The sequence below is a fragment of the Pelmatolapia mariae genome, linkage group LG12 (assembly GCF_036321145.2).
Source record: "Pelmatolapia mariae isolate MD_Pm_ZW linkage group LG12, Pm_UMD_F_2, whole genome shotgun sequence".
Classification (NCBI taxonomy): Eukaryota; Metazoa; Chordata; class Actinopteri; order Cichliformes; family Cichlidae; genus Pelmatolapia; species Pelmatolapia mariae.
The window spans coordinates 35,243,013-35,531,370 of record NC_086237.1 but is presented as its reverse complement, the minus strand read 5'-3'; the positions used below and the strand labels follow the sequence as shown (position 1 = coordinate 35,531,370).

At 38.5% G+C, this 288,358-nt stretch overlaps 7 protein-coding genes and 1 long non-coding RNA gene across 14 annotated transcripts in view; 4 read left to right on the top strand and 4 right to left on the bottom strand.

The window, feature by feature from the left end:
* The window catches only part of LOC134638898 (uncharacterized), a 2,835-nt gene extending 1,665 nt beyond the window's left edge, over positions 1-1,170 (bottom strand). The window contains exons 1-2 of the long non-coding RNA XR_010095296.2: positions 1,049-1,170; positions 286-397 (exon numbers count right to left, since the gene is read on the bottom strand). This is a non-coding gene — a long non-coding RNA (uncharacterized LOC134638898). The remainder of the gene's footprint in view (positions 1-285; positions 398-1,048) is intronic.
* A 45,500-nt stretch (positions 1,171-46,670) lies between these two features.
* suds3 (SDS3 homolog, SIN3A corepressor complex component) lies at positions 46,671-56,863 on the bottom strand. Of its 2 annotated transcripts, none has more exons than XM_063490445.1 (12): positions 56,669-56,863; positions 54,988-55,057; positions 54,805-54,860; positions 54,129-54,200; positions 52,888-52,907; positions 52,602-52,758; positions 52,288-52,383; positions 52,084-52,145; positions 51,965-51,986; positions 51,648-51,753; positions 50,756-50,840; positions 46,671-47,540 (listed from the first exon to the last, which is right to left on the bottom strand). In XM_063490445.1, exons 1-12 carry the CDS (start codon positions 56,778-56,780, stop codon positions 47,442-47,444), a joined length of 957 nt encoding a protein of 318 aa, XP_063346515.1. In that variant the 5' UTR covers positions 56,781-56,863; the 3' UTR covers positions 46,671-47,441. The 2 variants fall into 2 exon arrangements, with proteins under 2 accessions (XP_063346515.1, XP_063346516.1); XM_063490446.1 differs by lacking the exon at positions 56,669-56,863 and adding an exon at positions 55,886-56,028.
* A 3,097-nt stretch (positions 56,864-59,960) lies between these two features.
* On the top strand, positions 59,961-126,772 carry taok3a (TAO kinase 3a). 5 transcript variants are annotated; one of them, XM_063489416.1, is made up of 21 exons: positions 59,961-60,133; positions 88,284-88,397; positions 95,365-95,604; positions 98,174-98,245; positions 99,006-99,107; positions 99,726-99,771; positions 100,803-100,899; positions 101,386-101,499; positions 102,198-102,289; positions 102,485-102,578; positions 104,804-104,885; positions 108,700-108,867; positions 110,052-110,249; positions 112,549-112,686; positions 117,640-117,876; positions 118,755-118,883; positions 119,744-119,947; positions 120,557-120,796; positions 121,206-121,418; positions 121,903-122,085; positions 125,433-126,772. In XM_063489416.1, the coding sequence occupies exons 3-21, from the start codon at positions 95,473-95,475 to the stop codon at positions 125,592-125,594; spliced, it is 2,703 nt and encodes a 900-aa protein (XP_063345486.1). In that variant the 5' UTR covers positions 59,961-60,133; positions 88,284-88,397; positions 95,365-95,472; the 3' UTR covers positions 125,595-126,772. The 5 variants fall into 5 exon arrangements, with proteins under 5 accessions (XP_063345486.1, XP_063345487.1, XP_063345489.1 ...); XM_063489417.1 differs by lacking the exon at positions 59,961-60,133 and adding an exon at positions 60,229-60,411; XM_063489419.1 differs by lacking the exon at positions 59,961-60,133 and adding an exon at positions 60,476-60,600.
* Positions 126,773-127,806: 1,034 nt separating this feature from the next.
* pebp1 (phosphatidylethanolamine binding protein 1) lies at positions 127,807-129,710 on the bottom strand. The gene is made up of 4 exons (XM_063489777.1): positions 129,482-129,710; positions 129,074-129,183; positions 128,751-128,851; positions 127,807-128,178 (listed from the first exon to the last, which is right to left on the bottom strand). The coding sequence occupies exons 1-4, from the start codon at positions 129,614-129,616 to the stop codon at positions 127,961-127,963; spliced, it is 564 nt and encodes a 187-aa protein (XP_063345847.1). The 5' UTR covers positions 129,617-129,710; the 3' UTR covers positions 127,807-127,960.
* A 2,655-nt stretch (positions 129,711-132,365) lies between these two features.
* vsig10 (V-set and immunoglobulin domain containing 10) lies at positions 132,366-145,651 on the top strand. Its single transcript, XM_063490454.1, has 8 exons — positions 132,366-132,417; positions 132,508-132,798; positions 135,345-135,650; positions 138,949-139,200; positions 143,206-143,490; positions 143,728-143,867; positions 145,290-145,419; positions 145,506-145,651. Exons 1-8 carry the CDS (start codon positions 132,366-132,368, stop codon positions 145,598-145,600), a joined length of 1,551 nt encoding a protein of 516 aa, XP_063346524.1. The 3' UTR covers positions 145,601-145,651.
* Positions 145,652-147,391: 1,740 nt separating this feature from the next.
* Positions 147,392-154,044, top strand: wsb2 (WD repeat and SOCS box containing 2). The gene is made up of 9 exons (XM_063489809.1): positions 147,392-148,031; positions 148,248-148,416; positions 150,077-150,279; positions 150,372-150,503; positions 151,038-151,138; positions 152,429-152,625; positions 152,928-153,017; positions 153,105-153,221; positions 153,831-154,044. Exons 1-9 carry the CDS (start codon positions 147,992-147,994, stop codon positions 154,042-154,044), a joined length of 1,263 nt encoding a protein of 420 aa, XP_063345879.1. The 5' UTR covers positions 147,392-147,991.
* A 738-nt stretch (positions 154,045-154,782) lies between these two features.
* rfc5 (replication factor C (activator 1) 5) lies at positions 154,783-159,865 on the bottom strand. Its single transcript, XM_063489810.1, has 11 exons — positions 159,725-159,865; positions 159,112-159,176; positions 158,664-158,800; positions 158,476-158,555; positions 158,269-158,342; positions 157,625-157,784; positions 156,898-156,979; positions 155,862-155,991; positions 155,498-155,575; positions 155,031-155,085; positions 154,783-154,895 (listed from the first exon to the last, which is right to left on the bottom strand). Exons 1-11 carry the CDS (start codon positions 159,769-159,771, stop codon positions 154,796-154,798), a joined length of 1,008 nt encoding a protein of 335 aa, XP_063345880.1. The 5' UTR covers positions 159,772-159,865; the 3' UTR covers positions 154,783-154,795.
* A 1,543-nt stretch (positions 159,866-161,408) lies between these two features.
* Positions 161,409-272,998, top strand: ksr2 (kinase suppressor of ras 2). Of its 2 annotated transcripts, XM_063489888.1 has the most exons (21): positions 161,409-162,087; positions 175,189-175,329; positions 176,161-176,311; positions 189,846-189,881; positions 191,656-192,157; positions 221,004-221,176; positions 237,919-237,988; positions 239,233-239,316; positions 239,659-239,744; positions 240,843-240,863; positions 241,179-241,288; positions 244,096-244,264; positions 244,691-244,732; positions 250,286-250,355; positions 254,585-254,633; positions 255,626-255,987; positions 260,108-260,204; positions 260,299-260,432; positions 265,542-265,676; positions 267,251-267,380; positions 269,689-272,998. In XM_063489888.1, exons 1-21 carry the CDS (start codon positions 161,914-161,916, stop codon positions 269,833-269,835), a joined length of 2,883 nt encoding a protein of 960 aa, XP_063345958.1. In that variant the 5' UTR covers positions 161,409-161,913; the 3' UTR covers positions 269,836-272,998. The 2 variants fall into 2 exon arrangements, with proteins under 2 accessions (XP_063345958.1, XP_063345959.1); XM_063489889.1 differs by lacking the exon at positions 189,846-189,881.
* The last annotated feature ends 15,360 nt before the right edge of the window (positions 272,999-288,358 follow it).

The window sequence follows — 288,358 nt, the reverse complement described above, 5'->3', positions numbered from 1 at the left end:
TTAAGTAATTTTAAATATGCTTTTGGCATATTGTTTCCTAAAGTTAGTTTGATTTCTAACAACACACACAGGAAACAGAGACGTGCAAGAAGGTACAGTATACAATGAATTTTTGAAGTGCACAAGTGTACACGGCTTTGCATTTTTAAAAAGTTTACAAACTTCCACTTTTTGGACTATATTATGTGGCGATATTGCAGTATGCAAGCACCACAGATATGTATAAAAGACAAGATCATAAATTCTTAACAATCAAAGATATGTTTGTGAATAAAAAGGTTTTACTTGTGCTTTCTTTTAAGACTGGTCTGGGTTTCTTCTTCGGACTGAAGGTCAGACGTATCACAGCGTTCACGTGGATATCTCTGAAGACTGCGTTCTGCTTCGTGAAATGTGCCTGGAAATACAAACACAATGTACGGCCAGACATACATTACGTGTGGACAAAAGGTGCAAACGCATAGAAAAATCAGCGGTTTCAAAAATACGCTGGTACGTGTGGACGTAGCCTTATTCATTATTCAAGGCACAAACGGAAAGTCATGTACGCGTGCAACGTAAAGTTAGGTGACCGTGCAACGTACAGTCACGCATGCTGCGTGAGCTTTGAAACTGAGTCTAAAGTTTTCGTGTGCGCATTGAAGCGAGTGCTCTCCAATCATCAAAAGTAACAAAGTCATTGAACACGTTTATACAGTTAACTTTACGTTTATCAATCATATATCACAGATTTAGAATTGTTTGTAGTACTAAGCAACTACAGAGCGAAAGTCTGGGTCAAGCGCCGAGGCGACGGCAAGAACAAAGGAAACCTCGAAGCGTTAAAGCTAGCTTTGTAAGGGAATATAACGAAGAAATTATGAAACGAAAATGTTTTCTTTGTTGATATACTTTGTTCGCAGTGCAATTTATTTGTTGCCAGATTGTAAGAAGTAGACACAATTTAAAAAACTTGTTAATGTACAACATTAACAAGTTTTTTTTTTTACTGTTATTCAAATGCAAACATGGAAATACCGAGTAGGAAAAAAAAATCATTCATTCTTACCTTATACTAATCGTGGTGCGGGCCAGTGCAGTGCATGAACTGATGCCTTCTCCGGTCAATTCCGCTGAGAGTAAATTAAATGTCCCGCTCTACTGTAGAAGACAATGAATACCGGGGGAGGGGGGGGGGGTGTACCAATGTGAGAGGGGTGCTGCGGAATAGTCCAAGTGATCGCTGCTTTAATTTCCCGGTCAACTATACATAAATTGCACGTAGACACGATTTTTTAAAGCTGGTGAACTAGACCAAGTCATTGATAACAAATGAACAATAAATCTACTTTCTCTGGTACTTTATACCCGATCAGTTGCAATGCAATTTAATGCTCAACTACAAATCGATGGTTTTTGATGGTGACCGGAGCCGAATGATCGTCAACTATAAATAGACGTTTTCTCGATGTTGTTGTTGTCACCTGGTCGACTATAAATAGATCAAATATCAATGACAAAAAAACAACGGTGAATCAACATCGTTACAACGTCTCTATAGTAAGACCGTCGGTTTACCACAGTATTTCAATGTTGTTACAACATTGGCATTTCAACCCCGACCATATACGACGGTTCGGATGAAAAATCAACATAGATTCAATGTCGTCTTGCTATCTGGGTTTTCACACAAAGTAAGTGGTCTGTTTGACTCTAACACAGCAACTCACTCACTTTACCACATTAGAGCTCCATTTACACCCTCTGCTGCTCCTCACCTGCTCCCAGCCTCCCCAAACCACTCTGTGACGTGAGGCGGCCATTACTGATGTGATGCTAGGTGAGGAAAGTGTCTGACACAAACATTTCAAAAACATGGTCACTGTGTTGTATATTACCCGCTAGTGCGCTGAACTTCGCTCCATCAAATGCTAAGAGAGAGAAGGGGAGAGCTGATACACTTATCACCTGTCACAGCTGCTCGTGGTCTGGTTTGACGAAAAGCTGCACTGTAGGCAGATTTGAATGCCAAGCACACCCATCTTATAGGTTGCGGAAGAGACAATTGTCCTGTATGGAGATACATTATAGAGATATATAGATATATTTGAATTTTTTTAATTTAAGATTTTTAAATTTTTAATTGAATTTACTGTCCCCCACATGGGCTCAGTAGGTTGCATGATACACAATCAAATTCCCACCATGTGGACAAATGGAAATATCTCTGATGACTGTTATCAGTTTTGTCTTGTTTTTCTTCATAATAATGAGGAACAAACACGGTCTTTAGGTCTGTTTCAGTCTTCATCAACTCTTAAAGCTCCTCTGGTTCTTCTGGTGCTTAATGCTCCATTATGGTCATCAGCAAAACGTTAACCTTTTCGTTCTGGAGTTTAGTGCCGCACTGGTAGTGTGAAACCAAGTTAACGGAGCTATTTGTAGCTCCGAAAGCTGATGAGACTAGTGAGACTACATCAAATAGTAAAGCCAAGAGCCAGTCAATGACAATTAAATAAGTGACCTCACTCAGATTACTTTAGATATTATGTTGTTTTAAATATGCTAAACATACAGCTGTGGTACAATTTATAAACAGAAAATTACAGATAATGACAAAGACAATACTGATGGTCTACATTACATACATGGCAAGAATAATATTATATCCAGATACCATACAGACGTATTCTTCGGATTAATACAAACCACACACCAACAATGCAGAGGCATGTCCTCCTTCACTAAACTCACTAATCCCCTCTGTGGTCTTCCTCCTTTCCTCCTGCCTGGGAGCTCCACCTTTAACATCCTTTGTCCAATACATCCATTATCCCTCCTCTGCACATGTCCAAACCATCACAGGCTTGCCTCTCTAACTTTGTCTCCAAACTGCTCAACCTGAGCTGTCCCTCTTCATTTCTAATCCTGACCCCATTCTGGTCAGTCCCACCTATAATCTTAGCATTTTCAGCTCTACCATCTCCAGCTCTGTCTCCTGTCTTTTGGTGTCAGTGCCACCATCTCCAAACCATACATCGCACCAGGTCTCATAGCAGGCCATTTTAAAAATCTTCCCTTCTAACTCTTGCTGCTATCTTTCTATCATAAATCACTTCTGGCATTTATTTCTACCCTGCCTGCACTTAGTTATAAACTCTATTTGTGCACTGTCTGTTTGTTTGGGTGGTTGACCACATGTATTTAAATCCATCCACCTTCATTATCTTTAGTCCTTGCATCTCCATGCCCGCCTCCTTTTCATTCACACATGTGTTCTCTCTTGCTTCTGATTTTCTCCATAGCATAGTCCTACATCCCTGTTCTCACTAGCAATCACAAAGCAGTCTGCGAAGATGATAGTCCACAGAGACTCCTGCCTCACCTCATCTGTCAACCTGTCCATCACCACTGCAAACAAGAAGGGGCTCATAGCAGAACCTTGATATAACCTCACTCCCACCTTGAACCCACCTGTCACTCCAACTATATACCTCACTATTGTCTCACTGTCCTCATACATGTCTTTTACCACCCACACATGCTTCTCTGTCACTCCTGATGTCATCCTACAGTACCACAGCTCCTGTCTTGGCACCCAGTCATATGTTTTCTCTAGAGCCACTAAGACTCAGTGCAATTCCTTCTGACCTCCTCCATATTTCTCCATTAACACTGGAGTAATTTAATTCTCAGCACGAAGCCATAATGTTGCTCACTCGTCATCATCTCACTTCTTAACCTTTAATCAACAACTCTTTCCCATACAGTCATTGTATGGCTAAAAAACTTAATCCCCCTGTGGTTACTACAGCTCTGCACATCACCCCTGTTCCTTAAAACTCATCCCAGTACGTTTCTTCTACATTCCTTACTAATCCTCTGCACTTTCTGATGCTTTCCTCCATTTTTCCTCTTCTCACTCTCATTTTCTTCATTCAGATATGATTTTGAGTATGTGTAAAATACAGCAATTGTGGATTTGACACAGAATCCAGTCACCACAGAGATATTGGTCATTCTGTGTCTGGTTGATCCAGTAGGAGAGGTTCTGCAGCACTTGTCAGCAGGGAGTTCTGCTTGCTGGATCTTGAGAAGTCCAAGTCTTGGAGGCTAGACTGGGGTCCCAATGATTTCTTTCAGCTGTCCGTATTGTTTACTGTAGCTTTTTCTTTTTTTGTAGCTGCATCAAAGACTGTGATTGTAATAGACAAATTCAATGAGTGCAGTGCAGAGGTGGAAATTTTGACTGCACCACTAAAAAAATGACAGATTTTAGGTAGGTTACTTTTGTTTGGTAGATGAGTTAAATGCATTAATCAAAACAACCTGAAATGAATCAAAATTATCAATATATTGCTGCTATTGCTATCTGGGTGTGGGTCACAGGGGCAGTAGTCTAAGCAGAGATGCCCAAACCTCCCTCTCTCTGGCCACCTCTAGGGGACACCAAGGATGTGCTGTCAGCTACAAAGGTGATCCTAAGGCCACAAAAACAGAAACCCTTCACAACTTGGCGGTGCCTAGAAATTCTGTTCATAAAAGTTTTGAATAGAATTGGTGACAAGTGGAAGCCTTTGCAGAGTCCAGCTTTCATCGGAAATGAGTCTGACACTTTGCCAGCAATGCAATCCAAGCTCTTGCTACAGTTGTAAGGGGCTCAGTGGTCCGTAGCAATGGACCAGTCAGCCCCTACTCATGGACCACTGCCCACAGCATGTACAGAGGGAAACGTGTATGAGATGATAAAGAGCTCATCCAGTGTTCCACAACCAGGACAGAACCCCACATTGGTCCTCCTGAATCTGAGGTTCAACTAACAGACAGACTCTCTTTGCCAACATGGTGACATAGACCTTACTGGGAAGACTGAGAATTGTGATCCCTACTAGTCCCCGCCCTTGAAAAGTGCTACTGTACCACCACTCCAATGTTCCAGTCTAGAGGCACTGTTCCCAACTTCCACACAATGTTGCAGAGAATTGTCAACCAAGACAGCCCTACAACATCCAGAGGTGCAGGAAAACATGGTCCACTCAGACTCAGTGTCTCCAGCTTCCGAAAGTAATTGAAGTTCTGCGGGAGATGGGAGTTGATGATCTAGCCAACCAGGGTGTGGCAAGATGTGGTCTTCAGTGCCGCTGCAGAGGAACGGTGGTGCAGTAGTTTAATGAGGAATTGCCAGGCAGGCAAACAGGGTAGATGTGGCCAATTCCCCAATCATGCTCTTGCCATTTCAGTACCACATCCGGACCTGGAGAGCTGAGCTGGAGACTCTTCAACTGGAAAACTGTTGAGAGCGTAGAGCATGAGAATAGTGCTGTTTTTCCACTGTAAATAAACATCACTACCCTAAAAACACAAGCAGTGTGTGTGCAGTGCTAGGGTCCACTAATTCGCTTGTGTTACACAGGGCCTCTGCTAGACCCTCCCAACACACCTTCACTGCACGTTCGGGTGTGCCAGGTCTGCCTAGCATCCTCCCTTGTCAGCTGATTCAATTCACCACCAGGTGATGGTCACCAAGTTCTACTCCTCTCTTCAACCAAGACATATGGCCACAAGTCTGAAATGATTACAAAACCGATCAACCTGCGATTTAGGGCATCCTGGTGCCACGTGCACTTGTGGATATCCTTATGTTTGAACATAGTGTTTGTTATGGACAAATCATTGTTAGCCAATTACTAAACACCACTCTAGTTGAGATCTGGCAGGCCATTCCTCCTAATCACACACCTCCAGGCCACACTGTCATTACCCACATGTGTACTGAAGTCCCCCTGGAGGACAATGGAGTCCCCAGTATGGGCACCATTAAGTGCCCAGCAGGGGCCCTTGATTATGTGTTGTTGTCTGCTCATGTAAATAAGACAAGGGGCGCTTAACAGCAAAAAACAGAGACAGATTTTTAAAAAGCAAAATAAAATCATAGGTAATATTGCTGATTTCTATATAAATAAAAAACTGCTTTAGGCACATGTCACATCATGTTAATGCATTAGATTGTTAGAACATATCACCAGTGTTTTAAAACAGGGTTATTTCTCACTATTATTTTAAAGCATGTTGGTTTTTTGTTTTTTATTGATTTGTTTTTTGTTTTTGTTTTTGGGTTGTTTTTTTGGGGGGGGGATTATAAAAGTGAGTCAGTAAGATTATGAACCTCTTTAAATCTAAAAAAAAAATGTAATTTCAATCTTGCACGTGTCTCTCTTTGTGAACCATCAATGGTATATACCAATTTATTTATGTCAGCAACACAATGATGTTTGAATCTTAAGTGGAAGGTGTGGTACAGTGTAAAACCTAAAATAATCAGGGCAATTTCAGGTAAAAAAGTAAAATTCTTCTTATTCTCTATTTCTCTATTTCATGTTTGCACAAAATGTCAGCTGTATGAATTCTTGAGTTTTTATCAGAAGTGCTGGTGAACATTTCTTACGCAGTTCAAGACATCTCAAGTTCATAGACAATGAGACAGGTATGTTTAGCTTCCATAAAGAAAGACATAAAAAGTGAAATAATAATGCCTCTTGTCATGGCTGCCATAGACGTGGTGGAAAAACAAATTAAATGCAGTAAAAGGCTTCCCCCTCCCTTATGTTTCAAGAGAAAACAAATCAAATCACAGCCAACTGACACTTCATCAAGCGTTTCCTTCATCACTGCCTGATTAAAGTCCTGTCAGGAAATGTGCCAGTGTGCAAATGCATACTACAGCTGCTGATCAGGTTTGGAGAACTGGCAGTCACAATCTTTAGAATGATGTGTTTTCCCATGAAAGCGAAAGAAAGTGTGACTATGCTTGGAAGGTGCCTTCCAAATTACCAAGAATCAAGAGATAAAGGAAACATTTTTTGTTTTGTTTTGTTTTGGGGGTTTTTAAAGAGGCTTATCCGAATCTAAATCTTTTTACCTGTCTGGAAGCAACAAGCTCCAAAAGTAATTTAAAACCAGACCACTCAGCCTCTGTAACAGGATTTAGGTTTTGTGGTTTCATGATGTCAGTTTTTAAGACTTTATCAGGTGACAGTTTCAGGTTCCTGGAAGGCCAGCAGCCTTGGTATAAGAGCCTGGTGAGAGCTGCTTAGGGTGATTCCTTTTAGGGGATAGAAGCACGAGGGAAGTAACTACACATTATTGCAAATGAAGCTCCATGACACAGAGGTCTTTGATGTAGTATAGCAAGCACTGGAAGTTTAAGATCATTCTGTTGGTGGTTTTCATGGGTGTTAATGACTGTACAGAGTACGAGGACGACCAGTTTTATCTTTTAACACTTACTTTATGTCATGAAAAAGAAGCTCCAATTTTTGAGGAACACGAAAACCTTTATTTTGATTCTATATTGTTGAACAGCCGAGAAGAAGCAGTAATGTGCCCAAAGTAAAATGGCAGGGGGAAAATGCAGCACAGTGCAGCACAAGCAGTATTCCATGGCATAAATGATGAGCACTGTTGATCCCAGTCAGTGATCAGAGGTTTAAGGTCAGTGTCAGCCTGCCGCATGAACAAATCAATGATTCTATAAGATTCAGTCTTCGCTGAATAAACTGTGTCCAAGTTCCTGAGTTTTAAAAAAAACCTGTAAGTCTGTATTAACTGGGAATCATCCAACATGGGATTAGTTCTGGTGAGCCGAGCATTCCTAGCACCTCAGCTCAAACTCAGTAACATAACCCCCAAATCACCAAAACAGTTTCCTCTTTAACTTGATACATTTTTTGGAAGATTAGTTTTTGAGTTTATGTGTTGTTGGGTGATGAAAGAAAGCATTAGGCCAGCCAACACTTGACTGTGAATTACCTATGAATTGTAATGTGCAAGAAAAACACATTTTGTGATCTAACAAACACATTTCCAACCTCAAAACATTTGCAAAGCCTCTTTTGAATATTTTGAAGTATGAAAAGTTTGCAATGTTGTCTTTTTCTCCCCCTCCTCTTTCACTAATATTAAAACTGCTCCTAAAAGCTGATATCTGAAATTGTGTAAAACAAAGTGAGGTCGCACAGTTGCTCTCACCTGCTTCAGGTGTTAGACTTTACCTCATCCAGCATTCAATATGCAAAAAGTCAACTTTTAAGGTTTGTTATTTTGATTTTTTTATTTATTTTTGTTATGACGTCTTTTTCTTTATTCAGTGTACCAGGGAGGTTTTATGCTTTTTTCTCCTCTTTCTTTAGCAAACATAAGCTTCTTTGCTTTATCCATTCAATATGTTTTCCTAGTTCATCTAAGACTTCATGCAGTTTTTCCCTTTCTTCTTTGCATTAGCCTGCAACCATGACACATTTGCATTGGTAGCCTTTGGAGTCAGCAGAAATGCTGTCATCTTACGAGAATAACACAGGACCACCTTTTTGCATATCTCTGGGGTGCCACTCGCAGTCATAAAATCCATGTAATATACTAACTTTTTATGGGTTTATATCCAATAAATGTCATACTGTAACTAACATAAAATTACATTAACTAAAAATAAAGTATTGTGCTTCCAACCTGTCACACAGTGTGATATTATTCTTTTTCTCATGTTCCTGAGAGATCCTTGTGTTGCTTTATGGGAATTTTCTGATTCCTGTTTTGATTTTATCATTCCTGTACATTGTGCATTTTGGTTGTTGTGATATTATTGAGTTATGGTTCCCATGTGGAACTCTTTGTTATTTAAGTGATGAATTTTAGTCTTTATATTATTGGTTTTATTTCCTGCTCAGACTTAATTGTTATCTGAAAGGACAGGAAAGAAAGGAAGTGAAAGGAGAGAGGCTGAGAACTACCTCAGTAGTGAGTGAGAATGAGAACCACTATCCAGGATGAAATGTTCTGTGAATATAGTGAATATAGTGAATATAGTGAATACCTCAGGCAGAAGAAACCTAAGAAAGAAGAGCAGCCAGAAGAATAGGCCCCTGCACAGTATTTACTGCTGGCAGACAAAAGAAATTGATATTGAGAATGCCCCTGAGACGCATAACAGCAGATGCTAACAGGTAGGGCAAAATGGCTGGCATAGTACACAGGAGCATCTGTGGCAAATATCGACTGAAAATCCCAAGGTCAAAATAGGATATGCCTATTTTGTGGTTGAGAATGACCAACCTAAGATCGCATTGGTCTTCCAAATACAGAAGGACAAACTGGTTAAGCAACCTTAGTAGTGGTAGGCGAGCAAAGGAAGCAGGCTATAGTGATAGATGTAACTATACCAAGTGATAACAACATCAGGAAGAAATTTGTGAAATCCCACTGGCTGACCGAGGAGCTAAAGAAGATGAGGAGGGTGAAGGCAACAGTGGTCCTTTGGTAATATATTCAGCTTTTTTATACTTTATCCAGGTGAAAAGGACAACAGCTATTTGCATTTTATGATTGCCTCTATGCTCATTAAGTCAATATGCAGTAATAAGTCCAATTTTATGTTACTCCAACTTCTTATGAATGCAAATTATCCAATGAATAACCCTGGGAAAATGATGATTATTGGTTTGGGCAGAGGAATTAGCCCAAAGCAATAGCTGATGATGAAACTGTTACGGAGGGCCAATCTGTTTACAGCAGAGCACTGTGTCGTCATTGTTGCAGTATGTTCAACATAACTGTATAACATGTGGGTTCATGTGCATTGTGTCTGTGTGTGTGGAAAGATAGTGGGTGAGCCACTGTTTACTCATGTTTATTCATAAGCCAGCTGTTGCATTTATGTATAAAAGTCATATCAGTTAATCAACTGTTAGGCAATAAAATTGAAAAAAAAATGTTTTTAAACCTTTACATCATGTTGGAAGGAGACAAAACATCACTGCTACAAATTTCTGAAGATATAAAAAAGAAATGACTACAGTAGATGATAAGATGACAGAGAATCACGACAGGCAGAATTTTTTCTGCGCTTTTTTGTAGGGAAATAAGGCATTGTAGTTACTGATGAGGGCTGATTTGCACCTCGAACACGTTTTCAAGGCTTTGACACAACATCTGGTGATGTGTTGTTGATCCACTGTTCTGTAGAAGGGTTGGAGAAATGGAAGCCAGGCACTTAGGATGAAAACACAAAGCAGAGTCTTCTGCGTCGGACAGAAGACTCCTGTCACTGTCCGTGGTGCTGCAATTACTTTGAGAGCTTCCATCTGAGAGAGAAGCTTTCCTCCTCTTCCAGCCCAAGTGCTCAGAGTAATGTTCATATTGTTCATATTGTTATTCAACGGGAATATGTGCCTTCAAAAATGTTTAAAATATGTCTTTTCTTACATTAAAATCTGAGAAATGCAACACAAACTGTAACCAGAAAAACAAATAAGTAAAAATAATTTGCATTTACATCTACTCCCGAGCTGGCAGTGCTGGGACTAATTCACCAGTCAAGTGCCATTAAAACCATTGTAGAGGAAAATGGTGTGATGAGATGACCTGATTAAAAAGCACACCAGTCAAACCTGAAACAATGCAAAAACAATCAAATGCAAAGTATAATTACAATGCTGTCATTTCCCCACAGAGATCAGATTTATTTTTATCTCTTCAGTGGAGTGGAAGCATGAGTGACTTTTAAACCACCAGTTTCATGTTTGCAATGATTAATTTGCACAGATCAGTTTCCAATCCAATGCATCAGCCAGTTTTTTTTTTAAATAAACATTTTTACAAATAAATTATTTTCTTGAGTTTTCAGGGGATTCGTAGTTTTTCATGCCAGAAACAAATATGAAAGAAGAATTGATCTGTATAAGGAAATTTACTTCATCATATCTAAAAGCAGCAAAGCTTTCAAGCAGGATTTCTCACCAGGAAGCTTCAAAACTTTGACTCATACCATCATTACTGGTATTACTTTCATTATTTCTATTCCTCCACCTCTGAGTGTTTTCATTCTAGCCCCACACAGGAACACAAAATTGGCCTCAAAATACATATAAATTTGAGTAAAATGTCAAATACAAGAAATGTATTTCATAATATGAACATAACTCAACATGAAGAGTTCAATGCTTCTACTTATTTTTAGGAAACTTACTGTGTGAATGCTGTCGGTGTTGTACAAGTTCACGCTTTGCGGGAGCCAGATCAAAGTTCAGTTCAAAAGAATTAGATGGAAATTAATTTGTTCACATTCACAGTTCCCAACTGAGTTCACAGTTCCCAAAATGAACTAGTTCATATTAATTTCTTACACTTTTTCAGTGAGCTGCTCTAAGCTATTCTTTTTTCTGTAGAACCACCGACGCAGCCCTCGATCACTGCCACCTCTTTAACTTCTTTCCAAAGCCAACAAAAAACAGTGCACATGTTTTATCACTTAAACAAATACATGATAACACATGGCAGCTCAAAACAGACCCGCTTTCAGATGTAATTCAGCTTTATTTATTTCTAATGGTTTCTTCAATCCATCAGCCACATACAGATTTGTTTTCAAGACAAAGAAGACGAACGCCTCACCTCAATTTGATGTTTCCAATGTGTCAGGTTCACTGTTAATGTTGCTGATGTTCCAAGTTAATATCGACATGAGGTGTTTATATATACACTACCAGTCAAAGTTTGGACACACCTTCTCATTTAATGGTTTTTCTTTATTTTTACTACTTTATACATTGTAGGTACATGCTGAAGACATCGAATATATCAAGTAAGATATATGGAATTATATAGGAATGAAAATTATAATTAACTCTTAATATGTCTTATATTTTATATTTTAGGCTGTATAAGGACTATTTGACCAAGAAGGAGAGTGATGGAGTGCTGTGCCAGATGGCCTGGCCTCCACAGTCACCTGACCTAAACCCAATCGAGATAGTTTGGGATGAGATGGACCACAGAGTGAAGGTAAAAGGACCAGCAAGTGCTCTTGTTGGTCCCAGTTCTCTGGGAACTCCTTCAAGACTGTTGGAAAACTATTCAGGTGACTACCTCATGAAGCTCATCAAGAGAATGCCAAGCGTGTGCAAAACAAAGGGTAACTATTTTGAAGAATCTAAAATATAAAACGTGTTTTGGGTTTTTTCACACTTTTCTGTTTACTACATAATTCCATATTTGTTCATTCATAGTTTTGCCTTCAGTGAGAATCTACAATGTAAATAGTCACGAAATAAAGACAAACCATTAAATGAGAAGGTGTGTCCAAACTTTGACTGGTAGTGTACTCTCAGGAATCACACTGTTCTTAACACTCAGTTTTAGCCATTTTACCTTCTGTAAAATGTCAGTGAAAGCAGACATTCTTAGTTTGTGGACATACGATGGCTGTGAGGAGAAGTCTCTCCTTCCTCCTATCCTTTTGTTTGTGAGCAGCAGACAATCAATAAAAATCTGAGCTAAACGGAAGGGAGCTAAAACAGCTTCTTTCAATAGAAAAATAACTGAGGGGCTCCTCCAAGGCCAGAACAAGATGGCTACGGATTATTTTACAATTATGAATCATGCAAAGATACTCCAGAAGAGTCCAAGAATAAAAATATGGAGGTGAAAATGAGCATTATGGGGCCCTTTAGGGGTGCAAGGACAAATGAAAGCTACAGAGTTGAGGTTTGCAATAGCATAAAAATGAGTTCAGAGTCAAGCACGTAGCCTTATCTTTGTGACTCATTCCTCCATGAGTATGACTCATTCCAAATTTGAGATGTAAGACGGACCCAAATGCAGCCTGACCCATGATTATACAGTATTTTATTCAGCAAGAGCTATTGTACAAGAGCATTATAACATTACAGTGTAAGTAGGAAAAAGTAATTTCTTCAAAATGTACTTTTAAAAAAATTTTTTTTTAAAAACTGAGCCTGACCAGAGTGTATGAAGGATGCAGCACATCAAAGCTAAGCCAGAAGCAGATGATTTGTACAGAGCAGTTATGACTGGCAGATCTTTGGCTCTATAGATGTCTATTCAGACAGGATGAATTATCCATACTTACTGCAGAGTATGAGGTAAATGGTCACAGATTCTATTCATTCTGATTCATTATTAAATTCAAACCAAACCGGGTTTCAGTATGTAAGACATTGCATTACTCAATTTATAAGAGGCATGAGAAAAGATTGGATCGTATTCCTTCCAGAAAATGTCAAGCAGCAGATTTCAGAGATCAGTCTCAGCTCTGCCAGTGACAAGAACTGACTAATCTCATTTATCACATAAAGTATTCCTAAAGTCTTAATTCCCTCTGAGCTACAAAGTAGGTGGGCTTCATATAACTGATTGTCCTTGCTGGGCAGGAAAAAAAAGTATTCCCTAATTATGGAACACATAATGGTTATTATGTATTCAAACTATTTAATTATCTAATAACAACCTTTGTAGCGTTAGTAGTTCTTGTTTGTAATTGTCTTTTAAAATATATCTTTAACTTTTAGTTTTAGGCTGATTTCATCAGTTCACTTTTTGTATCTATTCCTTTCAGCTATTTGAATTATTTAGCTGTTGATCCTTAATTTAGCCAATTTAGCAAAATAAATATAAAAAGTAAAATACATTTCTTGCATTCCCACTGTATGTGGACATACACGTTTCTCAATCTTTACACAAATCTAAAGAGTAGATAAAGTCTGCAAGCAAAGAAACACTTAAAGATTTTTTCCAGATTTTTTTGCTTGTGTTTTGATTTGATTGTCAAGAAGAAGGCTTGAATTTTATGACGTGTATATATAAAATACACTACACTGTATAGTCAGTGCAATTTATAAAACAAAGCACTGAACATTTTGTCTGTACTGACTAGAGTTCTGACTGGCATGCTGTGCAAATCAAAGAATGCAATTTTTTATAAATGCACATACATTTATACTAAGAAGGCAAAGAAAAAGTGTAAAGGGTGCAGAGTTTGGGTAAGATCCTATAGGGAGAGTGTAGTGTAGACTTTGACACCTGAGTGAAGTGAAAATGAGTGAGCACTGTAAAAGGAGCCAACTCCAACTATTTTTTTTTCACCATGACACAAAGTCTGTGTTGCATGTGAACATCATCTTAGCTTGATCCCGCTAATCATTACATCTAAACCATAATCAGCTCCACTGTTGTAACATAAACTTCACTTTAAAGTATCTGTTAAAACAAGAAATATGAATTTTATCTGGAGTGCATGAATTCATGGATGGATGGATGGATGGACAGATTAATGCCTGTAAACCTGCCTCCACAAAGCTGAGCTGTTAATACAGATAGCACCAGCATAGTTATTGCTGATTGTGTATACAGAGAGAAGGTGCAGTCAGAGTAACCTTTGTTTTTCTCCTCCAACAAAAGCAGATACAGTAAGCAAGAAAAAAAAAGATCTTAATTCTTGGAACCATCTCAGTCTGTAAGCCTGGACAAAAGGAACAAAGAGAATGATGCAGACAAAGGATTTTTTTTCACAGATAGTTGAGAAATGTTCCAATAATGCAGCAGCTTTGATTAGCAAGACCTTTGTAGTGTCTCAGAGATGCTATCAGTCCTGCTAAAGTGGAGACAAAGATCCAATATTGTACTCGCATGGGATCTCAGGAAAAAGAAAACACACACTTTATAAGGTAGGAGATGGTGTTTACTTTATGTGTGCGTGTGCTTGTGCTTACAGTTTGCATGAAAGCATACAAGAGCAGGGTTGTGTTTGTCGTGAACCTTTATTTCTACATTGTAGAATTATACATTGCTCTGCAATAACATCTAAGTCTCTGATATTGACCTTTTTTAGCCTGATATGTGCTCGTTATGACCTCCTTGGCATTCGTGCATCAAGTTTCCACAGTTTTGCTTTTTAAAAGGAGCCAAAGAAGGTGTGACCTTCAAGACTTGCTTTAAGTGATGTGCAGGTGATAAGTGCAGTTCCTTTGGTTTATCAAGCAGCTGTGATGGGCCCCCATGGAGGCAGTATAATGAAAGGGTGACATTTGAAACCTTTATAGGCCTAATCACTACTGGCCCAATAAGACAGATAATGCATGTTTCTGACTGGCCTTTACTGCTGCAGACATCATCTATACCAGCATGGCATGTTTACTGTTGCATCCATTTTATTTTTATTGCCTATGATGAGTTTACAGTCTAGTGTTTGAGACTTATTAGAAGGCTGAATTTCAGTGAATTTCACAAAATTTCGTGTCTGTTCCGGAAAGGAGCTCTCCTCTAGACATTTTCACATATCTTTAGTGTTTGCCATCCTTTTTATGTAGTATTCATGAAGATGAAGGCAAAATTTTAATTTGCTGCTGTCATATTGAAAAATAACCTCCTTTTTTACAGTATGGTAATTTCAGTCGAGCTACACTCAATGCATCACAACTGGACTTGGTCTTGATTTGCATCCTTTCTTCCATTACTGATGAAATCCTCCCTCTAAGGCAGCTTTTCAACCTTTGAATTAATGCACCCTCTGCAGTGCCTCTTCTCAGCAGGTTCAGATCATCAGACTCAGAGGTAGTGCTTGTGGAGTCTGCCAATCTGTCTCAGCATAATCATTGCTCTGCCAATGAGAACCTTTGTATGATTTTCTTTTAGTTCTTTAATAACTATTTACTGTCTCGACAGGAGCAATTATTGGGCATATTTCAAATAAGATAAAGACTAGGGTGATGTTATTGGCCTTCTGGCAGTAGGATGCTTTGGAACAACAGGTATATGCTATAAAAGAGCAGGACATAACACTCTTGACTGCAGCTAGTTTGTTCCTGTGAACATTTGCAGTATTGCAGTATTAAAAAGACAAAAAAGCAGACTCACAGCGAGGGCCAACACGGGAAATAGGGTACTAATGGACATGTGCAGTGAATCAAACAACATGGAAAGAGACTCAGAAGCTAGAAAACATTTTCACCTACATGCCAAGAGAGCAATTTTCTCTGAAGTGAGCACACATTATCTTTGAGTCGGGGATGCAGTTCCTGGAATATTTCCATGATAAGCACACACATTGTGTGAAATTCTAACATTATTATGCTAACACACTCATACTGACAGCTGTTCATATAGCTACAGGTTAATCCGCTGTTATACCCCGGATCATAAGCCACAACATAAAATGGAGACTGACACAAGAGTTTTTAGAAAAGTGGGTTTTACTTAAATTACTAAATCATCTCCCTCCTGTAGGTCTACTATCTGCAAGAAGCACCATATGGGTTGTGCACCTCGAAGTCTCTTCTTGTTTTTCTTTTCTTGCCAGTCAAGGGAGCCTGGAGACCAATGTCCAGTTCACAGGACATAGAATGCCACTTCTGTGACTGTTCAGAACACCTAGACTTCTTTGGACTCAATTATCCTTCTTAAGGACTTCAACACTTTGTCACTGCCTAATCTAAACCTGAGTGGTGTTCTGTCATTCTGCGGAGGAAGGTGATGGCTTGCCCGTCTCAGAGGTAGAAGTCAGTGACATAGTTAAACAGTTAGTCCTGTTCTGAAGACACTAGTTCAATATTGTTCAATATTGCTCATAGGGGGTCATATGATTGTTGGGTTTTTCTCTGTATTTATTATTGTGCGATCTACTGTACAATATAAAGCGCCTTGAGGCGACTTTTGTTGTGATTTGGCGCTATATAAATAAAATTGAATTGAATTGAATTGAATTGTCACTTTCACCATCTCTTTCTTATTTTTCAGCTAAAAGTAACCATATTACTTTATCATATGACCAGTTTCTAAAAGGCAGAGTGAATTGCTAAATTATCACCACTAGCATATGCTAGCAATATGGCTATGCTGCACACAGATAACTTCTAATTACTACTAAATAACAAATTAAATATTTATTATTTCCCTCATAAAGGCCCGAGCCTAGACTTTAGCTGTTACTGTAAATAACAGCACAAATAAACAGCAAGGCACAAACACAACAAACTTGGTCCAGTGGTCCAGTCAAGTGAATCAACAGTAAAACACTTAAGTGCCTAGTCATCACCCATCTGTCACATAAAGTGGCTATAACAGCAATGTATAACTTTAATTTAGTACAATTTAAATGGAGCTGTTAGTGGAAATTATTTTATCATTTTTGTTCCATTTTTTCATATTACTGTTTACAAAACTGAGCATTTTAAAACAACCAGAGTTATTACAATTCACCCTGAGGGCAACATGAATGTGTACGCCAAATGAGAGATAATAAAGGATATGGCTGCTGAGTCTGTGCACAGTATACATACCACTGCACTGTAATTGAGCTTCAGGTGGATACTGTCTGTAGAAAAGCCCAGCAATGAATATACTTTTAATGCAAACTTTGTGTGTTTCATGTCAGCAGCACTTTTATGCAAATCTTTTATTCCTTTATTGAATCTGTTGTTACATTTAGTTTTGTCAGCTGGTACAGGTCACTGAAGCTAAAAAAGAAACAAGAAGCGACTTCAAGGATCAAGGTGTTGTTACAGCTTGCGGCCAAATTGCAGGTATGACCTTGACTGACCTTCCTCACCTATACAAGATTAAGACTCGCCCTGTCTTGGCTGATCCTAGCTAGCCCTTATTAACGGTGTTTAAGTGGCATCTATCTGTCAACAGAAACTCTACACCAATATGTAGGACAAACAGTCAAAAACTGAATAAGAAGGATATCGTTGATCCTTGATCCCCAAATCAAGATATTTCACACAAAACAATCAGCAACAAGAAGACGGTCACCTCACTTGTATCCTTGTATAGGTAAAAATAAATCTTTAGTTGAGAAAGCAACAACCATAATATAATAACATTATAATAATAATGTACTAGAAGTTGTTTCCTGATGTGTGCTATTACTCTTTAGTGTATACAAAAAATATACAGCAAGCATTAAAAGGCTGCAAATCCAAAGATTTTTTTGTTTTCTTTAACCACATTTACAGATTTTATTTCAAACCACTAAATGTTTGTGAATTTGTTATTATGAGGAGGTTTTATTTTTCATAAGTGACAAGATGAAGCTTTACTGCTCAACAGCAGTTTTTCTCCTCTCTTATAAGAACTTTAACTTGAAGAATCAACGCCAGCTGACTTGACGTCATTGTGCTCTAATTTCGCCAGAAAGTAATGCTTTTCACTCTTTGTAATTAACGGCTCCACAAATACTGTCTGCGTGTCATGGAAGTGTTTTCTCCTTTTTTGAAGAGAGGCAGACCTTGACCCATTCCTCCCACACTATTAACCACTTTTCAAAGTAACTTTTTAATTCTGTGCTTGAAGTTTTCACTGGCAGACTGACTATTCTTGCTTTATGGTGTTGATGAATACAGACAGTGCAACTGCTCTATTCAGTTGTTGTTTCATACAATACAATGTCCTACAAGATAGCTTGAAGTACTCTATTTATCTACCTCACTATCTATCTAGCTTTTCTTCTTGATTATTTTTTTTGCTGTTGCTTCAGGCTACAAATTATTCTCACTCACCTAAAGGAAAGATTAGGCATCTAATAACCAGGTGCAGCTTGTACATGGCTACAGAGGGTCATAAGAGCAAACACCGGGCAGGAAACCATCTACCCACAGGACATCATTAGCACCACACTGAGACCAGATCTGCTTATCTGGTCCAGATCCATCAAGACGATCACAATGTTGGCACTCCCAATACAGTGGGAAGAGCACATTAAGGAAGATGCTAGTTCCAGACACTGGTGGACTAATGGTTGTAGAAAGCCTTTACAACAAGGTGTCTGCCATTAGGTTCACAGGGAGCTGAGATAAGCTGCCTGGCTCAGGTTTTATCTATTAAGTCAGCTTGCATGCTCTTTGTAACAAATTATGATTGCTTCTAACCCAATCAGTCACTTATAGTGTTGTGTTATTTTCCTTGAACAAAGAGTAAAATGAAAAGAAATGAAATATATCAGGGTTTTGGTTCAAATAGAGGGCATCATAGGCAGTGTTGGGCAAGTTACTTTGAAAAAGTAATTCAATTATAGTTACTAGTTACTTCTTCAAAAAAGTAACTGAGTTAGTAACTGAGTTACAATATTCTAAAAAACTTTTAACCCTCTGGGGTCCAGGGTATAATTGGCCATTTTTTACTACTTTTGATTTTCCGTCCACATTTTACCTTTAAAAACTGTTTACTTTGCCTTGTTTGGTATCATTCTTTTCAGCACAACCTCACGTGTCTGAATTTACAGTCATGTTTTCATGTTGACATACTGTATTAACACAATTGATCTAAAATCAGACAAAAACCATAAAATCAGAGTAAGAAAAGTTATATTTTTACTGTAACAACCACAAACATCTTTAATGAATCATATTTCATAACTTTAAATGCAAATATTAATTGTCAATTTTAAAATCCTATGCACAAGTTTTGCAAACAAAGTTATTTGCATCCATTTACCTTTTACCCTTTTTTAAAATAACCATTTCAAACTATTTACAGAACAATCAGCTGTTCTTCAATAAGATGCCACAAATTATTTGTGCCACTCCAAATATTTCTGTCCACTATAAAGGAGAACATCACAGCCTGATACCTGCAGGTCTGACAGCAGCAGGTGTATCACTCCTGTTTCTACCTGGAGACAGCAGTCGCCTCATTGTTCTGACACACACAACACAAAACACAACACTACACACTAACTACACAAGACAACACATTAACTACACACTCCAAACACGCTAAACGTCACAAATCTCTCACATCTCAAAACTCGCTCTCTCTCTTTTTCTGCTCTCTCTCTCTCCGTCACTCCTAAAACGTTCTTTGTGGGGTTTTTTTTTTTTTGCTCATAAGCAGAGAGTGCTTGGCAAACAGAAAGAGACGTTACGTTAGCATAACGCTAACGTGGCGAAACTATTGAGGAAAAAACGCCGCGTATATATTGTTTATCATGACTCTGGTTTTACGTGGCCTATCAACATAATTTAAAACTTGTATATGTCACCTTGTTGCTTTGTCTTTAAGTGGTCATGTGATTGGCTTACCAGGACTACTTTATTCTTCCTCAGTCAAACAGCAGCACTCATGCGATTGTTTTGCCCCCTTAGCTCCAGGTGTTGTGCTAGACAGTGATCGTGATTACCGTCCGCGGGAGCGCGCGCAGCTGCATAAAGCTGTAGTGTCCAGATTACTTACAGCTACTTCCTGCAGCTGATATAAGATGCGGTAAGCTGAACACAGCTTCAACCGTCTGTTTGTTGAAAAATAGTAACGGACCGCGTTTCCTTGTTAGTAACTGTAACGGCGTTGTAACGATAGGAATAGTAATTAGTTAGATTACTCGTTACTGAAAAAAGTAACGCCGTTAGTAACGCCGTTACTTGTAACGCCGTTATTCCCATCACTGATCATAGGTAAGGTAATCCATGGTATATGCTGTTCAGAAAGAGTCATGCAAACAGTGGTCTTTAGTGTTGAATCCACAGCTGTGACACCCATCCATCAATCCCAACCTCCTCCTTTTATAAACGGCGAGGCTTTAAAACAAATTCTCCGAACAGCCTTCTTTGCTTATCATGTTAATGTTATAAATACTAAGGCCACTAGAGGGCGTGTTCACAATGAAATGTAATAAACTGCTGCCACAATAATAGATTTATGGACTTGTTTTTTAATGGAGGACAGTTTGTATTCTAGATGTAAATAGCATCTCTGATATTTTATGCCATAAACACAAGGTAGATGCTTCCGCTGCATATAAATAGCATAATTTCATGCCAACCATCATTACACGGCAGCATCATTAAACACTGCCTCAGTCAAACAGACCTCCAGAGACAACCTCAAGCCAAGGTTTGTAATGCCACACTGGTCATACTCTCAAGCCTGCAGCTGTCTCGGGTCTGGTGGTGGAAATTTGTGCCCTTGCTTTGGAATTTTATAACTGGACAGTGTTTTGTCCTACAAAAAATATATATATGCATATATAGAGATTTTGTATAAGAATTTTAGAGTGACATACTGACCTTCTACTAAACCATGGTTCTCTTTATTGATGTTAGAGCGAATCATGTTTGACTCTTTACTCAGACACACATTTCTATTTTCACACAACATGTTTTAATTCTGGTTTATTTCAGCACTCTAGGTGTCCTTGATGGAGATCCCTAGTGCAGACTAAGGCAGACATTTATAATGGTTCCTGCATCTATACAACAATAGTGGAGAACGACGATGACATTATCAACAGAGCCACAGTGGCCACGTTAAGGGGAAAACAGCAGGCTGAAATAAAGTGGAATTCTCTGTAACCCATTAATTGAAAATGTTTTTAGAATGAGCACGATAATGACTCTGAGAGTGTAATGCTATCTTGGGAAACGCTGTCTGGAGTTGCTAGGATGCAAACATCTGTAAATGCAGTAAGGAGCATGGCAGAGCTGTTAATGTTACCCTGTTTCCTGTGGGGTAATAAACACACCATGGATGAACCATGCATATGGTTGTCAAATAATGCTGGGTTTGAAAATAATGCTACAAGTAGGTAATAAGCTAAATATCTAAGGTGTGTGGAATCTAGCTGTTGTTAGTGAAAATAACAGTGTTTGTGATTTTTCATCAGACTTAAAATTTATGGTCCCAAGGCTAACAAAAAATGCCATAATTTAGCCTTTTAAATGCTTATTTTTAAAATGTCATGAGCACAATGAAATCCAGGGCTTGACATTCATGCTGTGCCCAGCTGGGTTGCAGAGTTATTTTATGTGAGGGATTCAGTGAATAAATACAACGTTTCTTCTACTCATGACACATGACGTAGCTTGTAGAAATATTATATTTTTGGGGAAGATCTCAAGAGCTCCTAAATTCGCTGCTATGTTGTGTAAGACTGTAACTTCCTCAAACAAAAAACTCAAAATTGCTTGTATTGCTGTGTCACAATCCTCAAAAAATCTTAGATTAAGCACTGCAGCTTGATGTGCTTCCACTGTGAGAGATTATACAACTGCATTTCACTCTCCAATGAATTAGACATATTCCTTTGCCATTATTCAAACTGTGGCAGATGGGAAGTGAAGTCATCAGCATGCGACACCTCTAATGCCAGAGCCCGGTTGATGTATTCTGAGGCGGGATGTTGCTATAATCAGACCTAATGGAAACAGATGTTGTGTTCCATGGGACATGGCATCTCTAGCACAGCGTGCTGGCTGCCAGGCAGTTGGTTCATGAGAGACATCGTGCTGCTTTTCATCTTCACACTTCCTACACACCAGAAATAATCTTTCGGGACCAGTTGTAAATAACAACCTCACTCACTAACCGAGGCAAAGTGCAAAAGAGAAAGGATCCCAAATGCACGCACAAAGCTGTGTTCATGTGGTAATTTTCATGCATTTTTTTTAATGTGTTTATCTACTCTGCACGTGGAAGAACACAGAAAGAAGCAAATTGCTTTTTTCAATAGCCCTGACATAGCTGCACACAAAATTATCGAAAGGCCAACAGAGAGGCTAAACAATTTCCTGTCAAGTGCAAAAACAGTGGGTGCAAAAGTGGGAGTGCCAGACAAAGAATATTATTATGCATAGACAGTATGTTGTTGAGGATTTTCTAATCCGAAGTCATTTTGCACTCAGTCGTAATAAAGCTTATGGACACCAAGGTATCATGTCATCATTTGGCAAATTTCTCTTTTAGCTTATATCTCTGAGAGCATGCTGCATCTTTGTTACCAATTTACTAGCTCATGCTTACAGCAAATATGTAGCACCAAAAGGCTCCTATAGCTGCAACAAGAAGTCAGAATGGAAGAGTGTGTTACAACTGACCGACGACAGGGCAATCAAACTGATGACATCCCAGCTCTGCCACGAACCATAAAGAAGGCAGAAATGGCAAGACAGAATCCATTATCCCTTCCTCTCCACTCCAAATGAGGCCTCTGCAAGCACTCAGAGCTCTCCTTAGTGCCTTGTGAAGACATCTCAGTGAATGGGCTTTAATCACATCCATTTTCCTTCTTTTTTTCCCTCCCTTAATAAAAAGGAGAAAATGCCTCAAGCTCAATCAAAGCTAATAACACTAAAAGGAGCACCATGTCAGTGTGGGTGGACAGACAGCATTTAGGGAGGTAAAGGGTCATAAGTTCATCATGATGCAATAACCTACAATGTTCTCATTAGAACCAAAGCCACATAGCATTCGTTTGTTGTTGTCATTGGATGAAGGAAAGTTAACTTTTGTTTTAGTTCAATTTTGACTTACTGAGTAAATATTTAACTTCTAGATTTTTGGCTTGATTGCTAGTTGTTCACTAGTCTCTTAAGTAGTTTGCTTATCTCACTTTAGTTGCCGGATACATTCAGACAGGATGATATGTTATAGGCTAGTTGCACTGTACACTTTTTGTTTAGACTGCTAACATCTGGAGATGATCTTGAACAGCTCAACTAAAAAAGTAAATATGTACTGACAACTTATTAAAATGAAAAACGTGTGACACAGCTCCGCAGAGCTGATCACACGTTTCTTTGTTACTGCAAGTGAACATTTCTTAGATTAGCTTAGTTTAGCTTAGCTTAGCATCTTATTTTAGATTAGATTAGATTAGATTAGATGAAACTTTATTAATCCCTCAGGTGGGTTCCTCCGGGAAATTCTTATCATATATATATTACATATACTTAATTTATCCTGAAAATTATAAATGACTGTTACAGCAGCAAAAACAGAGAAAAGAAGCTCACATAAATGGGGAAAAAGGTGAGGACCTCAATAAATCTAAATCTAAATATGATACAGCACTGACTAAGACTGATATGAGACAAGAAGGATTTTTAATATTGTTCTTCTGGCAGCTGAACTGAATAGGTTAAATTAAGGTTTGCTTAATATTGGTTTTGCTAATTATTTATTTTATTTATATTTTCTGTAGTCAAATGTTCTGAGCACTGTCTTCATTTTTATTAAAACCTCTCAATATCAGCATGTGGGATCCACTTAATTTGGGCATCTGAAGGACCCGAGTATTACCACTATTTGCCATGGCAACGAAAGCAAAAGAGACAGAAAGAAAGCAAGTGACAAGATTCCAGATTAAAATAACTCTCTGCCCATGTCACAGTCCCCGCGTTTGACCATGTTTTGAGGTTGGTATCTTTATTTCATTTACCAAAGTCTGAATTTCTGTTTTGTTTTTTCCTGTAAATAGTCTTGACCCTCACTCTTCATCTTAGCATCTATGTAACTTACCCGCTTATGCTCCTTATGACAATTTGTGTATTTCTCTTTGACTGTTGTTTTTGGACTATTGTTTACTGTCTAATTAAAGGTTTATTTTTGGTTATGTAGCCCACTTCGCCTGCATTTTCAATTCTAAGAACTATGACGAGGCTTAAAATATCAGCCCCACACATTGTGCTCATTTTTAAAATGGCACACCGCTGAGACAAAGCTGCATGATGGTCTTAATCAAACGCATTCATTTTTAATCTGTGCTCCTCAGTTACTGGGGTTGCATTTGATTAGTGCTCACTTATGAATTCCAATTGAACATGTGTTTGCCCCAATATCCCTGGCTTGTTGCATCGTACACAATTAGTTAGTATCTTCAGTGTTGTTTTGACTGGCTAACACACTGCAAATACACAAAGCAGTACAAGCAAGTCATTAATCTGACAGTGCAGAGACAGCAATTAGGAAAAATGCCACAAAGTGAGAAAATCCAAGCAAATACAAAAACACCTCAGACTGAAGTGACACGTGAAGTCAACTATCTGAAAAGGTGTTGATTTAAATATTTGAATCCTATTATTCCAAACAGTTTCTACTAACCACACTGTTTTACTGTGTGATTCTGTTTTATGTGTTTTGTAGGGGTTTTTCAACTACACTGAAGCATTTTTTAAAGGCTCTGTGTTGGCAGAGGTGAGGATGTTTTCTTTGTTTGCCTGTGCCATGTGCGCCTGTGTTTTCTTCAGCGGCATTATCTTCTCAGGGCCGCTGCACCACTCACTTCTTTTTTCGCGATTGGATCAGTTTGTTCGAACTCTCAAGCATATACACCTTTAATTTGGTGAGAACAACACCTCAATTTTGCTATTGCCAAGCAAACACGTGTTTCTGTGCAGCTGTGTGCCATTGTATTACTTGTTTTATGTTTTACCCCATTTTACCAGGAAGCCTAATTACAAAAGACACTTGACCAAGGTAGCAGAAACGCACAACATGACATAGAAAACTCCACAATAACAACAACAAAAATCAGCTATTTTTAAAACAGAGGCCTTGAAGAAAAACAGCCACACACTGTTAGAAATACTGTATATTTTGATATTAAAGTGCTGTTCCTTTTAAGAGCAATGTAAATAGCCAGATACCATGCCTTGTTATATTGTACTCTTTTCAGTTAAGTCAAAATCCTGCTGTACTAGGTGTCCCTGCATTGGTTACACTATCTAACCAGAAAACTTCTCTCCAGAGCCACAATACATTTTTGAAAACATCTTGCATTCACAATGAGAAGGTTGGACTTTTCTCCAGCGTGTCCCAAAGATTCTCAATGGGGTTAATGTCTGGACTCTGTTGTGGCCAAACCATGTGTGAAAATGATGTCTCATTCTCCCTGAACCACTCTTTCACAATTTGAGCCTGATGAATCTTGGCTCTGTCATTTTGGAATATGCCTGTGCCATCACGGTAAAAAAAAAAAAAAAAGATCTACTGATGCTACTACCCGATTTTTTTTTTTTTTGCACACATGATGTTGCCAAAACTAAACCTGACCAACTGAAGCAACCCCAGATTGTAAGACTGGCTCCATAGGCTTGTATAACAGACACACGATGAGTGCATCAATCATGAGTTCCTCCTTCCTGTGCCATTTTCAACAGTGCTTCATTGTAGGGGGAGAAAAAAAAAAAAAAAAAAAAAAAAAAAAACACTACAAAATACAGAAAACCTAACTAGACACTAAAACACCTATCGCTCTGGAAGAGGATAAATCTGGACTCATCAGATCTGTTTCCATTCTTCCAGAGTCCCATCTTTATTCTTCCTTACAAAGCCCTGTTTTTCAGATTAGCTTCACTGTTAAGTGGTTTTCTTAAAGCCTGAGTTCTCTTTAGGTTTGCTTGTCAAAACTTTACTTTCTGTTCAAAAAGCCACAATCATCTGTGTTGATTGTTTACAGTTTGATTTCACCAGACAATTTGGTGAGCCCTGACCACAATCATTTAAGATATTCTTTCTAACCAATTATCATCTTCGTCAAAGATGATAACTGGTGAAGCTGTGGGTGCATGAGCGGGGAGGACTAATGTGCCTTTCAAAGAAATAGTTTTACACTTTAAAAAACAGTTTATAGAAACAGCAGTACAGTGCCAACAAAAGAGCTGGTACTATACTATAAAGCCTATATTATGCACACTACACTATACACTAAGATTTACTGAAGACAGCACTTGGAAACTATAATGCAATATCTCAGATCTGGTAAATTTAATAGTACTTTGTTACGTTCCCCTGAGGGGTCTAGGCGGTGAGGGGGAAGTAACAAAAAGTGTCCGGGTCAGAAAAAGGAGTCAAGGAGGCAAAAGGGTTAAATTAAAGAGTTTTATTGAAGTAGCTCAACTAAAAGAGACGGACAAGCCGCTATCACCATTTAAGAAAACAAACAAAACTCAGGCGTTGGTTAATAAAGTAAAATGTAAGCCAAAAAGAGAGAGAGAGCAGCTCACTAGCTGCAAACACGGACATGCAGCTCACTAGCTGAAAACCACAAAACACAGCTCACTAGCTGCAAACACAACAAACACTCAGCTCACAAGCTGTAACCACACTAATGGCACTCTGGCCCAGAGCTCACCTTTGCCTGGGCTTAAATCCCTTTAATTACTGATACGAGTCAGGTGTGTAGAGGAGAAAAGGTGGCACCTCAGGCAAAAGAGGTGGTGGGACACGCCCACACAGGCACCTTCAGGAGGAGGCCCTGCTAGGGCCGTAACACCCCCTCCCATAAATACAAACCCATGGTTTGTCAAATTATTACGATAACCAACATGATTACGATAACCAAAACGAAACAAGTCCATAACCATTTTGTCACCAAATTGCAGGCTTTCCACCTACCCCATAGCAACGGTTAGGCATTTCCTGTGGAAGCTGCCAATCCCATCTCAGTGGGTTCACAACATTGACAGAGAGTGGCCGCAGACCCTCAAAACAATGTCTCATGTGATAGCCAGGGCTTTTTTGAGCCATCACATGTGGAGAACACAGCAGGCAGTCAGAAGACCTTACTGCAACAGTTTTCAGATGATTGCTCAGGTCACGGGTACAGGCATGTTTGTTAGTCAGGGGTGCAGGTCTGAGTGGTGGTGTGATCTGTCCACCTGCAGGTCATTTTGAGGAACTGGGACATTGTCAACCAGCAGCAGCTCAGGGCTAGTTGACCTCTTACACTGACTACAGGGCGCTACTGAGCAATTGTGCTCCAGGTTTAGCCTTTTAGTAGGCCTGGCAACCTTGTCGGTTTGAGAACCTTGACTGACTTTTCTCAAAGCAGGCCCTTTTTGCTTTGAGTGGGCTTTCTGTTTGAGTATCAACTTCAAACAGTTAGCAACGAGGTGTCCAGGTTTGTGGCAGAAGAAACAAAGCTTCGTTTTGGGTCTCGAAACCACAACTTTTTCAGCCTTGTTAGCTGGCCCACTCTTACCTCTCCAAGTGGTGCTATGGCACAGAGGGATATCATGTCCTACAGCTTTTGTTTTATGAGTTAGCTTAAACTCATCTGCCAGTATGGCAGCTTGCTGTAAAGTGGAAACCCTCTGTTCACTCAAATAAAGAGCAATACACTCAGGCACTGCATTCTTAAAGTCCTCCACCAGCACAAGCTCACGTAACAACCCCAAATTGTTAACCTGGCTCGCAGAGCACCACCTATCAAAAAGCTTTGCCTTCTCCCTAGCGAAGTCAAGGTAGGACTGACCATGTGCCAACTCCAAGCCTCGAAAATGCTGCCTATAGGCCTCAGGTACCAGTTCATAGGCTTTGAGGACAGCACTTTTAATCTTTTCATAAGCTAGGCAGTCATCCCTAGACAGACTGGAACAAGCTTCCTGAGCCTTACCTGTGAATTTACACAGCAACATCACCCCCCACACGTCTTGAGGCCACTGCAGTGCAGTTGCTATGCGTTCGAATACACTGAAGAAGCTCTCAACACTGGCTTCACAGAAAACTGGAACCAGGTGGATGTTATTACTTACAAACGAGCCTCTAGACACCTGTGCATTAATAGCTGTGTCATCCATTTTGGGGGCGGAGAAGGCTCAGCAAACACACCCTAATTAGGACACTACCACACCCCTCTGCCAACTCAGAGACAACTGAACAATTAACAGAGAACTACACAACTTACTTTAACTGACCAACTTACCTCTTACTGCATACACGTTAAACAAACACAACTTACCCAGTTCCTAAGCACACCAAACTATACCTACCTATCTTCTGGAGCGTGCTGGGCTCGAGGCGACTTGAAAGGCAGAACTTCAGCGACCGGAGCCCTGAATTGCCTACCCCCAACAGGGAACTTATCCCCGCCCAGGATTACTCCGAAAATAAGAAAGGCAAAACAACAAAAGAGTGCCCGAAGGAAGAACTTAATAAGCTCAGCTGGACACTCACCTAACTTAACTGGGTAGTTGGGGAAGTTGTGAATCTCTAAAGGTGAAAAAAACAAGATAATCAAAAACCAATTCCAACTCCAAACTCCCTTTTCAAATATCCCGGACGAGCCCCCACTTGTTACGTTCACAGCTCACTAGCTGCAAACACGGCAAAGACACACAGCTCACAAGCTGTAACCACACTAATGGCACTCTGGCCCAGAGCTCACCTTTGCCTGGGCTTAAATCCCTTTAATTACTGATACGAGTCAGGTGTGTAGAGGAGAAAAGGTGGCACCTCAGGCAGAAGAGGTGGTGGGACACGCCCACACAGACACCTTCAGGAGGAGGCCCTGCTAGGGCCGTAACAACTTTAACAGGGAAATTTGTTACAGTGCCTCCTTAACGATTATTAGTGTAAATAAATTTAGCTAATACTCACTATGCTTGACTAAATATACCAAAATGGTACTAAATGTACCAAAGGCAGACTCGGATGAGAGGGCAAACATTACTTAAATAAAATGCTACACCCAGCAGCCATTTTTTCTTGTTTCAGAAAGAGCAACAAAAAATTCTTGCAGGCAGAATCACCTAGTCAAGAAACAGAAAAGATAAGTCACTTCATTTTATCCTTTTTTTTTTTTTGCAGTCGACAAATGTGACACAGCTAGTTAGTTATTGAGCTTCAGAAGTGCTGGCTGGTAGCTGATGAATTGTATTTGCTTTGGGCAGAGTCGTGCTAGCTGTTTCTCAATTTTTCTAGTATCTGCATTATAATAAACAAACAGAGTTGCATCAGTGTTCTCATCTTTGCAAAAAAGAAAAGGAACAGGAACAAAAAAACAAGTTTATTTCAAGGGTGTGAAGACACTTATATCCACACCTAACAAACCTCAGGAAAAGGATGAGCCCTGTTTGTTTTCATTCCTTTCCTTTCAGTCCTGTAGCAAAAATAAAACACCATTCAAAAGGGAGATATATTGTACATCACCAGCATCTTCCATATGCCTACCTGCCTCCCACAAGGCAAGGCGTGATCTATCTTTTCAAGGTAAGGACCTCACTTGATGTGATGGAGCACCTTGAGGAAGCCTATGAATGCAAAAATTGCATGAAAACGGTTATATACTTACAGATGACAATGAGGTCCATAGCAGTGAGGTCCATAACAGCCTCCGTGCTTTCCTTTACGTCTGAACGCTTCTGAATAAAATGTGAAGAAAGCTGAAATGCTTCTAAAGAGGTTACAGCGGGAGCAAGGTTTTGACTCCTTTAAGGACCTTGTGTAGAGATGGCTTACTCTTTTCAAAAAAATATCATCAGCGCAAGAGTGATCCCACTTTTCCAACTTCAATGTCAAAGTCAGTGTGAAGGGTGTTGCTTAGAGCCGAGAAGCCATTATTAGACATACTGTTGAAACGGCAACATTTTAATAGCATCCGTTCACAAGGTTGCTGTGAGGACAATATAGAATAGAAAAAGAATTGCTATCAATGGTGTCAGAAATGATTTCAGATCTATACAGTAACACCAATCACTGACAGACTTCTCCATACATGAAGTGACCTTGAAATAGCAAAATGTCAAGGCGACCTTAGACAGTCCCTACACACAAGCTTTTTGTTATCTCCAGCAGCGTCTACCTCAGAATATCAGTTTTAAAGGCATGACACATGACACGTTTTCAACAAATACATATTACATCACTCTTCCATTTTCCTGTCACAGGGTATATTATGCCCTTTCCATTTGATTACTAAACTTTTTATTAGTCTCTCACCTGTTAAATTATTCAAGTCAAAATGATAGTGTCTCTGTGCCTCACACAGTCTTCAGTAATTTGTTTTGGTAGTAAAAGGGAAGCCGATTGGTTGTAGATGTGCTCAAAATACCTACAAAGCAGGACTATAAAGGCTAGAATCAGTTGCTAAGCTGATCTAATCAAGTTTATTTATAGAGCATATTTCAAAATACAGAGTCTTAGCGCTTTACTGCTATTGAAAGACACTCAGCAGCCAAATGTAAAGTAGACAACCTGGCAATCTGAACAGTAAGCATAAAATAATTATTCAGTCATTTCTTCCTAATTATTAAGATAAAAGATTAAATGTCTCTTAAGATATAATTTGAAAATGAAGAGCAGACCTAATAGGAAATGGTAACTAGTTCCAAAGTTGGAATTGATAAGGCACAATTACTTTCATTTGTAACTAGAATTTGAAGATCACCAGATACAGGTTTAATGATGTGGCCGAGATGTGGAAGTGTTAAGCTATGAAGGATAAAAAATCAAACAAAGCCTTAAAATATATGTTTTTTAAAATGTAGTCATTAAATGAGATTAAAAGGCACCACACAGATTTTGGAAGTGGAAATGACTTGCAGTCGTCTAGCTGATATAAAAGCATGCATGGCTACTTGTAAGTCTCTAATAGAAGTGATTTGATCTTAGAAATCATTTTAAATTGGAAAAAAAACTGCCTTGATGACTGATTTGATATTTGTCATATTATGAAGATCTTACCAAGTTTCTTTTTAATAATAAAAAAAAGGTCCCCACGGGGAAATTCCTCTCTGCATTGAACCCATTCACTCAGTGAAGCAGTGGGCTGCCATTGGGCGCAGTGTGCAGGGACAGTACCTGGATCAGGAGTACCTCAGGGTAGCTGTTCAGGGGAATCGAACCCCTGACCTTACGATCATGGGGCCACCACTCTATCTACTGAGCTATCCCTGCCCTGAAACCAAGATGAAGATCAGGAACAGTGAGTATGTGGATAGACAAATAACATAGCTATGATGGCATCAAGGGTGCTGCTTTTTTATCTTTGCTGTTTTGTTTTATTTTTCCCACAGGGCATAGCTGAATTGCTGAAGAAAAAAAAAACAGGAGGGATTTCTTTAAAGTGATTATGACCACTCCAGCGCTTGTCTGCATTTTGTCACTGGTAGTTCCTGCAACAGTGAAAAAAACTTCCCTTAATGGGATTGCCTGTCATTCTTTCACCTTTTTTGTACAAACTATCTGTTCTGGCCTTGGCTTTACTTATTTTCTGCACTCATCCTGCTTTGATTGTCTATGTATGCAGTGCGACAACAACCTGAGCAGGTCAGGAGGTTTCCACCTCTCCTTTATAAAAGACATTTTCACACATGAACTCCTGACAATGTCGTCAGAATCAGCTTGGGGTTTTCGCACATCTAGCACACAGGTGGGAGATAATTTAATTCAGACATGTTGCTAGTACTAGAAAAGTAATTCCTTTTATTTAAGCTGGGGCAATGCATGGGTAGAGGGTGCAAAAACATGACACCTATTAACCCAACAACCTGTGATATTCTCTGTGCTATAATCAATTATTGTCAGATTTGAGTACATCAGAAAAATTTATTTGCACATCCACCTTTGTTGGGTAATGTATAGACATATTGAGAGCCATATAGCACGTGTGCTGTAACAGCAATGTGAAAAAATCTTTTGAACTAGCCGCTTTAATGTCAGAAGAAAACATTCAGAAAAATGTTAGATTAAGTTAAAAACAAAAAAAATTATATCTCTTCAGAATGTGCCTAATGAATCCAACTACTCTACTGAAATAAATTAGCAATATCCATCATTGATCCATCTTCTTCCACTTATCCGGGGCCGGGTTGCAGGAGCAGCAGCCTAAGCAGAGAAGCCCAGACCTCCCTCTCCCCAGCCACCACATCCAGTTTGTCCTGGGGAACAGGCCACCCGAGAGATATAATCTCTCCAGCGTGTCCTGGGTCTGCCCCGGGGCCTCCTCCCAGTGGGACATGCCCGGAAAACCTCACCAAGGAGGTGCCCAGAAGGCATCCTTGTCAAATGCCCGAATCACCTCAACTGGCTACATTCAATGTGGAGGCGCAGCGACTCTACTCCAAGCCCCACCCAGATGGCTGAAGTTCTTACCCTATCTCTAAGGTAGAGGCCAGCAACCTTTTGGAGGAAGCTCATTGCTACCGCTTGTATCCGCGATCTCGTTCTTTCGGTCACTACCCACAGCTCGTGACCATAGGTGAGGGTAGGGACTTGGACTGACCAGTAAATTGAGCGCTTCGCTTTTACACTCAGCTCTCTCTTCACCAAGACGGACCGGTACAGTGCCTGCATCACTGCAGGTGCAGCACCAATCCGTCTGTTGATCTCCCGCTCCCTTCTCCCATCACTCGTGAACAAGACCCCGAGATACTTAAACTCCTCCACTCCACTCCTCCAATTCCAATCCATTAAAAGTAAAAGTCTTGCATTCAAATTTTGACATAAAAAGAAAAATTCCTGATGGGTATCAATAATGTGCTTAAATCATAATCACTCAAATGTGAGTTTCATAAAGTTGTACTAAACTGGTGAAATTGTACTATTAAATACATTAGTTGCTACACTGAACTTTTCAGTTTGGTAATTTCCCTTGCAGTGTTAGCAAATATCTTATCTCAACCTCTAACAGTAAATCCACTATCAAAATTAAAGAAAAGGCTGCAAGACACAAGTGATAGGCATAAAAGGCGATAATGAAACTATCATTGCTAATAGAAGGCCGTGAGGGAAAAGAATATAGAGAAAAGTTTAATCTTATATAAGCTTAAATTTTCCTGACTCTGATAAGTAGAAGAAACAGGCAACATCCAACAGTAATACCGGCAAAAGATTAATGAACCTCTCAATACATAAACTTCTTATCTAACATGGAGAATACCCTGTCCAAAGCTCACACACTAACCTTGGAGAAAGGTGTTTTTCAGCACTTCCTTACATACTTTGTTTTTTGTCTAATATCAAAAGAGCAGCTAAACACAACTGTGTGTAAAAACAGCCGATCACCTGATTTTCAAATGAGCAATAGCCGCTTAGTGTTTAAAACGAATAATGTTGCGAAATGCAGTGAGGCTTCAGTAAGGCTCCAACTCTGTCCCATAACCTGGAGTCAAATATCAACAGTCAAATGAGAAGCTTGTACTGTAAATGAATTTTGCTCCCACTGCAGACCTGCAGGAGAGTGATAAACTGGGGGAACAGACATAGACGCGCACTCACATATACACACATATACAGGGTTGTTGAGGACCTACCGTCCTCTCCTCTGAACACCGGAGGCAAATCTAAGTCTGCCTGGATCCTACTCAGTTCCCACCAGATAGTGCAGAGCGAGATGAAGCTCTCCTCCCTGTAGTCATGTATCTCAATGCTAACATGTAGTGGAGCAAATGCTCAAATTAGGAGGAAGAGGATAAAAGTGGGAATTCGGTGCTGAAGCTGGGGCTGGCGGGAGATTGCGTGGAGGATTTTGTATTGATGCCCTAGGTGAATTTTCATGCATAGGTACAAGCAATAACAACCAAAGAGTATTACAGCTCCAGTGAGACTTACCAACAAACCCTAACCACAGTTAGTGTTGTAATGGCTTCTGGACATGGAAAGCTGGAGATATTCCTTTTGTTTTGTGCATGGTGAGTGTGAGCAGGTGTTTTACACACTCTGGTGAATAGATGGGGTACATGAGGAAAATTGATCCATCACCGGAGAACTGTCTACGTGCTTAAGTGCACCCACTCGTTCCCTTGCTTACTCAGCATATTGATTTAAAACAGAATAAACAGCCACCTGCAGTGAAAGCTTGCGACTGATACATTCCCAGAAAGCAAGAGATGAGCAATTTGAAAGTCATAAATGTGGACAAGAAGGGGTAAGAGCTGCTCCTTGGTTAAATATGAAGATTATAAGGTAGATGAATGGATCATCAACTCATCACTTAAGTGTGAAATCTATTTAACATGGAATATGTGCAAAAAAAGAAAAACAAAACACTGGAGTAAACTATTCTGATCAGTTAAGAAAAGCAGTTCAGGCAGACACAGAGTAATAATCACATTTTAAATATGATAAATTGGAAACTGGCATTTTAGGTCATAATTGTTTATGTGGTGATTTCATTACATTATAGTTATTTTGTTCTGTTTTATCTTCTTATGGTTTTTCTTCAGTATGTTACTGTTTTAGAAATTTTAGTCAAAATGGTTACAAAATATCTATGATGTGATCTACAAGTGTACAATAAAATGTAACACTGATTTTATGTGGACCCTTTGAGGGCTCACATGCATACTCCAATCCACACACAAATACAAAGCAATTTGATCACATGTGAAACTATTTTACAAATGCGTTCATCCAAACCTGAATAAATAGCAGTCATTTATGCACTTGAACATTTTAAGTTCAACTTCAAAAATTTGATCATTTTGTCACCCCTTCACCAAAAAACATAGATTTACCAATAACAAACACTACAGAGTAGCCCATTAAGGTTAATACATTGTTTAAATAAGCTGCTGCTACAAGTTCTGCTTTGAAAAGTCAGTCAGTGCGTAGCTTACCATGGTTGTACTTGTAAATGACCTTTAAATTTGGTAAATATTTTTACGTTTGTTTGAAAGGTACTTCGGTTTTATTTTGAAATCCATGCTTTTATTTTGAAACAGGAAACTGGCGCAAAACCGTTAAAGGGCTTGTTAGTAACGTTTCTTTTAGGATATGGTAAATAGTGTGCCTTAAAGTGAAAAATATGTACGTTTCCTTTGCCAATTAGTACCTGGCTGACAGTGGCACAAGGTTTGTTAATGTTTCCTTTAACGAAATAAGTTATTTGCAATCAAAATGTCGTTTAATAGTTTATGTGTTGTTGACCTTGACCTTGACCTTTATGTGTAGTTGTAAGTTAGTGAGGTGATATAATGAATTGAGTGATGTAAATTTGATGTATATGCTATATGTGAGCAGGAGAAATTTGTTTCCTTTGATGTTATGGTATTAATATTGCTGGTTTTGTTTTGTTCCTAGCTCTTACGGTGTCTTCACTGAATGTTTCAATAAAAACTTTAACATTAAAACCTCTGTGAAGCATCAGTATAAGAGACCATCATTCAGCCAGGGATGCTACAGTAAGAGCTTCAGCCTCACAAGTTTCACCTGACTGCCAAAGTCTATGATGAGAGAAGAGGGATTCATTGTGATGATCTAAATGTGACACTCGCTCAAAATGGAAGCATCTCAGATATTAACTGCAGAAGCAGAAGGCTCAGATCAGATAAAGGACATCTGTCAAGCAAGCAAGGATGAGGAACTTCGCAGATCTGATCGCCCAAGAAATCCCACAGAGAAGATGCTTGCATTTCAGAGAGAGGAGGCGCACAAAAAGGAGAAGCGGCTCATGCACCTTTATGATCAATGGAAGATCCAGGCACGTAAGGCAAGAAATCAGCTAAAGCTAGACATTCCAGAGACTGAAATTGCAGCTCTCATTGATATCTTAGAGAAATGCATGAATGATGTTACGGACATTTATGTACAAATCAGAGATCACCTCACACCATCCAGTGAAACGAGACGTCGTGTTGATGCATGTGAGGCCGTAACAAAGGACATTATTAAAATTGCATATGAAAGAATATCAGGCATAGACGAAGACTATGACAGTGAAGTAGTCAAAGAACGCCTTCGCGAGCTCCTTAACAGAGACTATGCTCATTCCATATATGGATCCACAGTTTCACCTCCAAGTCAACACACTATAGACTCCATTGTCGCAGTAAAAAGAGCAGATGCTGCAGCAGAATTAGCAGCAAAGGAAGCGGAATATTGTTGTTATTGTTGTTATTGGCGGAAGGAAAACAAAAAGAAAGGATCCAGCTCTTAGTAGAGCAACAGAAAAGGGATCTTGAAGCTCAAAAACATGAACTAGAAAGACTAAGAGCTGAAAAGGATATAAGAGCAGCATGAGCAAGATTGTCAATTTACAACCAAGAAGTAATGCAGGAGGGCAGCTTGTGCTCTGCTAACAGCAAACTAAGGAACCAGGAACATATGCACCCACATCAAGCTGTGTCTCCGGCCCCAGTTCAGTATCTCACAAGATTTCCAGCTTCACCTCCACAGACAGATGTGTCCCACTTAGCTCAAGCAGTACAAGACAGCATAGCCATGAACAGACTTCCAATGCCAGAGCCACCTGTATTCACCGGCGACCCAATCCAGTTCATTGAATGGAAATCTTCATTCATATCCCTCATAGATAAAAGGAACATATGTTCAGCTGACAAACTGCATTATTTGAAAAGATATGTGGGAGGCCCTGCACGAAAGACACTTGATGGTATCTTTTACAGGGAGGATGATGAAGCGTATAAGGATGCATGGGATCGCCTTAATAGCAGGTACGGTCAACCATTCGTCTTGCAGAGAGCTTTCAGAGAAAAACTAGCTAGCTGGCCAAAGATCCACTCAAAGGATGCAGAACAACTCAGAGCATTCGCCGACTTCCTACATGCGTGTCAGCAAGCCATGCCTCATATTAAAGGGCTGGACATTCTGAATGACTGTGAAGAGAACCAAAAGCTGGTCCAAAAGTTACCTGAGTGGGCAGCTTCAAGGTGGAACCGCAAGGTGACCCAGTTTATGAAGGACAGACAGGAATTTCCAGCCTTTCAGGACTTTGTCAACTTCATGTCATTAGAAGCAGAGATTGCCTGTAACCCAGTAACTTCCCTCCATGCATTACGTTCATCAGACTTACCTGCAGAGAAACATCATCTGAAAGAAAGGAAAAATAAATCTACTGTTCTCCATACACAGACACTTACAGAGAATGAGAAGAATGTACCATCCAAGACAAGCTTAAAGCCCCCTTGTACGTTCTGTCATGATAACAAACACCGCCTACATAGTTGTCCAGAGTTTAAAGGAACGCCTCTGGAAGAGAAAAGAAAGTATGTAAGGGAAAACAAACTCTGCTACGGTTGTCTGAAACCAGGCCATAATGTTAAAGACTGCCGCCACAGACACTTATGTGATATCTGTAAGGGACGACACCCAACTTGCCTTCATGACGACAGATATTCCAACATGAATCCTGTGTTAGCCCCTAATCAGAACACAGACGAAGCAGCTACCACATTGTCTCTCAATACAGAGACTGAGCACACATCTACGACTACATCCATGATTTTGCCAGTCTGGGTTTCCTCTTCCAACAACTCAGGAATAGAAAGGCTTGTCTATGCTCTGCTTGACACCCAGAGTGACACTGTGTTTATTGATGAAGATGTTAGTCGTAGCTTGACAACCAAGACCTATCCTGTAAGGCTAAAGCTAACCACCATGATCGGAAAGGACACAGTAACACACATTGAAAGAGTCCCAGGTCTCAGAGTGTGTGGTTATACCTCCACAAATCTCATTGATCTCCCTCCTGCCTATACTAAAGACTGCATACCAGTGAATCGAAGGCACATTCCTACCAGTGAAACAGCGAGGCATTGGAATCATCTCAAAGCAATAGCAGATGACATTCCGCCACATTTAGACTGTGAAGTTGGTCTTCTAATAGGCTATAACTGCTCACAGGCACTAGCACCAAGACAGGTCATCCTAGGAAGAGATAATGAACCTTATGCAGTCTGCACAGACCTAGGATGGAGCATCATAGGCTGCTCACCACCTCACCTTGAATCTCCTCCTGTTGCCAACATATGCCATAGAGTAACTGTCAAAGAGCTTCCTCCAGTGACGCCATCCGATGCCATTAAAGTACTTGAGTCTGACTTTAAGGACATCAGCAAGGACAGCAGAACAGTGTCTCAAGATGACATCCTCTTCCTGAATATGCTAAAGGAAAGCATTTACATGAACGCCCATGGTCACTATGAGATGCCTCTCCCTTTTAAAGAGAGACCCTACCTTCCGAACAACAAGCAGTTAGCTATCATCCGGCTCAACCATCTCAAACGAAAGCTGCTGAACAACAAGAACTACAAGACTCACTATGTAACATTTTTGAATGAGGTAATTAAAAACAATGATGCTGAAGAAGTTCTCTGTGAAGAGAAGGAAGGTGAAACATGGTATATTCCACACCACGGAGTTTATCATTCCAAAAAACCAGAGAAGCTCAGAGTGGTTTTTGATTGCTCGGCTAAGTACAAGGGAACTTGCCTAAATGATCATTTCCTGTCAGGCCCAGATTTGACAAATACTCTAACTGGTGTTCTTATCAGATTTCGACAGAACCATGTTGCTCTGATGTGCGACATCGAAAGGATGTTTCATCAGTTTCATGTGCGCGAAGCGGCTAGAGACTACCTACGTTTCCTGTGGTGGAAGGATGGAAACTTCAGTGTGTTGCCGCAGGAATTCCGTATGAAAGTTCACCTTTTCGGTGCTGCATCTTCACCGGGATGTGCCAACTATGGGTTGAAACATCTCGCTAAGGAGAATGAGAGCCTGTTTCCTCTGGGCTCTCAATTCATTATGAGGGACTTCTATGTGGATGATGGTGTCACAAGCATAGCAGATGTAGATGAGGCTATTCAGCTTGCAAAAGAAGCCCAAAGGCTCTGTGTTATGGGTGGTCTGCGACTACACAAATTTGTGTGTAACAATGCAAAGGTGCTTGAGAGTATAGCACCATCTGAGCGTGCCACTGAAGTAAAGGCTCTTGATCTTGCCTTTAGTGATTCATCGCTGGAAAGAGCCTTAGGAATCCACTGGCACATTGAGTCAGACAGTTTCAGGTTCCATACCCGTTTGAAGGACCAACCAGAAACCAGGCGTGGTATACTATCCACTGTTGCCTCTCTTTATGACCCACTTGGGCTTATTGCTCCTTTCCTGCTAACTGGGAAAAAGGTGCTTCAAGAAATGTGTAGGCATGGTACAGGTTGGGATGACCCACTCATCAGTAAACTGCAACCAGTCTGGAGATCCTGGAAGAGTGATCTGGCAAATTTGGATAAAATCACCATACCCCGATGCTATGTACCAGCTGACTTTGGAAAGGTCACAAAGAGGGAGCTACATCACTTCTCTGATGCAAGCACGTATGGTTATGGCCAGTGCTCATATTTGAGACATGTGAATGAAAATGGAACTGTTCATTGTGCTCTGATTATGGCAAAGTCCAGAGTTGCTCCAATCAAAGCTGTGACCATCCCCAGGTTAGAACTGACTGCTGCTGTTGTATCAGTTGCAGCAACCAATACTCTAAAGGAAGAACTGGGAATTTCAGGGATTGATGAGTACTTCTACACAGACTCCAAGGTTGTACTGGGGTACATTAACAACGAGGCACGTCGCTTCCACACATTTGTATCAAATAGGATTCAGAAAATACATCTCAGTACAACTCCTCAGCAGTGGCGATATGTTTCTACTGACAAGAATCCTGCAGACTTTGCATCGAGAGGTTCTAGTGCAAGCAAGCTTCTGACATCGAACTGGTTTACTGGACCCAAGTTCTTATGGGAGAAAGAGGTATCATCAGAGGTAGAGGTAATCCCAGAAATCCCAGTTGGGGACCCTGAGGTTAAAAGGGTTCAAGCACTAAATTTGGAGTCTGCAGAACAAGTGACTCTTTCAGACCGCTTGTCAAAGTTTTCTTCGTGGTGTAAGGTCAAACAAGCTGTTGCGCGACTTCTTCGCCGAGCCAAGAGTGACAAGTCATCAAGTCACAGCACAGTTCAGGAGCGAGAGGATGCACAGCGCATCATTATAAGAGATTTACAGAGACGAGTGTATCCAGATGAGATCCAGCTACTTAGTAATGGCTTACAACTTTCACGCCAGAGTAAACTGTTTCGATTGGATGCCTTTCTTGACAAAGATGGAATCCTCAAGGTGGGAGGAAGACTGAAAAATGCATCTCTCCCTGCCTCTCAGAAACATCCAATGATCATTCCAAAGGACCACCACATAACGAGGATGATAATAGCTCATCATCATGAACAGGTTAAACACCAAGGAAGGGGTATAACCATCAACGAGATCAGATCAAATGGATACTGGATCCCAGGAATGAACAGAGCTGTTGCATCTTATGTGCATCAGTGTGTCAAATGCAGGAAACTCAGGGGATCAGTGGAGGAGCAGCGAATGGCAGACCTGCCATCTGAGCGGGTGGATCCATCTCCACCTTTCACTTATTGCGGAATGGACTGTTTTGGGCCATTTTTTACAAAGCAAGGGCGTAAGGTGAATAAACGTTATGGTCTGCTTTTCACATGCCTTTGTTGTAGAGCAATTCACATTGAAATGGTGAATGATATGTCAGCAGATGCCTTCATTAATGGCCTCCGATGTTTTGTTTCCATAAGAGGAGCAGTGCGACAAATAAGATGTGACCAAGGAAGCAATTTTGTTGGAGCTAAGAATGAAATGTATAATGCTCTGAAACAGATGGATGTCAATCGTCTGACTGCATTCTTGGCTGAGAGGCAGTGCGACTTCATTATGAATGCTCCCCATTCAAGCCATGTTGGAGGTGTCTGGGAGAGACAGATCAGAACAGTAAGAAATGTACTTCGGTCCACTCTTTCACTCTCACCTGGAAGATTAGATGATGCCTGTTTGAGGACATTGTTTTACGAGGCAATGTCTATTGTGAACAGCCGTCCACTCACTGTGGATAACCTGAATGATCCAAATGGTCCAGAACCGCTGACTCCTAATCACCTACTCACTATGAAACCCACTGGAGCCTTACCACCTCCTGGGACGTTCATCAGAGAAGACATGTATGCTCGTAAGAGCTGGCGTCATATCCAGTATCTAGCAGAGCAATTCTGGAACCGCTGGAGAAGAGAGTATCTCTCTAATATTGCCACTAGACAACGTTGGCATATTTCTAGAAGGAATCTGAAAGTTGGTGACATAGTCATCGAAAGGATGGATGATCTGCCACGGAACAAGTGGAGATTAGCCAGAGTTGAAGAAACAGTCGCTGATAAAGATGGACTTGTGAGGAAAGTTAAGATTCGTCTTGGAGACCAGAAAATGAAAAGGGAGGGTCAATGTTCTGGAAAGCCATCTATTGTTGAACGGCCCATTCAGAAGCTGATCTTGCTTTTAGAGGCTGTCTAAGACAATGACTATATCCTTTATTGTATGAAGACTTGTGGACATTTCCTGCGGGCTCATGCATGGATAATTCTTTTGTTTTCTTTATGTAAAAGGCCTTGTGGTTAAGGTCATTTGTTTTAAAAAATCATTCGTGTTATGGTTCTCCCTTTTGTTAAAACACTCATGATTTGGTGGGAGTGTAAATGACCTTTAAATTTGGTAAATATTTTTACGTTTGTTTGAAAGGTACTTCGGTTTTATTTTGAAATCCATGCTTTTATTTTGAAACAGGAAACTGGCGCAAAACCGTTAAAGGGCTTGTTAGTAACGTTTCTTTTAGGATATGGTAAATAGTGTGCCTTAAAGTGAAAAATATGTACGTTTCCTTTGCCAATTAGTACCTGGCTGACAGTGGCACAAGGTTTGTTAATGTTTCCTTTAACGAAATAAGTTATTTGCAATCAAAATGTCGTTTAATAGTTTATGTGTTGTTGACCTTGACCTTGACCTTTATGTGTAGTTGTAAGTTAGTGAGGTGATATAATGAATTGAGTGATGTAAATTTGATGTATATGCTATATGTGAGCAGGAGAAATTTGTTTCCTTTGATGTTATGGTATTAATATTGCTGGTTTTGTTTTGTTCCTAGCTTCACTGAATGTTTCAATAAAAACTTTTCCATTAAAACCTCTGTGAAGCATCAGTATAAGAGACCATCATTCAGCCAGGGATGCTACAGTACTGTACATCCTCTGAAGTAAGTATATGCTAACTAATGTGTGCCCCAGTGAGGCACGGTATTTAAGTTACTTTAACCTTGCCACAAGATTGAAGTGCAGTCTATTTATTTAGAAGAAAGAAACGTCCACTTTATTTGAAAAAACACTGTAGTACAGTGGAAGCCCAGATGTCCCAATTTCCACTGGGACTTCAACATAGCATGCATTTGTGGACCTCTTGAAGGTCTTTTTCATTTCAATATAAATGGATATAAATTCCTCACTAGACAACAAGCATCCACGCACTCATGCCCCTAACTCTAAAGGAGTCAATCAGAGAGAAGGGTTTTGGGCTACAAATGCTGGATTTGACCTGATTGTGACCCTAGAATTACACTTTGTGATCAGAGTACACAGATTTCTCACACCACTCCTGAAATACCCTGCACTTATTTTCATACAGTAAACTAGTGGAATAGTTATGGAATAATTCTTTATAGTAGCTATGACATTTTTTTACTGTGACCAAACTGAAAAACAAAACCCTGAAATTTTGATAGCAGATGAAAAAACAGGAGCACTTCTGTCATTTAATTGTTTACCTATTCCTTAATTACTTTGATGTAGTATGAATACCCATGGGGAAGGTCTTTATCAGTAGGAAAACTTTAAAAAACACTTATAAAACTTAGTATACAACTTATGCCCTCCTTCGCATTTTCCAGTGAGCTGGATGGTAGTCTTTACTGGGCCGATTTTTGCCCCCGGGCCTGTATTTAACACCCCCGCACTACAGTAATGGCTGTTTTTAGGGGCGTGTCTATAGAAGAAATATGTGCAGCAGGACTTCACTTTTGACCTTTGCAAGGTTTTATAATTTGGTTGACCCTGCACCATTTCTTGCTGACCTTTTCCTGAGTGTGGGGCCACATGGGACTTCATAGTGTAACAGATGGTTGTTCAGATGAGGTTATTTGGCAATACAGGAGTCCGCATGTACCCACAGTGAGACACCAAAATGAATATTTGAAAAAGAACTACAGGAAATTTCAAATACACCAAAAAGGCTATGTACTCTGCCCCTGATTGCTGGTCACTTTAAATGAGCTGTATGCGATGCCACGCTTAAAATAAACCCAAGCCCTGTAAATCTCACATTAAGTGCCTGAGTGTATGTTATTGTGGCTTTAACCAAAAGTCAGACATGCAGTGCAATAAAGGGAGCAGACAGGCATCACATTCACTATCAGCTCCTTTCATGTCCCCGCAAGAGACTGAGCAATCACACCTGACGGGTTTGTGGACAACAAGCCCTTTCAGATGAGCCTTGTATTTTGTGCAGCATGGCAAAACTGTAATTGCCCTCCTTGTCAGGCAGTGTCATTAAGTCAGGCAAAGTGAAACATGCCATCCGGTTAAAGTGAGAGGACACACAAGAGAGAAGAGGCAGACTGGTCGGCTAGCAGAGATCTGTGCTGAATGCCAAATAATTCAGCTGTTTACAAAGTGTAAGGATGGCTGAGAGTCGCTCTGTGAGAGGACTGGAACCGGGAGGTGACACGGTCACGTTGATTATTTGGATACACCGGCAAGTTGATGTGAAAAAATATCCAGGAAAAAAAATAGACAGATGATTTGGACACAGAACGCAGACTCGGCTGACTTGGAAAAATAAACAGCAATTGAAATGCTTGTCTTTACTTTACCATGTTGCTTAATGAATAACGTATTATTAAACATGTTAAAACATTAAATGGTCCAGGGATCCCCTGGGGGTCTTGTCTGCAGTCAGTAGAGCGTTTAAAGCAGCTATGATCAACGGATCAAAAAACGACTTACATGTGACAGAGGCCACTCCTAATAACCAGCAGAAAAATAGCATATGCCTCTGCAGCTCTTGACAGCTTCTCTTTTCCACACTCAAGAAAGTCCTTTGCGTTTAAGTTATTTAGACAACCAAAAAGTCAGCAAACAGAATCAGTATGTCAGAACTGAAATAAAATGACACTAATGTCCTTTCATTTTTCCTTGCACTGTATTAAGGCATGCTAACTGCATAGTTGAGTATTTAAAGCTGGAAATGGTAACTACAGGAGAGGTTGAAAGTGAAGTAAAATCAGAACAGAAATGTACTTGTGTAAAGGAAGCATCTGGTGGTGTTTCTTGACAGTGACAGCTATTAGGTGTCTCTTACTAGAAACTCTCTGCTGGTGCTGCTTATTTCATGCGTGAAATCAAAATGGTGGATTCTGTTAAGTGGCTTGTGGCTGTGATGTCCCTAACACTAAGGAAGGAATCTTACTACAGATATAGGACTCCATTCAATCTATACAGCTTCATGTGTTCAGTGCAATGGAAAGGCTCCCAAAATTTCAAGACACCCCTACTGGAGTTAGAAAGACTAAGCTTTTATATTGACTAAGAACTCTCATCCTAGATGCATGAAGGAGCGTTTCCGCAGGTCCTTCCTCCCTGCAGCTGTCAGACTGTACAATCAGAACTGCTCCCAACAAACATAGATGTTTACATCTGCGCTGTAACTGCAATAAGTTAATCAACCGATTCGCACGACAACCTGGTTGGCCTCTTATTTGTAGTTATTTTTATTTAATTTAATAACTGTACAATACTCTGTATATAGTAACCATTGTCCTTAATGTAAATATTTAAGAAAAATTGTGGATGTTTCTGTTCTGTGTCCTGTGTACTGTTTGTTTGTATATGTGTCTTTTTGCTGCTGTTACAACCAAATTTCCCCTTGTGGGACAATTAAAGGATTATTCTATTCTATTCTATTCTATTCATTTATGAAATGGATTTTTGTATAGAAATATGTTACTGACCAATTTTGTGGAACTTCATGGAATTTCATAATAGAAGTTTACCATTTTGAATTAAATTATGAAAAATCAGGATCAGAATATTTTGTTAATTCCAGAAGAAATTATGTCTTTACAGTTGCTCCAAGACAGTAAAAACAGTAACTAACTAACCAAAGTTAAATTAATTCATTTAATTTCATTAATGTACTGAACTATTTCACAATATTCCCATTTTTTGTGATGCACTCGTATAATGTTAATTTTATGTTCTACAGGCATCACACACCACAGCAAACGCAACTAGTCTTTAAGTCAAATTTATCTAATTTATGTATTATTATTAAGGTCATTTTTTAAAACAAAATGAAAGGTCAACAGAACTTTTTGAACTGTTGGAGCATATCAACACATCACCTTTTTCGTGCTGTAAATTAAAATTGGTGTCAAGTGAATGTGTGCCAAGGAGGTGGTGCCAGGGTTCTGTGACTGTGTATGATTCTTCCACATGCTAATGAGGCCTTTGTTTGTTTAATTAATTAATTGTTAAATTACCAATATGTCATGTTTCTTAGACTTCAATCCAAAATTGACACCAACCCAGAGTCAATAGCCGAACAAGCTGTTTGACATCGGCAGTGAAGGTTTGACAAGTTTTTTATGAGCACAACCCACGCACTCAACTCCTCGCTACTGGGACACCATTTATAGGGAAACAAACAGGCTTTCCAAGAGTGCAAGATTTTATTTTATTTTTTTACCCACAAGAATTATTGTAACAAAGAAATAATCAAATACAAATGTTTCACTTTTTGTGCCAAGTTTGATGAAGTTTAATATTTAATTAATGCATCAAGATATTCACATTGGGTTTTATTTTGTTGTTGTTGTTGTTTGGTTTTTTTAGGCATGTAAAGGTTTTATAACTGAAGGAGTGTTCCAGAACAAATATCAATTTAACCACTTTTGCAGTAAAATATTTTTATACACTTAATTTCATAAATTTTCATTGCACTGTTCCCCTTTGAAAGTGTAAGTTCAGAGTTCTTTGAGGGAAATCCAATCAGAAGTAAGGGGACTTTTGGGGACTGGAGACATTTTTCAGACAAAATAAATTTAAGGATTCCATAAAGGGCCTATAAAGGACCAGTATAAGACATGTGCTACTATGGTGAGGGGTGCCTATGGCGGTAAAGCAGGTCATCTACTAGTCAGAAGGCTGGAAGTCTACTAAGTCTCTCAAAGTATCCCTGGGGAAAATACTGATGCTTTTTTACAATGTGAATGCTTGTGAATGTTAGAAAGCACTTAAGACGTAGGAAAAATTGCTTCTCTGAATGTATGTGTGAAAGAGACATGCTACATTAGAAAAGTACTATATAAGAACTAGTCTCTGCATAAATAACAGCAATGAGGTCCCTGTACAAAATAATCGCCTGAACATTTCTCTCAAAATAAATATAGCCCAAAAGCCAGAGGCTCCCAGTTCATGATGAGGGCCAGTACTCAAATCATACCAAGAACCGCTACTTTCAGTTGTTTGAAGCGACACCAAACTAACAAGTCATTAATTTATATGCCAGCAGTAAATACAGGCCTATGTGTTATTCAAGTGTCTTAAATACCCATAAATAATGTTTTTGTGTTGTGAATTGTTTTTTCTAGATTGTCAACTGTGGTTTGGTGCTTTTCATATTCAAGTTTAAAAAAAACAAAACAAAAATAAAACTGAAGCTTGAAATTAAGCAGAAAACATTTTTAATAGAATGGAATACAGTACAAATCACAACATAATGCTCCACATGCAAATACTGGTAAACTAATCCAGGAGTTTCACATATGGAGAAGGTCATGTCACAAAAAACATTTCTCAAATAACAAATTACAAAAAAATGAAAAAAAAAAAAATCATCGGATCAGCATAGGAAGAAACTTTTACTTCATAATGATACTGAAAAAAGGCATATTCTTGAAAATGGCATTGCTTCCTGTATAAAGTAACTGTAATTTTAGTTGAGGGATTTCTATATTCAGTTCAACCTGAAGCAGTTCCTCAGTTGTATAGTTTTTTTCTTTCCCTCCAGTACTTGATCGGTCACACATCGCTAGTTTTTCTGTTATTCAAATCAGGCTGTTTGAGAACTACTTCATAACTTAATGATAAATGTAAATAAGATTGCTTTGGAAAGATTTGTAATCAAAACAAGTCATCTTTGTGACCACAAACCAGTTTTACATGCATGCCACATAGTGACAAATATAAGGCTGGAAAACAGTTGGATATCTGGCCATGTTCACTGCAGTAGCATTTGGTTAATGAGGGGAAAAAACTGGATGAGATATTCACAGCCACAGAAGACCTTGTCTGTGTATATTTGTGTTTTAGGGGGTAGTGTATATAAGATAATGAAATATGAATGTGAGGCCACATGTTAGACTCCAAAACTGGATGAATGAGCCACTGGCTGGATGGATGGGTAAACGCACAGATGGGATTGGGTGTGGTAATGTTTCACGCAGCTGACCGCCGACGAATGACAAACGCTCCTCTCTGCAGCTGCCCCAGGTAGATCCTCATCTTTGTGCTGTCGCTTGTTTTTCTCACCCAAATCTGGAAATCACACACAGAAGAAACCCTCAATACAGCCAAACTGCTTTCTTCTGCATGTGCACGTTAAAAGGAAGCTGGAAAAGTTCCTCATAAATAAATTCACATTAAACATAAAAAATGAACAGTTTTCCTTCCATTTTAATAAATTTTGTTTTGCAAATCAAAAAAATGAGTCAAATCTCTGCAATGAAACAGTTGATGATATCCGTTTCCATTCAACTACTCAAGCGAAACTTTAATGTTGCACTTCATTAATGTAATGGTATTCACCCATCATAATGCATAATGTATGGCACAAACAGAAAAAGGGAGCTGCACAAAGACATCAAGCATGACAACAAATAATGTAGGCTATACCAGAGGGAGAAGTTAACCTCATTCAAAAATCAGTCATGAATAACTTTGTCTACCGTTATTAATGAACATAAGGGAAAGGTTAGTTGAAAAGGTAAAACCGTAGTGAGTTGTAACATTTGCCTGAGTTAAAAGGCCATTTCCAAACAAAATGAAGTCCATTATTCTACAATGAGAAAGATTATTCACAAGTACAAAGCAGTTACCAGTTTTTCCAATGTAGATGTTCCAGCAAATTCACCCTGAGGCCACCATACAGTGCTCAGACAAACTGCCAAAACCCCAAGAACTACAGACAGGCTTGATTTGGGTTTGTTTTTAACCTACAGGACTTGAGCACCTTACAGGCATTGTGTCAACCATAAACTCCTCTGAGCACGACTGAATGGCCATTGCAACACCTTGATTCTTTTTAAAACTCCAAGTTGATTAAATGCTGTGGCGGGACCTTAACAGAGCTGTCTAACCACTTGATGTCAGTAGATTTCATTCAACTGAATTCTGGTTTTAAAGTCTGATTTATACTTAGCCTGATTTATTCTGCTGGAAATCTATGGCGTGACCATCCACGCACCTGAGAAAAGAAACTACACATTGAGTTGATGGTGTGGAAGGGTGGAGTGTAGAGTTAAAAGGGGTTTCCTGTTTCGTTACAATGTAGATTTCCCACTGAAGAATAATACAGGCATTACCTCTCCTAATTCAGGTGCATAATCCGAGCTACGGCGTTCGCAGTAGGACAAACAACTCTGGTCACCCTCCATGTGTACTGAAGTATAGGCAGTCAGCTTGCTGTTTACCTTAGCTCTCAATAATGTGTCCATGTCTATTTACTCTGGAAGAGGCTATAAAACTTTAAAGAAGTTTGATACAAACTGATTAGTCAGTGAGTCTCACTTGTTTCTGATCACAGCATTTCTGAGGTGAGTTGTTGAGCATATCTGGCACATTTCTATTGGTAAGTGCTGTTGTCACTACTGATGTTAGCTGTTGTTACCCGGCATTAGTAAAAAAAATTTCCCTGAATCTAATATTTTTGGACTCTGAAACTTGGAAAATAAACCTTCATACAATGTGAGAACATAATCAAACTTTTTACCAGAGTGAAAGTGCGATTTTATTTTTGTTATTTTTTTAAAGTACACTCAAGCCTGACATTAGCTGTCAAAATGTTAGGTTACGACCAGCTGTTGTTGTTTAGCCAGCTCATAGTCAGCTGTCCAGAGGGTCGCATATGTAATCTGCTGACAATAAGAAACTGCGACAATAAGCTAATTTATGCACATTTTAGTGTGTTAGCCCCCTGCCTTCAGTTCAGGAGATGAGGGCTGAGTTGTGGAGGAAGAGGATTAGGTGGAAATGAGGGAGGAGAAAGGCATAATGAGAAAGAGATGACGAAAGAATGCATGTAGAAATTTTAATGCCCATGTACAGTTTGGAAGAGTTGTTTGTGATCTTTAATTTATAAGGAATTTATAAGACAAACTATGTATGTAGCTGGTCTCAACCCACACACATAAAAATGGAACTGCCCATATGGAAAAGATATATATAAATCTTATAAAGTTTGTATCTGTCTTGTGTGAAACTTGTATGAAAAGCATACAAGAGTGAAAACAGATATAAGATCCCTTGAAGAATTATATAAATGAAACTTGTATGTTTTGGATACTTACTAAAACAATCTATGAAAGTAATGAGAAAGTGGCCACTTTCATGAGTAAATCATATAAGTCTTATATGATTCACTATATGAAGTAGGCCACATCTTATGCAAGTCTTTTATAAGTTTTTACTATTTCTTTTCCATATGGGTGGGAAGTAACTTCCATGGTGACTTTCACAAACCAGGGTATGCCCCTATGTATTTTGTGAGATTATTAATTTCTTGAAAAGTGCAATTACACACTCATCAATGGACATTTATTATTACAACATTGTTTTTTCTCTTAATTAATCGCAAAAAATTACTTACTATACCTTTAAAGTCACTGCTGCTAAAAGACGGTAAATCATGGTGTGTGCGTTTTTATTTTTGTTAAATAAATAATGAAATTGTTCAATATTCCTGCTTTGTTCATCTAATTTTTAAAACCTGGAAAGGGAGTCATAAGTTTTATAATGTCTCTGTATTTAAAAAGCTTAGAATTAATAGAGGGTGTACCATTTTTCTTATGTGAGGATATGTTATTGTTGTTTTAGTAAATTGTAAAAGCTATCAGAAGTCCTATCAGATATCAATACAATATATTAACTTTAAAAAAACAAAAAAAAAAAAAACAGAAAAAAAACAAGGCATTTTCAAGCTTGTAATGTGCTTGTGGAAACCCAGAAGTACAACTGCTGCACAATTGGTCTCAAATGTCATTTTGATTTTTCCTTTGTTTTTTTCCCCTCCCAAATTGTTTTGTAATATCCTAAAACAGCTGGGCACCATACTTTTTAGCAGATGTTCCTCAAACAGAATTGTATACTCAGAGACTATTTTCAGCTGTTTATCAATAAACATTCAGTGCTCTGGTGACTATTCACAGCAGCAGGATAGTACATGTGGCATAGAGTCTGGTAATGATGGAATATGTTGCCCCGCGCAACAGTGTGTCTTGCTGATGTCTTTATAATGTTTTTTTGGAAAAAAATTGAGCGCTATGCCACGGAGAAACATACGATGTCGAGCTTTAACTAGAGAGACTATCTTATTGGATAGGACAATGCTTAATGTCTTCTTGTCTGGTCATCTTATAGGAATGACAATTTTTTTTAAAGACTATATACACAGAATACTTCAATCTTAATTAATGATACAGTTCTGTATGCAATTGGATGAGATGCTGATGCTTGGAATGAGAACTAAAACCCACCTCATTGGTTCCTACTGTGCTGATGACACAGCTGATCTTTGTGTTGTCTTTTGACTCCAGGTAGATGGCCTGACTCTTGTGGTACCTGTCAGCATAAACACACACAGACTAAACATCAAACAAACAAGTGCAGACTGGAGGGGAGTTCATTATAAATAATTTTACCCAGCTGAATAAACCACATTACTCCTGAGAAGGCACTAAGTAGATAATTGGAATGAAAAATCAAAACAAAAAGTCTGTTATTTTTTAATAGCTCCAACCTTATAGAGGACAGAACAAACCTAGAGGAAGAGACTGACAGAAGGTACTTCATTATTAAGGGCCCACTGAAGAATAATGACGCATTTGCCTCCCTGTGGCTTTTTGAGAAGGCTTTCCAGTGGTGGCATCTTCTTTAGCCATCAATAAATGAGAGTTTGCCTTGAAAGAAAAGTGCACATAGCTCTGTCTTCTCAAATTACTTTGTCTATATGAGCGGCTAATAGGACAGAATTCTATTATTTTTACCCATCTTCAAATGACCTTATGCTCTGGCATGTCTGATTCACAACTCAGCTCTGAAATAGAAGGGCAAGGGAGGGCTGTGTCTATTCAGGGAATTTCACTCTTATTTTGGCATAACAGCAGGGAGTGCGTTGCTGGTTCTTGTGCAGACATATTCTACAAATATGCATTTTTAACAGTGCCTTTAAGCATAGTATTCAGTAGCTCCTAAGCAATCTCTCTTTCTGTAGCGCAGAAAAAAATGAGGCTGCTATCCCAGTGGTTGTAAAATATCTTTACAGGCTCAAGCTAACATCCAACGCATAACAATGTGGCCATCTAGTGGCGACACTGTGTATAAATTGCTATCGTGTCAGAGTTGCACAGATTAAAACTTGAAATTCACCATCTTTTATCATAGTAAAGTTTCCCATCCTCGATGCGGGCCTCATAACGCTGGGTGGGGCTCTCCATGGGAGCAGAGGGGACATGTTCTGGAGATGAGGGAGACACTAGGGAGGGAGAAACACCTGATTAATATCCCCCTGCTAATATACATGTAAGAAACAAAATATTACTGTGATGCATTTTATTGACCCTTTCTCCTAGCAGAAGACCAATGCTACTCTCTTCGTCTGAGAGGTATTAATTTTGTACTGTAACTCAGTACACACATAAATGTTCATTATAAAAATCCGTAGTAGAAGGCACGTGCAATCATACCTGGTCGCTTTGGTGATTTCAGCTGTAAAAAGCAGGGTTGACAAGATTTATTACAAGGAATTGCTGAGTTATATTGCTTTCCAAAAACACATCACATCTAGAAATTTAGAAGTACTCACCTTATTAAGTGTTCTTAAATCTTCCATTATCTGCTCATCTGTTAGCAAATAATTTAGCTGAGGTTTGAAGAGTTAAAGAAGGTTTTTTGTTTTTTTTAAGACACAAAATCTATTTTTAACTTATTTTAAGGTATCTCAAGAACAAATTCTACAAGTATAAATAATCTGGAATATTTTACAGTCACAAGTTTATTCAAAGGATATCTGGTGCAGGTTTTCGCCGCTTGTCTGGTATTGGGACTGGATCGTTGGGCCGTCTCCTCAGCTTCCGGGTCATGATTGGCTTTACCTCCATGGAGTCTATGAATAGAAGAAATATGAGTGTGACCTCCAGATGCATAGATGAATAGAGATCAGCATCTTAACAGTATCTGAAAATTCAGATTTCATTTGATGACTTAATATTAAAATATGTAGAAAGAAGTAAAATACAGCCACCCACATACTTTTTTTTTTTTACCCCATCTCTCTTTTGCTGAGCAAGTCCCTGATTAATAATCCTGTTCTGGCTCCCTTACCGCCTGTCAGCTCCATTGTTAATTTCTCATTCTCAATCATCTTCTTTTTCTCCTCCAGCTCTGCAATTAGGTTTTCCTTTAGCTCAACCTTTTTATCATCGAACTCCTTCACTGCTGCCTTTTTCTCCTTGATGTAGTTCCTCTCCACCTGCTCTGTCTGCAGAAGGTACAAAACCAGAAAGCAAGAAGAAATTTATGCTTGTATGTCCAAAAAGTACAAAAAAAAAAAATGGCTGATTTTGATTTTACATTAGCGTCAGACCGTCTGAGATACTGTTGTACTTACCTCAAGCTGGAGAAATAGATCTGTAAATGGGAAAAATAAAGCATAACTGGTCACATGAAGCAAACTGTTGTTCAGTGTCATTAAATTCAATTTATTTACCCTCAAAAATCATAAAAGAAAATGCTTATAGCACAGGAGCACAAAGTACCAGAAGCTTATAGTAAAATACTGAAGTTCAAGTAAAACTCTGAGAATAATAAGGCACTGACTGTTTATCTTTTAGTCATTTTAGCATTAGAAATTAACTGATCATTGGTAATTACATACTTACTACTCTCCACTGCAGTGATTATGAGTGTACTACCAGAGCCTTTTGGCACTGCATTCCTAACTAAATAAACAGTCATTTTGATCAGCAAAAAACTGAGTACATTCAATTCTGGCACACAGCAAGCAAAGGAGAAAGCTGATCACAAACAAGACAAGCTACTGAGTCAACAAAAGCAGAGTATCCAATATAGTTAAAGCAGCCAAATGGTTAGAGGACAGGTTGACAGAGGACAGAGGACAGAGAAGAAGCTCAGTCTTTTACAAAACAGCATCCTGTAAGTTTAAATGAGTAGACAGTATGCGCTTTCATTCCACCCAATACAGTTAAGTGCATCGCATGGATTTATGTGTTTGGGACATGTGGGTGTGAGCAGGAGCCCTGCGGAAGAAGGCACACATGTTGTGTGAAGTCAACCACCAAATAACTTAAATATATGCATATATAGCTTTTATAACAAGTAACTGAGCAATATCGTCAGCTGTCTCTTCAGTGAGTCTCTGATAATGTGGCTAAAACTCCCAACTCCACCACCTGGAACTATATCTTGTCATCTTTTTAAGCCTAGTGTAGGATCAGTTTTCAGTAGATGCAGGTTTATATTATCCAGCTCACAGCAGATCTCCAGAGCAGAACAAGGACTACTATTATTCTTACGAAGCAGCTTAATGATACTGAAGACCACCTCAAAAGAAGGCTGTATATGGGAAGGTCAATTTAAGTGTGTGGGAAAAATTGCTGTTTAAAAAGTCCAACCAAGACATTGGCTTGATTCTTTCATTACCCATACTTCTCTTCTTAAATCCATGGTAGCGGCTATTTTTATTTTCAGGTACACACAGTCGTCTGTAGCCCTGTGCTTTTCCCTGAATAAACAAGCCAAACTACAGCAGAAAGCTTCCTTAAATCTAAACAGCGTGCCCAACATTGGTTAGCATGGATGCATCAGAAGTAAAGCACTTCATGTTCTTGCCTGCATTCCGAAGTCTCTCTTTGTACTGTTGGTCCAACTTCTTCATCCTCTTCTGATACTCCTGCAGTGTGCCTGAAAAGACACAAATGTGTTTTAGATATTAATGCTGGGCGTTGTTCACTCATAAAAACACACCATCCAGTATTGTAGACTACCCACTACTATTTTTTTTTTTTTGCCACACCTTTTACACTGAACCACAGGGTAGACTAGAATACACTGACACTGTAATTACTTTTGGATTTGCAAAACACAACTTATCACTCTGCAGTTTCTACAATCATCAGCATGAGCAGTAAAAGCCTTTTGGGATAGCTGACAGTACTTTCAAACAGCTCACTCAGCAGTTTAGAAGCAGTTTGCATCAGTAAACAACAGACCGTCTTAACAATAAAAATGAGCTGGTCATGGCAGAGGGCCGTTTGTCATCACTGTTTTATCTTTTTAGCCAATGACAAGCAAGCACTTTTAAACTGCTCTTCTGCCTGATGATGTAATTCCTAACCACTAAGCACCATGACTAATAAGTAAGGTTTTGGCTATGCCCTTGACAAATATTTAGTCAAAATTAATCCTCATGCTCACACACAGTACCACACAATAAAAGGCAGCAGTCCTTCAAATATGGACAATTCCTGACACCTCCATTCATGTGAAAATAAGCCAAAATGATTACCTTCTTGTAACTGCTGCAGCTGCCTTTTCAGAGAGGCCAGTTTGTCTTGATACATTCTGCAATGAAAGAAAAGCTAAAGTCCCAATCCCCTTACAATAGCACAGTAACTTAAAACTTTCATCACCAAAAATGATTTTCAGTGAAAGGTTAGAGCTGCTGATCCACAGTTGGCAAGAAACTTACTGCTCCTTAATTTCCACATAGTCATCTTCGTCATGTTTGGCAAGATCAGTTTCACTGGCATCCTCAGTGTCTGGAAAATCAAGAAGAAAAAAGAAAGGATTTTCTCAGCTAAAATTTGAAAACATTTTTTCCCCAAATACTTCACATGTGATCATATCAGGAATGTTTACAGGCATAAGTTTTCAAAAACAACCTTGATGCACAGATGGCAGAGATATCTGCAGATGAAAGTACGTGCGTGGCACAGATGAAGTAATGGTCTACACCCTGCTTGGGAATGCCCTGGGGTTGAGAATGTAGACAGTGGGAAATCCACGTATGCCAGGATAACAGCTGATACCTCTACGTATTCTTGAATCGACCGCAGAAAACGCTCAGCTAAACCAAACTAAAGTGGGTACATCTGCTTAACTGCCCTTGGGCTTTTTTTTTCTCGATGACATTTATAGAAAGAGTGATGATCTATATTTTAAGCACTTTTCGCAAGGTGTAATTACCAGTACAGATCCCAGCTAACTTGGTAGTGCTGTCAATCCAACAGCAACTCTCTCGAAACAACGCCAGCATGTTTCACCAAACCTGGTTTGAGGTCAGAAGCTCGGGAACCAAGTTATAACCACATATGTCTGACGAAAAAAATTCACCGGCTTTACGTTGAAACGTCAAGACGAGCAAAGACTAAGGCCCCTCTCTGTATTCAAGCTGACACAGCACCTTTCATTTTCGGCTAGCATTAACGTGCTAGCATAAGTTAGCCGCGCCTGCTGATAAAGAGTCTAGCTTAGAGTCTACCCGACTCTAGCTTACGTAGTTAGGCTTAGAAGAACATATCCGGAGAGGAGAAGAAAAATAAGTCTAGCTGTTCGCTTTGGAGGTCAATGTCAGGGAATTGGCTAACCTTGCAGTGTTGTCATCGCCTTCCTCTGATCCGGTCTTTCTTCCCCTTTCCCTGCAATCCGTTCTGTCTCAGTGAAGTGTGTGAAAAGGGCAGAGCAGTGGACACAGCACGCAGGATTTCGCTTGCCTTCCTGCCGACCTGTCAATGCCCGGAGCTAACGTTACGTAGCAAGTTGGCTAATTAACGTTTGGACTGTCATAATTTTTTTTTTTAAGAAAAAAAAACCCCGAATTGTTGAAATTTATAGCTGTGCTTCGGGAGCACTGTTTTAAGCGCACATGTACGTCAAGGCACTGTGGTCAGTGGTGTTTTCGTTGCGGTTTTCATGCTCTTGTGTATAACGCTAAAAATTAATGCTAGCAATCTTAGCGTGTTTATCACTGATTATTTCTTTCGCTCGACTTGCTGCCAACTCTGAAAAAACCGAACGGTTTGCTTTGCTTACTGAGCTTAAATCACATACTTCTGAGACAGTTCCACACCAGGCAGACTCTTTGCTCGTGGTACTGTGTACCTAAACGTAGCTAGAAAGCTAACTAAGTAACGTGTGGCTGCATTGAAGTAGCTTTCCAGTTTTGGGAGCGAGAAATACATTTTAACTTGGTTTGTACTTGCGCATACTACGCTACATGGACAAACGGTTTCCACTGGAAGGGGGAAACGACTTAAATGCTGCATTTTAAGAAAACACATCCAAATTCATACAATAAAGCGCGCATTTCCGTTTTTTCCAACAACTAGACAGAGCCCGACAATCGAGGAAGATATTGTTGAAAACGTTACCTTCTTCCGAGTCTCTCCCCCTGAAACTCCGATCGTCGTCGTCATCCACGCTATCGAGTTCTTCTTCATCATTGTAATAATCCACCATTGGCGACAGCAAAGTCGAAGCCATTTATGCGCTCCGAAAAATGTAAACAAACACAAAATAAACAATCGATTTGTGTTTTGCAGCTTGCCTGGAAGAGCGCCTACAACTGGTAGGACCCCCGGGTGTCAAGCTGTCCAAGAATATGCCTGGGTAGAATTTCGATAATAAACGAATCATATAAAACATTTAATCGCAATTTTTAATAGAACTAGCACAAAAACTTTGAAACAGTCACCGCTAATTAATTGAGGCCAAGTTTTCTATGAGTGATTTGAAATATATGGTAAAAAAAATCTAAACAGGCACATTTCCTATCATATTTGGATAGTTAATAAGTTTCTTTTTTTTCACTACTCTAAGGATTAGCATCGGAAGGTGATTGGTGAACGCCAGTTTTTTTCATTGATGCCACTGCTGATCCCTGCCAGCTGCCTCTTCCCCGCCCCAGTGTTCACACATAAACAGTAGTGACCAAAAGAACTACAAAATGTGTTTGTGTTTCTATAGTAATTTTACAGAAAATCTACGGCAGCTGAAAAAAAACAAAACAATCTCGAATTTTTAATTAAAAAAAAAATAAACAGACAAAACAAAACAAAAAAAACACAAAAGCATTCAAAGAAACAAAAACGTATGGTTTGCTATTAACCTTTTTTGGTGTATTTAGTGTATTATGTTGAAAACCTAAACTTTAGGAAAATGCAGTTTACTTTATATGAACAGAATATGCTCAGTAACGATCTCTCATTGAGAGTCTATGGAAATTTGGTATGTTTTTTTTTTTTTTTTTTTTTTGGTTAACGTTGACATTTACATCCTTAATTTTGGTATAATTTTGGCATTATTTTGGTCATTAGATATGAATTTGACTAAATTAGTGAAATAATTCTGTCAAATAATTGGTGAAATGTTAGCATTTTAACAGCAAATTTATCAGGTGGTGTCTTCAGTGTTGTACTTGGACAGACATTAAAAGTGATAGTTTGACCCCAGTGATGCCAGTGGACGAGAATACTGTTAATCATATAATGCCCAGTTCTACTCGAAGACAGCTTGCACTTCAGTAATGCACTTTGGTACTTAACTTTATCAAAGCATGAGACATTCTACTCCAGTATATTTTGAATGCAAATATTATACATTTTATGGACAAAAATACTGGGCCACCTGCACCTGCAGGAGGTAAGCGGCCATGGAAATCCATACCACGAAACTCCTGATGCACAGTTTTGATTTTAATACTAAGGGAGAGTTGCAACTCTGTGCCTCAGCACTTTGTGACCCCACTTTGTAACCTTTACATGGTGTACCACTGTATGGCTGAGTTACTTTGGCTAGTGTGGCTTTGCAACAAGACCATTTAGTGGTATAAATGAATGGAAGAAAATTCACAAATGGACTTCCCACAGAGGCATGCTCAAATTTACTGAATGACCCATTCTTTCACAAATATATGTAAAGGCAGGCTGTGCCATTGTGTGTACTCAGCGTGGCTGCTTGAGTTTTGTGCACCTGTGGCTATGGGACTGAGAACATCTGAATTAGGAACAATTAGGAAGTGTGCCCGAATACTTTTATACATATAGTGTATTTTTTACTCCATAAAATGTATTTTAAAGCTTGAGTTAGTTATTATTTTTTCAGATTTCTAAACATAAATCTACTGTAGATAAAGTTACCCAGCAGAATATGATAAATTAATCAACACCAAAGTGACACAATAATAAATCATTAATTGTGAATGAGTGTTACAAAGCATATGATTCTGCAAGCACTTTTGCTTGCACTAATAGGCAGTAATGCTAAATACATTTACATTAATTAAATTAATTCTGCCTTAAAATGAATTTATTAACAAAGAATTGATGTTGGGAGTGTTACTAGGCCCACCTCTAGAAGAGAAAGGCACTTCACATTTATAGAAGAGAAAAGAGAAATAAATGTTTAAATAGTTTACCAGTTACAATAAAGAGACACTGTAAAGATCCTATGTTTAGGGCATAACTCAAGCAATGGCTGATGGCAAACCACATTTAACTTAACATGATGTATTGTTTGTCAATCTGTGTTTTCAGGTCTGTTTGTATTTTTACTATATTTTTAATAGTTTCATGTTACCTGCCCAAGTAGTAATGATGTAAATTAGTAGTTTTGGGTAAAAAATCTGGCATGTCTACATTTTATATGTCTATATGATGTCCATTAACATGCACTGTTCCTTTTAAACAATCAAAAGTAAAACTTTTGATTTATTGGGGGAAATAAGTAAGAATACAACTTTTTTATTGATGGTCTGAATACCTGTTTCTCCACATTACAAAACAGCTATTCAGTAGAATGGAATTAGTTTAAACAGATCTAGATTTTTATACTCTTAAGTGCCACTTCTGGCATAATGTCTGTATTAGGAAACAGGTCTGGATAAGCCTGAAAATTATAATACTTGAGTTCATTTATATTAAGGAGTGAAACTACAATCCACACATTCTCCTCACCTTACATCTATGCCTACACATGTCCTTATTTCCATGCCGCACCCTCCCTTCCCATTTTTCCTCTGTTTGTCATCCAAAAGGTATCAGTGGAATCTGTTAGGCCAGGAGCCAGTAATCATTATCAGCAAATATTCTTCATTTGCATCTGAGGTTGAGGTCCTTGCTAGTGAATACGCGGAATTCGTTTCGGATCAAATATTGTGGTTTCCTGTGCCCCATCCTACTCCCCCACTGGTTTTCATTGGTCTCCCCGCTCCCCCGGCCATCCTATTGCAAAAACTCCTGGAAACGGCCCTGATGCAGAATAAACTCAATAATTTTACAGTTAAACTTCCAAAGTACAACAGCAGGTGGCATCATCGTACTGAGCATATTTAGCAGACTAGCTGGCTTGCCATCTCTGAAGTTGCAACAGAATCGGGATGACTCAGTCCATGCATCTTTAATGATTTGCAAAGGAAATTGGGTAAAGGATTGTTGGTCGTTCACTTTTAATAATAGCTTTATTAATATCTTTATTTTTGAATGCTGCGCCACTGTAAGAATGATTCATACTTTAAAAATTTGTATTGAATTCGGACAAAACAACTGAGCATAAAGTACACGCAAAACAATCAGTCAGATATATATTCTGTGGAAAATACCAAGCGAGCAGATCGCACATCCTCCAGCGGTCGGTTCCCAACACGAGACAACTTTATTTCCGCCTGTCTGTCAGAGTGCCTGTCAAACACGGGCTAGGGGTTGTGCTCCTGCTGCTCCGTCATTCAGGAAGTCTAGACCAACTGACAGCACTTCGAGAAGTCACAGCGAAATCTCTAGAGTCGGACAAAATAACCCTGAAGTGCGTACGCTTTTCACCAAGGACGAATTTTACAAAAGGTGAGTAGTTTTTTCACTCTGCTGTTGCGCTGCTGTCAACGTTTGTCCCCATCCACTGTAACGGTTAACAGCTCGTGCTAAAAGCCTCGCGCGCTGAGAACTGAAAATGACACTTCCTCCTGGCTCAACGGCTGAGCTTCTGTAGCTAAATGTCAAAGCGGTAAAAGTGGATACAAAGGAGTAGTAGTGTCGATTAGGTTGCACCTGAAGTTGGTAATGACTACCATCGCCTGTTTTCGACGTTGTTCGGCTTGTTGTTTGAACGCAACTCAGAGGTGGTGAGTACGGAGACAAGCATCAGCTCGCTGGGGTTAAGTGCGTAGGTTTGCTTTTTAACGGCTTTAACGAAGTGTGCACGTTTGCTCGTTATTGCACCTTTTTTTAAGCCTAGGCTGAATTGTGGGTATTTTTTTTACGTTGTGAACTGACGAAGAAGAAGCTTTGCTGTTTGGTTTGTTCCTCGGGGGGTGAGTATGCTGAGCAAACGAATGACAGCTTGTAGTGAAGTGAACGTTTGGGGTTTTTTTTTGCAACAGACAAGGTGGCTGGGTGGTGTATAAACTTGTCCCTGGTGTTATTTTAGCAGTCTCACCCAGTGTGAGTGTCAGTCCGTTTGAATCCGTCACGTCCAAAATGACTGTGGTACCTTCCATTGCACATTGTTGTGAGTGAGCTTTTACTATCAACGCACGGTTACAATGGCTTTCGGTTGAGACAGTGTAACGTCCACTATGCATGACACTACGCATACTTTTACTACGTCTGTCTGAAGCCTTTTTACACAGGCGATCATGATCTGCACACCCTGTTTTGTTCTGTTTTTGTGGGGGTTTTTAGGATTTAGATTGTAGGATTAGACTGCACTAATTTAATGCAAAGACAACAACGGTACGTCATTCATTGTTTTATTATATAAGTCATTCATGGCTTGAATTGTACCGGACATCTTCACCTGCACACGAGACGGTGCTCCATTAAATGGGCAGTAGTTAAAAGTAAATGTAGGCTAATACGACGCGCTCGAAATGGCAGATGTAGATAGCAAGCTGAGCACTAAAACCCAAGCTGACCCAATATGATGTCATCTCTTGTGTGTAGAGCGCATGAGTGAGAGGAAGCAGACCCGTGTTTGACTGCTAAACTGTGTCATTTGTAAAGATTTATTTTAAGAAGCCTGCCCACTCAATTTCAGGCATGGATCGCGGGAATTTAATCCCGTATTATGACATTGCACCTGCATGCCATTCACATCGATTTGTAGTATTTTTTTTCTTTTTTTCTGTTATGTCATTTAGCTTAGGAATGATGCACTGTAGATGAAAACCCTGTGTGAATCAATTTTGCACACTGTAGTTTTACACAGTGGTTTAGTCATCTTGAGATAATGTTAAGTGAGTATTGTAAAACTGATGTCAGTTCCCCTTTATAACATGTGTCAAGTTTGTCTTTCTGTGCTATGTCCGAGTTTCTGTGCCCTACTTCGGTTTTGTTCAAAGGGCAAATACGTCACTGTTGTGCAAGTGTGTTGTGTCCGTTTTTCACATCATTCATATCTAATCGGTTCATCGACCACCCAATCGCAGTTCCACTGAGATAGGGAACAGAAAGTGTCACACTTCCTTATTGGTATCTCCTTTTATGATTTTGATTGTGCCATTTTCTCTGAATGTTTCAACCCCAGTCCCAACATAGACTAGATGTTAAAGGTACATGTAGCTTAGTGGTGCACAGATAATGATGGACATAGTATTTTAGTTCACATTTCAGATCAAACCACAAAGTGAAAAGGGATCTATGCACTAAAAGAGGCTCAAGAAGTGCTTTTACTGTGACAGTGCAGAAAGATTAAAACATTTTTGGAATGGGTCGGAGTGATATATGCTAAAATGATTTCAAAAGAAATTCCACTAAACCTCAAGCTATTTCTTTTCTGTTTGTAGCCAGGAGGACACGACTACAATTAAAATGAAGAACAATTAATGAACCTCAGTTGTTTGAATGCCAAAGAGCTAATTGTGACGTGTTTGTTGGGTGGGAGAAACACTCAGAGGCCAAATATTACCCACAGGATAAGATAAATAATGTCAATTCTTCCACTAGATAGAATAACACATATATTAAAAGACACAAAGTATAATTGAAATGGTTTGGGTAACATTTTGATTTTTGTGGATGATTTGGATCTAATAGGAAATCAGTGTGAAGTGAACAACAGCCATCCTATACCCATTTTTACAATGTTCACAGAATGTTTTGTCTTTAATGTAAAAAAAATAATAATAATAATTGTTGTTTGGGTATTAATTACCTTGTATATTAACAAAACGAGTGTTTTCCTGTTTTTTTTGTTTGCATGTTTATTTGTTTTTATCTTGTTTATTTTTTTTAATTGTTGATAAAAAATCTAAACTATTTAAACAAATACTCAGTGCACAGATGTAGAGGAGACAGAGGTGTGTGTGTGCGTGTGTGTGTGTCTGTATTCTCATGAATTCAGGAAATCAGTTAGTGCTTTCAAGAAGGCAAGGCATCATGAAATAGAACAGTGGGGAAGGACAGCCTCAAAATTAGTAATCTAATTCAAACCTGCAAGGATTCAACATGCTGGAGAGAGAGAGTGAGAGACATGATAGCTTAGTGTGCTCTGACTCTGTTGTTCTACTCCATAGCCAAATCCCTTATCCTAATGAGAGAATTTATTCTGTTGGGATCTTCAAATTATTGCATTAATGCCACAAAGAGGAAATGGACTCAGCAGAATGGAAACCACAGTTCCCAGTCTTTTATGACAGATGTGGCTTGCTTCTTCTGGGTCTGTCCACATGTCATTGGGATGTACAATGGGCTGCAGCAGATTATCTGTACAACAAATACTGATATCTTATAAAAAAGGCTACATTAGTTATAATAGTTGTCCTGACCTCTATGTGCCCTTTATAGGTCTTGTAATATGCTGCAGCGTCTAATGCAATCTCTGTCTGTCTCAGTGAAATCCTGATTTGTTTTATTTCAGAGAAACTAGAAGCCACTGAAGCCCTCTACTAGCTTTACAGAAGCTGGGATTTTAAAAAAAACCCAAAAAACTTATCACTGGGAAGAGTTTAACTGTATCAGCTATAATCGAGAAATTAAACTCCCAGTCCCCCTATGTGAATGTTAAAGTTATCGAGTTGACCTGTTCTTTTGAAAAACCTAGACAAGCCTACTAGTAGGCCTCTTACAGTTTGGAAACAATTATGTAATAAGGTTATTGGCATTGTCATATCCACATATTTGAAACAGCAATCGTGATATTTTACAACAATTTAACCCCTCAATGAGAAAGAGCTGAATTTGCTTCTAGGGGAAACCTGTTGAAGTGAAAAGCTTTTTTCTTTCACATGATGAAAGGCTGACTTTTGAAACATATATTACAGAATTGTCAGTTATCCAGTGCCACAGCAGTTTGGTGGTTTATGCTACAGTGGCAGGGCACATCAATATTAAAGGGCTTCTGTCAGGCTTAATGTTGTGCAGTGATCTGGTTTAGGATGTCTGATACAGGAATGTTGTCTCAGATGGTAAGGAGAATTATGCCGTTTCTACCCCCACCACTGATGTGTTCATGCGTACTGCTTTTAATGATGATTTCAGTCGACAGCAAAACTCTGCACTGCTGCAAGATCATGGTCTTGTGAAGCCAGCAAGAGAGAGTACCAGCACAAATATGTGTTAGCAGGATTAATCTATAGAAGCACTTTGTTTGATTAGCCAGTCAGAACTACCTACGGTAACATGTGCATGTTCACAGTGGGTGCGTTCCTAAATCTTCTTTTGGTGTGCATTAAAACAGTGTTTGTGTCCAACTAAGAGTGTCTATTTAATTAAATGTGAAGATGGTTAGTTCCTCAAAGCAAATGCCCTTTTTATAAAGCATCTGCTGGTTCATGTCCAGCTCATAGTTTCTTTTATCGGCATCACTTCTGGATTTTTATGGCAATGGTGTATTTGCACCACTGACCATCATGGGGAAAAATGTGAAATGGATCTAGTCAAGGCCCAGCAGCTGGTGCAGACCTGAGTCATGGCCTTGGTCTACTGAAAGCTGTCTCAGAGGGGGGAAGCCACGGCCCAGCAGATGTCTCATCAACAAATGCCTCCCCAGTGAGTGTGCCACTTCTGCTGTTTACTTGCCACCTTGCACAGCTGAAAACTGTATTAGTCGGATCAGCCACTTTAGATCTTGAGCAGAAGTATTCAGATGTCGCCCACTGAAGTTTTCACAATGAAAATATTGCACACCTAAAAAGGTATTTATTGCAGCAGTTCTGATTTAAGTATGTGCGTGCTTATTCATCTGGAAATTCCAATTGGATTTTATAGGCTTTTCACTAGTGTAGCATCTGGCTCAATTTCTTCACTGAGCACAATAATGTATGTGCTGCATACTATTATGCACCACATATTGGTTGTTAAATACGTCATTCTTCCTAATGTGCTACATGTCCATTGTTTCCTTCATTGTTTTTTTTTTTTTCTTTTCAAAATTGTGTCACAAGATAGGCATTTTTTGCAAGTTAGCCTCTGTGGGTGTGGGAGGTTAGCACGAGTGACTTGATTACAGAGCTTTATTAGAAGTGCGCATCCAATCCCCTGGCGAGGTTGCAGCTGTGACCATGAGTAGGCCCCTCCACCCACCCTCTTTTCAACCCCTATTATGTCCAACTACATCTGTCTCCCCCTTTTTTTTTTTTTTTTTTTTTTTTTTTCGTGAAATGTGCAAGCCTATCTCTGCTCTTCTATGACTAGGCCAAGTTGAAGTGCTGAGGAATTATGAGGAGCCATCACCATCACCCAAAGAGACATTACCAATGCTGATGGCTGACTTGTCTTATCTCTGCCCACCACTACCCCTCCTGGGCCTAAGGCTTAATTTAGCCTGGCAGAATGGCGGAAAAGACTCAGACTGGACTATTTTTAGAACTACATGGTTCACTGTAATATGGGTCTTTAAAAAATTGAAAGTGTCATGTCATAGGCCTACCATTTGCCTCTGTTCTGCTGACTCTCCCCTGCATGCAAGCCAACTGGGAAAACTCTAGTATGCACTGTGAGCTTCATAGAGTGGGGCATGTCAGCAGGGCTTAGGATGCATGAATGTGATGGACACATTTACTGATGTGAGTGGGGGTGAGGTAATACACCGCACCACATCTATTTTGGGAGCTTCCTTTGGCTGCTCAAAGCGCTTTTGTGTCACACAGTTATTCACCATAATTTTTCACTCAGCACTTTTGCTAACATGTCTCCAAACTTCATTCATTTATTTCAGAGCACTTTTCATTGGTGTGAAGGTTCAGAACCTTCATGTTGGCAAAATTGTGGATGCTGTGGTCAACAGTGACCAGCAGTGACCATTATAATAGCTTTTATTCCATAGCACTTCTGAAAGATCTATAGGGCATCTAGAATCAGTAGTGCTACCTAACATGATGTGAATGTTTGATAACTTCTCATCATGTGAGCTACCAAAGTGCATGCCAAAAACGCCCTAGTCCCAAGGGAATCTAGGCCTCTGCCCAAGCTCTGTGCAGCTCTAATACTGTGACTGGACAGCCTCCATTGGGTCAAGTGGAGATTTGTTTCTGATGAAGCTGGGGGAGATTGTGCCGTGCTGTCACCAGCCAGCAGTGTATCAAGATAAATGTGAGTTTTATTTTTCATTTTTAGCTAACTCTGTATTTCAGCCTGGCTTCTTTCACAGGCACTTCTTTAAAAGGCAAGAAAACATTAGGACAAACAAGGTTTGGAGGTTGGACTAAGAAGCAACACAGAATTTCTCTTGCAATTCTCTTCCCATAGTTGCTACTTTCCAGCCAAGCTTTTTGTGTTATCTCTGTATTCATCAACCGGACTGTTGTGTGTCATAATGAATGAGGAACACAGGAGTTTCTCATGGAAAAAAAATGTAAGGCCAGCCAAAGTAAGTACTTCAGCCACCCCTTTCTTGCTTCATAGTGTTTACCAGGAGAGCTTTTGATGCCTTTATGAACCCTGAGAGCCTGGGGTTAAACTGAACAATTGTCCAATTACACTGCGACTTACCAGTCAACACCCAGCCCCACTGCTTCCCTCAGTCGTTATAGTTTACTCACTCACTCTCTCACACACAGGCTCTCATCATGACCCAGAAGGCTGCAAACCTTAGCATAATTGCAAGGATGATATCGTCCCAGATGGCTAGATAGGAAGTACTTGCATTGTTAGGCCAAGAGGGTATCAAAGAAGCCGACATGCACACACCCTCACTGGGTTGTAATAGACGGTAGCCAGCCTGACCCACGTCCAGCTATTGTTTCCTGGTATGATACAGGAGCCATATCAGATAGGAAAGCCTATTGTGCTTTCATAAACAATTTAGAATGAAGTATCAAGACAATATTACTGCTGGATTAGATGCCAAGCTTCAAGCTGCTTGTTTAAGTTGTGATTATTATAATACACAGTATAATTAAGAAGTTATTCATTGATTAGCTTTCAAACTGTTCATTGTATAGAGAAATTAAATGAGCTGTGCTGAGCATTGGTACTCCATTACACATGACTGCTCTGATAATAAATGAAACAGAGGACCAGCTGCAGGCACTGCATTGGTCAGTACTTGATATTCATCAAGTCTAAAAGCTTCTGTTGGTCTGCCACTCCTTTTTATTCCTCTTCAAACATGAAAACATCCTTTCTCTGACTGTGATATATTTGGCTATTTGTTACAAAATGTTCCTGTTATTTATTTATGCCACTTCCCTGTATCAAAAAAATATTTGCAATACAAAAATGCACATTATTAATTATTGATTTGGCAACACACAAAGAACTGTAGAGTTTTGTTGACCACATGGTTCATGACCTCCTATCAGTGTGTACCAGTGATATCACAGTGCACAATTAAAGCAGAGATCCAGGGATAGTAAGACTTTACCAATTCCAAAGTGACATGGTGCCAGAGGCGTTGAAGAACTTAATAGGTCCCACTAGGAGCAGCAAGCCTGGACTACCAGTTAAAGCTAGAAATGATGGGAAAACACCAGGATAATTACTAAAAAAAAGCTCAGGGTGATTTACTGATTAATGACACTGTTCTTAAAATCTGTCTAGCACTGCTATTTCTCTACATGTGTCCTGGAGCAGGAAATGAGGCTGAATACCTTCAAAATTGTGATAGGAAAGAAAGTTGCATACAGCTTGGCTGCACACAATGGTTTTTAGCATTTTTCATTTGGTTCTATTAATGGATCACATAAAAAGTACAATGAAATTGAGATTGTTAGTATTACAGATCTTGCTGCTAGAACTACCTGATTGTCAGTTAACAGCTAATTAAAACTAAATCTGTGGGCATAAAATTAAATGATAAAAACATTTTAATAATACATTAGTTGTTAAAATAGTTCATCACTCAAAGAAGAATTTCCTTTTTTATTCTAGATATAACTTCGGAAAATAGAAGTTTAGAAGTGCTATATACAAAATTCAGGACCACTGAGTACTGCTCTAGAGCATGACCATCTCAGACCGGAATATATAGCCACACCTTTCCCCCTTTCACATTTCATTTCCAACCTTACTGTTTGAACATGAAACACAAGCGTGAAAAGATCGTTAACACTTTTAGCCCTCAACACTCACGAGCCTTTTTAAAAGAAAAACAACAAAAAAAACAAACAAAAAACTCAGCAGTCCATCTGCATCTTAAGGATAAAGGACACTCTTTCGAGGATGCCAATGTTCACATTTTGGACAGAGAGGACAGATGGTTTGAAAGAGGAGTGAAAGAGGCCATCTATGTCCACTGTGAGCGACCATCTTTGAACAGAGGCGGTGGTTTACGACACCAACTGTCTGCCATCTATAATCCAGTTTTGAGTTCCCTCCCCAGACGCCTTAATGCCCACTCACATCCTGGGCCATCTGACCTCAGGAATTCACATGACAATGTGGGGCCAGGTTTCACAATGGGCACACCCGAAACCCTGGCTGATTAGGTCCCACACCCGCTTTCACACCTTGGCTCATGTGAATAGAGGATCACCAGGGGGTCCTTTGTCCCTCTTTGGGGGGATACTCCCACTGGGTTTAAATCTGGGACTCTCGGCCATTTGACCTTAGAACTGAAGAAGCTTCTCGGATGAGAGGTGAAACGTCTTCAAGCAACTTAAAGAAGTCCAGACGCTTTTCTTTCCAAGCTCCTTAGACTACGATGACCTGGATGACTGAGAACCTTCACAGACAAACAAAAAAAAACCACTGGGTAGCTTTTACAGGCTATGAGTCACCTGATGCCCCCTATTGTGATGAGTATCTGACTGCTTTTTTGTTTCTCTCCTCTGCACTCTGTTACACTATAGCTGTGTCCCAAAACGTCGGCTGCATCCTTCGGAGGACCCGGCCTTCGCGGTCTACGTGGGCCGGGTCCTTCGAAGACCGAGAAGGCCGGAAGTGCGAGGCTGTGAAATGGGACGGTCTAGCCTTCAGATTTGCGTCACCGCTGTCTCGGTGGAGTTTATTAAACTTGGCCGTCTGCTCCTTGCTATGTAAAATATAACAGGACACTGGCGAAAATTCTCGACTGTCTCACACTTCTGTTTAATCAGTTTTCTGTTTGACGTTTATTCAGCTGTGTGAAAATCCCGGAGGAACTCACCCGATGGATTAATAAAGCTTTATTTAATCTAATAATCTAATAACTTTGATCTCAGCCAAACTGATTTACTCCGGAACAAATAAAACACAGAAAAAAGGCAAACAATTAAAATTTTAAGTTATCCGAGTGACTTATATATCATGTTTAACCTGGGTAGCGAAAGAGCGGGGGTCTGAAAACGATGAAGCCGGGAGTCAGCTGCTCTCGCCGGCTGGAGTGACCATTGAACCCCCCGGCTTGCTATCAAGCGGGTGGGTAACAGACGTCTCCGAAAACGTCGGCACACTTTTGCAAATATACGATGTCTTGATAAACCGAGCAGATATTTGAAGTTTACACAGCTACTTTCTCGCCTGAAAATATGTTAAAAGTTTATTTTGTGACCGGGAAAGATTAATAAGACTAATTTTAAAACTTAGTAGCGGCCGCCATTGTTGGCAGCTGAAATTTGGCTGGGCCGCGCTATGAATTCTGGGATATGGTGGGCCATGAAGGACACACCCGACCCATCCTTCGAATTCGGGGAAATGAAGGACGCATTTGTCGGCCGCATTTGAAGGAGTCGAGGAATTGGGACAGCCTTCGTCGCCTGGCTGTGACGTAATCGGCCTTCAAATGCGGCCTCCGGAGGATGCAGCCGACGTTTTGGGACACGGCTTATGTGTGTTTGTGTGTGCCTGCACCTCCAAGAAGAGGAGATACAAACTGAAACTGAGAACAGCAAAATGGCAGTCGTTTCATCTCTGAGAGACAGCTGAAAAGAAATAAGTGGACATGATTTATGTGAAAATCAGAACAAATATACTTGGAGTCAATTCTGACATGTAGGGCAAATTAGGAGTCATAATTTTGCTAGTGTGGCCAAAAAATATCCACATGGAAATAGCTTGGAGTGGGCATGCACTGGCACAATAATACATACAACAGATTAGGACTTTTGCAATGAATCTCCTCCCTCGGATGGCTTAGGACATTATAGTTAAACTTAGCACTGTCATTCTGGCCCTGGGGAACAGAATCAAAGTGCAGAACCGTGTGAATGTTGATGAAACTGTTGAGCATGGTTCTGGTTGTACTCCTGGTCTCATCTACCTTGTTGAGTCTTGAATACTGCGAGGCACTTCATGAAATCTCGACTTAGAATATTATTTACTGGTAGCACTTGTTGCAGCTGGATCACTGAACCATGCTTTTAAATAAAATTCTCTATAACATTGGTGCTACCTTTAAGTTATTTGTATGGGTAAAATCTGGCCTCCATGGGGAAGATATCACATTTACTCCCCATGTTTTTTTTTTTTTATTATTATTTATTTATTTTTTGAGTGTGAGTAAAAGAGGCTTGGATGAATCAGTAAAGATCTAAAAGAGGAAAGGGGGGAGGCTAAGTTCTGAGCCTGAATTAATTCCCAGACTAATTGCGGGCAGACTTTACAGGGGATAAAAGCTGAAATCCTAAAGCTTAAAGCCCATGGGCCCTCTCCCACTCTGTGTAAACTCCAATGATGATGTACATAATTTATACTGTCAGTGTATATTTGAAAAAAGAAGAGGGGAAAAAGCAAAACACACGGGAAATGACTCAGTGGCCTAGATGCATGTTTCCTTTTTGGGGTTTCCTCTGCTTAATTTCCTCCCTCCATCTTTCTCTTTCGTTTTACTTTAGCATGCTGTCTTTTCTTTTTAAAAGGCCGAGTAAAGAAAAAGGGTTATAGGTTGTGTTTCTCCTGATGTGTTGTATGCACTGAGACATACTTTTGACAGATTATCAATCAAGAAAAATGTTCCCTTTGATTCTCATTAACATAAAACTAAATCAGTTGAGGCACTGTGCCATGAGCAAGCAAAGTTTGTTGTGTTTGTCTAGAACAACATACAGGCTTTGACACACACCTCTTCTGGCCCTACTCCTTATAATTTTTTTTTTAAATCATTATTTTGGTCTTTTCACGGTTAACTGAAAGATACAGGCTTCATTAGAAAACGGCAGTGGTACACTAGCGCTTGCAGGACAGCTTTATTCAGTCTATTATAAAGCTGACATCTTTGGGAGACCTACCCATAAATGTATAACTGTGATATGCAACATCCCATGAGGCCTCGACAAAAGACTGCATGACATCATCGCTATTCCTCCAAGAACACGGCCTTCAAGAAAGTCAGAAAGGGTGTCTCATCTGTCCCACATAGGAGTCTTAAATGGAATCCATTCACTGAGCTGTGAGATTTAGTGTAGACTCATGTTCATTGCTTTGACTTTGTCTGAAGAGAAGGCAGTATTGCTCTGAATTCGACAAACCTTGCTCGGCAGATTAAGAAAAGAAGGCCACTGAAAAGATTAAGATACTTCTCCAGGCAAGGAATCTGAATCTTTGTTCTAAGTCTCTTGCACCAGATTACAGAATTTAGGGAAATCTGATTCACTCACCCTGTTGGAGGCAAATGCTCATATGCAAAGACCGTAGTAGTTTGAGTTCCAATGATGGCACTGGAGCTCCAGTCATTCCCAGCTAATGGCAGCTCAACCTGCCTATTAAATTTTGCTCTTATTAAAATTTCATTATGAACAAAACTCAGCAAGTAGCGGCTACATGTCCTACTCAGTGTAATGACTTCTCTTTTGCACGGCTTTCACCATAAAGCATGCAGTAGGCCTCTATTAATCTTTCTGCTGCTTGATTGGAAAATCCTGTTGGGCTTTAGAGTAGCACTTCACTCATCTCAGCCCTTCACTATACATGTGCATGCGCGCACATTTGAAACTAGATCAGCTGATGTGTACTTCCACAAGTTAAAATCCCTGTCTGTGTGTTTTCGTGCACCTTCCTCAGTGACTATACTTTCATGTAGTGACTAGTGTATTCTTGTGTGATTGTGTTCATGTACAAAGTGTTTGTGTGTGAGCATTTTCTCATACGTTCAAGCTCATGCATTTTGCATGGCCTTTTGGGAAAGCAGAATGGGGCTACAGCAGTTGGATGATTCACTGTCTGGTGTGGGCATCTGACCACTACTACTTGTCACTGTGGTCTCAAGGACATGCCTAGTGAAGGCTATTGCTAAAAGACTCAAAGAGCAAAGAGTGTTCAAGTCTCTGAAGACCTTAAAATTGATGAGTACAGTAGTGTGTAAAATTCCTCAGTTATCAGTACTTGCCATGTCATGTTTTAAGTAAAGAATTCTAATCATATTCCTTTAAATATTATTGGCGTCTGTAAGGCCTTATCGCCTAAGTGAACTGGATATCTCCTTTGTGTTTGTGATGTGGGTGTGTTTTTTTTCTTAGCTTTTTTTTTTTTATTGGAATTATGCAACAATACAGCCCATCTGAAAAACTTGATTTGATGGGGGGTGTTTTATTCAACAGAAGGTAAATTATGTATTTCATTTTAGCCTTAGTAGTGCTGGAAAGTACTTTATTGACTGCTCATTGAAACACTGAAACACATTACTGACAACAGAGAAAGGTTCTGGTTTGCTATTTGGAGCAATCTTGAGTTCAGTGTCTTGCCCATTGGCATGTAAAGGAGCTGGGTATCAAATAATTAGTGGACAATCCACTCTACCACCTGAGCAACTATCCACAGCTCTTGTGTGTTTATGTGTGGAACTGGAGAATATTTTTTCAACCACAATGAAGATCAATACAGTTGAGAATTGATAGTGTCATAAACAGTTCCATGGTTATTGCCTAGTCGATATGGCCTATCTAGTCATCCAGCCCCAGCTGAGCCTGCATAGATATGGCCAATGGCAGTGGATGTTACACACGTTTATACCAGTTTACAACCAAAGCAGTCCAGTGTGTCACAGAGTGTCAGTAACAGCTCGGTACCTGAATGCTGAGACCTCTTTGACCAAAAGGCATTTACGCCTAATTGTTTTCCTTTTTTTGTGAATCAAAAAAGGGATTTTTCCCCTAATGATGTAAAGACACACGAGGCCCTGGTTTTACTTCAAAGTAAATTTGTTACTTTCCTATTTTCTTACCTAAACTTAGCACCAGAAATGGCTTTTAAAATGAACATTTTAAGCATTTCACACAGTAACTGTAATATCATTTTCGACTTGTGTAAATTGAAAACTATGGGTCTTGGTTCAGTTGATTTCTTTAGGTGTGAAAACATGGTGGAAAAATATCAACGTGCTGTGCCCCATGATTTGCCTTTCACCCACCCATTATCGTAGGCAAACTATGGGTATATATTTAGTCATGACATCATTACAGTAAATGTCCTTCATACTATACTCTGAGAGAATAATTTGCTCTGCTCATGTGACTGTAGTTTTTTGGTTATGCCACTTTTGTTTAAGCATTCAAAAGCAGTAGAGGCCTAGTGAAGTGGAAATCGTCTGAAATACATGCTTTTTTTTTGTTTCAAGGTGAGATACAGGGCAGATATATGTATGCAGTTATGTGTTTGTCAATCTATTTGTATGAGCAAGAATACATTAAAAGATTACAATAAAAACAAATTTTTTGAAACTAGGGAGAGGAATGGAGCATGTGCAGAAGAAGAACCAGTTAAAATTTTGATTCAGTGTGGTTCAAAACCAAATGCCATCATCCTTGGCATAGCATGCAATCATTCCATACCCTTTTTTATGGTTGTCTTTGGGCTTTTTGCTTGGACTTGTCTTAGGTGAATCAAAACCGCAAAAATTACAGGTTGCACATGTGGAAGGATTTTTTTTCTTAAATTATGCTTGCCCTCACTTACCACATTATACATGTATTTTGCCTGTGAAAATCTATAAATCAATTTAGTGTTTAAATTTCAAAACATAAATGATGTAAAAGTTTTGATGACTTATTTAGAAGCTGCTAAAAATGTTGTAGCTTCTGTTTTACTGTAGAAAATTTAATGTTTGCAATATTCAGATTTAGAATATTCCAGCCAGGTAATTATAGCTATTAATATGGCCGTAGATGTTTTTTTTTTTCCATTGTAAAACTGTAAAAGATGCAAAGACACTAATACCTTAATAATTTTAAAAAGTAATTTGCCGGGGTTAGAGAGCTATGATTGTGCTTGTTAGTTGAAAGTAGGTGTCATCACCTGACAGTATGTAGACAGAGTCTGACAAATACTCTAAACTTGGTGACACACAATTGAGTTTTATGGATTAAATTAGGCTTGTCTGTGGGATGATGATTGCAGGTTACACCTTGTTGCTCTGATTGACTGGCCTCAGTCACCCAACCCTGTCATTAATATCTATAGTGCAGGCCCATTAGCTAGCTGGACTATCACCTGAGCAGGTCATAACAAATTTGAAGATGAAGCAAAATGTTTTGCAAAATGCTGGTATCTTGATATGTAATTGAGTGGGAGATCATTTCAGGATACAGAAATCCATTAAACATTAAAGAAAACAAAACAATGAAAGGATAGCATTCTTGATTTAAGACCTATGACAGAGTTTTGACTTCTGCTGTTTGTAAACTGTCTAACAACATGAATCAAATATGGCTCAGTGAAGGAAAAAGAACTTAAATCATAAATCTTATTAAGCAGGAATCCACATCTCTTGCAACAACAAGTAGGCTGACATAAGTGTTATTTGTTTTTGTTTTCTTTTGTATGAATTCCCATCCCTTTCTTCTTACCAAGCCATTGTTAGTCCATGCCCTTTTGGGCTACATAGTGAACTGTTTTCTGATCTGATGCCCCCAGCAGGATGCGATCATCTGTCTATGCCTTGACCTTTTATGGTCATGGTGACATGTGGTTGCTGTTATGGAACTTAAACATGCTTTGAACTTGAACAATTATTGCCAGGATTGAAAGAAGACTCATGTTACAGTCAAATGTTTTGCCCGAGCCATTGGTTCACCTTAAGCACCACTCCCACTCCACACTTTGTCACTTTGTAATGATGTCACCTTACTTTATCCTTTGCTCCCATTATAGTTACAAGAGCTGCTGGAGGACTTTGTCAGTTGATCGATGCAGCTCTCCACCCTCAGGAGTTTCATACAGAAATATAAATGCTTCTGAGGCAAACCAAATAATCTTTTCAGTTCACATAATTGTAAAGTTAATTATATAAGACAACTGACAAAACATATTAAAAGAGATAAAAGTGTCTAAGTAAAAGATCAAATGAAAGGATTTGCAAATGATAAAGGGCTTCATCAACAATCTACTAATGGTAATTTTGTGGAGAAACTGTTTTGGACTACAGCTGTTGTGTGTTTATTATCTGTTCCTGGACATCCTAACACTTCACAGCAAGAAAAACACAGGTGTAACTAATCCCATCAGTGACAAGTTGTTTATTTCAGTTTTAAAGTGATGCAGTCATTTTAATACCATCTGTGCTTTCACTCTTGTGATGTTTTTGAAACTTCCCTAAAAGGCAATGGTGTTTTAAAGGAATTTGATCTGTGTTGTTTAGTGTCTGGAAAGTGCCAATTAAAAAAGGAAAACAAATACTTTTGAGAGGTACATTTTTCTAATTACTCTGGGCCATAAATTAAGTCACTTGTGACTTCAGACCACAAAGGTACAGTTATCAAGTCATAGAGTTCTTGAATTAATCATAATTTGGAGACATTTTTAAAATGTGTTTTGTTTGAAGGGGTCTCAAGCCAAAATGCTGTGTAAAAACATAGATGAATACAGTCCATCAAATAAAGATGCAATTAGTCTTAAGAGCTTTACAAAAGAAGCCAAATGGACTTTAGGTTTGCAAAAATGGTTTCACCTCTCATCCAAGAGGCTTCTTCATTTCTGAAGAAGGATGCAATTACTTTCATTTCACCAGTTACTTCACTAAGACTAAACATTATTATGAGCTCTAGAGACAGAGACCTCTTTTATCCTCTCTTAATATCTGCCATGAATCTTTCTCTCATTTTAATCAAAAGACCCATTATTAGCACATATTACCTCTGTCTGTATACACATACAGGAAAGTGTACTTTTACTGACTCATACTGTACATACTCATACTGACACACAGCCCAAAGCCAGCGTACAAATTTTGTCCAAGCTAAAAAGAGAATATCTAGGTTAGTGTGAGCCCTGGGGCTAATTCAAGTGTTATTTTATGGGTGTATTTATATATATTTATTTATTAACATCACGTTCTCCTGGGGACCATGAGTAAGTCATTGTTGCTAAGGTGCGCGCAAACCCTGCAAACCGCTTCAGATTAATTGAATGTTTTGGATATAATTTGCATAAATCCAACATGTGCATGTTGGTGTTTGTTCAGTGAGTCAGCTTAGAGGAGGTGGCGCTGGTGGAGTCGTGCTTTTAAAATAATGAACTGATCCTGTGCAGGGCCTACGAGGGTTTTCAAAAAATAGAGTTTGACCAAAATGATTGCCCAGGAGAAAAGGAATTACATAAACATGGAACTCCCACATTTAGACATGTTTTAATTGCAGGCACGTCATAGAAGATAAAATATACAACAGAAAGCTGCCATGACGCAGCTGTAAGGGTCATAAAATAGCACACTGGAGCTTAACTGTTTCTGAGATTAGGTAAGATTCAAAATATTTTTATACTGGTTATGGTAATACCAGTTCCTAAACGGTTATATTTTGACATATGTCTGTGTTAATACTGAATCTTAACAGTTAAAGAAACAGATTTATTCTCTTTAGTTAAAATTTTAGAGCCTATACTTTATTAAACACCAAAATCAATATTAAATTACAACAAAGTTGAAAGTGCTGAAGATTTTTACTTCAAAAAACATAAATATCAAAACACAGTCTTCATTCTCTGGCACTGTCTGTATGTGTAGAAAAGAGTCATAAAAATCCTGTTATGTTTTCATCCACCTTAAAGTGGAACAAAGGTGTGTCTGTGTTTGATTTCAAAGTTCAATAACTCTATTGTCTCGTGCTTTGTTGGCCTTGTTGACTGCATGCTTCCCTGTCCTTCTTTTTTTGTTCTCAGTTCTTTTAATAGCCCATCTTTAACCTCTTTAATCCCTTTGCTTTTTTCATATCAGTTTTGTTTATTTGAACTGTAGAGTAAATAGAAACCTTTACTTAAACTGTTGCAAAGGAAGATGCAATTTGTTCTTGCAAAAAACAAACAAACAAACAAACAAAAAAACGTGCTATAGCTTCCTGCCTGTTCAGTTTTTTAAAGCCAGTGTGAGGTGAGTAGTTGTCAGATGTTCTGATTTAGAGTTTATAGATAAATATTTACATGGAAATATTTGATGTGGGATCCTCAGACAAACTGAATGTCTGACAAACATAAAAGTGCCATAAAGAAGTCAAGTACACTGATTTGCTGTGTGCCTACACCGGCCAAAAAGCACCACAACTATGAAATGAATGTCTGTCTAGGTGTAAAATATTTACAAGGCCATTACATTATAGGAGCGGTCACCCTACCCTCATAGCAGTCACAAATTTTGGTCCTAATTTTCCATTCCTCTGAATGTTATATTATCCACTTGTAGAAATGTGCATATACTACCTGCGCTCTCACACATATTTTCTGATACTTTAATAAGTTTTTATTACCATATTGAGATCAGATTTTCTGTGTATATTTTTCCTCATTAAGGGGAAAATTAACTATTGAACTCTAGATTATCTATGCAGATATTTCACAGTATGACATAGTTATCGTTTAAAACTATCAAGATAACAGTGGTGACTGCAGCTGTCAGATAAAAAAAGCAACTAAAAATCCTGTGCTGCAGTTTACATTTAGAAATATGTTTTATTCTGTTGGGAATTAAAAAAACAGAGAACTTCTAACTCTTGCTTGGATTTTTTTAAAGCAGCTGTGATGGTTCTTTACTTTTTTGGTGCAAACTTTAGAATTGTTCAGTTAGGATTGAATAAGTTTAAAACCAGAAATCTGTTCAGAACAAAACCTATTCCAATGAAAATGGTGGTCTCACCACCTTCCATATATTTCTGAGAGAGAGGCAACATTTTAAATTGCCAATTAAATGCATTAAATTGCTGTTCTTGTTTTCATTAATACAGCTTCAATACTGTGCTGCCCACCAAACCGGTAATATGTCCAGAACAAATTGCATCTTCCTTTGCAACATAGGATGGCCATTTTTCTAGGGATGTGCGCATGTAGAGTTGTGGTCACAAGTCTACACACACACCATATAGATGAATGTCATGGTAATTTGGCCGTTCAGGGCTGGGCGTTCAGGTATGTACCAGCTCACTCCCGGTGGCTACTTGGCAGGGCCTGGCGCCTGTTGCTCGGTCAGGCCTCTTCCGGGGCGCGGGGGGCCCTTGGCCCTCGGGCCTCTGGGCCTGCGGCTCGGTTCACTCTGGCACAGCTGGCTGCCGGCAGAGCCGGCGGGCACGCCAGTGCAGCCCCCTCTGGCTTCTGCTCTGTGGCTACTGGGTGACCCCTCGTCTGGGGACGGATGCCCCTCCGGTGGTACTCCTTGGGCTCTCGCACTCTGGGGCCTCTGGATGTCTGGAGCCTGGATCTCCTCCATGCCTGCTTCATGCCCTGGGGGACGGGGCTATGGCCCTCTACACCCTCTAGCAGACCATTACATGGGGAAACCTTCTGAATACAAGCGCGCTGATCCACACAGGTGTGCACACAGGTGTTCACTGTTCATAGACATAAACTACACCTTTCTTGGCTGCTATTTCAAAGCACATTGTGCGCTGTCGGTCCTGCGTGCTGCACAACAACATTCAATATTTAGTATTTACTGCTGTTTACACTTAGCTAGATTAATGCGATGGTGTTGTGTTTAGTATGTTGCTTTGGTTTTTTTTTTTGCTTGTTTTCTCTTCTTTTTCTCTCAACAGGTGATCCAGGAGATTTTTTCTTTCTTTCTCTTTTTAAGTGCCCTTTCTCACTGTCCCTCTTCCCCTCTGTTTTTCTTTTCCTTCATCTTTCTTTCTCCCTTTCCTATCCCCCAGTCATGTCTGTCCCGTCTGTAACAACTGAAAATAAAATAAAATAAATAATAACAACAAAGGTCGATCAAATGGACCAATACGGCAAGGCCGTGATGATCCATTTGGCAAAGTTAATCCATTAGGTATCCTTGTTGGTCTTCAGACAACAATTCTGACGGCTAAAGAACCAAATGGGACAGGCAAAAAAAGAATAAAAATTTGGCCGTTCAGTGATTTTTTTTATTTTTTATTTTTATTGAACTGCTCTCTTTCTTGTTCTTTTTGCAATTGATATATAACCAAATATTAGTGGGGGGTATGTGTTTGAGGCTGTATATATTCAAAATTGTTTATTAAATTATTTTATTTAAAGGCATTAAAGATGTATGCTGAACAATCATTCCATCATGGAAAAAGGAGCAGTTCAATAAAATAATTACAAACCAAAATTATCATGTATGTTAACTTCTGACCACTGCTATAGGTTACAGGGAACTGCACATCATGTGAAATTCTTTGTTGTGCTTGAATGTTTGTTGTGACAAACCAAAACTAACCAGATCAATTGTATGCACTGTAACAAAAACAACCACTAAACATTTAAAGAATTTGCTTCAGAGACTCTGCTACTTAAGGCTGATATGCATTGTTGACAGTTGTTGTTCTAAGTGTATAGTGGACTGCAGAAGGCTCAAAGTAAAGGGAGACTTGGCCTACTCTACTCACAAGTGGAACAGCATCTCATTCTCTGTTTTGAATAATTTGGAGCTTTTGTAGTTAAATGCTTTCTTCTCCTGCTCGCCATCTCTACTTCTTTCTTTGTTGTGTGTGTGGTTGTAACCTGTTGATCCTACAGCTCCCGGCCAGACGTGCCCACAGATAAACCTCCTGCTCTTCACCTTTTACTTTCTCTTATGTGCAAAATTGGCTGTGAGGGACTGTTGAATAATTTAGCAGCCTGGTGATGGGGCTCTGTGACACTGCTCTTAGTGTGTTTACTTGTTTCATTGTGTGTGCGTGTGTGTGCGTGTGTGTGTGTGTGTGTGTGTGTGTGTGTGTGTGTGTTTGTATTTATTTAGGGAGGAGGGGTTTGGAAAAAGACAGTGTGTGAGAGAGACTGTGAGTTTGGGAAAAAAACAAGACAGTAGACCACACACACTATTGACAGGGTTGGAAGAAAATGTTCAGCTGAAAAGGCACAAGCACAGATAGTTGCCAGAGAGGATGAATGGCTTTAATGAGAAAACTCCAGGCTTTGCTCTAGAGGGACAGACACACAGACCGACCCCTCTGTATTCATGGGATTTCTCTGAAAAAGCTTTCACAGTGAATGAAGGATGGTCTTTGTGCAGCAGAATGAGTGTGACCAGTGCTGTGCGTATGTTTGTGTGCCTGCATATGTGTGAGTATGCCTAGCTTTCATTACCATTTTCAGACAAGTGCACATGTGTCCAGCGCACAAGGTATGCTGGCGATGCATTAATTGGGGGATGTTTTAGATACCACACAGGTTGGCTACTTCATTACCTCAGTACAAATGAAAATCACTCGTATAGAGAGGCTTGGGTACTGTGAATTTGCTTTACAAGACTCCAAATTAGGATAAAATACTTTTGTAGCTTCTTGGATGGAAAAATGTTTCAAAGCAACTCAGAATAATCTCCTCTGAACTTTTAGGTCTTGGAAAGAACATTTCAAAGATGATCCTTGTATATGCTGAGACTTATGTTAGATTATCTGTGTGATTTGATTTTGCTGGCATTATCTTTCACTGTGCCGAGATGGATAGAAGCAGTTTTTCCAGTGCAAACAATCAGAAGTAATGACTTTATTTTTTAGCAAACCAACATTTCTATCTTCACAGAAATCTTTTTGTCTTGCATTTAATTTTTTATTCCAATACACATTGTCAAACAGAAATTAAACTTTTTTTAAATTTAAGATTTAAATTTACATGGCATTAAATGCAAAATGTTTCTATCTGAAAATCTTTTTATTTTTCATTCAGTTACTTTATAAATGAATTAATTGTTTGTTTATTGAAATTTTCAATACATTTTCATCACTACTCTCTCCACGTCTTAGATTAGATTACGTTTTTAGGCCTCTCAAGTCTAAGAGGCCTAAAGCCAAAGATATAATAGGCCTCCAAATCATTCTCATGTGTGAAGGCTTTTATGTGTCTTGGTTGTGCTTGTTCCATTCTCATTACATAACACTCTGTAGGTCTACATAATTGAAAATGGCTTTTCTACATCCATGTGGAGATTAAAATTGCCATTGACCTAAAAGCTGTAAGACACAAAAGGGCCGTCCTCCTCTGCTTTGTCACAAGTGTGAATTGTGTAACTTGGGACTATTGAGAGCCGTTCTACTGTAATAGACATTGCGAGTAACATTAGGGCCATTGTTGCTAGAGGTGCCCCTGAATCCGAATTTTTAAAATTATTGAAATTGCAATAATTGCAGGCTTACATAAAGTACAATATGCCTCTTTCAGAGGCAGGATTTCAACTTCAGTATTGTGTAAGAGCATAAACATAAATGAAGCAATGGAATAAATTTCATAGCATTCGTTGCTAATAGATAACTAAAGTCTTAGGTTCTGTTCTGACCAATTCTGCTTAAACAGAGGGACTGGGTAACACTATGGTAATATTGGATGAACCAGGACCTTATTTTGGTTACAGTGAATTGGCATGTCTTGGCACTTTATGGTTGATTACAGTAACTTAATCACCCCTTTCGGCATGTACTTCACAGTAGCTGCAGCAATGTGCTGGTAACATTATCTCTTATGCACTAGACTCACTCAAAACACTGGACCCACGTCACACACAATTTACACATACTTACGCTTTGACCTTTTGGAAGATACGGGTATCAGCCTTCAATTTCACTTCACTAAGAGTACAGCACAGAGTCTGACACTTTGAAGCATTGTCTTTCAGGGACTTTCATGGCTGTTTTGAAAATGCATTTTAACAGTGAATATTTTTAAAGGCTGAAAGAATTTAAGATTATCAACATGTGTTAATGACAGTAGTGACCAGGAACATTTGGGTGGCATTATTTTACAATTAGAGATTTATTCAAAGTTTTTCTGTCTTGAATGATCAAAAAAGCTGTCTGGAGACACAGTATAGCGCACTTTATACACCACCATCAGTGACCCAGTGACATTATCTTCTGTCTAAATGCTGGTTCTTAAACCTGTTTTTGCTATGTATTCTGGCAGTGCATTTGCAAGAAAAAAAGGTTTTGAATCCTTTACCATTTGAAATAACCAGTTTTTGGCATTGATTACTAACAAAATATTGTGGACCCAAGCTGTTTTGATGAGAAATCATCTTTGTAAAATATGGGTTTGGCTTACTTATTGGATGACTTGATTGACAAGCTCTCTTCAGGTCATGGCACAGCGGCCATTGGTAAACAAGACATTTGTCTCTCTTGTGCTCTCTTTTTCTTTAAATCATCGTGTTGTTCATTTGCTTTTGAGTTTTGGGTAATTGTCTTGCATCACTCACCCTCTCTGACGTTTTAGGTCATGGACTGCTCCCCTGACATTTTTTTTGTAAAATTTCTTGATTCAGATTTGAATTCAAAGTTTCTTCAGTTATTGCAAAGCATCCAGGCCCTGGGGTAGCAAGCCATGATATTGGCCTCCACTATGTTTCACAGCTGGAATACAGTTTTGTTGTTGAGCGTAGAGCTGGGCGATAGAACGATAACGATATGTATTGCGAAATAACTTTTTCTCGATAGAAAAATTAAACTATTACGATAGGCCTCATCTCTCTTGTCCTCAAAAGAAAAAAAAGAACAGCCAATCCAAATTAAGTAGCGCAGAGCCGAACCAATCACAGCCGCAGCGTCACGTCACGTGACTTGTTACGTACAGCACAAGTGCCAAGGCGCACATGTGTATTTGTTTTTGCAGCCGGGCTGCCCAGGTAATGAAGGAAATGAGTTTGCCGACTAGAGAAAAATCAACCGAGAGCGTGAGCGAAGGTTACCGAAGAAAAAAACGATGATGGTTCCAATGCCGGAGAGATTGTCGAACGGAAGGGCCATAGACGTTCCGTAGTGTGAAGGTATTTCGGCTATTTCAAGTCTGACAAAAAACAGAGTAGCGCGCACTGTAAATTGTGCCGAAAGCAAGTCTGGAAATACAATAAACCGGTGCATGCTCAATCTCTGACTGAAAGCGTCATTCGGCTTTTGTCAGACTAAAGTAACTGTTAAAACTGTTTGAAAAGCTAAGCTATACAACAAGCAGAGATTGAGAATTTCCTTTTAGTTCTGTTTATTTGATATTGACAAAAGTTAGTCAATTTTGTCTGTTCTTCTGTAAAACAAACTAAGATTTATTTTTAGAATTAATATTTTGTTTCTAAGTGGAATTGACAATTTAGTAGTCTGTTTTGTTTGTTCTATTTTGAAACTTAAACGCTTTAGCGGCTGCCTTTTGTGTAGTTTGCAATATTTGCCTTTATTTATCTGAAACTGAAGTCTCATGTTCCTTAAGTACATCTACCCTGTTGAACTTATTATGGGAAATAAATATTTAAATCAAAACAAGCTGCTGATTATTTCACATTTTACTTGTGAGCAACGGCACATTTAAATCTTACAAATATATTTATTTGGCTTATATCGTGATATATATCGTTATCGCCTGAAATGAAAAAAACATATCGTGATATGAAAAAATCTTATATCGCCCAGCTCTAGTTGAGCGGTGCCTTTTTGCCCCCCTCTAAATAGTTTAAATCATCTGACTGCAGAATATCATCCACAAGTGTTGTGGAACATCCAGCTGATATTATTTGGAGTATACTTTAAAAATGTTTTCGTCTTGCGCTTCTGTTAACACCATTCTTATTTAGTGTTTGTGTTACAGAGAACATGAATCCTTTGTTTTTTGTTGGGTTTTTTTGTGAGGGTTTTTGGCCAGTCAAGTCAAGACTTCTGCAGATGTTTTTCCCCTATCCTTGCATCCTTATTTTACATTATTTGAATTTTCAGGGTAATCAGTGGTAGGAAGCGTAACAACACTTCTTCTTCTTCTTCTTTTTTTTTTCCCCTCCCCCTCACACAGTAGTAAACAGACACTCTTACCTAGAGCTGACAAATGCCACGGAGCCTTTTCTAGCTCTATGCATGATTTTTAAAATGCTTCCTGTGAAAGTTATGGCGATCCAGACATAGTTTTTTTTTATAGAGTGGGGACTTATTTTTTTCCCTTTTTTCTTTAAGGATGTGATTACTGATTACTTTTTCCATTCACACAATGGAAACCCCCCCAAAAACAAAAAAAAACATTCTGCTGATAAAGCTGCCGATTACATTTGTTGTCTCTGCATTAGTTTAAGTCACGATCGTAGGCACACTAGCTCATCTCTAATCTGTACTTCATCCCCACGGTGCTTAAGCGAGATAGAAATGTAGAGGTCCATCAAAGTAATCTGTGCAGAGTTCATCATAAGTCATCTAAAGCACAAATAAGTACCCACTGTGAGGTTCTGAGCTGTTGTTGCTTTAAGGCAACAAGAGCGAATCACTTCAAATAAACTAATGAGTAAGAATTGGCCCAGGGTTTAGGTCGGTGGATGGGCCACTTATTTGTCTAGTATTTGTCCCTCAATCCACCAACGCCTACATTTATGTTGGCATTAGGCTTAAAACTAATCTGAGAAGGTAACAGTCTTGTGTGCGTGTGTGCGTTTGTATGCATGCATGTCTCAGTAGTGCCACTAAGCTCTTGAGATGAGAGCTGCCCTGAAGTCTCCAAATCCTGCTTTACAGCATAAACTATGTATGTGTATGTGTGTATTCTTCACTGTGTGAAAATGAGTCACTGCTATAAAAATCCACACCATGCCACCCTGGCAGAATAATCAGAACATAATGTTTAGTTTCTTTCTATCTCGCTGGATTAGTTTATTTTCATCCGGGAAGAATTTTTCGTGTTGTTGAAATAGCCTCGTATTTTGGTTGCCTCGGCTTTATTTAAAGCGGTGTGTCACTACGGGACATGATTTTAAGCACAACTCCAAAATGACTCATCAAAAACCCACCTCAGCCATCCTCAGCCACACTGGGAGTCATTGATTACATTTGTAAACTTTGAGTCTTAGTATCATTCATTTAAATTTAGGAAAATCAACATTCAAAAAAGAAGGATGAACTATTAAACTAGCCTAACTGGTTTTTAGTGCTCCAATTATGCACATAATTCAAAAGTTGGCTACTGAGACCATTTCTCGTGCTTTCAGTTCTTAGATTGCACAAAATTCCCCAGGTTTCCATGAAGGAAGTGATGTCATTGTTTATAACGTCTACAATCAGTTTTGTGACATTTTGTTTTTACATGTAAAAACTGAAACCAAAAGGGGATTAAAGTTGGACAAAGTCCATGTTTGACACCCTAACATCTCACTTGATGAATTGTTTGGCCAATCCCCTTGAAAGCCGTTTCTGAAATTTTTATTTTATTTTTTTTTTTGTTTTATTTTTTATTTTTTTTTTATACCAAAAACAAGAAATGCAATATTAGGCGATTGAAGCAGTTTTGTTGGCCAAGTTGTGTCTTGGAAATTGACAACATGTGACTCAAGATTTCTGATTCATATCACAGTGTGTCATAACAGGAGGAACAGAAAGTAAGAGATGGATTTCAGGATTTTGATTTCTAGGCAATACACTAATGAAGTTTATGAAAGAATGTTAACATAGAATGTCAGAGATGGTGTTATGCATGTTTTTCAGAGCATACATTACCTTAATTCTTCTGAACTTGGAATAAGAAGTAATTTGATTAGTATTTCACTCAATTATGTTTGTACATGGTGAGCATGGACTAGTTAAGAGCCTTAAAATCAGAAACTTTTCACATGGGCTGTCACACTCTTTAACTTATATTCTACAAACCCACAATATCCCTAACCCTGTGTTTTTTTTTTTTTTTTTTTAACTTTACTGTTTAAGGCATGACCACATGCTCTGTGCCTTAGTCTCAGCCATTTTTCTGTGATTTTTTTTTTTCTTTGTTAAAGCACATTTCATCATGTCATGCTGCAGCTGGCCCACTAACCTTTATAACCTTCTCTTTTCCTCCAACACCACGACTCACATGCATGCACACCCACTGAATGCTCTGAAACATTTGGTTGGCATTGCAGCAGTATGCCTCTAAGCCACCAGGCCAGGAGACATTCCAGTTTAACTTTCATTTTTTTAATTTAATATGACCTCTTTTCTGTTTCATTCACATAAAATGTGTAAAGGACCGGTATTTACAAAATTGCCTGATGAAGCAAAATATAAGGAAAGACACAGTAATTAAGACTTGATTATGTTCCCTTGTGACAACATGGTTTATCTATTGTAACTCATTCTGCTGATTTATTCTTCATTTTTGTACTGTACATAAAATATTCATGTTTTTTATTCAAATTAAGTATCTTTACAGTCTGCATGCATTTTCTGTGTTTATACCTCTAACCCTTATCCATTAACTAATTGCTCAGTTAACAGATAATTAATCAGCAATCCAATTTGATAAAAGATTGTTGCAATGAAGTTATGACAATTTGTACAGCCATGTCACATAATTAACTGAACAAGATTTTGACTCATTTCAAATTAGTGTATTTTAAAAGCCCTTATATAGCTCACACAGTACAGTACATCGGTGTAAAATGCATTATTTTATTTCAAAGTGAAGACAATCGAAACATCTTTAAAACACTCACAATGCTGCCTTTATGTTCTTATCAGTCCATCAAATAAAATTGACCTCGTCAAAAACTCGAAGACTCAAATAAAAGATGCAAATAAACCTGCACTGTTATACTTATTCCCACTACATAGACTGTACATCTTTTTCTTTTCATTGTTGCTTGGTCATAAATGCCAGGCAGGGTGGAGTAAGCGAGGAGGAGGAGAAGTGCAGCCACAACTTTCCCAGAGGCTCATGCAAGCGTCAGTTGTGTTATAAATCATTCAGGGACACTCAGAAGGGGCACAATACATTTTTATCTCTCTTCTCTCATCTCTGAATCCCCTCTCCCTGTTTTATTATTGAATGTGGTTCCTTTGAGCGTCCAATCTGCCACTCGGCACCATCAAAAAGAGAGAGGAGGAAGTAGTGGGGGTTAACCAATAAGACACAGAGAGAGAGAAGGGTAAAAATGGCTGTAATGTGGGAGGCGGAGGAGATGAGGAAAGGACTCATTCCAGTTTGATTAGACACAGGAATTCTGTTGCTCAAACAAAAAGGTCACAGTGTCATTTGTGTCCTAAATAACAGATCTACTGTAAATCTTGATTGTCCGAGACAACAATTGATTTTTATTGTGTGCCCGTCTCAAAACGACTATGTAGTTGTGGGTGAGGTTGTATTCACTGGTAGTTGATGCTGTTCCACCTGCTTGTCAGAACGAAATAAAGGCCAGTAGCTGACAGCGCTCTGCTGTCAGAACAACTCTCTCAGATTTGATGTGTATGTGTGAATCGACTATATGTGTAATACTGTGTGTGTACGTGGATGAAAACAAAATATGCTTGCTTGTGGGTGTGCTTGCAAAAGCTTGTGTCCATAAGCACTGTATGTAGTGTCCTTGAACTCATGTATTTGAAAGAAGACGCATTTGTCTGCAAAATAGGAAGCACTTCTTCATATAAAATGCTCGGACATCTAGCCTGAGATGTTGTCAGCTGACTGTAGTCTAGCATAGACCTCGAGCTCCCTGTGAAAATGGCCAAGTGGGTGTAGAAAATCAGTCAACATGAACATGGTTTTTGTATCTGTCATTCTGCATAAAGGTAGACTGTGGATACATGAAGATGGTGCCTGTATTTTACTGCTGCACTGAATAAAGTTATACCAATGAGCATTTTAAGGCAAAAAACATCTTACGCCCGCCTTTTAGAGAAAATGTACACAGATTACATTTCCGCTAAATTTTCTGTTTTTGTTATGGAAATTACATTGCCATCTTTCCCGAAACTGAGAACATAATAAGTATCTATCACTAAAAAGATTTTCATTGGCTGTTGAGTCATTTCACCATCTGCTGTTATCAGATGTGTCATGCTATTTGTTTCAGTTCCAGAGTGCACCTATGACATGGTTACAGTTATAATTTAGTGTATCTCATATATATGCTGTTGACCTGATGAATCAGTCAATGGAACTTAAATTTTTACATGACACTTTTGATTATTTACGCTCAGTGATGATTTAGTGACCTTTGTTACCGTACACTCTGTGAGCACTACACCTATGGCTGTAAAGAATTCCTTATGGTTCTTACTGGTAAATATACCTTTCCTCCTTTTTTGTTTTATGAGCCAATGAACAACCCTTTGGTACTCTAGGTAAGGAAGATGATATAAAATGTAGTTCAGATGCTTGTTGAGACTGTAAAATGTTGTGAAATGGGGAAAAAAATACTAAATGGTTGACGAAGTAGTCACTTTCAGAGTGAAGCTAATGATATGAGATCAAATTGATAATCATAGTGTCTAAAATATCCCCCCCAAAATTTTATTTGTTTATTTTTGCTTTTTTTTTTTTTTTTAAACCCCAGGAGCAGTATTCCACCAGTCATGAGGGCATCTGAAAAAATGCAACACTGGATTTAAACCGAGAAGAGAGAGGGAAGACAGGCTAGTCCTACACACCCCTCAACACATTTCTACAGGTAGGTTATGAATTTGACTCTCTGAAGCTGTTTGATGTATTGTTTTTGCATATTATGACGATCTGTCTATGAGCAGTTTTTTATTTTTTGTTTTATTTTATTTTTAATACAATGAATTCATCCCCTTCATGTTACAGTTAAGACAGACGACACAGGGATCAGCCAAATGCAAACTGGGTCAATATTGAAAGCTTCTGCCCTGCTGGCTCTCTGATGTACTTAACAGCCAATCACCTCTCTTTCACACTGATTTGCAGGAATTTTTCCTCAGGTTGTGACATGCAAAAAAACTTTCTTGCCTGGACCAGTTTTGAAGTTAACAGCAGTTTAAATTAAAATGAAAGTTCATGTTATGTCACAGCTACATCACTGTTCTTTTTTTCTATAGTCATTGTGATTGTGTTTTTGAAATGACTCGGACTAAGTACTGCAGTTGAATTTGGTGGACAAGGGCTGCATTAAAAGGAACGTTTTTATTTGGTTTACTTTGTTATACCATAGTTGTTTTCAGTTTTCCATAGAAAGTCATTTTGCTCGGGGACCACTAAGCTGTAGCGATTGAAGAACTTGAGGTTTGTCTGTGGTTTGCAGTCTTTTATGAATTAGGCAAAAATGTAAATCCTTCTGCCAACTTGTCATCATTACACAGAGAGCCCACAGCCATCATTGGAATCAGTGAAAAGGAAAGCGCGCGTGTGTGAGTGAGTGTACATTCTGTGCCGTAGGCAAAGCTTGCTGCTGAGTCACACCCTGATTGGGGAGGAAAAAAGCTTGTGGGGATTGGGTGTGGTAGAGAGGAATGATTTTGGTTACAGAACGCCTCTCTAGGCAAGGATAAAGACTTACTTGAAATGTCTCGACTTCCCCTCACTGTCAGTCTTGTGAGCTCGAGGGCAAAGAATCTGTTAAGTTCACACTTTAGAGAGCTGCTTCACAATCAGGTCCATAAGACAGGTCACAAATACTGCTTAAGAATGTAACTGGCAAGGTGTCGAGGATGAAACTGAGTGAACTTTTGACTTTAGCTTTTTGACTTTAGTGAAGACAAATGTTTCATGTCTTCACTTTCTTCATAGGAAAACAGGGGCTCACATGGCCTGAAGTGATTCTCCCACCTGATTAAATGTTAATGCCCTTAGCAGCTTTGTGTCATGGCTTCATATGAGAATGGAAATCTATCTGTCAAAGAAATGAAAGGTTTTTTTGTTTATTTTAAAAAATATGCCTAACTCTTCATGCTTCCTGCATACGTCCTCATGAGTGTGGCTACCATTTGAAAGAAGATGAATTAACTGTGAACAGAGACAGACTGCAACAATAACTTAGGCCTCGAATTTCACTCCATTCCAGGCCACTCTGTTCACCAAACCAACAGACTGCTAATCTTGCATGATAACCCCATGTGTCAGAATATTAGATTCTGTTTGACTGAATATCATGCCCATAATAAATTTAATTTGATGGGTTATTTGTAGTACACGGATAAGAGCTACAAACTGCAAAAGCTGTCCTTAAAAAAACAAACAAAAAAATAACCCTTGGGCTTAAACTGAAAGCTCCAATAATACTGATATACCTGTTTTTGACAGTCCTGACACCTATTTCTTCAAATACGTTATCTATCCTTTTTATTATTGCTCTCTCCACCAATCCTTTATTAATTGATTGTTCTGTTATGGTGGGTGATTTGTCTAATATTATGCATATAGAAGCAGGTAGACTTTGCTTCCTTTGATGAGAGAAGGGTGCAGGTTGCATGTGTGCATCTTTGTGGAGTCTACCCGTGCACCATGGAAATTGCAGAAAGATAATGCACTTAATAGTTGATGGTGGCAGTTTGCTTGATGCTTGCATTTGGAGTTTTATCTACTTGTTCCTGATTTTAATATCATTGCTCAACCTCAGGACAGGTCAAAATGACCCTCAGGCTTGTGCTTCAGTGGGGACTCCACCACTGCCTGTGAGTGCTTTAGAGTCATCACTTCACTACATCTGTCAGTGGCCAGGCAGCAGTCTGGAGAATTACCATTCAAATTAAGCTATTGTGCTATTGAGGTTGTGCCAAATATATGTAGTCTATCCTTAAATGGCCATTTGTGTTGATTCAGAGCATACACTTAGATTGTGCATTTAAGTAGGCTTTTATATTATTCATACAATAACAAGGTTGACCCATTTTATGCCATGCAAAAGCATAAACACACACATGCATGCACATGTCACACACACAAATGCCGTATCCTCCAAGGACCTTCTCCTACTCCGGTGAGATGTGAGGCTCTATCTGCGCACATTACTACACTAATACACACTACTAAGGCTCTAAGCCCGCTTTCTATAATGTCATGATAGGAGTTGAGAGAACTGGATTATTACGTAATTCTTATTCTTTCACTCTCACACACATACCCACCATAGGACTAGCCTCAGCGTACAGTTTGGTGGATTTTCTGCTTCTTTTTTTTCCGTTTCTGATTAGAGCTGGTGATTTGAATCCCAGTAAGAATTCCCACAGTCTGTCTAATTCCTGTTCCTGTCTAAAGCTGGGAGGAGGGCCAGTAAGCTGCTAAACCCCCCTGGCTATACACACACATATGGGCAATTGTGTGCTCTCATTGATGTATTGGTGCAGATACATGCTTGTGTACAGTACCCTGTTTATCCATGTGTAAACATAAACATACATACATTAGTGCATACCTGCATTTGTGATGTAAATGTACACAAACAACCTCAGAAGCATGTACTTCATTTGTGCACACATGACTTTAGATAGACGTGAACCTACTGTAAATGACTGCATGCAAAGAAAATTTTCTTTTTTCTCCAAGCTTGTCTTTTTCAGGCAATTATTGATACTGTCATTTATTGATTATTATTGATACGGTCTTAGAAACTTTTTTAATAACTCCTGTACAATACAATGGGTTTCAGAATTAGTTTACTCACCTTTTGCACAGAAGAAACTCAATATTTCTGTGAAGCTGTCGTCTGTTTTCATTTATCAATAATATCAATTATACAAAACAATTCTGTTTCCTCTTTTCTCTCTTATCTGTCTATGTGGTAGCCCAGTTAATTCTTATGCCCTTGCACAGTCTATTATTCAGGTATTGTTTAAAAGAATATAATCATTAAAAAAATAATGAATACAAATCCTGTATTGAAAACCTTTCTAAATGCTCATTTTGAACAATATTGGTATGATTGGCTTTCTGGACCATTTTATGGTATGTTATGTTTATGGTAGGTTATTTTCATATAACTGGCCAAGAATTTACATTGCGGTGTCCCATTTAAATACTTGCAGTGCCGCAGATGGTATAGAGCCATATCTGTTAGCTTGAGTGGTCCTTAAGAACACGTTGGCACATCAATTAGTGATAGCAATGCTAAGAGGGGGCCTAAGGGTATTATGGATATGCTTTGTTTCTGCATGTATGTTTCTTGTATATGCCTAATGTTAAACTCCCATAAATATTTTTTGATTGTGTTTACTGACATTAGAATAAATGTGTTGTTGGTGTAGTGTATCAAGATGCAAGCACTGTTGTTGTTTTAAACTTTTTTCTTTTTTTTTCTTTTTTTTACAAGTATGTGCACTAGAAAGATAATACATTACATTTTTAAATATCATGACAGGATTTTTTTTACTGGTAATACCTGATAAAAGCTTGTCAATGTTAACCCCTGCCTGGAAACGGTATGTTTTGAATTTTTTGGGACCAAACACTGCCAATTCATGTATGAACTCACTATCAAGAATTTTAGTGGAAAATCCTTCTCATTGCTCTTCAAAACATATTAAATTCTCCAGTGAGAATTTAATATGTGTTTGTGTTTGTGTAAGTACTAGTCAGATTAGCATAAATCACATAATCTCTTTTGCACATAATTTGTATTTATGATGTATAGCTTATTGTATATAGCAAATCCTGTAGCCTAATTACCCACCTGCGCCTCACACACATCCCATTTACACACTAGGTGTACATTATCTCTGCACATGCAAAAAGATTCACACCTACGCATATGTATAGTGTCATTCTTTGAAAATGTGGCTATGAGTATGTTGTAAAAAAATTTACACACACAAGCATTTAATCTGTCTAAGCCATTTGCCTAATCAGCTCTCTCAGAACAATGCCATTCATAGATCCTTATCTCCCCCCCCCCCCCCCCCCCCCCCCCCCCCCCACACACACACACACACACACACACACACACACACACACACACACACACACACACACACACACACACACACACACACACAGCAACTGTCCAAACACTGGGCTTTGTTGGGCTAGTAACAGCTTTACGAAGCCCCCTGAGTTACAACCTGTTGTTGCCACATTGCATCACTTCACACATTTCAGGAGACTGGAGGAGGAAGAATGGAAAAGAACGAGAGAAGGAGGTGTTCAGTCTCTGGAGTGATCACATGAATTCGGTGTTCATTTGCTTCATTTTTGTCTCTTAGAACCATCTCCTGACTGTTTCCATCTTTGTGGCTTAGATCAGCTGTCAGAGTTCGGGTAAAGCCCACTTACTCTGTTGGACTTTTTTTTTTCTCCCCCCTCTCGTTTTTGTTACCCTGTACCAAGTAATGAATGCATCATAGTGAGGGTATGTACATGTATATCTGTACTTATGTGCACTATATGCTGTGGGTGTGGGGAGAAAGGTGAGATGGAGGTTGTGTCAGGCTTTTTTTTTTTTTTTTTTTTTTTTTAGTAGTTATGTTAGAGAGCTTAAGCAGGAGAGATGAGAGAAAGACGGGGCTGATGCAACCAGGAGACACACAGACAAATGTTTCAGAGTCACTAACACAGACATGGACACACACAGGTTCATATTGTAGGTGCACTTAGGAAAAAACAAATTAAATACTTACTGCTGTATATATGTGTTTATGTAAGAATAAACATTGCACACACATGCATCCAGATATAAGGTGATGTATGCAAGTTTCTTAAACTGATTTATATTCTTTTATTGCACTTTTATGTTGGAATAAATATAACATACACATTAATAAAATAGTACTAATGTTTAATTTACAACCCACATTATTGAAAAAGTTCATTGATTGGATATTTGATGAGATCACAAAGAGCTTCGAGCTGTTTAACCAAGTTTTTACTGAACCATTATGCACCAGTAACTGTGCACAGTATAAGTTTGTGTACAAACTGCTACACTGCTATATTGTACACACTTCATCAACTGTAAGATTTTTATTATAGTCATGAAGAAGCCATATTAGGGTTTTATGTTTCTGAGAAAAAAACCTCTATGACCAATAGATGCCTTAAACTAATTTGTAAACCTGCATGTATGATCTATCACCTTATACAGGCTGATAAACTGGAACCATGGCCGTTGTTTATGTGTAAATCTGTGGCTACTTACAAGAATGTTGTGGAGCATTCTTCAAGAAAAGCCAGAGCTAAATGCCATGAAATTGATTTTAGTCAGGCTACAGCACAACTGATTTACCCAAAGCTGAGATGTTACGGCAGCTTTTTAAATGGCAGCAGGCTGTCACAGTGCTCCAGGAGACCTTTCTATGTGCAGAAGTTCATAAGAAGCAGCATGTGTGTCATTGTGGTTTTCTTCATCATTATTTCTAGCATTCACTGAAATAGACTGTGGGCAGTGTCACTGTATATTTTGATTTATATTTAGATTTTGGAATATGAAGCACAGCAACAAGTCTTTTTGCTGCAAACCACTCACTTTACTTACTTTTGATATTTCAAAAGTCTTTAAAACTTACTTATGTCCAAGCTCATATCCTTTAAATTGAATTGGGTAGTGTCATCAGCCCAGTATATCTGTGGAAAAACTTATCAAGAGTAGCACAAGAAGCTGACAGTAGCTTCCTGGTTACATCAAGTGGACAGTTTAAAGTACAATAAAAGCTGTTATTTAGCTTTTTGGGGCCATGTGTTGTAAAAAAAATCCATGTTTCTCAATTGAAATTCCAATAACCAAAACATACACGAAGCCTAGTGACACATATTTCTGTCCATACTCAAAACCCCAAGGCTGGAATCACTATGCGTCTGGTGCTATGGAACAGAGGGCTCAGGACTTTGCCTTTAAGACTGATATTTTTGGAGTGGGTGCAATGGCTTAGATCCCTTTAAGAGCAGAGGATTAGGATGATGCTGATGCTTAGTGTCTTGGCCTGGGTGCCTGTGTGTCTTGCTGCCTCTGCCTGTATGTCAGCTTTCTCTGTGTGGGGCTGGCCTTTGGAGCCAAATTTACTTGCTGCATCTGGCTGATGTGCACACAGATTTCATGGTAGAAAGAAAGAGAGAGGGAGAGAATGAGAGACACTGGTATCAGAGAGATGCTGTGCGACTGCGTGCATGCGTGTGAATGTGTGTTGCATGTTCAACGAAGCTAACTGGAGCAGGGTGTCCAGGATGCATACACGCTTGATGGCCTGGCTGCAGCCTTGTGATACAAAACTGTCAGCATTAGTGTGTGTGTGTGTGTGTGTGTGTGTGTGTGTGTGTGCGTGCGCGCGCACACAATGTCCAAGTGTGGAAATGATGCATCAGTGACTCAACTTCTGCTGTCAAACATGTGCGTGTGACTGTGTATGTAAGTGTGACTGTGTGTGATGAGCAGCAGGACTAGACGGCTATCATCGTCATTATTAGCAAATTTTTTTATTATTTTTTTTCCTGTCTTATCACCTATCAGCTGTCAATGAGAAGCACTAATGAAAATACTCAAAGAAGCCCTGCAATACTGCACATGAAATAAGGATATTCTGTGAAGTGACATTAAATCAAACAGTGTCTGGATGTTCAGAAGTATCAACAACCATCCTTGGGTGTAAATGCATCTAATTTTAGCATATATGCTAGGAAACAAATGTGTTGTTATCCAGTGCACGGCAATAATTATCAGCCTAATAGTCTATTCTCTTGACCTTTCTTTTTCCCAGGTCTAGCTGGCCAATGCCGGACCCGTCGTGGATATTTGGTGGTGGTAGTAGCAGAAGTAGCGTGTATGTGAGTGCGGTCCCTGGTGCCTAGCCCATGTCCAGCACATAATGCCGTCGTCCACACGGAAAGGAGTACCGAAGGACCCCGAGTTGGCTGACCTCTTCTTCAAAGATGACCCAGAGGACGTTTTCTGTGACCTGCATGAGATCGGCCATGGCAGCTTTGGGGCCGTCTACTTTGTAAGTATCAGTTCACAATTATGGTAACTCTGGCTTTCAAAGGCCTTGAAGTAAATTAGAAATTGTTCTTTTTAAGATAGATTTAAAGTACTTAATTTGGGTTTTGCAGCTTTAGCGATACAGATCTGAAAGAACAGCAAAAGTGGTTGGAACATTTAAGAAGTTGCATAAACACTTCTAACATTATATATTGCAGTTTATCATTGTTATTAGCTAGTTACATATACACATACTTACACATCCTGCTGAATAAAGGAATATGTATGCTGTAAATGTAGTGCACCACATTATGGCTCTTTGAAAGCAGTTAAGTGGAGACAGATCCTCTCTCAGCACTTTTTCTGTTTCTTATTAATCTCATCATCAGTAATTACTCATCAAGCTTTGATATTAAAGCTGCATGGAGGAGGGAATGAAAAGCATCCTGTATTCTCCTTTTTCTCCTCCTTTCTCCCTTTTCCTCCAGATGCAGGACTAGGGGCGATAAGCCTCCTCCCTGCCTTGCAAGACAGCTGTTCTGTTGATATATAAGATAAGATAAGATAAGATAAGATGACCTTTATTAGTCCCACACGTGGGAAATTTGTTTTGTCACAGCAGGAAGTGGACAGTGCAAAAGTTATGAAGGACAATTAGAATAAAATAAAATAAGAATAAATACAGTACACAACTGTACAGAATAGAACTACTTTGAATAAATACAAAGTAGTAGTCAATGAAGGGGGAGGATTTTCTTGACTGCCAGGGCTTTACTATCCCATGCCATGTACACGTACACACAACCAGTACATCAGTAGTAGTCCTAGTACCCATGTCTGTCTGGCTAACAATCTCCAGTGTGTGTCTAAATCCTGCCCTGATGTCAGTCCTGTGCTCACTGACACACTTGCACTATCCCTATTACAACAGTGCTTGCTGTCAGCAAGGGCAGTTTTTGTAAATGTTATTAATAGCTTTATTTTTTCAGTGATTGAACTAAGGATACATTATGATAAAAAAAGAAGTTTTTATTGTGTTATACAAAATCGATACATACGATACTCTAAAATCATTGTCAATAGCAACTCATGTTTACAGCTTTATAAAAACTACTACTACTTACTCCCTTATGTTTTATTTATGCTAATTTATTATATCTTTTAAGAACAGTATTTATTTAAACATCACAATATTTTCTATTCAAAGCAGGTAAGGGTTTTTTGGGGGGTTTTTTGTTTGTTTGTTTTCTGATACATTCCAACCTGAAGACAGGTTAGTATGAATTTTTGCCTGAGAGATGAATCAGTACAAATCACTTGCTGTTATCTATTACTAGTGGCTAATTTCTCAACTGAATTTTAGAAAGTGGATACTCAAAGGACACCTTTTGTTTGTTTGTTTTCTTTTTGAAGTTAGTCTGAATCTGTAAAAGTAATGACTATAGGAGGAAAAAAATACAGTAGTTACCACAGTAAATGTGTATTGTCAAATACATAAATTCCCTAACTATAACTGTGACTGCTTTTCTACTTGTGTAAAGACAAACGAGTAACTCCCATTACAGAAGGAAACAAGGGGAAATTACCTCCTGAGAACACAGACCCAACACCAACAAGGGGTTCACACACACCCTGATAATGGTTGCTGAATGAAATCATTGTAATTAGTAATACATTCCCTTCTAATGCAATTAGCAATACAATTAGCCTATTTAAATTTCTTAGTTTTGATTGATTTTTGTTTCCTCATATCTAATGCCATCTAGCTGTATCCTGTCATAAGAGGAATGCATGCTCTTATGCATAGACTGACAGGCAATCATTGGGATCAAATTAATCTGAAAAAAAGTCAAATGGGAATACTCTCTTGCCTCCTGTTACTGTAATTCCATTTGAATCTCAACATGAATTTCCCATTCAATTGTAAGTGGAATGAAGCTCAGATAAGGGCTTAGGCTGAGCCACAGCCTAGCTGTCCCTGAGGCAAAGTGCCTCAGAGGTTAACACCATGGGTTTAACATGCACATGTAAATGTGGACAGATAACTCAAACATTTAAAGTGGCTGTAGATAAACCTCACCTGATTTACGTTGTTCAGGTGGATATTTTTTTTAGATTAAAGTAAGTATTTAGTTTTACTTGCACTTGGATGTTTTACATTAGATTGGTCCCTGAACTAATATGTACCACTGTCCAATAACAGGCTGCTATAGCTCGTGCTTTTTAGGTACAGTACATGTTATGTTTTATTTTTTCTATAATTATAATATTTATGTAGTGACCTTTTGCTGTTAACTTTCACATTTTAATAGAAGACCAAAAGTTACCCTGTGGGCATTAAGATCACTTTTGAATCTGTATGTATGTTTATGTTGTGGAATGCCAATATAACTTTGTGGCTAGGGGACCAAAAAGGTACCCTAAAGGTACCGAAAACAAACAAAAAAATGACAAAAACAAACATGAGGCCTTGTTATATCCTGTGGGAGGTTTACTGTATTTGTCTTCGTGTGAGCTGTCTTTTCCTAAGCATTTAGACCTCGTGTTTAAAGACCTTAATAGAGTGTGATCTTTTCTATTTTCTCTCTCAGGCTCGGAACTCCTACTCCAACGAGGTGGTGGCCATCAAAAAGATGTCCTATAATGGCAAGCAGACTACTGAAGTAAGAAACTATACATGCTGGAAAATTTAGACATGGCACATACAATGTGAATGCACCAGTTTTAGATGATTTTGTCTGTGGAACCATATCAGAAGGACCAAAAAAAGAAAAACCTCAAGTGAGCATTTGGTTAGGTTTGGTCAGATAACCTTTTTTTTTTTTTCTATGATGTGGGAGGTATAGCTCAGAATGCAAAAAGCAGCATTACATCATTTTCTGCTACTTCACACAGCTTGATGCTATGCTTGTGAAGTTGTGAGATGTCTCATGTGGTGGTTAGTTACTCTGAAGGAACAAAAATAATGTGAAAATAATGGAAGATAATTGCCCACACCAGATGCAAAGCTTGGAACAAACATGTGTCTACCTCAAGAAAACTGCTGGAAATGTTTAGGCAGAAGCATATTTCAGAAGGCATCCTATGGGATCACAGCTTGTACTTCGGCTGAACTCAAGCCCACATCTCAGTGGTTTAGTCAACTTGTATCTTTTTATAAAACAATGAGTGATGGTTTTGTGTGAGGGCACTTGCAAGCTATTGTCAAACTTTTCCATACTAGTTGAAGTGGAGCCAGCTTTCAGTTTGTTTATTATTTATATTGGTGCAGTGCCTTTAAAGAAAACCTTTCTGTCAATAGACAATAGCGAGAGAGATACAGATGTAAAATATCTGTCACTGGTTAATGCATTGTATTTAAAGTCTTAGTTAAGTGATAGTTTGATAGTACCTAAAGGCTGGAATCATTCTTTCCTTTTGCAGAAGTGGCAGGACATCATTAAGGAAGTCAAGTTTTTGGGACAACTGCGACACCCAAACACAATTGAGTACAAAGGCTGCTACTTGAAAGACAACACTGCCTGGGTTTGTAGATCCTTTTCTACATCCTCTTTTTTTTGTTCAAGTTCCTCATTTTTTTTAGTCTGGCAGGATACTTGATTTATCTTTCTCTTTTCTGCTCTCTCTCATTCTTTACTTAAATTCTTTTGTTTTCATGTCCTGCTCGGTATGTTTTCCTAGTGTGTACTTATGTTTCTTTGTGTACACTGATCAGCCACAACATTAAAACCGCCTACAGTGCACTGCCAAATCAACTCTGTCCCATTGGGGCTTCTGGTGTCTGTCATAAGAAATTTGGCTGCAGATTGCTGGGTGGTGCTTCTGCGGATTGTGCCTGCTCTGGTAGATCCCACTGATGTTTGACCAGTTTTGAATCTGCGGAGTTTAGAGGCTAGGGCTTGAGCTATTTCTACACACTGTCCTGTTACGCGAGACCTCTGCCATCAAGATAATAAGTGTTAGTCACTTCACTTTTCTGTTTGATTTTAATGTTGTGGTTAACTGTTGTACTCCCACTTCCTCTACATTCTTTAGACTAGGACTTTTCACAAACTTGGCTTTAATTAAAATTTATGACGGTGCTCATTCCATGTGAGTGATTAGTTTCCATTTTATTTGAGGTTTAACTATTTTCTCTTTCAGCTGGTGATGGAGTACTGTCTGGGCTCTGCATCAGATTTACTGGAGGGTATGTTTATCAGTGTTTGATATGTCAATACATTCAGATATTTCATAATTTTATAATGGCTTTTTTGTCAGTAACAGGGTGGAAGTGTTAACATTTGTTTTCCAGGAAGTCACTCCTGAAACTTTTGTAAACCCCAAACTTGTCAAAACAAAACTAATGAAAAGTAACTTTGGTCTTTTAGCTTGGTTGTGCACTGTAAAGTATGCCCTTTAGCTAATTTAAGCTGTTTTAGGAGCAGAAGTAGACTATGACTGCTTGACCTTATTGAGGATTTTTTTGGACTACCAAAAAATAAGGAACTGCCTGCTATCAGATAACTGCAATTATCTTTAAAAACTTGTAAAACCTCATGTTCTCCAATTTTCTGTGATTATTTGGTTCATTTTGTGGGCCTTACTAAATATTTGCTGTGATTGTATGCTTAGGGGCACTCTCCCCATTTGCGTCCTTGGATACTGGAGCAAGATAATGTAATGTAAATGTGTAATCTGCTTTAATAGTACTACATTTTAAACCACTGTTTATCGCAGATGGAAAACATATTTGTTTCTTAGATTTCAGCGCCTGGCAAAAAATATCTATATCACTTTTAAGAGCTTGAATTCCCTGAACTCCCCATCCTCTAACCACTCCTGAAGCTACTGACTTATTTTAAACACCCATGCGAGTACTCACTACTGACAGAGTACACAGTTGTGACAGTCGTTCCCAGACTGTTTTGGGGAGTTTAGCCTTTTATAAAAAAATTCTCAGTCGTAGTTCTGCAGTGACCTTTTGCCTTGGCACAATTTTTAGAACAGCAGGACTCAGGGTGCCAGCTTAGGAAACTCAACTGTTTACTGGGATTACTTTATTACTGCAGTGTGTGGACAGATCAGTACAGTTGGTCTTAATTATTAAAGCCATGATACTGTGCTTTCCAGAGCTGAGCACATGAAGTCTGCACTTCCACAATCTTGGATAGAAATAACTATTTGAATCATTCATGTTATTTCCGCTCAATCCATTCGTTGTACTTATTTCTTCCATAGTTCATAAAAAACCACTCCAAGAAATGGAAATTGCTGCCATTACCCACGGTGCCTTGCTAGGACTGGCTTACCTACATTCCCATAATATGATTCACAGGTGAGTCTATTTCTTTCCTTGCTTCCAGGCAACATAGAGTGAAAACATGGAACATGATAACATAAGACAGTTATGTTCTTCATTTATTGCAGTGTTTACTAATTAAGTTGTAAAACATCATGTCTATACTTACTCACTCTTGGACATCACCTTCCCACCTTATTGCTGTACACAGTTGTATCTTTTATGGTGGGAAGATATGATTGGCATCCAACAACCACATCAAATAAATCCTTTTTACTGTTCTGTATCATTTTAAGTTTCAAAGGGCATAGATTTAAAATGTCAAATCAAACATGACATCTTTAAATACCCAACTGTGTTGTGTTGGTCAAAAGTGAATAAAAACTGGACTGCCTCATTGGAGGTAGGACTAACTTGGCACATATCAGTCACCTGGCACATATGCATAATGTATAAGTGGAGCTAATGTGACTTTTTCTCTTTTCTGTCTTTGCTGTCTTCATGCTCTTTTCCCCTATCCAGAGATGTGAAAGCTGGTAATATCCTGCTGACTGAGCTGGGTCAAGTCAAACTGGCTGACTTTGGCTCCGCCTCCATTGCCTCACCTGCCAACTCCTTTGTGGGCACACCTTACTGGTCAGTACACACAAGACAAACATGGAACTTCATCTTCAGAGAAGAGAAGATTAAGTTTCTTCTTTATCTTGCACATGTTCAGTACAAATGAGCTATTTTATGTCTTTTTTTTTCTGTTTTTCTGCCAATTTTATTTAGACATTGTTGTTGGCAGATGTTTGTTGTTCTAGAGTCATGCGCCTAGATAGACACATAAATGTGAAAGCAGTTTAATATGTGGGTTATATATCTAAACAAGCAAATAGCAGTTCTCATAAAATCCATGAGAAAGTTTATTCATTACATTGGAAGCAGTGACTAACGTGACTAACATGACTAACATGCTGCATGTGCAACATGTTAGTCATTATTAATTCAGTTTGAGAAAGAACTGACAAGATTTTTTTTAATTCATATTGATAGTTTTCCGCAATTGGCTTTCAATTGCATATGTACCAAAATATTCACTCACATATTCACAGCAGCTTTAATGGTAAACAAAGGCATCCCATATACTGGTGGGCTAGTAGTCATGCATACGAAAAATTGTCACACAAGTATAGAAACATATATTCCAAAAACTAAGCTGCTATCACAGCATACCAGAGTCTTTAAAAACTCTGAGAAGCTTAGAAGATTATAACATTTTCATGGATTTTTTCCATACTTGATAAAGTGTGTGCATACGCGTGTGTGCGTGTGTCTGCCTTTGTATTCAGGATGGCCCCAGAAGTGATCCTAGCCATGGACGAGGGCCAGTATGAAGGAAAAGTGGACATCTGGTCACTGGGGATCACTTGTATTGAACTGGGTGAGCAAACACCTACCCACTGGTCAAATAATACATTTATTGGCTCAGACTGAAATTCAGCAGACTTAAGCCGATTAAAAGTTATTTGTTTGTACTACTTATTTTTTAGACTTCAGCTTCTCCCTCATTCAAGGAGAAGCTGATGCGAAAATGTGCACACTGTATATGTTATTCTCACATCCTTTCTCATTTTAGCGGAACGTAAACCACCCTTGTTCAACATGAATGCCATGAGTGCCTTATATCACATTGCCCAGAACGACTCTCCCACACTGCAGTCCAATGAGTGGTAAGTTTTAGCACCTTGATGTTACAAAATTACCATACACCCAAAAAAATTCAGTATAACCACTGATATAATGCATCCAGTCAACCGTGAACATTAAAGTCCAATCCAGTCAGGGTTCAGCCAGAGTAAGACATCCCTGTGTTAATCTGCATGACCTGTGATCCCTGCGACAGGCCATGTGCAAGGGCACACTCTAAGTCTCTTATGTAATTACCTGGGAAACAGCTACCAAAGAAACACACTGCAGCTACCCACACCATTTCTGCTGAGCTGTAAGGCAGCGTCTAAACAAAACAGCACGATTATTCTCCTGTTATTCCAAGTAATTTAAATCACACTTTAAGCTTTTCATACTAACATACAAATATATTCCTCCATGTACGTATGAGGTGTTCTAAATATGGGAAAACAGCTTGCTTTATGCATTATTTTATGCAGCTTTCAGCCTCACAGCTCATGACTGCGGAAGCTAATAGATTCTCTAGGGACTGTCCTTCCAGACATCAAAAAAAATTTAGCAATTTAATTTAGGCCAGCAGGTTTTAAACAGCTCTTTGCTGTCTCTTTGCATCACCAATATATCCCACATTGTCAGACAAGACCAGCGGAGCTGCTAGATATTGCCATGAAATGTTTAGGTCATCTAAAAAACTGAGAAACAGCATTTAAAACTGATATGCTTTTTTGTAAATTCAAGAAAAAAGCTTAAATGAATTACTGTTTAAAAACAAATCTCATCATAAAAGGTATACATTTTTTTTTATCTGGAGGACTATAAGAAGTAAAATCATTTATTCAATATACAGTTGGCTTAGTTAGTAGAATAATCCAAGCACTCTACATAAGCCACCATAGCTTAGCTTTTTATGTTTTTTATTCACAGTTAATGAATAAATGCTATATAAGCTGTATAATATTTTTATATCTTTATATTTATAGTATGAACAATGGGCTCAGTATTAGCTAGCACAATCTTGGTAGTAAAGGAATAATTTGGGAACAGAAGAAAAGGGGATACATATTCAGCAGCATGTATGAACTGAGAACTAGGTGATCTCAATTAGCAAAAAATGCAAGACACTGGCAGGAATTTAGCAAAGGAACAAATATGTTACTGCTCCTCTGAGTTGCTGTAACCACAGCATGTGTGGTATGATTGTCATTGGGGAAACGGCACTCATCAAATATTAACCCTGTGCTTGATGTTCTCCCTGTAATTTACTCCTGTGTACTTCTGCCATGCTGTGACTGCCATGGTATGCATGTGATGTCCTAGGTATGCAGTGTCGTGCAGGAGTTCCTTGTAATATGTTGTAAAAATTTGTCTCTGTCACACAGCTCCTCAGGAGTAGCTGAATGCAACCGTTTACCTGCCTGATACTGTAGGAGAACATGTGCATCAGTTCCACACAAGCGTTCATTAAATAACAATGTTTCTTTTGAAACCTTTAAGTAGGCACGAGTATTGTGAGCAGGTCATGAGAAACGTGAGGCAAGGCAGTTCTTTAAAGTTAAAACTTGCTGCCTATGACATCTGTTGTAAAATTAGTGTTGATTTCTAGTATCGTGCTTTAGGTGAGCGATTGTGTGGGGCAGCACAGGGTTGTGGTATTTTTGGAGGAGCTCCAGGGGCCCGAGGTATTAGCAACATCCAGATGAGACAAGTAGAGACATTGGCTTCATACACAAACACAAGGCCAGACTGTGAACACATTCACATGACCTACAAGACTAGGCGTGGATCTATGCTAGCAACTGAGAGAAAAGTAGAGGTTGAGGGAGATCTCATTCGTATACCCTCAGTGTGTATTTTAATAAACCTAAAGAGCATTCCAGTCTATTTTATCTCAACAACTCATAACAGCAAACGAAACATATGGTGGTATATCTACCGTACTAGATTACCATGATTAGATATTTAGATCACAGCTCCACTGGCCTATATTTTTATTGCTCCACATATTTACATAATCCATATATAGTTCCCATTCGGGGCTACACTAAGAGATTATGCAAGATTGTTCTACTTAAGTCACTGATATATTAAACACCAAAGAGCTGTGGATTGCTCCTCCTTGTACATTAGTCATTAATTGCCAAAAAGGACAGATGGTATGGCTTTTTAGCTTGTCACTGTCATTTCTACTTAAGATTTTTCTAATTTTAAAAATATTAGTCCAAGAAGGACTATGACTGACTTCTTTCTCACTGTCCTCTTTACCTAGGTCTGACCTCTTTCGCAGCTTTGTTGACTATTGCCTGCTGAAAATTCCTCAGGACAGACCCTCGTCGGGGGAGCTGCTACGAGTGAGTGGGTTTCCTCAGTAATCTTTCCAGCTGTGACCTCACTTCCTGTCTCAGTCAGTCATGAGGATGAGTCACTCCCATCCACCCACGGCTCCCTAATACGCAAGCATATATACACTGTCTTCTTCAAGCACAGGAATCAAGCATCCTACTGAGATTTTTTATTTATTTTTATTCCCCCCGTTGCCTTACAGCCAAGGGATAAGACATAGGAAGACAATTGAGCTCCACAGAGCTGCATCTCATTATTTTTATTGTTGCGACATTTTATACGGTGTGATAAAATGAGTAGAAAGACAAAGAAAAAAAAATTATTGTTGGACATAAATAATTGCATTTGAGCACTGATGTTGACAAACACTGATGTGCCAGTCGTGTTGGCACAATCCTCCATGCTCTTCAGAGGGTATGAATGTGGAACCGCAACGGTTATTTTACCTTAAAACTCATATATAATATAACTCATCTAACCCCTTAAAACGCAAAATGTTACTGTTGTCAAACACAGATTAAAATAATCTCGTAAAACTAAACGCTTAAAGCTGCAAATTGGGTTTTTTTTGTTTGTTTTTTTAAATCCATCCTGCCAGTGACAGCCCATATGTATCTCCAAAACCACAATGAGCATACACGCTGATAATCCATGCATGTCCATTGTGTTTCCCTGTGATTGAGGAGATGATCTTTTTGTTTGTGTGACCAACAGGTAATCCTATTGGTGCACTAAGAGTTTTAAGTTCTTGGTGATCACGCTCAGTGGTGTTGAAGCCCAAGCAGGACTTTTCACACCTGTCTCACTTTATGGAGGAAGGTGTGAGGTTAGGAAGTGGTTAACTAAAGGGATCTGGACTGTTGTCTGGATAGGATGGGGCTTTTGACTGGAATGCACTCTTCCAAGCACCCCTGACCCAAATCCTTACTGAAAAAACCATTAAAGAGGGATAAGTACCAAACAGACTTTGGATCAGTGTCCAAGGGCCTGCTTTATAGTGAAGGGCTTGGGGGTTGGGGTGTTAGTTTATGATTAATACCCCACTTTCTCTTCTGAGACGCACACAAATTTGCTCTTCATTTTAGTACAGGCACACACACACACAGGCACACGCCCCTCCAAGCGCTTTAAAGGGAAAATCAGGTCACTAATCTGTGGGCCTTGAGCTACCAGTGTACTGGCTTCAGGTTAAATTCACTCTCTGTCCTTTAAAACCTCATTCAGAATAATGGTAATTACGAAAAATAAAAGAGTAACCATTCAGTGACCTCAACCCCCCTGTAAGTACACTTCGTTTAAACGAACATACTCATTTGAATAGTTGAAACTAACTCTGAGTTTCTCAGCTGTATAAATTTACTTGCTAACCACAGATATTTACAGCACAACAGCAACTTCCCAGAGCATGAAAGGAAGTGTTCAAATGTAATTTTGTGTTTGACTAATCATCTAAAAGTAATAGCATAATTCAATTGCCCTAGTTTACAAGAAAAATCAGTTCCTTATATTTGAATGGATGGAATCATCTAAATGTTTGCTTTTTTAAATTCGTGATTTCAATAACCGATTTATGAATGAGTATTTTGTGATTGTTTTCAATGCAATATGTAGCTTAGACTAAGCAGGAAATGATAAGGTTTGCAAAGATGTGTTGTGAGTAGCTGGTTAGACTACTTAGTCTACTAGTTCTCACTTTGCCCAACTTGCAAAATTCCACAAACCTCAACCTGTTTTATCTTTTGTATGTGAAACAACATACAGTATGATGTGTTCATGAAGTGTTTAATATTTTCATAATTCCCTTTGTTTCCTGTTATTATGCTAAAAGTTTAACTAAATGACTGCTTGCTTCATCCATATACTTTCCTGCAAATATGAGATTTTTACTAGTGTGCTCATCTAATTATTTTCAAGAAAGCCAAAAAAATCTAATCTCCCCCAAAATGTTGAACTATTATTTTAATACATCAAACATATTAGCCTTTTCCTTTAGTGGCTATTATTGCTATCAGTGTAGTAGATGTGGACTGGTCTAAAGTAGTAACGGTAGCCTGAAAAGTTAGTAATAGTATGTGTCAAAAACAAATTTATACTAAAAGAACAGGCTGAAACTGAGTATGGATGAGTACTTCTGGTAGAAGGCAATAGTGATGCCACAATACATATACCAGACAAGACTCCAGGTGCTGTAGATTTGCTGTCACTTCTTCTTTACACTAACCTCATAATGAGGAGGAATCCTGGAGATAACTTCACTGGATGATGGGATGGGGGTGGCCAACCACCCACATTCTGCTGTAGGTCAATCAGAAAATGGGACAAATCACTTTCATCTCTATTTTCAGTGTGTGATGTCATTCCTCTGTGTCCTGACTAACCCATTACACCGGCATCTGTCACATGGAGAGGAAGGTGTGCAGAGAGTGATGGCTAAAAATAGACTTAAATATATGTATTTTTTTCATGCAGAATATAATATTTTAGTCAAGTACCTTTAGGTTGAATACATTTTAGCCTTTTATGCAGCCAATATTTTATGAATGAGAGTGACTAAGAGGAGGTGTGAACATGTTTGTGTGTTGTAGTGGGAGGAAGTGCTGGGCAGAAATATCTGTTCTGTTTTTATTTGTTTTGCTTTTTTTATTCTTTTTTTGACACCCCTAAATTGTTTGAAAAAACAAACAAAACACAAATTAAAAATAGCCATCCACTATCACTTGACCCCCACCTTCTCACCCACAACCCACCAATCCCACTCTGACCCGTTGGTTATTCATTGAATAATTACATAAATGCACAATGTCCCAACCTCCACCAAATTGCACCTACATTAGATTACAGAGGTTCATCTCACTAGCACTGGACAGACTCAGCAATGATAATCACCTAAATGATCTCCATAAAAGTGTGAAACCATTATATCATTCACTAATCATATTTTTAAAAGGAAGCCTGACCTTTCACATATTTTCTTTCTTCTGGAAGGATTTTGCGTTCTTTTAGTAAATAACAAGGTCCAATTTGCTTTGCTATCCCTTGATAGAAGAAACTCCTAAGTATGGTTTTTTTTTTTCCTCCACAGAGGTTAATGTGTGTAGCTCATTCTAAAAAAAAAAAAAGAAGCACAAAAGCAAAGGATACAGATTAAATGACTAAAATCTCTCAATTATCAATGCTCAGTGGGATTTTTTTTTGTTATATGACATGATTTAATTAAAGTTCTCATTAACTTGGTGCAAGGCCAAATGCATTTCAAACAGTATTTATTGAAATGAGAAGGATTAGGAGTATTTATAAAAATCGATTATATGGACCTTCTCAAAGACTGTAGTAGAGCGTATTGAGTGCTGGGACCAGAATGGGTTGAACAACCTACAGGCGCCCTCTAGTGATTGCCAGAGTTGTGGTGCTCATTGAAATAAAATTTTAGACGTGTTTAAATGACTTCCAAATATTTACGAACAACTTAAAAGATCTGTAAATGGTGCCAATATTTAAGATAATGCAAAAGAAAGTAGTTATTATATAAAATTTTCATCTTCATTCTGGTTCAGCTTATTTTATTTCCCTCATAAATGTTTACTGCCAATATTGTAAGTAGTCTGAGGCAATACTTTCTGAATTTCTATTGAAAAACTGGGAAAAAAACATCCATAATGTTCAGTTTAAATTAAACTGTATGACATGAAGACAGCAATTGAAATGCAAATTAAAAAAAGATAACCCTAATAGAAAGATTAGCTTTAGTTTCTAAACCCAGTATTTTCCTCCTTGTATCGTAATAAAGTCGAAGTAACTGACTATCTGTCTTTTTCTCTTCAGCATGATTTTGTACGTCGGGAACGCTCGCCACGCATTCTCATTGACCTCATCCAGAGGACCAAGGATGCAGTGCGTGAGCTCGACAATCTGCAGTACCGCAAGATGAAAAAGATCCTATACCAGGAGAAACACAACGGGCCCATGGGAGAGAGCCAGGAGGAGGAGGAGGTGGGTGGAAGAAAAAAAAAAAAGGGAGAAGGGAGGTTAATGGGGAAACAGTTTATGAATCAAACTTAAATATTAAACAGACAAATTAATGTTAAAAAAAAAATACTCTGCAGAGTGCATGATCACAGGGAGTGGCACCAGAAACAGTTCTTCAATTCTTAACAATAGTTAATATGAAGATGAAAAATTGCATATATGTAGCCACAGTCTTTAAGTAGCAGAGTTGCACTAAAATAAGGTTTGGATTCAGTTAATCTGCAGAGTATTTTCACAAAGTAATTGAAATAATTATTACATTTAAAATTTCCATCACCACTACATAAAATAAGTGCTTGTACTTGACACCAATGACAGAGCTCATTATTTCACACAGTTCTCTATCTGTAGGCCAACAGATGATTTCAGACAAAAGGTTCAGGGACAGCATAGTTTATCTGCATCCTCAGGATGACACTTGAGTCTCAGAGATGGTGACTCCACACTAGTCAGTACTGCTTCATCTCTTTGAAATCACAACAAATGGGAGTCTTTCTCATGCAGTCTTGGTAGCCTGACATTGAGATGAAATGTCCCTTAGCTGACCTGGCCTGAAGTAAAGTGAACAGTTATGGACAGCTCGTAGCGACAGTAATGTCATCCTACACCATGTGACACAATTCACAGCAGCCACCAGACCTTAGTGCAACAAGACACTGCTGAAAGCCTTACCCTGAAAAACCTGATGTACCAATCCTTGTTTTATGTGGAAAGACTGAGTAAATATCCTGTCCTGTTGCTTTAGACCTAAGTGAATTGGCTTTTGCTTCTAAAAGCTACACAGTTTCATCCCGTATCTGTCTTGTACACCTTCAAGTTGACTTGTAATCTGAAGACCTCTGTCTGACCACTGTCCATTAACATAAGCTCAGATGCTACTGAATGACTCAGACACACACATCTTAACAATTAGAGGTTAAAAGGCAATTTAGCATGACTTTGACTCTAATGCAATCTAGAGGGCATCAGTGATTTTTTCCCCCCCTTTTGTATTGAGGCAACTCCATTTAATGGTACAGTTTGAAGAAAGCCTGGGTATAATTGGGCGAAGGTCACGGGTGACTTTTGTATATTTCAGTAGTATGTTCCTTGAGTTTTTGTGTACATTTGTGTTTCTGAACACGTGTATATGTTGTGCGCACTTGCAGGACAGCGAGGCAGCCAGCTGTAAGATGAACAGCCTGGGCAGCAACCACTCTATTCCCAGCACCTCGGTCAGCACGGGTAGCCAGAGCAGCAGTGTGAACAGCATGCAGGAGGTGTTGGATGACAGCTGCTCTGATATGACCATGATGCATCCCCAAGACTACAGCAGCACCCTGGACTCCTCCCCACACACCAAGAAGGTAAAAATTAAGGGTGAAGACGGGATGGTGATTAAGGCTGAAAGTTTGAAACCACTATTGGGAGTTCTTATTGTTCCCAAAGCCTTTTAACGGAGCATCAGCCATCATACTCAAACAGTGTTAATCTGATTTTTTTTTTTTTTAACTAAATACAATTTAAAATATTAATTAATTAAAAAATATATAAAACTGGAGACAGTTTTGTGACAGCCAGAGACTATGAAATAATTAAAGAATAATTTCAACAACTACTAGCAACAACCGTCCAAACAATCACTGAAATACTGAGTTCATCTAAGACCAGCTACTGCAGTGACTACCAGAGGGTGTGAAGGATACCCGATTCATATATAACCAAGTGGGAAATATGTAGTGCAAGTTGGTGCCGTGTACAAACAGACCCTGAAATGTGCCATGGCAACCAGTTGTCGGCTACAAAGTGTTCATCACTTTAAATCTAAATGGAGAAATAAATTCCTTCTAGAAATAAGTGTTACAACTTGACATCCATCTTGGAATTGATTAGGGGGTTATCTTGAAGCCCCTAATTAAATGAATGGAAAGAGAGCCATGGCTTTCATTTCAGTGGTCACCGAGACATAAAAAAGAAAATCTATAGCATCACCATCAATTTAAAAAAAAAAAAAAAAAAAAAGTTAAAACTTTTGGAAACTTGCCATCATTTTAGCTAAAGTTGTCTTTAATCTACAAGTTACTTCAGCTGTGTATGCACATATGTCACAACATTACAGCTCCATTAATTGCTCAATCCAGAGTACTGACATAAACATCATCCTAGTGCACTCTTCCAATGGGAGGAACGAATAAATATGAACTCAGCAAGCCAAGTTTATAAATTACACATAGCCACACCTTTGCTATGGGTATTGATTAGAGAGCTATTCCTGCCACCACACCGCTTTAACTTGATGAGTATGTTTTTTTTTATTTCAGGCATTTTGGGGGCAAGGGTAACAAAACTGCAACATTTAGTTTTAGAGACATGTCTCTTCCTTCTACAATATCTCTTGCGTAAGTCATTGATACCTGTACAGTACTTCAGAGTTATCGTTTTACTGCTACAAAATAAAGAAGATTATAAAGTCTGAGAAATCCAAGTCACAACAAAGGTCAAATCAGATTTGTTGTCTGTTTTCTGAGATGCCCCACTGAAAGAGAGACAAAAAAGTCAAGCCAAGTGGAATTAAGCACAAGGACAACTTTGTACCCAACATTTTTCCTGTCTTTTGAAATGGTATTAGTAAACAGTCTTAAACACTTTTCCCAGAGTTCAGTGCATGGAAGAAGAAACAAAGACGGCAATCATAATCAACAAATGCCATGTTACTGGTTGACTCACTTCTTTTCTGGGTTGATAACTGTCTCACTTAACAAATGAAAAGGAAACATGGCTCTGTGCAAACATCCTTTGGTGTCTCGCACCGTTCAAGAGTATGCATAAACCCCTCCCCCCAAAACCATGGAAACCATTGACACAGTCCTCACTGTTTGCAGATTGCTTCAAGTTCATCACTGACACCGTTCACACTTTGAGAACAAAGGCTGTGTATACATGTCAACTAGCAGAACTAGCAGCAGCGCAAATTCCCCTTGCACGTGTGGCATCCTGTGCGCACACGCATACACACACACACACACAAACAGGTCAATACAGTGCTTTACATTCTCATTGGAAATCTCATTAGAGTTAAACTCTATGAAGAGAGGGCTGTCACTTCTGTCATTCTCTTTCTTCATTTGCTCTTTGTATTTTGACAGAGCTTGAATAAGGTTGTCACTTTATGAACAGACAACCAGTGTGCTGTTTCAAGTTCAGGGGCTGTGATGAGAACAATTAAAAATGACACACATTGTTTTCTGATGGCAGTGAATTTCCCTCCACGCATAAAAGCACTCGTTGGTCCCTGGGCCTCCCTGCATGTTTGTCAGTCAGATTTTATTGGGGGTGCTGGGTGTTTATGTTTCATCATGACATGCAAGCTTACAGTTGACACAGTTTTATCAAATGATGAAGAATCTTTGTGAAGTGTAGAAGTTGTATGGGTTAAATCAGTGGGGAGTATTTCTTTTGTAAGTCACAGAATTATGGTGACGAATTTCAATACTGGCACAGTTTTAATAAGTAAAAAAAATAAATAAATAAATAAAGTTGAGAGCCCTGCAGTGCAGCATAGTTTACACTATCATTTTTTTTTAACTTTGGTCACTTGGTTGTTATTTATTCTGTTTTCTTTTAGTATTTACCAGTCCTAAATTTCTCTCCTTTGTTTTCAAACAGGACCATCAATACAACTGGGACGACGGGATCCACAGGGACCATCGGCCAGAGCCGACGCCAGCTTCCTTTGATAAGAGCAGCCAGGCTCAAAACTACAAAAACCAGGGCCGCTTTGCCACAATAAAGTCTGCCTCACTGGTAAGAACCTGAAACTTTCTTCTTTCCTTTGGTGTTTTCTTTTCAAGGTCCTAAAGCATGTTTTCTGCATGCTGTAAATGTTTCAGTGTCATTAATTTGTTCTACTTATTCGACTTAAAAGTTGCGTTTGGAAGGCCAAACAAATTTTAAAAATTACTTCTTGAAGAAGCCCAAATCTCTCAGTTTCATGTTCACACCACAGCAGTATGAGGGCATTAAAGGGCATTTTTTTGTTTGTCTTTGTTAAAAAGCTTACTGTGAATGTGGTGCGTGAATGACCTCAGTCTCAGTGGGTGTAATGTTATTGTATGTCTCCATGTTTAGATGTTTTTGAAATATTTATTTCCCATCTTTTGGTCTTCACTTTGTTTGGATCGTTGTCTACTATATTATTTCTCTGCTGTTTTTTCCATTCATTCACCTCACTCCTTTTGTTTTCTCCTCTTGTACTACGCCTCGCATTACCACTCCCCTCCTCCCACCCTCTCCTTTATTTCTTCCTGGCCTCCATTTGATAATACATCATTCTCAGATCTGACTCAATATTCTGAGTTGAAGGGGGTGGAATACTCTCTCTCTCCATCTCTCTCTCTTTTTCTCTCTCTTGCGCTTTCTTTCTTTCTATGACTCGCTTTCTCTCTCCCTCCCTGTCTGTTGTCATGGAAACCGGCTCTAGTAACTAGAAAGTAGTTGTGGTGGTTTGTGTGTGTGTGTGTTTACCCAACCATGACCCACTGGTTTTAATTGTGAGTTCCCCTCTGCTGCCAGGTCTTAAACCAGAAATCTGTCACATACAAGAGAATGTAAGCAAAGAAGTGTGTGTGTTTGTGTTTGTGTGCACAAGCAACTGTGTGTCCTCATATTGTCCTTGAAGAGAGCATGAACCAGTGACCGTCCGATGCTGTGTGTGTTTTCTGTTGACCGCAACCGTAGTTCCACGGCACTGAAGGTTACATGATTTTTGTTTTTGATTTTTTTTTCTATGTCATATGTTTATGGGCTCTGTTGATTTGCAGATGATTAACAGATGATAATGATACATGGTATATGTAAGACTGCAGTTGGGAACTGTAGTTTGAAAACCCTCTCGCATAACTGTGAACTGATGTAGTCTTCCGACTGCTGCTGACCATGGATCGCAATATGTGGGTGACGTTTCAGCCTAGGAAAAATGCATCATCAAATGTTTAGCTCTGCTGTTTTTACCTTTTTTAAAACCAAAGAGAGTTGCTTGGAAAGACTTATTGTCATTTTCACAGCATTGGAAAGTAGTTTCTTGCAAAACCGTAGGTCAATCTATTCTTGTTGAGGTTTTTTGTTTTGTTTTTTTAGTACACACATTATGCAGAAAATTAGGAGCAAGTAATATTTTGATTTGTAACTAATGTGATTTCTGAATTTAGGAAACCCCTACAGTACTGCATTAGAAGGAAATATAACAATGTGATTTACAAACTGATCATGACTTACTTAATATCATTTAATCACATATAATTTAAAAAAAACAATAAAAAAAACAACACTTTTTTACAGTCCTCCCTTTATGGCGCTTAGGGAAAGAAGTTGATGAAGTTGATGTAAGCCTGCTGTTTTTTACCTCCTTACAAGATGGTGAGATGCCTTTTTCATCAGAAAACAGGGATTGTAGAGTTTATAGATATTTGTTCTTAGCCACAAAAGATGGAAAATTGTATCCTGGATCATTTTCTAACTTAAATTTACCATAAAAGTATTCCTTCCTCACCTTAACTCTTTGTTAATTGTTTTTCTCCCATTTATCCTTTAAAGAAACACTTCTAATCATACTTGAAAATACTTTTGATCCATTGCATATTGCAGTGGATTAAACTTTTAGATAATGGCAGCTGAGATTACACATTGTGTAACTGAAAAAAGGCAGCCTCTCTGTAGTGTAACAGTGCCGGTCCTGCCCACCGGCACTGGAAGAGATTACATCATCTTTTTCTTCCAAGTGCAGACATCCTCACATTGGCCTCGACTCACTGAGACTGGAAGCAGGTAGACAAAGAGGGAGAGGTAGGAAAGTATGGGGGGTCCAGATGGCGAGGGGTGATTGATAGCCAGAGAGGAAGATGGAGAGCAACACAAGTGAGAAAACATAAACAATTAAGAATGGTTTAAATAGGGGGGAATTATTAGCTAAAATGAAAATAATTATAAACTATTATTTCGAAAAGAAAAATCATGGTGATTTGAGGGAAAAGGCAAGAGATTAAAGATTTAGTGAACTGAAAGAGAAAGTAAAGGCATCTTAGAGGACACTGATGGCAGATATTGGGGAGATAAGAAGGGCAGAGAAAAGGATAGAAAAACAAAGGTGAGACTTAAGAGCAGTGCTGATTGAAATCTTAACTGAGAAAAAAAAACAAAGAACATCACATTTACTGGTGAAATGAAGTGTGGAGTCTGAACAAATGTAGCAGTCGGGAAACAAGAGAAGAAAGGGGTAAAACCGAAGACATGAGAGGTATTGTGGAAAAAGCATGAAAAGAAGGTGAAGGAGAGCAGGATGTGAAATTATCCAGGGACATGTGTGGAAAAGGAAAAATGATGAGGAGACAGGAAAACTGGAAAGACATGGATACAAAGTGAGAAGGTGAATGAATGTGAGACAGTGAGTGAGAGCGAGGGCAGGGGTTATTATAGGTTAGATGAAGCCACTGACTGAAGTGTAAGCTTGTGTGAGAGACAACATTGTTGTAAAATATTTCACTTCATCTATTCTTTAGCTGCTGGTTGCAGTTTGTAACCTGACAGCATAAACGCTGATGGGAAATTAAAGTGTAGTGTAAGGCATATCAAAATGTGCTCCTCCCCCATCAGTTTTCTTGCAGCGCTTAAACACGCAACTTGCAGAATTAAGGTTGTACTTGTTAACTTTCATGTTATGCAGTTATATATATTAAAATGTTTGTTCTTTACAGGTCAGTGTCAGAATTTAATAAGCTAGATAGACATCTTTTGCATTTGAGTCCTATTTTTGTGATCAGACATGAGAAGGGAGATCTCCTCACATTTGACAGGAAAAAGGCATGCTATACAAAGGTCTGAGGCCTTTTGCTTCCTCCTGTAAACCAGATGTCTTTGCTACATGCTACTATACATCTGCAGTAACATTCAAACTACAACCATGCTTTTTCTATGTGGTACCTACCAGGGTTGAAATGTGTTTTCCTTAATGTAATAAGGAAGCGATAAAGAAGAATCATGGAGGTTTGACAAGGGGATAGTCTTCTTCTGTTACCTACCAGGAGCATAAATATTTACTTGGATTTCGGCGTTTTGAGGCTCTTGATATCGATGCAGGTCTGGCTCTTGCCCTTGATGTTGTGTTATCATAAAGTCACAATTGTGATATTGCATATTCACTGACACTAAATGCCTTGCGAACACAGATCAAACTAAGTGGACTGTTGTAGTTAATTTATTGCAAACAAAAATGCATCAGTCACCACCAGCAATAATTCTATTTAAGTAGGCTTGCACGTTCACACAAGTTAAACTCTGTGAAGACGGATCATCTTGAACTGCAAAATAAGCAAAAGTTTGGGCGCTTAATTCCCACTCACTCGAACATTCACCTTTAGCCTGCATGCCTTCCCTCCCTCCTCTCCCTGAATATGATCTCCTTTCCAGTCCCAAAGCCTTGTGTGAAAGAAGCCGTCACATGACTTGACTTGGCCCTTTGTGGCTGTATGCATGGTGGCAGCGAAGCAAGTGACTAGGATTGGGAGGTTCTATTACAGTAGAGGTATTGATTCAGAGCAGATTAAGGAGAAGGGGAGCTCAGCCTCCACATATTTCCACCCCATTTCCCCCCACCCTGTTTTTTTTTTTTTTTCTCCATGTAGATGCTCTTATTTTACTGCTAATTATTTCTATTTTTCCTGTTTAACTCTCTCCCAGCCACTCTCCATCTGCTGTTTCTCCTTTGCAATCACCCTCCCTCCCCTCATCTCTCGGCCTGCTCCTCTCTAACACCCCCCTCCAACTTCTCTCAGTCTTTCTCAATGAGGTATTCATGTGACCCACCTGCTGTCTGCCGCTTAGCGTTAGCCTGACTAAAGAGCCGCTCTGTGCTCTTGTTGGCCCGCGGTGTCCAACTGCCTCATTCACAGTTCACACGTCTGCCTTGGCCGCTGCGTGCCCAGGGCGCGAACCAAGGAGAGGGAGGGGGCTCAACGTCCAGTAAAGTGTGTCGGGGGGGGGGGGGGATCTCAGGGTGGCATCGGAGCTCAGGCAGGGTTCTGTCGGGCATAGGATGCTGCACAAGGTTCCTGGATGCTGGTGCACTTGGCTAAAGTTGCCATCATGTTTGGCCTGAGGAGTTCAGGTGGAAGTTATGAGAAGATGCGGAGCGAGTACTACCTAGATGTGGAGAACCCTTTTTGTCCTCAGGTTGGTGGGTCAGGTCAAGGTTTGGGTTAAAAGCAAGAATAAGTGAAAGTGTTAAGAAATACCAGTAAGGTCATTGCCTCAGGTTAAATTTAGTCATACAGCAGATGTTTATTATTGTCTTTACAGCATTTTTGTTTTCTTTCCCACGCTCTGACTTAAATACATTTGAGGAACTTTGAAGTCGGCTATTCTGTGCAGTGTCTGCGAATCTGAGATTGTCAGATGAAAGAGCTTTTGTTCAGCTGAAGTGGTGGATTTCAAATTATTTGCTTCTTAATGTCATTATTTTCATATCACATGTTGAAGATTCTTTCTAGTACATGTAAAACTAGCAAGTAATGTAGTCTGATTACAACAGGTGAACTGTTTTGTTTTGTAACGTTTTTATTTGAGGTTCTTCTCGTAAATGAACCGAGATACTTTGATCATATCGAATTAATCAGTTAGGCATTACTGTTTGGGTTCACCCCATACATTTTTTTTTTTTTTGTGAAGTAATTTGATTTGCATCTTCTAACTTTTCTCTCACCACAGGTGACCAAACAGATTCATGAGCATGAGCAGGAAAGTGAGCTGCGAGAACAGATGTCCGGCTACAAGCGCATGCGGCGGCAGCACCAGAAGCAGCTGATCGCCCTGGAGAACAAGCTAAAGGCCGAGATGGACGAGCATCGGCTCAAGCTGCAGAAAGAGGTGGAGACGCAGGCCAACAACGCCTACATTGAACTGGAGAAGCTGGCAAAACGGCATGCTGTGCATTCTGAGAAAGAGGTGGGACTTTTGATGGGGTTACAGGACATTATGAATAAGTGCAGTAACTGTTAGGTTATTTCACAAATGATCACACTGACTTACATGTACGATGCAACAGTTGGCTGGTGGACCTGGTCAGCTTTGAAAAAATGGGAATAATATTGAAGCTGTGACGTTTCTAATGCTGCTGAAGAAAAACACGTCAAAAAGTTCTATTCTTTTCTGAAGTGTTGCTATTTTAAAGCTGTTCAGTGTTGCAATGAGTAATGAGGAAGTTTTTGTTAGAACTTAACCCACTGCTGCCACCCAATGATACATGTGATGAAACACAGGGGCAGAACTGGGTCACAGAGTGTCACGCTCTGAAAAACACGTTGTATATCTTTGTGATTAGCACGCAGCGTGCGTGCTGCAACAGTCAAGGAGATAGTTTATCTGTTTATGTAGACGAGTCTGTACATCTAAACAGTGTCATGAATAGGTGACATGTGGCTGTCACAAACCAACATGTTGCTAGATATTTACATAGAATTCTATAACTCAACTGCAATGTCTCTTTTCTTTTAAAAAAAAAAGAAGAAAAAAGGTTGTTTTATCATCTAGAAGAACAAATGTTATGGTAATTTTATCTGAAGTATAACATCTGATTTAGAATTGAAGTGCAGACTAGAATTTTTAACTGGTCATATTATAATTAAGCAGGACATTGTTTGTGTTAGAATTTTAATCAACCAACTTATTGTCTTCAAATATACTTTAGTTAATATATGTTAATATACTTTAATGTTCTTATATAGGTTTGTGCATGAATGTATTTGTCCACAGTTTGGTGGTGTGTTGTCTGTTGCTGGTCAGGGGCATCTAACCATGCTCTTGTCCCTGTCTATACTGTCCAGATGAAGACGGCGCTGGCAGACGAGAAGAAGTTCCAGCAGCAGATCGTGACCCAGCAGAAGAAGGAGCTAACCACGTTTCTGGATAATCAGAAAAAGCAGTACAAACTCTGCAAGGAGAAGATTAAGGAGGTATGCTGGGCTCGTTGGTTTCCTCTTTTCTTCTCAGGCGCGCTCCTTCGCACGCCTTCTCATGGGTGACACGTGACCTTCTGCGCTCTGTGCTGAAGAATCAGGCTCCCACACACAAACATACACTTCCACTTCAGCATGGTCTTTTGGAAGTTGTGTTGAGTCACTCAGCCTACTAACTGTGTACCTACACATGTATGTACACACAAACAGGAAAAGTCAGAAATCCATACGCTCACCGGAGCACTTGTGAACCACCACAACCTTGTAAAAGAATCCAGAGAATACTCTTGTGGGCTGGCAGTGTGATACACTTTGTTTTCAGTTACATGATAAGTGACCAAAATTAGGTCAGCACAGTTAGGAGAAAGCATCGCTGGCAGAGAGAGATATTTCCCACCAACTGAGGGCTATAACGGAATTAGACACCACAGAGAGCAGGGATCAGGCTCATGTGTTAAGTGCATTAGCGCGAGTTGTAGATTGCCCATGAAAGAGAAAGAAAATTCCTTTATTTAGAAGAAAAAGATTTTCTTTTCTTCCTTTGGCTTTAAAAGTAAGCTGTTGTTCAAAATAAAAGGTCACCTTGAGTTGACCAAATGGTCTTACTAAAAATATTTGATAAAGTTGATTTGAATAGAAGTTTTATTTTATTCCCCAGCAAAAAATGGCTTACAAATAGCTTGTTTAGGCAACATTTGTTTTTCACATATCCATTAACATCCCAAACTACACAGTTCACCACTGACTGCTTATAATGAAGGCTTTACTAGTAATACTTCTATCTTCTGTCTTGTGTATGTTAACACAATCTCCTTTCTCCATTCCCCCTTCTACTTGGAATTTCTACCTCTCATCAGGAGATGAACGAAGACCACAGCACACCCAAGAAGGAGAAACAGGAGCGTCTGTCCAAGCACAAGGAGAACATGCAACATTCCCAGGCCGAGGAGGAGGCCCATCTGCTCTCCCAGCAGAGGGTCTTTTACGACAGGAACTGCCGCGCCTTCAAGCGCAAAGTCATGATCAAGAGGCACGATTTGGAGCAAGAACAGATCAGAGAGGTGTGGAGGACATACAAGTTTCTAAAACTCGTGTGCAAGTTGTAAATCTATAAATGTTTTGCTTTTGGATCATTTTACTACTGTAAACTTCTGACTGAATTGATCAAACCATATATGCCCACATCATGAGTTTGAATCCTAAACCCTCGTTTAGTGTTTATGATCTTGGTGTACAAAAGTCCCACAAATGTTTTCACAGCAAACAGTAGTGTGTTATTTAGATCTGTCAGGTGTTTTATATTAACTGTAAGCAGGATTAATCCACAGCAAAACAAGCCAACAATGCCATAATCTGAAAAGCTGTTGTATAAATCTTGAGTGAGTTTAAGGAAATCCAAAAGCTTTCTGTGGGAAAATGTTCCAAAATCAATGTGATTAAACTAGAAGCAAGAGGGGGGGAAAGTAAATATGTGATGTTTATTGATTTTTTTCTTCCTTTTTCCTCTCAGCTGTTACTAGTTGCAATCAATGCTGTAAGCACAAAACAGTAAAATTGATTTCTGCAAGTGAATATGTTGATGTCAAATTGATGCTTATCAATAGTACTTGCTGAGATTCATCCTTCTATTCCCTTGCTGTAACCTCCATGTCTCCTCGTGGCCCGCCTAGGAGCTGAACAAGAAGAAGACCCAGAAAGAGATGGAGCATGCCATGCTGATCCGCCACGATGAGTCCACACAGGAACTGGAGCAGAGGCAGCTGAAGACCCTGCAGAAGCTGCGTATGGACCTCATCCGCCTGCAGCACCAGACGGAGCTGGAGAACCAGATTGAGTACAACAACAGACGTGAGCGTGAACTTCATCGCAAGCATGTGTTGGAGCTCCGGCAGCAACCCAAGAACCTCAAAGTGAGTCAGCGCAGAGACCAGTCGATCTAATATTTTAAATATTGTTTGATGGATTGATATATAAGTGCTTGAAATATTTCAAATCCCTTTTCCCATCATCCTTAAAAGGAAAAAAAATCCCTTGCCTTTGGGATCCACTTCTACGATGGCGCAAGTGATGAGCAACATCTAGTTTTTGATAAAACTGTGATGCAATATGAATGTAACAAATTAATTAATTTGGGAAAAATGGTGTAAGAATATCCAAAATATGTCACCTATGAATTTCATTTTAATTTGCCTTTAAGGTATCAAAGCCTCGAACTGTGCCTTTTGATTGGGACATTAGACCTCTAACCTTTCAAAAATGTGCTCTATTTAACTCTTGATTTCATTCTCACTGTCACCGTTTTTCTGGCCCATCCTTCAGGTTTTGGAGCTGCAGATCAAGAAGCAGTTTCAGGACACATGTAAGGTGCAGACCAAACAGTACAAGGCCCTACGCCACCACCAGATGGAAGTTACCCCTAAGGCCGAGCACAAGACTGTGCTCAAGGCCCTGAAGGATGAGCAGACACGCAAGCTGGCCATTCTGGCTGAGCAGTATGAGCAGAGCATCAACGAAATGATGGCTTCGCAGGCGGTGAGCAGAGAGAAGTTCATTTCATATTTCATCATATTTGCTAAACAAGAATTTCTCTTTACTAAAGTGCAGGCGGTCACGTTGAATGAATGAAGTATATGAAGCCTTTCTTTCCACCTGTTGCTTATGTTCTTGTATTTTTCTCCTGTTTGTTTGTCTCGTGTTTTGTCTTTCTCCGTCGTATCACACCCTTTTTTACTCCTTCACTATCTCCCTTCATGTCTTACTCCAACCTTCCCTCCTCCCGCCCCTTTCCACTGGCTTTCCTTGCCCTGTCTGTCCCCATTGCCCTTCTACTTTCTTCCATCCCTCCGTCACCGCCTCCCTGCCTTCATTTCATCTCCGTGTCTTCTTTCCCCTCTCTCTCTCTCTCCACTCTCTCCTTATGTGTTCCTTGTCCTTGTAACCCCCGCCCCCAACTTCTCTCTCTCTCTGTCTTTGTACCTCTCTCTCCCGTGTTGCCGCCCATGGTCGGCTGTGTCAGCTGCGTCTGGATGAGGCCCAGGAAGCGGAGTGCCAGGCCCTGAGGCAGCAGCTGCAGCAGGAGATGGAGCTGCTCAATGCCTACCAGAGCAAGATCAAGATGCAGACCGAGGCACAGCATGAGCGTGAGCAGCAGAAGCTGGAGCAGAAGGTGTCGCTGCGCCGAGCACACCTGGAACAAAAGGTGTTGTGAAATAAACACTTTATTTTAAATGAGAGCTATACATTTGGGGTTTTTCAAGCCTTTATAGAGCATGCTTTTTAATCCTGCTCATTCATAATTGGTCAGTTTAGTTACCATAAATGAAACGCACAAGGAGAACATCTTTTTTACTGTCTTTAAAACAGAGAATGAATTCTTCAAACACTTCAAGACAAACTCTAATAAATAAAACACCATTACTGACATGGCAATAGGGATGTGCTATTTCCCCTCACATTTAGAACAAATTATCTTTTGGCCTCAGTCTATTGATCAACTTAAAGTATCCCCACTGATTTAACAAATAGAGAATATTTGCATCAATTTAATTAAATCTGTGACTTTCATCATCAAAGAAAATACAGCTTACCTAATGTGCTTTTTCAGTACAGAGCTGGAACATAAGCAAGAATAGAACAAAAGAAAAGTTGTATTACTGTGACAGCCTGTAAGACAACAACTGCTCCAGAGCAACATAAGGCTTCAGAACAAAAGAATTAAAAATACAGTTGGGTTAAGGCAGAATAAAAGTATGATGTTGCAAGTTAGTTGGAGCCCGCCATAGTTCAAATGTTTTGCACTGTATTAAGTGCCTTTTGAGTTGAAAAAAAAAAAAGTTTTTGCTCTTATCGCTATTTCTCCTGTAAGATCTTTTAAAGACCTAAATAGTGATGATTGTCCAGACATCATCTAACTTTTCCCTAGACATTATATAAAAGATTCCAGGTCTGAAAATTGAAGCCGGTGCAGAATCGCTTTAAATCGTTATTCTTTCTCATTGCCAATAGGGGGCAACTACTCATACTGGCAAAAATCAGTTTGATGCTATAGAAGTCTGAAAAAATGACACTAGCTCTAACTTGATCTGTGACTTCACTAAACCATTTCCTGGTGGGCGTAGTATCTCAATCAGTAGTTTTAAATGTTGTTTAATAAAATATAAGGTTCATTTTTCTAATTATGATCCAAGTTGGTATTAGCAGTTTTTCTAATGCATCACACCTAGTTTCAAACATGAGAAAACAACAAAAAATCTCAGCTTCAGACTTCAAAGACCTGACTTTGCAAATCAAGAAACTCTGTGTCCATTTTTTATATACAGCCTAACCTGATATGCAGCGTAGCATGCCTTCTTTTACTAGAAGGAACAAAACATGAAAAAATAAAATAGAAAGCAAACAGAAGTCCATTCCTTTAACTGATACTGCATTGCTTTTCAGTTTTAAATACATTTTTTCTGCATCCTTCTTTGACGTCACTCCAATTAATCCATGAAGGAAGGAGACTTTTTAAAGCTTCGTCTAGAGGCGATAATCTGCTGAAAAGCAACTGGTTCACCTGAAGCTTAAGCAAACAGATCGGGGTATTCATTTGCATCCACATCAGCAAGCAGCGTGGGCATTAAAGGTGACCCCGACAGACATACACAAGTTCACACAGACATACAGATTTCCCTCACCATAGGTGGTGATGACAGTGGCATGGCTTCCTGCGGGGCGCAGACAACCATTTCTTTCCCACACACTCGTAATGATGGTGAAATCTCTAGACAACAGTATTGAGCCCTTATTACAGCATCATCCTCTATTTTTAACAGCTAACAGTTTATGTGGTGTAGCTTATTATTAAGCTTGTTCATAATAGGTTGCTGTATACGTTCAGTCTAAAGTGCCTAAAACGTGTGCAACCTGCTCTCAGCTGTGATATCAGCAGCTGTCGTGGGGCTTTATCACCTTTGTTATAATTTTCCAAACATTTGATAGTTTTATCAGTCTTTGTCCCGTAATGTGATGCAAGACACTCCTGATAGACATCTGCTGTCTTTAACGTGAGTCTTTATACAACCTGTATGGTATAGCAATGACATGTAATAAGATGAGAGTATGCCTCCTTCGAAAGTGGCCTACGTCATCGATACAGTCTAGTAGACAGCACTCCGACAACAAAGGAAGGGACCTTCTAAATGCCGCCTGCCGTCCAGTGTAGCCGGTGCAGGCTGTGGTGGTCTGTTGCCATCTCCTGGCAGCATCCAGATCTGCACACCGAGACGGATGATGTCATGGTTTTAGAAGCACTATTGTCCTCCGGTTCGGCTCATGGTCAGAGTCTGGAGTTTTCTGTGCATGCTCAGTAGTTGGCAAGATTGCCGTATTGCGCCACACACTGCTTTGTCCTCACCTGTGGACGTGTGTGCTGAGTTGTGTTTGTGGTGAATACAACTTGACAGACTTGCACCTTTGAGGTAACAAAAGCAGTTCATGAAGTGTGCCTGCAGTTAAACTCATCGTAATGTTGTGAGGATATTTTTAAAAAATGCCCAGCATGAACAGCTCTGCAGTTGTCATTCTCACTTAAGACACATTTGATCAAGGAAGCAAAGTACCTCATGCTCACTGTCTAGACTTAAAAAAAAGAATCTTGGGTATGCATATTAAAAATATCAACTGAAAACAAAAAAGTCTGTCCCAGTGACCGAGTAGTGAACAATCTAACAATAAAAAATAATAATGTTGAAAAATATTGTTGCAAATCTCTGCTATTCTTGCATAAATTAACTGGTTTCACCAGTCCTGCATTACATCACCAGAAAACTATTCTCAGCTCTACGAACAGGCATTATTGATGTCATTAATGCTTCCATGCCATTTCTGCTTTTACAAGTCGAGCTATGACAAAACTCAAATACACTATGCTTAAAGAAAAATGTATTTTTTAATGAATAACTAAGGTGCATAGGTCACGTTTTAGAGCGTCACCCAGTTTAGGTTTTTCCTTGCCTGAAAATAATCACTGGAGTATGTTTATTATATTTATATTTTAATTGTATATGTTGGTAAATTAAGCACTCAAAGAGATTTTTACTACAAGCATTACCCCCTCAGTCACACACATCCATGCAATGTGTCATATATCGCTTCAACTCTCACACTGATGGATGCATCGGGCGCCTGATACGCCGTTTGGAGTATCAGTCGAGCATTTTGCCCAAGGACACTTGCTGATATGTGGGTTGGATTGAACCCATCACCCTTCTGATTAGTAGTTGACCCCATCTACCTCCTCACCCATGGCCATCCCACATTGCCCTCTATTATTATTTTCTAAAGCACTGAACATTCAAAATTGTATTTGTTTTTGTTTTTTGTTGTTTTTTTTAAAGTGCAGTGTTGAAGATGCTTTATATCTGTTTCAGGCTTACAAAAAGTTTTTAATATTTAAACTGGAGGGAAAATCAAAACCTAATGATCATCAAAAACAGACAAATGTATCTTAGAAATGAGTAAACTACATTTAACTTTGAGTACTTCTTGTTCCCATGTCACCTGCAGATTGAAGAGGAGCTGGTTTCCCTTCAGAAGGAGCGAACCGACCGCATCAAACACCTGCTGGAACGCCAGGAGCGGGAGATCGACACTTTTGACATGGAAAGCATGCGTCTGGGCTTCAACAACCTGGGCACCTTGGACTTTCCCAAGGACGACTACAGATGAGGGGCCGTTGTTTCTGCCGCCGCCATCTTCATGTAGTCCCCCTGGGGCAACTGTCTGCCTCAGAACACCCCACCTCTCCTTTGACCTGACCTGACAGTGCAGGTGTTCACAGCTGCTGATGCCCTCCCTCAAACACACTTTAAAAAATGAAAAGAGAAAAAAAAAGAGAAAGAAACGGCTTCGGGATCAGCTCTGGTGTGTTTTCTGGGCCGGTCAGTCAGGGTCGATGGCAGGTTTGTGTCCCCCACCCCTCCCTGACAAACCAACCTATACTTCCTCCCCCTCCTTGCCTCTGTGGTGTCACAAGATGACAAAAAAATATGCTGGATAACTTCCTGTGGTTGTCATGTTTTTGTAAGAATAACATAGTCACAGTGTTTCTTGTTTCTTGTGCAATGATGACACTTTTGGTGTGACTAAAAGTGGAAATTGAGAAAAAGGAGGGAGACAAAATTGAAGGTCATAGGATGAGCAAAAATCGCTTCAAAACCATGCTTTTTCAGAGGCGATAAGTATATTTGTTACTTTGTTTTTTGGTCTCGATCAGCGCAAAAAATAATCTCTCAAAGCGAAAAATCAAACAGATCCTTCCGCAGCTGTTCGTCTGGGCTGCTTCTTTGGTATTTATTCACGCAGACATTTTTAGGACCAATTTAAATAATTTGATACTTTGACAGAAAACTCACAATGTACATACAGGTACACTTATAGTATATGTGATTCCTTCATGTGATTACTGCAGGGTGGGTGAATCATGGTACTCAACATGTGTATTGTACTGATTTCTCTGCACTGGCAGCCAATGTGAAATATAATACACGTGAGATGTGAACTCCCAGCTAGCACAAAGGGCTTCATGGGGAGGGCAGGGGGACTTGTACTTTGTGTATAGAAGGATTTATGGAGAGCTTTTACTTATTTTCGTATTGTATTTTAACTGTCACTTAAATCAGAAAAAGAATTTTTAAAAGCGCTTTTTCCCCCTCCCCCTCTCTTCAGATAGTATTCCAAATCCAGTCATCTATCAATGGATTTTTCAGTTCATTTTTTCCCCCACTTCTTGCTTTACACAACTCTAGAGCTGTGTAGTTTCTTATAAACCAGACCAGTATGATGCTTTATTATTGCATGCACTTTAATTTTTTTTTCCAGGTTAAAATAAAGGCATGAATCTGTCAGAGCTTTTAATTATATTTGTAAATAAAGTGCTCATCACACAAACTGAAAAGGTGTTTTACATGTCTAAAAGTCTGTAAAAAAAAAAAGTCGGTAAAGTCTGGGTATTTACTGTGGAAAAACGATTAGATGAGGAAAAAAACTCAGTTTAATCATATTGTTTAATTTTGCAACCATCTGGACGTTTGGCGTTTTACCTGAGAAGTGCACTGAAGATTTGAACTCAAATCTCAGGCCTTAAAAAACCAAGTTGGGCTGAATTAAACCAACCATGCCTACAACTCTAATATTCTACCTTAAGCTTCATCTGCATGGTCCAGTGGGAACTACTACTGTAGTTGTTTACATGGACAAAGGTCACTAAAAGCCCGGTGATCTTTTTTGTTTTTTCAAAGTTCATGGTAATCACTTTCTCCTTGCTGTAAATAAATTACTAAATACAGCTTACCTCCCAAAATTAAACTTTTATAGAACACTTTAGGTCTCAAAGGACAAATTCCTAAAATGATTTATTACATTTTAAAAAATGTTTGAACAGAAATGCATCCTTTACCTAAGCCTTACATTCCTGGCACAACCCAGAATTGCACCAAAGACGCCCTATGTACTCTGTTTCTGGACTTCCTGTGTCATATATATATCCTTTTTCTTTTTTTAGTAATGGGTGGCATCAGAGGAGGATGTCCTTTTTGTAAATCCTTAACTGACCAATCAGAACTTATTAGTAGAGGCATTTTGTGGGCATGGTCAAAATATTTTATTTCAGCTTAGAAATATCAATATTGTATTTTCAAAATCTAAAGAGGTCTTTTTTTGTTTTTGTTTAGAAGCAGGAATGAATTTATCAATTCATTCCTTTTCTTGGTGGCGCCCTCTGCTGCCCCTTCAGCTAAAAAATGGCTCCCTTAAATCAGCTGTAAAGATTTGAGAGCTTCCTCTGAAATTTGTCCTGGTAGTTTTGGCATAATCTTGCTGACTGACAGACAGCAAGGTGTTCTAGATCTCACAGGAAACATTTCTCCAAGGAACACAACCATTTTATTGTCCATCAGATTTATTGCAGCTGAGTACAGGTCAGGTTTATGCCAAAGAGTTGTTTATTTTTGTCACAGCATGAGTAGGCAACAGTGGGAAAATAATAGTTTTTATTAATGCTGCTGGGGTGATTCTGTTGAGTCCTTTTTGTTTTTTTATTTTCCAGACAGCTGCTCGTACAGTTTAGGGACATAGTCATCCCACTCAGCCTGGTAGCAAGTTCCCGCCACTGGTGCTCCCAGGCTGTATTTCTCCCTGAAGCTCTGGATCTTGAATTTGCCGCGGTTGTCTCCGCAGCGGTTGGTGAGGTCAGGCTCGCTGCAGGACAGGGTGCCTGACTGCTCATACACCAGCCACACATACCTGTGGAGACCTGAGTCGGACAAGCACACAGGATTTTAAACGTTGAATTACACACTAAGAAAGAAAAAATATTAGAGTTTATTTTAAACTCCAAAGAGCATGAACAGCAGATGCCATGAAAAGAAAATTGCATATTTAAACCTTTTCCCCACATTTCACACTAGAGAACATTAACTTTGTATTGTGTGCCCCCCTCTAAGCCCTCTCCTGTCTGGCAGCTTTTACCAGTAAGAATTGTGATCTGAATGCAAAATTGTGCCAAACACGTTTTACTTATACAAGACGAGCTCTACAAATTACCGATAGACTCAACTTGTTCGTGTGTTACATTTACTTATTTATTAATTTCCATTTGTGTCATTTCTGTTATCACAGTGCATGTGCATCAGGGCATCATTGGTGTTTTGAAATCTAATTTCACACATGCACCACAGCCATGAGCCTTCAGCTAAAATTTAAGAGCGACTCAGATTGAATAATAATGGACGTTTTTGTGGCAGTTGCCACCTGGGAAACTTGGATTCTCCCAGCACTGTCCAAAGGTTTATTTTGGTAAAGCTTCATTCATTCATTCATTCTTACCTGTGCCATTAGGAGGACCAGAGCCCACATAGTCAGACTTGACGCAGCCAGAGGACACATCGTTTCCTTTCATGTTGACTACCAGAAAGTGGTGCCACTCCCTTTAGTTAAAGAAAAGATAATCAGTTTGATATTGAAAATCTGAACTGTACAGAAACTGTTCGAGCTGTCATTGCCCTCGTGCAAAAAATTTTTTAGCTATGAAACTGTGTTTTTGAACATGATCAAGAGTCAAATATAAGCGGCACAAGTGAAAAGCCTAGGCCCACTGCAGTCACCTCCCAGTACGTCCTGTCTGTGCTCCATTAACATGCTCCTCTCACCTGAATTTGGGGTTCTTCCTGCTGGGAGCGTCAGGGTCGGTCAAGGCCAAAGTGTACAGTTTACTGGAGTCACATCCTTCCCATTCAATGCAGGTGGGTCGATTCTGCACCTGCAGCAACACGCGGACAAAAGTGCGTCAACTTTCACTTTTACGCCGGACTTTGAGGCCGTTTGGGGGCGCTAAATGCCATCGACTAAACTACCAGGGAGCATTATGTAACCCAATTCATTTGTGGTAGACGGTTACAATACTTACTAATCTTACCAATCCCACATAATCATTTATAATGCAGTTTTAGTTTAGAGATATGCGTGTTAACACAGTACTTTAAACAGCATTTAAACGCAACACCAAGAAGCGACGCTAGTAGCTACACTTGCTAACAGACAGTGGTTAGCGGACAAACCTGTGTTGGAGTAAGCACTTTTCCCAGCTCATCTATTTCCACAGATCCGTATTTTACAGTCAGGGGCTTTGCAGGCTTTTCCTCAACCTCCTGTAGGGCAAGAGACCCGGTCCACTGGCTCAAATCTACAGGCATTTTGAGGCGTTTGCTTTGCAGACGATTCAAACTGAAACGCTACTTGCAGATGTACGAGAACTGCCAACGGTGCTGCATTCAAGGACCAGCAGAAGATGTGCGACATGGAATGACTCCGCGTGTTTAAGAGTTAGAAAAAAAACACTTAAACACTTTAAAAACGGAATATTTTTCTTTTTGAAATTTTGAAATGACCCTTAACAAACAAAATTTTCAAAAACTATAATCACTGTACTCTTTTGTCAATCATCCTTTTCTATTAGCTCCTGGCATTGCTACTTTAATATTATGAAAAATGTTGCCCATTTGCACATACTATTGATAAATACATGGTGCTCAATGCCGGCATTTCTCCAGCATATGGCCTTAATTTGAGGCGTGAATTAACATATTATTATTATTTTCCATATTTGGCTCTTCATGGTGAATCATGGTTTTCCCAGTAATCTGATTCCAATTTGAAGGGCACAAACAAAAACCTACAGGAAACGCCGCCAGAGGGCGCAGTCCCCGTTACTCTTTTGTGATTTGCTAAAGTTTCCGTCAATCACATCACCCGTCCTGAGCTCCTCCCTTCTCCACCTTACATGCTCCATTAACAAACTTAATGTTTCCAGACTTTTCCATCTTTAAAACGTTAACATTATACACTGTTTTAAGCAATGGGCGATAACGTTTTCTCAAGACACTTGAGCAATTGAGCAAAAGGAATAAATGATTATTATTATTAAAGTTATGGGTAGTGGGGTATGTTTTGTTTTTGGTTTTTTGTTGTTTTTGTTTTTGTTTTTTGTTTTTTTGTTTTTTGTCTTTTCAGGAATAAGCACATCCTACAGTCAGCCCTCCTTAAAGTTTTAGCAGCCTGCAGAAAATGACAAAAAACAGGGCATGTTTTGACTTTAACCACAGTCTGGCAGTCCAGTATAGTATTTGTAAAAGGTAGGAAAGTGCATTTCAGATTAAATGAGTTTAATAAATGAAAAGAAAAAAAAATGAAAATTAAACACACTGAAACAATGAGTAAGCATATGTTAAATGCTTAGCCTTCTGACTCCAGACAATTTTAAATTAGGTTAGAGTATGGTTGTAGCTTAGGCTGTGTTGATTTGTGATGTGTAAGACTCCCGTGAAAGCTCTCTCTCCCTTTCTTCACAGGCAATACTCCTATTCCTACAGGCCATACTTTTTTTAGTATCCTTATGCAAGCTCATGATTGTAATTAGGTTGTTATTTTAGTCTGTGTGACATTACAGCTGCACCAGATAGTAGTCCTACTGAGAACCACAATCTGCCTAGAATAAAAAATCTGGGACTGTAATCACATAAAGTAGTTACAGTGAGCCCAGGACTGAGAATTGCAACCATACTGTAACATCTGATGTTAGCTAAAGGTACTTTTTAAGATCGATAAATAAATAAAACCTTCTAAATTTATCAAAAGTAAATGAAGGGGAGGGGGGGGGGGGGGGGGGGGCTCCTTTTGCCTTGTGTCCAAACATCTGTGTATTGTACTGAAGAGATATCAACTGAAATCCAACTATGGCTGTACTTTCAAATAATAGCCACTGTGAACCACAAGCTGGAGCAGTCTGTCAAGATAATATAAAGGCAAGAGCAAAACTAAAAAGAAATAATGAAAGTTACTTCCTCTTGGTGGATTGAACAAAGGAACATTTTGCAGAGATTTATTCAAAATACACTTTCATTAAAGTTTGCTTGTTTTAATACAGATGTGCTTTTATTTAGAAAAATTTGCCTTTGACCACTAAGAAGATCTCGACCGTAAACCAATATTTAAGGCTGTGTAGTGTTTTCACGAATCCAACAAATTTTGCTTATCCATAAAGTCATTAGGAGAATGAACTCTGCCCCATATTATTAATATTATTAATATTGGAAAAAGGCACAACATGGGCAGGTCACCCCCTTCAGATGATTCATGCAGAGAGAAGCATACTTTGTTGTGTATTTGTGGAGTTTGAGGCATCAGTTTGGTTGCTCGTGGAGTTACTCGGGGAATTGAATGAAAATAAAATCAAAGGCCATCATAAATGCAAAGGCTTGGCTTATGAAAAACATTTCATGAAAACAGATGTATTTTTAAAATAGTAATTACCTAATAAGATTATAAAAACAACTGAAAACTGAATTTTTAAGAGAAAGAAGTAGAAATAGATACATTGTTGTTTCCTAAAAATACAGAATTTTAACCAAATAAACGGTTGACAACTGATATCTATGATATCTATCAGTGATATCTATGTTTTTAGTATTATCTTAGCCCTATTTAAAATGTCAGTTTGTTACAACAACAGCCTGACATCCATCTTTTCTGACTACAATCTCTTTTACTACCTTTAAAAAGGTAAGAAAAGGAGCTAATTTATTACCTGTGATAAGAAAAAAGAAAAGTAAAACAAATGGCTGTGGTGTTACTGCACCTTTAAGAAGGTGAGCTCAGGGTGTGGTTTCTGTCCTGGCAAAGTTTCCGGCTTGGCATGCTCATGTAAACAGAGCACCTCTACCAAATCTTGGTGAAGGCTAAGAGAAGGACAGAAGTCGGATCATGTCAGACCGCTGCCATCTGCCGACACTGGGTTCCGTGTGCTGTGGTGTATAATGGGCAGACCGGTGCCCGGTGTGTTGCTGCGTGTCACCGAGGTGCTCCCGCAGGTGGACTAGTCAGACAGGTTTGACCTAGAAGTCGCAACTGTTCACTCATTTCTGAAGGCAATGTAGGAAAGTTATCATGAAGGTAGTAGCAACTTTAGCGCTTCTGCAGTTGTATATTTCTGCAACAGGTGAGTTTGGATCGACTCGGAAAACACAGGTGAGTGTTATAACCCCGCTTCAATCTTTTTTTCTTTTCCTTTCAGCTGATCTCGTTACAGCGAAAGTTTCGGGTAATGTCTCAACCGAAACGGCCCTGTCAGCTTCACCGGGTGACATCGTTGTACTTCCGTGTTACACAGCAGGTAAAGTAACACCGGTAGTAACGACATGGACCAAAAATGGACGGGAAATCGTTACAGGCGGAGATCCCACTCGGCGCCTCATTGTGAACCCTAATGGGAGTTTGAACATCAACGGGACGATGCCTGGAGATGAGGGGAATTACCTGTGCAACTCCACACTACCTGACAACAGCTCCTTCCTGGCACGTGTGCTGCTTCAAGTAACAAGTAAGTGTATGCGCACATTTTGAATAATGAGCTCTTCGTGGTGAGGTAATGTAGGTGTTGCTTGCCTGAATTCTTTGGAACATTTCTAGCAAATGCAAACTGGTTCATCTACATAACATGTGGGCCAGTTCTCGACAGCGGCTGACTTTTGTAGATGGGTCTAAATGTGCTGTGTGTAGTTTGCCAGGCCTTCACTTTGCTGCATGCTTCTCTCAGAGTACTTCCACAGTCCAAAGACATACATACTGTTTACTTGGTGTGTCTAAATTAGCCATAGGTGTGAATGTAAGTGAACATGAATGGTTGTGTGTCTCCATGTGTTTGCCCTGTCATGGACTGCTGACGTGTCAAGGGTGTACCTGGCCTTATGGTCAGTGACAAATGAGACTGGCTCCCGTGCCCCTGTGACCCTGAATTGAGGTTAAGAAGATGGATGGGTCTATTTGTAAAGCGCTTATAGCTACACTTTGTGCACATTTATTAGGGCAGGTGTAGTTTTCAGGATGAATTTTATTATTGAATAGCTACAGTGCTCTTTATCAATCATATCTGTTAAAGTCAAACTTAAATATATTTTCCTAATTCTCTTGTTTGTTTTCATCTGTTAACATCAGAATGATAAACAAAGAACTCAAGTAAAACATTTATTATATTTAAAAAAAAAATCATTTGCCAATATATCCATCCTTGTTTTTAACAACAGTTATAAGACTTCCAAACAGGAAGTCTGTCAGTTTCTTGATCTGTTGACGATCAGCTTTTGTGCCACAGCCTCCAGACACTGTTCAGTGAGGTCTACTATTTTCCTGATCATAAATCACTTGTTTAAGAAAGGGTCACAAGTTCACAATAGGGTTTAGATCAGGTGAGAAGGCGGCAATGGTCATCATTCTTTGATCTTTAAGGTCTTTATCAGCTAACCACTCAGTGGAGTACTGCAATACCTGATCACAGTCTTCTTGAAAAATGCAGACTTTTTCCTCTATCGCTGCTTGAAGAAAGCTTCTAAAAACTGTCAGTAGGCTTGGGTGCTCATTTCGAGTCCATTTTTATCCAAAAAAAAAAAAAGATCCAACTAGGTCACCTTTAAAACATCAGCCCACACCAGTACCCTACCTGCAGGTTCCTGGTGCCTGATTCGAAGTGGAGCTCTGTGTCTATTGCTGGTCCAGCTGTGGCCCGCTCATCTAGTCCATCAAGAGTCACACACATCTCATTGGTCCATAAAAACCTCTAAAAGTCTGTCTTGAGATATTTCTGGGTACTTCTGGGTTCTTTATGTAGGTTGCAGTTATGGACAGCAGTGGTGGATGATTGGTTTCTGGCAGGTCAGCGTTTGATTTGCAGTTAATTAGCAATTAGTTTTTCTCAGCAGGTTTCTTTTGACACTGTTGGCTATTGGCAACAAAACATTTGATGGTTCTATGATCACGCGTCGATGTATTAGAAATTTCAAGAGTGCGACATCATTCAGAAAAGAGAGTAACAGCTGAAGTGTTAAGTAGTAATGGGAGCCAGTTAACATCTGTGCTCTGAAGCTTACTAGATAGAATCATGGTTGGACATCAGGCTACTTGATTATGGTAGAGAATCATCATCATGCTGAGTTTGGCAAATGTAGTTTATTTAATATGATTACTTGTTGAGTTGTTTGGTTTTCCATATCTTTCTGACAAAACACTCCTTCCACAGCCTTATGAGGAGTGAGTTTGGACTTTAAGGAATGGGTGTGTACAAATGTTAAAGACGAGGGGTGTGGTGGAGTTGTAACACAAAGTACAAGAGATTCTCTGTGAAACAGACTGTAACAGTCATTGTTTTATCTTGATTTTCTGGTTTTCATAATTGATTGCAAACCTAAAATCCATATTTAAACTGTACTGCTCTAGGCTAAAATTGAAACTAAGAGTAGAAGGTTTTCTTTCTAATACCAAATGAAACCACTGCAGGACAAGTTTGCTAAAGAGAACCTTGACACTCCACTCTTCTGCCGGGAAGATGTTTTGTGAACAAAGTGAAGCTCAATTATTCAGAAATAACATCCACTTTGTGTGTCTTGGGCACCAGCATGAAAACATCATCCAAAAGGTGAAGTGTGATTGGTTGCTGTTTTTGCTGCTTCTCTCCTGAATAGTTTTGGCGGGCAAAATGTGTTTATCAAGGAATCTTGCAGGATAATTTCAAGGTGTCTGCACCTTTCTACAGCGGGACGTTAAACTGAAATGTGCTACAGAATGACTCGGATCAAAATCTGAAATTAGCTTAAGAGTATTTTTGTTTTATATGCCAAAGACAACCTATGGGCTATATTTTGGTGACTATCAGAACACATTGTATAATAAGACAGACAGATCCACTGAATGTGTTTTTCTTGCTTTTATTGGTTCATAATGACACTTGTTATATTTTCCTCTACAAACATATCTTTAAAGTTTCTTACAGTATTTACTGATCAATAATAAGTTCTTAAAGTTATCTCATAAATTCAGAAGTTACTCTGAGTGAGGTTATACTAAGTTTTAATGCACTGTATGCATTTCTCTCAGGTGGACCAGAAAATGTGTCTACATTCATCAGTCCTGCCACTGCACTGTCCAATGGGACACTTTACACATATCGGGGTTCATCCGTTACTTTAAGGTGCTCCGGCTCCTCTTACCCATCTCAGCACCTGACCTGGGCCTTCAGAGGTGACTCGTCAAGCAACGACTCGCTGGTTTCGGGCTCTGGATCGTCCCTGGAATTCACCATACAAAACATTCAGCCCAGCGCTCAAGGAGTTTACAGCTGCAGGGCCCACAACCCTGTTTCAAATGTGACAGTAAACAGTAGCACGGAGCTGCTAGTGTACTGTAAGTATCATGAACAGGATAATCTGCTGTGACTGTAAGCTTGACAGTGTAAAGTGGGATTCTATGTATGTTTATGTATGTTTGAATCAAAGACTGAGCTTTGGTTTAATGGCAAAGACAATGCAGCAGGGCTGAATACTGTATAACTTTAAGTTTGTTGACATGCAGGCCTGAGTTTTAGTGCTGATATTAATGTGATAATTTTCATATAAACACACCCACTGTTTATGCATTCTCCCCTTTTCATTTAAAAAACACATCCTTCACTTTAGCATGCCTACCTATAAAGTGGTGTCATTATTTAGCAGAGGAAACAAAAGGAAAATCTTGAAGATTGCATGTGACAATTTAGCCAGAGAGTGGAGCTGAAACACTCCTCGGTGCTGTAAGCTCCACCAAAACCTGTTTTCTTATACATTAATGGGTTATATTGCTTAAAAGCAGAAAACATTTCATAATTTAAGTTTTGAATATGTGTTTTAGATACATTTTGGTTATAATTCACTCAGTGGGAATAAAAAAAACTAAATGGCTCTTCAAGTACAACTTGAGGTCAAATCCACAAAAAGAAACTTAGTACAGTGTTTTAGGTTTATAATGAATGTTAGTCAGTAAGCTACAAAACTGTAGACATGTTGAAATGTTTGCACGGAGACATTCCTGGACAGAAAAGCTGAATAAAATATTTAGTTATTCACAGTTTTATCAGTAAAACTGCTAGCTGAGCATTAAAAGATAATCCAGTCCAGTTCAGAGTGGCGTGGGGACTACTTTTTCCCTCTTAACCTCTTGCTGTACTACAAGAGAGAATATGATAGAGGGCAAGCAAGGCTGTGGCGGGAACAAAAAATGCATACTGAGAGATGTTTTGATGGGCTGGAAAAAAGCTGAGTCAGTACCCACCAGCAGCTGAGATGAGGGAAAATGAATGCCAGGAAAGGTCAAAACATGCTATCCAGGCCTCACTGAAAATATTACACTCAAACACTGAATGTAATGATTAATCGTGGCGTAACTGTGGAATGATTTTATCTATGTGGCTTCTGTTACGAGGAAAAAAAATACTATATTATGTGCAGGGTAAGGAGGCTGCGGCGGTTTATTGAGTCACAATACATTGAATTGACTTCCTGAAATGTTTGCACGCAGCTTGTTCCCTGTTTTCGCTGACTTCCTGTAGCTCGCTTTTCAACACGGAAAAATCAAATCCATTTTTACTGAATGTTTGGAAATAATAGGCTTGTTTTATATGTCAGGTAACACTTTGTTTTACAGGTCCAGTATTTTCTTAAAATTTGTTTGAGCACAATTGTTATGTAAATGTGTGGACAGCAGAGACAGAGGTTAACTAATATACGTCCATTTAAGCAAATTATTTCAGCCTTTGCTCGACAGTATGCAAATGTTTACAGGTTTTTATGCTGTGTTTGAAAGAAGAAATTTTCATTAATGAAATCATAATAAATGATTAATTACTCTGCTTTATATGAAGGTTACATAGGATAACTAAACTCACACAGCTTTCTCTCTTCTTCCTACTTATAATTAATACTGAATGAAACAACTGAAGTTTCAGTTCACTTCAGTTCAATTCATTATATAGTGTCAAATCACAACAAAGGTTGCCTCAAGGTGCTTTATATTGTAAGGTAATGTCCCTACAAAAATACAGAGAAAACCCCAACAATCATGTGACCACCTATGAGCAAGCACTTTGGTCACAGTGGGAAGGAAAAACTCCCTTGTGACAGGAAGAAACCTCCTGCAGAAGCAGGCTCAGGGAGGAACGGCCACTCAGATGCTTGAAGTTTCACCAGAACATTTAGTAATTAGTGGAAAATATGGCATCAGAGATGGGTTTCTTCTTTATTCAGCTGCTCCCTTTAGGCGTCTACTTCCATCTTATCCCATCTCTATCATTCTCCTCTGTCACAGCAACCCTCTGCATGTCCTCCTTCACTACTTGCATGAATCTCCTCTGTTTTCTTCCTCTTATCCTCCTGTCTGGCAGCTCCATCTTAAACATCCTTTATCCAGTATATCTGTTCTCATTCTTTGGCAGATATCTAAACTGTCTCAGCCTTGCCTCTCTAACGCTGTGTGCAAACTGCTCAACCTGGGTTAGGGTTAGGGTTAGAGTGTCTGATGTACTCCTTTCTTATCCTGTTCCTCCTGGTCACTCTCAACAACTCTGCCACCTCCAGCTCGACGTCCAGTCTTTTTGTTAGAGCCACTATCTCCATACCATACATCTCATCGGGTCTTACTATTATCTTGTAAATCTTCCCTTTCACTCCTTCTATCACATTCCCCCCCGACACTCGTTTGTACCCACTCCACCCTGCCTACTCTCTCTATTCCCTATCTCGCGCACTGTCCGTTGTTTCGGTTGACCCTAGATCAACCCCAGACATAAGAGTGAAGTATCAAAAGTTAAATTGTTATTCTAAGAAAAGATAAGCTCTCTTAGTACAAAATCATGGATAGATTGAATGTGCAATGGCACTCTAAACACTTTACAGAATTCGTAACAGGATCAGACAGACCAAAAGTGAGCCCATGATCAAATGATCGATACATAAAAACGTGTTAACTGAATGATAGAAGAGCATCACAAGTGCAGAACTTGATAGCTTGTAGTCTCTGAAGCAGCTTTTCAGAACAGAAACAAGCCAACACTTTGTGCTAACACCTCAAAGCTTTTCAAAAACGATTTGAACATCAAAGAACGCTAACTGGCATAGACGTACCACGCAGTGACCTGTGATTAACCCTTTATGGGGGATCTTGAGGCCTGATTAAGCCAAGCATTCCTGGCATAACATTCCCGACATCTTTGGACTTTGATAATGTGGGTTAACACATTCCACAAGTTGCTTCCAACTTGTGGAGCTCATGAAGCTCAAGTGCAGCTTTTGTTAAGGAAAACAAGGCAAACCTAATGCGAGCGGATTCTTAAGCGATGTATGTAATATTGTCATGTGTAACAAAATATTTTTAGTAAATAAAACATTAAAAAACACTTAGGTAAAGGTCTAACAGAAAAATCTCAATTAAAATTTGCTCTTAATTTGAGTTTTGCTTTAAGCAGCTTGAGGTGACTGTTATTGTGATTTGGCTCTATATAAATAAAATGGAACTGAAATGATCTGAATATCCTTTCCTGAACATACAGGAGTGAAGGCGAAATATTTAAATGACAGCATTCATACTGCACAGTTGATTTCTTGCTTTTTTTTCTTGTTTGTTAAGCTCATTACTGATGCTTTTTATTTTTATTTATTTTTCTCCTAATTAGATGTCTCAGACAGACACCCTGAGTGTAAATGGACACTGACACAGAACATCTCTCTAGTCCAGTTCACCTGCACTTGGTTGGAAGTTTATCCCACCCCAAAGCTACGCTGGGATACGGGACCATTCCAGGTGGCGGACAGCCTCAATGTTACGATGAGCCGCTCCACGCTGTCAGACGGGCAGACCGTGAACTGCACAGCCCAGCCCCAGCACCTCGGCCCAGAAAAAGAGAAGTCGTGTTCGTTTATCCTCAGTAAGCTTGTTGTAGGCAAATGAGCCTCTTAACGATCCTGAGATGTGCAACTGCTGAATGTACTTTTGACTTAAGAAGCCACAGTGACACTCGGTGCTGTCAATCACTGTTTATAGTTCTGACATCACATTTATGTCATGGTTGAGCTTCTGTGCAGGTAGTGTATTTGATTACTCAGAATCACAATAGTTTATTATTCTCAGGGAGGAAGTTACTTTGTGACAATAAAAAAAGGCCACTCAGAGAGCGCAAAAAGTGTGACCTTGACTCAATTTACACCAAAATCAAATCAGCTCAAGCTGTTACTGGTATCTACCATCACACAAAATTTCAACATGATAGCTTGAAAGCTGTGGACACTATAATGCTAACAAACAAACAAACAAATAGAATCAATTACATACTCTCTCCCTTTGGAGGAAGAACAAAAACTATGAAAAAGAATAGTGCATGAAGTACAAATAAAAATAAATAAACACTGTAATATTTAAAAATATACACTCAAAGCAAAATAAAAGTTAAACAATATCACGTGCAACATTTACTAGATGATGACAAGTGAAAATAATTCAGGCATCAGTCTGTAATCACTGATTAGTCATAGGATTCGTCCATAACTTGAACACCATCCTCCTTTCTCACACTGACTTCACAGAGTGAAGCTCCACACCCACAACGTCACCAGGCTTCCAGATCAGTGTGAGCCTGTTGGTGTACACCACCCTCTGCTGCCCCAGCACACCAGTGGATGGCACTGGCCACCACAGACTCCTCAAATTAAAAACAAAAAACAAATTAGTGCAGGTCTACACCCAGATTATTTTGTCTCAAGTTTTTTAAAATTGTAAAATGCAAAATGCATTGTGGGTATTTTGTCAGATGATCTTTCAGTTTAAAAATCCAATTAAATCTGATGAAACAGCTATATGGTACAGCCCTATAAAATTACATGGTTCTTAACAGGAACGTTACCTATAATTTAATAATATTTTCAAAATAAGAGTGTGTGAAAAAAGTCTTAGAAGATATCGCACACAATGTCACTTTTGTCTAACATACAGTTTTTCCTTCAGGGACAGAGTTTCTGTAAAAACGTCACAGTAAACTGAAACCATCCACATGATCAGATATCATGTGACGTATGTGAGAAAAATATGTGCTGCAGGAGTAGGAACTATGTGAGCAATGCATATTTGACTTAGAGAATGATGGCGCCCTCCCTTGAAGCCAACAGGTCAAAAATTTCTGGTCATAATGTGAGAGAGTCACAACCCAGGAAAACTGATTATGTTTAGCATTACTCCGGAAATATGGCTAACATTGCCATACTCGTCATAAATGTAAAAGTCACTTGATTAGGACTAATCCTAATTATTGGGTATTGTTTTTAATATTCATATGAAGTACCATAATATTTATTCGATTAAGCTTTCCAGCCCTGACAAGAATAACACTTAGCAGTGTGCTCATGAGAACACAACGCAGGGCATGTGGGCAGTTAGTGAGTCACCCAGTTGTGTAAAGGTTATCATCACATGAATGCCTTATTCAAACAATGAGTTGATGCAGCAGGATGTGAGTTGCTGTTCTCTTATCAGCCTTTTTCTGTGAATCAGAAACACTGAACAAAAATGACATTTTGTCAAACAAAATGAGTAAAATTCCAAAATATTCTTATTTATTTACAAATTGCAATTGATATTTACTGAACAAACAAAGCAATAGTCCAACCAGTTTGGAGGTCAAGAAAAAGTATGAACAGTGTCAGCTTTAGAGCTGGAGTGATTGGTTGATATATCAAATAGCGCATTTTAGTGTTTTTAAAATGTAAAAAACTAAAATTTAAAAACAAAAAAAGGTGTGGAAAAGTGTCAAAATACTGAAAACACATTTATTTTGAAGTTGGAATTCATCCAAAATACAAACCTTGAGCTTTTGCATGAAAACAACACAGTGATATTATTGCAGTACCAAAACTGTCACCAGAGGGGAAGAAGAAGCTATAAAATTCCACTTCTGAGCTTAGCCATGTAGCAAGTTATTTTGGTGTATTTTTGTCCTCATCAGCCAGCATGACTCATAGAAAGGGACTGTTTGGTCTTAATAACAGACCAAAAACCCCCAAACATATTGTGTTAATTTATCAAATTTTTTTTTTAAAGCAGCATTTTTGTTTTTACTGAAAACATATGATCAGTATGATCATATGCTCTTTTGCTCTCTTGGTAAGAGTTAGATAAGAAGACGAGAAGATCAACAGCTTTCATGTCTGTACAGTATATTTAAGGTTTTTGCAAGTAGACCGCTTATTTCCAGTGTTTATTTATCGATCTTGGCTCAAACCTCAGTAAACCACAAAATGCTAGTTTTGAAAGTAAGGGTTAATTAGAGAGCTGAAATATGCATTTTGTTTTTAAGTGTGGTCAGGCCTGGTTTTTGGTCTTCATTTTCATTTACAGTGTTAATGTTGTGCTGAAATGTTTCCTGGCCACAGCTTGGCGTTTTCTGCTCAGAAATATTTGTCCCCTCTTGATTGTTATTCTTCTTTTTTTGCATATTTGTCACACTTACATGTTTCAGATCAGAAACCCAGGTAAATACAAAGTGCAGCTTTCACTCCTCGGCCGTAAAACGTGGGTGATGTGGACACCCAAGTTTGTGAATGTGATAACTCAAGGATGAAGCTAAAAAGCTATCCAAACTACCTGGCTATTGTGAAAAAGTTGTTAAATCACAAATTAACTTTGATTAACCACTTTTTTTTTTTTTTTTTTTTTTTTTTTTTTGGGAAAGCTGAGTTCAATTTCATTACACAGCCATTCCTCATTGCTGCCAAACCTAAATCACCAAACAGAGCCTGTCTGACATAGTGAAGTAGACTAAAAGATCTTAAAGAGCAACACATCATGTCATGATCCAAAGAAACTCAAGAACAGATGAACCAGTGAACCACAGTTACAGCTATTAAGTGGAAATGGAGAAAACTTGGAAGAGTGGTGAACCTTTCCCAGGAGTGGCTGGCATACCAAAATTACTCAAAGAACACACTGATGACTCAACAGGAAGTTACAAAATAACACAGAACAACATCTAAAGAACTACAAGCCTCACTCGCCTCACTTAGGTTCAGCAGAGGTGTTCATGATTCAACAATAAGAAAGAGAAAGAAATATTCTGTGGACTGATGAGACAAAAGTTTAACTTTCTGCAAGGCTTGTGTCCCATTACATCTTGCATTCATATAAAGGACATCGTACCTGCAGTCAAACATATTGATGGTAGTGCGATGGTGCTTCAGCGGCTAGACAACTTGCTGTAATTAATGGAAGCATGAATTCTGCTACCAGAAAATCGTGAAGAAGAATGTCCAGCCTTGGGTCATACACTGAAGTTCAAGCGTACTCTGATTATGCAGCAGGACAATGATCTGAAACACACCAGCAAGTCCATCTCTGAATGGTTCAGTAAAGGCAAAACTAAGGTTTTTAGACTTAAATCAGATTGAGATGCTTTGGCAAGACCTTAACAAGGCCGTTCATGCTCGATGTGGCTCAATTAAAACTATTGTGGAAAGGAGAGCGGGCCAAAATTCCTCCACAGCAATGCAATCAGTTACAGTTCTTGCATCCAAGGGTAGTACAAACAGTTAGGTTTGGGGAGCGATTACTTTTTCCACATAGGCCAGGTCGGCTTGGAAATTTTTTCTTCCTCTTAATATATGAAATCATTATTTAACAACTGCACTTTTTATTTATTTGGGTTATCTTTGTCTAATATCAAAACTTGTTTGATGATCTGAATTATTTAAGTGTGTCAAATGTGCAAAAAATAGGAATTTGGGAGTAGGGCAAATACTTTTCAAGTAAGATTCCTCATATGCTTTATATCCCACATAAATCAAGTTTTGTAAATGTAGGTACAGTTGACTTTTTAAAAAATATCTGACTGAAATGATAAAGTATCTGATTTTTTTTTTTTTTTTTCCCTCCTCTCTCACTCTGTCAGAGCTTCCCTTCCCCGAAGGCGAACCAATGGTCTCTGCTCTGGAGGCAAGCAACGTAACACTTACATGCACTGAGACCACGTCCAAGCCCCCTGCAATCACCACATGGAGAAAGGGATTACAGCTGGACTACATTGAATCTGGATCAAAATACATCCTGTCTTTGGAAGGCCCGGTCTTCAAGCTGACCATAGTAAACGTCACTAAGGAGGACGAAGGCTTCTATTTCTGCCACAGTGAGAACCCGCTCGGACTACGCGAGCTGGAAGTGGAGCTCACTGTGAAGAGTTGAGTTTTGATTAAGAGGAATATCCTGGCATTAGTGATTTTACAGAATAGTTCATTTGCATGTCTTTACATTTTTTTCAATGTCTGCATGAGATAACGACTAGACATTAAGCAGAGGCGTAAACAGCATGCTAGTCACTACAGGTGTTGACTCCGCCTCTGGAATCCAGATAAACCTGCTGCTCCACCCTTTTTTGTACTTCATGAGCTTCTCCTGTTGCCTTTTTTGGTTTCAGCAGCCTCTTCCGCGTACACAGGAGCGGTCATCGGCATATTTATAGCAGCACTGATTGTGGGGTCAGCTGTCATCATAGCCAAAATTGTCTACAACAGCAGAGACCGGATTTGCCTGGGTAATTTTTTTTTCTTTTCACAAATAAATTTTGCATCAATAATAGCGTCAGCCTCTGATCACATAACAATCCACATGCTGTATCTGCATTTTAAATTCATAGGAACTGTATAAAACATGAAAATCCACTAATACTGATGCCATTCTTTGTGTTTGTGTTTTTGTGTCAATAGGTGGGTTTGGGTGAGTATTTCATATTTGCTTATGTCATATATACTAAATGCTTACTTTAGTTGCTCAGTCCATATAGATTGAGTTAAAGTACTTTATGCACATCTGTGTTGCATTTGAAATGCGTTGTTTTTTTTCCATTTAAAAGCAAGCCACGCATTTTCATAGCCCTTTGAAACTTTTTTCATACTGTATGCTAATTTATCAAGTAGTACCATTATTTTCTAGTAGTTCTTTTTACCCCTCGGCTGTAAAAGGCAGATGGGGTGTTGTGGTCAGACTGCCTGATGGGAAGGTGAGCAGGTCATTTGTACACCCAAGTTTATGAATGTGATAACTCGAGAACGACGCAAAATAGGAGTATCGAGTTCATACCATAGGTGTATCTACTAAAAATTTCAGACAAGTTCCAATCTCAGTGACCTCATTCTCAGGTCAAGGTCAGAGGTCAATCTTGTGATTGTAATAACTCGAGCACGAGGTGATGTAGGATTTTGAAGTTAATACCATAGATGTATCTATTAAAAATCTTGCCATTATTTTCTTTTTAAGTTAGAATACAAGAAATCTAAAATTATGAGCATTTGTGCTTTTACAAATATGGAAGAATCTCAGAGAAAGCACAAAAAGTAAATCCTACCATCTATACATCTTCGGCACCCTTAAGAGTAATTCCACCTCTGAGCAGTAGACAATATCTTGATAGCATGCTCAGCCTGCACACACTTGCTGCTGCTTTTACAAGCTGCTTTGCAACTCACCTCTACTGCAGCTGCTCCATTTCATAGAGCTTCTAACTGATTTTTGCTGTCACTGATGTCTGCCCACACATTTTAGCTTGCACAGAGGGGGTCAAACTCCAGTTTTGTGATTGAAAGTGTGCTCTGCTTCTGGCGCCTCAATCTTGTTTAAAAACAAAATGCTTCTTTAAAACTCTTCACCTTACATGGCAGAACTGCGTAAAACAAGTTCTTCAGCTAAATTATCACAGTTTAGTTGGAGGACTAGCGCATATAAAACTTAATTTGCTAAACTGAAGAATTTTAGCTTGTGGTCTTTATGATGATCATTCACATTAAACACATTTCTCCAAAGGACATTTAGTGGCCAAAAACTCCAAAATGGTGACTTTGGTTTTGGTCAAAGCCATCTCTGGAATGTGGACTGAACAAAACTGTCTAACAAATACTTGGCGAAGATCAGTTTTAAAGATTTAGGCTGCACGTGTGCGCCCCTGTGTCATACTATTCTCACCTCTGCAGGCAAGTGGATGACGACGGTGGAGACGTTCTGAGTCTGGTGGAGTCGGATGACGAACAAGTCTTCCAAGATGCAGTTCCCCGGCTGCCTCCAATAACCAACGGACATCACACAACACTTGTGCAGATACATCGAATCCCATCGAGTAGGACTTCATCACAGCAATTTATACGTTTTCTCATTTCAGTGTAAAAATATTTTGTAATATAAAAACGTCCCTCTTTCATTCAGGTGATCACGAGGATGCAGAAACTGCTGACACAAGTCCACAGCAGCAGGAGGATACCGTACAGACGGAAGAGCCAGCGGAACTTGTAGAATTTTAGGTATTGGGGATTTTTTTTAGAGCAATGTTTAGTTTTAGGTAAATTTACTCCTGAAGAGAATGTGAACCGAATCGGTGGCAGAAACCTTTTTGTCCTTCCTTTCTATTTTTTTTTTTTTTTTAAGATTCTATATTTTTTGTAAATTTATTTTATGATTGATTTTTGTTTATACAGTATGTAAAAATAAATAAATGTAATACAGTAAATGTGTTTGAACAAATATTCTTTGCATGTTTTTATGAGTTTTGTATTTTTAAAGGTGTTCACTATGTACACTATGCAGACCAATATATGTGACTATCTCGATCTAGAATGCAACTCTGCTGCAGAACTTTTTTTTTTTTTTTAAAAATGCAGCAGAGTCAGTTTGTCACTCATCTGGGATTTATGCTACGTGTGAAACAAACTTGACTCACTCACTTAAAAATATTTACACGAGATCTACGTGAGAGGAAAAACTGAAATTAAAAACTCTAAAGGGTTTGACAAAAAATTTGTTGATTTACACAAAATTATTCAATATTATTAGAATGTATTATTAGTGTCCTTTTAATGCAAAAGTACAATTGAGTCTCTCATCCACCTTCTCAGTTTTTATAAAGAAGATTTTACTGGATAATTAATAGTAAAAATAATTCACTGTGTAAAACCATCAAAATCATATAAAAAATGTAATGCTGTTGTGTTTCTTTTAAAGGAGACAGATGGATCATTTGAATGGCACTTTAAATCCAAACGGTCTGCAGGCTTTAATAATGCATTAGGCTGTTAAAGGGAGATCCAGCCTCACACGTAACTGTCTGGAAATAGGTGCTCTGATATATTAATAATTCATGGTACATATTTAAAATGATGTGTACACAGTACAGAGACTTTTTCACTGCTTTTGAGGCAGCTATAATGTTATTCTATGGCTATGATCACATCAAGTTTGTATATTTTTCTTTTACATTAAAACAAACCTTAATAGTCACACATGGACACCAACTGAAGAAGAATTTACCGGTTAGAAAAACAATAGGAGACAACGCGACATGAAATAAACATGTATAAAAAAAAAAGATTAACATTATTGAAAGTTATGGATCATCAGGTATTTAAACTGTTTTCATGCACTTTGTATAGAAAGTTGTTCTGAAAGGGTTTTTTTTTTGTTATTGTACAGATATTTGATACTTGATTTGCAGGACAGAACCAAAAGGGGAAATAAAGGATAAAAATATAAACAAATATTTTGTGAATATTTGTGTACGTCTACAGAAATATTACATTACTGTACTCCTCTATATCAGCGAGAAACATTTTACTCCAGTATAAAATTTGGGTGCAAAATTCTTTCTTTAAAGATTTTTGCACCCAAACACCCAAAAGCGATCACTGTATGCTAAAGAGACTCATTTTCAAAAAGGAATAGTTATTTACAGCCTCCCATTTCTTCCATATTATAATAAATATTGATATATAAAACACAATCTACATGAACAAGAAATAACCCACAAATTGTATTTCTCAATGGCACAAATTAATTCACAAATTTAGTAGAAGTCCCTGATGTTACTAGATCAATACTCATTCCCTGTAATTCAGTTTGAACAATTTTATGTCCTTAAAAAGTCAAAATTATTCAGAGTGATCTCAACTAATAATGATAATATTCTTCAATACAGCGAGAAAAAAACAAGCAAGTAAAGTACAGTAGGCCAAAGTACAGTAGGCCAAAAATAATAATGCATGATGCAAGAGAGCAAAGCTTGCAAATAAACTTCACATGAAGGCTTAGTTTTCACAGCTTTTTCACTTTGTAGTTTTGCACATTTTCTGTTGCTCTGAGTCAGATAAAAAACTAAACATTGTTTATGAATATTTTAGTGAGAAATTTTCATATTAAATGTGAACTTCAACCCAAACAGTTGACCAAAGGTACCAGGGTATTTTCCACTATCATAATAGGGGCGTGTCAGTGTGTGTGTGTGTGTGTGTGTAAGAGAGAGATCCCACTAACAAAAAAAAGTCCCTCCACGTCCCTGAATCACTGACTTTGGGTATAATAAAGCAAACTCTCGTTATAACGAGTGGATACGGTGTAAGGAACAAGCTGGATTGTTGTTTAATCTCATGGGGGGGTGTGGTTTAAGGGTTATAATAAGGTTACGTAATAAAAGGAGACGTGATCACGTTGGGCAATGGTACAAATGAGTCAGATAACAGGAACTCACTGAACATTTCGTTTCTTCTTCTCACGTTATCTCTGACAGACAGCACTCTGTCGCCGAGCCTCTGCTCTCTGGGGACGTACAAAGTGTGAGCTCCTTTAGTTTAAATGCTGCGGTCAACCGGGGAGGACACGTTCAGGAAGTCGGTCACAAAGCGAAGAATGTGAAAAGCGAAAGGATGTGCTCCACGGAAAACAACCCAGAGCTGCAGCCGACATGTAAGTGAATATTTGCGACTGTCGTCCGAGCTCGGTGAGTACGTTGTCATCGCAACGATCAGGAACTAGGCAGCGGTTACTTGGAGATGGCCTTAAACCTCCAGAGGCACCGTATACAACCGAGCAGGGGACGCTGGTGGGTTAAGAGTTGCAAGCGCTGTCAGAGGATGAATGTGCCAAACGTTGATTATGTGGTGTCTTTCTATCCTCCTTCAGCGTCCGACCCGGCTCTTCTCCTGGAGCTGAAGACCAGGCGACCTCCGTCCTTGGTGGAGAGAGCTGGATGTGAAACCTGGAGTGTTGACTTCTCTCCGGATGGAGCTTGGTTCGCCTGGTCCATGGGACACGGGATCGTCTGGGTCGTCGCCTGGCCTCTCGACTCCGAGTAGGTTTTACTGTATATTTAATCCGCACGTGATGCATTCAGGTCGCCCTCGAAGATTCTGGTTTCCGTGTCAGGTGGAAGGTGGTGGTGGCAGGTCCTGCACGGGCTTTTCGAATGATTGATTGATTTTTTTTTTTAATTTGATTAATTGTTGCACAAAGGCGCCCGCAGGCAACAAGAACACTTGATTCGAAATGAATACAGTGACGAAAACACCGGGGACACTCGAGCTCAAGTGCAGCCCTGTTCCTTCTACAGAGGCTACTACACAAAAAGTGTAAACATCTTTTTATATGTGCAGTAACTGTTATGCAAAGTGACGGAATCTTTACTTAGTCTAAAATATATCGGCAAGTCTAATAGTATTAAAAATATATGTAGTAAAACCGAACAATATGTGTCAGTTACTCTACAAAATCTACAAAATAAATAACTGAAGCGTTAAAATAAGTACTATACTCGCATCAAAAAGACGAATAACATAGGTACATTAAAAGTGTACTCGAGTAAAAAGTCCAAACTGCTCTTATACAATGACGCTGGGCTTTGTAAGATTAACAGTGGCATGGGTGGGGTGGGGATGGTGGTGGACAATCAGATTTAACCCCTTGTTTTCTCTTTTAATACACGCCTGTATTTATGTAAGAAATCAAGCCACCTGGGAAAAAGTATTACTTCATGTTCGGCTAGACCGAGTAAACAGTTAAAATGTAACCTTATGATAATAACCTTTGGCTTCTATAACCCGTCTCTCTCTTGCACAACTCCACAATAATTATCACAGTCCATTTCTGCACTGGCTTTTGTATTATAAAGATCCAGTGTTTAGTGTTATGTGTGGTTATGAAAGTTAATCCCAGTATGTCAAAATATCCTCATGCAACTGAGCAGTATTTTGGAAATAAGGCATGAATGCGATTAAAAACTCCAGAAAATAAGCATTAAAAGCAGCTATTGTTTAAAGTAAGACCAGATATAGATTTTAAAAATAGCTTTGAGTAATGTCATTTATTCCTTTTTTCATTTATTTATTTATTAAAAACTAAATTTTTTCTGTATTTAATTTTAAACTTTTGGGTCTTGCTGTTATGCCCTACACCCCCACCCCAACCCCCTACCTCTAAATTAGGCCCCTGAAATTATAGTATTTTTCTGTCTAGTGCCCACAAAGAATTTCCCTTCGGCTCAGCAGTGTTCATTAGTGCCAATTTGTTTGAAAAATGCTCAGCACTGCTGCCAATACCACACAAAATAACAAAACAGTACCGTCTTTTTTTCTTTATATTTTTGCTGCAGTAAAGAATTGTTGCTCCATGACCAATGTTTGAATTTGCCTAAATAATTAAATAAGGCAAAAAATGTGACTTACAACTTTAAATACTCAGTAGATTTTGTTGGTACATTTTATAAAACATATGGAAGGAGGCAGAAGAATGCAAGTGGATGTATTCATTCCAACTATTTTTTTTAGATTAACGTGAAAGAAAAAACGCAAAACATGACTCAAATTTCAGCTCTCAGTTTGCCGTTTAGTTGTTTAGATCTGCTGTGACCAGCAACACTTGAAAGCTGCATCATTAAATCACCAACTCTAGCTTCACACCGCCTACACTGGAGTTTTTTATGGCATCTGCACTCTTGGTGCTCCTCTCACCCACAGAGAAAGTCAAAATGGAGAGACTGACAGAGGAGACAAAAGCTTCAGTTGTGGTCACCCAGTGTGGGGGCTTGCCTTCGGGCCCAGACCTCCGAAATCAAATGCAACAGCGTGTCCAGCTAAAGCACGATCAAAAGGGAAAAACAGCTTGCTTCTGGCCACGGGCTTGGAGAACGGGGTGATCAAAATCTGGAACGTTTTAACAGGTGAGATTTTTCTTTTTCTGTGACTGTTAGTTTTGCTTGGCTGAATTAAATGGATTTTCAAATCGCTCGTTTTTTCTTTTCCTTTCCTTTAGGCAGTGCTGTTTTTGATCTCCACGGCCACGAAGGGGTTGTAAGGGACCTGGTGTTTCCTCAGAATGGGACGCTCACACTCATATCATCCTCTCGGGACAAAACTTTGAGGATATGGGACCTGGCTCATAAAGGTATTTTTCAGATATTTATGAAAAATACCTGTGAGTGGCAGTCACAACTGTCTTATTTTTAAAAAAAATGTTTTGGACAAAATATAATCTATATATTTGGTGCGTCCTTTTTACTTGGGCTTAAATTGTTTTCTTGCAGATAACCTTAGAACTGCAAGACTTTTCAGCTGAATTTTCAAATGTCAAAGTACACCTCGAGCTTGCCTGATCACGCATTTAAAAAACCGTTAAATATTAACTGTCACGTGTCACCAAACAACTCTGGAGGCTTTGCAGACAAGGTCTTAATGACTGAAGCTCTGTCTATTCATTACTTCACCCCTGTTTAATCTTGTGAAACTCGGCTGAAATAAACCTTCTGTTCTAATGTAAGAGGTTAAAGCCAGCAGATGGCTGTGCTTACACATTCAGGAATCAGTCTCCACCACTCCAGGAGCTGAGATGTATTGTCATTTTAGAAAAATAAAGTAAAAATAATGAGGCTTTGTAGTCTCTCGTCTACATTTACGTCCATGTTTTTCCTGTCTGTTTTAGGGAAAAAGGTGCAGGTGCTTTATGGCCATAAAGACTGGATCAGTTCCTGCTGCGTATCATCTGACTGCAGCATGATTGCGTCTGTCGGGAGATTTGACAGGGTGAGGTGTTTCATTGCAAAAGTACCATATTAGGTCATATTATTCAAGTACTGAGCACTGTAAAAGACAACTTAAGTAATTTGTTTGTGCATTTCTGTACTTTTTATGTTTGTGTAAGTAAAACTCAAACACTTGTAAATGCTTAATGTCTCTAAGCTTGCTGAATGTGTCCTTTTGTCCTTCTTTTTATCAGTTTTTAATGAACATTATCTACATGGATTTGTGCGACCCTGTTCATTCAGCTCTGTGTCAAATTTCATGTTGTTTGTCCACAAGTCTAATCAGGAGAATGGCTCAAAGTGTGTGATACAAATTGTCTAAAAGGGCAGCTTTAAATGCAATCCTGCATCACGTTAATTTTTCTAGGACAATGAAATTAGTTTGAAGGTGTATTCAAGTATTTTCCTATTTGAATTCTTGCTCCTAACAAGTTTGTTGATATTAGCTTATGTAAAGTATTTAATCTTCTACAAACTTCAGTTATTTTAGTGGTGTTTTCTTTTGACAGCTACCAGTATTGATGGATATGAGTTGCATACGTCATAGACAAATTATAGGAACCTGAATTAAAGCCTGAATGCTTGGTCTCTCCACTGAGGGTTGCTCTGTTATGCTGTGGGGGTATTTTAGGACATGTTTTGAGTAATCATCTTTATCTGGTGATGAAACAGTTCTGTCCTCATGGGGGTGGTCTCTCACAGGATGGCAATATCACTATCTAAAGGCACTGGTTGGTTTGAGTATGAAAATACATAGACTTATATTTTATGTCTTTAGTCAGCTGACACCAACCCAGTTAAACACCTATAGGAGATATCCATTTTCAGTGAAGTTTATCTGCTAGTGGGTGCTTCTGAATATCTAGTGCAGTGGTGTGACTGTTTTACCTGCTTCTGCTATTAAAATGTTTTTAGGCCATTTAGCATCTTCTAGAAACTTCTGGAGCACCAGGAAGTCTTAACACTCCAGTCAAACTGCCAATTTCACATATTCTCATTTTCAAAGGAAAGCAGACAGCATAACGTTGTGTAATATTAGACTTTAAGAGCATAGTCACTCACTGCTGCGTGGTTCAGGGTTTCCTGCTGACACCAAGCAAGTACATCACTGACAAATTACTAGCTTTTGTAAAAACATTTTTAAGGCATTTCATCGTCTGCAGCAATTAATTACCCCAGGGACAAGCTACTTTGAGCGTCGACTAAACCTACATTAATTTTCCAAATTAAAAACAGCCCTTCCAGCAAGGTATAAAGTCTCATTAACCCTGCATGATTATACTTTGATCAGATGGTGTGTCTGTGGAGTCTACGTTCATATACATTCATCAGGAACCTGACAGGAGGGGCCCACAAGACCGTGTACCTCCTGTCTTCTTGTGACTTCTCTCCTGACGGGGCAATTCTCGCCACTGCAGCCTTCAGCGGCTCCAGTTGGTGGATCGACCTCTGGGACCCATACACAGCAGAGAAGCTGGCCACTCTGGCGTGAGTTTGTACAACTTTGAGGGTTAAAATTGTGCACAAAGACTCCATTTTATGGGTTACATAAGAAGACCACAAATTACTCAAATAAACGGGTTGTTACCACTGAGTTTAAGTACAGAAGCTTAAATCTGCGAACCAAACACAGCCCACACTGTCATTATCTCTGTTTGCGTATGACACGGCCTGTGAAAGTATGTCCTAGTGTCCTTGTCTTTTGCAGTCTGTTTTATATGTATACTATGTGAAACGTCTGACTTTGACTTGGTGCAGTTCAAAGTCATCACTCTTTCTCTTCTGCACAGTGACTACTTTGAAGATTATGGGCAAAACCAAATATCAGCAATACAGTTCTCTCCAAACGGTCTGCACTTGACACTTGTGACAGACGACAGGTCAGTTATCTGAAAATGCTATATTATATAACTTAAATGTTTTACACACTGGACAGATGCTTTCAGACAGATGTGTTGCGTTTGCAGAGCTCTTAGGATTTGGGAGCTGGGGGAGAAAGGGATGGTGATGGAGACGAAAAGAGACAGAGATTCTAATGGACTGTGCTGCAAGTACCATCCACAAGGGGGAGTTGTTGCTACGGGGTAAGGATGCTCTCATTTCAGCATAGATTCACAATATTACAGAGGGTGGTCGATAGACATTATATGCCAAAATTCAGTTTACCCCCCTTCCTAGCTTTATTTTATTTTTTTATAAAGTATATTTATACAGCTAAACTTATCCATGAAATCAGGTTCTCATACCATTCATTTTAGTCAAGAACCCCCCCCCCAGTTATTAAGCTGTTAAATATAATATATTGGTGGGGGGATCAGATATGCAGATCCATCTAGTGCAGTGGCTCCTTTGAAAATACAAAAGCGGCTGAAAGCAATGCAGTGTCTAAAAACTCTGTTCTAATACATAATGTTGGTAAATTACAAGCAACAATTTTGTCTTTTTGAGTACTAATAGTCAAAGCTACATGTCGGTACCATGGTAACATCAATCTTAGGCTTGAGTTAGTACGGAAGTTTGATTCATTTAAAGGTGAAATAGAGACCTGTCTTTACATTATTGACACCGTCTGATTTGCATTAGACGGATTAAATCTACAAGCAAAATTAGGACCATTCCTGAACACACCAGTCTAAAGTATCTTTGTAAAAACTGGCCCCTGAATAAACATGCAAGTGTCTCTCTTCTGGCAGAACCAGAGATGGCCACGTGAGGTTCTGGAGGGCACCCAGTGCGGTGCCCAGCTTGTGCCACCTGTGTCGATCTATCCTGCGCCACTCTATCTCCACGCACCAGATTGAGGCGCTGCCCCTCCCCAAGAGGATCCTCGAGTACCTCACCTACAAAAACATCCCCGAACGCCTCAAGTCCTGCTGCTCCTCAGATGAAGAGGAGTGGGAAAGTTAAATAGGAACTTTAAAAACAAATAACTGACATTTTCAGCGACTAACTATGATCCTAAAAACGCCTTGTATTTTCTGATAACAAATGCTTTGAAAGCTTGATGAAGCAGATTAAGCATATTTTAAGATACTTTAGATGCAACATTCCTGCACTAAGATTTCATTTATTGCACTACTGCGGTACTACAAAGCATACATTCAGTGTTCACATTGTTGACTTGAATAACAGTTTTATACTATTAATTTATTGTGTAAATATCAGATATATATAATTTCTAATTCCTGTGTTTACCATTATATGCACTGCTAATGTACTGGCACATTAATATTACAGCAACTGGACTTATAAGAAAGGGTTTTATTAAACTGATTAAAACATACACATGTTCAATGACTTTTTTTGGACAAGAATGAACTGATTACCTGGTTGCAGTGAACAGATACTAAACTGAAAATAGGATTTTCCAAGTCCGCCTTTTAACCAAAAGTGCCAAAAGGATCTTTTGTTTTTTTTTTTGTTCACTTTGCTGATCGCCTTCCATCTTGGTTCTGTATGCAAATGTGAGTGAGTCAGATAGCTGCTAGCATTGTTCCAGACATCTTTTACACTGTACAGCAGGTTCAGTGTGGTGGGCAATTATGCACTGGACACAGTTTTCTTCCCAAATAAACAAATAACTGGTTATCCTTTTTACCCTGATGCCCACTCCCCCCCCCCTCCACTGTGGAAAAAGACCATCGCTGCATTACTGTATCTAAGGTGCTTCGCTGACCACGAGCTCTCTCACTGCCTGGAAAGCTGCAACCATGGAGCTCAGCTGGATCTTCTCGCTGGTTCCCGATGCAAGCCGATGTCTGAAGAGATGAAACATGAGCAATAACGGAAATAAAAAATTTGCCACGACGTGTGGAAATCAACATGTTGGCGTCTTTATTATATTAACATGACTTGTTACATTGTAAATATTTTTTAAAAAGCATCACACTTACTCTACGTCGGCCAACTTGATGAGCAGACTAATCCGAATAGCGGGAGGAAAATCCACTTTAAAGAAAAAACATTTTTAAAAATTAGATACTTCGCTTTTGATCGTAAAAATAGAAAACCTTTCATTAATGCACAAACTTGGGAGCTTAAAACTTTGACAACACTGAACATGTCACTAACCGCTAACCTTTCAGTGGGTTTTAAAGTGGCCCCATTACATGTTTTCTGTAACATGTGCTGTTACTATGGTTGACACTCATGTTACACGTGGCCAAAGACTGCTCCAAATACTTTATGGTTAGGGCTGGTCTGTGAGCACAGCAACCCCATCCACCTGTTCAAACCTTATGTTTGCGAGAGGCAGCCAATCAAATGTTGGCATAAAAGGAGGATGGCTTTTGTGCTGGGGTGCTTGAATTAAAGAAAGAAATAAAAACGTGTGATTTTTTCCCCCTTGCATGTTCCTTACCTCTGTGTACAAGCAGATGAACCTCAGTGAGAATATCATGCAAAGCCAAACCTTTCAAAGTCTTCAGCTCAAGGATTTCTTTCATCCATGTGTCAAAGAAATGCAAGATCATAAACTGTACTACTAATATGAGTTTTTGTTTGTTAACCCACCATTCAAAAAAGGTCACTGAATCCTTAAAAACATTTGCAAAGCATTTAGGTACAGCTAGCTTCTATTAACCTGAAGTTTTATTTGCAAGAAAGAAAATGTTCTTTCTTGGAATATGGAATATGCTAAACTTCATAAGAAATGTACAAAGTATCAAAAGGCATAGTCAAAAACAAGAAATGTGCAGCTTTCATAGAACTTAAATATAGGATACGGTTGTACGCTGAAGTAAAGTCTTTGTTGAGGCACCAGTCGAGGATGTTGGCTATATCTGAGCGGAGGGGGTGCCCTGTGCAGGTGTACACTGTGTCTTCTGTGACATTCCCATAGGCCATACTGGTGCTCTAAAATCACAGAGATGGATGACATGCAGTACAGTTTACCCATCTGCAGTTTGGATATATAACATATACTACTCATTGGCCACTTCATTAGATATGCCTGTTTGAATTCTTGTTAATGTAAATACAATCACATGCTAGCAACTCAATGCATTACGGCATGTAGACATGGTCAAGACAACCTGAAGAAGTTCAAACGGCGCATCAGAATGGGGAAGAAAGGTAACCAGAAACTGCTGATCTACTGGGACTTTCCCACACAATTGTCTCTAGGGTTTACAGAGAATGGTGCAAAAAAAAAAGGAGGAAATATCCAGTATGTGGTTATTCTCTGGGAGAAAATGCGCTGTTGGATGTTAGAGGAGAACGTGCAGCTTAACGGAAGGCAATTTGTGCTGTAACACTGATGACAGGGTCAGAATCTGGCTTGAACAAATCGAAAGCATGGATTTATTCTGCTTTGTATCAACAGTTCAGGCTGGCGATGGTGTGGGAGATATTTTCTTGGTACACGCAGTGTCACAAAGCTCAAATCATCTCAGACTGGTTTCTTGAACATGACAATACATTTATTGTACGTAAGTGGCCTCCACACTCACCAAATCTCAATCCAATAGAGCACCTTTGGGATACATTGGATGCGAAATGTAGTGGAGATTTACATCCTGAATGTGGAGCAGAAAAATCTGAAGCAACTGTGTGATTCAATCATCTCAATATGGATCAACATCTCGAAGGAATGGTACAAAGAAATAAGGCAGCTCTGAAGGCAAAAGGGGGGTCCACCCCAGCACTAGACGGCGCAACTAATGAAGTGGCCAGTGGCTATATTTTCGCTGTTTAAAAACGGCCACACTGAATATGACATCCACATCTTAAACAACGCTGATGATGAACTTCTGGCCATACCTGCAGTATGTTGAGCGATCTTCTCATGTCACCCGCTGATAAGGTCACGATAGCCTTCATTCCATCAGGCGTGATGTCAATACTGTCACAAAAAGTAATGACATAATCAGCTGTTTTTAAATCATATCAACGTTAAATTAAAACTTGCGACATGAGCACATAACTGATGACATTTAATAAACAGAGCAATCAAAAATAATTCCAAGTCCATTCATTAATTTCTTCCATCTCAAGTTGCATGTAGCAATAAATGTGAAACAATGAGAAAATTCATTTCCTATTGTGGTATTTGTTGGTTTTTCAGGGCTTGGTACAGTTGAGAGGACATGGTTGATGTTGCCCCCTGATTTAAACGGTTTTCAAACACACACAGAAGCCCTAAACTTCTAAACATTACCCAACAGAAACGTAACATAAGAACAAAGACTCTGGATTTTAAACAATCTTTAATGTGGTTGGTATTATATTTGTCTCTATTAAAATTAAACTACCATAAAAATCAGAGAATGCTCACTTACAAGGAAATGAACAAACTTATAAATTCAGCAGGGGATCAAATAATTATTTCTCTCACTATACGCAGATTAGCGGAGCCCAGGGAGGCCAACAGGTACAAATACATTTGGCAAGTTCATTAGCAATTCTGGGAATAATTCAATGAGATGTAAAAAAAACAAAAAAAAAAAACAACAGTAAGTGGAGAGAAAGCATTCACACATTAACTCACTTCTCCTGCTGGATAACGTGCTCCAACCGAGGGATCATCTGGTCTGGCGAAAGCGGACCAAAGCGGAACCTGGTGCAGCGAGATTGCAGGGCGGGGATGATCTTGGAAAGGTAGTTGCAAATGAGACAGAATCGAGTGTTTTCTGTGAACTTCTCAATGACTGAGACAGAGAGCAAGGGTGGGATGAAAGCAGGGAAACAAGTTTAAAATGTAAATTCTGGCAACCTCTTAGTCAATAAAAAAAAACTCCACTTTTTTGAGTAATCTATCCTAAGGACTTGCTTAATGTTGCTAAGATTGTGCAGGACACTCGTAAACCACCTCACTGAGAATTTAGAATTGACAGTAATATACTCTTCCTTCACCATGCATCTATTTAGAAATATAAAACTGCACTGAGCAGCAATAGATGCTTTATAAATGAAATATGGAAACATTATTAGAAAAACACAGGTTGGACTAAATTTACAAAATATCTCACAGTTAAATTCAATAATTATTTCCACTCTTCTGCAAAGTAAAGCTTTTTAAATAAATATCCAGGTTTAAAAGTAGATACACTGTAAGTCAGCAGCAGCCAAATTGCCTGCTCACTGAGCCGTGTGCCTCACAGTGGGTAATGCCTGAATGAACAGATGGCTTACCTCGACGCAATGCATTTTGGGCATCCTGGGTCATGGCATCGGCCTCGTCCAGTATCACCAACTTGAAGCCCTTCCTGAAGGACAAGATATATAAAAAAACAAAGGCAGCAGCTTACATTTCCATTGCACTTCTTAACTGCACATGAAAGTATTGAGAACACTTATTTCTGGTCAAAATCTCTACAAGTATAAGTGTTTTAGTCTTACTTGAAGATGGTCCTGGTGCTGGCAAAACTCAGAATGGGACCTCGTACTACATCAATACCTCTGTCATCAGATGCATTGAGCTATAAACCAAAATTAGTTATATTTTAATGTAAAATTGCAGAGTTACAAGTTAAAAAACCTTTACAATTCAGCAAACCCAAATCTTCTAATGAGGAGTTGTAACATACCTCCAACACCATAGAGTTGAACTCCTTCTCTTTGTACAGCTGCCTGGCACAAGCGAGTATGGTTGAGGTTTTTCCTGTTCCAGGTGGGCCGTAGAACAAAAGGTGTGGAAGCTTGTCCTCACTGATAAACCTTTGGACTGGAAATAAAAAGAACAAATGAAAATCAGTTTAAATACAAGTGACCAACGTTTCTTTAACAATCCACATATGCACCCCCCCTTGAATAGTTCTATAAATTTGAAACATAAAAGTTTTAAGCCAGCTGACTCAGTACCATGACTTATTAATGACAGTGATGGTATAACCACAGTAAACAAGCTCAAGAGTCAAAAATACTGGCAGATAGCATTGAGTTTATCAGTTTAAGTTTTAAAAGTAGTTTGATTATCCATAAGTGTCATGTTACACAGTTTTATTGTATTGTTATTGTGGCAGTCCACATACTTACTAGTGCTCAGAATATCTTTGTGTGAAATCAGATCATCAAGTGTCTGTGGTCTGTATTTTTCAACCCTGAAACAGGAAAACACACACACACACACACGCATTCATACTTGCAAAAACTGCTGCGTTTACAGCATGGCAAATAAGCAACCTCGAAAGAATTTTAAAGCAAATTATTGAAACGTCTACGGACACATATAATAAGCGCTGACAAACGTTGACATATCACATTACATATGGCCACTTTTTAGTTCCGCATCCATATTTTTTTTTTCGTAATATCACCCTTTATTATAAACAAAACGTCAACCTTACACTACTTTCACCGCAGTCAGAAGCTGCAGGTTTTCGGTTAACCTGTTGCTTAAGTGGAACCATATTAATGCTTGATGGACTGATAAGGTTTACGTAAGCCGAACTGAAGATAAGCTAATTTCCTTCCATGTTACAACTATGCGTAATAACTAACGTCACTCCTAAATGTATATAAAGCTAGCAGTTCACAGAATGCATCAGTCTACTCAGTGTAGCGAGCAGCTAGCTTGACAGTAGGCATGTTAGCTAGCTAGCAATAACTTTTTGAACCATTCTGTGATAAACAGCGACTTTCAGCTCACCATGGTAAATTTCTGGTCTGTAGCGGCGCTTTACTTGTAGAAGCCATGTATCCTACCAAGCGTGAATTTTGCGCCAAGCTGAGCAAAAAGGTTCCAGAGTTTAAGCCACTGCGATTACTACTGTTGATGGCCCTGTTTGGCGCGCTCCGCAAACAAAACGTACGTCACACGTCACCACGTACAACCAATGGAATCACATTGTCATTTTCATGGGCGGAGTATCGGTGACTTGTTCTCTGCTGTAAAAAATAATAACGGGATTTAGAAATTGTAACAATAAAAGATACACAATATCAAACATCATAACAACGAAGGTATATATCTCCTCTTTCATTATTAAATATTGTCTCTCCCATTTTGAACAATTCCTTTCCCTAATCAGTGAAAATGAAAATCAAACTCAGCAGTAGGTTTTTTTCCCAACAGCAAGAACTAGAAGTCTTTAAAGATGGCATATGGTACTGAGGTCTAAATCACAAATTTAAACAAAAGAACAAAATGTGTTCTGGCTATCTTGATTTTTTAAATAAAAGTCACGTGCCACTAAACGTCTTGTTTAATTTTAAAAAAAGAATGTCTACTCCTTTCCTTCTTAGATGTAGTTTGTTCACTTTTATACGGCACTGACATCTTAATCTCATTATAGTTTATCTTTGTAAGCTTTAATATTTAACCATCTTAAAACATGACAAAGAGTGTCACAAATGTTTTCTACATTTTTTTGCATTTATTTTCTGTTAGATGTGGAATATTTTCTTCTGGTAATGGTGCTGACAGTAAAATACAGATATCTGTCCATATGTCAAAAAGTGCAGTGTGCCCATATATTTATCTAGAGCCTGAATTTGAAATATTACCTAACCTTATACTTTACACGACAGGCTTCTCTGAAACATTTTCTTGATCATCATAGGTTAGTGAAAAAAAGTTGTGAGTACACAAGATTTTGTTTACCATCTCCTATCTCTTTAATCATCTTGACTTCTCAGATTTGTTGCTGGAAACCTCCAAAGCATCCTGATTCCCAGGCTGCATTATACTGCATCAGTCAAGGATAACGATTTAATATCACAGCCTGCATTTTGACAGCATTCAATCCTTAATGTTTGGTTTATATTTTTTTTTCTGCAATTGCTGTTTTTGAACAATCCAGTTTCTATTTGTAATGTCTGCGTTATAACCTATATTCTAACTGAGGAGCCTCACTGTGATCAAGATCTCTTCTGCAAATTAAACCTGAGCACAGAGGAAGAAGAAATGAGATAAGGCACATAATAAAAAACAGAAGATTCCACTCACATACAAACAGGCATAGTACAGAGTTGTCTCACTAGGCCAAAAATTAAATGTCTCACATGAATCAATGGAAAAGAATATTTGTTTTTCCATTTAACTTTAAAGCATATTTAAATCATTCTCTAGAAATATTTTGAAGGGGTGTGTGTGGCTGTAGGCTATATAAGTGTGCACACAGCATGAGCCTGTAGTAAACTAATAGATATCATACATATTCAGTAAAAGGACATCTTTGTTTCAAACATGTAAAAAGGGATAGTTTTGTCCCTAACTCTAGCCTGGCGTTTCAAGCATAGTAAGCTCTCTGCTCTGCTCTGTAATCTCGCGAGAACGGCCCCTCACGGTGGTGCCTGGGCGATGCGATGCTGTTGCTGTGGGTTTGATTGACAGGAAACATGTCGGTGTGGTGGGAGAGAACCGGGATGCAGCTGCTGCCTAGGGAGACAGGGAGTACCTGCATCCAGTCCGCACATCAGCACCTTTAAAACCAGCAGGCTTTATCCCGATGCGTCTACTTATGGTGCGCTGAACAGCTTCTTCTTGTTCTTTTATTTTTTTTCCCCAAACATACATTTGAAAGAAGTGGAACCCAATGGATGCAGACCGCGTAGTCCCGCTTGGTATCTTCATACTGTGTTTGATTTAGCCCACAACCAGAGACACCTTGATGAAACAGCAGGAACTACGAGGACTGTTGTTGCAATGGAGTCGACTCTCTCACGGCTCAAAGCCCGTCTCTAAACCTTCAACATCTCGTTTCATGGCGTTTTGCAGGTTGCTTCACCACGCTCTTTTCCTGAATAATCATCAGTATTTTTCCCCTTGTTTTTGAATTAATTCATTCCTTTTTTGTTAAGTGCAACGGGAAAATAACGTCCACTGTTCACAAAACTATGAACGAGGAGATGACAAAAAGCGAGGAGCAGCATCTTAGTTTGCAGAAAGCCTTGCAGCAGTGCGAGTTGGTGCAAAATATGATAGACATAAGCATTTCTAGTTTGGAGGGTTTACGGACCAAATGTGCCACATCCAACGACTTGACACAAAAAGAGATACGAACGCTGGAGGTAAGCACCCTTTGAGCGGAATCATCGGATTTCTGCTGTGCATCTACATCCAAATCAATACGGGGGGGTGGGGGGCTGCCGCCGTTTGTTATTTATTTCAAGGCCACTATGCATAATTTTTATGTGTCTTTTCTACGGCAGACTGCTTTTCTGCTGCCACTGCATAAATATGCAACGATTTCAGCTAAAGCCCACTGCTATCTGTTTTGTGCAGTGCAATAAATCAAGAGGCCACGGGGCTGCAGTGGGCTGTTATAGACTTGCGCATTCTGCAGGTGGCGGGGAGAGAAGGTGGCTCTTCTCCACCAGAATAATATCTGAGGCAGCCGAGGCCTATAGGCAGCCCGTGTTTACAATCCATTAGCAATATGCCAGCCTGCGCATCTGTTCTCGCAGCCAGGCCCTGCCGTTATGCAAGGCTGGCAGATTACTGAAATTGTTACAAAATATCGTTATCCGTTAATTGCCCCGTGGGGTATTCCGTAAATTGCGTTACGTAATGGTCATGTTGTGTGTTGAGATATCAGGCTGCCCTTTTTGAGACTACTTAGACCAGTCGATCAAACCCCTTACCACTGACAGGCTGTTACAGGACATAAAGATGCAATAAAGTGCGATAAGCTCACTGAAAACTCACTATAGCCTATTGAGCACTGCAGACACAGCACGGCATTTAGGGCCTGTAAGAATGTTATTGTGATGTCTCATGAGATTGAAACAAATACCATTAAGTGATAAGGTCTCCATAAACTCACCACTGAGTCTTTGTGTGCGCCATCAACAGACTTTAAGTCCTAGTGGGAAAATAATTAAGATACTATGTTAACAAAATACCAAGAAATCACTTGTGAGTGGCACATACTTAATCTCATCCCCACAGGAATATGAGACTGTGCATAACACATAAACATATTGCAAAGTATTCATGTCTGAGCTGTTAAACGGAGTTTGCAAGTGCTGGACAGGGGACAGGAATGTAATCCAAGTGAAGAGATAACTAAATATATAAAGTGCAAATGCTCTGCCAGCAATGAGCAGGCTACACTGTGAAGATAAATGTTCACTATGTTCCCTGCATGCTTTGCAAAGCGTTTTGGATTACTAGTTATAAGCATTATGGGGGTATTATTTTTATTTCACCAGTAAAATTAGCCTGACAAATTTTTGTGAATGGATTTATCAGAAAGGTTTTATTGATTGTGTCATAGTTTGACCTATTTCTCCAAACTTAAGAAGGGTAGGGATATCCTTTTAATTTGCCTAAACCAGAAGTTAGGATATACCCAAGCTATTTGTTCAGTTCTTTCAGAAATTTTTGGCATACATTATTAGCATGTTTGTAGCAACTGTGCTGCATGGCTAATACCTGTATAAAATGGACACGTTAGTTGAAGGAAAAATAATCTTCTCTCAGTAGCTGAGTTAAAGGATTGTATTTGGAGTGCAAGGAGCACTGCTTTCTCTGTCATTTTAAAATTATGCTTAACTCCAGTCTTCCACAGGTTGTTAGACAGGTTGTTACATTACAAAGACAGAGATTTTTCATATTGACACTGAATTTGAGAGACATTATCCTTTAAAAAAAGAGTTTTCAAAGTGCAGCTTGCTGTAAAGTATGCACAAAATTACTCAGCAGAGTTATAGGGAAATTATTATTAATTAAAGTAACATTGATAGTAGGGCTGCCACAAACGATTATTTTGATAGTCGACTAGTCACCGATTATTTTTGCGATTAGTCGACTAATCAGGTCATGCATCCATTGGACGTAAAACGTACAGCTTATTGCACCAGCATGCATCTGCTCTTATATAACTATCATTAGCTTACAGCTTTAAGTGTTTAAAGTATGTGCTAACTAAAAATAAAGACAAGATGATAGTTTATTAAATTTTAATGAAATTTGCAGATTGTTTCGGTGAAGTTTAATAAACTCCTTGCTATCTAAAATATAACGGGACACCGGAGTATATTCTCGAGCATCTCACACTTCTGATAACCAGTTGTCTGCTTGACGTTTATTCAGCTGTGTGAAAACTATAACTTTAATCTCAGGCAAACCGATTTACTCAGGAACAAATAAAATACTAAAAAAAAGCCAAACAATAACATTTTTAAGTTATCTAAGTGACTTATGCATGTTTAACCTGAGTAGCGAAAGACGGCGGTGGGTTTGAAAACGATTTGCCGGGAGTCCGGTGTTCTCAGCGGCTCTAGTGAGCCTTGCCCCCGGCTAGCTATCGAGCTAGTGGGTAACAGACGTCTCCGAAAACTTCGGAGCGCTTTTGAAAATATGTGGTGTCTTGATAAAGTGAGCAGATATTTGAGGTTTACACAGCTACATTCTCGCCTGAAAATATGTTAAACGTTTATTTTGTGACCCAGAAAGAATAATAAGAGTAATATTAAAACTAACTAGCTGCCGCCATTGTTGACAACTGAGCTGGGCTGCGTTATGAATTCTGGGACAGAGCTACTTCTTCTTCTTCGGGGTTTAACGGCAGCTGGCATCCTTGTACATGCAGTGCTGCCATCTTCTGTTTCAGTCCATTATTACACTCTTAAATCCTGCTACTTATTCCTGCGTCTTTTGGGATCTTACAAAGCTTCAAACGACGCGTCGACTATTAAATCAGTCGTCGACGATTTTGATAGTCGACGTAATCGTGACTAGTCGACTAATCGTGGCAGCCCTAATTGATAGCCTTTTCAGTCCATTAAAGCTCTGTCTGTATACATCAACTTCGGAGAAAGAATTTCTACTTCTTTAACTCATTACACTCAACTATCAGTGGTTGTTGTCACTCCCTTGTTTGCTACAGCCAGAATGTCACACATACATCTTTGGTTAATATACAGTATGATTATGGATCAAGTTTTCCTGTTGTCCAGCAATAAAAAGTTAGTCTCGTAGATGGTTCATCAATTACTGATGGAGGTAACACATTACAAACTAATGCTTTTCTGCAATCACATGATAGTCATTACTGTTCCTAAATTCACCAATTTTGATATAGTTAACAAACAATTATGTCACTGACTTTAATCAGGATAAGTGGATAATAAAAAGTAACCAAAAGTATTTTTTCATAAGTTCTTGTACAACAGCCTTGTTGTATGTAGGAGATAGAAGAAAAATGTCAATGTGACCTGTGGCTTTTGATAGGCAAAGATTAGTGCGAATGGGCATTTTACGTCAAATGTGTTGTACAAAGGGCAAAATATGCCTATAAATTAGAGATCATGTGTATGTCCTCTTTATTAGGACAAAGATTTGGGTTGTTATTTGGCTGTGTTTTCAAAAGTTTAACATTATACTGTGACCTGTAGTACATAACTGATTTTTAAGTAAGAGCTCTGATGCCAGTTTCAATCTAGTCTTAGTTTAGGGTTGTTTTCTCTTTTTCCATTTTAAGTCATAGAACTCGATAGTGGTGATGTCTGGAAGCTTTAAATGAATCGGTTAAAGTAAGTAGTATAGTACAAATTCAGCAGTTTGACAGCCACGAGTTGTAAGTCTGTGTAGATATTTTGGTTTAATGTTGTTGTTTTTTTTAACAGAAATTGAATGAATTAGAAAGAAAGACTTTATCATCAGTAAGAAATGATTGCGAATAAAGGGAAACACACTTTTTGTTGTGTTATTTCAGAAAGTTAGTGAAGTGAAGTTAGTGAAGTTAGTGAAGTGAGAACTGTGTGAGCTTCCTGAGATATTCTGAGAATAAATCTATTTCAGTCATATGAAACTAAGTTTGGTCTGTACATAGGTGAGAATCTTCAAAAACGTTTTGATTTTCCATCACATCGTTAGAAACATAAAGCTTTAACCCTGTATACCATCACTTGTTGAAACTCACTTATTGTAGTGCAAACTATGTGATGACGCCATTTCTCAAATACACTGATCATATATTCTTGCTTCATATTCTCAAAAATGTTGTTTTTTTATACCTTGGGACATGGTCATTATGTATAATATTAATTATATATATATTATTATTAATATAATATACATAACCCAACATATGACAATACTGACTAATAATATCAGCCAAGTAAATTTTCAGCAAGGCTCTATTTTCTACTTTTTAAAATGAAGGGTCTATAGAGATGCACGCTTGTTAGCATGCCACACAATTACATTTTGCATTTCAACTAGTAGAAATTAGGTCACTAGTGTTATCCATCAATGTTCAAATGTACCAGATGAAAAAAACCTTTTAACTTGTTTGTCTGAACATGAAATGTAGCATCAGCTGTTTATTTTTTTTCCTTCAGAGGTGGAACCATGGTGTTTTTATAGAGTCAGATGATTAAATAATATGAAGAACAGTTCAAGCACTGTAGCTTAGAAGGATAAAGACGTCATTATGCTTGAAGCAAACTGTGTCACACCAAGTGTTGACCAGGCGCAACAGAATGAGTATTTATACCTGTTCCAAATGACCACAGAAGACTCTTTTTACCGTGTCAAACTGTATTCCCACTTAATGCTGCCAAACAAAAGGAAAAGGAGGACAGTCTGTCAGAGATGTTATTATCTTTTAAGGTGATAATTCAAACTTGTATGTCCACAGTTGCAAAAAGATGCTTGTATACATTTTTTCCATTTGGAGAAATCTTTCTTTCCACCTGCATCTACCACGTAGACGTCTGCAGTTTAAGCACACTGTTACAGCCCGCATGTTGTGTGGGTGTGTCCTGTTTGCCCCACACATTCAACTGCCACCCATTTCTCTTGAGGTGCCAGTGCACAGCTGTCTCTACTCAGGAATTAGCCTCTCCACAGTATAAAAGCAGGTGTAGCACTACTCAGTCTCAGTCTAGGCCAGTTTCAGTGTTGTGGTGAGGACAGGTCAGAACTGCTAGTGAATAGCTGTGTTTCTTGGATGGCGGAGGATTGTGTGCTTTAACAGTATTTGTCAATTTAGTGGTGTGCTTGACCTACTGGTAAGTAGCTAGTGTCATCTTTCAATGACTTTCTTTCTTTTCTTTAAAAAACCCCCCAAAAACAAAAAACTCATTATGTTTGAAATTCTTTTGTTTATTTTTTGGAGGGCTTGTCTTTTACCTGGACATTTATTGTTACTCAACTCATCCCCTAGCCTCTTTTTAGGGATGCAACACTCCCTTTTTGGTGTGCAACCCCCCCCCCCCCCCCCCCCAAAAAAAAAAAATCACTATAGTCTGTTTTAATATCCTTCATTTGTGTTCCTGTTTTTTCACTGTGTCTGTTAATACAACAAGAATAGCTCTATTCATATAATTTATTTTTTTATGTATATATATTTTTTCCTTAGACATAGAATGGTTGAAAATGTACTACAGTTTGCCAGTGGGCTAAATTCAGCATTACAAGTTCAGCAATTGTGCATTTAAAAAAAATAAAAAAAAAATAAAATAAAAAATAAAAGTCTGAAATTTCACCACTCTTTCTTATGCAGTTGAATATGCTTAAATTATAGTGCTTGGCATTTATAATGCTGGAAAGTACTGGACTCTAGTTAAGGAGATTAGATAAAGCTGGTGTGGAAGTTACACTCTGCTGTAACTTCATCAAGTGTTCTAGTTCATCTGGATTAACGGTATAGCAGTTGTGAAGAGATCAGTGCAGCTCATGTCTCTAATGGGAATAGCATGATATAGGCTCATCTGATTAAAGAGCACTTCATTTTAGCAGCTATATTGGTTTAGTCATTTTAGCCAAAATTATATTGCTTTTGAAAAATTCTGTTTTACCACAGCTGATGGTTATAGTTTAGAGGCCTCCGCTGTGCAGCTATCTAGTGCTATCATATATCAGCTAGTGTTTAAAAAAGAAAAGAAAACAAAAAACCCCACCAGCTTTATGAAGCTTAAAGAATGTTAGTTTATGCTAATGCGAGCAGCTTGCTTCACTTCAGAAACTAATTCAGTAAAGCTGATGGTAGCTATTGTAAACCTTATGACCTTTCCAATCTGAGCCTTAGCGATGCACCGATGTCCAGGCACTTTGAAAATATAAGCAGCACTAACAGAAGATTTAAACGTGTTTAGCAATATGTGCAGAAAGCAGACAGAAGGGGGAAAAAAAGAGAAGTGTTAAAATCCAAGATAATTTTGAGTTTGTGGCGTGCTATTGTTAGTCCGCTAGACCAAGCAGCTTATGCTTGTGCACCTGCGGTACAGTATGCTGTCCATTCTTGTTATTAGTTTAGTTTGCCAAATGTGCTCAAACTGTGGCTTTATGATAGTTATGCGTCTTTGTAATATTTTAAATAAGCCAGAAACATTAAAGAGATGTAACAAGGTGTATTGAGGGTCCTGCTTGAATGCACAAACTAAACAAAACTCTTCGTTTTGAACAATAAATCTTACACTGTAGAGTTAAATAGTTATATTTTCTCTTACTGTTTTGTTACCTAGCTGTATGTGGATTCACTAACCACCAGTACCCCTCACCAAAATCAAACTGAGTATTTTTAGTGGTGATAATGCATTTGACAGCATTTGTGTGACAACACAAGGTTATGAAATAGTTTAATTAGTGCTTTGGCCCTTAAACTCACTATTCCCACTGTAGTTAGGGCAGCCAAAAGTTGTCACCAACACCACCTTGGGATTTTCACCCAAGGAAATGAGTAAAAACACCAGTGAGGTACACGGGTTCATTCCACTAAAGATGAGACAGGAGACGTGGTTCCACAATTCAAAACTTTCCATTCCTTTTTTTTCTTTAAAAAGGAAAAAAGAAAATTTTAAAACTCTACACATTCAACCATACAGGGAATCGGGGTTAGGAGTGTTCAGGAATGAGGCTCACCAGCAGAGGAGAATAGTCAACATGAAGGGGAGACAGACTCAACAAATAAATAAAAATGAATATAAGCGGATCACCTCAGGCACTTGTGAACATGCAGTCGATCGTGAAGAGAACCCGGCACCAACCACACAACACAGGAACAGGCCCTTCCATCACCTTCAGCTCTCAGCCTGGACACAAAGGGAATGAAATCAGCAGAGTTATTAAAAATAAAAACAGAATGCCTTAACCTCTTCCACGACATGCATATTGGGGCCCGATGAATGTAAAAACAAAGAATTACCTTTTTTTTTTTTTTTTTTTTTTTACTACTTTATTTTTGTTTTTAAGAAAAGTAAGAGCCACATATGAGGATATTTGTTTAAAATTTTCATAGAACAGTAGCAGTATGTCTTCGTAAGTGGATATCAGGCCCATGTAGAGTAAAATTGAGCTAACCCTACCTTAGACATGTACACACACATTAAAATTATTAAGGCCCCAATTAAGGAGTTGCAAAGCGGTGCGCAAAGCAACGCTGAATGCAGCTGACCCAAACGATGCCAATGAACAAAACAGAGAAACAAAATAGCAGGGCATCCCGCAGAGCGGCACCAGCTTTAATATCTCAAAAATGACAAATTGTTTTTAATAAATCGGCAATTTAAATTCAAAGCCAAATGCAGAGGAAAGGGCAGCTTATATACCAGACCTGCTGAACTACTCCACCTTGACAGGAGAGAAGCACTTCCTGACCCAGTGGCAACAGATGGCACAACATCCCAGTAACTTCTACCGTGCAAACAGTACTTTGAAATGTTGGTAGTTTTTGGACCAAAAAACTGCCAACACTATATTATGCTTGCCTGGGGAGGAGTGGTAAACTTCACACCACAAACAGGAGATGCCGCAAGCAAGAGGCTTTTAAGTCCACAGCTTCTGTGGAACAGGCAGAATGTACATGCTGCATCAGTGGACCTGTACACATGCAGCCGATCAGGCAGCGGGCGGACAAAGACGCCAGGTAATGTGACCATCGATGGACCATAAACAAGCAGGTGACAGAGCTTCCTTATATACAGCAGCACTGCTGGCAATAAATCAGCAGATTCAAAACGGACATGATTAATCATCGAGAGCAGGCTTAAATCATCCTGCTACACTTGCGAGAAAGGGTAATTTCATGCAATGCTCTGACTTGATTTTCCTGACATTGCCTAGAGTTTGTGTACATTACCTAAAAGAAGTCACGTTACATTATACTTCCAGTCCATCTGATATACTTGTTTCTAGTCTCAGACTGCACAAAATTAGGGATAAATATATCAGAGAGACAGCCCAGCTTGAATGTTTTGGAGACAAAGTTAGAGGCAAGGCTGAGATGATTTTGACATGTGCAGAGGAGAGACAGCTGATATGTTGGACAAAGGATGTTGAAGATGACACTCCCAGGCAGGAGGAAAAGAGGAAGACCACAGAAGATTTGTGGATTATGTGAAGTCGAACACGCACAGGTTGGCGTGACAGAGGAGGATGCTAGAGATAGGAGAAGATGGAGGCAAATGATCGGGTGTGGCGGCCCTAAAGGGAGCAGTCAAAAGAAGAAGAAAATTCAAGTCAAATCTTAATTTTAGACTAATAACGGCATATATCAGTGTTGAGTATTAATATCTGTTTAAAGAGATTATTTAATGCTAAAAAGCAAAGTTCGGGTAAAGCTGATGGGATGTTATTAGATTAGCATGTGTTTACAACCAAAATATTGATCACAGCAGACTATAGCCTATACTGCATCCCAAGGGGAACAGTAATAAATAAATAATACATCTATTATTTACAGAAATTTCTCAGCCTAGGCCAAAGTGGAAATGAATGACAGCTCAACAAACTCTCATTCAAGATTCCAACACATGGGATAATGTTTTCAATGATATGCACTTTGATCTCAGTTTTATTGATTCTGTCTGTCCTATGTGATTCTCTGGCACACCTAGACCTGTTTGCCCCCTTTTTTTAAATTGTGCTGGTTCATTGGTTACTTAACGCTGCTGTATGTTGTTCCAAAAATAAGCTTACCAACTTATTGATATATTTTCTGACATACAGTAAACTATTAACTGATTTAGCCAGGGTACATGTGTGTTTCTCTGTAAGTGTGGACTGTTCAGTTTCTTTATCAGGCAGTGTTAGCAGCCGTGGGCAGCTGCTGTAGGGTTTTCTGCATTCAGAGGTGACTTGCTGGTCCCTCCTCCACTGGTTTCTACTTTGGTATGCACTGATGTAGGACAGAACTCTCTAATTTCTAGCAGTCATTTTGTAGGTGTACTTTTGGAATGGGGCCATCTACATGCATCATCCTGAAGTCTTCAAGCATCACGTCACCCACTGTTTCAGCTCGAAACTGCGTAGTAACAAAGATGCTTGTATGTCCCGCTTTCAGTGGTGTGAGGCTTTATGCAGCCCGATAGAGTCAGAACAAAGTGTCTCACAGCAGAGTCTGGAATGAGAGAAAATATCTCATTCCAGAGATGTTTGCATCTAAATGATTATCCTTTTCTTTATTTTGCACTTTCCTTTAACCCTCAAGTGACCAAGTAGGGTGATTTATATCCCCGAGTCTTATGTTTCTGTATGTGACACTGTCATATTTTTTTTAATCATAAAAATGTTGAATATAATGAATGCATTGCTCTACTTCTTCTGCAACTTTTAGCATCTTGGGTAATGGAAAAATCACATCTTGCTAGTACGAGGTTGGACTCTTTTGCCCTCAGAACTGCACTAACACTTGAGGCACAGATACAACAAGGTGGAAGAAATATTCCTCAGAGATTTGGTCCATATTGACATGATAGTTTAACGTCTTACTAACATCTTTCTCCTGATAAGAGTGGTACCCAGTGTGGTCTTCTGCTGTTGTAGCTCATCTGCTTCAATGTTCTTGTGGATTCACAGATGCTCTTCTGCCTAATTTGGGTGTTTATTAGAGTTTCTATTGCTTTGCTGTCAACGTGAAGCAGTCTGACCATTCTCCTCTGGCCTCTGTCACTTTAAGCATTTTCACCTAAAGAACTGACACTCACATGATATTTCCTCTTCTTCAGATCTATCTCTGTAAGCCCTAGAGATGATTGTGTGGGAATATCTCAGTAGAACAGCATTTTTTGAAATACTCATACCAGCCCATCTGGCATCAACATCATGCCACATTCAAGAACATTTAAATCAGCTTTCTTGCCCATTCTGATGGTCAGTTTGAATTTCAAGTATTCATGGCCATGTCTGCTTGGCTACATGCATTGCTGTCATGTAATTGGCTGAATAAATATGTGTTAATGATCAACTCAATGGGTGTACTTAATAAGGTGGCTGGTGAGTGCATATCACACTGGAAATATATTTTTCAGAGGTATTACTTTTATTGTAATTTGTTGGTAATTAGTCCAAATGTAAACATTCTGATGGGAACCATTTTCAGATATTTCATTAATCTGCAAAGGTGTTTTGAATATTTTAAATATTACACATCTAAAAATAAGATGTTTGTTTAGGTTTTGTTTTAAACAGAAACATGGAAGTAGCAAACGATGGACATATACCCAATACCATGACTTCACTGTAACTTGCTGATATGTAGTATTTTTGGAGTCACTAGCACAGCTACATCTTAGTGATAAGATGATCCCAGTATATTATACATAACTTTAGTTTTAAGTAAGGATTATCTAAATGAATGTTGTTTTGTTCATTTTTTTTAATGTAAAAATGATTGAAAACCAGAAATAATATTAGAGCATTTGAACATATCTGTCATATATGAAGAAAATGCATGTATTTGACAAATGCAAATAGTTCATCAAATATGTATTCCGATTTTTTACAAGAATTATGCAACGCTTCCTTCGACTGTGCTTTTATACTGTTACATTTGAAAAAATGTATTTATATTTTTGCTGGTTTTAAAAAAACAAAAAACAAAAACAGACAGCAAAAAAATGAGTAAACCACAAAACTAGAGAGTCAGCTTTTTAGCTTTTTGAATAGTTGCCTGTATATCTTAGAGATTTGTGTGCACAGCTAAAATAAAAGTGTAGTGATCTAACTGTGATAAATCACACAACTTTCAAAATGACAGACGGAACTCACTATGGATGCAAATTTCTTGCTGTTGCTAAATAACATGCTTGCATCTGACCCATGAGTGAACTTGTGTTAAATAATATTTTTAGTGTAGAGTTCCCTGCAGGGATAGGGCACTCTGTATACATGACTGTAAACTGCTTTAATTTGGAAAAGCACTCAACTTAGCAGTGTAGTTTAGTTAATAATAAGTAAGTAAGTAAATAAGGATGTTTTAAAGTGAATACTGTCACCAATGTATTGAATAAATGTTATGCTTACTTGCAAATACATAGGCTCTTCTAAAATATAAAACTGCTTCTTGATTGCAGTTTAGAAAAATAGAATAGTTCAGTCAAAATTTTGCTTTTTAGCATTATTTATTGTAAGTTGGATTAATGAGACCACAGACAAGTAGCTGCATTTATTACCCCCCCCCAAAGTTTGCTTGGAGTCTGCTTGGAGCCTATATACGTGGTTAGCATGTTATAGTGTTTTATGTGTGCGAATGGTTGCACAGAGCCTTTTGGCTCACCGTTTGATGACAAAATGTAGGTCACTCGGACCCAAGTGGATTGTGGTATACTGGCAGACATGGCAAATATAACACTGGCACTGCTGTTTTTTACATTGCCACAACTTCTTTGTTGGCTGTTTGGTGTTGACCACTGGTTTTGAGTGTAGTAATATGGAGCAAGGTGTGAATAGAGCTACCTGTTTGTCATCAGGTGCATTTGATATGTTAGGTGAACAGGGCCCCACCTGTAAAAATGGCTAAAAACTACACAGCTAAAAATGTAACAATTAAAAATCAACCAGTATAATATTTACTTATTTATAGCTATTTTAGATTTGTGTAGATATTAATATAAATTTATGGTGTGAGAGTGAGCTACAGAATTCACTTGGAATCAAACTGTAAATAAATTTGATAAACATCCATCCATCCTCTTCCGCTTATCCTTTTCGGGGTTGCGGGGGGCTGGAGCCCATCCCAGATACCATAAGGCAAGAGGTGGGGCACACCCCGGACAGGTCGCCAGCCTGACACAGAGAGGCAGACAACCACTCACATTCACATTCACACCTATGGGCAATGTAGATTCTCCAATTAACCTAACCCCACCAATTACATATCTTTGGTCTGTGGGAGGAAGTGGGAGTACCCGGAGAGATCCCACACAAACACGGGGAGAAAATGCAGACTTCTATTTTGATAAACAGTCAATTTAAATTATACAATTTTAAAAAAACGAACTGTATTATTTATTTTATTTTTTTATTTTTATTTTTTGCTGTATGTTGTCTTGCAAAAATATACAACATCACATGCAAAGTTATTACAATTTATTGCAGAGCTATCGCCAATTGCTGATTTATTATTTTTGCTAATGAGATCCTCCTTCACTAACAAGCCACGTGTCTGTGGCAGGAAGAATGACTTCTAACAAAGGAAAAGCTTGCATGCATCTGCCCACTTGTATGTGTGTCTTTGTATTAGCACCATTTTTCAGTTTAGAGGAGGTTTCTGATATAATCACAGCTTTCAACCAATAATCACTCAGCAGCGAGTTGAAGAGGGGTTAAATGATGAAACAGTGTTTCATTTGCTTTGCCTGAGCTGATTAACCAGGCTGTCCTGGAATTTCTGTGACACCAGAGGCTCTTCCTCGTTCATCATAAACTGACTGATAGGATATTACCATGACTATGGTACTGGCATGACCTTATGTGGCTGCTTTGATTTCTGGGATTTTTCAACAACAGGCTAAAAATATAATTGAAATCTTTTTTTCCTGCACATTTAAACATATTAGGATTCTTTAATAGGATTAAAAACACATGATTTGTGTTTTTAAAATGTAAAGTTTGCTTTTGTTTTATAAAGCACTACACCGGGCAGGATTTTTGCACACAAACTGTTGACCTGTTCAGGATATACCTTGCCTTTAACCCCATTACAGCTGAGGTAGTTTCCACTCTTCCAGTGGTTTCAGAGTAATATTAAAACAATTTCCATTGTTTTATTTGTGCTTCAGTTTTAAAGGAATTTTATAGAAAACAAAGGAAAGAGAAACCGAGAGGTGAAACTTACCTTTTCAGCTCAGAGAATTACTTTTGTATGTAGATATGTTAAAAATGTGAAAGGAGTTTGGTCAGGAGAAGCATCGTCTCACTGTTTTTGTCTTTCTTCCTCCTAGGGGAAGTTGGTAAAGTACTTCAGCCGCCAGCTGTCCTGTAAGTGCAAAGTGGCCTTAGAGGAACGCAGTGCCGAGCTGGAGGACTTTCCTCGCCTCGGCCACTGGTTCCGCATTGTCAACTTGAGGAAAGAGGTCACACAGGTGAGCCATGATACCACGTAGTAACCATTTTTTACACTCAAAATGCATCTCATGATCATTGCTTCAAAGTCAAAATTTCAGATGATATTTTTCTGATTAGTATATTTGACAAACTGTTCCAAGAACTTTTTCACACATTGCCTTTTTTCTGCTTTCTCTCTTTTTTGTTAATATGTTTTGTCCAGATTTGAATAAAGTTTTTATACTTACCATTTAAACATTTCACTGTCACTATCAGATTGTAGCTTTTAGCAGTTGAGGTTTCCATACTGGTGACTGAGAGTGAAATCTGACAGCTCATATCACCCTCTGGCTAAAAGCTTACTAAAATGCTGTAAATGCCATAGAACTGCCATAGCACTGAGTTTCGAAGTTTTCATGTACTAGTGGAGTCTCTATGCATCTCATACTGGGCCTTTGTGTATCACCTCAGTTCATCCACTGGCAGAAAGGAGCTATTTTAGCCCCTTTCTTTATTGCTTTAAGCAGGAGGTTTTAGCAGTATGTGCTGTGTCGGAGATGTCCATATAAACATATGCACTCTGACATCGTGGAGAGTCATGAGTGGAAACAACTGATATTGAGCTGATATAGATCAGTTGTTTCATGAGCATTTGGTTTACAGGAATTACTTGTAAGTTTCATCTCCTCATTATAGGAAATTCTGATCATCCTTAATGTTGTTACACTGTATAATAAAGAAAATTATCTATCACTGTAACTTATTCCATTAAATGTATATCTAAATATGATCGGTCTAGGTTTTTGAGCTAGATGTGTATTTGTGGTGGTCTTTAAGCTGCATGCATGTTGCATGTGTATATTTGATAGGAAATGAGTCCAGGTGAGGTGACCCTGGAGGGCTTGCTGGAGATGAGCGAGGAGCAGGTGTGTGAGCTGCTGCAAAAGTTTGGTGCCAGTGAAGAGGAGTGTGCCCGTCTCAACGCTTCCCTCTCCTGCCTCAGAAAGGCCCACCAGCTCGGTGAGAGTCCACTCAAAACACTCACAGATGAGCTCATACGCTCACACACATGGAAAATACTAATCTTTATATAACGTTATCACTGTTTGTGTTCACTAGAAATTAGGATATTTGTGTCTAACCAATGAAATAATGAATTATTTTCTGCGCACACTAAGAAAGTTCACCTACAGTACGTTGAGACTGTATGGGTGCATACTGAATTTATGGTATTTTTAAAAATTTCAATTTCTTTTATAGCTTTTATAACTACACCCAGATTAAATATTCTTTTTATATACTCCCAAAGCATATATTTCTGTTTACAGTTTTCCAGACAAAAGGAGTTGTCTGGAGAACTTGATTTGTGATTTGCTTGAATTGGATGATACATCTTGGGGAGCAAATGTTCACCTTTAGTTATGTTGAATTGCTTGTTGATTGGTTTGTTGGGAACTCGTGCATTATAGAGGGCGTTAGGCACATAGAGAGGGGGTGACATACATAATAATACTTGTCCACATTCACAATAGACTGTTGATTTGTCAGTAAATTCATGACTTTTCTCAGACACATAACAGATCAATAAAAACTGCTTTTAATGTGCTCTCACTACAAAAATTACGACATATCACTTACAATACTGAATTGCTGACTTCTAAAATTATTGATATTGATCTATAAACCTATGCTGGTGTTATTAGGTCAATCTGTTCCACCCTGGAGGTCCCATTGTTTTTAAGGTTATCAAGGATGGGGGCAATGCCTGAAGTGGCAAACCAGAGCTTTTGTGCACAATTTTTAGAGCAATGTTATTAAAATCAGCATTTGCTGACTAAATGGCTGCAATTTACGCTTTTATTTGCAGTGTAGATTAGGACTTTTTTTTTTTTTTTCAAACCTCACTTTGGACTGATAATGATGAGGATATTTATCCAAAGAATGCAAATGTTGTTCACGCTTTTACTGACATTCAGGATTTATGGGGTTAAATATTAAGAGATTTTAATGAATTGATTAAATCATTGCAAATTACATGAGCTAAAGATAAGACAATATGGTAATTGGTAATCATTTATTCACTGAATAAAAAAAATCTGTTACTTTTTTTTTTTAAAGGTTTGTTTTTATATATTTCTTTTTCTCATTTTGTTTTTTCTTTTTTTCCAAAACAGATTTTTACATTTCAGTTTTTATTTATTTTTTAATCTTTCATTCCATATTCTCAGTTGTCATCAGTTTCAAATGTTAGTTTTTGTCTTTTAAGTATTATAATTTGAAGGTTAACTGTCAAGCAGCAAAACCTAAAAAAGTCAGAACAGGTATTATAATACAAACATTATTAAAAAAATATTCACCAAAGCTTCCTCAGATTGGTTGTGTTTACAAATTTCACTTAAATAACAACAATGGAAAGGTTTACTGTATGTTTTATTTTTGCCAACACCCAGTATTATTTCATTTTTAAGTCTATTTTTCATTAGTATTTCCACTGAATATAATACATTTTCACATATCGTTTTAATTTAGTTTAGTTGTATTTAACTTAATATCTTGGGTAGTGAGGTGTTTCATAGGGTGATGATGAAAAGCTGTTTTTGTGAATGGGAAATGTATTACTTATTAAAAGTAAACTCACTTATGAAGTGACATTCAAGCCTCAATATATTTTCAGTGAAATTGCTGTTGTTTCTATAGGTGGTGCTGTTTTCTTCTGTTCACTACCAACAGCTCAGCCTTTCCTCTCAGCCTCTTCTTAATTTATTCATAGCACAATGAATTAAGACACTACATATACAATACAAAACCATCCCTGCTTCTATGCTACAACTGTTTTCAGAAAGACATGATAGATATGGTAGATAATATGATAAGACATTCTGACTCAAAATATTTAGAATAACACTTTTTCTGAAATGTATAAACAATATGATATTCCTGTAAATTATTAATACAGAGAGCAGTGTGTAAACGTGTGGTATGTTAGTTCTTGTCATTTAGTCATGTGCAACATTAATTTGGTAAAATGCTTATGTCAAGCAAAAAACTGTTACATATAAAAGTTTAGCTTTATTTTCTGTTCTCAGCGGGCCAGACTGTCAAAAATGAAACAGGAAGTCAGATGTGTATCGTTGCTTTGTCGTACTAACATATCATACACTGTCGGTAAATATGCGAGATTACTGCACTGATGCATTTGTTTAAAATAGCTGTTGTTAAGAACTGGTTCCCATCTAATGGTTCATCCACTTGTTCTAATTTGTCATTAGAAATGGAAGTACATATTTCTTAGAGCATATTGTGATGCCACTAGCTTCCAGCTGAGCAATAGAAAAAGGAAATCTCCAAGTCAAACCCTTGTATTAAATGTCATTTTGTGCATTACATTATTACTGGGACCTCGCATACCTTTAACAATGATAAATTATTCCTGAGTAAGCATATAGCTAAATGTATGCAATTATGGTTAAAATTATAAAGCGATTTTTAAAAGAATATTTTTTTTTAATCTCCCATTTTGGAGAGACATTTTGTAAAAATTGTAGTTGTCTCAGTAAAATAAACTGAGATTCTGTATTTTTTCCAATTTATTTATTTTTTTATCAAATGTGGCTGTTGGTAACAGAATTGCATGCATAGGTATGTGCTGTGATGCAACAAGTGTGTTTGGTTTGTTACATGGTTGGCCCCCAGATGGCATAAACGGACCACATTTTGTTTTCAGTCATAACTATGACTTTTGCAATGATTCAGCTGAACCAGAAGGGGGCAGTAGAGTATCAGTAAAATTAGGGTGGTCGTTTTAGTAACAACCTTTAGTACACCCGTTAACATAGCATATCTGTTTCTCTTCGACTCCCACTCACACGCACGCCACACAGAGCCACACACACCCACACATACACCCACGTACCAGTAAGAACATGCGCGCGCACACACACACTCTGTTTTGTAACAGATGTCCTTTCAGACAGAAGACTCTGCTGAATAATTACGCAAATTAACTTGATGAGTAGTTTTACTTCAGTGTGCCCTAAGCAAAACTGTACTTCATTAAAAGAGCGTTTTATTAGAGGAGGTGTAACATTCAGCTGCTGTTGACATTCAGACGAACAGGTCTTTTACAGCACAGTCTGAAAATCAGGCTCTTTGTTAGGCTGCTGGTGCTCGGCTGTCCTCTCGAAATATTCATGCTCTCTGTTGGTCCCGGTGCTTGTTTTTCAGTCAGTCTGCTGCTCTTGCCCACCTTCCTGTGTGCTTCTCAAACTTCTCTTTTTCCCTCATCAGTTCAACTGGGTACCGGGGAAGATGATATCCAGAAAGGCAAACAGGCCAACCCCGTCTCATAGCAAGCAGTAATGGCTATGTTGTACCACAGTGCAAAACACATGAGTTTTCCATAAAGGCTGATAAATTGTAACTTGCTTGTGTTTTCTGGCCTGTTTTCTATTAGCTGGTTGCAGTATCACATGATTCCAGAGTGTTGCATTTAAAGTCCCATTACTAGATGTTGCTTCATTTGTAGGTGTTTAAATGAGTTTTTATTAGCTATGTCAATTTCTATTTTTTTTTTTTTTTTTTTTTTGCTTTTTTTCTTTTAGGTATGTTTATGCCGACTTTGATTTTAACTCTTTCTTCATTTAGGTTTAGGCACCAAAACTAGAGTTTGTGCTGTAGACCATTACATATTTTACTTGAAAACTGTCAACTCCAGTTTCAGAGCAGTGGAACCGCCTGATGGCAGAATCCATCAGGGGGTTCCACTCAGCGATGCCTCAGTCCTTCACGGTTCACACCGACAAGGCTTTAAACATCACTGGAGACCAGCTCACCTTTGTCATAACTGTCTGTGACAGTTCCTTCAATCTGATTTTGAATAAATGCAAAAGTTGAGGAAGCTGAGCTGCATTCATAGCCAAGTCACATGTGGAACATTGATGATAACACAATTTAATGAGGATTTCCACATAAAATGTTATAACTGGGGAACAGTGAAACCTAACAATATCTGTGTAAAAGTACATATAAAGGCTACAAAGTACACATACTTTTGAAAGAGATGGCATAGATCCAAGTGTTAGTCCACTGTGTGTCAAGCCATTCCTGACCTTTGTTTAGTGTCATCCATTACAAGCTGACTATTGCCAGCTGGGAGATGTTTGTCTGGCTGTAAATATCTTCTGTCCTAAAAAATAAACAATTATATTGATTATTAAAACAAAAACAAAAAAAACCACACAAACAAAGCTCAGCAGTGTTTTTATACATTTACAACTTGATATCTTTCTTTGAGAAATCTTTGAATGAAAACCTGCTTTTGATAAAAATCAAACCAAGCCATAACAGAAAACATCCTTAATTGAAGGTCGGCTGTCTTCTTCGTCTGGTCACACATGAAGTATTCAGTACAGCTGCTGCTCCTCTCTACTGAGGGTGTTGCTTTGTACCAGTAGTCCCCTTAATGTCTTAAATGGTTTGTACAAAGTTTGACTAAAATACCCTGGTGTCGCTGGGATAATTATAGTGTTCCCCACTGATTTATCCTTTCTTTTTGTGTTTTGGAACTCTTTCACAGGAAACTTGTCTCCAACTTTATTTGTTTTACCCAAACAAACCTAAAACTGGGAGTTCCACTAAATGGGGGGGGGGAAACACCCCAAAAAGTTGATTCTGTTCATCTGGACGTAGGTGTGTTGTTTTTTTTGTTTTTGTTTTTTTAAAGTAGAAGAAATGTTTCATCACTCATCCAAGCAACTTCTTCAGTCTCAGCAGACTGCAGGTTTTCCCAACCAATATTTCTTTTTTTTTCCCCACTGAAAACGCTACGTCCAGAGGCACAGAATCAACTTTTTTTGGGGAATCCCTGGATGATTGCGCATGCATGAAGACAATTAAAAAAAAAAAAAAAAAAAAAAAGCTTAAAAAAATTAAACCACGAATGTCATTGATTTAACTTTATCCGACTAATATTATTTCAACAGAGAAAATAACATTGGTGCAGAACTTTAAAATATGGTATGATAGATTCAGTCTTATTTTTCTCATATAAAATGTAATACCAGTTTCAAAAGCAGCAGCCCTAAACCTGAAAACTCAAGCAAATCTTTGAGCACTGAGTGATTTCCCCACCAGATGTCACATGACCAAAGTTTATTATGACGATTTACATTATCTTTGTTTATATCGTCAACATCTTTTCCTTTGTCTTCCATATTTATTTATTTTTTCCTCATTCTTTTCTTTGCCTTTTTTGTCCATTGCTTCCACCTCCCTCCACTTCCCCCACTGCCTCTCCCTGGCTCTCCAAAGACAAGCTCTGGCCACACAGAGCCACTAATGGACTCTCTAACAGGGGGGCAAGCTAAAGATGTGTGAATGCGCAACAGCAACTCCATCACCACTACCACACAAAGTGGTGAGAGGCACTTTGGGCTGAGAGAAATACCTGGTTTTACACAAGCGTTCTTCATATTCTTGCTGAGAATACGAGCTGAGAGAGGGAGATGTGTCATAGCTTCAGAAGCTTTGCGCATCTGTATTTTAATGGTATTGTGCAAGTACCTGTTTGTCAGAACATCTGTATAAATAGAGCGCATGCAAAAGCTTTTTAAGGGTTAATGAGCCCCATGAGAACATTTAGCACACGAGGCAAGAAGTGGAGGATGCTCTTACGTGTTTTTTAATAGTTATATATTTCTTCTAAAAATCTGTAGGCTGTTGCAAGAATCCATATAAATATATATATTTATTCAACTGCCATGAATTAAAGCAGAAATGAGGATTTAAAAAATTTTTTTTTAAAAAAATGAATAAAATAAAAATAAATATGTTGCTCCAGTTTGTGAGTCATCAGGAATTATGTTAAAATTGGCAGGCACGGACATTAATATACTTTACAGTCTTGCCAGCTTATATATCACATAACCAGACAAGTAGAAAACATACCAAGTGAATGTATGTTCCTCTGCAATGTAGTGTTGAAGGAAGGAAACTAATGCAAGTTAATAGAATATTTCACTACTGGCTCTTGGGATTGCAGTCCACGAGCTGCAATGAGGATGAGTCATACAATTTGAAGGCAGCCGGTCAGTCGTTTGTGCTGCAATATACACACATTATCCAGCCCACCCCTCCAGACAAGTCCACACACACAGAAACTCTCGTACACGTGAAGGATTTTTTTTTTTTTATTTTTTTTTTAATTTGTGTCCTTGTGTTGATCAGCTATACTGCTGATCTTTGCTCAGCACGACAGGTTTCCTCTGTGCTTTTTCTCTGTAATCTTTGACATCGGAAAGGAATGTCCTCATGCCCTGTCTTCAGACAGCTTTACATGCATAAAAACACCTAATTGGCTTCAAATGCCATCAGCAAGAAAAAGAGATGAGTAAAAGCAGTGGAGAGGGAGGCACAGAAGATGCAAAATAAGGAATCGGAGGTGGACAGGAAAGTGAAGAGGGTATGTATGTGGTGGGGGGTGGGGGGGGGGGGGGGGGTGCGCGCGCGCAATATCAAGAGAGAAAATTAGGGCGAGACATAGGTGATGACAACGGGAGGTGAAGAAGAAGCGTCTTCATGTTGCGAAGAAAAAAAAAAAGCAGACGCATCGGGGAAGGAAAGCGACCAGAAGATGCAAACCCCCCCCAACACCTGTCTTCCTGGACACCCATAGGTGGTCCCTATTGGCTGTTAACTAATTAGCAGACTCTAACTTTGAGTCCCACTGATTACACTGCAAGAACATTCACAAACCCCCAATTCAAAAGAGTCGAGATTAAAAAGGGAGACTGCATATATTGAACACAGCCATTGCCCTTTTCACCAAATCCTGTTTACAGTGGTGGTGAGATAGACCAGCTACTGTCCCAGTGGCATTTCACTGCCATTTAGCCTAAAGAAGCAACACATTTAGAGGTAATTAATCCAATTATGAGGCTGTTATCTGCATTTCTCAAAGCCTCGCCACGTGTTAAGCTCGCACCATTAATGGTGTTGGGGCGTGCTATTTGCATTAATCACTGCAGTTTCTCGACAGTTGATGTGGAGATGCAGGGTTATTCAGGTGAGAGCAGAGAATGGAAGATTGATGATGATGTGGCTCCAGAATTACATCTGAAGTTATGCATAAACATGGCCAACATTTGCTAATAAAAGGGGTGAAACACAGAAAGGACTCATTAAACTAAAGGCCTGACCATAAAAAAAGTTTTTTGTTTTTTTTTGTTTTTTGTTTTTTAAACCTGAGAAGGTTATGGAATCTTAAGAGCCTTTTGTCTTTTTATGCATTTACATATACCTTTTAGGAATTTGTTATCTATAAATAGCAATTCTGAGGCAAGATAAATATACAGAGGTTAATGGGGGAATGGGAAACGGGAGGGAAACACAGCTGAAACTAATCAGACATAATGAGAAAGGGAGGAAGCAAAACTGAATACACTGAACATGAGACAAGGGACTATCAAAATAAAACAGGAAACATGAGACACACACTGAGACACGAACTGACTGAATACAAGGAATAGAGGGAGCGAGAGCACGGAACACGGATGAATAAACATTCAGACAGAACTTATCCTACATGATAGACATGACAGACCAAATACAAAGAACGCAGGAAGGAGACAGAGAGACATCAAAAGGAGAAATGCAAAAGGACCTAAACGATCTAATCAGAGCTTGTAAGCACAAGAAAACTAAACATAAGTCACTCAGAGAGTATAACTAAACTCAGAATTCAGAACTTCAACCAGATTCAAACTGTCCAAATACTGAACCACTGGGTTACAGATCCAGCATCATGACAGGTACTGGGTCTGATGAGCACTGGTCGATCGGCAGTGTTCAATTAACAAAATCTGAGCTTAATTTAAAGGCTTTAATCTGTAGCTTTTCACTGGAATTTTAAATATAAGATATAAAGAGGCTGATAAAACAAAATAAACCTGTCAGATAGCAGTGACCAAATCAACAGTATAAGACAGCCTTAAAAAATAATAAACTGGCCAACTCTACAACAGTGAAAGGCCTGAAAGACCATTGAAGACAGCTAAAGTGCATAATGACAGAATTATTTACAGTGTCTAACCAAGTAAAGCACACGCTTGAAGAGGCTGGCTTGTCACTATCACGATCTACAATCAAGAGATGTCTTCATGAATGTAAATAAAAATAGTTTGCTACAAGGTTCAAAGAACAAGAAGATCACCCAAGAAAAAGGTCAGATTTTGTCAGAAAGCATCGAAAAAGACCTGCACAGTTTTGAAAAAATAATTTGAAGGACCAAGATTGACTTGTACCAGAATGAGGGGAAGAGAGCAGCATCTCAAGAAATGAAACATAGCATTTAGGGGTGTCCATGGATTGCTAGGGATTTTCATCCATGTATCAAAAACAGTTCTTGAGTCCAGTGAGCTTGTCCAGTTAATTTTGAGCTCATGAAAATGGGGCCATATGTACTAGAAATTGCTATAATTCTTAAAATAAAAAAACCCTTTTTATTCTATGGTAAAACATTTTTTTGCTCACACTGTATAATCTTATCTTCATGTCATCTAGTGCCACTAACAACCCGCACTTATAAGTCTATACTCTCCTTAGTATTATTACAGTGTGAGAATGTGCACCATGTAAAAACAAAAGAACCAAGAAGAGAATTATTAATTAGCTTTAGAGTTTCCAATCAAATCACATTTAAAGCTTGCCCTGTTTTTTTGCCTCAAATGAAATAGAATATCTTATCTCATTATGACATTCAGAGCTAATGAAAGCAGAAATCAACCAGGACTGTCACTCATATTATATGATGGCTTAAGAATTGGACACTGATTTATTGCTCAGATCATCATCATCAATTCCTTTTCATCAATTGGGAATCAAAAGTGGCTCAAAGTATATTTTAATCATTTTACAGTTTCACACAGTTAATATAATTTTGTTTAGTAATAAAATAATGCAGTTTTAAGGGCACTGGAAGAAAGCCTCAGCAGAAAAAAGTTTGAATAGCAAAGCATTGATGTCAGCAGGTTATTGTCTTGTTGATATGCCTTTTGCCCCATGAAGTTAGGGTTATTTAAATTATTAATTACACATTATATAAAGAGCATTTTTAATATCAAAACTCTCCGTGAAATGCAACTTCAAAAATGTACTGTCTAACGAGCACAAGACACACAAATTAACTTAAATCACAGATCTCAAAGGGGTTACGCTCAGTATGTGTTCTTCATCTAATTTAGCAGCGAGCTGTTTTTGATTTGCCTCAGGCTTTTGCTTAGGTGAGATGATCTGAAACAAGAAATTCATCAGTCAGCTCCTGTTACTATTTTGCTAAAGCTGTTGCTAAGATACTAGTGTGCTTCATGGACTGACTCAGGACTTGAAGCAACAGTTTTATTAGTGTGATTCAAATTCATTGCTTCTCATGCAGAGAAATTTCACTCGGGTATCAGCTTGATAAGCACTGTCAAAAGTATTTTTTAAGTGAGGCAGGCTTATACAAGAGTATAACTGCCAAAAGGAATATTGTAATTTAAATCATCGATGTTGGCGTATCCAAAAGCTACCTATTTGGTAATTGGACAGTCCAAAGGTATTAAACACCCTTCAATCAGCCCCAGTCTGCTATCTAATGTCTCTCACCCGTAAGCTATAAAACCTATTGGTGGTCTTTGATTATTCATGTTGGGTCAAGCAGAATTTTTACACTTCTGAGTGGCTTGTCATGGTTTTATTTCTGCTAATAAAGAAGGGATGATTGAGGAACATCTGTGGATGAGCACTCCTTTACAGCCTGTCTTTCTAAAGGATTTTGCAGCTATGAATTGTGGCTTTAGATATATGTAAGCGTGATCTTCAGGCAGCCTCACTGAGGGCAGAAAGGCAGCTACAGCATGATAAATATTCTGATCATAGTTTTGGATTTGCCATTGTTCTCGGAAACATATTCTGTGCAGGAGATGCGTAACCACGTGCCAAGCAGTGCTGACAACCAATTGGTTTCTATGACAACCTAGACAATACCAGGTTCCCTGATTATAATTGTCAGCCAGAGAGCAGGAACTAATCAAGGACACTGGTTGTTTTTATATAATATAAAATTATTATTTATTATATATATATTTTCATATTACTGGTTGTTTAGCGTTTACCTTCTGCTATTTCCAGTTTAATTGGTTAAAACAATTATGAATGAACCAGAACAGTAACAATCCAGGTTATTTTTTCTATGCAGAATTTTAGTCCTTTTGATTTAAAGCACTATGCTGAGTGTTTACATAGCAGTAGTAGTAACGCACGGAACGGCTAAAAAATATTGACCAACTGTTCCTTTCACTGAAAGAATAAAAAGGAAAAGAGAGATCTTTAGAACTGATTCAGTCTATGCAAGGATTGTCAGAACTATGAAACTGTGAAAGAGAAAACTATATATGTGTACACTGGCTATTGTGTTAGTATACAGACTGAGAGTGCTCTGCACAAGAATTCCAGTGTGCCTTCACTGCTGGTTTTATGCTCTAATGGCAATTAAAGAACCTTGAACCTTGTATTGTGAACAAGCAAGATACAACCAACAACTGTTATTTCCGTCCGCCTCTCCATGACATGTAGTTATCACTGGTGGCATCTGACCAGTCCATACAAATGTGGATCTATATTTTCAGCAAATCAGCTGATTTTGCAGAAGAAGATAAAACTATATTGTATGAAAAATATGAAAAGATAACGCAAATAATATAGACGGAAAGCAACACAGCTCCTGCAGACAAAGCAGTGGCATGAATGTGTGCAGCAGTTTACTGTCAAAAGTGCTGCAAGAATGTATGAGGGCTTTAAGTGTTTTCATCAGTATGACTGTTAAAGATCTACTATAGTAAAGTCTAGCCCATTCAAAGCCAAGAAAAAGGCTGGCTGGTTATTTAACAGACTTACTGTATCAGTATCACAGCATTATCATTCAAACACAGGAGAAAATTCTGTTTTTTTCACCTGCAGCTTTGGTTTGAGAGAAAGTAAAAAAATAAATCTAAAAAACAGAATTCAAATGTTTCCTTAGTCTTAAAGTAAATTTAATGTAAGATCAGCAAGTACATATAGGTGTCCTGTTTTAGGACCAAAGATTAATCTTTATAGAACAATACAATTTTTATAAAGTTGTTTACAGTTAACAGTAAAAAACAGTTTCAGCTATTTTTATCACCAAAGTTCATTAGGGAAACATAAAGACTTTGGGTGCTATTGAAAAACTTTCCGGCTCTCCATACACAGAAGTCCAAGGAATTTTCCTGGAATGGCGAAGCTATTTTACAGCGATTTGATTGGTCAGCGATTTAATACCTGTTGGTCACTAATCTAGAAGATAATCATGCTCAAAATGTAATTAACTGGACTTTTGGTTCAAAAGTTTTCATACCAGAGGCATGGCAACAATCATCCACTCTAACTTATTAATCAACCAACGACCCAGAGTTTTAATTCATTTGAAAGCCTGACTTTGAGCCTTGTCCACCGTAACTGGAAAGCTTAAAAAACAGTTTTATTTGTTGTTATGTATTGTTGACCTGGTGCTTACTCAGAGTTTCTATCTGATTTCTCAGAGTTTTTATCTGATTTAGTGGTCAGCTCAGATAAACACATTATTGTCTGTGATTTTAACATCCATGTAGATAGTCATCTTTCAAAATTTAAAAGAAGCCACCCATAACTTTAATCCCACTCTAGATCTTGTTCTGAGATATGGCATAGAAACTGAAAAGTTAACAGTATTCCCAGAAAATCCTCTTTTGTCTGATCATTTCCTAATAACATGTACATTTACAATAATGGATTACTCAGCAGTGGGAAATGAATTTCACCACAGTAGATGTTTCTTAAAGTGTGTAACTAAGTTTATGGATATAATTTCTTTCAAACATATAATTCTCAAAAATGCACCTTAAAGCAGATAACTCATAATCTGGAGAGGAAATGGTGTCTCACTATTTTGGAAGATCTTCATTAAGCCTGGTAAAATAGTATGTTGCTCTATTAAAAAAAAGCCCTGTGTAAAGCTAGAACATCTCACTATTCATCACTGATTGAAGAAAAAAGAACAACTCCAGGTTTCTCTTTAGCCAGGCTGACAAAAGGTCAGAGCACATGAATTTTTTCACAAATAAGGTTTTAACCATAAAAAAACTACTCGTAATCATTAAAGAATCTAACTAATCATTAGCAGGGGATTTTTTTTTTGGAAAAGTTTCAATCAGGGTTCACAGCTCATTACAATAGGGAAACGGCATTCACGGCATAGGTATTAAAGGCACAGTGATGCTGTGGTTTGAATCGTATCTATCTAACAGACTCTTCACACACAAAGGTTAACTATAGAGCTCCATAGGGTTCTGTACTGGGACCTATTCTTTTTACATCATACATGCTTTCTTTTGATACCGTCATTAAGAGCCATAGTATACATTTTCACTGCTATGCAGATGACACCCAACTTTATCTATCTATGAAGCCAGATAACACACCCCAATTTATTAAACTGCAGGAATGTCTTAAAGGCATGAAGACCTGGATGACCTCTAATTTTCTGCTTCTAAATTCAGAAAAAACTGAGGTTATTGTACTCACCCCTAAAAATCTTATCTAACCAGATTCCTACTCTGGATTGCTGCTAGTTTACTTGTCGTTTCTTGGGTACCGGTATTTAAGAGTTAAATGGGAGGAAGAGCCTTTATCTTCCAGATCCCTCTCCTGTGGAACCAGCTCTCTGTAGGGTCTTTACCTCACAATGTGAAGCGCCTTGCACTATATAAATAAAACTGAATTGAAATTGAACTGAACAACATGGAGCTCATTAAACAAAAAAACACTATGTGTTACGCAGAGGACACAAAGAACTGCAACTTCTTGGTGATGTGTTAGCAACTATTACAAATTCTCAGATGCAGAACAAATGAAAATATTTAAAGAAAAAAATTGACACCCTTGAAACTTGCCATATATTAGGTCTCTTGTGTCTTCAGTTGTCTCTTCCCATAACTCATCATTTCTTCCAGCATCTTCTTCATAACATTATAGAAAAGCTGCTCACTACCCCCATCGCCCCCACCCCCCTCTAACTTTTGCAATTCTTCTGGGACTTTTTATTGCTGATATTTTCGTGGTTCATTTGATGTTGCCATTGTGAAAGTCTGTGCATTTGCATTGCTTATAGTTCCTTAGAGACAATGTCAGATGGAAGAAAAAAATAATGGCACACAAAAAAGAAGAAAGTATGGGGTTGTTGACAGAAAATTTGCATTAATGGTGGCTTGACGGTCAAAAGCAATTTTTTTTTTTTTTTTTTTTTTTAACTGCGAGGTCAAGTTTGTGCACACTCAGTCATGCATGAGATGCTGCATCTGCTTCAATGTACCCAGGATCAATTGTACTTTGTTTTGTTTTTCTGAATAGCCTTTTGGTTGTGCATTTGGTTGTGTAGATAGACGGATAGAATACTGCACACTATTTCAGTCGTTTCTCTTCCAGATCAATAAACACATTCCTTTTTTGTTTCTTTCTGAAGAACAACTTGAGGAGGATAAATTGCACAATAATGGAGGTAAAGTATTGTCATCTGAACTCAAAAACACTCATTTTGGCTGCTCACTTTCAAGTTTTTTTTCTCTGTTGATCCTTCTCTGTCATTCAGCTGAAGGTTTAGTTTTAGTAAAAGTCAGCTTGTGTTTTGACTCATGCAGCTTTGCCCTGTTCTGTTTTTGAGCACTTTTCCATTTCTCATTCTCTTTCTCCATCAAGCGATGCTTAATCTGCTCCACGCCAGGATATTTGAACACCACTGCTGCTCGTGTGCTCACATCAGATAATGGAAAAAATGTATTTTTCATTGCTCAGATTAATGCAGTTAACTTGTTGTAAATATATTCTTTGCCCTAGGACTTCATCAAATGCTTCAATTAAGACAAAAAATGCTTATGGATATTTTAGTATTACATGCACATAAAGAACCTGCTTAGTTTAACTGCACCATTTTATTGCAAAATGCTCAAATTACAAAAAAATAACTTCTTTCTTTAATCTAAGTTGTGTCTTGATATACAGACAGTTTTAGTTTTGGGTTCATTTAAAAAAATGTAGGTATTTTTTGTTTTGCAGAGCAATGTTGCATTTTAGTTTTTCATTGGTAGTCTTTTACAAAGCTGTGAGAAACATGAACAGAATTCTATTTATTATTCCATGTATGGCACACAGTACTATGCAAAAGTCATGAGCCACCCCTCAAACCTTTGTTTTTTCCAAGAAGTTTTTAGTGATTTTTAAGAATGGTCTTAAGCAATAGTTATTCAGGGTTTTTTTTTTTTTAAGATCTTTAAATTGGCAGGTTTTTTTTCACTCATTTTCAGTGAAGTTCTTGTACTTAAGTACACAAAAGTACATACAGTCATGTAAGGAAATAGGGAAAAATCCAGCAAAGCACAAGACCTGACAGAGTCATCAGTTCAGTCTTATACAGTGATGAGTCAAAATTTGAACGTGTTAACTCAAATTGTCAGAGGTACAGAGCAAGTCAAGAGAGAGGTACAAGAGTGAGTGTCTACAGCCGTCTATAAACATGTTGGAGACTCTGTCATGGTTTGGGGCTGCGTTTCAGCCAGTGGTGTTGGTAATGTTTTTTGGAATTATGAATGCGGAAGGTACATTCAGATTTTGAGCCAACATGCAGTACCTTCTGAACATGGCCTTAGGGCTGTTATATATCAGCTTTATTTTTCATCATAACAGTGATCTCAAACATACTGCCGAAGCAGTAAAAGCATTTCTGGATAGAAATACACACAATGGAACACTATCAGACATGGACTGGCCTCTCCAGAGCCCAGAGCTCAACATTACTGAAGAAGTGTGAGAGTGGAGCAAAAAGCAGTCACCATCCACAGAAGAGCTTTGAATGTCCTTCAAGAAGCCCGGAGAACTATTCCTGAAGACTAACTGCTTAAGAGAGTTCAGGCTGGGTTGAAGAATGAACATGAAGCTTGTTTTATTTGTACAAACTCTGTTTTTGCCTTATATCTTATATTTCGATGTTTGTTGTTGGATGATTCAATGAATCACTGCACCTATTCCCCTTTTTCCCAGCAAAAAATAAAGAATTGAGGGATGGCTCAAGACTTTCGTACAGTACTGTTGGTGGATATTGAATTGTAGACGGATATCTCCAAACCTGGACAAACTAAACCAAAACTATTTGCATGAGTTGAAACCACTACGTGCAACTAAAATATGTTATTTTGTTATTTTTGTAAAATTGTGAAAAATGTATTTTAGCAACATGTCACAACCAGATGTTTGTCTCTGTCTTTATGGACTTTCAACAGGGAGCCAGACCAAACAGGACTGGTCCATTCAGTGGCCCACATCAGAATCTGGCAAAGAAAACACTCCGGTGTGCCAGCCAGAGGCCAGTCAGTGGATTCGGTTCCAGCTCTCTCAAAGCCCCAAAGTCCAGTCCAAGTACAACCAGCACATGTGCCACAGCCCACAGGCCCTGGCCCCCCCTTTGTATGCCGATCGACTCACTGTCGACAGCCCCTCTTCAGGGCTCTTCCCTCCCTTGGACTCTGGTCATCGCTCCCTGCCCCCATCACCCCGCCAGAGGCATTTTGGTCACACCCCTCCTCGGACTCATTTGGTGGTCAACACCATGACCCCACCTGGCACTCCTCCCATGCGGCGAAGGAATAAGGTGAAGGCCCCAGGAACACCACCTCCGCCAAGCCGCAAACTTATCCATCTTTTGCCAGGCTTCACCGCTCTGCACCGCAGCAAATCCCATGAGTTCCAGCTGGGGAACCGCTTGGATGACACACAGACACCAAAGTAAGTTTTGTGCTTCTCTGGATTTTTAATGGCAAAAAGTGGCAGCCATTTTGGAGCGCTGTGTGTGTTTTTGAGTGAATACAGAGGTTATTTTACTTCTAGACTTCAGAAGTTGGTATTTAAGTTTATCATTCCCAAACCATGGGAGAAAACAAGTTAAATTTTATTAATGTATTCCAAAGTGTATTTTTGGAATGTTTGCAAATGAGCCTCTATTTGGAAGTTTTGGGCATCAGAACCAAGGATTAAATATCATTTAAAGAATTCTGTGACTAAGCAATAAACAATTAAGGGCTGATTTTTGTCAAGTTAATCCAGTGAATGAAAGTATTATTAAATATATAACTTTACTTCAGACACTATAGTTTACCCTAATAAAAAATAAGAAAGTAGCAGAAACAACATAAAGACAATAACAAAATGTAACCATCTGTGATTAAAACACAAATAGGCAATTTCTTTATGAGCTATTATTACCACATTTATGGAATGAATTACTGTATTTTTCGGACCATAAGGCGCACTGGATTATAAGACGCACTGTTTTCATACATAAGGCGCACCGCATTATAATATACTTTATATATAAAGTATATTATAATATATTAATATACTTCACATTATAATATACATTATATATACTTCACTTGGTGCTATTTGAGTGATTTCTTGATTGTCAGATATAGTTCACAGATACAAATGATATGGGTTTCAAAACTATATTATGCTGTTTTACAGACAGTCAAAATGCAAACAGCAATTTTGAAGCTGTATGATGCCATAGGAGATAAAAGAATTGATAATGTTGCATATTCACACATCTGCTTAAACTGATAAAGGCAGAGGGGCAGTGTTACATCTAAGCCATTTAAAAGTATTTATTTTCACAAATGTGAAAACTTGTGATAGGGTTTTAGGGATTTAATCAGTACCAGGAGAGGAATGTTAATATTACATTTTGTTTGCAAGGCAGATGACGATGAATCAAATGCAGAATTAGGTAAGGCTTTGTTTTAATTTAGGTTTGAAGCTTTATGGCTCCTATTTCACCAAATTGTTTCAGTGTAAAAATGATCTCAGTGATAATAGTCTAAGGTAGTGGTGGTCAGTTAATTTCAGTTGAAGCCCTGCCTGAAGCAAACATTCAGAGATGCAGTCCTGTCCTCCCTCTGCTCTGTACAAAGTCTCAAAATGTAATTCCATCTGATCCAAGAAAGGAATGGCTTAGAAGGGAGGTTAGGACCATACCTTTCCTTTAGCAGTTTTACTAGAACTTAATCTTCCACCAGACCCCAATCAGATTAATTCCTGGGAGGACATCATTGCCTATAAAGGACCAACGGCCTGTCGGTAGAGATAAGGGGCCTTCGGGCTGAGTTCCTGACTGGCCTTCCCTATGTCTGGTGCTATGCTGATCAGATTTGGTCACAAACAGGGTCCACCACTGCTTGGTAATCAGGAACCAGAGTCTGCCTCAGGAGAGCTGCACTCATTTTGATAATACCATTAGATGACAGTGCCCCATCACTGCTACACTTGGTAAGTTAATATTTTAGAGCTGTCCTCTGCTTTTATGATGGCCATCTGGGTTATATGTGGTGTGGGCCTGGATGTAGACAGGGCTACATCCACAATATCAGTGGGCATGGCTGTATGTATGTGTGTATCTGCTTGGTGACGACTGGATCATAGCTCCAGTGAATAGGCTCAAACGGCATTAGAGAATTGATTACCGGTCCCAAAGCAGTGATAAACTGCAGACTGTGAATTGAGCTACTCTAATCAATGGAAAATGTATGCCTGGAAATGTTGCAACTCATTGAGACAGGGCAGATTTGCTGGCTTCTCTGATAGCTTAGTACCTCTCCTAATACATCATAATTGGATGCAGGATGGTGCTGGCAAGCATCAGGTTGGTTTTTCGTCTCTGGCACTTGTTTCTTTTACGTCTGTATGTGCAAGGAAGTAGTAGGTATCAGTTTGTTTTTCTCTTCCTTGATGCAAAGGAGACTGAAGACTGAATCGTACAGTTTGACTATTTCTTAAATGCTGCATCACGATTCATCATGTGGTTTTTCACTTAAAGATTTGGGAGGATGAGAATCTTACAAATATTCCGCCAGAGGGAAAAACCTTGATAAAAATACGTAAAATATCACACAAGTTTTTTTTAAGCTAAATAAAAAGCTTTCAAAGCTTTTAACAAAATCTTTTTGCTATGTTCTTTCCATACTTCCCACATTGCCCCCTGTTACTAGGATTTTAATAAGCGCATAGTTCTCCTTGGGTTCTCATTTTCTTGTGCTTAATTGCCTGGCAATGTGGCCAGGACGCAATAGGCAGGGATTACCCTCTGACCCCAAGAGACATTATTCTCCCTTCATCTTAATGAGATATGGGCTAATTTCTCATTATCACTGCACAAAGACTGTGCAGCTGAATGTGCAAGACTGCCCCCCCCCATACTTTGTTGAAGGAAAACTCGAGTTTGGTTTTGACAGATATGATATGATAGATAAGGGGGATTTCAGTGTGTGAAAATGTGAAGAGTTCCTCTTGCTATCTTTTTATCTTGGATGCAATCAACTACAACCATTAACTCAGAGATAAAGACAGAGATTAAAAAGATTTTAAAAAGGAGATAAAACATGGATATGAATGGAAAGCAATCATATTCGGCTTTCAGCATTTTTCCTCTCATGTTCATCTTGTGTTGTCGTCATCACAGTGTGAAAGCAAAGTTATATTAATATCTGAGTGCTTTCAATTTCAAGATATGTTTAATGTTATTCTTTTTTGGCGTATATATCATCTAAAATCATTTAGAAATGTTTTTGCATTGTACACGTTCTCTAAAGTTGGCTTTCGAAGCATCTTGATATCCTTTCTAATGTATATTAGCCTCCATTTCCATGTTTTTAATTTTTTCACACGATAGGTTTGAGATACTGACATTTTTGCAATCATGGTTTGAAAATTGATTCCGAATGCTTTTTTTCATCGAAAAGCTCAGCAAATACTGTGGTCTGCTGGTGTGGACGCTCGTCTTCTGCTTGATAGCTTTGTCCTTCTTGGTTTAATGTGTTTGTCTGTGTGATAATGTGTTTTCCTTTCAGCTTGCAGTGAGCCACAGGATGGTTTCTATCCCTCCATAGAAATAATGAGCAAATTGCCTCCTTACCGATGTGTATCTATGAATTCAAGAAACTCTCACCCTGGAATGAAACCGCTGCCAATTTTGCAAGTCATAATGCATAAGAGAGGGAAACTTTCTCCTTTTGTGGAAATTGGAGTCTTCTTTCTCACCACCTGTCAAGTGCTAGTCCAAATATATTCAGTCTTGTGTAGAAGTGATTTTGTCCTGTGTCTCTTGATGCAGATAGCTTGCTAGCTGCTCACTGCGTTTACTTGTTGCCGTTTTCAACTGGTAATAAGGTCATTTTTGGCAGCTTAAAAAACAGAAAGCTCTAAGGATGCTAATGAGGTGTCGATTACAAGCAGAATTATTAGAAAACCAACTCATTAACATTACAGAGAATCATTTTGCTAAGAAGTATGGCTCAACAGTGATATAAACATTACCTACCAAGAAGAATTAAGGAGGGAAAATAAGTGTTTTGCATTCTAACAGATTTAACACTTTTGCATTCCGCAGACAGTTTTTCAGCTAATAGGCCATTAGATCAAAAAATGTGTGCCGTTCATGGACAAACAACAATGTTGTGTCTTTAAATACCGCTGCAGCTGTTGTCTCCAAGAAGAGACCTTTGTTTTGCAAAAGGAAGCCACAAAATGAAAAAGTGTGTATCAAAAACAGGCAGATATGTTAATGTGTAAATGATATCAAGCTAAATAGAAACACGTCTTAATTAAGGTAATAATTTCATTGTGCAAATAAAAGAACAGGGAGGCACTGCTCACAGACATTTAATAATTGTTCTGTGAATACAAAGAACTTCCTCCAACTACTAAAGCTTTTTTGAGAAAACAAGCCTTTATATTATTTATTTTTTTAAAAACCAAACAACCACAAAAAAACCCCAATTAAATGCTGCATTGAAAATGTTTAAAATACATCACTAAATTCAGTTCAAACCAGTCTTTTGGCATCATGCAGTGACACTAAGATGACATTGTAGTTGCATTTAAATGAGTCTTTCTGATAAGTTGCACTTCATAAAAGCAATCAAATGGAACTCCCACACACTGTCTCGCTTACTGCTAGAGTATTAATTAAATTACGTTTCGGTCTGTCTGACCTTCAGTCAGGTGCCCAAAGATTTTGTATCAGATCTGCAGTGAAGCAAAAGCCCATGTTTCTAACTAATTTTGTCACAGTCTACAGCTGGGAGGTAACTGAGTGATCAAACTCTTTTCCAGACACAGGGTAAATAGAGAAAAGGACACAAATGTGGATTACTTCTTTGTATTTTCACCTGTATTGCTGCTACGTTTGAATGAAAAATCAATTACTGTGGTGATTAAATACTAAAAAGTGACTTGCTCATGTTTTTCTCTTCTAGGTTTTTTAGTAAATGACAGATTATGAGACCTAAGAGTTGAATTGAAACCAGGGACTTTAAAAAACATTGAACAAATTAAAGTTTGAATATTTTAGGACTATGTATGATTGATTTTTTTTTTTCAGTATTTATCATAAAATAGGGGGTGCTGAGTGGTACCAGCAGCCCAAATAGACTGTATGTTACTCCCATTTGAGAAACACTGCTTTAATGAAAAATGAAGACATAATGAAAATCTTGTAATGTTTCTTCACATCTTTGGAGACAGATGTTGAGCAGATTCCTTTTCTTCTTTTGTATCTAGGGCTACGGCTCTGTTTTATCAGTGTAATGTACAAATAGATCTTCAGGCATGAATTTAACAAGTAGAATAATCATGACAGTTAATGCATGATAAGCATGGTACTTAAAAGGAAGTGACCTTTCTATTACCGTGAAAAAGTTCAGATCTACATTGACATCATAGGTCTGTATTTAGCCCTAAAACATTTTTTGCATTTGTTTCACTTTTTGAAAACAGACCATCTTAGTGAGCAAACCAGAACAGTTGTTCAAGCTGAAAACAATCGCCTGAAGCAAGAAGAGTTCAAGTAGATATATTAGTTTTACAGTAAACTCTCCTGTTTACAGCTTTTTTTCCTCTTCTATATTAATTTGCGATGACTACAAAGTAGCAAAACGTATTCCCTCTCCAATAATTAATGAGTTTATTCTTAGCATAAAAAAATATGCTGAGTCCAGGGATGGTGCCAAGTTTAGGGGAATTAGGGAAGTAATTAGTTTGAAATTTGTCTGAGTCATTCAGTGTACACTATGTACAATAGTGTACAATAAATATGCCTATAGAGTAGAAGAATACAGTGTTAATATTAATTTTCATTTGTTATGCTGCTTTTTATCGTCACAAGCAGATGTTTCCTTGGAAGTTTCTTGCTTTAGACATGACATAAATAATGATCAAAATACAAAATGAATTACATCCCAGCTAAATACATTACCAGTTTAAAAACTTTGGGACTTGTGTAAAATGTAAATAAAAACTGAACAATGCAGTGATTTGCATATCTCATAAACCCATGTTCTATGTTCAAAAAAATAGTTTTGAAGATGTCAAGTGTCAGTAAGGTCCTAATTTAAAGGAGCACACTTGGTTAAAAGTCAGAATGATAGGGAGATGCTAACCCATTTAGTCACTTAAAAAAAAAAAGTTAAAATCTATTCAAAAACACACTGGGAGCCAGTGTAAAAGGGCCAAAATATTGTATTGTTTGCCTGTGGCTGTCAGGAGTCGAGCTGCCACATTTTGAACAAACTGTGGACAAGAGGCTATTCCAATAAGCAAGGGTGGATGAAGTGAAGTAAGCAGAGGAAAGAAACTTCTTATCCTTCACAATTTATATTAAACAGCATTTCTTTGTTTATCAAATGTAAAACTGCTGTGAAAAAGCACCCTCACACCCTTGCAAGGATGTTTGGGAATTTTCCAGAGGGCCAAGATCTTTAAACAAGGAGTGAAGTTCAGAAGGTCTGAATAGAGTACCCCTTCTGTTTTTCATTGATTCACATTTAAAAAATGTAACAGCATCCACAATTTTCTGTCAGTGAGACAGTCCAGCAAGACAATTTGAAATCGATGGAAGTATCACATCTGCAAAAAGTTGGGTCACGGCCATATTTACAACTGTGTAGCATCCCCTGCTCTTTCAGATTATGTGAACATCTGGGATATGAAGAGACCAGTGGACTTTTGCGAAAGGAATATTACCCCATTCTTTACTGATAGAGAATTTTCACTGCTCAGTCCTGGGTCTTCTTTGCTGTATTTTTTGTTTTGTGATGTGCAAACAGTTTTTAATTTGGTAAAAGGTTTGGACTGCAAGCAGACCATTTTAGCATGTGGACCCTTCGACTATTAAGCCATGCTGTTGTAATAGATGTAGTATGTGGTTTAGCATTGTCTTGCTGAAACATGCAAGACATACAGTATATGTTATGCAAGGCCTTCCCCCTACTATCTGGATTAAAGCATATGTTGCTGTAAAACCTGTATATAACTTTCAGCAGTGGTGATTTTTGGAAGAGCTCCTGAGCCTATCCAGTGATTTCCATGACAGAACTGTGCCCATTTTTAATGCAGTGCAGCCTGAGGGCCCCAATGTGTTTGAGACGTATCGCTCTCTTCAAATTCAATATGTGCTAATATTTTTAATGAAATAGTAAAATGTCTCAGTGTAAACATTTAATGTATTCTGTGTTCCTTTATGTTTAAAATATGAGTTTATGAGGTTTATAAATAATTTCATTCTGTTTTTATTGACATTGTTCTTCATGCCCTAACTTTTTTTTTTTTTTTAGCATTGAGGTTGTAGAAACCATAATATGCTGCCTGTCTGTCAAATAATGTGTACTTGATGTCAACACATGCAGCTTGGAAACCCATTTTTCAAGACAGAATTTTCCACGGAGAGGGTTAAAGAGCACCGCTGTATCAATACAGTGGCAATATTACTGTTTGTTTTGCTGTGATGACTGAAATGTCTCCTAGTGTTGCTGGTAAATTGCCATCAAACCACTGTTAACCTTACGTGACATGATTGAATATGTGCAGCATCAAAATCAATTTTAAATTACATATCAAAAAGAGTGGCTCACCAGAGGTTTCTGAATTTTCTTTTTCAATCGGCCTCGTCGTGTACATATATCCTAGAGAGACAGACATAGATAATTACATTTTTCGTGTTAGCATACTTAACATCTTGTCAGCTAGGTAATCATTTCTTAATGACTCCATCATTTGCCCCTTCATATACAAATCTGACTTTGAAATGTGAGAGCTGGTTTTTGCAATCAGTTTCTACTGACCTGACTGAAAACACGGACTTCCACAAACATTGTAGGTGATGCTTACACACATATCTCAAGTGTTTTAATCATTATTTAATGTCTTTTACCTGGATTTTCCTGTTGTCACTGTTAAATTGAGACACCTAAATTGTCACAGCTATCGAATAATAATGATTTAAAGATAATATAGATTATATTTTATAGTATCTTTGCATTTATTACAAAGAGATACTGGATAAAAGGGGGAATGTGGGAAAATACCCTTTTTTGCCTTCAGAACTGCTCAGTTCTTTGTGACAGAGATTCAACAAGTAACAGTAAACAGTTCTCAGAGATTTTCATCCATACTGGCATGTTAACATCACAGAGTTGATCGATATGTTTTTGGCTGTACATCCATGATGCCAGTCTCCTGTTTCCAAAGGTGTGTTGCTGCAGCAGTCCCCAACCCCTGGCCCATGGACCGGTACCGGTCCGTGAATCGTTTGGTACTGGGTCACGAGAGTTGAGACTCCGGTGTGAAATTTATGGTTTTCAGGGTTTTTATCGTTATTTTGTTATCGTGTTTTATCGTTAACTCGGTTTCCCTGGGTCTTTTGTGTGTTATGAATAAATCTTGTTTTTTTGGTAGTTTTACTTTGTTGCATTAATCTGCGACACCTTAAAGGCTGGTCCGTGAAAATATTGTCGGACATAAACGGGTCTGTGGCGCAAAAAAGGTTGGGGACCGCTGCTTTACTGGACTGACATCTAGTGACTGTAGAGGCCATTTGACTACAGTAAACTCTAAATTGTCACTATTCAAGAAAGTACTCAGAGATGATTTAAGCTTTGTGATGTGGTACATTGGTTGGGTCCACTGTGGTCATAAAAGGATGGAACTGGTCTATAACAATATTCCTGAAGACTCTGGCATTTAACCAGTGTTCTGTTGGCATTAAGGGTCCAAAAGTGTGCCAAGAAAGCATCTCCCACAACAATACTCCACCATCAGCAACTTGAGCAAGGCAGGATAGATGCACACACAAATATTGATCCTGCCATATGAATTTTGCAGCAGAAACTGAGACTCATCAACTTTTTCCCATGTGTATTGTCCAGTTTTGATTTTTGGGAATTGTAGCCTAGTTTCCTGCTGTCAGCTGAACGCATGTGATATTCTACTGCTGTAGCCCATCTGCTTCCATGTGTCGTGCGTTCACAGATCCTCTTCTGCAAACCTTGGTTTTACATTAAGTGGCTAGTTGATTTGCTGTCGTCTACCTATCAGCTTGAAGCAGTTTGGCCATTTCTCCCTAGTGTCTGGCATCAACAGACACATTTTTGCCCAGAGTACTGCTGCTCACTGGATGCTTTCTCTTTTTTAGACCATTCTCTGTAAACCCTCAAGGTTATCTGTCAAGGAGGAATTCTTTATACAGCCAGATCACACACACATCAAGCAAAATGCAATAAAAAAGTGGTAAATATAGACAAAAAACAACATTAATATTGAGAACATAATGAGTTATTCAAGTAATATTGGAAGTTGGGACAAATGGGTTTTTTAGTCTGTTTGTCCTGTGCATTGGCATACAAGTATCTGCAACAAGGTGGAAGGAAAAGTTTTGTTTTTTTTATAAGGGTGCCTAGGATCAGCCAGAAACAATGGGCCTTCTTCAAGGTGTCAGCCTTGTACAGATGAGGAAGATCATTCAGATTCACACGTGCGATTTTACGATACATTGTAACTATATCTTGAAGTCTGTTTTTGTTCTTTAGGTTCAGTGACCAGTATGACAGTTGTGTGGACAAATCCCACAACATCAGCGGCTTCTGAAACTACTCAGAGCAGCACGTCAAGCATGCCACGTTCAAAGCAACTGAAATAAACCTCTTACCCATTCTGATACTTGATTTGAAGTTCAGGAGGTCGTTGTACCTAACAAAGTTTGTTGTCGAGTGTATGACCATGAGCCCGACCTAAATTTCTGCTAAAATGTTATGTGAAGATCATTACAGTTTTGCTTGAGCTTTTTTAAAAGTCTTTTTCAACTATTGAGTAAGTTGACTAAAGTATTTTGCTTCTACTGTATGAAGGTTTCAACAGCCTTGATGCCAATGTTTTCCCACTTTAATATTGTTGTTTCAATCATTAAGGCCAGAGCAGGAATTATTTTGGGTCCAAGAGCAAATGACTTATTCTTATTTATTCTTATTTATTTCCCTTACTGTTTGTGATAATACATATAAAATACACATAAAGTTTCTGAGATTCTGTAAGAGTTCTTGGGTTCCTGCTCTGACAGGGTTTGGTTTTTTTTAAAGATAGTGTCTTGAGAGCATTGAGAGACACTTGAGAGATTACAAAACACTTTAAAAAGTAGTTTCTTACTTTTTGCCAAATTATGTTGTTTTTTTTGTGTAGCGTTCTAATTATTCATGTCTGCAAATCCTTTGGTAAACAATGAAAGTACCAGTTGAGAGGAAAATACACTTTCTTACAAAATACCTCCTGAAAGACATTAGAAACCACAAATTGTTTATATCTCACCACGTAAATGTACGTGCTCGTGGAATACTTTTTTGAGAGTTCTTTGAGACTTGTTAATAGTTTTACTTAGAAAACATAAGTGTGCCGGATATCCAGGACCACTTAAACTTTAATTTCTATGCAGGAGTGCAACAGCAATTTCATTTTGCTTATGTAGCACCCTGTCTATCTCTCTTCCTCTCTTCACAGTTATTTTACAGCATCCCCCCCCCCCCCTCTCCCTCTCTCCCCCCCTCTCCATGCCCTTTCAAAGCAGAGAGGCTCTTTGGGCTGGAGTGTCAATTAATGAACCTCGTTGTCTATGTTAATGAGTAGTAACATTCGTGCGTGGAAAAGGCCAAGTGAGTTGTTCGTCTGTCACAGTCCCACTTGGCGCGTCATACTAAGATCACTCTGGAAAGTGGGTGTGTTTGTTTTTTCCAATGTCTCTTGTCTTGCCTCCCCACTGCCAGTAGAAATGGTAATATCCTATAGTTAATGCCACCTTATGAGACTTCCACAGCTTTTTGAATGTTAAGCACTTTCTTATTGAATTGGATGTTTGCTAATAAATCACATGGTGCCGGGGGTTGGCATGATTCACCCTCTGCTTCTCTCAGGGTAATTCTACCATGCAACACTCAGGGGAAGCAAATTTGCATCCTTTCCATGACTAATTTAGCTGTTTGCTTTCACTGAACTGGTGTACACACCATATATTTCGCTCCCCTTTCCTTTCCCCTTTCGTTCTCTGTTTCCTTTTCTTTCTCTCTTCACCCCTTTCATTAAGGTTCCCTTTTGAAACACTGTCAATGTGTTATTTTTCAGCCATCCATAACATGTACCAATCCTGTCACAAAATAATGTTTTATTGGGTTGAGTTCTATCTGCAGTTCAAAGAAAACTGCAGTATAGTTGTGATGATCAAGTGTTGAACATTAAAAGCTTTTTTCATTCATGAACTCCTGAAAATGTTATGAGAATTAGGAGGGGATGTGTCCAAAGTTGTCCTTTCTCACTTGTTGCACACTACCTTGGGTAACGTCAGAGATGAGATCTAGAAAGACTCTGCCTAGTGTACATGAAGATGCCACCTAGGTAAGGCATGCAGGAGAAAAGACATATACTACTCACTCACTCACTCACTCACTCACTCACTCACTCACTCACTCACTCACTCACTTACTTACTTACTTACTTACTTACTTACTTACTCACTCACTCACTCACTCACTCACTCACTCACTCACTCACTCACTCACTCACTCACTCACGTAACTGTTATATTCTACCCTGGCTTCTACTGGGCATTTCACAGACTCTATTCTGGTAAACTGGTAGGACTTTTTAATGTCCAGAACAGCTGAGTTGGACATTTAAGCTCTTATTTGCGGCACCACCAGCTCTGTGAACAAATAACCCCTGCAGAGGGCTCAAATATAATCTTTCTTTCAAACTGATATTCAGGTCAGGCTCAGGTAATACAATTGAGTGAACCTCAATTGTATTACCTGAGCCAAAACATTATGATCTCCTCTGGTGTGGTTGCAATTTAATGGATTTAAAGTCAGAATGATATTCATAGAATGGAACTTCATTTACAGAAAACCTACACTCTTTATTAATTCATTTATTATTTATGAAGTCAGGCCAACATCATGTGCTATTGGATTTTGAGATTATTTTATAATATTGAAGTCAAGTGGCTTACATTGTAAGCCACTTGCTGTGGAAAACCAGGGGTTGAAATGGCATTAAAACTTTTAAATTGATGAGTTTCCTTGTACCCACATGAAGAGGAAATGACAAACTGGACTGAGAATACTGCACAAATTAATTAATTACATTTAAAAGAGGTCAGATATTGTTACAAATTAAATTATTACATTTAAAATACTTTTACAGAAATTGTCATTCTCCAAGCTCTCTGATCCTGTATTTTGAATTTTGTTTTTGGTAATGTTTCGTTCTTTTGAATTCAAGTGTTTATGTTCTGTAGTTGCTTGAGTTTAGTATTTCCTAGAGCCATGTAGTTTTATTATTGATATATATATCAGGGTTCGTACGGGTGCTTGAAATCCTTGAAAATGCTTGAATTTTAATGTTGTCTTTTCAAGGTTTGAATTTCAGATGTGGTGCTTAAAAGTGCTTGAAAATGTAACTGTATTTCATTCACAACAAATAACTATCTGATTGAATAGTTTTCTTATCAGATAGAGAAATAAAATGAGTCGCAAAATGTAAAAGCAAAATTTCCCCGTCTGGGCTGCCTTGCGTCTGTTTCAACGTGTGACCCCGCCCCTCCCTCGGCCAGTCGGGGATGAGTGCGCTAACATACCTGTAGGTTGCTGTTTTAATGAGTGTTGATAGAAAACGACAATGGCGGAGTTTGCGCTCTCCAGTCGCATGATAGGTGAGTCCTAGTAAATAATTTTCCAGTATGTGTATGTTACACATGCTATTTTTTTAAATTATGATTATTATTTTGCTATCAAACTCGCTGGAGAAATGATTGAAATGCACTGAGTGTGATGCAGTATGGCAGCGCTATTATGGAATATGCTGTGAACTTAGCTAACATTACTTAGCAGTAATATGAGTTACTTTGCTCAAGTGAAAGCTTTAAACATTAGCCGCTACATAACTAGCCAACTTTAGGCTTTCTGATTAACCCTCTGGTGTCGACGGACCCAGAGTCTCCATTTCAACTTGGGACGAACGTGCGGACTTCAAACTATATACCAGGTTTTAAATTGTGTTGATAGGTCACGTAAAACCGATGTTTTTTGTTTTTTTTCTGAATAAAACAGTGGCGTTTACGTAAACGGTATAAACGGCGTTTTCTATGGAGAGCGCTAGCAAACACGCTTTGCTTGTGAGTGAAAAAAAGAAAAAACACTCCTTCCCTATTGGTGGAAAAATGTACCATGTCGACCAATCAAAAAATGATATGGCAACATGTGCAATTTGGTCGTTTGGGAGGAGAGGGAAGTTTTAGGAGTGACCGGCGAAAGAGAGAGAGAGCGAGAGAGAGAGAGAGTTTTGATACGTGAGAGATTTGTGACGTTTGCCGTGTTTGGAGTCTCAAGTTAGTGTGTTGTCTTGTGTAGTTAGTGTGTAGTTTTTGTTTTGTGTGTCAGTTCTACTAGTGAATGTCACAGTTGCTGCAAAAACGCCACCAAAGGCAGATTGCAGAGTAAACGCTGAGTGACACACCTGCTGTCAGACCTGCAGGATTTATTCCTGTGCTGTTCTCATCTGTGTTATAGTGAACACAAACTATTTTTTGGAGTTGCATAAATAATTTGTGTGCCTTCTTATTTGACGCAGAGCACCTGATTGTTCTGTAAATAGTTTGAAATGGTTATATAAAAAACGTCTGAGCCTTGGCTGCATTTTTAGGTAAATAGTACCATATAACTTTGTTTGCAAAACTTGTGCATATTTTTAAAAAAAAATGTACAATTTTTATTTGCATTTCAAGTTATGAAAATGATTCCTTAAACATGCTTGTGGTTTTTACAGTCAAAAATATCATTTTCTACTCGTATTTTAAATTATGTCTGAATTTAGATAAATTGTGCTGACACATTATGTCAAAATGAGAAAATAACAGATTGGCAAGATAAACAGTTTTTAAAGGTGAAATATAGAGGCCAAATCAAAAGTAGTCAAAAACAGCCAATTATACCCTGGACCCCAGAGGGTTAGAGGCTAAAAGCTAAGTTGTCACCAAGTACTGTTTATATTTGTGTGTATTGCTGCAGCTTTTTTGAGTATTAACTTGGTGCCTTTGGGTGAAATAATGGTAATATGAGGGACCGATCCATATGGTCACAAAGAATAGCCACTTGTTTCTGTGCTACCAAAGTTCCCCGGGTTTCATTCAAAATGTGTTTATCGTCAGCACCTACACATTAAACTACTTAAACATTATAAATGTCTTCAAGCTCACACTGAGGCCTGTGGGGCACTATCAGCCACTGAGACAGTACACACATTTATGTGTATTTGTATGTGAATATTTCATACTTTAAGGGTGCTTGTTTATTTAAGGCACATGAACAAAATACATTGGAATTGTACATAATAATATCACAGATGATAAATTCAATAGATTTTAAGTAGATGCTTGTGCATTCTTAAAGTCTTATATGTTGAATTGAACTATGTGATCTGTTCAAAGCCTCTCCCAGTCAGTGCTGTTCTCCATGCCTGTCTGACTGTACATGATGTTATTAGCACAAACACTTTAAAGGTGATCATTTAGGACTTCAGCAATAATACAGACAGCAATGTAGTTAGCAATAAAACAGTTTTATTGGGAATTAACTTAAAAAACAAACAAACAACAAATATCTGTCTCCTATTTTTTGTCACACAGGAAAGAAGCATCAATATATGATGAGAAGACTTATTTATTTCTTTTTTGTTTTTTGTTTTTCAACAGGAGAAGAATATCTAACAAGTTGATTTGTTCACATTTTCACATCTTAATTTTTAAGTGAAATGTGCATTTTGAGTTTATACACTATGTATATAAGGCAACCGTTTCCTTTTGCAGTATTTTTGTGTGGTGCGTTTTTCTATGTCTTAACAAAAGGGGAGCAAAGGTGTCTTTTCACAAGGTCTTACTGAGGTGATGCGAATTGAAACATGCATTCTTTTTTTTTTGGCGGGGGGGGGTGAGTGTGTGGGGGGTATGCTGGAAAAGCTTGAAAAGGGACCTTGAAAGTGCTTAAAAAGTGCTTGAATTTGACCCTGAAAAAGGCGTATGAACCCTGATATATATATATATATAGTTCTTAGTTTATTGTTTGATTATGTTATGTTGTTTTGTTGTCCTTGTTTCATTTCCATGTCCTGTCATCAGTGTCTCCATATTTGTTTGCCTTCTGTCTCTCCATGCCCTGTTTCCGTGGTTGTCCGGTTTCCCTGTCTTGTCAAATTCATTCATCTCTAGTTCTGGTCCCTGTGTTTATTCCTTTTGGCCCCACAACATAATGAGTTATTCAAATACCGCTGGATATCTTCTGTTTTTTATCCTTTTGTGTTCCCTTTATATCTGTATGGTCTCCATTTTTTTTTACCTTTTTGTCTAAGTCAGGTTTGCATGTCTTAGTGTGGGCCTCAGTGAATGTGTTACTTCCCGTTTTAATTTGATAGTCTGTTTCATGCGTGTGATGTTCAGTTTTGCTTCCCCTGTCTCTTCAGTCAAATTCTATTCCTCAGAATGTGTGTTTTGTGTGTTGTGCTGTGTTCCCCAGGTGTGTCCATTCTGCCGTATCTCCTCTTGTGTATATCTCCCTCTATTCTTTGTTGTGTGCTCCCACATGGTGCTTGTAGCCTCCATCAGGCTGTTCTGTCAGTCCGTTCTAACCCAGCGTAGCTATTTTACTTGCTTTTTGTTTGCTTCAAATTTTTTCCGGTAATAGTGCCTTGACTTTTATATCAGAAATTCACAGTTATTCTCTAAATTCTTTAAATGACAGCAGCAACATTATTCATCCCACTTGCAGGCATCAGAATCTGTAGGACCACTATGGTTCCTGAATTGTTTTGATGGGGGAAAGTTTTAAAAATATTCCCCTCTCTGATGCTTTTTTTTCTCCCCACAAATTGCACCCTGCCTTTGTCGTTTACCATTAAAACAGCTGGAACGTGCCAGTGCATGAACTTTGATGTTAATATAGTGATTTTTTTTGTGTCTTTTTTATAGCATCCGTCCCCAAATTTAAGTTTTGCTCAGCTGAATTCTCTGAAGTACAATGACAACAAATCTAGAATCTCAGATCTGCTCTCATGCTGAGAGTTCATATAAACCATTGCCAATTAAATGTGAACAATCCATGAGTTCAGTCATTAAAAAACTAAATCAACTAAGTTTCCAGAGTTGGTATACCTGGAAGTTGGATTAACAAAGCCAATTTATATTGCTTTGTTAATCTCTTGCTTGCTACCCAGCAAAGTGACACTTCCATTCGCAATCTTTGCGTGCTAAGCTGTGACTGGTCAGCTGATTCTCCGAATGAAAGAGCCGTCATTGGGCACAACATCAGAGCTGCTACACGAACCGTAAATGTGGGTGATGGTTCAGAGGTCTGGAACCAGGCTAATCTGGTAATACAGATTGAGGCAGAAGTGCGACTTTTTATGGTTACCTGTAGTTTAATACATCTTGTGCACTGATCTGAAATGGAGGTTATACCACTGACTAGAACTGTGCTTGAACTGTCCAATATGGGATTAGACAACCAATCAGAAATAAAAGTGTATGGTATGTAGCTATGATGTAATTATATGGTCTGTTAGGAATTTTGGATTTGTCTGTTCACATGTTAAACCACAACACTCTTACTGCAGCAGCAACTCCAGTGGTACAAAAGGTACAGCACCTCACAATTAAGGCAGAAACCTTACTGCTCTGGTAGTTGAAGTGAAATTACCCCCTGTTACTGCTCTGTTTCATGGGTCGCTCTGTTACAATGAAGACAATTTTATTGCTTTTACTTTAAGAATACATTTTGGAGTGTTCCCTGAAACTTAAGCTCGGATCTAATCAATGCAGCTGCTCTCCAGGTGATCCAATAAGAAATCCAGAACACAGCAATAACCAATAACCTCTGACCCCAGAGGATTATTGGCCCTGCATTTTCTCCGGCGAGTGACGTTCACTGTGGTGTCAAGTGTACTCCACAAGGCTATATATGTCACTGCTGTGAAATAAAATATGTATGTGTGTGGAATAAGGGTGAAGATGCTTTTCTCTGTGGACAAAACCTCATCCATGTTAATCAGGTCTTTGGCCCCTTGGCCATTAATGATAATTCAGGTGAGAGGGGATGTCACCACCAAGCTGTTAAAAGCTAGACGCTCCCACCCATCCCTTCCATCGCACGTCTATTGGCCATAATGAGTGCTCACCCCAGCCTCGCCCAGCGGCCAGAAATTGGAGTCATGATTATGAATTTATATGAGTGTTTAGGAGTGGAGGTGAGCCTAAATGCCACCGTTGCTTGTGGAAAATGGATTTATTTAGGCTGATAGTTTTTCTGTGGCGATTTGTGAACGTGTGGGAGTTTGTTGGGGCGGATAACAGGACTGAAGTAGGCGATTAGAAGTTATCCTTAAAAGTAATTCTTTTCTAAGAAGAGGAAAAAACCATATGTGAGAAATTACCTCATTGTACAAAGGAAAGATTTATTGCAGTTGCGCTGTGCTCAAGGCATTTAGTTAATTTTGTGGGAATCTTGTTTCGCTTTTCCTTTCATTACATGAAGTTTCCTGACATGATCATTAAAGTCTCATTTCAATCTGTTATATGGGAAGATCTAATACTAAGTTTGTTGTGCGGAAATTATGTCAAACATCATTCTGACAGAGATAAAGCAACTATTGCAGGGTGAATTGACAGCTGCTTTCTGATTTATTAAATAGCAGAGTATGACTGCTTTAGTGCCCAACAACCATAAAGGAAGTTATTACCATCATTTATCATTCTAACCATCAAGTGAAGGCTTTCATATCAGTTTTGCTCTCTGATGTTAAAGACGAAACAGATAATATCTGCTGCAGGTCCCACATTGCCCTTGACCCCTCTTACTTTTTAGGGTTGCTGCCATTTACAGCTCTCTCTTTTTCAGAAATACCACTTAACCTGCACAGCTGTTGTCCAGCTGTCGTGCATCTTGCACTGTTTCTTTCATACCTGTATTACAAAGTTTAGAGTTTGATCTATGGTTTCATTTTGTCTGAATTAAGAAAATAAATTCAGATTAAATTTAAAGCTGAAAAAAATATATACACAGCATACTTACACACACACACACACACACACACACACACACACACACACACACACACACACACACACACACACACAGCCCTGCTGGCGAGCAGGTAAAGGATAAGAGGAGGAGAATAGAACACTGTGCTGACTTCTCCGGAAAAGTTGTTGCCTTTTTGTAGGTGTCATGCAGTAGTTTTCACTATATTAAAAAAACAAAACATTTACACTTTATTAAAGTTATTTAAAGTTCAGACCCAAGTTAGATGAAATAAAGCAGTTGACTGTAAGTTTTCTGAATGTGTGAGCAATAAAAAATATGTCAAGACAGTTCTCCCAAGAAGTGAACACCAAGATGAAAAATGAGGTGAAACTGTTATAGTAATCATTAACAGAATTAAACTCTGAAGTTCCGCGAGGAAATTATGTCTATATTTCTTCCATTACATCTCAGGAAGCACAGTGCAATGAGAGATACTGCCTCGCTGCTCTGCCACCACTGACATGCAAATGAGTATACTTTAAAAGGCTTCATAAACTGCTAACTTAACAAAGTGATCTAATTGCATTGCATTAATGAAAAATGTTATTAATCATAAAATTATTTACTGATGTTATTTTTCAATCAGTCATTCTGTGCATTTGGATTCTAAAAATTTGTTCAGATCAACTTTTTATGTGCCAATTCACAGAAAAGGTCCTTACTATATTTTGAACAGAAACCCAAAATTTGCTTACTTTGAGCAAGTACTACATGGACAATAGGAAAAAACCCTCCCTTTTAAGAAAAGACAAAGTGAGAACAGATTGGCATGTAAGTGAGGGGGAAAGGGAGAAGATTGAAAGAGAGGTGATCAGTGCATCACAAGTCCATAGCATCAAAATTATATTTCAGAGCCAGACCTAAGTATAAAAAGAAATGCATATTTTAAGCTAAAGTTTAAAGGTGTCTATGCTGAAGGCTCTGCCTCCTATTGTACTTCTAACATATGATAAAAGGCACTATGAGGTCTTTAAGATATGATAGGGCATGATTGTTTAAGGCTTTACATGTGAAGGATTAGGGATTTATTGGGGAGACAATGAAGACAAAATAAGATCTCTTCCTAGTCTTTATTACCGTCACCTTAGGGTTTTTAAAACTAGACTCTAGGTGGAAGAAGGCAGTCTTTCACCTGCATGAGGAGAATGTGTGATTTTAATGATATTAGTGTACACTAAAATTACTCAAAGATTCCTGTAGGTCTAGTCAATTTGTTTCTGAGGTTTTCATAGCCAAATCCAACTTAAGGGTTTTAAGGCTTTGAGTTCAAACAACTCATTTGTTTCATCTGGCTGCATAGATAATTATAGCTGATTGTCATCTGCATAATGGCTAATAGACATGTATGCAGTTCTTTTTAAATATATTACCTCAGGGAAATATAACATACTACAACAGTGCCATGAACAATTCTAATTACATAAGTTTGCAGTTTCTTTGAGTTGTGAAAATGCAGGATACACAGAAAGTGTTGTAATTTCTGTTGTGTGCAAATCAAAGATGTGCTTGCAAATCAAACAGGAAATATTCCAGCAATATAAAACTGTGATTACTTTTTGAGGACAGCTTGTACACCTGTTTACATCCTACAGCCCCAGAGAATAAAGTTGTATTTAATTCCTATTTATCCCAAACAATTTGGTGGCAAATGAGACACACTTAGAGAGAATTTGGATGTACAAAAGACAGGAGGACAGTTTTTGAATCCAGTCCATTAGTGGAAAACATCCAAAAGTTGAGCGCCAGGAATATTTAATCAGAATTGAATCTTGAAACTTTCAGCACATGAGAATTGCTATTTGGTTTTTGTCATTCTGAGCTGTTCTATCCGTTCAATATAGGCTCTTTTGTAGAACCACAAAATGTCTCTTGAAGCAGCAAATTATTTCCAGGTGTCAGACAAGCGGTGGTTGAAAAAGTAATGCTAAATTGAAGATTTAAATAATTTGTACATCACGTACTAGTGCCACGTAGTTGTATTGAGAAAAAAAAAATAACTTCACAACTAGAAAACTGAAAGTCTCTCAGTTTCATCTTATTGAAAAACTTATGAGCCTTATGACCTATGTTCTTTGTCTCCTCTTCTCCTTCCTGTATTTTTATACTTGGTCTTCTGTTCCATTAGTTGGAACTGTATTTTAGTGCATCCTACAAAGAGCAAAAATGAGTGTTACAGTAAGATCGAGAGGCTTTTTTCTGTCGTTATAGAGACAGAATGACACTGCTAAGACTTGGCCTTGAATCGCAAGAAAAATGGATGTTATAGAGTACAAGTAATGTTAAAAGAAAGAGATAGAAACCACTTGAAGATTCCAGAAATTAAATGGAAATGGGAAACATCAAAATATCCTGCCCCTAGCTTAGAAAAAGGAACAGCGAGCCACTTTGAAACAACTATATGGACAACAGTCTGGAGGCAAACTTAGAGAGGCAAGGCTGATATAGTCTGGACATGTGTAGAGGAAGGATAGTTCATATATTCATCAATGGATGCTGAATATGAAGCTCCCATGCTGGAGGAAATGAGGTGGACCACAGAGAAGATTTATGGATGTAGTGAAGGAGGGTTGGTGTGACTGAGGAAGATGCATGAATAGGGTGAGATGGAGAAAAATGATCCACTGTGGTGATCCCTAAAAGAACCAGCAGAAAGAAGAAAGAGGCATCATACCATGACCACCTGTTATGCTTACAGAGATGTTATATTATTAATGCAGACAAACTTTTGTTTTACTGGTATGGCAGCAGATAAGCTTGTATAAGGAAAAATAAGCAACATTTAATATCATGCTTTCGTGATACTACCACATGCAGAAATAGCACATTTTAACCAGAAAATATGTGCTCTGTCATTGTGTACCAAAATGCATTCCTGATGAGCTGCTGAGAAGACAATCTCACGGTCCACCTTCCTGTCAGCTTTTCTCTCTCGTCATCTGGCGACTGGCTCCTGAATTCTCTCTTCCTCCTGCTCATTTTCTGTCCTTCACACGGGCTTGCTCTTTTTACGACCCCTTGTTTCTTTCCGCCTTTTTCGCCTTGGGTGTCTTGCTGTCTCTTCAGCTTCATGTTCACGTTCCAATCCAGACCACACGCATGACTTTTCTCTCCTGAGAGCACTGTGCTTTCCCTGGCCTTTGACAGTGAAATGACACCCCCTCCCATATCTTAGCAGGAGATGCTGGCAGTTAATGTGGACATAACAAGAGAGGGATTTCAAACACTTTGCGCTATCATCATCCAACCATTTCAACAGATATCATCAGGTAACTAGAACATAATTTGTGGTCATGCACAACTACACACATCCGTGCACACACACAAACACACTCATAGCTTCTTTTTGTCCTTGAAAGACATGTCTTAACATTTGTTAAGTTTAATAATAATGTCTGAAATGAGACCACATGAGTGTCCAGTGGTTCCTTCAATAGTGGTAGCACAGTTGTTGATCATCTTAGAGAGAAAGTTTTGCCACCTCACATTTGAAGCTGAGATTGTTCTTAAGGAGAGTTTTCTTTAAATTACTGTAAACACTATTACATAAACACATTAGTGTCTTACGTCTGCTTTAATAACCAACCAATATTGTGAATTTGAAAAACAATTATCATTTAGTGTTGTTCTTTTCTAATTGTATATTAATAACATGTCCACTTGTTCTCACTAGCATTGATTTTGGGTTATCAAAATTGAACACGGTTCTCTTGGAACTGTTGTAGTAAAACTTTTTGGGTATGCACACAGGGTATGTTCAATAACAGTGCAAGAGTTTGGATAATAATGTAGTAATGCAGTTCACTTTTGTTTTCTTTTCCACATAAGTTTAGCTAACCTGGGGATATTATTTACCACCCATCTGATCATTTCACTGCTTGATTTTTTTTTCATTATCTCAGTTATTTTTAGCTGTTTGTTACATTCGCACAGCTTAAACTTTGTGAACTCTTGTTGATGTGAAATCCTACCTCCTCCCTTTCAAAAAGCAAAACAAAGTCTGTGTTGAATATCACGAAGGCTGTTTTGTTTCCCCTATACTTGTACTCTAATATCAAATAAATCCCTAATATACAAAATAAGTAACATGCATACTTTAAAGTGTAACTGAAATTTGTGCATCATTTTATGTCCTTAAAGGTGATTTTAGTGTCTTTTGGTGTTGAGATCATTTAAATCCTTTGTGTACATGGTGTTTAATCACACGAATTTAAGACTTTACTGTTTTCAAAATGCATTATTATAATAGAATGTTTCCTACGTCACACTTTGTTGTATAATAACTGTAAATCTTTGTTCTGCTAAGTTTGGACATTGGCTTTGCAACATTTCTTTTAAAAAAATATCATGCCAGACTGCCTGCTTTTATTCCACACAAGCCTGACGCTGCAGACATCTGAAAACAAGACAGCCTTCTTAGGATGACTGCTCCAAGGGCTCACAGTAATTCTCTGTTGCAATCATTATTCTAGCCACCTTTATTTCATTTTCCACCAACTTTATTAAAGCAGCAAAGAGCAGTGGTTGCCACAGATATTATTCCACAGCTCCATTTGCATGAAAAGCAACAGGGTGTCGTATGAGTCTCGGCAGAGCTCCCTTGCATATTTCTGATGAATAAAGTGTAGGTATGCAGATGGAACCCTGCAAGTAAATTACCCCTCTAGATGGACACAAGTGTTAATTAGATAGAGCTCAAATGAATTGCAGGATCACAGCATCACTTAGATATATAATTTGTATAGTGAACAACTGCTAGCTAGTTAGGCAGATAGCTCTGCAATATTCTGCATTTTTAAAGCCCCCTTGATATGTCAGAATATAAAGGAAACGTGCCATTTGATGGATCACTGCTCTCCTGCTCTCACCTCTGTCCTTGATCAAATGGAACTTTTGCTTAAAGGTGTCACTGTAATTAGCATCTCTGCAAGTGTGGGGAAAGGGACTGTGGAGGGTGTGGGTGGATGAATGCGTGTGCATGAATGTCAGATTATTTTTTTTCCATAGCTTTCATATTATGAAGAGCAAATCACATTTCTAAAACGTGTAAGCAATCAGGGAAATTTAAAGTGAATTTCATAAAAACAAAAAGTTAAAGTATGGCCAAAGTACATGTTGTACTGATGAATTTACTTTCTTTTTTACTCTGTGTACTCCAAATGTTACTTGATTACTTTAACTCCCTTTATAGATATGATGACAAAGTCCATTCCTTGCATAGTATAAGCAAAAATTGACGTACAATTTCAGTATCATAATTTGTGATGTCTTTATTAATATGTTAGGGAAACTTACGATTGCGCTTTCACTCACTTCAAAACACATGCAAATGACCTTTTAATGATCCCAGGGATGGATGATAACAGGATGTAACTGGAAAAAAAGTGTGCGAATAAGAAATTAGCAGGTAATAAACATGACACAAACGATAACTTATTCACTACAATATTTCAGGCGAATTGACTGAATGGTACTTGGAAAAAAAAAGCTTTGGTGTTCCTGTTTTGTCAGTACGGAGCATCTAGGAGGATTAAGAGACTCAGAAATGCTACCTGAAATGTGACACAAACACGCAGTGATTTCCATCTGTGAGTTATGCGTCACTATGTACAATTGTCGAGAAGATCAAAAGACATCTCAACTATTCACACTGTGGCTGATTTCTCTTGACAGTTGACAAGTAACCCACCTCCTTCTTCTTCTCTGTTTTGTGTATTCTTTCTTTAAGTTTCTCCTTTCTTGAACTTTTCATATGTGAGGCGTCTGAATAGATGCATTAACCACCGTAGAGTTAAATTCCTCCCCCTCCTTCTCGCCCGCCTGCCTTCACTGACAAACGTTTTCAAAATGAAAATTGGGAATCCTCTCCCTACTCTTCACATTCATTTTCACTTTTCCCTCACTGAACATCTACATCTTCGGGGAGAGGATAAAGGCATGCATGCAGGGAGATGAATGGTTTAATTTAGATTCAAATTGCATAAAGTGGGCTAATCGGAATAGCTGACAAAAGCTCTGTGACGAAGAAGTGATAACCTGCAGGCTGCTTCCTTATTGCAGGAGATGGGAGTGAAGTGCCGGGCTGGTTTACAGGTCTAATTGCATGACTCAGTGTAGGGAGTGGGAGACTGACATGGGAGGAAATATTCCTGTGGGATTTAACACTTTCCATGATAAGTCAGAACTCAGCATTCGTTTTACTACTTTTACAAGTCAGTTTTTCACAGATAGACTCTCCTCATGTCTCCTTTTCTCACCTGTCTCCTTGTGGTCTGTGTTTGTTTGGACACTTAAAATTCATTGTCTTCTATGTGCAAGTGCAACTTTTTTGTTTTGTTTTTGTTGGTTACGTTTGCTCATCAGTCTGCAACTTCAGTCTCGGTGTCACTTAAAATCCTAAATTTCAGTCTTACATCAGATTTTTAGAATTATGAATCCAATGTTGCAAAAGTAAAATTCCTGAGGATATGTCCAGTTACACTGCGGTTGTTTATGTTTCTGCAGGGATTTATATGGATGGAGATTAGTTGTTTATTTTTACATGACTGTTTCATTTACTTCAGCTCAAGTTCTGCAGTTCTAAAACAGGATTAACATAACTTAGGATATAAAGAATCACATATTTCCCTTGTTCTTTGGATGAATGAATGGATGGATACTAGAGTAAAAACAGTTACAAAAAGCAGGGACATTTATTATATAAAACATCAACCAACAGAAGCTCAAATTGCCCTGGAGTAATATACGTTTTTAAACTAACACTTCATCCTATGAGATGCATAACAGCGGACTGCAGTTTCCCTTGGTTTTTTGCAATTTTGTATATTCTGCAACCCATACAAGGTGGATGATGAATAACATGACAGTTTATTTAAAATAGCCTAGTAAATAAAAAAATAAATAAAAAAAGACAGTTCTCGTTCCATGGAGAATACAATGAAGGGTGCTGAAACTGTCCTCAGTGATACATTGAAGAGAACTGTGGTACATAGCATCAAGGGGCTTAAGAGTATTGGCAGCAAATTAAAGTAAATTACATCTACATAGAGAAGGACTGGTGCAGTCTTTAACCCACTGCCGATGCAGTTCTTAAGCCCTGACACACAAACATAAATCTCATATTCATGCCATTTGGTGTCATTTACTCTTCCTTTGGATATCATTATCTCCAAACTTCATTGTGACCGACAAATCGGCTTAAAAATCTTAGGGGAAAAAAAAGTCTTTGTTGAACCTGCCTGGCACTTGTCACATTGTTAAGGTAATCCAGGGATTGTTGTTTGTACAGCAGTGGGTACTTTGCAGTCAGGAACTGCTAATAGCTAATATGGCATTCTTTTAATGGTGCTTATTAAAAATATGAAAAAAAAATCTCACTAGTTAGACTCAGTACTTAAAAGAATAGTAGCACCAAAGATGTCTCTGCTTCTGCTGGCTTTAATTATAATAACAGTGGTTTCCCAAACACACCTACATGCCAGTGTTGGCATTTTCTGAATCATTTTTGTCTTTTTCTAATTTTCTGCTAATTTTTTTTTTGATCCACCTACAAATATAAGAATGTCTACTAGACAATATTTAAATCACAGATTGGGGGGAAAAAAAGGAAAAGGAAAGGGAAAAAGAGTAATTGAAACTGGAGCAGCAATTATTACTCCAAAATTAGCAAAGAGGGGACATTGTGCACTCCTTTTGGAGGGGGCACAGTGGGGTACCAGGGGAGGGGTGGGGGTGTTACTCATATGAAATAAGTGTTGTTCATATGAAAGTGAAAAGTTCTCGTTCTTTCATAATATGAGATGAACTATGAAGAAATTTGACTAATTTAGTAACAAACATTTGCATTTCAGTTCACTTAAATTAAATTCAGTTTCATTTATATAGCATGGAATCTCAACAGTTGCCTTAAGGCAGCTGTTATATTGTAAGGTAAAGACCCTACAATAATGACACATTTAGTACAATGACTTTTTTTATATAATATGACTAAACAAATAAAGTAGACCAAGAAATTCTAAAGCTGCTGTATAGTAATCCCAAATATTGAAAGTCCATTACAGTGCTGTGCAAAATTCTTCATTTTGCTTTAAATTTACTGTTTCTATGATGTGATGATGGACATAAAACATTCGTATGAAGATGACTTGTTAGCTGTTTTACTAATATTCTTTCAGAAATCAGAGAAATGTGATGATTGGTCAATAATTGGCTAAGACAGTTGGGTCAAGTGATGGTTTCTAAGTAATGGTTTAATTACCACCACCTCAAAGGCATATAGTACGTAACCCATTAGCAGAGGTAGTTTGATCATATCTAAGATCAAAGAATTATTAATAGTAGGACTTCTTTGAGCAGTCTTTTAAGAATGAGGTCTAACAGACATGTTGATGGTTTGGAAGTATCAAAATATCAAAGCTAACTCAGAAAGATCAGAAGCTTAAAGGGCCTGATTTACCTCTCGGTTCTTTTGTCAGGTTTTTTGGATCCCCCCCTCCCCTCTTTACCTACTGTGTCAAGTTCTCCTGTGTCCAGTCTTCTAGTTATTATTTTCCTGTATTATTTTGTAATCATGTATCTTCTGGGTCTTGCATTTCATTTTATTTCCTGTCATTGGCTTAATTAGTTTCACCTGTGCCTCATTTCCCCTGCTGTGTCTCATTCCTCTGATTAGCCCTCAGTCTGTTCAAGTGTGTGTTTATAGACTTGCTCTAGTCTTTTGGTCTTTGTCTGAATGCTTCCCTTGTGACTGCCTGCCATTTGGAGTTGGATTTTCTTTGTTGTTTTGCTTCATGCACTTTGTACTTTTAGAAACACTTTTCTACCATCATTAAAATGTGTATTTTGAGTTTATCTTCGGATCAAATTTCTGCTATTTCTGTGACAAATATACAATATAAAATTGGTTTTCTGTTAAGTTGTCTGTTCTGTTATGACACATGAATGATTCATAGGTCAGCATTAACAAACAAGCAAACTAAATAAACTCCAAACACGTTTCTCTAAAAATGGTCAGGTAAACAGACTTGTCTAAGAGTTTGGGTGGAAAAAGTAGCCATTGCCCAAAGAAAAACTATGAAAGACTTTCACAAAACCTGGACAACTATTGCTCAATGCCATTTGGAGAAAGTACAAGAATTCCTGGCTCATTGAACAAAAATGTAAAGACATTTGCACAGTACAGTATATTCTTGCAAAACGGGCAAAATCTTTTCCATAGCCTGAGTAAATTTAGCCTCACATCAAAAAAAGTAGACAAATTAAAATGAGAAAATATGGCCGATAACGTCTATCACAGTGAATGTTTGCATTTATAATTTACAGGGAAGTAATTAACAGTCTGTGGATTATTTTCTCTAATGAAGGACGACTTTTATTTCCAATTATCCCCACAAAGTCACCTCGTGTTCTCCTGAGCTGCAATAATAACACAAGTTAGTGTATTTAGGATCCTGTAGGAATAATGGTTCATTTTATCAGCCTGACTGAGTACATTAGATAAGAGGCTAATGTGATCGTTTGAAGTTCTAGAGCAGGTTAACCGTGGACCATGCTTTAATATGAGCAATGGCTCCAGACTTTCCAGTGGCTCCTCTTTAGAACCCAGATATACCAGTAGCTAGAACAGTCTGTTCTGCAAGTCACTTGAGATATTTTTAGTTAAATTACACACTTTTCTTGTAATTAGCCCAAACTGTGTAGCTTGTCTCTTAGTTTACTCAGTTCACAGCTGTCTGTCTTTCATATTTCAGGGAATTGTGTACTTACAAGGAATACCTTATTGAAATACACAAAAGTTTTGTTAGAAAAAAATCATAATGACAGCTGACAAAGACAAATTGCTCTACAAGCTTAATTATTCAGACCTCAGCTCTGAAATGACAAGCCTCCACAGTGGAAGCAGGCTGGCAAACAGAAGTGATCATGGGAAAATTTTGGTGATTTTCACTTTGACTTGATACTCAATACTAGTCATTTAAAAAAGGATGTCTTTCAAGCACCTTACAGGTTTCTGTCTGTAACCTATATTTATCGGTTCATCCCACCCCTTCTGCTATAGCCAAGATGGTAACCTTTATTGCATTGCATGAAGATACTTCACATCAGTTTGAACACACTTACATACTTACGTGGCAAGTATCCATATGGAGGTGTGCAATTTTAAAAAGCAGTACCACAGTGTTTTCCAACATCCACAAATGGTTGAGTTGGAGCCAAACTTTGGAATAAAATCGCAGTAGAAAAGGCTGTTTTTCTTTTTCTTATTAGTGTCTTGTTTAATCGATCCTACTTGCTTTTCTGACCCCGACAGCAGTGTGTTTTCTTTCTAGCATGACAGCGATGGCTGTGCTATCATGCTATGAACATGACTCCCAGCTTTCCTGACTTTATCATTAGTACTTGATCCCTTTAATGATGCTGCTTTGGTATTTAGGTACACCATATTTGCTGTGGCTCAAGATGTCGTCACACCTCTTTGTTTGTTTATGTGATTGTGCAGAAAATACATATATTTGGTACTTTACACTGAGTTCTGCTAAGTTAGCAGATTTGTGATGGGGAGAAAAAATATTCTCCAAATTCTGGAGTACAATGAACATACAGTGAAGTTTAATTGTTTGTTGTTAGGTGTTATAAGTACATTATTGATATTACTCTAATGCATAATACACAATATGCAACGTAAAGTAATATATATATATATATGCCTTATTTGTACTTGTCCACCTGCATTCTTGTTACGTTCAGGTGTAGGGTATACATTATATAGGTGTGAGAATAATAATGATGGTGACTGATAGGTACATTTTCATTTCACTTACTTAACATGCAACATTTCTTGCCACTAAACTGTATTATGTTCTCCATATGTGAACAATTCTGGTGTAGAATTCTGATTTCTCTTCTGTATGATGGTGACTGCAGTGTTTGTACCTTAGTTGTGACTACAGGAATAGCTATACCCCAAAAACTGTGCAGCCTTCCTGTTCAGCTTTGAAGTTGTGCGTTTTTGCAAAAACAAATAGTCCAGACTGTTTAATTATAGTAAATATCATTTTAACATGTTGGTTTCTTGTTTAGTTTTGCTGCTCTCACCTCTAATGTCTCAATTTTATATTTTTCTCTTGTCTGTTGTCCACCAGAGCCAAGAAGAAGACCAAGCCCTTGAACCTTAAGATCCACAGCAGTGTGGGCAGCTGTGAGAACCTGCCCACACAGCGCTCACCCCTCCACACTGAACGATCTCTGCGATCCTTCTTCTTCCCCTCTTTCATCCCTTCTACACCACCTGTTCATGCCGAAACACCCTCTGCAAGTAAGTGAACATCTTTTTTTAAATATCGCACACTCATTTTTTTTAAATGAAGTTACATTTTTCTTAATACTTTAAACGTATCCCTTTCATAATCTACTCTACTACTACTCTGATTATTTAGTTCTCTGGCAATGTTTCATTCCTGGGATGTTGCTCTGCTTTTAGTTGGGTCAAGTCTCAGTTGGTTCATCAGTTTTTTGTCACTATGCCTTGCCACCTGCAGAAACCACTTGCTTTAACTGCTCTTACTTAACTGCTGAAAGTAATTATTTTTGTTAAAAAATGCTTAAGTACAGCTCTGCTGGTAAATGCAACAAATAGACAATCAGGTCGTGACAATAATGACCGGAGGTTGTGTGTTGCTGCACACTGGCAGCCTTATTGGCTGATACATTAAGACATTCTGCGGAAGCCATTAGATTGAGGAGGAGATGGGGATGGGGGAAATGCAGGGAAACAAAGTAATGGAAGTCTTGTCAATGAAACGGGTGATGAATGGATAACACTCAGTGTTCGGAATCCATGCAAAACTTCACTAACTGGTATAAGGGACAAAGCCGTGCATACTTGTTGGTTGAGGCATGACATGGAATAATCACACATTTAGAAAAAGAAAAAAAGGAGGTGAAAGGTGAAATTGATATATGTGAATTTAATGGCATAGTCTCAAAAGCTAATGCGTTTAGTATGAGAAAACGGGTACAGATGTCCAAAGTTTGGACCAAAACTATCAGTTATTTAATAACACAAAAAGGACCAAGCTTGTAAAAATCTCTGGGTTAAGGAGGTTCATACTTGATTTCTGATAGAAAATTATTATTAAAATTATTAATAAGTATGTTTTACAATCATATAAGAAAAAACAGTGGTGTATGAATTATTATTTCTAATTCAGATTTGTTTTTCCATTAGCTTAATAAGAGATGGAAAAACTGGTGCCTCCATTGTGAGTTATTTACAGATATTTTAAGCCAGAGATGCTGGCTTATACCCAATGTTCCCTCTAATTTTTCATGTGTCTGAGCGAACACACAAACTCCCTGAGCGGTCCCTTGGACCACTGTGAGCAACATTAGACGTGTGCACCGTGGTCACACCAGCATCTAATCCACCCAGGTTACATGGTTTATTAAATGTGAGACTACTTTTAATTAACTGCTTTAGCCCACTTACAATGAAAATTTAAAAAAAAATCTTGTTCATGACCTGTGTAGTATGTTAACACTATTGGAAGTAAAAATAACTTGAACTTCAATTTTGAAAACACAACTTTCTTTCTTTTTTTAATAAAGCTCTGACTTGTATTATGAGTATGAGTCTGTGGTCTGGGAGAGAGTCCTGTAACTCTCTGTCTGCAAAATACAGTATATAATGACCAATGCTGGGCAATTAATTATATAGTTACTTCTTCAAAAAAGTAACTGAGTTATGCAAACGACAAAGTTTTTTGCAGCTGTTTACCTAAAAATGCAGCCAAGGCGTTTTTTTAAATAAACATTTCAAACTATTTACAGAACAATCAGCTGTTCTGCATCAAATTTGATGCCACACTAATTATTTGTGCCACTCCAAAAAATAATTTCTGTCCACTATGAGATAAAGGAGAACAACAACCTGATACCTGCAGGCCTGACAACAGGAGATGTATCACTCCTGTAACACCTGTAACATTCAGCAGTCGCCTCATTGTTCTGACACACACAACAAAACTACTGACTACACTGCACACTAACTACACAAGATTTGCGCTAAACGTCTCAAATCTCTCACATCTCAAACACCGCCGTCACTCCTAAAACTTCCCCCTTCCTAAACAACTAAATGCCATGTTGCCATATCATTTTTTGATTGGTCGACATGGTACATTTTTCGAGCAATAGGAAAGGGTGGGGTTTTTTTGGTTTTGGTTTTTGCTCACAGCGGAGAGTGCTTTCGAGCGTTTTCCTTATAAAACGCAGTTTTTACAGTTTCTTCCCGCAGTAAATATAAACAACGATAGTATTCAGGAAGGAAACCAAACATTGCATATTTTTATCATAACTCTGGTTTTACGTGGCCTATCAACACAAAATCAAAACTGGTATAAAGTCCACATTTTTTCCGTCAATTGTTCCGTCTGTCCTGCTCACATCTCCAATGGTTGTACACGTTGTCATTAATGTGGCTTCACTCCACATCAGCCACGCTGCTTTGCTAGCTAAAACACCGGTGTCGGCACATAAGGACGCTGTCATAGCCTGTCAACGACGTTGATTAGCTGCGTATATACGAATATGAATCGCATTATTGGCTGGACTATAGGATAAGGTGGCATCGTTCTAATCCCATACGGGAGCAGCCAGTCACTTACTGACTAGCACTGCAAAACAGAATTGTTAAAGTTTTAATTTTAATTTCAATTCAGGTTAGATTTTTTTTTGTGCGCAACGCAGATTTTCTGTGCGCAGAGACCGTGCCAGCAGTGCGCAATTGCGCACGTGCGCAGTTTAGAGGGGACATCGCTTATACCCACAGATAATATATAAAAGATGGATATGGTCTCTGTGGTATCTTTTGGTTTATGAAGGCAACTTTTGAAAAGTCATGGTCTTGGTGTTTTGAAACTGCTTGTAAGAAGTAAATGGTGAAAATAGGCAAAGAGACTATGAACTTCAGAAAAAAGAAAATGTTTACTGAGGTCATAGATTGAGTGAGCAGTGGGCTATTTTCAAATGGACCTATGTTCTTTTTCAAACAGAAGAGTTACCACATTATAATAAAAAAAAAAAATGCAGGTTAAAGGCACTTGTGCATCGGTTTAATTGTCAAACTTGGATGCTATGTCTAGCTTTAATAGAAGGAATATATATATAGAAGTGACATTTAAAGGATTAGATAATGATTTATTAACCACAGTTATTACACAGTTATTAGCTACAGTTTATGAGCTCCTGTTTGGGGGGGGGGGGGGGGGGGGGTGCAGTGTTTCTTTCTAAGTAAATAAGTAATTATCTCACCATGTTGAAGAGTAAGTTTGTCCTGATGATGATTCTAGTCAACTTGTCATGTTACCTGAGCAATAGATCTGCTCTCACAGCACGTCCTTTTATGCAGCTGGAGAACCTTAAAGTGAGCATGTTGTAAATAAAACTGGAAATAGCCACAAGAAAAGTCTTTTTTCACACTGTGCAAATCAGAACTTGCAATGTGAGCTTTAAGCTTGACCAAATAAGAAGTGGTGGCTTCTGTAAGGTGAGCACAGTTCGTAAAAACACAACATAAATTGATCAGAGAATGGATTTACTATTTTATTCTCATTGAGAATACTTCTATATGTCCCCTCCTGTATGTGTCGTGGGAGTGTGAACTGAAAAACCACCAAACTGCATCGTCCAAGTTAACACGGTCTGCTCTAGGCTATAGCACAAATATACTTCTTACGTAGATAAAGAGTTTTGGAGTTGGAGGAAGTACACATTGCCTTTTTTTATCCTGTTGTACTAGAAAGCATTATTAGACACGGTGGGTATCACAGCTTGGTTTGGAAACCTGCCTTTATACCCGCAATCCAAAATAAGCGCTCTACTGTGGACAAGTTTGAAGGAGTCGTACAGCTTCATACACCCTTAAGGCTCTTTGGGAGGAGTCATTGAGCTTGCTTGCTCTAAAATATCACCTGTGATTTCTCACTTTAATGTGAGCTATTTCCTTGAGGCGTGCTTTGCAGTTTTCCCCAGTACAGCTGACTGTTAGAAAGACTGTTTGTGCCGGTGTCAATTACACTAAATGCTGAAGGGCAACATCCAAGTTCTGTTTTTATGTGGAACTTTATTTATTTTTTTACAACTCGAGCACTGACTCCAAAAGAAAAAAAAAGGGATTACGTCTATCTTTGTTAAATTAACTGTAAGCTTTTACAAAATCTACTTAATCTAGTTTATCATATTGATAACCAGGTGGAAAAATGTACTTGTTTGATAAAATAACAAACAAAATTTTACACAACAGCTGACATGATGACTGGCATGGCAAAATTGTGCTTAACGAAAAAAGACAGCGTGAATCATCAGATCACTATTTGCTCATTGTGTTTCATTATAAATACCAGGGCAGAGAAAAAACAATATTTACAAAGTTGCCCAGAGGAATAGTAGTTCAGGAATCTGTTTGTGTGTGTGAACGCTTGTGTGAGCATTTGGGCAAGTATGCGACTGCCAGGTCAGCCAGGCTAAACATCCATCCCGTGTCTATGTTTGGGTTTATGGTATCACAGCCATCTCATACGTCAGGGCCCTCCAGCCAGCAGTGTTATTACTTATCTTGCAAGTCGTTTGAATCAAAACATGCGGAGGAGCTACAAGACTGGCTGAGGTAACCAGGACCAAACGCTGTCTGCCAGGGATGAGTCAGTGCCCAGTTGAAGCTGAGACGTCAGCAGTTTGTTTGGCTTTCCACCTTGAGAAACTGGTTATGATTACAAATATAATTCCATTACAGTGGTGTATTTCGGCTCAGGCACTCCTTGGCACATTGTTAGGTTCTGGAGACAAGCTGCAGATAGCTTCGCATTTAATCTGCAGCTAGTGGTTATTGTGTGTGTTGATCTTTATTCAATTTAAAATAATAAGACTATTATTCTATCATATTATATCTATTAATCATCTGTCGCTTGCATTTTGACATTTCTACCATTCCTACTGGATGATTCCAATCGATGCATCACATCTAAGGGAGGATATTTGTAAGCTGAGTTTTTAATGGAGCTATTTGAGTTAAAAAGCCCCAGTAAAAATAATACCATCATGCAATGCACTTCAAATGCACTGCACATGGTAAATCCACACTTGGCTGGGAAATTAAATGACTGTCCTAAATGCGATAAAATTGATTTATCTTATATGTACACGTTGGTGTATCGCATGCAGAACTGTGCAAAAATCTTCAGTCAGACCTAATTTCTTTATATTTTGCTTCCTAGGTGCTGGACTTTCCTTCTCATTTTTTAAGAGGCCTTGAGCAATAGTTCTTCTGAAGGACTTTTTCTTCAGACATTGGCAGCTTTTTCATTTATTTTTAGTGTGGTCCTTGTACGTGTGCATTTTTAGAGAAATGTGTTTGGGCTTAATTTTAGGATTTGTTTTTGTTTCCTAGCAGCCTGTCACAAAAGCACATAATAAACACATAATATGCTCCAGTTTCTTCAGTTGAATCAAGGAAAAATGCCAAAGATAACACAGTGTGACAGGAATAAAATAGTATTTTTGCACAAAAAAGTTGATTCCCAAAGAACTATTAGGAAAAAAACGTGGCATCTCAGTATAGCATGCGGTATGTTCTTAAAACACTTTTGGAAACTGACTAAGTGGAGGATAAAGAAGAAGTAAGAGGCCTAAAAATGATCTAGAGTAAATATACAGTATCTAAAAGTCACATAATAAAAAATAGGCAAAAATCTAGCAAGGAGGGAGTATAATAATGTGAGTCTACCACCATCGGTTGAGGCTCTGTAATGGTTTGTGCCTGAATTTCAGCCAGCGGTGTTGAGATTTCATCAAAGTTTATGGGATTATAAACACAGAAAAGTACCATCATATTTTCTCCTGCCATGCAATAACATCTGGAAAGCATCTGATTGGCAGCGGCTTCATTTTGGGATCCCAAACAGACTGCCAATACAGTAATAGCATACCTAGTCAGACAAACACACAATGGAACACTATCAGTCATGGATTGGCCTCCTCAGAGCCTGGACATCAACACTGAAGCAATGTGGGATCACCTTGACAAAGAACAGAACAAAAGGCAGCCAACATGCAAAGAAGAGCTTTGTAGAAGCCTGGAGAACTAGTCCTGAAGACGACTTAAGGAAATTACAAACAGGCTTGCCTAAGAGAGTTCAGGCTTTGTTGAAGAATTAAATAATGACATTCAAGCTTTTTATAATTGTGCAAACTGTTTTTGCCTTATATACTGTATTTACATTTATGTAAAACATAAAGAAATGAGGGACGGCTTGATACTGCACAGTACTCTAAGAGGAGCTATTTTGACTCATCAGAGCATGAATATGGCAGGTGAAATAATGTTTGTTTTTTTTGTTTTTTTTAAAGCAGTCGGGTTTTAGTAACTGAGTCAGAAAGCAATGCCAACATGGTCATTATTAGGACTCTGGAATTGGCTCACCTAAATGGAAGGCACTCATCATTTATAGTATTAATCACAGCTGTGCTTTTCATGCTGTGGTATGCCAAAATGTCTGCTGTGAAAAAGCTCTATTAGCGCATAAACTCCTGTAACCTCACATTATCGCCAGGATAGCTGAACTGCCAACATAACAAACAGCTGTGAAAGTGTAATGTTGCTTCTTTGGACCCAGAGAACACAGCGTAAGTGTGATTGCTGGTTTAAAGAAGTTTATTTTTTTTATCTTGTTGCAGAAAGTTTTCCTGATGGGGGAAAAAAAAGATAAAAGTCTGCTTTATTTTCATTTGAAGTTGTATTGTGATGGGTTCTTTTCATTATCCGGTGAGGTCTCTATAATGATTTGATGATGAACTATTTTATCCCGTTCTAAATTATGTCTAATTACTGAAAAACAAGTGGCTCTTGCCAAGCAAACATTTGTGCCCAGGGTTCTGCAACTTCATTATCCACCGATGCCCGTTCAAAAAAACAGAGAAACAAGAACAAAAGGGGAAAATTCTTGCTTCTAAAAAGTGAAAGTATTTACTGACGTTTTGACACGTACACTACATATAACCAAACACCTACACGCAATAAACATTAGAATGGCTATGCCAGTGAGAGTTCATTTTCTTGAGCTCTCGTTCTTGCTCCAGGTGGTATGATAAGTCATTGTTTGTCCAATCTGAAAAGTTATGATAGCCACAGAGGGACATTTTTGTATGGGCAGCTCACCTCTAGTGCCTCAGGCTGTTTTGAGTTCACACAGTTGGCTTAGATAGACTCTCTGGCTTGTGATGATGCCTTGTGTCCACTTGGAGATCCAGTACAAGCGCTGGCAATGGACCAAAACACACGCCGGCTGCAAAACTGATGTGTGTATTTGTGCGTGAGTAAGATGGAACGAGAGAGGGAGGGATAGAGAGTGTGGGAGTCTGAGAGTGTGTGCTTGTGGATATAAATGGCTTAAATGTTCATGTGCTTGGTACACAACTCACTCTTTTTAATTCTACATGTTTGCCAGTGACGTCACCCACTCTGCCTAACCTTGCATAGATGCTTTGCAGTTGCGTGTTGCGTCACAGATCTCCTAGCAACCAAATGTGGTACCACAATGGAGGTCCCTTTGAGAATTGGCAAATAGATAAGGGCTCTAAATAACCACTGAAATTAAAACAGCGTGAGGAAAACTGGCTATCTAAGAAGAACAGTTTAGTCGGTCTCAGTTCAGTATTCTAGGAAATTAGTACATGAAACTGAAAAGACAGATGTTGACATGATGACTCAGGCTTGGAGAGTCATCACTTTGTTGCTTTGTGGCTAGTAAAACTTACTAAACCACATGTTTATAAACAATTGTTCTTATTCTTGATCAAAACCACAAAATCAGAATATTTTAATAAAAAAAATAAATACAGCATTGAAAGAAGGTAGAGTAGTGCAGTGCCATTTTTCCCTAATACATATTTGTTTCCCTGACTGCAATTTTTTTCCCCTTTGCATGTGTATGTTCTCTTTGACAGTCTGCAGACATGCAAGGTTAACTGGTAATTCTAAAATTTGCTGTAAGTGTGGCTGTGTATCTGTTTTTGGCCTCTCAACCAATGCTCCCCTACTGTTTGTTGTTTGTTTGTTGTTTAAAACTATGTAATAACTTTTGATTTAATTGTCTTGTCCTGTACCATCAGACTACTAAGTAAAAACTGCTTTCCAGACTGTAAAAGTTTGTTAGCAGGACCTAATTTACTTTCAATCTGGCTTAAAACTTTCTCATCGAGGCCTTACCCTGAAACTCTGAAGATGGGTTCATAAACACTGGTTAGTTAGTGTCAGACTGATCCTTGCTTTATATTAGCTCAAAGGTGTTAGAAAGAAATGCCACAAGTCAGAGGAGTCTTTCTTAACACTGTGTGTACAAAAGATCCAACTGACAGCTCAGCTAATCTAAACAAAATGGTTTAATAGAGAACTAGCCAGCAGGATAATGTAACAAAAACAACAGATTTTGAGAAATTGAGAAAAGCCTCTAAAGTTATCTTAAGTTACAGAGTGATATGTGCACCACAGAAGCATTCCCCTAATTTACTTTGTTTATTCAATTTGATATAAGATAGAGTGGCACATGGGGGGGCATAAGGGCTCAGTTTGCTCAGCAAATTTTTGTATTTACTCCAATAAATAGCTGTTGCTGTCAGTGTTTTCCAAAAGCAATGGGCCTTAACATGTGTGCATAGGGACATAGGGTGGAACCTGAAAGCCTTTTGTTGGCTAAGATTTGCCTCACTACTAAAACATGCTGTGCCTGTTGGTTGGGTTGCTTGTCTGCATGCTCCAAGAAGCTCGAGTTCTCCAACTGAGGAAGTCTTTACCGAGCCATAAGACCTCCAGGCATCATCTGTTCTCCCATCCCTCCTCCCTCTGCCTCACTGGCATGCTTAAACCGGCAATCTTAAAAGACTCCCACCATCTATAAGGCAGTGTTGAGATACTTGTTTCATTCAAGATAATTGTTGTTTTTCCAGCGCTGTGATTGCTATTGTCGGTGTATCACAGCTTTTGTGCATGTGCATATATGCTATTTGCAGTTATGTATCTGTGTGTTCTTGTTTATCAAAGATGTTAACACACACACCCATATATATATATGTATATGTTTTTTTTGCAAAGAAAAAAAAAAGCCAGATCGGCGTGTTGCTGTTGTCATAGCAACTGTGCAACCTTGCTTTTCTCCTGTTCCTCGTTTTTTTTTGTGTGTTTTTTTTGTCACATGGGAATAGAAAAGAAAAAAAAATACCACCCCTTCCTTAATTTATGTCTTGTGCTATACCACAAACAATTACAATACTTTGTTCAACTGTGTAATTTTTGGGGAATAATAAGATGGAGTGTGCAACATGTCACTCCTATAACACTCATGTACAATAATGCAGCACATTATGCAGCAAACACCCACACAGTTTTACAGTCCCGTTGACTTTTTCTGCTGCTCTGCCCAGTCCGTTGTATGTATACCCTCATGTCAGACCCTTATCTTGTTAAACATGCTTGACATTCTCATAGAAACTGTCTGTTCTAATGGTGTGTTCTGCTGTATTTGTTTGGTATTCCAGACGTAAGCTATTGATTATCTCTTGATTGTACTGTGCCAGTTATGTGTGCCGTTGATTGCATTCAACCATTTGATTGAAGCTTTTATCCAAACTGCCAAAGTGCTGCAATCTGTCCATTGAGCTCTACGACCTTGATAATTCTGAAAATGATGAGAGTAGGTGTGGGTGAGATGATTTGGTAATAGCATTGACAATGAGAATGATTAGAATTTGTGTCTGATTTTTTTTTCATGTTGTTTGTGTTCTGTGTTTTTCAATTGTCGCTCGCTTCACTTTTCTCTCCTCTACCCACAGTAAAAATTTCTTCTCTATGGGGAATAGCAGTGTTTAGCGTTCAGTCAATCAGGTAGAGAGGCATCTCAGTCTAACGTCAAATGAACTATATTTGGCTGTAAGTAGGCTCCTAGACTTGAGCAGTCTCTTTATCTCTGCACACATGCACACACCCGCCCCATCTGTTTAACCCACGGACAAAGAGAAACACGTATCCCTGCGACTCTGTGTAGTTAGATTTTTCTTTTTAACTTTCATAAAAATAGACACACACATACACATCCACTCTCTCTCTCTCTCTCACACACACACACACACACACGCTCAACCCCATGGCCTGACGCGTGTCATATGACAAGCAAGTGGAGGAGGGGGACGGAAGGCCTCAGCTTAATTAGGCTGAGGCCAATAAGAGAAGATGGAGGAGGACACTGTTGTCTGGCGCCTTGGGGTTTGTCAGCTCCTGGAGGCTCATCTGTCACACACACAAGCACACACAAGCAAACACTTAGAAAGAATGGATCCTAGTTTATATTTCTATGATGGTTTTGGATTTTTCAAAGTTTTGATAGTTTCGTCAGGTGACTAGATGTCACCCATGTGTGACCACGTACGCAGACATGTGCTCTTTTACCCCTGTCAAATTGCTTCAACTTTGTTGTTCCTCCCTGGATATGGTGGCACCTCCGCAGATGCTCAATTTCAGTTTTTAATTAGTTTAATTTTCTGTTTACTGATCAAGTGTTCTGTTTGTGTGTGAGTCTTTAAAACTTCTCTGCGTTTATTTCACCTTCATTCGTCATGAGATAGCACGACTACTTCTAAGTGTAACAAATGTGTGTTTAGTTGTGACATTAGACCCGGACAAAAACTGTAATGCCGAAACAAACTTTAGGTTATTACGACCTGGATCAATAGGACATTGTAACTGCAGCAGGGGAGTAGTGATAGGGGATAATGGTTCTCAGGCATGGTGCAAGTTAGTACACTTAATGGTATAGCAAGTCCTTATGGAGCAATACAAGAGCAGCTGATATATTTGATATATAACAGTACAGTCAAGCAACCTCATATTGTCGTATGAAAGAAGCCAGACAAGTGATAGCAGCCACACAACGACCTCATGCTGCACATGCCACCTGTCGATTCCACCCAGCAGCAGGGGTCAGTAAAGCTGTTTACCTTGTTAAAGAGATGAAGGTGTATACCCAACCACCTGTAGTTCATTGCTGAGGCTCATGTCATGTTTATTCCATGTATTTCTTTACATAAAAAAAACAAAAATGAATATAAGAGTCAAGCTTTTCCACTGATTTTTGTGTAATTAAAGATTTTGTTGAATTTGAAGCAACACCAACAGGGCATCTGCCTTTAAAATGATCAGCTTCTGAACAGTAAAAGGGGGGGCTGTTATCATGAGACAGTTCCTGTGGATTTCATGCTAATGTAGTTAATCTGTATCTAATATATACCTAATTTTATCACAATCAAATGTGAAACTGAAAAATTATAACATTAGTAGACATAAGCCAACTGCACCAGCTCGTAGAGGGCAAAGCATATTCGAAACAGAATATTCTGTCATGTCTTAAGCTTATGCTTTTACTTGACTGCCTTCATTGTGTTCTCTTGACATAAATGCTCATTACCTGCTCTTGTAGGAGTCCCAGGATCATAGAAGATTTTTGTTAAAGAAAATCATCGCTGTTAAAACCACACACAAACCTCTCTGGCCCCACCACTGACAAGTCCAATCATCTGCCAGTTGCCAACAAAGGGGACAAAAAGCAGATGATGTCAGTTCCCTTTATATTGAGTTATCAGGTTGATTGAGTGTAATTGAGCAATGCATCGGAGTGTGGAGAGAAGACACCAAGCCCCTGGAGAGAGTGGAGGAGGAGTGGAGGAAGGGTGTTTCAGGAACCAGGAAATGCTCATGGCACCAGGGCCATGACATTAGCACTGTCGACAGCTGCTGATTACTTGCTGCCTTGTAATGAATTAATAGAACTGACTGTGCCTATCAACAGATGAAAAAAATAAGATTCCTTATCTTTCTTACTTGCAGTTATTAAAACTTCAAACACCAGTCGCTTGTGCTGAAAAAGTGTTACTAAAAGTACATTAAGCCATTTAGAAACTTGTGTGATAAACGCCTTGTTCGAGTAACAAAAATCTAAGAAAATTGTTAATGTACTTAAAGAAAACCTAGTAATTTAGTAAATATAAATCATTATAAAAATAGCGTAATATAAAACTTTCTTCTTCTTTTTACTTTTATTTGCTTCATTGCCAATGACTTGGGTATCAGGCTTATGCCAATATGTTTAAACCCTTACTAGATTTGAATGGATAAGGACAGAGTTTTGTAAAACTCCATGTGGATGCCTTAATGTTAGAAATTTGATTACCACCATGTTGGTTTATTTAAGCCAAAAGTGACCGTATTTGACTGAGATGGTGTAGGGCTATGTTATCCGCTAATGCTAGCAGGTGTTATTAGCAAGACTGGATGAACTTAGCTATATAGTAGATACCCAAATCTTTATCAAACTATAAATACTATGTGTATTCTGGTAGTCAGTTGAGCATAAAAAGTTGAGCATTGTAACTATAAATAGTATAAAAAATGGAAGTGCTTTGAAACTCATTCTTCGTGCTCTGGTGGCACAAGCATTTGCAGTTGTGCAAAAGTTTCTGGGAGTCATTTTTAATAAAACTTTCATGAATTGTGGTTGTTTTTAGAGTCAAAAAGGTGGATTATCTAGGGTATTCTCATTGACTAAGCACTGAGTGTGTGTCAATATATTGCTTTGGTTTTACAATACCAAGATGGAAACAACAACAATGCTCAGCTGGAGGCTTCATAACAGGACTTTCTTAACTAATCTCATGATACTATTAGGAAACATTGTATTATTTAAGATATAAGATATATATTTTATAGGCAGCCTAAGATTTTAGAATAGAAAATCAGTGGCTTATGTAAAAAATACTCCTAAATGACATTTATTTTTGGGATTTGGTGTACACATGTCAGATTGACGAGGCAATTACTCTCTTCCCATCATGTTGTTGCAAAATATTTAATTTTGGGGTGTAAAAGATGAAAACATGATTATTTTTAGTAGTATACATATGAGTTAAAAATTATACTGCAACCAACCAAGCTTATTTCCTTCCATGCAGCCTATTTGATTTAACCGTCTTCTGTATTGCACAGGAAAGAGAGTAATCATGAATACATGCATAAAGACTCTTTGAAAATTATATGTATTTTACGTTTTGTGTAAAATATTCTTTAATCATTATGAAAGATGGGAGTGTGTTTTGGTGTATACTGACAATCTCAAAGTACTGCATATATACAGTTGTAGTGTGTTTATGAAACAAATTTATTCTCCCTATGTGGGACATGTACATTTGTGACACATTATGACAGATTTCTGTTTATAATTGCTGAATTATTAGAGCCAAGTGTGAAAATAATATTGAAAATTAGAAATAATTATTAGGAATGCAACTTTCTATCTGCAGCCTGCTCCTTATTGTCTGCTTTAGACTGCTCTAGCTAGCATTCCTATCATAACATAAAACACCTTTAACAAAAAAATAGACTCTTCTGAGAAATATGTAAGTGTTAAAATAAGGTTTTTTTGATATTTTTTCCTCTTTAGTTTTTTGGTAAAAGTGTAACTGAAAATTACCTGTGGACTTGTATTAGTGCAGTTTCTGCAGAAATTGAAATAACACACAAAAATGAGCTTTTATTATGGGTTTTTCCACCATGACCCTTGACTATGTCAGCATTTTTCAGCATTGCTCTTTTCTTACTGAATTATTGCAGCCAGCACGTCTTTAGAGTGTGATATCATCTCAATGCATATCTACCACATCCAGCCGCCTTCACAGGCAATTCAGTGTTGGATGCTGTTTTCACCTGGTATTAAGAGGTGGCTTATGAATGAATCGGGCTGCTCAGTTATTGAAAGCACTAATGGACCATGTGAAAGGTTTTTGTGGTAAAAATCTTTTTAAGCCAGAGTTCTTTATAATAGATTACAGATAGCACTAAAGTAGCCTGGTTATCAAGGGATATCTACAGCAAACAATTCAAACAGGTGGTACCGATTCAGCTTATTCTGTTTTCATCCCAAAAGGTTACAACGGGCATTAGAGAGAAGTTTTTTATTATATATTACATTGTGTAGTCTTGCTCGTTTCATACAATACTTATTATTTATACCTATTCATATACTCATCTGTTTATTTACTGTACCTGCCTACATAGATACCAATCTAGCTTAAAGTGGGAATCACCAGAGACTCGACAATATGATTTTAACATTGTTCTTAATGCACAATAAAATAGTATTGCAGTTTTAAAAATTTTGCAATATACTAAGTATTGAAATAACATATATTGCAATTTATCGCTTTTTCAATTGGAAATTGTATCTCCAAAAGCAGACTTTGTCAGTACCTGTTTTATCAGTCTGTCAAACAGACCAACTGAATAACACTGTTAATAAAACGTGTCATAAATTTGGCATGCACCTGACAAACTAAAGTGTTTGCATTAGTCTAGTCCAATTTCACTGAATGCAGACATGTGGAGGCACTGCTGGAGGATGTCGAGGAGCATTCAGATGCCTGTGAAGCTAAGGAGGAACTGTATCAGCAATGGTTTGTGATCAATGAAGCAATTATTGCTGCTTATCAGTCTGAGAAGGATTATAAAACCAAGCAATCTGAAGTCCACCCCTCTATAAGAGATTATTCACACATGGAAAACATTCAAGACAGTTAAAAATCTCAGCACAGTGCAGTGCAGATGTTAAGATTGCTACAGGGGGATCAGATCTGGTTGTGATTCTCATGGTTTATTTTTAATCATCAGTATGTTTTAATCTATTACAACAATTTCAAGTTTGCGGTAATACTGTTTCATGTGGTTACAGCTGTTATATACTTAGTACAGTTGGCCATCAATTAAAAGGAGCTAAGAGTGTTGGATATGGAGAGCATGCCTTGGCCACAAACCTTTGTTTTCGATAAACAAAGGGGAAAAAGTAATATGCTAAAATATAACACAAAGTGCATCAGAGCAATGCACTGATCATTACAATCAGCTATTGCTATTCCCTGGGGATATCTATCCATCTCCTGGACCGCTTAAGAATAAGTTATTGGAGAAGAGGGAGCACAAATGGATCGGCCGGCGTATAACCTGGCTCACCTGTGTGGTGTTGACTTGATTAACTCTGTGGCAGGACTGGAGGTGGCCTTTGAGGATGAAGAATTTCCAGTGAAAAGCAGCCACTCAGAAATAAGGAGGTCAGCACGGTGTCAAACAGTGTTCAAATGCCAATTGCAAACTCCAGTGAATTTGAAGATGATGATAAAACATCATTGTTCAACTTTTTCTGGTTTCAGAAGTCAAGATTCAAAGCCAGCTCCAGGCATCAGTAAACCATGGACTGTTAATATTGCTAGTAGAAAATTTTTCCAAAGTTATGTGTGGCTCTAAAGCTAAGCCGCAGGATCTTTTAGGAAGAATCTGAATATAACTAGCATAAAGTGTAAAAGTGGGGGAGTTTATCATCCCCAGCCCCTATTTGGACTTCCTATGGTATATGAGAGCTGGATTAATGAAAATAGCCCCAGTGCTGCAATAAATGTGCCTGGTTAAAACAGCTACAGGAGAGAGAAAGGAGTTGCAAGGCAAAGCCCGATTTCTTTAATTTAAAAAAAAGGGAGAAGGCAACTCAAAGTAAATTTGGGATCAGTTAAATAAAATGACAGGATGATATTGTCAAGAAAAAAAACCCCTTCAAAATTCAAATAAATGGAAACTTAATACATAGTTTGGTAAAAGTAATGCAGTTTATTAACCTCTATTTCAGTAGCCACGATTGTTCAGGGATTTTCAGTCAGTGACATCAGTATGCGCTCTGATCAAACAGTGGAGCCAGACTTGAAATTTGGGCATTTTTCAGGATTAGAGGTTCTCAAAACTATTAAATTATTGCAACGTTCCAGAGCTAGTGATGTTTTTGGTATAGGCACAATAATGACGAAGGATCTGAGAGACACAGGTATTTGGAAATCAGTTGTTGTTACACCCATACACAAAGATGGTGCCCCATCAGCATTCTGCCTGTTTTTAAAGTGTCTGAAAAACTGGTAGAACAATCAGATTATCACTTATTTACACAGCTGTTCTTCTGCTTTGAATCCAGTTTTTCCAGCTAATCATCCCACTGATACAATAAGGTTTTCCTTTTTTATGAAAAAAGTGAGATCCTTATTAGACTAAGGAGGTTTTGTAGAAACTATTTTTCATTTAATACTGACTGCATATTGCTTGAGCTGATTTAAAGTTTACTTTGGTGTCCTTGGCTATTGTTATCATATGATGGTGGTGTGGGAGATTTGACTTTGTAAATGCGATGTGTCATATCCATCGTCTTTGTCTCGTCCCTGTTAAAGTACGGATGCTGCTTTCTTGGCTTTCTCCAATCTATAATATTGTTTTACCAACTTCATCCGGCACATTGTCACCTCTGCTAACCTTAATAGAAAAAAGTTAACAGTGCCATCCGGTGGACTTTAATTGATTTTATTAATCTATGGTGTAGTGGTTTAAATACTATATTTATCCTAACAAGCGAACGCCCCCCAGGAAGAGACACAAATTTATTTGGGATTGTGTCATTAAGAGCATCCATTGTAAAACTCTGTTAAATCAAACATGCATCACTACCTGCTGTGATAACCCCTTGTAAATAAGGGAGCAGCCAAGAGTAGCATTCTGTAGCATTTGTACTAACAAATTGTATTTGCAATTTATATAATAAGATATGGATTTTTTTCAGTATATCGATAAGATATTGCCATGCAAAATATCATGACGCTATGCTCTATTGATTTTTTTCCCTCTGCCTCTACTACCTACCTACCTACTCTATCTTGATAACAAGGACAGGATCTCATTAAACTTGACTCTCTACAACTAATTAAAGCTGACACCAAAATATCAGTTTGTTGCTACAAAAACAGTCTATTCCTTGAAATGCCATACATGCTAAATGTGATACACAATACCAGACATTTAGTCAATTCTGAAAGACATACTGACAGACTTAAAAAAGTAAAAACCATGCCTTTGCCCTCTCCTTTCCACTCTATCTCTAGACACTCTCTCAGTGCCTCGCTGGTCCCCACAGATTCCCCGAAGAGATCTGGGAAACTCAATAAAACACAGGTAGGCCTAAAGGAAAATATGTGGGTGAGTGTGGATGAGGTTCCCTCTGTGCATATGCTCACATCTGTGATAGAATGGCAGTCCAATTAAAAAGGGCTTCTTGTGTAACTCACTCAGTTTTCTTTCTCTCTTTGTCTCTCTTTGTCTCTCTCACCCTGCTTGACTCCAAGCAGGGTGCTTATGATCTAAAAAGTAAAACAATAGCTACAGTATTAGTTGGAGGATTTTAGCAACCTCGAGATCGTGGGTGTTTTTCCTGTTGAAAGTCTGTGAGGTGGAAAGAGGAGCTCTAAGCATCTTCATATGGAGCCAAACTGAGCACAAATGTAATGTATATAGCTGTTATTTGAAGATTAAGGTGATTAATGGTTTTAAGAAATACCATTATTCCATCCAGCAGCCTCCTTGATGTCAGTTTGCAGTTTTCAGAAGTGTGCCCTTGATCATATTGTTGGCATGTTATGATAAATGTATTTAGGAAAACAGTGAATAACCCACCACTTTAGGGCCTCTCCTGTGCTGAAAGTTTTTTTTTTTTTAAGCAGAATCGGCTCTTAATTTCATATTATCACTCATAGTTGACAGCCTACTAAAGAAATCAGTCAGGTGGAGTTGGTTGGAGTAAGTTGTGCCTCTCAGTTGATGAAAAAAATTGGCATAATAAAGAGATTTTGATTCTGTCAGACTACATTAGTCACCTGCCATTAGCCAGCCACACTGCTGGCATTGCATCAGCCAATAGTCACATATGTGCTCAGACCACTTAGTCAGTGTGTGAAGGGAATTGGTTGTTGGTACCAAAGTACATTGTGGATTTGTTTATTGTAGAAGAGACTGTGTTGGAATCCTCAGCAGCGACACAGGCCTGTGAACCCCCGTTACTCAAACTGATTGTTATATTGATGTAAAAACCATACAGCCTATTCGTGCGCACAGTGTTACTGGAAGATGAAAATGAAATGGCCACAAATTAAATCAGGAGGTGAGGGAGATTAGGAAGGTAAACACTTTCAGAGGAGTAGCTTCTTCAGGCATCTATTATCCTTGCAGAAAGGTTAGGCAGGGAATGAGATATGTTTGCCAAAAGCCTTCTGTCAGAATGAGAGAACGTTATGAAAGGCAAAAGGTCAAAACCCGTGTTCCTCTCATTGTAATCCTCAGCTCTTTCATGTCATATAGATGTGCAACAAGTGAAAAATCGATGCCCTTTTTCTGAATCTCACTTTCTCTTCTTTTGCTTGTAGGTTTTCCACGAAATACTGGATGTCCCAGACATGCATAGTATGTGGAAAGGGAATGTTGTTTGGACTGAAATGTAAAAACTGCAAGTAGGTATCAGTACTGGTCAGTGCTGATTACCCATTGTTGTCAGTGTCCACATTAGTAATTAATATCTAATCCCACACATTCGCTTATATTCCTGTCATTACTTTGTTTAATTAGGGTGCCATCCCGCTTGTTTTTCAATTATATCCCTTTGTCTCTTTTGATTGTTTTTCGACATGACACACATCAGTGACCCCTTTTGTTTTCAGCTTACTTGAATAAATTTCCAATTTGCATCTGTCTCTTTTTCCACCCACTTTGCATAGGTGTTATTGCTGTGTAATAAACACCACATAACAACGAAACACACACTAATCAAGTTTCTCTGTTTCGTGCATACTCAGGCTGAAGTGCCACAACAAATGCACCAAAGAAGCCCCACCTTGCCATTTACTGATCATTCAGCGAGGCGGACGGGAATCCCTCAAAGGTATTTTTTTAATGTAATTTCCAATGTTGATATTATGTTTATACAAAATTGACGGACTTTCACATTTTGTTGATCGTTGATCAAAAACCACTGATCAATGGCCATGAGTACCATTTAAAGAGAGTTGTCAGCATTGTAAGATGGCGAAAGCGTTCCAGGGAGGAACGCTGGTTTGAGCGTGGAGTCAAGGAGGCCATTTACGTGAAAAGGGAAAGACCATCTCTGAATCCAGGAGGGGGCCTAAGGGTACATCTTTTGCCATCTTACAATGCTGTGATTGCAGCCATTCCCCAACTCTCTGTGAATGGTACTCATGGCCATTGATCAGTAGGCTTTGATCAGTAGTTGTTGATCAATGGCCATGAGAATTTGCATATTAATGATCAAGGAACTAACTTTACAGCCCATTGTTCATTCAGTGGCCTGGTTTCAGTCATTGTGCAATGTACTATTATAAGGTTGGGGAAACCTGCAGTCAGCTGAGACTGAAGAAGTCACTTGGATGAGTGATGAAACATTTGTCCCACTGAAAACGTGACATCCAGATGAACAGAATCAACCTTTTGGGATTTACTTATCTGGATGATTGAGCATGCATCAAGATGTTATTTTACACTTGTTGACTATTAGTTTTTATTTTATTATGTTTAACAGATAATTAAGCAATAAATAAATGGTTAACAAGCTTTCTAAAACCGTTGTGTGAGAGTACGGGAGGCCTAACTATTAGCCAGCTCAGCCAGGATTAATGCCTTTGTCAAGCCTTGTGAAGCTATCCAGCTCTCGCTTCTTTTAGGCAATCCGAAGGCATGGCTCTACAGCTCTCGTGATTAACTATATTTGAACATATCTGATTCCATTGAGCAAATGAAGTTATATTTTTTTTCAGCCTTCATTTGTAAAAGTGAAACTGCTTCTGCAGGTATAGGCTATCTCCTGATTAATTAAGCCATATAGGTTTGACAAATGTGCGTCACGAGCTGTTTATACTGACACAGACAGCACTGAAGAAATTCCTATTATCTGCAATGAGAATTAAGATTCTTTTTTTCTTTTGTCCTCTCTCTGCCTTCCCCCTTTCCTTCTTCTCAAAATAAGATCATCAAGGAACAACTCAAGGTAAAGAGCACTAATTAGATGTCTTCTCTGCCTTCGTAAGAGAAAATGACAGTTTTTTAATGACATAGTTTGCTTAAGGAAATTTGTTTTAACTGTGTGTGTGTGTGTGTGTGTGTGTGTGTGTGTGTGTGTGTGTGTGTGTGAGATAGAAGATGGATGGTGTTAAAGGAGAGGCAGTTTGTTCATTTTTTTCACATTAAAAGCAGTGTCTGATAAAGAATTTGTCTAATTTTCCTAAAGCTGTTAGGCAATTATTGTTTAATGTCAATCTCCCGTAGTGCTTCATTGTTCCTTTATGCTTTTTTCTTTCTGCAGTAGCTCGTCTGGTACGGACTGAATCAGTGCCATGTGACATCAACAACCCGCTCAGGTACACAGACCTGCACATCAGTCAGACGCTCCCCAAAACCAACAAAATCAACAAGGTAAGGGTAAAAAATAAACCGTGTATTACAATCTGCGTATTTCTTGTCCTACATATCGCTTTCATTTATTTTTGGGAGCTTTGTGAGTCATTGTGTATTTGGAATCAGGAAACCGTACGAAAATATCTTCAGCAATATTGATGTTTACACAGATGGATTTGTTTTCCTACACTGGATATTTTACAGCCAGCACATCTATCAAATTCAGCTCAGTTCCAGAGAAAAAAGTTTATCACTAAATTCCCATGGTGGTAACACCATGCTGGAAATACTGTGAAACAAACACGCTTGTTAGGAAATAATGGGCAGGTGTGAACATGTAAGAGCTTCAAAACGCTACAGCTTTTATGTATACCTTTGTCTAACAGTTTGAGGTTTTCAGAAACTGGAGTGTGTTCGTTTTGTCAACGCACATATGTTTTGTGTTTCTCATAGATTCACTTTTCCAAAACTCAAATCTTGGTTATAAACTTTGAAATAGTATTAAGTAAAGTAAAATGGTAGTATCACTAAATTCTGTTAATTTCCTCAGATGTGATAAATGTAATTTGAAGTTTAAAGTATAATTAGGAACAATTATCTTGTGGAGTGATTATAATTAAAAAATAACCATTTAACCCCTGGATTTTATTTCATGTTCATATCATAATTACTTAAAGAATTGGAAACTAAATTCATTTAGTTTTCTTGCGTTTGTATGTTTCTTTCAAATTGCAAATTCAAACTGTGGTTCTATCATAGTTTAAATTAATGACGTTAGGTATCAAAATATATGGCAGTGCACAATCTGCTGTGCACCAGTCGAGCTGCACATACCACATTGACACAATCTTTACTTTTTAATATAATTTTTCAGAGTTGATCTTTTTCTGTGGGAGATGATGATATCTTGCTAAAGTCTAACCTGCATTTGATTGATTGTTATATTGCTTGTACAATAGACTTTGATCATTTATTACAAACTACAGATGCTCTGATTTATTTTTCTTTTTTGTTTTTACAAAGTATTCCCTAACTCTTCAGGTTGCTTTACCACCTTCCAGGCATCCATTGATTTCTCTCTATCCAGTGCGCTTTCAAAATCAAGTAGCAGAAACTATATAAACTTGCTTGAGGAAGATGATCCATCATATTGAAAAGCCTAATTTTTGTCTGGTGTATTCTCTTTGGATAAAAGTTTGAAATCTCTACGTGTTGGTGCATTTCAAGGGCACCTGAGATTTAACAGTTGGCTGCTGAGCAAAAAAATATTGTCTATTTTTCATCAATATCAGGTACTTCTTTTTTTTTTTTTTTGCTTGTTTTCTGGATTAAATTTCCAAATTGTTTAATTTATAAATTGATTTTAAGTCTGTAAAGTCAGGAGGAACTTCACTGAAAATCAAATGAATTGAATTATTTGTGATAAAATGCTACACCCAAGTCTTTGGATGACTAGACTTCAGTATGAAATGATTATATTAAGTAACTATTTGAATTTAAACTAGATGGAGTCTAGTCAGGGGCTATCATCTAGGTCTGAAATGATTTTTGCAAAATCTTCAGCTGAAGAACTGATCTGATGTAATGAAGATGAGATGAGAAGATGAGAAACATTTTACAGAAAAGTAAAGTTGACTACATTGCTCATTGTGATGGATTACATCTGTCAGGCAAGTTCCAAGTCTCTGATGTTCACTTTGTACTGAAATGAATAAAAAGTTCTGCCTTGAAGGTAGAAAATCAGTCTAGAGGCTCCAAGTTAGATGGAGAGAGAGTTCAACAATAAAGCAGAGTGAGAACCTTTTACAATTAACGAACTGAGGGCCAGATTTGGTAACTGTGTCAGTATAAAACTGACTTTTAGTGATTTTAAAAAAGCTACAGTTGGTGTTTATTAAATATGTGCGGTGTCAATTGTGCAACCGAAAGGTGTGGACAGCCTCATTGCAGATTGCAACATTGTACATTGCAGTTTTGGGGGTTTTAGGTCACATTTCTGGAGAGAAACTCACAATAAAAACAGTTTCTGTGTGTGTTGTATTTCTCTGCATCGCACACACTTATAGCCACATGTTGTTTTAGATCTTCACGGGATCTATTGCATGTCTACAATTAATGCCAAACAACAGTTAATGGGGCTGAAAGGGTCTTACGTGTGTTATATGAATGTCTAATCTTACAAAATTTTAAATTGGCTGTGTAGAGAAAACAAAAACGATGCATGAAACAGCAACTTCTTTAATATGCACCCAAGTCATGCACACACAAACACACACATTTCAATTTTTTTAAGTAGAAGAGTTTGCGGTAAGGTAGCGATGCACTTGAGAAATCGTGTGCTTCACCTGAGTTGTCAGATTTACCCAGCGATGACACACATATATACACTCATACTGTCCCTGGGAATTTCTAACCACAGAGTTTGCCAAAAACATATTGATTCTTCTTCAGCTGCCTCTTGTTTATCTTAATTGCCATGCTGTTTCCAGAGAGAAACACATGTGTGCAACCTGCACTCACACTATATTATTTTGGTTAGTACATTACTCTTTCCCTCATCGGCTCTGCTCATTTTTGTTCCATTAATTTTTGCTGCTCTTGGTAGATTACATTGGGCATTACCTCAACTGTGGTTTAAATGAGCTCATTGTTCGTAGAGCAACCACAGAGCTATCCTCTCTCATGGGGGCATTTTTAGCGATTGCAGCCTCACGCTAATTTGCCCCCACTTAGTAAATTTGACTCTATAAATTCACCTTAAAATTACAAATACTTAAGTCTGAATAAAGCCTGTGCTTATGTTTATCTGTTCTGTCTCTTCTCAGGATCACATCCCAGTCCCATACCAACCGGACTCCAGCAGTAACCCCTCATCCACCACCTCCTCCACCCCTTCCTCCCCAGCTCCTCCTTTGCCCAGCAGTGCCACGCCACCCTCCCCTCTGCACCCCTCCCCACAGTCAGCAAGGCAACAGAAACAGTTCAACTTGACAGGTATTTTATTTAATGCAAATATAATTCCTATTCCCCTATAAAAGTTTGGTGCATAGGAACATGCCCACAATAACAATGCTAAAAGAAGGTATGTTAGCTCTTTTAGCTTAGCATTTTGCAATGCAAGAATTATGCTAATGACTGAAGTGAATGTCAGTGCTGAAGCAAAATTAAGTAATTGCAACTATGAGCTAATTTCTTTTTCTCAAATAAGAATTTTCCTTTGCTAAAAGTAAATAAAATGCCAAAGAAGGGATTGAGAACCAAACCTTGAGTTGAAATTATGAACTCAAATAAATAGATATTGCGACATAGATTTGTTCAAACTAATTTGACTTTGAATACTAAACTAACAAATTGCCATGTGAACTTGGACAGTCTACCCAACTTTTATCAAACTCCAGCTCTTCTTGTTGCCTTCCACAGCCTCCAGTTATTTCAAATACAAGCAACAGTTCATATTCCCCGGTAAGTACCTCAAAATTGATTATTTCCCCTTCCTATAATGCATTGCATCCAGCCAAGGATGAGTAAGGAGGGCCCTTTTGATGTTGTTGGTGGTTTTCATCCCCTCACCTTGGCCTGCTTGAAAAATCTCTACACCCACTCATGCTTGTCTCATTTGGGCTTCCTAATGATTTGTCAATATCCAGACTCTTTGCTCTTGCCCACACTGGTACCAAACAGTCTTTGCTCATTTGGCAGGTTATTATAGCTGAGACAAGCTGGAGTGGTGTTAGGTAAAGAGTGAGGTGTAACTGAAATCTGAAGAGACAGGTTTTTGGAAATGCATAATTATAGTGCTCAGCAAGCTGCAGCATGTTCTGATTATTGTTGCCACACATGCTCTTTACTTCAGCTACCTTTATAAACTACGTAACAACACATCAACTTCTTACTGTTCACCATCAAAAAAAACTATATATGGATGCAATGTCTTAGTCATCTCAAATTTACTGCTCTCTCTTATTCTGAAAAGACTACAAAAATGTAGTAATATGTGGTCTTCATACAAGTGTTCACTTTGGTGGGGTTGAGTATATATCTGCAGAGATTTTGCTGGCATGGGATACACAAAATTTGACATTCTATCAAATGGATCACCGACATCATTATATGAGGGCCTCCGATTCCCAACACTGGACAGTTTAGAGCTTTCAGCCCTGTTGGCTTGCAGGTCTTTGGAGCAAATCCATAACAACATCAGTGCAGACTCCACACAGAAAATAAAAACATGTCCCTCGCTGTGAGGAGATGGTGCCAGCTTATAATGCACCATGCTACAAAGAGAACAGTTTCTGTGGCTCACTCTTTGTGTTTTTGCATTAAAAAAATGTCAAAGTGTGCCAATACAGACAACAAGTCTAGCAGTGAATCCTCTGATGTCTTTCAGAGGTGGATACAACAGCACAGCTGACCTTACTCTGTCTTGCATGTTGAAGATCAATGCTTGCAAAAAATAGTTGGGAGAATCCAACCTGTTCGCATCTCCACCAATATAACATGCTATGCAAACTATTTTCTGTGTGCTTCATACAGCAGAATATGGTGTTATCACCACTATTAGAATGTCAGGAATTTTGGTTGTAGAGCTATCTTCGAAGCATTTAAGTGAAAACAGCAGATGAGTTGAAAAATAAATGCTGGAAATAACTTTAGATACAGCATTTGATACAAGAGCCCATATAAGCCATTCTGATGCTCTCACATCAAGATATTCTCTTTTCACATGCATAAATCTTCACTCGCACATATTTCCATTTCCTTTTTATATTTATAAATTGTCACACTTACATACACACATTCTCCTTTTACGTATTGTATGTGTAGATTCTGCTTGTAGCTACTTTCAGTCTCCTTTCACATGCATATATTTTGACTCATAATTACACATATATATATATATATATATATATATATGTATATATATTTCTCATTTCAGTACATACATAGTTTTACCTCTTACGTATGAGTCTTTGGACTCCCATGCTTATACATTCTTTGTTCTCAGATACATACATTAAATTTAACACATACAGGTTTCTGACAGGAATTAAGTAGCAACTGAAATTACATTCATGTATTAAAATGTATTGAGCAGATGGGTGCTACATATTCCCAGAGAATCTCATGGTTCAAGAAATACAGACGCTATCAATACATTAGGGTCCTATGCTTAGATGAATTCATTTTCTAGTGACTTCTGAAAACCAGACAAAGATCCAGATCTTAGATGCAGCTTGATTTTTCATTATTCAAAGATTGTCATCAATTTTATGGTACTTTAAAGTTGTGATAGGAATATATGTTTGGGGATTTATCTTTTTAATTCTGTAAGCTCAAACCTCATTTTACAGCCATGTTTCGGGGAGAAGTTTGCACGTTCTCCTCATGTTTATGTGGGTTCCCTCCAGGTACTCTGACTTCCTCCCACAGTGCAAAGATATGCAGTTAGTTAGGTTTAGCTATTCTAAATTGCCTATAGGAACAAGAGTGGGAATGGTTGTCTGTATCTCTGTGTTAGCCCTGCGACAGACTGGTGATCTGTTCAGGGTGTATCCTGCCTCTTCTCTGTGGTTGCTGGGATAGGTCACAGCCCCCTAATAATGGCCCTAATAAGTACAAGTTGAAGAGAATGGATGGATGGAATGGAATTTGCAACCAAAAAACATTGAAATTCATGAAACACTGTAGTTTTTTTTTTTTTTTTTGGTTAGTATGAATTTAGTAAACTGACTAAACTACCAGTTATTTCAACAGGTGATACTTTTTAGAATAGGATGACTAAAACTAAAATCAAATTTAATAAAGGGGAATCTGTGATCTGGTTGATTTTTAAGGGGTGCATAAGAAGCAACGTAAAAGCAGCACATGAGAGAAAACAAGCAAGAAAAATGTACAGAAGAAAACATTTTTGCAGATGCAGTTGCAGTGAAACACTTTAACCCTCAAACAACCACACTGTTATTGCAACTAAAACTGATGAAGTGGAGCCATTTATGACTTCATTATATTTTATACACAAATGTATTTTTTTGTTGCTCTATTTGTGTTTATCATAAGTATACTGCTTCCTCCAAAAATATTCTAATGCCTTTGATTATGGTTTTCAGTATCATGAAGTATCTGCCTAAAGGCTTTTGCAGCAGTAAAAAAGTCATATTTGACTGCTAAACATTACAGCATAATGATGACAAATCAAACATTGCAATTAAATCTACACCATTAATGTGGGGAAAAATAATTTTATTCCTGTAGTCCTAAATGACGACTGATGAGCCTATGTTAACAATAAATACATGCAAATTTCCTACAAATTTATGGTGGGAAGCTTTTTTATGATGAAAAATACTGCAATGAAGTTTAATAATGCATCTTAAAAAATTATCCTTGATTTTAAAAATCAAACTGTCAAAGCAATTTTATTTAATGGAGTCTGGCAGTGTGAACTTGAGCTAGTTTGAGATGTGAGTGCCAGAGTTAAAACTACTGAAGTTGTACATTCAAATGATGACATCGAAGGCTGGAAACTAGAAGGGCTGATTTCCAATGAGCACACTAGCTGCTGGCTAAAGGAACCTGCTTTCTAAGTGCTGCTGTATTTGGGTGAGATACAGCTTTGATGGTTCAAGGCAGAAGTTTGAGTGAATAACTCTCACACTCAAGTGATGAGGAGTAACCGCAATCTGGAGTACAGTCAGGTAGGAAGGCAGCTGTTGAGCTGGTGAAACTGTCTGAAGATGGATATGAGTGTCAATCTTCTGCACATGCCCCACTGAACCTGTGTTGTCCTTATAGTCAGTAGCCTGGATATAATAAAATGTAAGTGTAAATGTTAAAAAATGTCTTTACTGCTGTCTTTTACTGTCAGTGGTTAAAGTAACATCTCACACAGAGCTGTGTTATCACAAGTTTTGTTTATCACAGTATTGCTTATTTAGCTATAGTTAGACAACATGTAATTTTCATTAGCTGATCACATAGTTTTTTTCTTATTGTAGGAGGACAAACATATGCCTGTAAAATATACATCTTATATATGAAGAACCTAAATTAAAATAAGTCAGCTTTGCTTAGGCCAATGTAGCAACCATCACCTAGAGTAAAAAGATAACTCAACGTGATAACTGATATACACTCAGCTCATCTTTTAATCTGTAAATTCTAATTGGATGACCTGCATTCCATTTCCACTGTATTCCTTGTTTCTTGTGTTTGGAGTCCCCAGTTACCACAGGTGTATAAAATCGAGCACCTAGTCATACAATCTGCCTTTAAAAACAGAAGAATGGGTCTAATAAAGATTCTAAAGATTGTGTTGAATTTGAGCAAGAAGTCAGTTCATGAAATTTCTTCCCTTTGGAACTATAAGTGGCATTATTGCAAAGCATTTAGGAACTATAGGAGCCAAGAAGTGATAGATCACGTAAAGTTACATTCCAGTCTCGCAAAGCTCTGGTGACTAAATATGCATTTGCATGACTAGGCAATTCCTGTCGGTGTCATATGTAGGTGGTCCAGTGCTTTTAAGCATCTAGTGTTTGTTAGACACAAATAAATCCACATATCCTTTATAGAATTAAATGCATATTAAATTAATGTGCATGAGAACTACATATGAGGAAAAATATAAAAATGTATGAATAAAAATGTATGAATATGTGCATTGAAATATATAAGCAAAAGGGGTGAATGCGTGAATTAAAAGAAATCGATATAAAAATGACACTGCAAGTATGTAAAAGGAGAATGTATTTATGTGAGAGTTTCAGAATGTGTGTTGCCTTTCATAATTTGTGTCACAATTCACTGTATATCATTATAGACTTGGTTTAACAAGTGACAAATAAAAAAAGATCTATAATATGTTTTACTTCTGTCAAGACAGCTTTTACACACACACACACAAAAAAAAATTCTGTGTAAACGTTTAGAATCTATAAAGTCATAAGTTTTTTTAGGTGCTCTTTAAACAGAATGGCAGTCAGTCTCTTTGTTGACATAATGAAGGTCATAATTTCATTGTGTGAATAAGTATTGTAGACGCCAAGTGTGTTTCCAAAATTTCCATGCACTCACAGGCACCCTGGAAGTCTTCAAATCCTGTTTAATGGGAGAGGTTAATGGGAGTTAATTTATAATTTGGCATCAGATTTCACCTATTCATAGCAATGCCACAGGATTAGCCAGGCCTATGGTAGATGACATCATGCTTTAATTATTTTTTCCAAAGTACAATAGGAAGAGTTACCTTGTGTCATTAAATAGGATATTACACCATAATTCAATTCAATTCAATTCAGTTTTATTTATATAGCGCCAAATCACAACAACAGTCGGAATAATAGGAAGAAGGAATGATAAAATTTCTTCTTCCATTATGATAGTAGGCAATGATAGCTGATAACAGAAGGCTTACAATGACGACAGCATTGCTACTACTGCATTTTACTGGGAAGGAAAAACTCTTTTGCCTTGTGTAATAGTATCACAGTTTTGACACAGCTGGTATTTCGGTCACCACTGTGGCTCTGTTTCTACTGTTATAACTTGCACATTACTTTTCTCACTAACTTATTGGAAGTTACATGTCTACTTTTTAATGCACAGGTACAATAAACAATCTGCACTTTTCTAATTATTCTAAATATTCTTAACTATTTAAACATCTTTCAGTATCCTGCTCCATTTACATACTATGTGTACGCTAATTTAAACAACTGTACAGTACTCTGCTCTGGTAACTATTGTCCATGATGTAAATATGTAAAAATTGTGCTTCTGTTCTGTGTCCTGCTCTGTTTGTATATGTGTGTTTTTGCTGCTGATACAACCAAATTTCCCCTTGTGGGACAATTAAAGGATTATTCTATTCTATTCTATTCTATTCTATTGTAGCTGGTCTTCCCTAGCTTTTCTATTACATGATAAGCAGCACCACCAATGTTAAAAATGACTTTTAATGAATGCGGTTTTGTTTCAATTCGTTAATTTGATGTGTTGTAACTCGAATGCTTCCAGATGTTGCTCCCGAGGCTCCTCCCAGCCGAGCTCCGCAGGTCATTCTGCATCCCGTTCTTTCTGAACCAGGGTAAGTAAAATCAATGACAGAAATAGTTCAGTAGAACCACATGAATACATTTAAAGAAAGAAAGGACTATCAATCGTCTTTTCTCTCTATCAGTCTGCCTTTTCCTCATCTGCATGCTTTCTCTCCTCCTCCCCTCTTCCCCCTTTCTCTCTGTGGCAGTTGGTCAGAGGCCAAGTTGAACTTATTGGAGCACAGATATTTGGGTGGCAATTTCAATGCGAGGGACGACATGATGATTACTCAGAGACTAATGTTAGCATGGCCTTTAGTTCACGCTACACTTGGGATGCCAAGTGGATTTTCACTAGCTCTTTGAGGAAGCCAGTGGTCATAGGAAGACAACCGGAAGAGAAGGATTAGTGATGAGATGCCTCTCGACCCAGATGTTAATTAAATCAGATCTCAATATATCGCATGAAACGGGGCAAGAATCTATAGGAAGATGATCAGTTGTGATGAAATACAGGTCATGCTGAAAGACTGGGGTAGATTAATCAAGAACAAATAATTTTATTTTAAAAAAAATCAACATGGTAGTAAGACTGGGAAAAAATCTAAAGTATGACTTTTACACTGAGGTACGGGGCTGTACATGTACAAGCTGTCTTTGATGTCGTCATGCCTCATTTATATAGCAGCTGCCAGATTTGAGATTAAAAAACAGGAAGGCAAAGTCTGGAAATAATAGGAATCATACAAAAATAATGGCATGCATACATAACAATAGACTCCATGTGTGGGATAGTTTAGCATTTAGCATTACATTCATTACCATAATCATTATAATGTGACGCGAAATATTGTTTTCTGTATCTTGAAACCACATTCAGGCGTTGAGCTGTAAAGCTTCACTGTCAGTTTTTCACAAGGTGCTCCAAATGCATGCATGAGTTTTGTTTTGTTTTGTTGTTATACTGGTCTCTGTGTACACTTCGGGGCTGATTGTGAATGAGTTGCAGCTGGCAAATTTTGTCATCTCACTGAGGACAAAATATTCAATTTTATTGAGACTAATAGACTGAATTTATTCACAGCCAAAAGGGTATACAGGAAAGGAAAATGTGTACAGCCCACAATGAAAAGCCAACTATTTTGTTATTAGGCTTTTAACAATTAACAGCACCCATGTGACTGTGACAGCTAAGACCTAAAAGACTTTGGATATTAGTTTGTTTGTCAATAAGAAAAACAGGGTTTTAACATTTATTGAAATCAGAGCAGCAGGAGACTGTATATAAAACACTAATTAAATGACAAAGAAAAGCCCCTTGTACTCTCTCTTGGGGAAATAGATAAGAGTCATTACCTGTTCCCCCAATATTAACCATTCAAGGTTTGAGACATTGCATTTTATTTTTGCTTTTCATAGAAATATGTTCATAACTTGGGAACAAATTCTACCAGAGCCAGCTTGTAGGAAGTTATGAAAAGGCATGAACTACAGTAAATTAAGAAAACAAAATGTACAACTACTACTGAGAAATGCTAGCTGACTCATAAGGCTGCACACTCTGACCTGAATGCCAAAACAGAATTTCTCCATTAGTTTCAGTCAATAAATGCATCATAATTTACCTTGGATTCTTAACATATAATATATCTGTATTTATTCTTGATTTGGGCATTCACATACAGCTAAATATTTAGGAATCATGAATCTCTTGAGAAAAGAGCAAGAGAAAACTCATTAAAAAACCCATATCTTTGGCACGATTTCTCCATTTTCCCCCTTTCTCACTCCCGTTCATCGTTCCCTGCCTTTTTGACAAATGGGAATGCATAAGCATGGTTATAAAACCCACATTCTTCTGATTTAATTAATGCTATCGCCCCTCCTTGTCCACATCTTTGTATGCTCTTACAGTGGCAGCTGGCAGATTTCTTTGCCCTTAATAGCTTCATCTCAGGGTTAATGAGGGCCTGTTTTAGACCCGAACGCCCTGCAGGATTCCCTCATTAGAGCAGAGATCGAACCGGTGGTAGCAACCCTTGGCGCCACAGGAATCACATTATTTTATATGCTGCCTCACCTATGGTCTTTTCAGTCAAGGGTTGCTCTGCGAACAAGTGTTAATATACCATAGAATGTGGGGAGTTATACACTGATGTTACACAGACGATTATGTGGACAGTGGGGGTTGAGTGGAATAAGGGAAACGGGTTCATTTATGTCATGTGAGTGGCTGCAGGTGACAATGTACACGCCTGGGTCAGAAATTAATAAGGGCACAGGGTGCAAATGCACTTAAAAACTCATAAAATGAATGTGAAAATAAAAATTAGGGTCAGAAAAGGCTGCCACTAATGAGAAGACCTCTCTCTTACATTTCCTCCTGTTCACATTGTAGTTATTTATCTATTAAATGGTCTCAGTATCATTGTGTTTTTGCCACCTGAGACATTGCAGATGATTCACAGTATAAAAGCCTATGGTTCAGTAATTCTTTTTATTGTAATGTGTGCAAAAAAATAATAGCTTTTTTAGGTGAAAAAAGACACATTGCCAAGAAAAATTGTGCTAAAGAATGAAAAACAAAAAATACAAAAATAAAATGCAACTCCTGAAAAACACACTGACAAAAGGAAACACGATTAATAATAAAGTAAACACTGGAGATAGACTAGTTGCGAGAGGTTAAAAAAAAAAATCTGTATCTCCAATTTTTTAATGTCAGTCATTATTTAGAAATATCAGAAAAGAAATATTGGTTTTTTTAATGTTTAAAATAAGACAAATCTAATAACAAAATAGCTGTTCACAAAGACCAGCTCATCTCATAGTCATTGAAATGGCCTCTATAAAAGACCTGATGTGTTATAATGGGATTCTGAATCAGCAGCATGTCTCTTCTTTGGTGTCTAGGTAAAAGCACAATAGAAAGGTTACCGGCTCAGAAAATAAGGTGGCATGCAGCTTTTAAATTGCAGGTCTCAGAGCTGCCTGCAGATATTTATTGCATTGTTTAAAAGTGCATAAAAAGTATCACTAAAACCAAATATTTCAGACCTTCAGAGCTTCATTGGTTCTTAATGATTCTGGGTTCAGACCTTTTTAAAAATATTCATGTGCCATTCTTATGCTAAGTACCGAGATCGGTTGAACACTGGCCAAAATCACTGGTTCTGATATGCACATTTGCCTGTACAAAATCTCTCAGTAACACGAGACTGATCTATTGCTGTTATTCTGTAGGAAGTTGAATCGACTGACAGCAAAGTAACAATTTTGTAAAAGAAAAAAAAATGTTGTGAAAGTCGTACAAAGAAGTAGAGCGGTACAAACCAAAAACAAAACAGCAGTGAACCCTGGACAGGCATTTTAATCGATGGAGAGGGCTCCAGCACCCAAAAGGCATCACAAATGACATTCAGTCATTTCTACTTTAATAGCAACTTTAAAAACAAAAAGCAAAAAACAAAACAAAGAAAATTCCTACTTTTTAGTCAGAGACAACCAGGTGTTGTAAAACAGAGAGCAATTCAGTCTTTGAGACAGACACACAGGGGAAAGGGTGTCAAGGGAAGTTATCTATTGCCAATTAGAATATATCAGGTGCAGGTGCAATCAGTTCAACTGGGTATAGTAAACTGCAACAGCAGTTCTTGTTGTAGTTTTTGTAGTAATCTTTGATTCTTTTTTGTGTTTACTTTTCTGCTTCCTCAATAGTTGGAAACTATTGTGAGAACCTAAACATTTGTCATGACTTAATGTGACACAGGCGTTAGTATATTGCCATCCACAGATGGTATTCAGACATATTCATTATCTGTTTGTGAAATGATTTAGAGGTTATAGTGGTGACACATCATATGGAATGACACACATCAGTGCACACACAATAGTCGTCCAGATAAAAATCAGCCTGTCTGATCATACGTGTGAGTACCACATCTCTGTGTAGAGGCTACATTACTGATATCTACCGCAAAACCATCTCTGCTCCCAGCACGCATGAAAACTATTTAATATAATAACTATTTGAAACATACAAATATTACAGCAATACTAACTCAGTTCAGTTCAGTTTTATTTATATAGCACCGAATCTCAAAGCGCTTTAGATGGAAATACTTTGGTTTCAGATGCACATACATATAGATGGCTTTAGAACATGCTTATACTAATACTAAGACTACACAATCAACGTATACACTCAATAAAGAATTTAAAACCTGCAAAGATTTTTTCCTCATGAATATATTTCTTCTCTTCCTCCTTTTTATTTTAGCAATGAGGGCAACCCTTTGCTTCAAATCGAAGTTGAACCTACATCAGACGTGAGTATGACCTTTGTTGTGCTTTCAGCGTGTGCGGATCTAGTTTTGTTCAGTCCTTGCATTGCTGATAGTATTGACAATTATGTCAGTAATATCAGTGTGTAATTGCTGGTGAATGCGAATGAAGACTAAATACCACTCTCACCAACACTTGTCACAGTCATTTGCGTTGTTCTCTCATTTAGCATAATTTGTCTCAGCTCTGTGAGGAGCCTTTAGGTAAGTTATGCGTCAAAAGCAACAAGAAGGAAAAGACATCTTCGCTGCTCGTCATTGCTATTTCTATAACAATGATATCATTTGAGAAAATGTGATGCAGATTGCGTTGAATGATATTCCAGCAGGCGCCTTGGAGTAGGTCATTTTCTCTCTTGCGGTGCATTATATTTAAAATCAAATCAGAGTAAATCAACCACTTTTCCCTGTGGTTGTTTTCCCTTTTTTTATCAGTCTATTTTTTATTGGTAACAGTCTAAACAGTCAGTATTTCAAGTGCAAACAGCCAGAGAAAAATCATTATATATAGAGGCAACACAGACATACAGTATGTGTTTGTTTTTTCATATACAATCCTGTTTATAAGTAAAATAGTACTCAATACATTTACTTATAACCTAAAATATATCACATCATATGCTATACTCATTGTAAAATATATATTGTTACAAGGAATGATGATTTATTTATGTATTTATGTATGTATAAAATTGAAACTTTTCGATGGTAATTGACATTACCATCTGATAAAAGCTGTTCATCCTGGGAATACATTAAGAGCTTTTGCTACATCTAAAGCTTGGTGGGTTGGAAAAGCTTTTTGCCGATAATTATGCTTCTCTTAAATGGCATTTGTATAAAAAAAATAATAAAACATCCATCTGCTATCTTGCTGGAATGATTTAACACTATCTTTTTTGTGTATAATGGCATTTTAATTCCATACATGTGTAAGAAATTCAAGCTACCCACAGTTCAATTTTGCTTTATCACAGAATGAGGAAGGCAATGATGAGGACTCTGGTGATGAGTTTGAGGAGATGAACTTGTCGCTCCTGTCGGCTCGAAACTTCCCACGTAAGGCCAGTCAGACCAGTATCTTCCTGCAGGAATGGGACATCCCCTTTGAGCAACTAGAGATTGGGGAGATGATTGGTAAGGGTCGCTTTGGAAAGGTTTTCCATGGACGATGGCATGGCGAGGTCGCCATTCGCTTAATTGACATTGAGCGTGATAACGAAGACCAGCTGAAGGCCTTCAAACGTGAGGTGATGGCCTACCGAAACACTCGCCATGAAAATGTGGTGCTCTTTATGGGGGCCTGCATGAGCCCACCACATCTGGCCATCATTACCAGGTAAGGATAAAGATCTAAGTTTGAATTAAGGTGTCCTTGATAAAGCTCTACACCTCTGACAGACATTGATCACACTTAAGTACTGTTTGCTATATTGTGTGATTGTCCTCTCTACCGGCTCACAAGCTGAGCTACACTACAAAAAGCAGCTAATGAACACTTGAATGTAGCTACCTGTCAAGGACTAGGAGAGAAACATGAACAAATGCACTGAGGATTCTATATATTTTGTTACGTGGCAGCAAAGAAAAAGGGATACAAGCAAACATTTTACCAGCAACAGATTACTTATTTAAGAAACTAAATAAAAAATGACTTGAATTTCAGAATTAACGAGAAAGTAATCTGATAACCTTAAAGAATTAACACGTCATGTCTTATAGTTTAATGGCCAGAAATAATATTGTACTCCTCTGGCAAGGAAATAATCAAACCATTAAACAATAATACATAAGCAAACTACAATATTTGCATGCCCTAAAAGGTCAGTTAAAGTGCCACTTTAAAATAATACAAGTTAAGTTTGAGGAACTTTTTAAAACTACCTCTATTGTTCTTTATGATTGCAGTCATAATGGTGTCCATCAATAGCCCTATATTAGAATATGTTATAGTACATAATGGTTGATTTGAGCTTTCATGTTTGAGCAGGCTGCAAAAATAATATACAGATGGCAATGAAAAGAATGCTGACCATAAAACAAATGAAAGTACAGTGCAATTATAAAAAGCAATATAATGAGACTCCATAAATGGATCATCGCAGATAGAATGCAGAAATGTTCATATGGGTTATCTGTAGGAAAAAAAATTATATAACTCTAACCAGCGTGTCCGTCCGTCTTCCTTTCTTCCTTTCTATCTATCTATCTATCTATCTATCTATCTATCTATCTATCTATCTATCTATCTATCTATCTATCTATCTATCTATCTATCTATCTATCTATCTATCTATCTATCTATCTATCTATCTATCTATCTATCTATCTATCTATCTATCTATCTATCTATCTATCTATCTATCTATCTATCTATCTATCTATCTATCTATCTATCTATCTATCTATCTATCTATCTATCTATCTATCTATCTATCTATCTATCGTTTAGTTCAGAGTGTCACAAGTAAAACTTGTTTAATTATATATACAATAAGATACTGAAACACAAATAAAAACAGTAAAATTAAAAAACAATGTAGAAAGACTGAGGACTTTACTGTGGTATAATAACAAATGTAGATTAGGCCTGAAACAGTGTCAAAACTGTTGAAAATAGCTTGTTGAATTACTACTTTTCCAGTAAAAAAATCATTATGTATTGTATGGTAATATTGGTCATGAGTTCATCATTTTCACAGCTCTAAAATGTGTAGTTTGGTCTGCTTCTGAACTTGAGAGAATGACCATTTTATGGCTTTGACAGTCAGTCCTGGTCACCTAGCATTCATTCTAGATCAGCCACAGACCTTCCCTCCTTTAGAAATATGAGTTTAGAGTGTCTGACAATGGGATGTGGAGAGGTTATGATTAGAGCGGGCTGCTGCTGTTGCTGAATAGATGAACCAACCACTCACCATAGCAATAGTGCATTTGTCTTCACAACGGTGCAACAGCAGATAATATGAGGTTAGAGTGGATTTGAAGATTTCTCTCTCTTTAATTATTTCATGTATTAGTGTTTACATTTAGGCAGATTTAAGTACTGTAAGTATTTTGCCACTTATAACAATTAAGAGAAAGGTTGTTTTCTTGTTAAAGAACATCACAAGGAGTACTCTCATTTAATTAATTAGCAGAGCTAATGACGTTCAGAAGGAAACTATTGCCCGTCCTATTGTCATCTACATAGGCTGTGAACAACAAGGAAGTCTTGCAATTTTTATATATTGTTTCTTTTTTATATATTTGTTTTGAAGGGACTGTCCATCTCTTACTAAATTTACAACTTTAAATATGCTTTAGGAATCAAAGCTACATGCACAAATGCACAAATCCCTTCCATCATATTTACTGTTTTAAATGACCAGTTGTATGATTTCTGAGATATTGCATCTGATGCCAGTTGAAATTGCTGTATGCACAGGGGAGCTAACAGGTGAGCTGGCTGCTTCTCAGAAATCCTCGCTGGTGATTGCTGAAAATAATAGCGAATGTCAGTGCAACAGGTGGCTTTGTTATCCACTAATACTCTGCTTCTCACACCACAAGGATAAAAAAAAAGCTAATACAAAATAGTCTTCATATTACTCACGTAGACCAAAGTGCAAAACAAAGTACATTAAAGATTTAAAGATTTCAGGCTGCATTAATAGGAACATAAATATTGATTGAAACGTTTTCCTTTAACTGTTTCCTTTATGTTGGTTGATTTTGTTGTGCATAGAGGATACAGTGATATTACTGCTGGATTTTATAATTCATTTTGAAGCACAAAGGTGATTTTCAGAATGTTAAGGTGGACTCATTAGTTTTCCATTGTCTTGTCTTCCATTAAATACACCCTTTCTTCTTAGACTAGATTATCCATATCATATTTGCCATAGGTATAAAAGTAACTGTCATAAGACATAATGTCTGCATAAAAATTTCAACTGGCGTTAGATTTAACCAGCCAGCATTTGTTAGTTAGATTTCTGTGTTTAATAAAAGACGTGTAAAGAGAGGTTTTAAATATAAAAAATGAGGCTGTCATGAGATTGTTTCAGGAATGAATATGTATGAGCTGTTCGCTTCGGGTCCTTTGTTGGTCACCTGCATGGCACAGTCGGGGTTGAGGGCTTCAAGTGTGAGGCAGGGGGTGTTTGTTGAGCTGCCTATTAAAATGCCATTTTGATGGCACCCCTCCAGAAATATCACACTGTCTAGCTGAAATACAGTCTAGCTCCATTCTGGCTTACAGTGAACTTCCCTTTTAGTTCATAGGATGGCATTTTATCCTCTAACAGTGTCTCAAACTCCAGTAATGCATTCACACTCGTGAACTTCTGGACAAGTATTTTTTCTTTTTATGTAACACTGAACATTTAAAAGATGAGGGTTAGATGAAGTGGAGAGAGGTGAAAATTGAGCACTCTAACAGTTAACCATTTTGTGGACTGTGTCAGTATTGGTCTCATTTCTTATATATTTGTTTTTATTAGGGATGACAAAGAGACTCATTCAAGCCTGCAGTTAAGTTTACATCACATTGTACAGACTATAAACATGTCAGGCGCTTGTTGATACTTTGATGATTAATTACAGCAGCACAGTATAGTGTGTGTTCACAGTCTAGGCACCCAGCTCACCACTCATCAATATGTAAGTAAAATTGGGGGGTTATAATTAAATATTCCCCAGAGTTTACAGGTGGATACTGGGGCAGTGGAGGGGTTTAAATAGTAGGCTGCAATGCTGGGTAGTAGACATTGACATGTAAGAGGGACACATTGGAGATTTTTTGTAGCTTAACTAGAACACCAAAATGGGAGGGCATGTTTGGTATATGAAATGAGGACAGAAAGGCTCGATATGTGTGTAAAACAGTGCAGCTCGAGTTTCCTGCTTCTTCTGCTTCTTTGCTCCATTTCATCGAAAATATAATTCCAAAACAATTTTGAGTTCTCTGTTAGAAGCAATATATAAGTATCAGTCCATTTACCATATTCACTTATCTTGTATGAATTTGGTGCTTCGAAGAGGGGTTATGCTACCACATCTCAAAGTGACAACAATTATGCTTTTTCTTGCATTTTGGTTAAAGTGAACTTGATGCCCCATTTCTTTTTATTTCTTTTCTTTCCTTTTTTTCTTTTATTCTTAGGAGAGCAGTACAGGAGTCCTTTATTTTAACTTCTTTGTATAAGAGGTTTTAGCCCTGCACTTATCAGTTGCTTTCTACAAGCTTCATGAATCACAACTTCTCTTTGCAACTTTGATGTACAAAGCATGATTGAAACATATTGGAATGACAGGAAACCAGTGACAAACTAAGCTGAAAATACTCATTTAAAAGTTTCGAAAGGAATTCATTTAGATTGACTTGTAACATCTAAATAATGTAGAGATTTTATCAAATTTGTATTACCTATTGGCATTGTTGAGTAGTAAACCCTGAATTTTACTGTCTTTTCCAGCTTTTGTAAAGGCAGGACACTTTATTCTGTAGTGCGAGATGCCAAAGTTGTCCTGGATGTTAACAAGACACGACAGATTGCGCAAGAGATGGTCAAGGTAAAATAACTCTGCACTGATTTCTCCAAAACACTTCAGCAGAACGCCACGTATTACAAGGTGTCACACCCTCCCTCCCTCTCTCTGTCCTCAGGGGATGGGCTACCTCCACGCAAAGGGGATCTTACACAAAGACATGAAGTCCAAGAATGTGTTTTATGACAATGGCAAAGTCGTCATCACTGACTTTGGGCTCTTCACCATATCGGGGGTTCTGCAGGCTGGCAGGTAATTATGTTCAATACACATCAGAGACAGGAACGCTTTCGTTAGCATTTGCAATACATAAATTAGTCTTGGAGAGAAACTGAAAGTTCTGACACGTGTAGTGCAGAGACAACAAAACCTTTGGTCCATGCAGTGGATACATTGCACATTTGTGTGATGAAAATGTCATCTTGTTATGTATTTAAACCCTACTTTTTATTATTATTACTGCATTAATTTTTTAACACTGTTCAATTATAATGAATGGCGATGCTTCCTTTTCTGTTTTTGAAAACCTCTGTTGCAACATGTCTAATTTACATAACGGTTGTCATTAAGATTACATTCATGCGCAAATAATTGAAAACTGTTTTTTTTTTTCTGTAAGTAATTACAGTTCCCATAAAAGCTTCACACTTGTCCCCTCAAGAACTCAAACAGTGTTAAACAGAAATGTCCAAGATATAAAGAAAACATGAGTAACCAGGTCAAGGAGGAGCAAATAAATTCAATAATGGCTGGATAAATTTGCCCATACAAACAGTACAGCAGAACTATTTGTTCTGTGAATCATCAGCAATGGTTAAAATGCTCAAAATTATTTCCCATGCCAATGAAAAAATATATATGCATGACACCCAACATCTTGACTAACATCGACATCAACTAGTAGCTCAGTGTTTCAACATCTGTAAGAAACAATTGCATTGTAACTAGAGATTGACAAGGTACAACACATACTACTACACATACTATACTACAGCAATGGTGAGCCAGGACATCAGATCCGGAGGGAGATATCATCATTACCACCCTCCAAAATTAGGTACAGAGCCCCAAAAAGAACTGGTGGGTTGGAGGTGTTAATGGAGCTGACCTAAAAGAGAAGATCATGGCTAAGCTGGAAACCTGGAGTCTGACTACATGAAGTACCCTCTGAAAGTAGACTAAGAGATGTGAATGCAGCATTATAGACAATCCCTACTGTGACCATCACTAAAACCAACTAGTTGATATATCCCACAGCAACAGTGGTCCTTTAGATGCTTTGCTATAAGCTCAAGGTAGTAAAGGGAAGTTAGCAAAATTATCAAAACTACAGTAAAAGTGTGATGAAGAAAGGGTTACCTAAGAAGTGCAACAACCTGCTCATACCTGAGGCCTTAGAAACTCCCAACCAAAGACTGACCTCTGCACATCTTCAGTTATACCAGAGTGATAGAAGCCGGAAGAATAAACTAGCTGTTCTCCATTGAACCATCCAAGGTGTACTCTAAGTGGTGGAGGACAATAGGAGAGCAACCCCACCAAGGCTGAACACAGAGCAATACTGGAAGAGCATATGGGAGAATATTGTAACACGTTACAACAATGCTCAGTGGCTTGCAAATCTAAGAGAAGGTCACAGCAACTTCCTTGAACAGGACCCAGTAACCATGAGAGTGGCAGATATAAAAGAAACAATTTCAAGTGTGAAGCTGGATAGTACCGGGACCTGATGATTCACACCTACTGACTAAAGAAACTAACTGTGGTCCATGAACATCTGGCCGCTGCTAATGGATGAGACCCACCTGGAATGGCTAACTGAAAACCATACAGTCCTGATAGTCAAGGATCCCCAGAAGGGCCTAGTTCCATCCAACTACTAGCCAATAATCTGCATTAGTGCCCTAGGCATCATAGTGGCTGAGATAAACAAGCACATGGCTCAGTTCATCAGTTTGGCCTGGAAAGGAATCAGCACAGCACCAACTACTGGTAGCAGATCAGTCATTTGAGACTGTAAGACCAGACTGACCAACCTGTGCACTGCCTGGATTGACTACAAGAATGCCTATGGCTCAGTGTCTCATACATGGATCCTGGAATGCTTAGAACTGATCAACAGGACTTTAAGAGCCTTCAACAGGAATTCAATGGGGGATGTGGCGAAAAACACTGGAGGTAAACCTTAAGCTAGTTGCACAAGTGTGTTTATATTTTGTCACCATTGTTGTTCTGCATAGATTTAAATAACCTCAGATAAATCATTAACTAGGATACTGACTACAACATAGAGCAAATGTCAACCTTCTCCTCTATATCGATGACATCAAGCTGTATACCACCGATGCACACGACTAGGATCTACAGAATTCGGGCTGCCATTTCACTAGCTGGGCCCATGTCCTCATTTTAGGTTTGATAACGTTTTAGTAGGTAAAGGTGAATAGCTTGGGCATGAATTGAGCTGCGGTTTGGGAAAGGCCTTGAAGGGGACTGGCGGCGGCTCCCAGGCCTGGCAGATCCCCATGTACTAAATAGAAGTGAAGAAGTTAAAGAATTGAAGAGGGGAGGGAGGGTGAGGCACATAAACGAGAATGAACAGCTTGTAGAACTGGGGGAACCTATATAGATGAGAACTGGAAGGCGCATGTTTGGAGGCGTGTTCCCGCTCCTAAAATTCCAATACTTTATCTCCAATTGAACTGGAGAAGTGTAGTTGGATGGTAACAAAAAGAGGAAAGGCAATCAGAATGGAGGCGATTGCACTACCAGAAGGCAACATTGCAGACACTGAAGACAGCTACAAGAACTTGGGAATCTCACAAGCAAATGGGAGTCATGAAGTGGCTGCTATGAAAGCCACAATTACCAAATATCTCCCATGAGTAAGGCAAGTCCTGAGGAGTTAGCTGAATGGAAAGAACACGATTTGGGCAATCAGCACTTACTCCCTGCCAGTGATCAGATACCCTGCTAGCCAAAGCAGCAGATAGAAGCCACTGACATCAAGACAAGAAAACTCCAAGGAAGTTGTCACCCCTCAACTCTGAGACTAAAGCTAAGCAGAAAGAAGAAGGCCAAGGACTAGAGAAAGTCTTAGCGCCACTATCCATGATGAAACAACAGAGATCTATGAGTTAATCAGGAAGATGGCCACACCTGATTATGTGCCTAGTGAATACCTCACCCAGCAGAAAATCGAGAAAAATAATTATTGCAGTGCAGGAACAAGCGCTAAGCGCTAGATCAATAAAGGCTGGGGTCTACCACACCAGGCTGGAATATTATACAAGAACATCTGTGACATGTCCCTAGGTCAAAATGGGATATGCCCCCTACGGTAGTTAAGAATGTCTGAGCTAAAATCTTGTGGGACTTCCAGATACAGACGGACAAACAGGTGGTGCTTACCAACCGGACATAGTAGATAGATATAGCTATACCAAATGATTACAATACCAGGAAGAAGGAACATAAAATCAACAAGAAGCTTGAGAAATACCACAGAGAGGAGCTAGAGGAAATGAGGAGGGTAAAATCAACAGTGGTATTCGTGGTACTCAGAACGCCCAAAGCAGTGGCCTCCAAACTGGGCAAGTGGCTCACACGGGTATCAGGAATGACATCTGAGATCTCTGTCCAGAAGAGCACAATCCTAGGAACAGCAATGCTGCAAAGGACCCTCATGTTCCCAGGCCTCTGAAAGAGAACCGAAGTTTCAAGGGTAGTTAGTGGAAAAAAAAAAGTTTTAAATTTATGAAAAATTATTCTGTTCTAACACAACTTATGTGTAGAGCATATTTGATCACAGCAGAGTTTATGCAGAAGTTTATGCAAAACTTCACAGTCCACCTCGTACACCTGAGTGTACGAAAGCATTTTATTCATATTGATTTTTGCAGGTTCATCTCTCTCAAATCTGCAATTCATCATGACACTAGAGCCAAGTGTTAATGAGTTTTGTATAGCATAAACACTGGAAGCTTACTGTGAGATGATAATCATTAAAACAGATATGGTGTTCAAAACTACGACGATGTACTTGCACTTGTAGTAATTGCACTAGTTGAAAGGGATAAGTCATTTTTAATCTGTGGTTACATTTAGTGTTTTTAAAAGCAGACCAAATGCCAATATATTAACAGCAACAACATCAACATTTTCTGTTTGAAAAATAAGCTTATTTGGCATCTCATTTGAAGCAAAATGATGTCATTATGACATCCACATTATAAATATGAAGCTACGAACTGTAGCTGCTTAGTTTGGCATACACTGGAGAAAGCTGGTCATTCCCAACCTTAACAAAAAACCCCAAATACCTCTAATCTTGTTTTATAGAAGGTAATTAGAGCTTTTTTGTGATGAAAGAACTTCATTGACACTGCAGCCAGTCACTAGCTACAATACGTAACATCCCATTTAAAAGCGAAGTAATTTTACACTGTTTGTGTGCAGACTAAGGAGGCCAGATTCAGTTCATTTCTGAGCTTTTGATATGCTGAAATTCTTCATATCTAGAATGCACACTGGTGAAAAGAAGTAAGATTATTTCCCTGTCACTTGTTTTGAAGCATTGATTTTATTAAATTGTCACCCTCACAGCTGACTGATCTGTGTGGACAATTATGATGAATTCTAGCCAGAGCACTTTATGTAGTTTTGACCACTGTGACTATGGAAAATGATCAAATTTCACCCACTAGCATTCTAACAACATCTGCTGACATTTGGATATATTGCCATTATCAGCATAACATAAGTGTGCCATCTTAGCATGGGTAACGCACACACTAATCATAACAAGTTTCACAAATTCAAGTGACACCAATAAGGTAAGAGCTGTGCATATTTTGGTTGTGTTGTTAAAACATAAGAACTGTACATTGAGAGTAAGACAATGACAAGTCTTTGTTTATCTCCTTTTCTTGTTTTTATATTGTAGCATTGCAATTCAGTGGATTTTAAATCCACAATCTGATGCGCTTCAAAACTTTAACACAGATTGTGATCAAGACTTAATTTCCTGCAGTGTGACTTGCAAAAACTTTGAAAACTGTCGTTTACACATCACCAATTTATTTTGAAGATAAAACCACTGTAACAGTTAAACAGAAAAGTAAAAGATGTTTATAAAATAGAATGGCAATTACACCAACTTACCAGTAATGCAACAGCAACAAAAACGCTCATAGCTATATGAAACAGTAATTGAAAAGTATTACAAATTCATCTTATTGGTGGTTTTTGTATCTACAGTGTAGTATAATGAAAATGAATCAGTGTAATAGCTTGGCAGCATGATACAGTAGATCAATAAGCCCTGACAAGTCTCCATCTGCACATTTTCTCTCTCTACAGCCGCAGAGAAGATAAACTGAGGATCCCCAACGGCTGGTTGTGCCACCTAGCCCCTGAAATCATCCAGCAGCTCTCTCCAGAAACAGAAGAGGACAAGCTTCCTTTCTCCAAGCAGTCAGATGTCTTTGCTTTTGGGTGAGAGTCCTCTTACCAGATGCCCCCTAGTTTGTTTGTCCAGACGGTATCCGAGCCTGGAGGATTATAGCAGACTGTTGACAAAGAGGGTTTACAAACTTCAAATATGTGTGTGAACTTAATAAATACTCTGCACCACATGAGGTAACTCTCATTAACACTTTTAAGATCTCATTATAGATAGAGATTTTCACTGCTGTACAAAGACTAGTGTACAAAGACATGTATAATATAGTGATCTGATATAATAAATGAAAATTTATGTTATTTCCAGCCTTTATACATCCATTTCATGAGCATTTACTGAAAATGGGATTAACAGTGTTAAAACCTAATTATGTAAAATTATGATTTTGGCATAGACTCCACTTGGCATTGCTCACCTGATTAATAAACACTTAATCTATGTGATTTGACTGAAATACTGAGTGATTGGATCTATATTTATGATAAAGATGGGCTAGGGTAATGCACAAATAAGCAATAGCAGCTGAAAGACAGCAGAACACTGGCAAAACTAATTGGAGTATGAAAATGCACACTGATTAGCGACTGGTGCACCCGTGTGTGTTAAAATCTTATTTGAGCAAATAATGCGAACCAAGAGGGGGTTGCCTTTGCAAATGTGCAAAAGTGATTGAATAATTGCAGGTTGAATAATTGCAATAGTGATGGTGAGAAACTAAAGGAGTCATCTAAGCAGGAGGACTGAATAGAAGAGAAACTAGCTTTTGTGACTGAAGGTGTGCTCAGACGCATGACACATTTTTCCATGCGCTCCTTTTGGTCGAAAACATCTCACTGATTCTTTCCATTATTACATACAGATTGCCTGTCTGAGTGTCACTCAGGTTTCTCAAACCAAGGTGTCCTCCAGCTCCTCCTCTGAAGCCCAATTTTAAATTCATCCTAACTTGATTAAAAAAGCCCCCCTGGCTCCTGTTCTTTCTCCAGTGACATTACTGCTTCATTTGAGGGGGTGGACCCTGCTCTGTTGACTCCTAACACAATTGCTTTCTCAGATGGTCCCCTATATGGAGGTCTCATCACTATATTATTCTAAAGGGAAGAAGAGTGCAACACTGGTGCACCATGTCCAGCTGCTCTGTTAGCATTTGTGTTACCTAGAGGTGACCCTCATGGCTTTTTTGCATATTCATCACCAATCAGCCATCATCTTTTTCCCCTTACTCCTGGCAAAGAGCTATTTTTATTCTACTCAAACTCGACACGCAGGAGCAGAATGAAAACACCTTATTTGCACAGAGAAGGTAGTGAATGCTAATTTTCCATGAGTAGTAATTAAAAATGTGCTGTTTTTTAGCTTAATTGTTTTTCAAAAATTTAAATTGATAAAAAGTCATCCACAAAAATCATGCTTTTGCACGTATCACGATCTAATTATGCATCATCTACAGCTGCTTATTCAACTGTAAAAATAAAGTTTGTCAGTTTATAGTTGTGCTTGCTCTTGCCTGGATAAGAATCCTCCATAGGTGTTTTTTGAAGACGCTGTTATTCTTATGACAAGATAGTTTAAAACACTGATCCACTTTGCTTCTTTGTCTTCTCAGCACCATCTGGTACGAGTTACACGCACGTGAATGGCCTTACAAGAGTCAACCAGCAGAGGTGATCATATGGCAGATCGGCAGTGGGATGAAACCCAATCTTGCACAAACTGGCATGGGGAAGGAGATATTAGTAAGAGCTTCTTTTTTTTTTCTTTTTAACTTTTCACTATTTATGAATCACCTTTTCCTTCAAAATCAGCTGCTTTATAATTTTCGTGGTTAAGCACTCATTGAAAGATTACCTTGCCTGATAAAGACAGGAAGGTCATTTTCACACATGCTTTACATCATCTGTCAGAGCTCTATGTAAAAGTGTAGATGTCCAAATGTCTTTACTCCTCTGGCTCCCAGTTGCAAAGTTTATGTAATGCGTGATTGATCCCATGAGAGCAAGTAGCTGTCTAGTGTAATTGTCTCCACATGAAGCACCCCTGCCTTAATCAAATTGACTGTTTTCAGAGAATGCATTTGGTGTGAAATTTCTCCTGCTGTTTGCTATTGTAAACCAAAATGTTTAAATTAGTAAAAAGATTAAGTAGTTTGAAAACATTCAAAACATTCTTTGAATTTAAATATTACGTTTTTGTCACTTTTTTTTTGTTGTTGTTAAATAAATGAACTTGTGATTTTGCAGATTAAGTAAACTCCAAGTATAACTTCATTTTACTGTACCATTCCTGTTATCTGTCTGCTAGTCCGCACTTGTCTCTTAATAATAGTTTCCTGAGTAAATGTTCTGTTATAACGGAGCAAAGTATGTTTACAGTTCACTTGCATAATTGTGTTTTTTAGTTCTTCCTGTTAGAATAGCGATGATGTGATAGCATGAATGAAGTGGGCTGTTGGGTTAATTACGGTCCCCATGTTAGCACAGTCAGTAATGTACAGAGTGATACTCTGCTCAGTGCTAAAATGAAGACCTGTGAAGTGAACCTTAAGCTGCTGTGCTGATGCTTGTCAAGCATGAGTCTTCACTTACCATTAAAGTTTCATGCCAGTCAAAGGACTAATACATCTTTTTAAATATTTAATTAGGTAGTTAATTAGTTAACATTACTTTTGTCTACCTAAAGCAGTGAAATTGTAATATTACGTTGTTTTAGTGTAAAAAACTATATATGTATATGTATGCGTTGCTGTATTTATTTATTTAAGTTTTTTATTATTTCTGCCATGAGGTTAAATTTTTTATTGACTTGAGTATATTAATGTTGACTTCCATCACATTCTGACTCCCAGCTTAGCATGTATGGACACTTTGTTAGAAATGTTAATGCAGCTGCTAGCCCCTTTCCATGATTAGGGAATCATTTAGTATTCTGATGTGAGGGAAATCTAAATTTGTCATAACATTGCCTCAGGAGGCAGGTGAGGTGGCAGATAGTTTAATCACATGGACTTTAAATCAGAGTTTGAGTCCCAATTGGGATGACTTATTCTTTTTTTCCCCTCTTTTTTGCATTTTATTTTACTTTTGCTTTTTCTGCTGCTATTTTGTTAGGTTTTAGTCAATAAATTCTGACTCGGGTTAAAATGCAGTCTTTCCCAGCATATATAAAGCATATGTTAAAAGGCACATTTCTCCCATCTGCAAAATTACTCGGTCACTGTGTGTCCTGACCAAGTGCGAGGATGTGTTGGGCTCGAGAAGAGCTTGTGACTTTGTAAATACTTAAATTAAACGGTAATTAAATACTACATGTAGCATAAACACTTGACTTTCAAGTTCATCAACTTGAAAAATTAAAGGCAATCATTTGCTTTAATTTGTCTGAGTTCAGTCATCTTATTTGGGTTTACAGTAATGTGAGAAAGGTGACCGGAGACAGTGTCCTGATTCTCCTCACATTGTAATGAGTTTATGTGTAGAAACTGCTCAAGCAATCGCAGGTTGGATTCACCTGACGTAGATTTTCACATGACACCAACAAAAGGTATTTGAAGAATGCTTTTAATTGAAATTGAAAAATCTCTGTAAAGATGACAGTGTGCTAATATTTTAAGGGTGTCAAGTCAGATTTCACAGTCAGGTTGGAAACACTGTCCGTCTTTGTTTGAAGATTTTATTTGGCTTTGCCTTTGCATTCGTCTTGCTAGTCCTTTATGTGGTTGTAAAGTTTGTCAAATGCTATTTGAACGAAAAGATTTCTTTACAGATTGCACACTGAGGTTGTGTAGCCCAGCTTAAGGAACAAATTTCAATCTTCTTGGTTTTTTATCTCATATGCCAGCCAGCCTTGTTTGCATGTATGAGATGTAAGTCAAAACCATTGCTGGGTCTGCTTGTGTTACAGTTCACTATCAGATAATCAGGCCAAATTACACCAACTAGCTTCATGAAGTTTTTAGACAACCTGGACACACCTGTTTCTTTCATCACATAAGCATCTGAAAAAGATCAAATAATTAGTTTTTTTTTCTGTGTCTTTGCTTTCCAGGATATTCTGCTCCTCTGCTGGGCATACAAGCCAGAGGAGCGACCCAGCTTCTCCAAGCTGGTAGATTTACTGGAAAAGTTGCCAAAAAGGAACCGCCGCCTTTCCCACCCAGGGCACTTCTGGAAGTCAGCTGAGTATGTCAAATAAGTTAGGGACATAAAACGGCAAACAATCAGCAAGTATAAAAAAAGCAGCCGCCATAACTCCACATAAATAACCCACCTCCTTAAAGAATGCACTGAATCCAAAAGCCAGCCCAGTGATGAAAACTGCCCGTGCTGTGTGTATTTTCATGGAATGTTGGCATGTGTGTGTACAGATACGTTGACTGTCCAGTTTCTCAAAGCAGTCGGGACTCATATTTTCTTTGGTTTGATTCACACCATACTGGATATATTTCCTTTATCTTTTTGTCTTTTACTATTGACTTGTTCCCGTCATTATATTTATTTCTTGGCTGTATCTTGCTTGTAATTTCAAACAGATCACGTCATCCTGGACTTAAAAAAAAAAGTTTTGAACAAATGTAGTTTTTTGTGTTTTTTTCCATGTTTTATTCTCGTTTGGTTCGAATGAGTGTAAACGTTGTACATCACATATTGTATATATTCATAACATTATGTTGCCATTCCTTATGTCTGTCAAATGTGTAGACCATTTTGTCAGCGTTACCTCATTGTCTCATGTGTAGATGTCCAGGTTTCATCTTTGTCTCAAATGTTTTGTCTAACTGATAATGCCCTTTTATTTACACCGTACCATTTGAATGTGAAGAAGCCAGCATCCCTGTTTGTGTGGGGATGTATTGGCCCAGTTCTTTGATGGGAGACTGTTCTCTAATCAGCCTGTGCTTTGAATATTGCCTGTGAACATAAGCTAGATGTTTGAACAATAACAGCCTTTGGGAAAAAAAAGAAAAAGGAAAAAAAAAAAACACCGGTCAGACCAGGAATCCCCTACTTGACGATGTTCTGTGAAATTGCTGACACTTGAAATGTAGTTTTCGTCAGCTGAACTAATTACCTTTCGGTAGTGCTATCACTGAGCCCCCCCAAAACCATTCCCCAGTTCCCATAAATCATTGTATATTACTTTTCTTTAAATAGATAATGGCAGATAACAGTATAATATAGATCCAAAGCTTGTTACAGTGTAGTCGGTACATTATTTTAAACGTTGTAGACCCTAATCACAAAGTTTTACAAGTTACACATTAGTTTTCTCAATATGTGTATCCAATGGAAAAGATTTAAAAAACTTAAAATCCCCATCTCTGCACTGAAGTGACTGTTGGACATGGATTGAGAAAAATGTGGCTTCTGAATAGCAAAATAAAATTTAAAAAAGGTTAGAAAGTTTCTTAAAAGCAGTGTTGCAGTCACTTTGAAACTGAACGCTTCAAATAAATTCTTCCTAATCTTGAATATTTATTGAAATCCCTCCCTCTGCACTGTTCTTGGATGGCAGGTTTTAAGATCTGCTCTTCCAAGCTGAATAAATAATCTTGTAATCAGCTGTGTGTTCAAAATGAATTTTACAGACAGCTTGACTGCATTCATATTGAGAAGAGATGCATACAAATGATACATTCTTGTAAGATGTAGGTAATTAAAGCAGGACTTTGCAACTGTTGTTGAGGAGTTATGAGATAATGCTAAAGCTACTTCTTCCAGTATTGCATAAATTGGTAAATCTGCTTTTTGCTAATGTCAGCCACCGTAAGTTATGGTTGCACCACTCTTTGCATTGCTAAAAAAATTATCATTTGTAAGATTTTAGTTAATTCTCAGCTGGTATACAGAGTCAGTGTGATTTTTTTTTTAAGCTACCTGCTCCTTATGAATATAACAGAAATATGGCATTCCTTGTGAATGCAAGCAGATAAAATGTAATGCTACATAATTTATGAAGCAGGTGGCGTACACCTTCCTCTCTGATGGTGACTTAAAAATCTTTGTTTGCCCTTAGATGTTGTTTTAAATATACCTGCCATCAGATGCTATAAAAGTTCTAAAGGGTAAGAAAAACTGGAGCAGTAGAAAATGAATATATGTCTTTATTTGCTGTGATAATTGGCAAGATTTGATAGTGTTGACTTCTTTGCCAGGTTTATTGTTTAATTAGACATAACAGCTTTTCCATCTGCGTCTACGATGATGGCTTTGAATGGGTTACTTTTGACAACAACACTGGTATAAAGCTGACTGTGGAGCACATTTAAAAATAATCTGAAACTTGCAATCATGAAACTTAAATCTGGCTGAACTTTCCCTTTAACATATCAGGAAAAAAATAAATAAAACATATCAGGATGCTGAAGACCACCCCTGGCCATTTTTCTACTTCATACTGTATATCAAAATATATTTTAAATGTATGTTATAGAGAACTAGCTAAGTCATATCACCATGAAATTGGAAGCTGTGGCATAATTTGAGCTGTACACTGCTTGATTCTGTCTAGCCACGTTGAATAGATGGAGACAATCCAGTCATGTTAAATAGCCATTTTCACCTCATTATATACACATCTGCCAGTGTTGGAAAATGCATACAAACAATCTGCTGCTGTTTTTGGGAGTCTGTCTGTCTATTTTGGAATTGCTGGGATTCAAATATTGTAAGTGGATCATTTATATTTGTACTGTTTACAACTTTAAAGTGCATGAGATGGACTATCAAAGATTGATTCTTGTTAAGAAAAAAAATTCCTTCAATACTATATATAAAAAGTATGTGAGCATTTTTCTGATGACCTGTTGTCCATTGAGCAGTTTGATCTCAAATTTTACATCAGGCTTTGCAAAACTTTTCAACAGCTTTGTTCGAGAGAATGATTGTTGCAGCATATTTATAGATTATATAAATGATTATACTAGAATTAAAATTTAAAAAGTTACGACCTGTGCACATGCTAAAGTTGACAACAAACCGACTGGACAACAATCAAAGATATAACATTAGTGCCAAGTGTACATAACAGATTGTAGACAATGTTTTATCGTCACTTGCCGTGATAATAATATTCCTTGTGAATTTTTTGAACTTTTTCTTTTGAATGTATAAATTGTGTTGTGTTTTTTGTTGCCTTTGTTATCTGTTCATTTTAATTTATTTCCTTCATTTTCCTTCTAATTGCATAAGCATTGATGCTGTGTTGTTTCTTTTCCTTGATTCCGTCCCTGTAATGTAGATGATAGCTCCAAAAAGCTTGTATTTAATGATGCCTTATGGTCCATGGCTTAGTGATGAGTAGATTTTGATCACAAGCTCTTTTATTTGCACTCATCCTTTAAAAAGTGTATGACAATAAAAAGATGTTTTCATTTTGGACGTTTTCTCTTTCTTTTATGACATCTTTTATCTTAGTCAACCCTTATCCATATTTTATGTTGGTTCAGTTGTTTAACACATCTTCACAAACAAATGTACTTCCTAAAAATCAGTCATATATAGTAAAAGTAAAATGTAGATTTCGATGATTTGCTCTCAATTTCTAATAAACTGTCATAATAAAATTGAAATATCTATCTTATATAATTTGCAGGTTTATAAGATGGCTGTTAGTCACATAGAACAGTAGCTTTAGTCAATGTGCAGTTTCTATGGTGGAAAAATAATAAAGAAATGAAGATAAAATACCAATAAACCATCGCAACTCTTAACATGTTTTTTATTGTAAGATGCTGTGCAGTAAGATAATGCCAAAGCACGCAACCACTCTGCAGGTGCTCACAAGCTAAATGAATTCTCTAGTTGTTGAATGTTCCCAGCTGTCCATCCTTTGGGAAAAAAAATTAACTGAAGCGATCAGCAGCACACAATTGGAGTGAAAACCAATTTAAAGTGATATTCTTTCAAGAAAATCTTGTAAGAATAGGCTAAAACCAACTTCACATCCACAACAAGATCTATTAAATGAGCCATTATTTTAAGAGGTTAAAGACATCAGTTGAAATCTACAGGTTTATTTCTACTTTTTCTACCAGTGAACTGTTTCCATGACACCCATAAACTAAGCTTAGCTGGGTCTATCATGCGGAAATACCTCAGCCTGCATGCAGTAAAATGCATGCATCAACACAATCCGTTGGCTTTTTTTAGAAAATCAAAAAGAAATGGGTAATTCATTAAAAGGCCCTGGGGAACCGGAAGGTTGCCGGTTCAATCCCCCAGCTCTCTCTGTCCTGGTCGTTGTGTCCTTGGGCAAGACACTTCACCTACCGCCTACTGGTGTCGGCCAGAGGGGCCGATGGCGCGATATGGCAGCCTCGCGTCTGTCAGTCTGCCCCAGGGCAGCTGTGGTGTGCCTGCACCAGTGAGTGAATGAATAGTGGAATTGTAAAGCGCTATATAAATGCAATCCATTATTAAATAATATACAACCCCAACTCTAAATGAGCTCAGATGCTAAGTAAAAATAAAAGGAAACTGCAGTGATTTGCAAATTTCATAAACTCCTATTTTTTTCACAATAGAACATAGAAAATATATCAAATGTTTGAATTGGGGAAGTGTATGTTTTAAAGAAAACATTGGCTCATTTTAAATTTAATGGCAGCGGCACATCTCAAAAAAGCTGGGATTTGGCAATGTTTACCATCCCCTAACAGCCTGGGAACTGAGCAGACTAATTGTTGGAATTTTGGGTGAGGAATGCTGCCCTATATGTCTTAGGATTCAAGCTATTCAGCAGTCCTAGGTCTTTTTTTGTATTTGTGTTTCATAATGCACCAAATGTTTTCAGATAGTGAAAGGTGTGGACAGCAGGCAGGCACTAACACACACCAATACTATCAGAGACGCAGACTTTTGAACTGAGTGCTGATAATAAGTCAGATGATCCAAAACTAATTTCAAATTTTGATTTGTCTGACCACAGAACAATTTTCCTCTTAGCTACGGTCCATTTTAAACGAGCATATATGGCCCAGAGAAGATACCAGTGTTGCTGGATGATGTTCACATATGGCTTCTTCTGTGCATGATGAAGCTTAACATTTACAGGTGCCATGTCGATCTGTGTTCACAAACAGTGTTTTCTGGAAGTGTTCCTGAGCCCATGCAATGATTTTCATGACAGGCTCATGCCTGTTTTTAATGCAGTGCCACTGAGGAACTGAAGCTCAAGAGCATCCGGTATTAATTTGTCCCTTATCCCATGTACACATAGATTTATCCCGATTCTCAGAATCTTTCGGTGGCATTATGTACTGTAGGTGATGATTCACAGTCTTTGCAAGTTTATGTTGAGGAACAGTTTTGTGAAATTGTTCCAGAATTTGTAGATGCAGTTTGGGGTTGTTTTTGTTGTTGTTTTTGTTTGTTTTGTTTTGCAGATTGGTGAACTTCTGCCTGTTTTTACATCTGAGAAACTTTTCTTCTCGAAGATGGCACATCACTCTGTTGCCAATTAACCTTATTAGTTGCAAAATGTTGCTACAGCTGTTTCTTTTTTAGTACCACTTACCTTTCCAGTGCTTTATTCTCCTATCCTGACTTTTTTGAGATGTAGGGTTGACATTAAATTTAAAATGAGCTAATATTTTTCTGAAATTGGTGCATTTTCTCAGCTGAAATATTTGATGCTTTCTATAATCTACTGTGAATGAAATATGAGGGTTTTTTTTGGGAAAGGACAGTAGACTGTATCAGTTTGTCCTTGTCTTGAAGTCTTTTGTCTCCTAAAATGAAAAGAAACCGTTTATTTCAAAGGCTGTAGGAAGGCAATGATGAAAGACCCCATGGGCACTAACATCTGACTTCAACAATTCTTGATGAAGATATCAATATAATAATCATATAACAATGCGCGAGGTGCAAAAATGGGGTCATTGATATCAATGAACATTTATCTTAACTTTTCACAACTCTGTATCTGTGATACTTTTTTGTGTACCTTGGTTGGAAGCTTATTCATAGCACATTTTAGACAAACATAAGGAAACCAAGGATATTGAATATATCAATTTTAAATACGTCAGAATTACTTTGAACATGTATCGTGGCATTCACGTCAGTGAAGCTGTTCCAATAGTACAAAAATTCTTTCATTTATTTCCAGTCTTTCGTGCACAAACTGGCATACTGATGATAGTGTGTGCATGTGTGTGCAAGTATCTGTGTCATACAGTGTCAGACCTGTGACTCACTGGTTGAATAGGCAGAATGAGTTAGTGAGGGCATGGAGCAGAAAAATGAAATGATAGATAGGTGGACAACCAGCACTCCTCCTCTACCTCCAACATTAAAGTCCAGCCTCAGTCACTGAAGTGTAAAAAATCCACATCACCCAATCTCGGGAAGGCCTGAAGCCCACCAGAGCATGATTGTTTGGTTTCTGTCGACATTCTTAAAAGTGTTAAAACCTGATAAGGTTCAGTGCATTTCTTGTTATAGTATATACTGACATAAGAAGCAAAAATAAAAACATCAGGGATTCACAAGGTCATTAAATTACATATATTCCTTTGCTGTGAATATTGTGGATAATCCACTTGATGGCTATCATGATAAAATCCTAATTAAAAGAAAGAAAGAAAGAAAGAAAGAAACAATAATAACACAGCTCCTTAACAAAACCCAAAGGAACAATGGATTTGCAGGCTTAACAGCTTTCTAAAGTGATACGCAAGTTCTTGTAAATACTAAGTTGTAATTCTTTCGGTGCTCAACATTTCATAACTAAGATTTTAAAAAAAATTGAGGTTTGAAAAAGTTATTGTCAAGACTGTATAAAAGCAAGTGGATGCTTTTATATTAAAATAATTGATGCAAGAATTTAATTCAACTAGGAAATTATTCATTATTATTGGGAAAAAATCACATTCCTGTTATAAATGTAAAGTTATTTCATTAAAAAAAAAAGTTTTTCTGATGTTTGCATTGGGTTGATACCTTTGTTCATGTCTTCGTAATATTTTGTCCATCATCTTCATTTTTTATCCATCCATCCATCTTCATCCGCTTTATCCGGGGCCGGGTTGCGGGGGCAGCAGCCTAAGCAGAGAAGCCCAGACCTCCCTCTCCCCAGCCACCTCCTCCAGCTTATCCGGGGGAACACCAAGGCGTTCCCAGGCCAGCTGAGAGATATAATCTCTCCAGCGTGTCCTGGGTCTGCCCCGGGGCCTCCTCCCGGTGGGACATGCCCGGAACACCTCACCCAGGAGGCGTCCAGGAGGCATCCTTGTCAGAACCACCTCATCTGGCTCCTTTCGATGTGGAGGAGCAGCGGCTCTACTCTGAGCCCCTCCCGGATGGCCGAACTTCTCACCCTATCTCTAAGGGAGAGGCCGGCCACCCTTCTGAGGAAGCTCATTTCCGCCGCTTGTATCCGCGATCTCGTTCTTTCGGTCACTACCCACAGCTCGTGGCCATAGGTGCGGGTAGGGACGTAGATCGACCGGTAAATTGAGAGCTTCGCTTTTACACTCAGCTCCCTCTTCACCATGACGGACCGGTGCAGCGTCCGCATCACTGCAGCCGCAGCACCAATCTGTCTGTCTATTGATCTCCGGCTCCCTTCTCCCATCACTGGTGAACAAGACCCCGAGATACTTGAACTCCTCCACTTGGGGCAGGAACTCATCCCCGACCCGAAGTGGGCACTCCACCCTTTTCCGGCTGAGAACCATGGCCTCAGATTTGGAGGTGCTGATCCTCATTCCCGCTGCTTCACACTCGGCTGTGAACCGTTCCAGTGCGAGCTGGAGGCCTTCACCCAATGAAGCCAACAGAACCACATCATCCGCGAAAAGCAGAGATGAGATTCTGAGGCCACCGAAGTGAAAGCCCTCCGCCACTTGGCTGCGCCTAGAAATCCTGTCCATAAAAATTATGAACAGAATCGGTGACAAAGGGCAGCCCTGGCGGAGCCCATCACCCACCGGGAACGAGTCCGACTTATTGCCGGCAATGCGAATCAAGCTCTTGCAACGGTTGTATAGGGATCAAATCGCCCGTAGCAATGGGCCAGACACCCCATACTCCCGCAGCACCTCCCACAGGACACCCCAAGGGACACGGTCGAATGCCTTCTCCAAGTCCACAAAACACATGTAGACTGGTTGGGCAAACTCCCATGCACCCTCAAGTATCCTTGAGAGGATAAAGAGCTGGTCCAGTGTTCCGCGGCCAGGACGAAAACCGCATTGTTCCTCCTGTATCCGAGGTTCGACTAGCGGACGAACTCTCCTTTCCAGCACCCTGGCATAGACTTTCACAGGGAGGCTGAGGAGTGTGATCCCCCTGTAGTTGGAACACACCCGCCGGTCACCCTTCTTAAAGATGGGGACCACCACCCCGGTCTGCCAGTCCAGGGGTACTGCCCCTGATCTCCACGCAACATTGTAGAGGCGTGTCAACCAGGACAGCCCTACAACGTCCAGAGCATTCAGGAACTCGGGGCGGACCTCATCAACACCAGGGCCTTTGCCACCAAGGAGTTGTTTAACTGCCTCAGTGACCTCGCCTCCGGAAATTGGCGGGTCATTCCCCTCATCCCCAGACTCTGCTTCCTCCTCGGAAGACATGTCAATGGAATTAAGGAGGCCCTCGAAGTATTCCTTCCACCGCCTGACAAATTTCTCAGTCGAAGTCAGCAGCGCTCCGCCAGCACTATACACAGTGCAGGTAGAGCACCGCTTTCCCCTCCTGAGACGCCTGACGGTTTACCAGAATCTCTTCGAGGCAGTCCGAAAGTCTTTTTCCATGGCCTCTCCGAACTCCTCCCACAACCGAGTTTTTGCTTCAGCCACTGCCCGAGCCGCATTCCGCTTGGCCTGTCGATACCTGTCGGCTGCCTCCGGAGTCCCACAGGCTAACCAAGCCCGATAGGACTCCTTCTTCAGCCTGGTGGCTCCCTTCACCTCTGGTGTCCACCATTTGGTTCGGGGAATACCACCACGGCAGGCACCAACCACCTTGCGGCCGCAGCTCAATGCAGCAGCTTCGGCAATGGAGACGCTGAAGATGGTCCATTCGGACTCAATGTCCCCAGTCTCCCTCGGAATGCTGTTGAAGCTCTGCCAGAGGTGTGCATTGAAGATCTCGCGGACTGGGGCCTCTGCTAGACGTTCCCAGCACACCCTCACTACGCGTTTAGGTGCACCAGGTCTGTCCAGCGTCCTCCCCCGCCACCTGATCCAACTCACCACCAGGTGGTGATCAGTTGACAGCTCAGCCCCTCTCTTTACCCGAGTGTCCAGAACATATGGTCGCAGGTCTGGTGATACGATTACAAAATCGATCATCGACCTGCGGCCTAGAGCGTCCTGGTGCCACGTGCACTTATGGACACTCTTATGTTCGAACAAGGTGTTCGTTATGGCCAAACTGTGATTTGCACAGAAGTCCAATAACAAAACACCGCTCGGGTTCAGATCAGGGAGGCCGTTCCTCCCAATCATGCCCCTCCGGGTCTCGCTGTCGTTACCCACGTGAGCATTGAAGTCTCCCAGCAGGACAACAGAGTCTCCAGGTGGAGCACCTTCCAGCACCCCACCCAGGGACTCTAAGAAGGCTGGGTACTCTGAACTGCCACTAGGCGCATAAGCGCAGATGACAGTCAGGACCCGTTCCCCGACCCTAAGGCGCAGGGAACAAACCCTCTCATCCACCGGGAAAAACCCCAACGTACCGGCAGCAAGCCGAGGGGATATTAGAATACCCACCCCAGCCCGCCGCCTCTCACCAGGGGCAACTCCAGACTGAGACAGAGTCCAGCCCCTCTCCAGGAGACTGGTTCCAGAGCCCAAGCCATGCGTAGAGGTGAGCCCAACTATATCTAGCCGGTACCTCTCAACCTCACGCACTAACTCAGGCTCCTTCCCCACCAGAGAAGTGACATTCCATGTCCCAATTGCCAGTCTTGGCAGCCGGGGATCAGTCCGCCAGGGCCTCCGCTCCTGGCCGCCGCCCGGCACACAATGCACCCGACCCCTTCATTTTTTATTTATTCCATTTTGAGATCGTTGCACTTTCAGAACTAATCATAAGGAAAATATACTGTAAGAGCAACACGGCTGCAGGTAATAAAACTAAAATAAACTTTCCATATACTGTTCTTATAATAAAATAACTGAATATTGATGGTCCCCATGGCAGCACAAAACAGGAACCGTGCACTACTATAAAGGGAATGGAAAATTATACACTATATTCTCAGCAGAATTTCAATGAAGTTTAATTGCAGAGTGATTTAGAGGGTGTAACCAAAGATGTATTATGAGAATTGAATGTGTTTCAAAATGACACAAAAATCACTGCAAAGGTAGTTTTGGTGTATAAGCTAAAACAATTTTTCTTCCTAAATGATTGGCTATCATAGGAGGATACAGAAAAACTGTGGTATGGGTTAATGCAGAAGAAATCCAAAGTTATCTGCAAAATGTGTTTATTTATATTTAGCCCCAAGAACAATTTCTCCATAACCTCAACCAACGTGCCATTCTTGGCTAAACATAGTCACATATGGTATACGATCCACCCCAAACTCTTCCTATTCTGTCATTAAAAATAGGGGGTAAAAAAGAAAAAATGTTGCCACTGAAATTGATCCAGCCACTAGTTGCGTTGCACCTAAACGTGCAAACATAGTTGCGTCAAAGCTTATTTGTCATGTAATGTTCTTCTTGGCACTTCATTGGCTTAATGAGGCTAATTATGCCAACTCTGTGCTCACCTTTGCAAATATAATATAGGTCTACAAAAACACAGCATAAATATTTTGAAAATAGCAAATTTAGATTAGCTCGGTCACACAGCCTCCAAGGACTGCAGGGCTCTCTTTATTCATTTAAAGACACCCACATGGTTTATTATGCTGGAGATGTATTTCATTAGATCAGGGGTTTGGAAGTCAAACAGAAAGAGAGAGCAAGAGTGAGAGAGAAAGAGAGCAGAAGAGCTACAAAGTGTGCCATATAATGGGGATGTCCTAAAGGTTTAGCTTGCCTGAGCCAAAAGTCGTGCCAGTTAGAAAATACTCATTAAGCCTTGAAGCTTAAAAAAAACCCCAAAGATAAAACAGACTGGCAACACCTGTGTGTAAGCACTAAATCCCATGCAAAAGTGGGACTCATTCAGTAGGGAAATAAACTTAAAACTTCTATCATAAATATTCCCGTCAAATGAGGTGAAAATGTCTAAATAATTACAACCAGCAGGGTAGTCTGTGTGACATGTTTGGGGAAGAAGTTTTTGGTGGTCAAACTGTGGTAATTCCACATCATGCTCAAGAGCCTGAGAGTGGTTCACTGCCTGACATCCACTTGGCAAACCCACACTGGTTGAACTGTAGATCCCAAAAATAAATCTTACATAATCCAAAGGATGGAGGATGTGACCCGTCTTCCCCTCCAGCAGGCCCTATGCTGGCCCATCTGGCTGATAATGTGTAACAACAGTGCCACTCACTCTCACTAAGATCCATTGTCACTTTCATGGACGCAAAGTTTGGATGTCTTATCTGCACAACATATAGAAATAACTGCTATAAATCTGCTACAAATCTGAAGGCACAAACCTTCACATCTTGACAGTGCATCAAGATCTGAAGACTTACACCAATTCTGAAAAGTGTCAGTATGTGACAATTTGAAAGAGACTGTTTGGAATACAGTTCTAGGATGTGTTTCATTTGATTTCCATGTGTTCTGCATTGTTAGATGACAGCAGTGAAATATCTAACAGTGTGGACTCCTGCGGTGCTGTGTGTTAAGACGGAGAATTTAATCTTGTTTTTGTTTTCCTTCCCCTTCCTGCTCCAGGCTGTAATGGAGGCATCGATGGGACAGTGTCTTTGTGTGAAGCTCGTCCTCAGCTCTGCTCACATCTGCTCCACCGCCTGCCTGCCTGCCTGCCTGCCTGCCCTGCCTGCCCTGCCACCCACCTACCCACCCTCTCTTGTCCCACCTTGCTTCCACAGCCCCCACCTTTCCTGCTCCTTCTTCTTGCTCCAGCTCTTACACGTTCCCCCTCATGCCTGAATGGACCCTTTAGCGGTCAGTATTGGCCCACTTTCCCAGAGTGGGTGACAAAACACACCGCAGACTTTCAAACAGAGAGGCCTTTCTCCGCTCTATGCCTGAAGCCCTTCCCTAAAACACCCTGTGTCTTTCTGTCGAACACTTTCAACAATCCATACACCACCATTCATGCTACGTTGCAACTCATTTTCAGCTGCAAGTATGTTCTCCAGTATCATGATTGTGCAACATATCCTTCTTAGCTTTTTAAGCTTTGCTCTTGGGGGACATTTTCACGGCAGCTCGCTACAAAATTGTTAACTGCAACATTTCATTTTGCAAGTTGTTTTTTTTTTGGTTGTTGTTTGTTTTGTTTTGATATTTCTGACACTTTAAACTGATTTGTAAATCATTTTTGAAGGCCCTACAGCTCCATAATATTTACTAATGGTACTTGCTAATGAAAATTTGTCACTATGTATTTGGAATATTTAAATAATCCAAAATCTAATGCTTCTTAGGGGTTTAACTGGAAAAAGCTGTATGAGTGTTTTGTTCAACTCCAAAAGAATCATAAACCTAAAATCCACCATTGTTTTTATAGTTTGTCTCCATCAGTGGGGCTTTAAAAAACTGTGCTTAAAAGTATCTATTTAATAACCTAACCCTACCCAAATTATGTATAATTTCCACTGCACCACTTCATTTTTCATTTTTTTCTGGATTTTTGTGCTTGTAACCAGTAACAGTCCCACACTTAAACTAACAAACTTGGCCTCTAGAAATACCAATAACATGTTTCAAATTTGCCACAAAAAATGCATTTCTATAAAACATACTGAGAACGATGAAATAGAACGTCTGAAATATAGCGCAGCGAATGAATAGCTCAGATGTAGTATGACACAAAGCTGTAGTCAGTGTTTAAAGAAAAAAGATCGCTGTTTTGTTTTAATTTAAGGGCAAAATGTCTTAAAACACCACTGTAAGGTCTGCTCGCATGCTGTCGCTGCTAAAATACAGACGTAAATGCTTGCCTTTGGCATCACAACTGCAATATAAATTATAGAACAAAACCCACCATCAACCCCAGCCACCTACAGCTTGCAGATTATGCCAGTACATACATGTAGCACTACTACAAATGTAGTGCTTCATACACTTGACATTGCCTGTACGCAGGCTTCAAGAAAGGCAGTGATCATGTTTCATAAGTTCCCATATGTAAAATTTCTCAGAGGCTGGGTTGATGTGATTCTTAACATCAAACGTCTGAACATCCTGCACACAACTGCATTTACCCACAAAGTACAACTTGTGGCCACTAAGCAGCTGTATCTGTGCAGTTGGGAGGTCAAGTGCCTTTTTCAAGGACATCTCAGCAGCAGGGGTTAGGAAAGCAAAACGGTGACTCTTTTTTTGTCACTCATATTGTCCCAGTTGATTTTCAGCATTTTTATCTGAATCCAAACGTGAGAACTTTACTGGCTGTACAAACCAGAAATCATCACATCAGACAGTTTCTATTTCTCTTCTTGCACAGAGAAATTATAGATTGAAAGAAAGCTTTGCATTTCAAAATCTAATCCAAGATTTTCAAATTTACCAGGCAAGTTTGAACAAGTTACTGCTTTTGAAAAAAAAAATGGAGAGGTGCAGTGCTGGTGGAGGGAATCAAACCTTCCAATGAGAGCATCTCAGTTTAATTGATTCCATTACATGGTCTACTAACTTAGAAATCGACACACCCATTTGTCTGGAGTGACAAATTAATCTCTTCCAAGTGAGTGAAGAAGAATGGAATGAATTCCAAAAACTCCATACCCACGAGACGAATGTTAAAATACCTCTGCTGATATTCACATCCAGTGAAATGAATGTGAGCTTTTGCATTTCTCTGAGAGATTTGCTTCTATAATATTAGAATCTGTGAGTGATGAGAAATGTTTTTTTTGAAGCTGTGTACATGCTATGTGAGCAAATTACAGAGACTAAACATGGGCTATTTGGACAGAATATTTATATTTGTGTTTATGAAAGACAAGACAATATTTGAAACTCTTTCCCCACACATGCAGGTGTCTAATGACCTCACAGCTATGCAATGAAAGCAATGGACATAAATAATCATCGGTGACAGTTTTGTGTTTTGTATTTATTTAGCAGTCAGAGTCATCTTTTGTCTTTGAGTACACCTGTAACATTTACATAGAACTGATGGGTGGTGTCTCTTTTTTTCATAGTGCAGAAAATTGTAGACATATCTTCAAAGGATGATGTTTTGCTAATTAAGATGGAGCTTTCAGTGACCTCCCTGTGCACTCTTTAGTGAGAACACTTAAGGCCACATCCACCATAAGCTTCACTACTAGAAACATATAAGTGTCTACAGAGGCTGCCTGCAGAATACTTTTAAGGATTGGCGCTGTACTGCTCAGTTCATGGCCACAACATAGCTAAATATGGCATAGTACTCTACTGTTCCCTTTGCAAAGAATTCAAATGTAAACATGTCCGTCCTTGGACAAAATGAATTAGAATTGTTCTGCCTGAAATTGCTTTGCAGTTGTTTGTTTGAATGGCTACTTTTATATGCACACAATAATGCCATTATTACCAATAATGTGAGCAAAGCATGAGCCTGATTAAGCCTTTGACGTGGTTTCATACTGTGACAGCACCCCACCCCTCCCCAATTAATGAAATCTTTTTTGTGATTGATGTATTATGTTTGTGTGTGTGTGTGTGTGTATGTGTGCATTTGTGTTAAAGTGAAATCATGGCTGAACATAAAAGGGGAAAGGTTTTTTTGTTGGTTTGTTTTGTTTTTTTTTCTTTTCAGTATGCTCCACTAAAAAGCTTGAGGCAGAGGCAACCAAGAGACACAAACAAGATCTTATGTTGTGTGCATCCTGCCTGGAACTGTACTGCCTTTTTACTGCCTTAGTTTTACACCTGGAACAGGATCTCTTAAAGAAATGACAACTTTTCTGTTCCATGTGTGTCCTGGCATTAAAGGATGTATATGGTGAGTCTATTTTTCTAGCAATCAAGAATTTCCAAGAAATAAAATACTTGTTAGTTCAAGTCTCACTTCCCTATCTTGTGGTAATAGTTTTATTTAATAATCCAAGATTTTAAAAAAGACCAATTTATATACTTTCCATTTTTCGTGTAAAAATCTCCACCATGTCTTTGGTATTAATTTAAATTGTGAAGCGAACATCAGCCACACTAGTGAGAAGTCTGAAAGTCCTAGCTTGGGGAAGCTGATTTAGCACAGTGCTTTTCAGACAATGAAGTATTCTGCATCCTGTGTGAGTGTACACAATGTGGTCAGAGGACAACCACCATTAGACCTATTTCTCAGCAGTTCCTCTTAATCTTCCTACATGCACTTGGCTAACAGGGCCCTGTGGAGATCAAACACTGTGGCAGGGCTTCAAAAAATGATTCACAGAAGAAGAAAGGCAGCACCAGACTGCAAAATGAGGTGTTCTCAGCTCCTCTGCATGCCTAATTGATCAATGAAATATTTTCAGGTGACCCAAAACACAGTGATCCATGTAAACCAACTTTCCATGACAAATACAGATGAGTACATGCAGTTGAGAAAATGAGAAGGCGATTATTTTCCTGCTGAGAACTGTTCATGGTTCACTGTCGAGAGCATCGAGGACAGACAAACAAGGCAGGCTCAGAGAAGTGGAACTCTGGATACATATAAGGCTGATGTGTAGGCTAAACATGTGAGAATGATGCAGCCTTGTAGTGTGATGAGGAATGCTGAGAAACACCATGAAAGTGTCTCAATCTGACTGTTATACCAGGGAGTGCATTGAAAGGGCTTCTTACAATACTTCTGTCACTTTTTTCCCAGAGTTTTGTTTGGAAAGATTTAAACTCAACTATCTCTGTCATCAAATGAGTCAAACTTGAGAATGTACAGGATGATGTCAAATACAAGCAGCTTTTCCAAAAGGAGAGAACATATTATCCTGAATTTACACAACAACCTCCTTTCTGATGACAACTGCTCATACTGCTGATTCAAATGTACTCTGAATCTGTCTTTAGCATTTGAGTGGATACTGTTTGTTGTATATGAGTATTATTTTTGTCCAGGCCTCATCTCACTGTAAAGCATATCTTTTTTTGCTTCTTTTGTTGCCATTATTACCTTAAAATGCTTGGCTGCAACTGTCATAATGCAACACTTTGATGCCCCCCCCCCTTCCAGATTTCTGATTTTGATTATGAAAAAAAAAAGGAAATCGTATATTTTTTCATCATCAAAGTCACCGTCATGTTGTTTGTGGTCATCAGCGTTATCATCCTCATAACAACATCAGCAAAAACACATAATGTTGTCCTCATTCAAAAGAGCCTATATATCATTCAAGCTTGTAATGGAACTTCATTTGTATAATTTGTACAGTAAAGTTTATAAAAGTTTTCTACCCTTTCAAAAATGATTTAGTTTCTGCTGTTCAACTGAATGTCAAAGAAAAAAAACATTTGCAGGCCTTGATATAAAGTTTGTGTTTTTGTGCAGCATTTGGGTTTGTTCTACTGTTCATAAGAGGGAAAAAAAAGTCAATAAAAAATTTAAGTGATAAGTTCATGCTGTTTGTGTGAAGTTTGCATCTGACATCTAAAAGTGTGAAATATAATGAAGCACCTGCCCTTAAGAATACCACTGAAGTCCACTGACTTTATTTATTCAAGTTTTTGTCTTGTTTGCTCTGCAAGAATAGATTGATGGAAAAAAGAGGGGAAAAAAAGAGCAAACAGTATGACTCACGTTAGGCCCCAAGACATCATTAACGTTGCTATTAATGCAGCTTATGTTGCACTGACATTAGAGTTAGAAAGCTCATTTATTATTCTCTTGATATTGACCAAGGAAGGCCAACTGAACTTATTTGATGTTATTTTATTATAGCTCGTGGCAGTAATTTGAAGGATTACACTCACACACGCGCACGCACACACACACACACACACACACGCAGCACACACACAGACAGGGCAATTTACAAGCTGAGTTATTAATATTAGGTCTTGTTGAATTCGTTAATCATCTGTTGGATTTTTACAGCTACGAGGCTGCCTTTTAAAAGCTGTTGTCCACGTGCAGAACTCCTGACGGTCTATTTGTTCTTCCATCACCTACAGGATACCCTTTCATTTATCGTAGGGATGCAAAGGGTTTATCTACAAAGTATTTACTTTATAACTTTGTTGCTGTGAGGCAACAGTAATGATAAAATCTATTAGCTTGTTAAAACCTCAGAACTCAATACATCCATACTAATTAGTTTAGTGCCATTTGAACTAGGTTTCAGTCTTTGGGGGCAGGTTGGGTAACTTTATTTTGTTGGTCACTATTCAAACAGCTAAAAGAAAACATTAAAGCCCATTTTTTAAATGGGCTTTAATGTACATATGTACATATGTACATATGTTTTTACTAAATAGTGGATTAGAAGTGTGAGTGTACATGGATAGGAAATAAGGACAATAAAGATGGATGTGGACAGAAATCATCATACAGGCTAATTTGGGTCAACAGATTATTAAGACTGGGACAATTAATGTCTGTATCTGACCAAAGGTTCCCAATAAACCTTTTCATTAATTGTATTATTTTGGAGATTGACAAAAGGATGAAATGTTAGATTAAGTTCATGTTTTTTGCTTATTAATGCAAGTCAAATCTAATCTATGAAATGTGCTTTAAATAAGGTATTTAAAGATAGAAATGCTAGCTTACCTTTAGAATAAAAGGTACTTCTTGATTTTGCAATTGTGAATATGGTAAACACTGCATCTGCTTAATATTCATTATGATAATGTGAGCAAACTGGTATACACACAGCCATTACCACTCACAGAGTTAATGACAGAAAGTGTGCGAAATATGAACAAAAAAAGAAGAAATTTAGAAGAAAAATTTAGAAGAAAATTACCATGAAAATATATGAACTGGACAAATGAATCCAGAACAGGCACAGCTTTTGTTCTGTTCCTCACAGCCAAATGCACACAACACACATAAGTAGTAATTGGTATTTTGGCTTTTGTAACAATGTTAATCTTTGATAGAAGTCACATCCTTTTATCCCTATCTTCAGAGTTTAAATTCCAGCTTTTTATTTAATTTATTTATTTATTTATTTTTTTTTACAGATTTCAGTTTGATCACAGCTCTGGTATATGGGTCATGTTTCCCCTCAGTTTAAAAAAACGGACCCTGAATTGAATGCAGTGATCACACTTAAGGGAATGGCACAAATTGTTTGTCAGCTTGAGGTGAGCTTTTACTCAGGAGCCTCTACATTGGATATGATCAGTAATTTCAGACTTCAAAGAGGAAAAGAAAGTCACTGGACATAAAAGAAAAAGCTGAAACTACCTCCATGCCTTTATGCATGCCCAGCCTAATATTACCATAGGTAAACATCCGTTCTCTCTCAGACCATCAAAAACTGATGGTTTAGTTGATTTGATATGAAAAAAATTATACATTATGATGCTTTTATCATTATAACCTTTCATCTGTTCTTTATTGCAAAATAGAAATAAAGGAACAAAGAGTTATGCATAAGAGTCTAAGGTGCACTTTCACATGTCAGTCATTGCTGTAAGAAAGTGGATGTTTAAACAAAGAGGAACAGAAAATTGAAGTTCCTTGTTGAGAAG

Excerpts from the sequence above, each read along its gene's own strand:
- taok3a (XM_063489416.1), top strand. The coding sequence starts at position 95,473 with ATGCCGTCGTCCACACGGAAAGGAGTACCGAAGGACCCCGAGTTGGCT. Across the intron at positions 104,886-108,699 it reads CGTCGGGGGAGCTGCTACGA|CATGATTTTGTACGTCGGGA; the intron begins GTGAGTGGGTTT and ends TTTTCTCTTCAG. Across the intron at positions 122,086-125,432 it reads GAGCACACCTGGAACAAAAG|ATTGAAGAGGAGCTGGTTTC; the intron begins GTGTTGTGAAAT and ends TGTCACCTGCAG.
- pebp1 (XM_063489777.1), bottom strand. The coding sequence starts at position 129,616 with ATGCCTGTAGATTTGAGCCAGTGGACCGGGTCTCTTGCCCTACAGGAG. Across the intron at positions 129,184-129,481 it reads AAGTGCTTACTCCAACACAG|GTGCAGAATCGACCCACCTG; the intron begins GTTTGTCCGCTA and ends GTGTTGCTGCAG. Across the intron at positions 128,852-129,073 it reads AGGAAGAACCCCAAATTCAG|GGAGTGGCACCACTTTCTGG; the intron begins GTGAGAGGAGCA and ends CTTTAACTAAAG.
- ksr2 (XM_063489888.1), top strand. The coding sequence starts at position 161,914 with ATGAACGAGGAGATGACAAAAAGCGAGGAGCAGCATCTTAGTTTGCAG. Across the intron at positions 241,289-244,095 it reads AAACCAACAAAATCAACAAG|GATCACATCCCAGTCCCATA; the intron begins GTAAGGGTAAAA and ends GTCTCTTCTCAG. Across the intron at positions 254,634-255,625 it reads AAGTTGAACCTACATCAGAC|AATGAGGAAGGCAATGATGA; the intron begins GTGAGTATGACC and ends GCTTTATCACAG.
- rfc5 (XM_063489810.1), bottom strand. The coding sequence starts at position 159,771 with ATGGCTTCTACAAGTAAAGCGCCGCTACAGACCAGAAATTTACCATG. Across the intron at positions 158,343-158,475 it reads AGCACCAGGACCATCTTCAA|GAAGGGCTTCAAGTTGGTGA; the intron begins GTAAGACTAAAA and ends CTTGTCCTTCAG. Across the intron at positions 157,785-158,268 it reads CCAAAATGCATTGCGTCGAG|TCATTGAGAAGTTCACAGAA; the intron begins GTAAGCCATCTG and ends TCTCTGTCTCAG.
- wsb2 (XM_063489809.1), top strand. The coding sequence starts at position 147,992 with ATGTGCTCCACGGAAAACAACCCAGAGCTGCAGCCGACAT. Across the intron at positions 148,417-150,076 it reads GCCTGGCCTCTCGACTCCGA|AGAAAGTCAAAATGGAGAGA; the intron begins GTAGGTTTTACT and ends TCTCACCCACAG. Across the intron at positions 150,504-151,037 it reads ATGGGACCTGGCTCATAAAG|GGAAAAAGGTGCAGGTGCTT; the intron begins GTATTTTTCAGA and ends TGTCTGTTTTAG.
- vsig10 (XM_063490454.1), top strand. The coding sequence starts at position 132,366 with ATGAAGGTAGTAGCAACTTTAGCGCTTCTGCAGTTGTATATTTCTGCA. Across the intron at positions 132,418-132,507 it reads GTTGTATATTTCTGCAACAG|CGAAAGTTTCGGGTAATGTC; the intron begins GTGAGTTTGGAT and ends ATCTCGTTACAG. Across the intron at positions 143,868-145,289 it reads ATTTTTTTTTCTTTTCACAA|GACGGTGGAGACGTTCTGAG; the intron begins ATAAATTTTGCA and ends CAAGTGGATGAC.
- suds3 (XM_063490445.1), bottom strand. The coding sequence starts at position 56,780 with ATGGCTTCGACTTTGCTGTCGCCAATGGTGGATTATTACAATGATGAA. Across the intron at positions 54,861-54,987 it reads TATGTGGAAATTAAGGAGCA|AATGTATCAAGACAAACTGG; the intron begins GTAAGTTTCTTG and ends CTTTCATTGCAG. Across the intron at positions 54,201-54,804 it reads GCTGCAGCAGTTACAAGAAG|GCACACTGCAGGAGTATCAG; the intron begins GTAATCATTTTG and ends GTGTCTTTTCAG.